At 40.1% G+C, this 272,577-nt stretch overlaps 5 protein-coding genes and 3 long non-coding RNA genes across 27 annotated transcripts; 4 read left to right on the top strand and 4 right to left on the bottom strand.

The window, feature by feature from the left end:
* Positions 1–27,219: 27,219 nt before the first annotated feature.
* On the bottom strand, positions 27,220–53,985 carry LOC144316283 (uncharacterized). The gene is made up of 3 exons (XR_013382125.1): positions 53,629–53,985; positions 53,124–53,244; positions 27,220–27,837 (listed from the first exon to the last, which is right to left on the bottom strand). It is a non-coding gene; the product is annotated as an uncharacterized LOC144316283 (long non-coding RNA).
* Positions 53,986–65,954: 11,969 nt separating this feature from the next.
* On the bottom strand, positions 65,955–230,823 carry RGSL1 (regulator of G protein signaling like 1). Of its 17 annotated transcripts, XM_077902022.1 has the most exons (26): positions 230,601–230,823; positions 229,374–229,554; positions 227,158–227,262; positions 217,791–217,939; positions 163,745–163,819; positions 159,161–159,290; positions 156,789–156,893; positions 155,474–155,635; positions 153,462–154,432; positions 143,584–143,646; positions 142,952–143,168; positions 138,860–138,967; positions 119,493–119,598; positions 114,504–114,697; positions 113,676–113,793; positions 113,126–113,234; positions 110,996–111,125; positions 107,214–107,388; positions 103,172–103,310; positions 102,808–102,932; positions 99,199–99,308; positions 97,126–97,218; positions 96,010–96,076; positions 94,924–95,094; positions 66,889–67,093; positions 65,955–66,090 (listed from the first exon to the last, which is right to left on the bottom strand). In XM_077902022.1, the coding sequence occupies exons 3-24, from the start codon at positions 227,210–227,212 to the stop codon at positions 95,058–95,060; spliced, it is 3,438 nt and encodes a 1,145-aa protein (XP_077758148.1). In that variant the 5' UTR covers positions 227,213–227,262; positions 229,374–229,554; positions 230,601–230,823; the 3' UTR covers positions 65,955–66,090; positions 66,889–67,093; positions 94,924–95,057. The 17 variants fall into 17 exon arrangements, with proteins under 17 accessions (XP_077758148.1, XP_077758149.1, XP_077758158.1 ...); XM_077902023.1 differs by lacking the exons at positions 65,955–66,090; positions 66,889–67,093 and adding an exon at positions 86,205–87,023; XM_077902032.1 differs by lacking the exons at positions 65,955–66,090; positions 66,889–67,093; positions 227,158–227,262 and adding exons at positions 91,511–91,679; positions 219,273–219,308.
* On the top strand, positions 169,770–182,316 carry LOC144316284 (uncharacterized). The gene is made up of 3 exons (XR_013382126.1): positions 169,770–176,236; positions 177,450–177,511; positions 181,765–182,316. It is a non-coding gene; the product is annotated as an uncharacterized LOC144316284 (long non-coding RNA).
* Positions 177,452–178,569, bottom strand: LOC144316282 (transmembrane epididymal protein 1-like). Its single transcript, XM_077902050.1, has one exon. It carries the CDS (start codon positions 178,547–178,549, stop codon positions 177,776–177,778), a length of 774 nt encoding a protein of 257 aa, XP_077758176.1. The 5' UTR covers positions 178,550–178,569; the 3' UTR covers positions 177,452–177,775.
* Positions 207,878–209,392, top strand: LOC144315236 (transmembrane epididymal protein 1-like). Its single transcript, XM_077899725.1, has one exon. It carries the CDS (start codon positions 208,105–208,107, stop codon positions 209,008–209,010), a length of 906 nt encoding a protein of 301 aa, XP_077755851.1. The 5' UTR covers positions 207,878–208,104; the 3' UTR covers positions 209,011–209,392.
* On the bottom strand, positions 221,437–221,945 carry LOC144316285 (uncharacterized). Its single transcript, XR_013382127.1, has 2 exons — positions 221,809–221,945; positions 221,437–221,556 (listed from the first exon to the last, which is right to left on the bottom strand). It is a non-coding gene; the product is annotated as an uncharacterized LOC144316285 (long non-coding RNA).
* LOC144316281 (transmembrane epididymal protein 1A-like) lies at positions 221,963–223,216 on the top strand. The gene has a single exon (XM_077902049.1). The coding sequence runs from the start codon at positions 222,104–222,106 to the stop codon at positions 223,007–223,009; it is 906 nt and encodes a 301-aa protein (XP_077758175.1). The 5' UTR covers positions 221,963–222,103; the 3' UTR covers positions 223,010–223,216.
* Positions 230,243–239,612, top strand: GLUL (glutamate-ammonia ligase). Of its 4 annotated transcripts, none has more exons than XM_077902044.1 (8): positions 230,264–230,383; positions 231,400–231,519; positions 232,991–233,169; positions 234,494–234,670; positions 236,099–236,245; positions 236,646–236,773; positions 236,953–237,152; positions 237,745–239,612. In XM_077902044.1, the coding sequence occupies exons 2-8, from the start codon at positions 231,413–231,415 to the stop codon at positions 238,061–238,063; spliced, it is 1,257 nt and encodes a 418-aa protein (XP_077758170.1). In that variant the 5' UTR covers positions 230,264–230,383; positions 231,400–231,412; the 3' UTR covers positions 238,064–239,612. The 4 variants fall into 4 exon arrangements, with proteins under 4 accessions (XP_077758172.1, XP_077758170.1, XP_077758171.1 ...); XM_077902045.1 differs by having other exon boundaries at positions 230,265–230,383; positions 234,494–234,655; XM_077902046.1 differs by lacking the exon at positions 231,400–231,519 and having other exon boundaries at positions 230,243–230,383.
* The last annotated feature ends 32,965 nt before the right edge of the window (positions 239,613–272,577 follow it).

Here is a 272,577-nt window from a genome sequence, read left to right on the forward strand (position 1 = left end):
AGGAATTGCACACTATACTGCTTTGTGTAGTATGGCCCTTCTAACAATGTTAATTCTAATCCATGAGCAGGGTGTCTTTCCATTTATGTCATCTTCAGTTTCTTTCATCAGTGTTTTACAATTTTCAGAGTACAGATCTTTCACCTACTTGGTTAACTTTATTCCTAGGTATATTATTCATTTTGATACTATTATAAATGAAATTGCTTTCTTAATTTCTCTTTCTGGTATTTTGTTTAGTCTATAGGATCACAACATATTTCTTCATATTAATTTTATATCCTGCAACTTCACTAAATTCATTTATCACTTCTAATAGTTTTTGGTGGAGTCTTAAGGGTTTTCCATTTATAGTATGTCATATGCAAATAGTGATAGTTTTAATACCTCACAATTTGGATGCCTTTTATTTATTTATTTTGTCTTGTTATTGTGGCTAGGACTTCCAGTACTATGTTGAATAAAAGTGAAGAAAGTGGCTCTTCTTATCTTGTTTCTGGTTTTAGAGAGAAAGCTCTAAGTTTGTCACCACTGAATATAATGTCAGCTGTGTGTTTGTCATATATAGCCTCTATTATGTTGAAGCATGTTCCCTCTAAACTCTTTTGTGGAAAGTTTTTATCATAAATGGATGTTGAATTATGTCAAATGCTTTTTCTGCATCTCTTAAGATCTTATGATTTTTATCTTTCCTTTTGTTAATGTGTGCATCACACTGATTTGTTCATATTGAACCATCCTTGCATCTATAGAATAAATCTCCCACTTGATCATGGTGAATGAGCCTTTTAATGTTGAATGAAGTTTGCTGAGGAGTTTTGCATCTATGTTTCTCAAAGATATTGAGCTATAGGTTTTTGTTTGTTTGTTTTTGTACTGACTTTGCTTTAGATATCAGGGAAATACTAGGCCCATAGGGTATATGTGGAAGTTTTTCTTCCTCTTCTGTTTTTTGGAATAGTTTGAAGAGAATAAGTATTAACTCTTTTTTAAATATTTGGTAGAATTTATCTGGTCCTGGCCTTTTGTTTTTTGGGAGTTTTTTGATTACAGATTCAATTTTGTTACTAATAATTGGTCTGTTGAGGTTTTCTATTCCAGATTCACTTTTGGAAGAGTGTACATTTCTAGGAACTCTTCTATTTCTTCTATATTGTCCATTTGTTGGCATATAATTTTTCATTGTAGTATGTTATAATACTTTGTATTTCTGTAGTGAAAGTTGTTATTTCTCCTCTTTTATTCCTTATGTTATTTATTTGGGTCCTCTCTTTTGTTTTCTTGATGAGTCTGGATAAAGTTGTTTTTTTTTTTTTAATTTATTTTTAAGTAATCTTTGTACCCAAAATGGGGCTTGAACACACAGACCTGAGATCAAGAGTTGCATGCTCTTCTGACTGAGTCAGCCAGGTGCCCCAAGTCTGCCTAAAGTTTTATCAATTTTGTTTATCTTTCTAAAGAACTACCTCTTGGTTTCCTTGTTTTTAATTTTTTGTCTTTATTTCATATATTTCTACTCTGGCCTTTATTTCCTCCCTTCTACCAGCTTCAGGTTTTGTTCTTCTTTTTTCAAGTTCTTTTAGGTATAAGGTTAGATTGTTTATTTGAGATTTTTCTTGTTTTTTTTTTTTGTTTTGTTTTGTTTTTTAAGGTAGGCCTATATCACTATAAACTTCCCTCTTAAAACTGCTTTTGCTGCATCTCAAAGATTTTGGATCATTGTGTTTCCATTTTTATTTGTCTTCATGATTTTTAAAAAATTTCCTTTTTGATTTTTTGGTTGACTCATTTGTTGCTTAGTAGCATGTGGTTTCATCTCCATGCATTCATGTTTTATTCCTTCTTTTCTTGATTCCTAATTTCATACTGTTGTAGCCAGAGAAGATGTATGATACGATCTTACTCTTCCTAAATTTATCAAGACTTGTTTTGTACTTAACATGTGATCTATCCTAGAGAATGTTTTAGTTGTGCATGAAAAGAACGTGTGTTCTGCTGTTTGGATGGAACTTTCTGTACATATCTGTTAAGTCCCTCTGGTCTAATGTATCATTCAAAGACACCGTTTACTTGTTGATTTTCTGCCTGGAGATCTATCCGTTAATGTAAATAGGTAATAAAGAAAACCTTTATTATTACTCACTAATAAAAGTCTCCTACTATTACTGTGCTACTGTCAATTTCTCCCTTTATATCAGTTAATATTTGCTTTATGCATTTAGGTGCTCCAATGTTGAATTTATAGATATTTGCAATTTTTATATTCTCTTGTTGGATTGACCCCTTGCTCATTATGTAATGCCATTTTTTGTTTCTTGTCACAGTCTCTTTTTTTAAAGTCTATTTTGTCTGATAAAAGTATTGCTACCTCAGCTTATTTTTTGCTTTTACTTGCGTGGGATATCTTTTCTATCTCTTCACTTTCAATATGTATATTTAGGTCTGAAGTGAATTTCTTGTAGGCAGTGTATGTATATCTGTCTATCCATCTATCCATCTGTCTGTCTAGATATACATATATATATATCCATTCAGTCACCCTATGTCTTTTGATTGGAACATTTAGACTGCTTATATTTAAAGTAATAATTGAAAAGCATGCATTTATTGCCATTTTAATTGTTTTCCACTTGTTTTGTAGTTCTCTATTCCTTTCTTCTTGTGCTCTTTCCTTGTGATTGATGACTTTCTTTAGTATTATACTCAGATTTGTTTCTTTTTCTTTTTCATGTATGTATTATAGGTTTTTTGTTTGTGGATAACATGAAGTTCATATGTAATATCCTCAGTATACGGCAGTCCATATTAAGTTGATCACTTTATTTCAAACACATTCTAAAAGAACTTCATTTTTTATGTGTATGTTTTATGTGTATGTTTCCATATTTTAAATCTTTTTTGTCCCCTTAATTTAAAAATAAATTGATTTTATAACTTTTGCCTTTTAACCTTTATACTAGCTTAATAAATAATTACTCTACTACCTTTACTATGTATTTGCTTTTACTCATAAAATTTTTTCCTGTTCATCCTGGACTGGAAAACCAATTAGGTCAGTAGGTCAAGCACATAAAGAATGGAGCTCAGACTGAATGGGGGTAACCAACAGCCCTCAAAAAGGACAAGAAAGTGAACTCAAAGTGTTCATGGGATGCCACACCCATGTTTCTTATTGTCCCCAAATGCCACCAGAAGTTCACTTTGAATCCTGACCCTGTCACTAAATCTGTTTTTTTTTTTTTTTAATTCAACAGAGTGGATTTGAAGATCTAACTGACTTTAATCATGATTCATGATTTAGGCAGCATCACTGTCTAGGAAGCAGAGGGGAATTCCACTGTGCTAAACAAGGTTTTTTAAAACAGATTTTATTTATTTGAGAGTGAGAGAGAGAGAGAGAGAGAGAGAGTAAGCACGAGAAGGGCAGAAGGGCAGAGGGTGGGCAGCCCCTGTGGCTCAACAGTTTAGCACTGCCTTCAGCCCGGGGTGTGATCCTGGAGACTCAGGATCGAGTCCCATGTCAGGGTCCCTGCATGGAGCCTGCTTCTCTCTCTGCCTCTGTCTCTGCCTCTGTCTCTCTTCTCTGTGTCTCTCATGAATAAATAAATAAAATCTTAAAAAAAAAAAAAAAAGGAATGGCAGAGGGAGAGGGAGAAGCAGACCCTTCACTGAGCAGAGAGCCCCATATAGGGTTTGATCCCTGGACTCTGGGATCATCTGAGCCAAAGGCAGATGTTAACTGACTGAGAAAGACTTTTTTAAAAAGATTTATTTATTTATTATTTTAGAGAGGGGGAAGGGCAGAGAGAGAGTAGAGAGAGAATCTCAAGCAGACTCCCCACAGAGCATAGAGTCCAATATGTGGCTTGGTCCTATGACCCTGAGATCATGACCTAAGCTGAAATCATGAGTCAGACCCTTAACCAACAGAGCCACCCAAGTATCCTAAAAAGAGAAAGATTTTTAAAGGCAGAAATAAGGCCCAAAGGGGAAAAAAAGAAAGGAATTTATTAGCACGGAATGTATTGTTTAAGCAAAGTTGTGCTCTCAAGGGGAGAGGAAGGGGTTTATCAATAAGTTTCTTGGTATGGACCAGGATATTCCATGTTGACTGGTTAAAGGTTATATTCCTGAGGGGTTGAAACTACAGTCAGGTTAAGTATTAAGTCTTGGTTTACTGACTTGATGCCTTAATCTAAGTGATGACTATGGTTTTCTTTTTAACACCAGTGTGGAGCCAGGCCAGTTGGCTATCTGGGGTATTCTTCACAAAGAAATATCTGGGGGTCTTGATTACTGGTAAGCCTGGGACCCCACCATGCAGCCAACCTAGACTGTCCTCAGTCTAAAGCTTTTACCTTGGAAAGATTTTTGGGGATGGGCTCCCTTTGATCTAGGTGCCATAGGGTGGTTGGTGTTTGGCCTCAGATACCCAAGGTGGACTGATGGGGTTCCTAGTATACATGTTCTGGTCACACAGGTTAGGTAAGCCAGGGGCCTGGAACTAGGCAAGTGTCAGGAGAAGCCAATCTGAAGAATGGGTTCCAACGTGTCCATGGCATCTGCCTAATTCCAAGCCCTGTCTTATACAAATGTGCATATTCCCCTGAAGGTAAAGCTGGAGGATACTGGCCTCTTTGGCCAGGGCAGGGCCAAGAGGGCTAGCTGAAATAAGATTATAACTTACATATTAAGTTCTGGTTGATGGAGAATTCTAGGATTCCTTCGGGCAGTAAGTCCAAATCAGGACTGATGGTGGTCAATTTGTGACTTCAGGGTGATTTTTGGGGGTCCCCCTCCACACCAAAGATTATGCAGGTGTTTGGGCCAGGCCCTGTTCCACCAGCCTGGACTCGAAGCCTCAGTCCAGCTGAAGGGATGCTAACTATGTATGCACGGTCAGAGCAACTCAAGGTATCTAGGAATCTGAAAAATAAGCACAGATCCAGGGAGGCTGAGTCATGGAACAAGATCTTTTGGATAGAAGCATCTGCCTCAAATCAAGCTCTGTCTTGTATACTTGTTCATATTCCCTTTGAAGACAGAACTAGAGGATACTGATCTGCCTAGCTAGGGCAGGGTGGGTGTGCTGGCTGGGGTATCATTTAATAAGACATCTGGGATCCTAGTTGCTAGAGATGCCCAGGACTCTGTCAGGCAGCAAGTCTAAACTGGGACTTATAGTGGCCAATTTGCAGTTGTAGATGTAGAGGGTGAGCATCCTCCCCACTATAGCCTACGCAGGGCTTCCAACTGTGCAAGCCCTGGCAGTGCAGCTCAGGATAGACAGGAAATTGGAACCGCTCAAGACTTGGGAGAAGCCAGATCTCAAAAGTGGAATGTTGGGGGTACATGGCATCTGCCTAAGTCCAAGGCCTAACCTACACAAATGCACTTCTTTCCGAAGGCAAGGCTGCAGGAATCTGGACCTCCTTGTTAGGAAGAAGTGAGTCATACTAGCCAGGGTATCTTTCTGTGAGAGACCCCTGGGAGCCTAAGAGACTACTGGTAAGCCTGGGAAACCAGCCACAGTAAGTCCACATGGGGACTGACTGTCACCATTTCAGTTGCTGCCTCAGAGTGATTTTTGGAGTGTGGGCTCCCTCCAACCTTGAGGCAATGCAGGCGATTGGGGATGGGCTCTAGCTCCGCAGGTTGAGAGGGCCCTGGCAGCCCAAAGTGACCGCGTAAGCAGTGCTGACTGCACAGGGCAGGTATCAGAAGAGGCCATGTCATTGGTGCAGGCTCTTGGTGGTATAAAGTGTGGACTTAATTGTAAGTCCTTAATTGTGGACCTATCCAGTATACAACGTTCCCCCTAAAGGCAGAGCTGAAGGTTTTTCAGGTGCTTTGCCAGAGAGTCAGGGTGAGGAGGACAGGGTGTCCCTCCCTGAGGAGACACCTGGGAGTCCTGGTTCCATGTTCAGGCCAGGATCCGCTCAGGCATCACAAGATGACTGACTGTTGCACATTTGCAGCTGCTGCCTCAGAATTTTTTTCAGTAGGTGGGCTCCCCCTACTCCCAGAGGATCTACAGGTGGTTGGGGTCTGGCTGGGGTTCTACAAGCTTGGAGGGATGGGTCTGCACAAGGCTGGCTTCTGGGTGCCTACTGTGCATGCGTAGTCCACACCGGCAGCATAGCCAGGGAGTATTACGGGCAAATGTCGGCAGAAGCTGCTCCCGAGAGCAGGCTCTTGGGTTTATAGGTATCTGCCTGATTCCAAGCCATAACCTAGATAAAAGTGCTTATTTCCCCTGAAGGCAGATCAGCAGGAAGCTGGACTGCCTTGCCAGCGTGGTGCCAGGCAGAGTGGCTAGGGTAGCCTCCTGTAGGAGACACTTGGGAGCTTTGATGGCTAGAGAGGCCCAGGACCTCAGCAGCAGCCAGCCCAGGAGTGGTCTGACTCTCACCTGGGTAAAGCTGCCACCTTGGGAAGGGGAAGGGATCCCTCCTCCCAGGAGACTATGCAAATAGCTAAGTAGTGGCTTGAGCCCGAGGGCCCTGGCTGCCTGTGGCCAGATGATGGGGCACATGCAGTGCACGTATGCGCCATGTGGGTCAGTGTAGCTGGGGAACAGGGCGAGTGTCCAGAGGGGCCGTGCTCTTGGTGAGGGCTGTTGTGGGTCAAAAGTACCCGCCTAATTCCAAGCCCTAACCTTTACAAACGTATACATTTCCCCTGAAGTCAGGGCTGGAGGAAATTAGATGCCTGGTGAGGGGAGGGCTGGGCAGGTGTGGAGGGGTACTTTTTAGTATAAGACACCCGAGAGATCGGGTTGCTGAAGGAGTCCAGAACCCCATCAGGCAGCCAGTCAAATGGAGACTGACAGTTTCAAGTTTAAAGCTGATGCCTCACAAAGATTTTGGGAGTAGATTTCTACCCTGGAAGCCATGTCAGTATAGTTGCAAACTGGCTCAAGCTACACAGGGTTGGAGGACCCTCGCTGCCAAAGTCTAGTGGTCCTGGTATGGGCCGCAAAGGTCTGGAAACCAGGGACCTGGAACTGGGCAGTATCTGGAGAATCCAGATCTCAAGGGTAGTCTCTTGGGGGTTCATGGCATCTGCCTTATTCCAACCAATAAAGATGCACCTGTGGGGCCAACCCTACCATGTGCCACTTTGGTATATTATTTTGAGTTAACATTACTTAAGAATCAGCCAGTGCAAGGAGGTCATCCAGATCCCCTTTGTCTCTAGAAGGCAGGATATAAACCTCACATGTGTGAGTTACCCTCCCTGAACCAAGATCTAAGAGACATCCTTATCCCCAGAGGTAGAGAACTCAGAGTTGAGAAGGCTGTTTAAAGAAATCTTGTTACAAAAAAAAAAAGAAGAAAGAAAGAAAGAAGAAAGAAAGAAAGAAAGAAACCTTGTTACTTTCACTAATTTATTACCTCAGCCCAAATTATTTGCTAATTGAAGGTCCCACACATTAGTGTTCTTTGTTCTGTCAGCTTCTCACAGATTTATTGTTTCTTTGTCTGAAAAGTACAAAAGCTGCCTTGCCTTGGTCATTTCTTTGGGTCTCAATTTTATCATGGGGAGTTAACTAAATTTTGTTTTCTTCTCCTTGAATCTGCCTCCTGTCACTTTAATTCTTAAACAAGTTAGAGGAATTTTGAGGGTGAAGGAAAAGTTTTCCTCCTCAACAGTTACCATAGCCAGCAGGATAAACTTCCCTGGCTGGACACTGTTTGCTATGAGGCTGCCACAGCTGAGAAATCCTGGAACATCTGAGAAATAGCTGGCAGAGGTAGGAATCCTTACATGTCAGCCCCTGGCTCTCTTCCTGCAGGGTCCGATGGAGTGAGAGGGGGAAGAGTCGATTTTCTTTCACTTTCTCAATCTAGATTAGTAAGATAAATCATTAGTAGAACTGGTTTCTTGGGCTTAGTACCTGGCAAATTCGGTGGAGTATGCTTGGTGTGACTGATCCATTTCCAGAGATGGTCACTGTTTTTCTTTGTCTTTCATGTCATTTGTCATTAAAATGAATTACCACAGGGAAAGAGCGCAGGTCTAAGCCCATAAAAGCCTGCTGTCCAAGCCAGCCTCACAGAGTGGCGAGTTGATAGTTCTTGTACGACTGGTGTCTATTTAGACAAACTTAACTATGGGTCCTCTCTGTTAAAGCAGGATAAAGTTTTTCCTTTCATCTTGTTCTATGTCCTCTAAGAGCTTGGCTTTGTGACCAGTGAGAATATCTTCTCTGGTCTCTATCCTCTCTGATGCCCTTATTGGAGTATACTAGGTGGCCAGTGGAATAGAGTGCGGTTCTGGAACACAAGGCCACCAGCAGCACTCTCTTTGTCCATCCATGCCAGCTCTCAGTGGAGTTTGTCACAAGAGGTCCCAGCCCATAAAGAGCCTTTGTCTCTCAACTCATTGCTTGTTAATACTGGAAAGTCCCATGCCAGTAGTGCTTGCAACCGATTAGCAGGTGTGTAACTGGAGGTGTCTCACATTTTCATGAGAGAACAGAGATACTGTCTTTACTACACCATCCTTACTGCCTGTGTGATGAACTCTTTTGCTTTCTCAGAGTATTTTGGGGAGTAAACTTTTGGATCACGAGGGCTACATCATCGATGCCCTCTCTAAGCATGCCCCTTGCATTCATGGTCTAAGCCTGGAAAGTTGACTTTGGATCTTTCCACTAAAAGGTGTATTGGTTTGAGTCAATGTTGACATTAATTAAGCTCCCACTTGTTAATGGCCAGAAGATGGATCCTTTAAATTTGTTATATTTGAAAGAAAAGAAAATTCTTTGTCAATTGTCAATCAATTGTCTTATTAGTATAACAACTAGCCTTAGGGACTCCCTTGATAACATGAAAGAACAGAAATTAGACTTAAGACCAAATTTAATGTCCACATCCAACTTAAATCCCCCTTCTCACAACCTGTCCCCATCTACCTATTTTAACTTCCTTTTCCCTGTATGATTTACAGAGAGCACTCTGGCCTAATCTCTAGGTTCAAAGTACGCAGATTACTCATGTAAGTGCTGAAAGCTAGGAAATGAATTTCACATAAGCTCCAGAGACTGGTAGTAAGTCTAGCTTTGCTCCTGCTTTCCAGGTCTCTGTTAGCAGGCTCTGCCTCCTTCAGGCATTCCTTTTTTTTTTTTTTTTAATTTATTTTTTATTGGTGTTCAATTTACCAATATACAGAATAACCCCCAGGGCCCGTCACCCATTCACTCCCACCCCCCGCCCTCCTCCCCTTCTACCACCCCTAGTTCGTTTCCCAGAGTTAGGAGTCTTTATGTTCTGTCTCCCTTTCTGATATTTCCCACACATTTCTTCTCCCTTCCCTTATATTCCCTTTCACATTTCTAAGCATTGTCCTTTGCAGATACCTCCTAGATCCGCCCACCCCCACCACCAAAAGGAAATTCTTGTCCTGAACAGCAGCAACTCTTTCTTTTTCTTTTTCTTTCTTTCTTTCTTTCTTTCTTTCTTTCTTTCTTTCTTTCTTTCTTTCTTTCTTTCTTTCTTTCGTTCTTTCTTTTCCTTCCTTCCTTTTTTCTTTCTTTTCTTTTCTTTCTTTTCTTTCTTTCTTTCTTTCTTTCTTTCTCTTTCTTTCTTTCTTTCTTTCTTTCTTTCTTTCTTTCTTTCTTTCTTTCCTTTCTCTTTCTTTCTTTCCTTTCTCTTTCTTTCTTTCCTTTCTCTTTCTTTCTTTCCTTTCTCTTTCTTTCTTTCTTTCTTTCTTTCTTTCTTTCTTTCTTTCTTTCTTTCTTTCTTTCTTTCTTTCTTTCTTTCTTCCTTCCTTCCTTCCTTCCTTCCTTTCTTTTTCCTCCTCAACAGTTGGCATAGGATCTCTCATTTATTTATTAATGAGAGACAGAGAGAGAGACACACACACACAGAGAGAGAGAGAGAGAGAGAGGCAGAGACACAGGCAGAGGGAGAAGCAGGCTCCCTGCGGGGGCCCAAGGAGGGACTTGATCCTAAGAATCCAAGATCACTCCCTGAGCTGAAGGCAGATGCTTAACCACTGAGCCACCCAGGTGTCCCAATCTTGAGATTTCTTATGAAAAGTTTTAGCAAAGCAGATTTAAAAGAGCCTGTATGATCAATTACTATTCTTGCTGCACTTATGTAAATAATCAGGTCAGGTTTATTAATACTAAACTTATTTTTTTTACAAAAATGTCTTAATTTGAGCAGCTTTGAAAATGAGGGTGACTTCAGAGAGAAAAATGATCTCAGTAACATATTTTCGTGCATATTAGATTCTCACTTTATTGACTTTAAGGTTTGTTTTCTCCCTGTAAACTGGACCAGATCCTGAATTCTAGTTTCCTTCAATATCTGACTACAACTCTCCAAATAGAATTTCCAATTTTCACACACCTTTTTGACTTCAAATCATTGAGAACTAAAACCACCCTCCCCCACCCCCAGCCCTGTAAATTGAATTATGAATGCCTTGGTGTGATCTTGAGAGAAATCAACACAGTATCTCATATATGGGCAATCTTCATTCCTGTCATGCTGGGCCACTCAATAAGATCACCAGAGACAAACTGCCAACCAGGAAAGTCTTTCAAGTTGCTCTTGCCTGCCCTCATACTTTCTGAAGATGCTTTGAAGCCTCATGTCTACCCAGATGGTTGTAAACAGGCCCAAGTTCCCCATGCTGAGAGGGCCCCAGCTCTGCAAGGCCAGCACACTGGGTGTATGTTGCACCTGCACCAGTCATGCAAGTCAAGCTAAGCAGAGACCTGGAACAGGGCAAGTGTTGGGAGAGTGATGGGAGAGTCCCATTCCATGGGAATGGAATCTTGGTGGCCCACGAAGTTCTTGTTGACAACAGTTAAGATAGTCATGGAGGCTTAAAGGATATACCAGTGGGAGGCCACTGATTTGTTATGCATGTGGACAGGAACACTTAAATGTCCCAATATGCATTGACCTCCCATTTGCCAGCTTTTAAACATTCATATGCCCATGGGAAATGCTGTCTACTGCAGATAGAAATGAAACCAGGTGGAGTGTAAGGGCCCTAGCTAGGATCTATTTGATCCTTTCCAGCCATGAATCAGAGGAGTTGGAATGCTATTCTGAGAGGCTATCCCTTCCTAGAGGAATCTTTTCTAAGGTTCTTGCAAATAGGCATAAACCCATTTGTATTCCCTTTGGTTCAAGGGAACAGAGATGGGACTTAGGTAGGGAAAAGAACAGGGGGACAAAGTTGTACAACTGACAAATAGGAAGGTGTTTAGTTGAGCTAGTAGTCATGACTGGGGAAAGGTTGAGACAAGCTATGGAGACACCTGGTTGTAACAACTTAACCTGACAGGTAGTATCCAGAGGCTTGTAGGTGTAGCTGGAAGTGGCATTTAGGACTAAGGGGAAGCTATTACAGGGAAGACCCAAGGGTCTCCATCATTGTGAACAGATTGGAGTTTCCGATAATACTCAGAGAGGTTTCTCCCTTTTGCAACAGACTGAGAAATATAGATGAGAGCATTGTCTTTTCAAGTGAAGGGTGTGTGTGTGTGTCAAAAAGCAGCAGTGAGAAGAGGGTAGACAGGCCTGTTCTGACCATCTTGAGAAACCTGTTTCCTTCAGCTGTCTGCCTCAGCTCCTGGAAATCTTTATTTTGAGGTCGCCAGTCGGTGTGGAGGGCTAGTCAAGGTTTGGTGCTTTCTTGAGATTTGACACATAGATACAAGAATCTATTCTTTGGAGTTTGGTGGCACAAGGGTTGGTATAACAGTACCTGATCAAGGTCTTAACAATGGGATTGAAGAGAATCTTTCCAAAGATGTCTTTTCCGCTAGATGAAGTTGTAAATTTATAAAGGTGATGTTTTAGGTTTCTGTCCTCCAGGTGTGTGCTGTGGAATGCTTGCTCTACAAAGCATGATTATTTTTATTTTTATTTATTTATATTTTTTAAGATTTTCATTTATTCAGGAGAGACACACAGAGGCAGAGACATAGATAGAGGGAGAAGCAGACTCCCTGCAGAGAACCTGATGCAGGACTCGATCCCAGGACCCCGGGGTCATGACCTGAACCAAAGGCAGATGCTTAACTACTGAGCTACTCAGGCGCCCCAAGCATGATTATTTTTAATGGGAGCAATTAGACCTTTATAATATTGTTGTATTTCCTTTTATCAACTGTGGGTCAAAGCAGGGGTGAATAGTATTGGGTATTCTGTTCCAAAGAGAACAGATTCTTACTGAACGTATGTAAATGCATACATTGTCATAAATAATATTTAATAAGAGTTTAAGATTAAAAATTATTTAAATATTTAATATTAAATATTTAATAAAAATAAGAGTTTCAGAATTCTGGAGGGATCAGGTAAGGAGAAAAAGTTAAATGTTTTAATTGGCATTTATAGATATACTTTGCCAAATTTCTATGAGTTATAGATAGCTTATAGGAGAAATAAAACAGAGGTCCTTTAAATCTGGAAAATGACACTTTAAAGCAATCCATTTTCCATTAGAGTTTTAGCAATTCTTACCCAGTTCAGTGTTATGATCTTAAATTTATTAGAACCTGTCTAATCTTTCTCATAAATCTCTTTGAAGATGAAGTACTTAAAACAATAACTAAATGACAAAAGGCTTAAAAATAGCAATGGTTAGAGATCTCATGAGAGTTTATTATGATGTAATTAGCAAGGGAATTTGGTTATTTCTGTGACATATTTCAAGATAATAACATATAAGAACATATCAGATTTTTAGCAGTCTCACACAATTTATAGAACACTTGTTTTAACACGTATCTACACAAATACAATCAAAGAAGGTTTAGTGTCATTTCTTTGACACTAAGTTGTCATGTAATTTAACATATCAAATAAGCCTCATTAGTACAGTGTAACATTTCCCTTTTTATAAGGAGAGGGAACAAAACTTTTGAGAAGGTCTAAAGAGCTTGTGGAGATACTCATAGTTACTTTTAGGTAAAAAGACTTTAGAATTGAATTTTGGGAAGTTTGTCAAAAACATCAAAAGGTGTTGGGAGATTGACCAAATAGGATTACAAATCATTATGAAGCAGTATTTTATTACCTATTTGACCAAAGTGACAATAAAGTATATTTTTTAAAGATTTTATTTATTTATTCATGAGAGGACACACAGAGAGAGGCAAAGACAAAGGCAGAGGGAGGAGAAGCAGGGTCCACGCAAGGAGCCTGATGCAGGACTTGATCCCGAGAATCTAGGACCATGTCCTGAGCCAAAGACAAATCCAAGATCACGCCCTGAGCCAGACTCAAAATGCTCAAATGCTGAGCCACCCAGGTGTCCCGACAATAAAAGATTTCAATGGCAAATAAAAAGGGTCACAAAGTTGTAAGCGAAACGTAGCTCTCTCAATATCCAGAAGATGTGGTTTTCTGAGTACTCAGAGACTTGATGAAGCCACAACATAGAATCTTTGTTTTCTATGCAGATTACATGAAAGGTAAAGGAAAACCTTTGTTTACAATTTCATATTGAGAGCAGACCTATAAGAAAACTTTATTCTTTTAACTGAAGGAAAATTCTGATTATGCACCAGTGTGTTTTTGATATCGAAACTTTTTTTTAACTTAAATCCATTCTAATTTTAGATTGACTACATATAGAATTCCTTCCTCAATATTTCTTTTCCATAAGCCTTCTATTCCTTCTTTATATCTATTTAAAATTTAAAAATTAAGAAAAGTATTCTGGAACAATTATTTTACTTTAGCACAAAATTACTTTTTTTTTTTACTTTACCACCACCACCACCACCAAACCTCATGTCCTTCATACCCTTCCTTATCTAAAATATACATTCTACTTTTTAAAAACCATTTTTTTCATATACAATCCTTTTCTTTTACTTTTATTATTTCTAGTAGTTTTATTTAAAAACGTTAAGTAGACAGACTGAAGATTTGAAAAATAGGACAACCTTCAAACTGATGACAGAGCTATAAATATCTGGGAAGTCTTCACCAGAATCCAAAGCCTTGCAAGTAGTTATAAGAAATGGGGAAAATTCTTTTAAATAGGTTGTTGCCTAGGTGCAAATCTGAAAAGACACGGCAACAAAGTGTGAGCCTATCGAAAAGTGTAAGTTTGGTTTGGAAGAGTTATCACTGTGCTCCTACAGGGCAGGAAGGGTGGTTGTTTTTGCATTCCCCATTTCAGCTGGCTGCACAGACCCTTTTGTTGCTCAACTGACTGTGATATAAGAACAGTGGTTTCAAACACGCTGGATCATTCCACCCCAAGAATATAGTGTATGTTATGGCCATCATATACCTACATATATAAAGCTATGTAAGTAACTGAGAGCCCTGATTGCTAGAGAAGGCCAGGACCACATAAGGGAACCTGTCTGTCTCTCTCTTTTTAAACAATTTTATTTATTTGAGAGAGAGAGAGAAAGGGAGGGAGAGAGCGAGCACAAGCAGGAGGAAGGGCAATGGGAGAAACAGACTCCCTGCTGAGCGAGGAGCCCAAATTGGGGCTCCATCCCAGGACCCTGGGATCATGACCTGAGCGGAAGGCAGATGCTTAACGTACTGAGACACACAGGTGCCCCAACCAGGCAACCCATCTAAGTGGGGACTGACCATGCCAGTTTAAAGCTGCTGCCTCACTAGGATTTTCTGGAGGTGGGCTCTCCACTCTGAGGCTACTCAAGTGCTTGGGGTCAGCTGGAGTTCCATAGGCCTGGAATGCCCCCTGGAACCCAAGGCTGGCTGACGGGCTACTGCACAATGTGCCTGCCATGCAGGTCAGCGCAGTCTGGGACCTAAAACAGGACACGTATGCCTCCAATTAAGCCTCCTACCAGTCCAACAAGGAGCTGCAAGGACTTCCTTCTTTTTTTAGTGCATCTGTTTTTGGCATAGGTTGTAAATTGGGCATAAACACAGATAAAACAATTTGGGGATCTATATCTGGCTTGGAAAACCTGCATATTAAATTTCTGGGCATAGGCTGCTATTTATTGTAGGTTCCAATAAGACTGAGACAAGTTTTACTAATCAGGGTTCCCATATTCTTGGGTTAGAAGTATGTGGTATAAAATAGAAGCCTCATATATACCATGAAGGACCATGATATGTGTTATATGCTTAGTTTCCTATATAAATTTCACTGTGTACCTTATAAGATGTCCCTGTTCATTTAAACTCTGGACCTGATACCCATGGATCTATTGTTCATAGGTGATTATGGAAGAAAAATTGTTTGTGGGACTCATGCTACATGAATAACCTTGGGAGCCTGATTATTTAAAATATATTAATATATTATCTGGCCTCCAGGTCAGAACTGACCCTTCTGTTCTGGATGCCAAAAGTTATAAATCTTGCCTCACATTCCCTCCTGCTCCAGGCTGGGCTGGACCCCGAGAATGGAATCTGGGTGGGGAGGCAGACACACATAGCCCAGGCTCCTTAAAACTATAAAAACATGATAGAAAAGCAGCTCGCTCCATACTGCACATGGGTAAATGCTTAACTACAAACCCCACTACTCAGCCTGGAATCTGGTTGGTTACTCAGCCTATGAATACAGAGGGCCCTTATGGGGATGGTCAGTTGGAATTGGATTACAGGGTAAGTTACCCTATAACTATGTGTTTTTCTTAGTCTGGTTGCAAACGTGGAGTCCAGCTGATCAGTTATGTGGGACAAATCATAGAAACATCTATCCATATAGAACAGTTGTTAAGGTATCCTGTTGGTAACCTACTAAACGTATCTGCCTTCCCACGCAAATGCAGTCATGGGTTGGCTCTCTTTATCAACTGGAATAGCAAAGAACGTTTCAGGTAAGTCTGTCCCCATGCAATCAGTGCCAGATCAGTGGTGATATTGCTTATGATAGCATGTATATTTGAGGGTGCTCCCTCAGTTTGGGAAAATTTGTTTAAATTCCTAAAATTTGTAAATGTATATGACCTGTTTGGCTTTTTGACAAGCCAGATTAAATAATTTATGTGGTAAAACAGTAGGGACATAATTTGTTCCTTTAGAAGTTCCTGAATGTTTTATTATATACATGTCCTATGATAGCCATTCCAGGCATGTTTTCTAAATTGGGACTTAAAAAGCATTTAGTTTGAAAGTCTGTCCTCATTGCTCAGAATCTATGTACCCAAGTGTGTGGGGATAATTTTCCTTCTCATCCTTCAATCTCTTTTTATTGCTCAAGTTTTCTATAGGATATCCTATATCTATCTAGATATATATCTAGATATATCTAGATCCTATATCTATCTATTTGTCTAGATATAGAAAATATCTATAGGATATTTTCACAAGGATATCCCTGTGTCATTGTTATTAGGACCCTGTATCTAACAACATAGTGGGTGGTATATGTAGTGTTTCTATTTGCAAAAGAGGTTTCTGTTGATATGAGCAGTTGTCTCTGGCTTGAGCCAGAGGAAGAGACTGCTGAATCCCTGTGGGGAGCTCACAGGGTTTTCTCTCTCTCACTAGCAGTGATCTGCTATTGAGGGGATTAGGTTTTATAAAGGAGTAGTATTTACAGTAAATGGACGAGTGGGTATATGTGGATTTATTTTCTGTAGGTCTATTTACTGTAAAAGATGGTTGTTTCTGTTTCTCTGCCTCTCCTATGTAGCTTGTGGGGTATCTATTTGACTTTCTACTTTTATAGTTTGTTTTCAGGGTGGTGGTCTAAATGGTGTAGGTGACCAAAAAGGCCCCTTGTAGATTTAGGTCTAGATGGTCTATTTTGATTTGGTGTATTTTTATTAGATGTAGGCCTGCTTTTGTCTATATATATGAGTGTTAAAACTATCCTTTTAATTTAGTCCTCAGCTGTCCTTATCAAGCCAATCAGTTCTCCTGGTAGCTGCAAATACTATAAATAATGCTCTTCTGTACTGTGAAGGTGCAGCTTTTAGACTTTTTAATTTGTTGCTTCTATATCTAGCAGTGTGGGTGTCTGGTCCCTATCATAAATCATAGTTAATAATCCTAATTTCATTATTATATTAGCTTCCCCTGCTGTGTTTCATGGAGAGTTGTAAGGGGTGATATATTTGGAATAGGCCATCTTAAACTCCAGGTTTATAAAGATTTTATAAATTAGTACTATTTTCTCCAGATGCTCTAAGGTGTTGATTCAATTTAGCATCACTAGTAATAGGTTTAAGGTGCACAATCTCTGCTCCTGTGAGGATCAGGTTTTGTTCTTCTTTGGACCATAAATTTTTTTTCAATTTTTTAAAATTAAAAAAAATTTTATTGGAGTTCAATTTGCCAACATATAGCATAACACCCAGTGCTCATCCCATCAAGTGCTCCCCTCAATACCCATCACCCAGTCACCCCCACCCCCTACCCACCTCCCTTTCCACCACCCCTTGTTCGTTTCCCAGAGTCAGGAGTCTCTCATGTTCTGTCTCCCTTTCTGATATTTCCCACTCATTTTTTCTCCTTTCCCCTTTATTCCCTTTCACTATTTTTTATATTCCCCAAATGAATGAGACCATATAATGTTTGTCCTTCTCCGATTGACTTACTTCACTCAGCATAATACCCTCCAGTTCCATCCACATCGAAGCAAATGGTGGGTATTTGTCATTTCTAATGGCTGAGTAATATTCCATTGTATACATAGACCACATCTTCTTTATCCATTCATCTTTCGATGGACACCGAGGCTCCTTCCACAGTTTGGCTATTGTGGCCATTGCTGCTAGAAACATCGGGGTGCAGGTGTCCCGGCGTTTCACTGCATCTGTATCTCTGGGGTAAATCCAGTGCAATTGCTGGGTCGTAGGGCAGGTCTATTTTTAACTCTTTGAGGAACCTCCACACAGTTTTCCAGAGGGGCTGCACCAGTTCACATTCCCACCAACAGTGCAAGATGGTTCCCCTTTCTCCACATCCTCTCCAACATTTGTTGTTTCCTGCCTTGTTCATTTCCCCCATTCTCACTGGTGTGAGGTGGTATCTCATTGTGGTTTTGATTTGTATTTCCCTGATGGCAAGTGATGCAGAGCATTTTCTCATGTGCGTGTTGGCCATGTCTATGTCTTCCTCTGTGAGATTTCTGTTCACAGAAATGTGATTGTTTGTTTGTTTGCTGTTGAGTTTAATAAGTTCTTCATAGATCTTGGAAACTAGCCCTTTATCTGATATGTCATTTGCAAATATCTTCTCCCATTCTGTAGGTTGTCTTTTAGTTTTGTTTTGTTTTTTTTTTTTTTATTTTTATTTTTTTTATTTTTTTTAATTTTTTTATTTATTTATGATAGTCACAGAGAGAGAGAGAGAGGCAGAGACACAGGCAGAGGGAGAAGCAGGCTCCATGCACCAGGGAGCCCGACGTGGGATTCGATCCCGGGTCTCCAGGATCGCGCCCTGGGCCAAAGGCAGGCGCCAAACCGCTGCGCCACCCAGGGATCCCGTCTTTTAGTTTTGTTGACTGGTTCTTTTGCTGTGCAGAAGCTTCTTATCTTGATGAAGTCCCAATAGTTCATGTTTGCTTTTGTTTCTCTTGCCTTCATGAATGTATCTTGCAAGAAGTTACTGTGGTGGACCATAAATCTAATAGTCACTGAGTTCATGTGTCAAAATCAGTATGTTGGAATTCCATTTTAATTTTGTCATTTGTCTAGTATATGCTTTCTCTTTTGTGATTCTGATTTGTTCTATATTACCATTTGTTGTTTCGTCTGTTTTTCATGGGCCTAACTGCTAGTTAGTTAAATAGGGTCAAAGGGCTAAAATAATTATTAGCTCCGGGTTTGGGTTTGTATGCTAAGGGGCAAAAGGGTCTGGATTTCTCCCTCCCCCTGGAGATAACTTTTTGTGCTAGCACTTTTCTTTTCTGCCTGTAGGCACCTGTGTAACTTCATGCTCTAGTAAGAGTACTGCAATAGCTTCTTTCGTTGCTCTTTTTAATATAGGATATAACACATTGGGTTGAGTGATCTGGCCAACATCTCGAGTCTCCTTATGTTTTGTCCTTCCTGTCTTCAGAGGATTCCTAGGGACCTATTGAAATTAATATATAATCTATTCTACCTCTAAAGCGCCTTTTGAGTAATTTTGGTGGGGTTAGTGAGCAAGGCATATTCTCTGTTTCCTCTTGCCATTCACAACTGTGTTCAAAATAGGTTTTATTACAGAAGTTTGCTGATGGGGAGGACATAGTGCATTAACAGATAGGCAAGTCAGCTAGGGACCTGTTTCAGAAAAATTGTCAGGAGTAGCCTAGTCATGGGAGTGGGCTCTTGGGAGTACAGGGCATCTCCCTAATTCTAAGCCCTAACCTACACCAAGGTGCATATTCTCCCTGAAGGGGGAGGGGAAGAACTCAGCCTGCCTTGCATGGTTTGCCTAAGCAAATTGGCTTGAGTATCCTGACACCTGGGTGCCTTGATTGCTGGGGAACCCCAGAACTCATCAGAAAACCAGTGAAAATAAAGACTATCACCAGTTTAAAGCTGATGCCTCAGGAAGATTTTGGGGGTTGATCTCTCACTGCCCCAGAGGTGATAAAGGCAAGATTGGGGGCCAGCCAGAGCTCCACAGACCTGGAGGGCCCTTTTGGGTCAAGGCTGGTTGATAGTATGTGCTATTCATGCATAGGCCAGGCAGGTCAGTATAGCCAGTGACCTGGAACATGGAAACTGTCCAGAGAGTCCAGGGGTCAAGAGCAGGCTCTTGGGTATCCATAACATCTGCCTATATCCAAGACCCAACCTACACTAATGCATATATTCCCTCCGAGGGCAAAGCTGGAGGCATCTGGACTATCTTGCCAGGGTGGGGCCAGCTGGGCTGGCTGGGGTGCCTTTTATTAGGAGGTACCTGGGAGACTTGATTATTGGTTTGTGGGGTAGAACTTTCTTCTGCCCTTCAAGCTGGTCTAATAATTAAATTGACATGAGATAGATTAACAAAAAACCTTATTTGTACATACACATACCCAATAACAAAATTGAGCCCCCCCAGATAACCAAAGCATGCAACTTTTATATGTTTGGGTAAAGAAACATAAATCTGTGAGGAATGAACAGAAGATTTCTGAATCTTCTGTTCATTAGCTTTAATTAGTACAAAATTTAAAAAAGAATTTGGGCAGAAGTAACAAATTTGTAAAAGTAATAAGACTTGCTTATTTATACAATCTTCTTGGCTCTAAATACCTATTTCAGGTGATAAGGATGCCTTTTTACCTCCAATGTAGGAAGGGTTTCTTTCACACTGGAGATTTATTTTCTGCTCACTGGAGACAAAGAGGGTCAGAGTGTTCTTCCTGCACTGGCTGTTTCTTAAATTAATTCAAAATAACATGACAAAGTGGCATATTTTGGGGTGGCCTGCCCTGGGCCCCTAGAGTTTCCTAGAAACTTCCTAGAGACTTGACATACTAAAATCTAAGCTGGTAGATTGGTTCAATGAGAGAGAACAGTCTCTTGGTACTGACAATAGGCCAGTTCTATTAGAACCCTTTCAGGAGGTGGTGATGCACGTGTGTTTCCAAAGTTAGGTTTATGGTTCAGATAGTCAGGTATTAAGTTAATGGCATTTCTATGGAAATAAGAGAAAAACAATGTAGGATCGCAGCAAAACATAAAGAGTTTCAGTTTTGAGAGTACAAGGTGAGAAGAGTTTTAGATGTCAAAGTATCTTTAGATGGATTGAAAGCAGGCAGTGGCAGATTTCTTGGTTTTCAGTTTGAATGTTTCAGGCGATCCTTCTGAGTGGCCACATAGCAATTTGCACAAAGATCATCCATTCATGTGCTATTGTGATGATTTCCCTGAAGTTTATTATTTTTTTAAGATTTTATTTATTCATGAGAATACACAGAGAAGAGAGAGAGGCAGAGACACAGGCAGAGGGAGAAGCAGGCTCCATGCCGGGAGCCCGACGCGGGACTCCATCCAGGGTCTCCAAGATCATGCCCTGGGCTGAAGGCAGCGCTAAACCACTGAGCCACCAGGCCTGCCCTTCCCTGGTTTATATCAAGTCATTCATATGCAGTTTGGAAGCCTTCAGGAAAAATGGCAGATTTAGGTTTTAATGATTTCAAGTCAAAGAATGGGAGAAAATCATAAATGTTAGTTTGGAGAGTTGTAGCCAGAGTTTGGATGAAACAAGAAGAGTTCAGGATCTAGTTGAGTTTATAGGTAGAAACAAAATCTCAAATTATGAACAGAAATAGAATCTAATATTCAAAAGTACATATTATAGTGTCAAATGAAGCATTTTTTTCTCTCTGCAATTACCCCATTTCTATCAATGGGGTATCACCTTACAATGATAATCATAGTAATTTGTTTGCAAATTAAGTATAGTTTCAAAAAACTTGATTATTTATATAAGTGCAGCAAGAGTAGCAATTGGTCACATAAGCTCTTTTAAGCCTGTTTCGGTATAAGGAGTCTCTAGAATGAACTTTTAATAGTATCTTGAGGCTAAGAAGCCAAGCTAAATACTTGCCATCAGACTTTTCCTGCAATACCTATAGAGTTGAATTATTTTCTCTCTTTTCAAGATCCCCTAATCTCCTGAGGTTTCTGCATCTGGCAGGAAATGACCTTTACTCACCTGGTAAGGCTGCTGAGATCCTTGTAAGCAAGATATTGGGCTGATATGTGCAAGGGAATTTATTGGCTCCAAAAAATCATCCTTAGTTTCATAAAGCTGTCTGGTCATATCTCAGTCTCTGCATGTTTCCCTCAAATATGACAGCCTTGCTAATATAACCAATGTTTCCAATTCTATCTTGTCACAAACAAAACAGATTCTTACTGAACTCAGGCAAATATTTCTATGAAACTAAGAATACTGAGAGAGATTCCAAATCTTGGAGATATCAGATAGGGGAAAAAGATACTTCAGTTCTGCTTACAAAGGTATAATTTACCAAATTACTAGAGTCATATTTAACTTAAGAGGAAAGGCTTTCTTGTATCTTGAAAAGATGAAATAACAAGCAGTATTTCAAACAAAAAGTCATAAAAGTTATAAGCATTCTCAGTTTATTCAGTACCATGTGGTTATTTTTTGTGATCTTGATCTTTTGTTAGTTTTATGAAGCCTTCAGTTTTTCTGTTAGAATTCTGTAAGTTTTTACCCAGTTCAATGGTATTCTGGAGTTCCTGTCAGTCCTTTTTTTGAATCTCCTTAAGATGAGGGACTTTTGCAAAGGCATCAGAATAAACCTTTTGTTTATAAATGACTAAAGTCTTAAAAATTGCAGTGGTTAAGGATCTGATTAGAGTTCATTACAATGCAACTGACAAGGTAATTTGGTTATTTCTGTGACACACAGCACTTCAAGATTAGAACTAGAATTGCAAGCGATAACATACCAGGACATATCAGATTTCTAGGAGTCTCATACAATTTCTAGAACACTAATCTTAACATATATTTAATGTGATCTAAGAAAGTTTAGCATCATTTGACAATGCTTCCCATGTTACTTATACCAAATAGGACAATGATCTCTCTTTTATAAGAACAACAAATCCTTCATATGTTCTAGGAATCCTCTGGAATATTCCAAAGTTAGTTTGTGGTCAAGACTTCATTATAAAATTTGATTTGGGGAGATTTCTCAAATATCCTGAAGGTTTTGGATATTTGATTAAATTGGATCACAGATTATGAAACCATACTTAGTTATCAATTTAATCAAAGTGCCAATTAAAGACTTCACAGGCAAACACAGCAAGTTAAATAGCTGTAAAAAGCCTTAGTTCTTTTAATATTAAATAGAAAAATAGGGGATCCCTGGGTGGCTCAGTGGTTTGGCGCCTGCCTTTGGCCCAGAGCACGATCCTGGAGTCCTGGGATCGAGTCCCACGTTGGACTCCCTGCATGGAGCCTGCTTCTCCCTCCTCCTGTGTCTCTACCTCTCTCTCTCTCTCTCTCTCTCTCTCATAAATAAATAAATAAATAAATGAATAAATAAATCTTTAAAAAATAAAGAAAAACAAAGACCTGATAAAGAAAACACACAAAATTATTTTTCTAGGTAGATTATTGGTCCGCTTTTAATAAGAAATTGTAAATAATGTTTTTCTTTACCTTAATGTAACCTAAGAAAAGGTTGTCCTTTTAACAGAAAAATGAAATTTTAATTTTGCACCAGTTTACTTCTGACATTCTCATTTTTTTACATTAACTCATTTTTAAATAAACTCATTTTAATCTTACCCAATTGAGCAATGTCCAATAGGACATTAAAGTCCTATTTTAAAGATTCCTTTTTCACAAAGCTTTTACAACTTTTTTTCCTCAACAAAAAATTATTATATTCCTCATACCTTCTTTTTTATTATTATTAAACTCTACCCCCTAACTAGGGCTCAGACTCATTATCCCTAGGATCAAAGATCATGGGCCCTACTGGCTGAGCCAGCCAGGTGCTCCTATTCCTTATACCTTCTTTTATCAACAACACATAGCCTACTTTCCTTGCATATGAAGATATTACCTTTAATTTTAGTAGCTTTAACATATATTAGAATTTTTAACTCTTAGAAACTAAACTTTATTATCTAGTGAAAACTATGTGGTAAGAAATTATGAATTGTTGCACTAGCACTCTTTAGATTGGTAAATTTATGAATATATTTCATAATTTCTAGAAACATGCTTTTTCATAGCACAGTCTTTAAGTAGAACACAAAAAATGCTAACACACCAAATTTATCTTTAGTTTTTCTATAATAAGGAAGCCAAAAGTAGATAAACCTATGTTCAGTAATAAGTATTTATTTTAATTTCAAAATGATCTAGATATTCAATGTAATTAATCTAACTCCTTACTTAACCTGAAACCTTAATTTTTTTTTTCTGTTATCGAAACATTTTTGGAAGCTCTTTAGAAAGTTTACCTAAAAACTTTTAATATTTTTTTTACCTTTTAAAATTACTTTTTTTTTTTTTTTAAGATTTTATTTATATGAGCGAGAATGAGAGAGATCATGAGGGAGAGGTAGAAGCAGACTTGCCGCTGAGCAGGGAGCTTGATGCAGAGCTCAATTCCAGGACCCTGAGATCATGACCTGAGCTGAAGGCAGGTACTTAGCCAACTGAGCCACCCAGGCACCCCAATTTGTTTTTAACAATTATGGTTAGATTACCCACAAACACTACATGAGATACCACAGTCTTCTTTCAAGCTATTCTGTTCTTCTTGTTGGAAGATTTTGTAACCAAAATCACATGAACTTATTTGACTTTCAGTAAACGCAAACAGAATAAAAGTTTTCACTTTAAAGCTGATAAATATAAAATGTCTATTTTATTAAATTAACATCCTTAAATTAATTTTCATATTGAAAATTCAGATTCAGTATTGAAAGTTCAGATTATGTGAACTTGAAATTCATTTGGACTGTTTCTATTTTGAGGATTTTTATAATACCAAATGCTTTATAAGCATTTCATTTTTTAAAAAGATTTTATTTATTCATGAGAGAATTTATACACACACAGAAAGGCAGAGACACAAGCAGAAGGAGAAGCAGGCTCTGTGCAGGGAGCCTGACGGGGGCCTCGATCCAGGGTCTCCAGGATCATGCCCTGGGCTGAAGGCAGCGCTAAATCGCTGAGCCACCGGGCTGCCCTAAGCATTTAATTTTTAAGCCAATTAAATAGAGCGCTTTATAAATGAACTTTGGAAACAACATTGAGAGGTAGAAAAACCTGTATCTGTAATGCATATACATATACAAACAATATAAAAGCTCACTAGTTCATGAACAGTTGCAATAAAGTTTACTTGCTCAGATGCCTAAAGTGTTTTACTATTTGTGGAAAAGACTTTTAAGATTTGTATTTGTCCTTGGATTTAATCTTATATAGGCTGTGCTAGAGTTTGGGCACAAGAGTGATTTTAGCAGTTTATTTTTTAAAAAGTCCTCTTCCCTTTTTCTCCCTTCAGTCTCTAGTGACTGAGGGCTGTACTTACATTTCAAAGACATAAGGTTTTTAACTTTGGACAGAGAAAAAGTGCAAATTGTTTTAAAGAGATTCAGTGTAATTGTTATTTACCTTTTTGAAGCACAGGGCAATTTTGTTCTAATATCCTGGTCTTTTGTAATATCTGCAAGCATTTTGAGAGAAATAAAGTGTGGGGATTAGTAAAGACCAGTGGGCTTTGATTGTTCCTAGAGTTGCATTTCTGGTTTTGTAGAGACTTGCAAGGTAAAGGCAGTTGTTTTTAATTCCTTTCAAAGAACTGGATTACAGCCTGAATACTAAGGGACTGACTCACCTTTTTATTTTTATTTTTTAAAGATTTTATTTATTTATTCATGAGAAACAGAGAGAGAGGTAGAGACACAGGCAGAGGGAGAAGCAGGCTCCATGTAGGGAGCCCGATGTGGGACTCGATCCGGGGAGCCCAGGATCATGCCCTGGGCTGAAGGCAGAGCTAAACCACGAGCCACCTGGGCTGCCCTGACTCACCTTTTTAAATTAAACTAGCTACTTTCTATCAGGGAGATTTAAACTAGAACTGGAATCAAAAGACTTATGCCTTTGTAAGGTCTCTATAAAGTATTTTAACAAAAGCCTTTTTTCTGAGTACACAATTCAACCTTGGCTTTTATTAGTAGTCCCTGAACATCAATCTGCTGATCATTATAGGGAGACCTAGGAGATACTTTGGTCATCTGGTATGTGTGTGTGTGTGTGTGTGTGTGTGTGTGTGTGTGTGTGTAGGGGTGGTGTTGTGAATGGCCATTAATTCTAATTCCTTTCTAAATTTGGGAAGGAGGAGGATAAAGGTCAAAGGCTTTCTGATTGGAAAGATCTGCTGTTGTCCAGGGGACATGAGTTTCCTTTTGGTGGAGGAGTCTAGGATACATCTGCAAAGGATGTTGCATAGGAATGCCTGAAGCTGGTAGAGCCTGATTAGAGTGGCCTGGAAAGTAGGAGCAGAGCCAGCTTTACTGCTAATCTTTGGAGCTTGTATTAATTCATTTCCTGACTTTCAGCACTTACATGAGTAATCTGTGTACTTTGAATTTAGAAATTAGGCCAGAATGCTCTCTGTAAAACATATAGGGGAAAGGAAGTTAAAACAGGGAGATGGTCCCAGTTTGTGAGAAAAGAATTTGTTAGATATAGATACTAATTTTTGTGTTAAGTTTAATTTCTGTTCTTTCATCTTGTCAAGGGAATCCCTAAAGCTAGCTGTTATACCAATAAGACAATTGAGAGATCTCTGTAAGGAATTTTCTTTCAAATATAGCCAATTCAAAGAATTCATTTCCTGGCCATTGATAAGTAGGATCATATTAATGCTCAATATCTACTCAGAACAACACACCTTTTTACAGAAAAACATGGAAGCGGGGATCCCTGGGTGGCTCAGCGGTTTAGTGCCTGCCTTTGGCCCAGGGCGTGATCCTGGAGTCCCGGGATCAAGTACCACATCAAGCTCCCTGCATGGAGCCTGCTTCTCCCTCTGCCTGTGTCTCTGCCGCCCCACCCCCCCGGCCCCCGTGTCTTTCATGAATGAATGAATGAATGAATGAATGAATAAATAAATAAAATCCTAAAAACAAAACAAAACAAAAAACCTGGAAGCAACTTTCTAGACTACAGACACAAGAGGTATCCCTAGAGAAGGCATAAATGATGCAGGCCCAGTGCTATAAAAGTTTACTCCCCAAAATAATTTTAAAAAGCAAAAACTTTTTTTGTACCAGCAGTAAGGACAGTATAGTAAAGACAGTGTCTCAGATGTCTCTTCAAAACGGGAGGTATCTGTAGTCATAGACCCACTCATCTGGGACACTGGGCAAGAGCTAGTGGAATGGGACTTTCTGGTACTAACAAGCGACAAAGATTAAGATGATAGAGGTCCCTTATGGTCTGGGACTTCTTATCACAAATTCCCCTGAGAGCTGGCACAGAGAAAATGCTGCTTATAATTTTGTGTCTCAGAATCCCTGTCTATTCACCTGGCCACCAAGGTAAACCCAGGTGAGTACATCCTCTGGATTGTGGAGAACAGAGAGAATAATTTTCCTGGTTATAAAGGCAAGCTCTAAGAACATAGAAGATGAAGGAAGAACTTTGTTTTGTTTTTACATAGAGGACCCACAGCAAATCTTAACAGATGCCAGTCTTTTTTTTCTTTTTAAAGATTTTATTTATTTATTCATGAGAGACACACAGGAGAGAGAGAGAGAGAGAGAGAGAGAGAGAGAGAGGCAGAGACACAGGCAGAGGGAGAAGTAGGCTCCACGCAGGGAGCCCGATGTGGGACTCGATCCTGGGTCTCCAGGATCAGTCCTTGGGCTGAAGGCGGCACTAAACCGCTGAGCCACCCGGGCTGCCCAACAGATGCCAGTCTTATAGGAACCATGGACACACCACTTTTTGAGGCTGACTTGAACAGTAGTCTTCTAAGGGCCTAAGACTTATGTTCTTTACGGTAATTCCTTTCCAAAGACAGAGACAAAGAAAAACCATGACATCTCTGTGAAGAAATGAATCAGTCACATCAAGAGTACTCTACCAAATTTGCCAGAATCTCTAAGCCCAAGAAACTAGTTTCATAAATTTTTTCCCCTGCTGATGTAAATTTAGAATGAGAAGATAGATGCTCACCAGTCGCACTCCATTAGACCATGCAGGCTGAGATCAGGAGTCTGATGTGATGATGATTCTTACCTTCCACCAAGGATACTAACCATCTGCTGATGGTCATCAGAGGTTTCAGGATTTCTCAGCTGCAAAGGCCTCAAAACAAGTAGTATCCAGTGACGGAAGTTTATCCTACTGACTATACCAAGTGTTGGGGAGGAAAATTTTTATTCTACCCCTCAAAGTTCTTCTAGGTGGCCTAAAAATTAAATTAATAGGAGATATATTAATAGAATTTTAAAAAACCTGAAGTTTATTACATGTGCACAGAGGCCCAGTATTAAAATTGAGACCTAAAGAAATGATCAAGTCATGCAGCCTCTATATGTTTTAGGCAAAGAAACACAAATCTGTGAGGAAGCGAGAGAACAAAGAAAACTCATGTTCAGCAGCTTTGATTAGTAAAGAGTTCTCAACAGAATTTTTACTGTGGTAGTAAATCAGTAAAAGTAACAGGGTCATTCACGTAGGCTTCTCTGGCCCTGAATCCCCTTTCTCTGATGATAAGGAGGTTTCCCCACCTCTTGGTGCAAGGAGGGTCCTTCATGTGAGAAACTTATTCATTGGTTTCTGGAGAAAGGAGAATTAGAATGTCCTTCTTATAATGGTTGTTTCTTAAGTAGCCTTAAATCAAAATTATTACTATGTAGTCGTTGAACATTTTGGGGTGGGCTACCTTGGAACCCAGTACTAGTAAACCTGTGACCCCACCAGGTAGCAGATCAAATAAAGACTGTCCTCGGCTTAAAGCTACCTTCTTGGTGTGGGTTTTCTCTATTCCATAGACTATGCAGGTGGTTTGGGAAGGTTGCAGCTACACAGACAAGAGGTCCTAGGCTGCCCACTGTCAGCTAATAGGATAGGTACTCTGCATGTATGGACTGCATAGGTCAGGGTAGCCAGGACCTGTTAAGGGGTCAAGCAATGCCAGTCACAGAAGTGAGCTATTAGGGGCATAAAGTACCTTCTTAATTCCAAACTCTGACCTATGCAAATAGGCATATTCTCTCAATAGCAGAACTGCAGGAAACTGGACCACCTTACCAGGGTGTAGCCTGGTCGACTGATGAAGTATCCTTCAACAAGAGATAACTGGGAACCTTGATAACTGATCCCATTCTGGTAATGGAGTCCAGTTTCCTCTACTGATGCCTTCAGGAAGAATATAGACATTTGTTTAGGTTAGAATTTGGAATTAGGCAGATGCCATGGACCTCCAAAAGTCTACTCTTGACACATAGACTCTCTCAACCCTTGCCCGGTTCCAGGTCTCTGGCTTCCCTGACCTGTGTGTCTGGCACTTGTGTAGTATGTACCCTGTCAGGCAGCCATGGGTGGCCAGGACCCCCTAGTACTGCGGAGCTGGGGCTGGTATCCAACCACTTACATCGCTTATAGAGGAAAAGAGAGCCCACTCTCAGAAAATCTCTCTGAGGTGAGTGTTTTAAAATGGCCACAATCAGTACACATTTGGACTGGTTGCCTAATAGGGTCCCAGGCTTCTCCCAGGTATCTTTTATTGGAGGATACTTGGTCCAGTCTGCTCAGCCCCATCCTGGAAAAGCAGTCCAGTTTCTATCAGTGATGTCTTCAGGGGGATTCTTCACATTTGTGTAGATTATGGTTTGGAATTAAATGATGTCTTGTACCCCCCGCCAAAGCCCTCTTTAGTGGCCTGGATTCTTAAGACCTGTGCTCTATTCCAATTTATTGTCTGCCCTGAAGTGAGCTGCACCACACACTCAAGACATAGCCTGTTAGCCTTGGGAAGCGGAGGCTTTCCAGGCCTGTGGAGTTGGGGCCAGTGTCTAACCATCTGAATAGTTTCCAGGGCAGAGGGAGACCACTGCTTATGAATCTTTTTGAGATAGCAACCAATCCAAATGAGGTTTGCTTAATGAAGTTCTAGGTTTACCACTGATTAAGGCTCCCAGGTGTTTTTTAGTGAACGATTCCCTGTTTGGCCAGTCTGGCCTCATCCTAGAAAGGCAGTCAGATTCCTCTGCTGTGTATTGGTCCGATATGATTTTAAATCCACTTGTTTATGACAAAGACAAAAAGTATTTTCAGAAGTAAAGTTGTTTTGATATGAGTAAACTGTGTCAGAAAGTCAGTATCTCCTCTGTTCTCACTGATAACAACTAGTAGCTTAGCAGCTGAGGGGCCCCCCTGAGGGCTTATCAATAAAAATACATGAGGAAGTAAATATGGCAAGGGTACATATTAGACTGTGAATCCTGAGTTTGTGAAATTGATCTGACAGTGTTTGGTCTGCACAAGGCTATAGCTCTCAGAAAACACTGGAGCAATTAACTCCTGCAATGATAAAGGTGATTCCTTTACTGATAGTGGTAAAAGCCATGCAGAGGACTTGCAAAGATCTTCATCTTGCCCATCAACACCTTGGCCATCAATCCCTAGCAACCTGCTCTAGCAACACAGGGCTCTTAAGATTGCACTGGCAGCTGGATGTCAACTCTCAGTTGACTAACCTGTCTCTCCCCAGTATCAATCCATAAAGTGTTTAAAAAAGAAAGAAAGAAACAAGTAGTCCAAAATAGAGTCCTTTGCCTTTAACCACAGCAAACCAAGACTTAATGACAGTTTCACCCTATTCCAGGAGCGTGATCTTCTAAAAGTCAATCTGAAATTTCCTGATCAGCACCAATGAGGTGACATGATAACAAATCCTGCTGGTTCCTCCCCCCTTAAAAGAAGATGTCCTGCCCTGAAACAATCCTTTGCTTTCTTTTGCTAATAACGTCTTTGCTCTACCCTCCTTCTTATAAACACCTTCCATTTTTGTACAACTCCTTAGAGCAATTCTTTGTTTGCTAGATGGGATGATGCTTTATTCATGAATTGCTTAATAAAGCCAGTTAGATATTCTAATTTATGGATAGAATTTAGTTTTTTAACAAAATGTCCACCTCAACTAAATTTATTTTTAAATTTTTTAAAAAAGATTTTATTTATTCATGAGAGACAGAGCGAGAGAGGCAGAGACACAGGCAGAGGAAGAAGTAGGCTCCATGTAGGGAGCCTGATGTGGGACTCGATCCCCAGACTCCGGGATCACGCCCTGAGTCAAAGACAGGCACCAAACCACTGAGCCACCCAGGCATCCCCACCTCAACTAAATTTAAACTTTATTCCTTTCATTGCCCTTTGCTGAGAAGGATAGTATCATTGATTTGGAATATGATATTTCTTTATTGGCTTATTAAAAGACATTATTGTATATGCTATTGGCTTATAAAATTCCACACTGAAATAAATATAGAACTCTTGTAACTTGGTGCTATGTTGCCCACAATAGTTTTTTTTAAGATTTATTTATTTGAGAGAGAGTGGGAAGGAGGGACAAAGGGAAAGGAAAGAGAATCCCCAGGCAGACTCCCCACTGAGCACAGAACCTGACATGGGGCTGGATCCCAGGACCTTGAGATCACAACCTAAGCTGAAATCAAGATTTTGCTGCTTAACCAACTGAGCCACACTGGTGCCCCCATGATACTGATTAACCATATTATAAACCTTCTGGAATGCTCTATTAAACATCTTGGTGATAAAATATTAGTGATCTTTGTGAGTGGCAGGAGGAAATAGTAAATGTGTCTGTTCACAAACCCTATCAAAATTACTCAAGAAGTGGCTTAAGGGTAGAATGGGTTGTATATTAACTTCTGAAGATCCCTAGAGACCTACTGAAGACTTAGTCTGGGCAAAACTTCAAATTAAGGAAACTCCAGATGTTGGCCTGATCATCCAACCCAATCAATTATATCCTTATTAAAAAGAGCAACTAAGGAAGATGTTACAGAGCTCTTCTTAGGAGCATTAAGTTACATAGATACCTACAGGCAGAAAAGAGGGCTAGTGAGATAGGGAAACTGGACTGTATAAAAATCTGTTTTTCTACTTCTCCTGCTTCTATTCCGGCTAGAACCTGCAACCCCACTCATAATGAAAATAGTGTATATCTTCTTTATAAGGGAAAAGCAGGTCAATAATCCAAAATTACTTTTTTCTGGTCCCAGGAATTCAGCTAGATAGCTCTCAAATCATTCTGAATATCTGCAAATTCAACTGAAGATCTAAGAAAAGAATAGCTGCAACTCTACAAATAGAAAAGTGACCACTTTCTGAATGAATGACAAGATGGAAAAACCTCAGAAAAGAGAGCAAGAGGCAAGGAGTGACTGCCAGAAACTTAATCAGTATGGATATAAATAAGATGTCAGAACTAGAGTGCATAGAAGCATAGAAGACACTAGCAAATCCCTTTCTGGAGAAATAAAAGAACTAAAATCTAATCAAGTCAAAGTCAAAAGGCTACTAAGGAGATGTGATTTAAAAAAAATGGAGGCTCTAGCTGCTAGGAGAAATGAGGCAGAAGAGAGAATTAATGATATAAAAGACAAAATGATGGGGAATAAAGAAGCTGAGAAAAAGAGATAAACAACTACTGGATCATGAGGGGAGAATATGAGAAATAAGTGATACCATAAAGGGAAACAATATTAGAATAATTAGGGTCCCAGAAGAAGAGGAAAGGGGGGTGCAGAAAGTATATTGGAGCAAAGTATAGCAGAGAACTTTCTAATATGGGGAAGGAAACAGGCATTAAAGTCCAGGAGGCACAGAGAACTCCCCTCAAAAATCAATAAAAATAGGTCAATACCTCAACATACAATAGTGAAACTTGCAAATCTCAGAGACAAAGAGAAAATCCTAAAAGCAGAGCAGGAAGGGATCCATAACCTACAAGGGTAGTGATAGTAGACTGGCAACAGACCTATCTACAGAGACTTGGCAGACCAGAAGAGACTGGCATGATACACACAGGGTACTAAATAAGAAAAATATGCAGCCAAGAATACTTTATTCCACAAGACTACCATTCAGAATAAAAAGGAGAGATAAAAAGCTTCCAGGACAAAGAGAAAATAAATGAATTTGTGATCACTAAACCAGCCCTGTAAAAATATTAGAGAGGATTCTTTAAGAGAGAACCCAAAAGTAACATAGACCAGACAGGAACAAAGACAATGTACAAAAACAGTGACTTTACAGATAATACAATGGCACTAAATCCATATCTTTCAGTAGATACTCTGAATGTAAATGGGCTAAATGCTCCAATCAAAAGACACAGGGTATCATTGGATTAAAAAGCAAGAACCATCAATATGCTGTCAGAAAGTAGGTGGAAAACCATTCATCATGCTAATGGACATTAAAAGAAAGCTGCAATAGCAATCCTTAGACAAATTAGATTTTAAACCAAAGACTAATAAAAGATGAGGAAGGATACTATATCATAATTAGAGGGTCTATCCAACAAGAAGATCTAACAATTATAAATATTTATGCTCCTAACATGGGAGCAGCCAACTATATAAACCAATTAATGAACTTAAAGAAACACATTAATAATACAATAATAGTAGAGGACTTTAACATTCCACTCACTGCAATGGACAGATCATCTAAGCAGAAGATCAACAAGTAAACGAGGGCTTTGAATGACACACTGGACCAGAGGGATTTCACAGATATAGTCAGAATTCCACCCTAAAGTAATAGAATACACATTCTTCTTGAGCATTAATGGGACTTTCTCCAGAATAGATCACATACTGAGTCATGAATCAAGTCTTAACTGGTACCAAAATATTGGGATCGTTCCCTGCATATTTTCAGACCACAATGCTTTGAAACTTGAAGCACTTGAAGCAAAGGAAATTTGGAAGGAACTCAAATCCTTGGAGGCTAAAGAGCATCCCACCAAAGAATGAATGGGTCAACCAGGAAATTAAAGAATTTTAAAAAATCCCTGGAAACAAATGAAAATGAAGACACAACTTTTCAAAACTCTTGGTTTGCAGCAAAGGCAGTCCCAAAAGGTAAGTGTATAGCAAGACAAGCCTTTCTCAAGGAACAAGAAAGGTCTCAAATACATAGTCTAACCTTGTACATAAAGGAGCTGGAGGAAAAACAGCAAATAAAGCCCCTACACCCAGGAGGAGAAGAGAATAAAGATTAGAGCAGAAATCAATGAAATAGAAACCAAAGAATAGTAAACAAATCAATAAAAGTAGGAGCTGGTTCTTTGAAAAAATTAACAAGACTAATACACCCCTGGACAGACTTACGAAAAGAAAAGAGAAAGGACCTAAATAAATAAAACCATGAATGAAAGAGAACAGATCACAATCAACACCAAAGAAATACAAACAATTATAAGAACAATATTATGAGCAATTACATGCCAACAAATTAGGCAATCTGGAAGAATGGATGCATTCCTAGAGACATATAAACTACCAGAATTGAAACAGGAAGAAGTAGAAAATCTGAACAGACCCATAACCAGCAAGGAAATTGAAGCAGTAATTAAATATCTCCCAACAAACAAGAGTCCAGGCTAGATGGTTTCCCAGAGGACTTCAACCAAACATTTAAAGAAGAATTAATACCTACCTATTCTTCTGAAGCTGTTTCAAAAAATATAAATGGATGGAAAACTTAAACTCTTTTTATGAGGCCAGCGTTGCCTTGGTCCCAAAAAACAAAGACCCCACCAAAAAGGCAAATTACTGACCAATATCCCTGATGAACATAGATGCAAAAATTCTCACCAAGATACTAGCTAATAGGATCCAACAGTACATTAAAATGATTATTCACATCGACCGAGTGGGATTTATTCCTGGTCTACAAGGGTGGTTTGACAACCACAAAATCAATCAATGTGATGATATACTAAATAAAAGAAAGGACAAGAACAATATGATCCTCTCAATAGATGCAGAAAAATCATTTGACAAAGCACAGCATCTTTTCTTGATGCATCCTTATCCCACAATGTAGGGATAGAGGGAACATCTCTCAATATCCTAAAAGCCATATATGAAAAGCCCACAGCAAATATCATTCTCAATGGGGAAAAACTGAGAGCTTTTCCTCTAAGATCAGGAATACCATACAGATTTCTACTGTCACTACCGTCATTCAACATAGTTCCAGAAGTCCTAGCCTCAGCAATCAGACAACTAAAAGAAATAAAAAGCATACAAACAAGCAAAGAATAAATCAAACTCTCACTCTTCACAGATGATATGATACTCTATATGGAAAACCCAAAAGACTCCACTCCAAAATTTCTAGAACTCCTATAGGAATTTAGCAAAGTGGCAGGATATAAAGTCAATGCACAGAAATCAGTTGCATTTCTATACACTAACAATGAGACAGAAGAAAGAGAAATTAAGGAATTAATCCCATTTACAATTGCACCAAAACCTAAGATTTCTAGGAATAAACCTAACCAAAGAGGTAAAGGATCTGTATTTAGAAAATTGTAGAACATTAATAAAAGAAATTGAGGGGGATCCCTGGGTGACTCAGAGGTTTAGCGCCTGCCTTCCGCCCAGGGTGTGATCCTGGAGGCCCAGGATCGAGTCCCACATCGGGCTCCCTGCATGGAGCCTGCTTCTCCCTCTGCCTCTCTCTCTCTCTCTCTGTGTGTCTCTCATGCATAAGTAAATAAAATCTTTTAAAAAATAATTTTTAAAAAATTTTAAAAAGAAAGAAATTGAGGAAGACATAAAGAGATGGAAAAATGTTCCCTGCTCATGGATTGAAAGAACAAATATTATTAAAATGCATGTTACTTGAGAAATCTATACATTCAGTACAACTCCTATCAAAATATCATCAACTTTTTTTCACAGGGCTGGACAAAATAATCCTAAAATTTGTATGGAACCAGAAGACCCTGAATAGGCAAAGGAACATTGAAAAAGAAAACCAAAGCTGGAAGCCTTACAATCTCAGACTTCAAGACCTATTACAAAGCTGTAATCATCAAGACAGTATGGTACTGACACAAAAAACAGATGCATAGATCAATGGAAAAGAATAGAGGACCCAGGAATGGACCCTCAACTCTATGGTCAACTAATCTTCAACAAAGCATGGAAGAATATCTGATGGAAAAAAGCACAGTCTCTTTTTTGGGTTTTTGTCAAAATTTAAAAAATATTTATTGACTATAACCTACAAAAATGGAAGAATATACAATGGAGAAAGAACAGTCTCTTCAATGAATGGCATTGAGAAAACTTGACAGTTACATGCAAAGAATGAAACTGGACCCCTTTCTTACATCATACATACAAATAAAAAAGTAGATTAAAGGCCTAAATGTAAGACTGAAACCATAAAACTCCTAAAAGAAAACACAGGCAGTAAGCTCTTATATATCAGTCTTCAGAACATCTTTTTGGATATATCTCTTCAGGCAAGGGCAACAAAAACAAAATTAAACAATTGGGACTACACTAAACTAAAAATCTTCTGCACAGCAAAGGAAACCATCAACACAATGAAAAGGCAACCGACTGAATTTTAGAAGATGTTTGCAAATCATATATCCAATAAGGGGTTAATATCCAAAATATATAAATTGCTCATACAACTCAACACATACAGAAAAACAATCTGATTATTCAGGTCCTCTGTCCATTTTTTAGACATTTTTCCAAAGAAGACATACAGATGGCCAACACACAAAAAGATGTTCAGCATCACTACTCATCAGAGAAATGTAAATTAACACTACAATGAGATATTACCTCACACCACTGGCTAGTATCAAACAGACAAGGAATAACAAGTGTTGGCAAGAATGTAGAGGAAAGGAAACCTTTGAGCACTTTTGGTGGGAATGTAAGCTGGTGCAGCAACTATGGAAAACAGTATGGAGTATCCTCAAAAAATTAAAAATAAAAATAGCAACAATCTAGTAATTCTACAGTCTATTAAACAAATGGTACTGGGAAAATTGGACAATCACATGCCGAAGAATGAAACTGGACCATTTCCTTATACCATATACAAAAATAGACTCAAAATGAATAAAAGACTTAAATGTGAGATAGGGATCCATTAAAATTCTGGAGGAGAACACGGGCAACAACCTCTTCAACCTGGCCACAGCAACTTCTTGCTAGACACATCTCCAAAGGCAAGGGAAACAAAATCAAAGATGAACTACTGGGACTTCAATCAAGATAAAAAGCTTTTGCACAGCAAAAGAAACAGACAAAACCAAAAGAAAACTGACAGAATGGGAGAAGATATTTGCAAATGTCTCATCAGATAAAGATTAGTATCCAAAATCTATAAAGAATTTACCAAACTCAACACCCAAATAAATAATCCAATCAAGAAATGGGCAGAAGACATGAACAGACATTTCTCAAAAGAAGACATACAAATGGCCAACAGACACATGAAGAAAATGCTCAACACAACTTGGCATCAGGGAAATACAAATCAAAATCACAATGATATACCACCTCACACCAGTCAGAATGCCTAAATTAACCGCTCAGGAAATGAGAGATATTGGTGAGGATGTGGAGAAAGGGGAACCCTCCTGCACTGTTGGTGGGAATGTAAGCTGCTGCAGCCACTCTGGAAAACAGTATGGAGGTTCCTGAAAAAGTTAAAATAGAGCTGCCCTCTATAGCACTCCTAGGGATTTACCCCAAAGATATAAATGTAGTGATCTGAAGGGGCACTTGCATTCCAATGTTTATAGCAGCAATGTCCAGAAAAGCCAAACTATGGAAAGAGCCAAGATGTTCATCGACAGATGAATGGATAAAGATGAGTGGATAAAGTGTATAAAGATACACACACACACACACACACACACACACACACACACACACTGGAATGCTATTCAGCCATCAAAAATGAAATCTTGCCATTTGCAATGATGTGAATGGAACTAGAGAGTATTATGTTAAGTGAAATAAGTCAATCAGAGAAAGACAGTTATATGATCTCACTCATATGTAGAATTTAAGAAACAAAACAGTGGATCATAGGGGAAGAGGGGAAAAAATAAAACAAGATGAAACCAGAGAGGGATACAAACCATAAGAGACTCTTAATTATAGGAAACAACACGGTTGCTGGAGGGGAGGGGGTAGGGTACCTGAGTGGACATATTGAGGAGGGCTCCTGATGTAATGAGCACTGAGTATTATATAAGACTGATGAATCACTGACCTCTACCTCTGAAACTAGTAAAAAAAAAAAATATATATATATATATATATATAGCAGTTAATGATTTCTCTAGAATAGGTAACATCTGAAAAAGGACAGATAAAGCCATCATATGCATATCCAGGACCACCAGCACTAGACAGCTCAATGCCAAGACCTCCTGGCTCCAGGGAATAGCACCCAAGCCCTCCTCTTTATTCTAACCAATTCCTGGATGCCTGAGAGGACATGTACAACAAACCATAACCCTCAGTAAAAACCCCAGACCCTAAGCAAAGATGAAATTCTCTCTCTTTTCCTTTCTGAGTCTCCCAGATACTCTGTATCCACATTCTCTATATACCTTTGGTTAATTCTGCTTTCACCTCCTGCTGGCTCACATTTCAATTCTATCCTGTGTGCAGCCATCACTAGCACAAAATGGTATCTTCAGAACAGAAAGAAACACTGATCCTTTTGCCTCTAAGGGCATTAATCCACATCCTGAGGATGATAATTATTTTAACTCTTTTGACCCCAGTAACATTAACTAACTAGAAGCTAAGCCCATGACAATAGACAAAATGACAAATGTAGTAATATAGAATTAGAGTCACTGGAGAGTTTATACCAGACAATAAATGGTAATAATTAAAATAGAATTCCAACAGGGGCACCTGGGTGGCTCAGTGGTTGAGCGTCTGCCTTTGGCTCAGGGCATGATCCTGGTGTTCCAGGATCAAGTTCAGTATCACCCGCCCTGCAGGGAGCCTGCTTCTCCCTCTGCCTATGCCTCTGCCTCTCTATCTCTGTTGCTTATGAATAAATAAGCAAAATCTTTAAAAAGTAAAATAAAAGACTTTTTTCCAGTGGATAATCTTTCCTGCTTTGTCGAATATTAGTTCACCATAAAGTTGAGGGTCCACTTCTGGATTCTCTATTCTGTTCTATTGATCTATGTGTCTGTTTTTGTGCCAGTACCACACGGTCTTGATGACCACAGCTTTGTAGTACAACCTGAAATCTGGCATTGTGATGCCCCCAGCTATGGTTTTCTTTTTTAAAATTCCCCTGGCTATTCGGGGTCTTTTCTGATTCCACACAAATCTTAAAATAATTTGTTCTAACTCTCTGAAGAAAGTCCATGGTATTTTGATAGGGATTGCATTAAACGTGTATATTGCCCTGGGTAACATTGACATTTTCACAATATTAATTCTGCCAATCCATGAGCATGGAATATTTTTCCATCTCTTTGGGTCTTCCTCAATTTCTTTCAGAAGTGTTTTATAGTTTTGAGGGTATAGATCCTTTAAAACTCTGGTTAGGTTTATTCCTAGGTATCTTATGCTTTTGGGTGCAATTGTAAATGGGATTGACTCCTTAATTTCTCTTTCTTCAGTCTCATTGTTAGTGTATAGAAATGCCACTGACTTCTGAGCATTGATTTTGTATCTTGCCACACTGCCAAATTGCTGTATGAGTTCTAGCAATCTTGGGGTGGAGGCTTTTGAGTTTTCTATGCAGAGTATCATGTCATCGGCGAAGAGGGAGAGTTTGACTTCTTCTTTGCCAATTTGAATGTCTTTAATGTCTTTTTGTTGTCTGATTGCTGAGGCTAGGACTTCCAGTACTATGTTGAATAGCAGTGGTGAGAGTGGACATCCCTGTCTTGTTCCTGATCTTAGGGGAAAGGCTCCCAGTGCTTCCCCAATGAGAATGATATTTGCTGTGGGCTTTTCGTAGATGGCTTTTAAGATGCTGAGGAATGTTCCCTCTATGCCTACACTCTGAAGAGTTTTGATCAGGAATGGATGCTGTATTTTGTCAAATGCTTTCTCTGCATCTATTGAGAGGATCATATGGTTCTTGGTTTTCTCTTGCTGATATGATGAATCACATTGATTGTTTTATGAGTGTTGAACCAGCCTTGCATCCCAGGGATAAATCCACTTAGTCATGATGAATAATCTTCTTAATGTATTGTTGTATCCTATTGGCTAGTATCTTGTTGAGAATTTTTGCATCCATGTTCATCAGGGATATTGGTCTGTAATTCTCCTTTTTGGTGGGGTCTTTGTCTGGTTTTGGAATTAAGGTGATGCTGGCCCCATAGAACAAGTTTGGAAGTACTCCATCTCTTTCTATCTTTCTGAACAGCTTTAGTAGAATAGGTATGGTTTCTTCTTTAAACATTTGATAGAATTCCCCAGGGAAGCCATCTGGCCCTGGACTTTTGTGTCTTGGGAGGTTCTTGATGACTGCTTCAATTTCCTCCCTGGTTATTGGCCTGTTCAGGTTTTCTATTTCTTCCTGTTCCAGTTTTGGTAGTTTGTGGCTTTCCAGGAATGCGTCCATTTCTTCCAGATTGCCTAATTTATTGGCGTATAGCTGTTCATAATAGGTTTTTTAAATTGTTTGTATTTCCTTGGTGTTGGTAGTGATCTCTCCTTTCTCATTCATGATTTTATTAATTTGAGTCCTCTCTCTTCTTTTTAATAAGGCTGGCTAATGGTTTATCTATCTTATTAATTCTTTCAAAGAACCAACTCCTGATTTTGTTGATCTGTTCCACAGTTCTTCTGGTCTCTATTTCATTGAGTTCTGCTCAAATCTTTATTAACTCTCTTCTTCTGCTGTGTGTAGGATCTATTTGCTGTTTTTTCTCTAGCTCCTTTAGGTGTAAGGTTAGCTTTTGTATTTGAGTTCTTTCCAGTTTTTGGATGGATGCTTGTATTGCGACAAAGGAGGAAAGACTACCCACTGGAAAAAAGACAGTCTCTTTAATAAATGGTGCTGGGAAAATTGGACATCCACATGCAGAAGAATGAAACTAGACCACTCTCTTGCACCATACACAAAGATAAACTCAAAATGGATGAAAGATCTTAATGTGAGACAAGATTCCATCAAAATCCTAGAGGAGAAAAAAAAAATCCTAGAGGAGAACACAGGCAACACCCTTTTTGAACTTGGTCACGGTAACTTCTTGCAAAGATTCATCCATGAAGGCAAGAGAAACAAAAGCAAAAATGAACTATTGGGACTTCATCAAGATAAGAAGCTTTTGCACAGCAAAGGATACAGTCAACAAAACTAAAAGACAACCTACAATATGGGAGAAGATATTTGCAAATGACGTATCAGATAAAGGGCTAGTTTCCAAGATCTATGAAGAACTTATTAAACTCAACAGCAAAGAAACAAACAATCCAATCATGAAATGGGCAAAAGACATGAACAGAAATCTCACAGAGGAAGACATAGACATGGCCAACACGCACATGAGAAAATGCTCTGCATCACTTGCCATCAGGGAAATACAAATCAAAACCACAATGAGATACCACCTCAAACCAGTGAGAATGGGGAAAATTAACAAGGCAGGAAACCACAAATGTTGGAGAGGATGTGGAGAAAGGGGAACCATCTTGCACTGTTGGTGGGAATGTGAACCGGCGCAGCCACTCTGGAAAACTGTGTGGAGGTTCCTCAAAGAGTTAAAAAAAGGTCTGCCCTACGACCCAGCAATTGCACTGTTGGGGATTTACCCCAAAGATACAGATGCAGTGAAACACTGGGACACCTGCACCCCGATGTTTCTAGCAGCAATGTCCACAATAGCCAAACTGTGGAAGGAGCCTCGGTGTCCATCGAAAGATGAATGGATAAAGAAGATGTGGTCTATGTATACAATGGAATATTCCTCAGCCATTAGAAACAACAAATACCCACCATTTGTTCGACGTGGATGGAACTGGAGGGTATTATGCTGAGTGAAATAAGTCAATCGGAGAAGGACAAACATTATATGGTCTCATTCATTTGGGGAATATAAAAAATAGTGAAAGGGAATAAAGGGGAAAGGAGAAAAAAATGAGTGGGAAATATCAGAAAGGGAGACAGAACATGACAGACTCCTAACTCTGGGAAATGAACTAGGGGTGGTGGGTGGGGGGTGGGGGTGACTGGGTGATGGGCGCTGAGGTGGGCACTTGACAGGATGAGCCCTGGGTGTTATTCTATATGTTGGCAAATTGAACACCAATAAAAAATAAATTTATAACAATAATTTAAAAAGTAAAATAAAATAGAATTCCAACAAACTGATTTGGTCAGAGAAATCTAGTGGCTATTAGATTTATGTTTCAAAGGAGGACAAAACCTGATCCTCATAGGAACATAGGTTGTGTACCTCAAACCCATTACCACTGATGCTAAATTGAATTGATACCTTAGAGCATCTAGAGAAGATAATATTAATTTACAAAGATCTGGTGTTTGGGTAGCAGCAACCTGGAGATTAAGATGGCCTATACTAATATGTAATCCCTTACGACACCTCCAAGGAAAATGGCAGGAGAAGCTAATATAATAATGAAATTAGGACTATTAGCTATGATTTATGATAAGGGACAGACACCTACACTGCTACATGTGGAAGCAACATAACAAAGTAAGAGGTCGTCTTTTAAGCTGCATCTCCATAGGACAGAACAGCATTATTACAGTATTTGCATGCACCAGAAACACAGGAGATCTGATTGATAAGAACAGAGGAGGGAGTAAGTCAAGATAAAGGCTGTAGAGGTGCCTGGCTGGCTCAGTTGGAAGAACGTGCAACTCTTGATCTTGGGTTTGAGAGTTTGAGCCCCAAGAGAGTTCAGAGTTGAGGTCGCTAAAAACAAAAAATACTATCTATCATTAGATTTCATTTATTTATTCCTGAGAGACACAGAGGGAGAGAAGCAGAGACACAGGCAGAGGGAGAAGCAGGCTCCATGCTGGGAGCCCGATGTAGGACTCAATCCCAGGATTCCAGGATCACACCCTGAGTGAAAGACAGACACTTAACCTCTGAGCCACCCAGATGCCCCCCAACCCCCCCCCCAAAAAAAAAACCTTTAAAAGAAAAAGATAAAGGTTATAGCTTTAACACTCACGTATATGGACAAAATAGGCCTACATCTAATAAAAATAGACCAAATCAAAATAGACCATCTAGACCAAAATCTACAAGGGGCCTTTTTGGTCACCTACACCATTTAGACCACCACCCTGAAAACAAATTATAAAAGTAGAAAGTCAAATAGATACCCCACAAGCTACATAGGAGAGGCAGAGAAACAGAAACAACCATCTTTTACAGTAAATAGACCTACAGAAAATAAATCCACATATACCCACTCGTCCATTTACTGTAAATACTACTCCTTTATAAAACCTAATCCCCTCAATAGCAGATCACTGCTAGTGAGAGAGAGAAAACCCTGTGAGCTCCCCACAGGGATTCAGCAGTCTCTTCCTCTGGCTCAAGCCAGAGACAATTGCTCATATCAACAGAAACCTCTTTTGCAAATAGAAACACTACATATACCACCCACTATGTTGTTAGATACAGGGTCCTAATAACAATGACACAGGGATATCCTACTAACTTAGAAAACTTGAGCAATAAAAAGAGACTGATTGAAGGATGAAAAGGAAAATTATCCCCACACACTTGGGTACATAGATTCTGAGCAAGGAGGACAGACTTTCAAGCTAAATGCTTTTTAAGTCCCAATTTAGAAAACATGCCCGGAATGGCTATCATAGGACATGTAAATAATAAATAAAACATTCAGGAACTTCTAAAGGAACAAATTATGTCCCTACTATTTCACCACATAAATTATTTAATCTGGCTTGTCAAAAAGCCAAACAGGTCATATACATTTACAAATTTTAGGAATTTAAACAAATTTCCCCAAACTGAGGGAGCACTCCCAAATATAGGTGCTATCATAAGAAATATCACCACTGGATCTGGCACTGATTGCATGGGGACAGACTTACCTGACGCATTCTTTGCTATTCCAGTTGATAAAGAGAGCCAACCCATGACTGCATTTGCGTGGGAAGGCAGATATGTTTAGTAGGTTACCAACAGGATACCTTAACAACACAGTAATAGCCCACAACTTTCTAACACAAGAATTCCAGGCCTTTCAGGAAAACACAACATACACACAAACCAGAATTTCCTGTATTGATGATATACTTATTTATGGTGATAACTTGGACAATAGGTTTATAATAGAGTTAATTCAATTCCTTAGAGGATAGGCAACTGACCCGAGTAAGGTCCAAGGACCTTATACTACAAGAAAATTTCTAGGTATAATTTGGTCCTGTGAAGGCAGAAAAATAACAGACCCAGTCATAAACAAGATACATTGCGTCCCAATTCCTACCACAAAAGAAGCATCTCAGAAACTGGTAGGACTATTTGGATATTGGAAATAGCACATGACACTAAATGGGGATAGTATCATAATACACTTGTAAAATTACAAGGAAGATAGGGAATTCAGTTGGACAGAGACTCAAGAGGTAGCCTTAATTTGCTTCAAAGTGCTCTCAAACTTTTAATACATTGGCATCAGCGAGCGAGGACTCCTAATATAAAGTGCCTAGGAGCACCTAGGGTGACTCAGTAGGTTAAGTGTTGGCCTTAGGCTCAGGTCATGATCTCAGGATCCTGGGGTCAGGCCCTGCATTGGTTTCCCTGCTCAGTGGGGAGTCTGCTTCTCCCTCTCCCTGATGTACCTCTGCCGTCTCTTCGGAGTTGTGCCATCCTCCCCAGCACACGACTCAGAAGAAACAAGAGGAGAAGCTGCACATGATGCTGCCAGTGTTTAACAGGGTTTTTGGAAATGCTCCACCTTCTTTTTCCTAACAGAAAAATAGTGTTTAAAAAATACTAGATATTTCCCACTCCTTTTACAAAATTACCCTCTCCTCTTCTTCAATCACCCTCATTCCCCACAGGACAGTGCAGATGAAGGAGATGAGGACCATGGGCTGAATGGTGCTATTAGGAGTTGGGGTCACTAGAGCTTTCCAGGGTCCCCTTGGTGTCCACTTCCTACTGAAGATGTGGAGCAGGGGAACTGGCTGTCTCCCTCAGCTTATGCTCACTTACGCTCTCTCTCAAATAAATAAGTAAGTAAGTAGGTATGTAGGTAGGTAGGTAAGTAAGTAAATTCATTAATTAATTAATAAAATCTTTTTTAAAAAACCCAAAAAACTAAAGTGCCTATATTTACAAGGGTTTGCAACATGGTGTCTGTGGACTGAAAAATTGTAGGAACTCAATTTTTAGCAGATTGCATTTTGGACAAAGATTTTCCCATGGTCCAAGAACAGATACCAATGAATTGCAAGACTCACTTGGGCACTGTATGATGAGGCTCTAAAAACTACAGAACCACTAACAGAAAATAAGCTAATTATACTTTAATTCCAATAGGCTATTCTGGGGTGGGTAAGGCAGACCTTTGAGAAACAGGAATTATTCCTGACTGTCACATGGAGAATGTCTACTTCCAAGCAGGACTAAATGACAGAGGATCAGCCCTCTGCATGAACTGAGGAAATCTCCACAAGGCCAGAAGTGGACTTTACCAAATTTCTGAGGGATGAACCTATTTAAGCTTGAGCAGTTGGGCAATGGGGACCACTCTGGTCCATGGCACTCAATAATGCATGGTTTTTAGCTGGATCAGCTTCCAAGACACCATCTAGAGAATGCTGGCACACTGTGGCCTTGAGGACTAATGATGGTCTTAACTTGACATAATCAGGAGAATTCTGGAGAACAGAATATGCTGAATAGCCATAAATTGTGAGTGACTAATGTGTTAAGGGAAGTGAGAGTGAGGTGTAGCTTTTCTCAGACTCATGGACAGTAGCTAATAGAATAGACATTTTGGACATGAACATTGTGGAAAAATTACTGAAAAATACCAAATAAGAACATAATGAAGGATATAGGGCAGAAAATAGCACTGACTAATATCTCTATATTTATCATCGATGTCTCTGCACCTTAGGAGAACTCTGAAGTAATTAAATTGAATAACTAGATGGACAAACTTGGTAGGTAAACTAAAGAGATGGAGGTATGCAAAATTTAACTTAAAAAACTCAATAATTTATGGCTAGTGATGAAGCCAATTCAAGACATAACTATATATAAACAAGAAGGACAATGGGCTTACAACCTGAACACGCAGATATGCCAAGTAACAGAATCATTCTATAGACACATCAAACAGGTCAGGCTGACACACATGAAACTAGAATTGGTTAGAGCAAAAAGACATGTATGTACCCGTTAAATACCTCCAATTTCAAATTAAATATGAGAATTGCTGGAAGTTTAAAGCATGGAGGTCATTAATGAATATTCCAAATAAGTCAAAGCAGACAGACTTCAAAATTATACAAATGATTATATAGGACACCTGCCCATATCAGAGAATAAACTATGCATGTACCACTATGGAGATATGGTCAGGAGTAGGATTACCCTACTCTTGCAGGAAAACTAATGAAAAATCTACAATCTGAGCATTAGAAATATGGATGCTTGCTATAGTATCCCAACTATCATAAAATCAGATCAGAGAACCAACCCACTTTATAGGAAAATGAATATAATATTGGACAAAGAAACTAGGCATAATGTGGAACTTCCCCTTACCCTATTACCCTACTGCCTCTGGGCCAACTGAGAACTATAATGATTTGTTCAAGCAAAAACTTAGGTTACTTCCTAACAATCTAGATATGAAAACAGACTAAAATAATCTAGGAGATGACAATATCTCTAAAGTATAGATCTAGAAATCATATGCATACATACATACACACACACATTGCCCAGAACTTTATGCCTGCAAAATAAAAGCCACTGTGAATCCTCAACTCTAGCAATAATATGACATAGATCAGTGCAGCATGCTGCTTGCTGGCCATACTATTTTACCTATTGCTTACTATTGGATATCATACTATTTGTATGGATTTCTCTTCCAACGGTTTCAGCAATAGTAGTTATGGTACCATTCTTAAGTGGAATGCATCTTTTGGTCCAGATACAACTCCACTGTCTGTGACATCCTCTACTTCCTTCACAGATCACCATCCTGGGTCACCTTGTTATAACTGAGGACTCAACGGCGTCACCAGCATCATCTATATCACCAAACCCAACCTCTCCATCTCACCCTTCAGTATCAGTACCATCTACTGGGAAACCTTTAGTCAGTGGAAAAAACAAATATTTAGGGAATCTGATGAAGCAGTAGAAGTCTCCAAAGAATCTCTTGAATAGTATCCCCTACTAGACACTGACTGAGCTTGAAGACTAAACTACTAACTGGCCCTTGTCATAACCCAGCCTATATACCAAGAAAATCAGGTATTGACTTTTCTGCTTTCCTTATATCTAACTGAATTGAGTGTAGCATCAGACGCGTGGTAGACTGAAAATAAAGGAGACAGAACATGAAGACTCCTAACTCTGGGAAATGAACTAGGGGTGGTGGAAGGGGAGGAGGGCGGGGGGTGGGGGTGAATGGGTGATGGGCACGGAGGCGGGCACTTGATGGGATGAGCACTGGGTGTTATTCTGTATGTTGGCAAATTGAACACCAATAAAAAAATAAGTTTATTATTAAAAAAAAGAAAATAACCTCAATTTCATTTCTGAGATACTTTGTGTGCTAGTATTTTACAAAAGAGCATCTCTGAATATGTAGAATGGGCAATTGTATCTTTAAATATTAATAAGCCAGAAACCAATCAGTTATTACACTCAATTAACTCAATCCCAATCACCTATTAGAAAATAATCAATCCATGGATACTTTGTTCAGTCTTCACAAGAATAGGGACAACCTGTCAGGGATGTAGCAACTCATAGAAAACTTAGCGTATAACATATATCATTATCCTTCATGGTGTACTTCAGGCTTCTCTCTCATACCATAGAACACCCAAGAACATAGGAACCAGGATTAGTAAAACCTTTCCAGGTCATATTGGAACCTATAGTAATAGGCTATGCCTTGGTATTTACTATGCAGAACTTTTAAGCCAGATATAGATCCTCAAATTTTGTTCAGTTTTATCCATATTTGATCATGCACAATTTTTAACCTATGCCAGAAACAAATTCACTAAAGGAAGGAAATTATTGCAGTTTCTTGTTGGACTGTAGGAGATTTAATTGAACAATGGCAGCCACTTTTCTTTTTTTTTTTTTTACTAACATCATACTTAATGGTAAAAAGCTGAATACTTTTCCATTAAGATCAGGAACAAGACAAGGATGTCTACTTTCTCAATTTTTGCTCAACATAGTACTGGAAGTCCTGCTGCACCAATCAGACGTGAAAAAGAAATAAAGGCATACAGATTAGTAAGGAGAAGTAAAACTTACTATTTGGAAAGGATATGATTCTATATATAGAAAATCCTAAAGATCTCAACAAAAAATTAAGTTGCAAGATAAAAAATTAACATACAGAAACCTGTTACCTTTCTATGCACCAATAGCAAAGGAGAAGAAATAGAAATCCAGAAAACAATTTCATTTACATTTGTACAAAAAAGAGTAAAATACCTAGGAATATATTTAACCAAGAAGGTAAAAGATATATAGTCTAAAACTATAAAACGTTAATGAAAAATACTGAAGAAGACACAAACAAATGGAAAGATATTCCATATTCACAGATTGGAAGAATTAATATTGTTAAAATGTTTGTATTACCAAAAGCAAAATCTGTAGATTCAATATGGTACCTATCAAAATAACAATAGCATTTTTAAATAAATAATCCTAAAATTTGTATGGAACCACAGAACACCCAAATCGCCAAAGCAATCTTGAGAACGAAAAATGAAGATAACGCAATCCCAGGTTTCAAGAACACTACAAAGTTATGGTAATCAAAACAGTGTGATACTGGCATAAACACAGAACACATCAATGGAACAGGATGGAGATCTGAGAAATAAATGCATGCTTGTATGATTAATTAATCTATGACAAAGAAGGCAAGAATATGCAATGAGGAAAATATAGTTTCTTTAATAAATGCTGTTGGGAACACTGGACAGCTACATGAAAAAGAATGAAACTGCTTTCTTACACTACACATAAAGATAAACTCAAAATGGATTAAAGAACTAAATATGAGACCTGAAGCCATAAAACTCCTAAAAGAAAACATAAGTGGTAATGTCTTGGACATTAGCGTCAGCAATATTTTTCTAGATACGTCTCCTCAAGCAATGGAAATAAAGCAAAAATAAACTACTGGAACTAATCCAAAATAAAATCTTTGCTGTGCAAAGTAAAACATCAACAAAACTAAAGGCAACTTAATGAGAGAAACTATTAGCCAACAATGCATCCAATAAGGGTTCTGTGACAAGATGGAGAGACCTAGAAGATATGATGTTAAAGGCAATAAGTCAGAGGGAAAAAGAAAGAAACCATGTGATTTCATTTTTATGTGGGATCAAAAAAACCAAATGAATAAATAAAATGGAATCATAAATACAGAGGATAAACTGGGCATGGGAAAAATAGACAAAGGAGATTAAGAGGTACAAACTTCCAGTTATTAAATAAAACACAGAGGTGGAAAGTGAAGCATAGGAAATATAGTCAATAATATTGTAATAACATTGTACAACAGATTACAACTACACTTACTGTGGAGAGCATAGTGTAATGTATAAAACTGTTGAGTCACTATGTTGTAAACCCAAAATTAATATAACATTGTCTATCAACCATACTTCAATGGAGAGACATAAAATGTGTTTCTCTAACTATAGATTGTCAGTTGTTGCAATGACATGTTTCTAAGTATATGTTGTTGGACCATATACCTTTTTTTTTTTAAAGATTTTATTTATTTATTCATGAGAGATACAGAGGAGAGAGAGGCAGAGACATAGGCAGAGACAGAAGCAGGCTCCACGCAGGGAGCCCGATGTGGAACTTGATTCGGAGTCTCCAGGATCACGTCCTGGGCCAAAGGCAGCACTAAGCTGCTGAGCCACCCAGGGATCCCTGGACCATATACCTTTATTGTACCTTTATTCCTGCTATTCATAGTCATATTCATATGACTATGGCTTGAAGCTTCCTCAGCTACTTATGTATAATATGGAAAACTGGACCAGGATAGTACGCTGTAAGCCAACCCTCACCCTAACCTATTAGAGACAAGGGAAAAAGAAGGAACACAACATGATAGATTGTGTAACACTAACAGGTAACGAATCCCGTGATAGAAAAAGAGGTTATTGCAGATCAGTAGATGAAGCAACTATTAGAATAACTGGAAAAATATTTCACGTTAGACCTCCTCCAATTAATCTAATAAATGTAAATAATGTATTAGAAAACTTAGGATAAGTAAAGGCACATTTATAATATAAGACTAATAAAGTTAAAATAACTTTGCAGGAATTTAAAAGGAAACAAAAATATGCCTCCCTAAAATAGTAACAGGCTTGAAGTCTGATGTTATGACTACTGAATATGTATTTAATAGAGCTATGCAAGCTTGTACCCCTGGAGCTTTATAAAAATGGTCTCCACTTGAGTACATATTTATCAAGGAAGTTAATTGGGTTAAGAAGGTTAAGTTTTTGTTGTTTGTTCTTTCAATATGATACCATGCTAAAGAGTTCTTTAGTGTGTTTATATTGATAGTATTAGAAAACATGGGCACTTAAACTGGTCATTAAACTATGGCATAAAAAAATGTGCATCAAAGGAAAAATACTCCCCCAAGATATGATTGTGATTAAGATTATAAGTGATATAGAATCACAGGGTAGATTGATATTTTTGTGAGCTTAAATTTGTACTGGGCATAAGATCCTTAGCATTAATTAGTGTCTGAGTGATTTGGAATCACAGGGTGGATTGTTGTACATGTGATTTCACATACACTTGTTTATGACAAGGACAAAGTTGTTTTTAGAAGCAAAGTTGTTTCAGTATGAGAATAAAGTATGTTGTGTTGTGTCAGGATGTCATTATCTCAGCTGTTCTCACTGATAAATCAATAGCTCAGCTGCTGAGGGGGCCTAATGTTTATAAAAACATGTAAAGAAGCAATATGGCAAGGAGGCATTAAGACTATAAATACTGAGGGTTTGTGAGAATGATCCTGAGAGTGCTTAGTCAGGGCAAGGCTACATCTTGTTGAACTGATAGCTCTTAAAGACCTCAGGGCAATTAGCTCCTTCCTGGTAAAAGCAACTCTTTCACAGGCAGAGAAAGTTGTACAGAGGATTCACAAAGATCTTGCCCATTAACACGCACTGTCATTCACTGGCAATCTGTTCTAGAAGCATGGGACTTTTACTTTTGAACTGGCAGCTGGACTTCAGCTCTTGGTTAGCAAAATGTCTCCCAGATACCAACTCTGATAAGGGTATGCCTCAACTAAATTTGGACTTTACTACTTTCATCTGCCCTTGCCTAGAACAATAGTGTGATTCATCTGACATTGGTTTGGACTACATTTCTTTATTGACTAATTATTTTTTTAATTTATTTTTTATTGGTGTTCAATTTACTAACATACAGAATAACCCCCAGTGCCCGTCACCCATTCACTCCCACCCCCCGCCCTCCTCCCCTTCTACCACCCCTAGTTCGTTTCCCAGAGTTAGCAGTCTTTACGTTCTGTCTCCCTTTCTGATATTTCCCACACATTTCTTCTCCCTTCCCTTATATTCCCTTTCACTATTATTTATATTCCCCACATGAATGAGAACATATAATGTTTGTCCTTCTCCGACTGACTTACTTCACTCAGCATAATACCCTCCAGTTCCATCCACGTTGAAGCAAATGGTGGGTATTTGTCATTTCTAATAGCTGAGTAATATTCCATTGTATACATAAACTACATCTTCTTTATCCATTCATCTTTCGTTGGACACCGAGGCTCCTTCCACAGTTTGGCTATCGTGGCCATTGCTGCTATAAACATTGGGGTGCAGGTGTCCCGGCGTTTCATTGCATCTGTATCTTTGGGGTAAATCCCCAACAGTGCAATTGCTGGGTCGTAGGGAAGGTCTATTTTTAACTCTTTGAGAAACCTCCACACAGTTTTCCAGAGTGGCTGCACCAGTTCACATTCCCACCAACAGTGTAAGAGGGTTCCCTTTTCTCCACATCCTCTCCAACATTTGTTGTTTCCTGCCTTGTTAATTTGCCCCATTCTCACTGGTGTGAGGTGGTATCTCATTGTGGTTTTGATTTGTATTTCCCTGATGGCAAGTGATGCAGAGCATTTTCTCATATGCATGTTGGCCATGTCTATGTCTTCCTCTGTGAGATTTCTGTTCATGTCTTTTGCCCATTTCATGATTGGATTGTTTGTTTCTTTGGTGTTGAGTTTAATAAGTTCTTTATAGATCTTGGAAACTAGCCCTTTATCTGATATGTCATTTGCAAATATCTTCTCCCATTCTGTAGGTTGTCTTTGAGTTTTGTTGACTGTATCCTTTGCTGTGCAAAAGCTTCTTATCTTGATGAAGTCCCAATAGTTCATTTTTGCTTTTGTTTCTTTTGCCTTCGTGGATGTATCTTGCAAGAAGTTACTATGGCCGAGTTCAAAAAGGGTGTTGCCTGTGTTCTTCTCTAGGATTTTGATGGAATCTTGTCTCACATTTAGATCTTTCATCCATTTTGAGTTTATCTTTGTGTATGGTGGAAGAGAGTGGTCTAGTTTCATTCTTCTGCATGTGGATGTCCAATTTTCCCAGCACCATTTATTGAAGAGACTGTCTTTCTTCCAATGGATAGTCTTTCCTCCTTTATCGAATATTAGTTGCCCATAAAGTTCAGGGTCCACTTCTGGATTCTCTATTCTGTTCCACTGATCTATGTGTCTGTTTTTGTGCCAGTACCACACTGTCTTGATGACCACAGCTTTGTAGTACAACCTGAAATCTGGCATTGTGATGCCCCCAGATATGGTTTTCTTTTTTAAAATTCCCCTGGCTATTCGGGGTTTTCTGATTCCACACAAATCTTAAAATAATTTGTTCTAACTCTCTGAAGAAAGTCCATGGTATTTTGATAGGGATTGCTAATTAAAAGACATTATCCTATATGCTATTGGCATGTGAAATTTGCAGTTAATCAACATTAAATACATTGTTGGCAAAGACAACAATCAGCCTCTGAGCATTATTTGCTTCCCTAAAGAAAACAGCCTTCCCATAAACAGGGGGAATATGTGCATTTGTGTAGATTGGGGCTTGAAACTAGGCAGGTGTCTTGTACCTCCAAAACCTACTCCTATACCACAGCCTCAGGCAACATTGCCCTGTTCCTGGTCCCTGGCTACCCTGGCCTGGCCCACCTCACATGAGCAGTCCGCACTCTGTTAGTTGCTCAAAGCCAGCTGGAACCCTCCAGGACTTTGGAGCTCAGATGGGTAACCAACTACCTACATTGCCCCAAGGGTGGAGAAAACCCATCCCCTGAAAATCACTGAAGTGGCCATTGAATGGGCAACAGTCCCCATGTATACTTACTGTTTGCTGGGTCCCAGCCTTCTGTAGCAATCAAGGCTCCCAGCAGTCTCTCACTGGAAAATATGTCAGCCAGCCTACCTAATCCAGCCTGAGCAAGGTGGTCCATATTCCTCTGCTCTGCCTTCAAGGGGAATATATACATTTGTATAGGTTAGGGCTGGAATTAGGCAAATGCCAAGTATCCCCAATAGCTTACCCTATGACCTAGCTTCACTGTCCATTGCCCTGTTCCATATCCCCGTCTACCCTGACTTGTGCCTTCCATGCACAATACAGCCCACACCTCATCAGTAGGCCCTTGGTTTCAGGAGCCTGTCAGGCCTGTGTAACTCAGACCATTCACAACTACCTACTTGGCCTCCATAGTAGAAAGAACTCAACCCATAAAATTTGAGGTAGCAGGTTTAAACTAGTGATTGTCAATCTTCATTTTGGACTGGTTTCCTGGTAGGGTCCAGGCTTCTCCAGAAATTAAGATTCCTCAGAGTCTATTATTGGGGGATACCTTGGCTGGCTGTCCCATCCCAGCAGTCCAGAGTCCTCCAGCTCTGCTTTAGTGTGAATATACACATTTGTGCAGGTGAAAGCCTGGAAGTAGGAGGATGTCATGTATCCCCAGTCGCTTGCTTCTGTGACATGGCCTCACCCATTGTTGCCCTGCTCCAGGTCCCCAGCTACCCTGACCTGGATGCTGTGCACATGTAGTCATTCCTGTATCACCTGGCACTTGGCTGTGAGGGGAAACTCCAGGCCTGTGGATCTCTGGCTGAACTGCAAGTTCCTAAATAACCTCAGGGTGAAGAAAGGCCTCTCCCCGTCATCTTTCTGAAGCAGTAATTTTAAACTGGGGGTAATTAGTCCCCTTTTGTTCTGGCTGCCTGATGAAGTCCAGAACTTCTCCAGCAATCATAGCTTCAAGTGTCTGTTTTGGAGGTTGCCCTGGCCAGCCATCCTGGCCCAAGAGCCTTGACAGTTCAAGGCTGTTGAGAATCCTCCAGCTTTAACTTCAGAGTAAATATGTATATTTGTGTAGGTTAGGCCTTGCAATTAAGCAGCTACCATGGACTCCCAATAGCCAGTTCCTGTTACCCAGCCTCTATCAACACTTGCCCTATTCCAGGTCTCTGCCTAGCTTGACTTGCATGGCCTGGACATGTGCAATATGTACCTGGTTGGCCAGGGCCTGTGGAACTTGGGCTTCTCCACAAATAACAGCATAGAAGTCAGGCTCAAAGTATCTTCAGACAGAGTGAAGGCAGGTACTGTCAATCTTACAGATTTTCCTGTAGTTTGAATGTCTCTGGTGATCTTTTTGGATAGCTCACAGACAGGCATGAAGATCATCTGTATATGAGCTATTGTAGTACGTTCCCTGAAATTTATATCAAGTCATTCATATTCAGTTTGCAGGCTTCAGAATCTAGTCTGATTTATAGATTTAAAGGTAATTAACAGAAACAGAATCTAATATTCCCAAAGGTGTGTTACTGAAATATAAATTTTCTCTGAAGTGATCACATTATTAAACTCAGCCAAATTAACATTAGTTTATAAAAGAAATTTAGTTTTAATAAACCACACCTGATCATTTATAGAAGTACAAAATAACAGTTGATGATGATACAGGCTCTTTTATATCTGCTTTTCTGGAACTTTTCATAGGGAATCTGCAGACTGAACTTTTAACAGCCTCTCAAGGGTAAAAAGCCTTGCCATCAAACTTTACCTGTAATACACAGATTTGGGTTATTTCCTCCTTCTCAAGGTTCTCCAAATATCCAGAGGTTCTTGAACTTGCTTGGAAGTCATCTTGTTTACTTACCCAATAAGTCTGCTACAAACCCTGTAAACAAAGTATTAAGCCGTTTTTCCAAGAGGCTTTACTGGCTCCCTAAAGTCAACTTTGGTTCCTTAGAACTATCTGGTTATATCTGAGTCTGCATTTGTTTCTCAAATATGATATTCTAGTCAAAGCCTTGGTGATGTAAACAATGCTTCCAATTATATCCTGTTACAAGGAGATCAGATTTTTTAAAACTTATGCAAATCAATATATGGCCCTATAAAGTGGCTCCTGCCCCACACCTAGTAGGCAGCCCTGGACAGCTACCATTCCAAAGTGACTCTTACCCTGAGGTTGGAAGGGGTAGGGGGAGGTAACCACATATACCAGCACAAACATCAGTACACACAGTTTCTGTGGCCAGATCTCTTAGCTGGCTGGTACAGGGAGCAGGCCCTTCCCTCTGGTGTGCCTGAAGTTGTGGCAGACAGGTTAACTGCAAGACAGCTAGGCTGACCGCTAGCCCCATCCACTAATAAGCTTATAGTGGTCACAGCCAGGCCTCTGAATAGGACAGGGAGCAAACCCTGTCTAGTGTGCCTACAGAAAACAAAGTGGGCTATCACAGCTGGCTGGACTGAAGGCAATTGAGGCTCATCCACAACAAGACATACCCAGTCCAAATAGGGAACACCCTGGAGTGTCTGGAGCTGATGACCTGGGGGCGGGGCATAAGGTGGGAAATGTGCTATTGGGCACCACAGGACTTCTTCTACACAAAGCCACTATTTTCAAGACTAGAAGACATAGCCAAGCCAACCTATCTAATACATAGAAACAAACACAGAGAACTAGACAAATGAGGAGACAGAGGAATATGTCCAAAATGAATGAAGGCAAAATATCACAGAAAAAGAACTAAATGAAATTGAGATAAGCAATATGCTTGATAAAGAATTTGAAGTAATGGTCATAAAGATACTCACTTGACTTGAGAAGAGAAGTAGATGCCTCAGTAAGAACTTCAAAAAGTAGAAAAAAATTAAAAAGGACCAATCAGAGCTGAGGAATTCAATGACTGAAATGAAGAATATACTAGAGGGAATCAACAGCAGACTAGAGGATGCAGAACAGATCAGTGATCTGGAAGACAGGATAGTGAAAAGCAAACAAGCTGAACAGCAAAAGAAAACTAATAAAAAATGAGACTAGGTTAAGGGAACTCTGACATCATCAAGCATAATAACATTCACATTATAGGGATCCTAGGGGTAGGAGAGAGAGAGAGAGAGAGAGAGAGAGAGAGAGAGAGAAGGGGTCAGAAAACTTATTTGAAGAAGTAATAGCCAAAATTTTTCTAATATGGGGAACAAAACATATACTCAGGTAGAGAAATTCTAGAGAGTTTCTAACAAAATGAAGTCAAGGAGGATCAAACCAAGATATAATTAAAATGGCAAAACATAAATATAAAGATTTTTTAAGATTTTATTTTTTATTTATTCATGAGAGACACAAAGAGAGAGGCAGAGACATAGGCAGAGTGAAAAGCAGGCTGCTCACAAGAAGCCTGATGCAGGACTTGATCCCAGGACCTCAGGATCATGCCCTGAGCTGAAGGCAGATGTTCAACTACTGAGGCACCGGATGTCCCAAGATAACGAATTTTAAAAGCAGCAAAAGAAAACAGTTATACACAGTGCACATCCCAGAAGGCTATAGATTTTTCAGAAGAACTTTGCAGGCCAGAAAAAAGGTGGCGTGATATAGTCAAAGTGCTAAAAAAAAAAAAAAAAATACAACCAAGAATTCACTACCAAGTAAAATTATCATTCAAAATAAAAGGAGAGATAAAGATTTTCCCAAACAAAAGTTGAACGACTTCATCACTCCTAACCCAGCCTTTCAAGAAATATAAAAGGAAATTCCTAAATGGAAAGAAAGGGCATAACTTGAAGAAAGTTATAAAGGAATAATTATAGTTAAAAGCATACATAAAGGTAGATTAACCACTTATAAAGCCAGTATGGAGGTTAAAACACAAAAATAATAAAATCCGTTATATCTACAAAAATTATTCAAGGAAAATACAAAAAAAAAAAGACATGAAATATGACATTTTATACATAAAACAGGAAGTAAAAATGTAGTGCTTTGGGGCACCTGGGTGGCTCAGTGGTTGAACATCTGCCTTTAGCTTAGGTCATGATCCCAGTCCTGGGATCAAGTACCCCATCAGGCTCCCTGCAGGAAGCCTCCTTGTCCCTCTGCCTATGTCTCTGCCATTCTCTGTGTCTCTCATGAATAAATAAATAAAACCTTAAAAAATTTTAGTGCTTTTAGAATGTGTCCAAACTTAATATAGATTTCTGTATTCATATCATATATGAACCTAATGGTAACCACAAGTCAAACTCTTATAACACATACACAAAAAATAGAAATCTAAGCCTATCACTAAAGAAAGCCATTAAACCACAAGGGAAGAGAGCAAGAGAAGAAAAAAGGGATAGAAGAACTACAAAAACAACTAGAAAACAACAAAATGGCAATAAGTACATACATATCAATAATTTTTTTTTAAGATTTTATTTATTTATTCATGAGAGACACCCATAGAGAGAGAGGCAGAGACATAGGCAGAGGGAGAAGTAGGCTCCATGCAGGGAGCCCAATGTGGGACTCGATCTCCAGGATCACGCCCCGGGGCTGAAGGCGGCGCTAAACCACTGAGTCATGGGGCTGTCCCCATACCTATCAATAATTACTTTAAATGTGGATGGACTAAATATTCCAATCAAAAGACACAGGGTGATTAAATACATAAACAAACAAGACCCATCTATTTGTTGCCTACAAGAGACACACTTTAGACCTAAAGACATATATAGGCTGAAAGTGAAGGGATGGAAAAGGATATTCCATGTAAATGGAAGTGAAAAAAAAAAAAAAAAGCGCCAGGATAGCAATAATTATATCAGATAAAATTTAAACTTTAAAACAAAGACTATATATAACAAGAAACAAAGAAGGGCACTACATAATGATAAAGAGATCAATACAATGAGAAGATATAACATTATATCAACAGCATAGGAACACCTAAATACATAAAACAAATATTAAGAATTATGTTTAGATTATCTATAAAAACTTAATGAGACATTAGATAAAATCAATTATTATTCTAAGTTATTTTCTCACAAATTTTATAACAGGGATAACATGAACTTATTTGATGAATAAACCCGAATAAAAATATATTTAATGCTGATAACTCTAAAGACATGTCTACTTTTTTGTGGAGCCCAAAGCTGGGCCTGAGCTCAAGAGCCTGAGATCAAGAGTTAGAGCTTAATTGACTGAGCCACCCAGGCATCCCAACACATCTATTTTTTTAAAGGCATGTTTATTTTAATTAAACCAACAATCTTAGTTTTGATACCAAATATTTTCCCAGATCATAGAAACCTGAAATTCATTTGTAGTGTTTTACTTTTGAGAATTTTATGTGCTTAAATTTAAGCCAATTCAGTAGTTTCTTTATGAATTATTTTGGCAATACCATCCACAGGTAGAAAAATACCATATCTATAATGTACACATACGCACATATAGAGATGACTTTTAAGATTTGTATTTATCCCTGGAAGTAATCTTAAACTGTGCTAGAGTTTGGGCACAAGGGCCCTTTTAGCTGTCTGTATTTTTTACAAGACTCTGTTCCTTCCCTTCAGTGTCACATGATTGTGGCCTGTGTTTACATTTCAAAGACATGATTTGTAACTTTAAGGAACAGAGAAAGAATGCAAGTTTTTTTTTCCCCCTAAGAGTTTCAGGGTAATTGTAAGATACCTTTTGAAGTATAGGACAATTTTGTTCCAATGCCCTGGTCTTTATCTACAAGTATTTTGACAGAAATAGGCAAGCTTTGGAGGTTAGTAAAGACAGGTAGGCTTTGACTTGTTTTTAGAGTTGCATTTCCGGTTTTGTAGAGATGTGCAAGATGAAGTTGTTTTTAATTCCCCCCCCAAAGAACTGGATTACAGCCTAAGTATTAAGGGACTGACCTACCTCTTCAAACAAATTTGCTACGTTATATCAGAAGGATATATTTTTTACGTAAATAGGAATCTGTATAAAGCATTTTAACAAAGGTCTTGTTTCTGAGAGCATAATTCGGGGGACATGAATTTCATTTTGGTGGGGGGTCTAGGATACATCTGCAAAGGACATTGCATAGGAATGCCTGAAGCTGGCAGAGTAGAAAGTAGAAGCAAACCCAGCCTGTCTCAGGAGCTTGTGTTAAATTCATTTCCTAACTTTCAGCATTTGTAGGAGTACCTGTATACTTTGAATCTAGAGATTAGTTAGGCCAGAGTGCCCTCTGTAAATCATGTAGGGAAAGGGAACTTAAAAACAGGCAGAAGGCACCAGATTCTAAGAAGGGAAATATACGTGAGACGTGGATATTACTTTTTGTGTTAAGTCTAATTTCTTTTCTCTCGTCTTATCAAGGGAGTCCCTAAGGCTAGCTGTTGTAAGACAATTTTAAGAGCTTTGTAAGGATTTTTTTTTCTTTCAAATATAGCCATTTTTAAAGGATTCATGTCTGGCCATTGACAGACAGATCTTGCTAATAATCATCAAAAGCTCCCTCAAATCAATAAGCCTTTTTATGATTGCCTCCAGGAATGACCTGGAGGTAATTTTCCAGGCTTAGATCATAGATGCAAGAGGCATCCCTGGACAGGGCACAGATGATATAGCTCAATGATCCAAAAGCTTACTTCCAAAAATAGTTTAAGAAAGCAAAAGCCTTTGTTGCATAGGCAGTTAAGACTGGTAAACGTGATATCTCTGGTCCCAGGAAAACTTGAGACACCTCTAATCACAGACCTGCTAACTTGTTACACTGGGCATATGATACTGAAGTGAGACTTTTCCAGCACCAGCAAGCAACAAAGACTAAGACGACAAAGGTCCCTTACGGGTTGGGACTTCTTAGGCAAGCTCTTCCAAGACCTGGTATGGCTGGCAAAGAGAGCACTGCTTGCAACTATGTGTCTTGAAATCCCGGTCTATTTCACTGGCCGCTAAGGTACACCCAAGTAAGTGTACCCTTCAGAGGGTTGAGACCAGAGAGAATACGGTCACTGGTCAGAAATCCAGGCTCTTATGACATAGAACAGGTGAAATGGAAAACCTCACCCAGTTTTTACATATAGGACCCACAACAAAATTTGTCTAAACAAATGCCAGTCTTAAGAGAATCATGAACTCTACTTTGTGAGGCTGGCTGGCTCAACGAACAGGCTGATAGATCCTATGCCTGCCTTTCTCTATGGCAATTCCTTTTCAGGACACAAATGTATTTGTATTTGACACAAATACAAAGAAAACAAAAAACTGTAACCATCTCTGGGAGAAAATGGATCTGTCAAACCAAGAGTATGCTACCAAATTTATTAGAGTTGCTAAGCCCAAGGAACTAGTTCCACAAATATTTTCTCCTGTTGATCTAAATTGAGAGAGAGAGAGAGAGAGAGAGAGAGAGGACTCTCTTACCACTGTTGTGGTAAGAACTCCTACGTTCTGCTGGCTTTTGTCAGATGTCCAAGGATCTTTCAGCTGCAGCAATGTCCAGCCAGGGAAGTTTATCCTGCCAACTATGCCGACTATTGAGGAGGAAAAATTTTCCTCTATTATTCAAGATTCTTCTCGCTGGTCTAAGAATTAAATGGACAAATTAATAGGATTAATAGGAGAAATAGAATTAATAGGAGAAAAAACAAAATTTAATTAACTGTACATGGAGGCCCAATATTAAAATTAAGACCCAAAGAAATGACCAAAATAGGCAACTTTCATACTTTTTAGACAAAGAAGCAATAAGTTTGTGAAGAATTGACAGTAAAAAGAAAACTTATGTTTGACAGCTTCAATTAGTAAGAAATTCTAAATGGAATTTGGGCTGGGGTAGTAAATTGGTAAAAGTAACAATATTTATTTAAATAGCCTTCTCTGCTCTGAATTCTCTATCTCTGATGATAAGGACATCTTGCTACAAAGGGTATCTTTTATTTGAGAGATCTATTTCCTGCTTTCTTGAGACAAAGGGGACTCTGGTTGTTCTTACACTGGCTACTTATTAAATAGCTTCTAATTCAAAATAATCAATACACTGAAGTGGCACATTTTGGGGAATGTTACCCTTGACCCCTCACATGCACATTTGTGTAGGTTAGGGCTTGGAACGAGGCAAATGCCAGGGACCCTTAAGAGATGCTCTTGAGATCAGGATACTCCAGACGCTGCCCAGTTCCAGGTCTTTCTAGACATGTGCAGCAGGCATATGCACACTATTCACTTTAACAGCTATCCTTTGGCAGCTGGGGCCCTCCAGTGTGGAGCTTGGGCTGGTCTACAACCACCTACATAGTCTCCAGGGCAGGGGAAGCCTACCTTTGAAATCTTTCTGAGGCATCAGCTTTAAACAGTCAGTCTACAACCAACTAGCTGCCTGATGAAGACCCAATTTTTTTACCCCCATCAATCAAGGCACCCAGGTCTCCTTCCGAAGGATACCCCTGCCAGATTGCTCAGCCTCACCCTGGAAAGGCATCCAGTTTCCTCCAACCATAACTTCAGGGAGAATATGCACATTAATGATGGTTAGGGCTTGGACTTAGGCAGATGGTTTTGACCCACGAAAGCTTGCACCAGTAACATGGTATCTTCTAATACTTGGTCTGTCCTAGGTCTCTGGCTATCCTGACCTGCATGGCCCACACATATGCTATCTGCCCTCCAACATCCAGCCTCAGGCAACCAGGGCCCTCCAGGCATGAGGAGCTCAGGCTAGTTTCCAACCACCTGCATAGCTTCCTGGGTGGAAGGATCCCTTGCCCAACAATCTTTCTGAGGAGCAGCTTTAGACAGGCAAGTCAGTCCACACTTGGACGGGCTGCCTGATGAGGTTCCAGTTTTCTCTAGCAATCAAAGGTAACAAGTATCTCCTATTAGAGGATACCTGGCCATCTGTCAGGCCTCACCCTGGCAAGGCAGTACATCTTACTTCTGATCTGCCTTCCTGGGAAATATGAACATCTGTTTAAGTTAGGGCTTGGAAATAGGCAGGTGTCATGTACTCTAAACAGCCCCCTTATGTGACTAGGCTTCTGCTGACATTTTTCTTGTAACAGGTCCTGTCTACCCTGATATGTAGACATGTGCAATATGCACCTATGTGCCAGCCTTGGGCAGCTGGGGCACTGCAGGCCTCTGCAGCTCTACTGGTCCTCACCCACCTGCATACCCACAGGGCACAGGGAGCAGAATCCCCAAAAATCTTTCTAAGGCATTAGCTTTAAGGTAGAAAGAGTTCCCATTTGGACCGGCTGTCTGATGGAATCCTGAGCTTACCAATAAGGAAGGCTCTCAGGTGTCTTTAGCAAAGGTTTCCCAGGCAGGCCACCTGGCTCAGTCTTGGCAGTCCAGTTAATAGTTTTATCTTCAAGGGAAATATGCAAATTTGTGTAGGTTAGGATTTGCAAATAGGCAGATGTCACGGACTTCCATTCATAAGAACTGGATTCTCCATTGCCCAGTTTCTGGTCCTTAGCTTTTCTGACCTGAGCTTTCCATGTATGCTCGGTATGCCTCCTGTCATCTAGCCTTGGTTGGCCAGAACCCTCCAGTCCTGTGGAGCTTTGGTCAGTGCCCCACCAGCTGGCATTCAGTGTGGTGAAAGCCCATCCCCCAAAAGTAGTTCTGAGGCTCCATCCTAAACTGGCAATTCTTAGGCCACCTGATGGGATACAACAGCTTCTCCAAAAATCAAGGCCTCCAGGTGTATCTTTGCAGAGGGCACCCCAGAAATCCCACCTGATTCCTCCAGTTTTGCCTTCAGTGCCAATATGCACCATTATGTAGCATTAAGGCTTGGGATTAGACAGATGCCAGGAACTCCCAGTAACCCACTCCTGTGACCCAGTCCCCAGGCACTTGCCCTATTTTAGGTCCTTGGCAAGCCTGACCTATATGTCCTGCACATGTATGGTATGCATCCTGTCAGCTGCCCACGGGCACCCGGGCCCTCTAGACATTCAGAGCTAGGGCCCCTCTACAACTACCTGCATAGCCTCAATGTTGGAGGGAACCCATTTCATGAAAATCACTGAACTGGTTGCTAAAAGGAGAGACAGTTAATTCCCATACGGATTTAATGTCTGCTGGGGTCCCAGGTTTCTGCACCAACAAGGCTCCTGGGTATCTCTTATTGGAGGGTATCCTATCAAACCCCACTTGGTTCTACTGCAACAAGGCAGGCTAGGTTCTTCATGTCTGTCTTCGATGGGAATACGGACAGTTGAGTAGGTTAGGGTTTAGAATTAGGCGGATGCCAGTACCCCAACAGCACACTCTTTGACCTGCCATCTCCCAAATCTTGCCCTATTTCAAGTTCCTGGCTACCATGAACTGCATGGTCCACACATGCACAGTAGATGCCCTGAAAGTCACCCTTGGGTAGTTGAGGGTGCTCCACGTCTGTGGAACTAAAATTCATTTCCAAAGATTATATTTCCAACATTGGAGGGAATCTCTCCCTTCTTGAAAATTGCTCTGACGTGGCTGCTAAAACAGGCAATAGTTAGCTCAATCCTCAGCTTTATTGTCTGAAGTCTCAGACTTTTACAGCAATCAAGCCTCTCAGAGATAGCTTATTGGAGGATACTCCAGCTAGCTAGTCTTCTCCAGCCATGGCAAGGCAATCCAGATTATTCTAGCTTTGCCTTCAGTGGGATTATGTGCACATAATAGGTTAGGGCTGGTAATTAGGCAGATGCCTTGTAACCCAAGAGTCTGAACCCATGAGCTGCCCTCCCTGGATGCTTATCTGTTCCAAATACTTGGCTACCCTGACTTGGGAGATACACACATGCACAGTGGTATCCCGTATGCCAGCCTTGAGCAGACCTGACTCTTTAAGCTTGTGAAACACTAGCTAGGCCCCAACTACCTGTATAGCCTCCAGTGTGGAGGGAGCTTACCTTTCAAAAATTGCTTTAATTAGAAAGCTACAAATGGGTGACAGTCCCCATGTACACTTGCTGCCTGTTGGGTTTGGGGCTTCTCTAGGAACCAGGTGTCCCAGGTGTCTCCCAAAGGAGGCTACCCTGTCTGCCAGCATGGCCACTCCATGGCAAGGCAGTTGAAAAACCTCCATCTCTGCCTTTAGGGGGAATATTAAACAATGAGTAGGTAAGCCTTATGCACTAGGCCTTGTACCCCTAACAGCACCCGTCCTATGATCCAGCCTTGTCAATTCCAGGTTCCTGGCTATTTTAGTTTGTGGAGTTCGTACCAGTGCATGTCATACCTTGTCATGGGATGGCCTTGGGATGCAGGAAGCACTCCTGGCCTGTGGAGCTTTGGCCATATGACTTAACCATCTGAAATGCTTCAGTGTAGAGGGAGTACCCCCTTCCCCTAAATTGTTTAAACTGGTGACAGTCTGTCCCTATTTGGACTGGCTGCCTGATGAGGTCCCAGGCTTCTCTTGTAATCAAGACCATCCCAACCAGCCATGCCCTCCCTGGCAAGGCAGGTCCAGATTTCTCCAGCTGTACCTTCAGGGTGACTATACACATTTGTGCAGGTTGAACTTTGGAATAAGGTGGAATCCAGGTACCCCTACCCCAGTTCACGTGACCCGGATTCCCCTGACACTTGCCCTGTTATAGGTCCCCGGCTGTGGGTTTGCACATGTGCAATAAACCCAGAAGTTCCCTTTATGCAACCAGGGCTCTCCAGGCCTATGGAGCTAGGAGCTGTCCCTAACCACCTACATTACTCAAGGGTGAAGGAGGTCTACTAATCAAAAATCACTCGGAGGCGACTGCTGCAATAGGTGACAGTCACACCCCATAGAGACTCCATGTCTGCTGGTATCCTGGGCTTTTGCAGCAACCGAGCCTCCCAGGTATCTCTAATGGGAGGATACCCCAGCCAGCACCCTCCCCACAATCCAACCCTGACACAAAATCCTCCAGTTCTGCCTGCAGGGGGATTGTTTGCATTTGTGGACATTAAGGCTTGGAACCTGGCCAGATCCAGCTACTCCTATGAAACTGAGTAAAGGAAACCTTATTAAAAATTGAATGAAGGAAGCCCTGAAAAGGGAGCTGTTTTGCTCTTACCACTCCTCACAGCCTGCACAACCAGCGAGGGCAAGGAAGAGAATTCTCATCTTGACAGGGGAGGATACTTTGCATATGGGAATTTACCTCCTGCATTTAAGGAAGAGCTTTCCAGCCTCAGAAACAGTGCACCAACCACCTCTTACAGCCAGTGAGAAACCACCAAAGCCTCACACTTTTCTCCAATGAATTTGTGTTCAAAAACACTCTCCAGTTTCCTCCTAAAACTAATAAAAGCTGACCTTCCCTTTCTTTTTTTCCAACTTGCCTATAAAGGTTTGCCATAGTTTGCTTGTCCTGAATCGCAATTCCTCTGCTGTTCTTGAATAAACTCATTTTGCTAGTAAAAATAACTGGAAGTCTTTTAATGTTTAGGTGGACACTCCCAATAGCCCTGTCCTGTAGCCCTGCTGTGTTGGGTATTGCTCTGTTCCAGGGCAACTTTGACCTGTGTGGCCTGCGCATGTGCAGGATGGGCACATCCTGTCGCAGTCTTGGACTGCAGAGGGCACTCCAGGCCTGTGGAGTTCTGGTCTGATGGGAACAACCTGAATGGCCAGGGTGAAGGAGCCTGACACTTCCAACCGTGCTCCCCTTTCCCAGCCAGTTTTTCTGAGGTAACTGCTTTATCTCTCAACTGCCCTAATTGGCCTGTCTGCATGGTGGGGTCCCGGGGTTCTCCAGCAATTAAGACAGGTGTCTCTGGCATGCACAGTCTACACAGTTACCCAACCTTGGATTGCATGGGGTGCTCCAGGCCTATGGAGTGGAGGCTAAACCCCAGATACTAAAAAAAATAAAATAAATAAAATAAAATAGACCCCAGATACTTGAAAGGGAACCCACCTGAAATTCTAAAGCAGCAGCTTTAATCAGGCCAGTCAGTTCCCAACTGGACCAGCTCCAGGTGTCTCTTATAGGGGGCAAGGTGGACCAGGCCTCTAGGTCCCACCCTAGGAAGGCATTCAGGCGTCCTCTAGCTCTGCTTTCAGGGAGAATATACACATTCTTGTAGGTTCAGTCATGGAGTTAGGCAGATGCCAGGTACCCCCAGTAAACCCTACCTGTGACTCGTCCTCAGCTGACCTTGCCCTGTTCCAGGTGTCTGGCTACCATAGCCGGCACACCCTGCCCATCACAGTCCACATGTCAGTTCTCCATTTGCTTTCAGGGTCCTCCAAGCCTGAGGAGCTCATGACAGTGAACAAAAACCTGCTAGACTCCAGTGGGGGAAAGAGCCCCCAACCTTTCCTTCTCTGGAAATCTGAGACTCTAGGTTAAATTGTTGCCTCACTTTCTATTTGAATAGGCTGCTGCTTAATGGGTTCTTGGGCTTCCAGCAAACAAGGCTCCCAGGTGTCTCTTATTGGGAGTACCCCAGCCATCCTGCCTGGCAACCGTCCTTTGGGCCCTCCAGGGCTGTGGGACATCCCCAACCACCTGCATAGTCTTAAGTGTGGAGAAGGCCTACCACACCCTCCCCCCAATTGCCCTGAGGCAGTTGCTAAAATGGGTGATAGTCCCTGATAGACTTAGCATCTGCTACTGTCCCAGGCTGCAGGAGCCACGAAGGCATCCCACCTGACCCAGCCCTGTCTAGGCAGCCCAGATTACTCCAGCTCTGCCCTCGGAAGAATACGCACAGTTGTATAGGTTAACTCTTGGAATTTGGGAGCTGCCAGTTTTCCAGTAACCCCTCCTGGGAACTGGCCTAGACCTTGCCGTGTTCCAGGTCCCTGGCCAGCCTGACCCATATGGCCCATGTGTGCACAGTACCCACCCTGTCAGCCTGCCTCGGCTGTTGGGGTCCTCCAGGTCTGTGGAGCTCATGCTGGTATAAAACACCTTCCACCTGCTAGCTGCTGGGGTGGGGAGACCTGAACATTTTCAGAGACCCCTGCTTAAGCTGGCAGCTGTCAGTCTCCATTTGAACCAGCTAGCTAATGGGGTCCAGGGCTTCTCCTGCAACCAAAGCTCCCAAGTATCTTTAAAAAAAAAAAAAAAGATTTTATTTACTTATTCATTCATGAGAGAGAGAGAGAGAGAGAGAGAGAGAGAGAGGCAGAGACACAGGCAGAGGGAGAAGCAGGCTCCATGCAGGGAGCCCAACGTGGGACGGGATCCCGGGGATCACACCCGGGCTGAGGGTGGCGCTAAACCGCTGAGCCACCTGGGCTGCCCTCCCAAGTATCTCTTATTGAATGGTACTCAGGCCTCTGCCCAAGCCCGTCCTGACAAAGTAGTCCAGATTCCTCTAGCTCCGCCCTTAGGAGGAATATAAGCATCTATGTAGGTTAAGCCTTGAAATTAGGCAGATGCCAGGTACCCACATTATCCCCCTCTGGTGACAGGGCCTCTCCAGATGCTTGCCCAGTTCCAAGTACTGGTTACCCCGACGTGAGAGGCCCACACGTAGGCATACCCACCTCATAAGCCAGCCGCAGGCAGCTGGACCCCCTGAAACGGGTGAGTCAAACTGCATGTAGACTTAACTACCAGCTTTGGTCCTGGGCTTCTGCAGCAAAGCTCCAGGTGTCTGTTGTTGAAGCTATCCCAGCCAGCCTACTGATCCAAACCTGGCCAGGCAATCCAGAACACTCTAGGTCTACCTTTACTGGGCAATGTGGATTTGGGTAGGTCAGATGCCAGGTACCCTCAAAAGCCCCTTCAGGTGTCCAGGACTTGTCCAACATTTCTCTGTTCCAGGTCTCTGGATTCCCTGACCTGTGTGGCCTGCATATGCCCTACACCCCCTGAAATTAGCCTTGAGCAGACTTTACCCCTCAAGCTAATGGCAGTCTGGCCAGCCCCCAAAGCTCAGTCTTCAGGGTGGAGGAGCTCACCTTGTGAAAATCACTGAGTCTCTTCACAAGAGAGGGGTAGTCCCCCTGTATACTTGCAGGCTTCTCTAGGGACCAGGACTCCCAGGTGTCTCCAAATGGAGGCTGCCCTGTTCTGCCAGAATGTTCCCTCCTTGGCAAGGCAGTTGGATAACCTCTAGTTCTGCCTTTGAGAGAAAAAACCTCTATAATGGGTAGGTAGACTACTCACAGTAGGCTGGTACTTCATATCCCCAATAACCCCCTCCTGTGTACTGACCTCACCCCATATTGCCCTGTCCCAGATGCCACTGACCTGCTCAGCCTGCTCACACATAGTCTGCACACTGCTAGCTGGTTCTGTGGTGCACAGGGCACTCCAGGCCCATGGAGCTCCAGCCCAACTTCTACCACTGGAACAGCCTCATGGTAGATGGTGCCCACCTCCTGAAAATCTGAGGCACTGACTGTCCCCATTTGCACTGGCTGGCTGGGCTCCTGGGCTTCTCCAGTAATCAAGGCTCCTAGAGGATACTTAGTGGAGGTTACCCTAGCTATCCTTCTGGGCCCCACCCAGGCAAGGCAGTCCTGATCCCTTTAGCTCTGTCTTCAGGTGGGAATATATGCATTTGTATGTAGGTTAAGATTTGTATTAGGCCCATGCCAGGTACGTGCAATAGCTTGCTCTTGTGACCAGGCCTCCCTTACATGACACAAGCCTTGTTATAGGTCCCTGGCTACCCTTACCTGGTAACCCACACAGCGCAGTCCCCATCCTGTAAGCTAACCTTGAGATTAGACCTTCCAAGCTTGTGAAACTCTGGCCAGGCCCCCATCACCTACATAGTCTTCAGCATGGAGGGAGCCTGTCTCCCAAAATTGCTGAGCCAAAAACTGCAAATGAGTGATAGTCCCTATGTAGACCTGCTGCCCCAATGGGGCCGGGTCTTCTCTAGAGACCAGGACTTCTAGGTGCCTCCATATGGAGGATAAGCTGTCTTGCTGGCAGGTCCCTGCCCTGGCAAGGCAGTTGAAAAACATCAAGCACCAGCTTCAGAGGGTAATATTCCAGAGTGCATAGGTAGGTCTTGTGAATTAGGTCAATGACTTGTACCCCCATTACCCCCTCCTGTGACCTGTTCTCACCTAATATTGCCCCATTCCGGGATCCTGGCAATCACGACCTGTGACTTGGAATGTATATTCCACACCCTGTCCGCCAAAAATCTTTCTGAAGCTCTAGGTTAAACTGGGAACCCTCAGTCCCCATTTGAATTGGCTGTCTGGTGGGGGTCCCAACTCTTCTAGCAATTAAGGATCCCAGGTGTATCTTATAAGGGGCATCCCACCTGGTCCTAGTAAGGCGGTCCAGATTTCTCCAGCTGTGCTTAATATATGCATTTGAGTAAGTTAAACCTTGGGATTAGGCACATGCCTGGTACTTCCAATAGCCTGCTCTTGTGACCTGGCCTCACAAGACGCCCTTTCTCAGGTCCACGGCTATGTTAACCTGCAGGGTGCATGCCGTGAGGAGTATGCACCCCATTAGCCATCCTTTTGGCAGCTGGGGCCACTAGGCCTTTGGAGCCAGACTCATCCCCAGCCACCTGAACAACTTCAGGGGTGCAGAAACCCAACACCCTGAAAATCGCTCTGAAACAGCCACTGAAATGGCAGCCGGTCAGATCGCATGAAAACTTACCGTCAGCTGGGGTGGGGGACTTCTGTAGCAATGAAGGTTCTTAGGTGTCCTTATTGGAGGATACCCCGGCCAGCCTGCTGATCTAACAGGCCAGGCACTCTAGATTACTCCAGGTCTACCTTCAGCGGGAATATGTTTAGTTGTGTACGTGAAGGTTTGGGATTGGCAGATGTTGGGTGCCTCCAAAAGCCTCCTCAGGGGACTAGGCCTTGCCCAACATTGCCCTGTTGTGGCCCTGGCTTTACCTGTATAGCCTGCACATGCGTAGTATGTACGCAGAAGCTGGACTTGGGCAGATCCCGCCCTTTAAACCCGTCGACCTCCCTCCAGGCCCCAATCACCTGCACAGCCTCCAGCTTGGAGGAAGCCCACCTTCTGAAAACTGCTCTCAGCAGAAAGCTGCAAATGGGCAACAGCTCCCATGTGAACTTGCAGCCAATGGATTCCTAGGCTTCTCTAGGCACCAGGACTCCCAAATGTGCCTAAATTGAGGCTTCCAGCATGGCCCCTCCCTGGCAAAACAGATGGAAAACCCCCACAATGGCTAGGTAGGCCTTGCATATTAGGCTGTTGACTTATACTCCTAACAACCCCGTCCTGTGACCTGGCCTCACTCGGCATTGCCTTGTTCCAGACCTCTAGGTGATCCTGACCTGTGCAGTGGGTACATGCAGTCTGCACCTTGTCGGGGGACCAGGGCTGCAGGGGACACCCCAGGCCTGCGAAATTCTGGTCAGAACCCAGTCACCTGAATTGTCTCAGTGTGTAGGGAAACTGGCGCATGAAAATGTTTGTCAGGAGGCAGCTTTAAAATTGGTGACCAGCTGCCTAATGAGGATCCTGGGTTTCCTCCAGCAATCAAGCATCCCAGAGGTCTCTTATCCAAGAATGCAATGGACAGCCTTGCCCGCCCCCAGTGACCAGGCGGTCCAGATTCCTCCAGCCCTGCCCATGCTGTGTATTGGTTTGACAGGATTTCAAGTCCACTTGTTTATCATAAACTGTTTTCAGAGGTAAAGTTGTTTGGGTATAACAATGAAAAAAGTTGTGTCAGGATATCATCATCTCTTCTGTTCTTGCCCATTAGAATTTGGCAGCTCAGCTGCTGAGGGGTCTGGCTGGTGGCTTATCAGTAAAACATATGACGTAACTGGCAAGGAGATATTAGAATACAAATACTGAGAGCTTTGGCGGCTCCTGGACAATGCCCCTTGTGAGCAATCATGAAGTTTGCTTATTTAAAATAGCTCTCAAAGACCCTAGGACAATTAGCTCCTACCCCAGGAAAGTCAACTCTCTTACAAGCAGGGGCATGGTCATGTAGTGTCCCAGTGAAGGTCATCTTGCCAAACAACACCTATGCCCTTGTTGCTCAGCAACAAGCTATAGCCGCACAGGACTTTTTTGCACTGGCTGCTGGATGTCAGCTCTCACTTGGCTAAGCCTCTCTTGATTTCATCGCCTATAAAATGTTAAAAAGAGAAATTCAGGGCACCTGGGTGCTACGGTCGGTTAAGTGTCTCTTAGTTTCAGCTCAGGTTGTGCTTTCAGGGTTGTAAGATTGAGCTCCACATGGAGCTCTGTGCTCAGCATGGAGTCTGCCTGGGAGTCTCTCTCTCCTTCTCCCTCTGCCCCTCCAGCTTGTGCTCTCTTTCTTTCTCTCTCTCTCAGAGTAAATCTCTGTCCCTCTTTTTTGAAAGAAAATCCAAAATGGAGCCTTTTGCTCTGACACATAACCCTGAATCAAGAGTTGCACATTCTTCTGACTGAGCCAGCCAGGCACCCAGCAAGGTGACCTTTTAAAGTCAATCTGAAATTTCCCCATCAGCTTCAGTGTGATTATCTACTTGATAAAAAAAAACCCTGTTGGTCCCTCCCCCTCTTAAAAGCATCTGCCCTGGCCTGAAACTATCCTTTTTTTTTTCTTTTGCTAATACCTTGACCTCACCCTCCTTCCTATAAAAACATTCCATTTTATACAACTCTCACAGCATCTTTCTACTTGCTATATGTGATGCTGCTGGATTCATACATTGCTTAGTAAGGTCCGTTAGATATTCTAATTTACACAGTTAAATTTTGTTTTTTAAAGAAAAGTATGCCTCAACTAAATTTGGACTTTATTCCTTTCATCTCCTTTTGCTTGGAACAATAGTGTGACTCATCTATCATTGGTTTGGACTATGGTGTTTCTTTATCGGCTTAAACACATTATCCTGTATGCAATTGACTTGTAAAATTCCACAGTGAACCAATGCTGAGTAAATTTTTGGCAAAAACAAACTCAGTATCTGAGCTTTAATTCATCTCATCAAACAAAACAAAGGGTATAGTCTGCAACCTGAACCAAAGTAATAATAATTAACATTGGTCATTGTTATGAAATATGTCAAATTCCATGTAAATTAGAAACAGGTGATAAATTGTAATAAATTTATAATTAACCAAAATCTGATAAAGCCCATTAATGGCTTGACAAATTTTAATATACTATTTATTAGCTATGGCATCCTACTGAAATTATAACCAGCCTTTGAATAGATAAAATTGAAAAGAGGGCACCTGGGTGGCTCAGTTGGTTAAGCATCTGCCTTTGGCTCAGGTCATGATCCCAGAATCCCGGGATGGAGTCTCACATCAGGCTCCCTGCTCTGAAAGGGGAGACTGATTCTCCCTCTCTCTCTGCCTGCCACTACCCCCTGCTTGTGCTGTCAAATGAAATCTTAAAAAGATAAAATTGATAGAGCTACTATAATTAGGATGCTAATGTTGGCTACAATAATTATCTTATTCTGTTTTACCATACTATAAATGATTTGGAATCCTATTAGGCATCACTATGATAAAACATATATTGTTTTATATATCACAAAACAGTTGTGAAAGGCAGCAAAACAATAGCAAATATACACCTCACTTACTAACCTTGCCAAAATTACTCAAGGGGTGGTTTAGGGGTAGAATGGATTATGTATTAACATCTGAGGATCCATAGAGACTTACTGAAGACTTTGGGAAAACCTTAAAATTAAGGAAACTCCAGATATTAGCCTGATCATCCAACCCAGTTATATCCTATATTAAAAAGAGCAACTAAGGAAGATAACCCAGTGCTCTTATTAGAAGCATTAGGTAACACAGATGCCAGCAGGCAGAAAGGAAAAGTGCTAGCGCAAAAAGTTATCTCCAGGGTAGGAAGAAACCCAGAGCCTTTTGATTCTAACTGCACCAGTCTACATCCTGAGAATAATAACTATTTCCACCCTTTTGACCTTGGTAATAATGAAGGATAATTGGAAGAAAGGCAATTCCTGTTCCTTCCTTGTTCTAAGAGGAAACTACTCGGAAAAGGAAAAAGACCCCATCCTGTTCTCTAGGCTTTACTCAGTGCTCTAACTTTAAGTCTTCCTACTGGAAGGACTTACCACTTGTGACAGAAAGGAAAAGCATGGCCTTGGGCGTCCTAACTCAGGCCTAGGGACCAGCTCAACAGCCAGTGTGATAGTTGAACAAAGAGCTTGATCTAGTGATCTGTGGCTGGCTGGAATGACTTAGGGCCACCCTCTTGATCCCCGAGGCTACGAAACACTGCTCTGGAAGGAGCCTCCACCCTGTCCCTTGTGAACAACTGCCTGATAGAGGAGTGCATGGACAGAAAGAGTATTAATCAGATTAAAACAGCCCATAAGAGCCCATAAAAACCCTTAGATTTTAATGCCAAATTGGGAACCCTCTTTGGTCTTGTCTCTCTTTGCTTTGCTGATAGAACTGCCTGATAGAGGAGTGCATGGACAGAAAGAGTATTAATCAGATTAAAACAGCCCATAAGAGCCCATAAAAACCCTTAGATTTTAATGCCAAATTGGGAACCCTCTTTGGTCTTGTCTCTCTTTGCTTTGCTGCCCACGACTCTCCTCTGGTCTACCTCCTCATTCTTCGAAGCAACATGATCAAGAACCATGGGCATGAAAAGAAAAGAAATCCTGAAACAGTAACTTTAACTAGAAGCTAAAAGCCCATGATAATAGGCAAAAACTACAACACATGATTAACATAGAATCAATAAGAGTCACTGAAAAGAACACTAATACTAGACAAGAAATGAGAAAAATTAGAACGGAATTCCAACAAATTGATGTGGACATAGAAGGTCCAAAGGAGGACAAAACCTGATCCCCTCATAATAGAGATCATGTACTTCAAACCCATTACCACTGATGCTAAAATGAATCAATACCTGAGAGCATATGGGGAAAATAATATTAACTTAGAATGATCTTTGTTTGGGTAGCAACAAACGGGATTAAAATGACCAATACCTAATATATTATCCCTTAAAACATCTCCATGGAAAACAGCAGTGGAAACTACTAATGTACTTCATTATTATATTTCATTATTATGAAATTAGGGCTATTAACTCTGATTTATGAAAGAGGACAGATATCCTTACTGATACATATAGAAGCAACAGAACAAATTAAAAGGCCAGCTTAAGAGCTGTACCCTACAAGATGGAACAGCATTACTTACAGTATTTGCATGAGTCAGAAAAACAGAACTGATTGACTTGATAAGAACAGTCAAGGAATTAAGATAAAGGCTATAGCTTTAAATTTCGTGTATATAAACAAAACAGGGTTACAGTTAATGAAAATAAACCAAATCAAAACAGACCACCTAGACGTAAGTCTATAAGGCCTTTTTGGCTCCCTAAATCATTTAGGTCACCACCCTCGAAAACAAATGATAAAAGTAGAAGCTTAAATGAGAACCCAAGAAAGTATGTACAGTGGCAGAGAAATGGAAACAGTCAAGCTTTTATGGTAGATAGATCTATAGAAAATAAATGGACATATACCCACTACCCCATTTACTATAAATACCAACTGCTTTATAAAATCTAATCCCATTAATAGACAAGCCACTGATAGTCAAAGGAAAGCAAAACTCATGAACCCACCCATAGGGACTCTGTGGTCACTGTCTCTTGGCCCAAGGCAAAGATAATTGTCCATATATTACACAGGACATATCAATAGAAACCTGTTTTGCAAGCATAAATACTACATATACCACTGTGTTGGTCCATTCTTGGAATGGAAGTAATAGGACATAAAATTTGAGGGAAACATTCAGGAACTTCTAAAGGAACAAATTATTGTGCCTCCTGTTTCACATTATAATAATCCAATCAAGCCTATTAAAAAGCTGGATGAGTGTTATATATTTACAGTAGATTATAGGAATTTAAACGAACACCCTCCCTAAATTGGGGGGGGGGGCAGACATAGGCACTATCATAAGAAGTATCACCACTGGATCTGGAACTAATTACCTGGGGATAGATTTATCTGAATATCTTTGCTATTTCAGTTGAAAAGGAGAGCCAACCCATGACTGCCTTCACGTGATACCAAGTTTACTAGGTTACCAACAAGATACTTTAACCACCCAGTAATAACTTGCAATCTTCTAACACAAGACATCTAGGTCTTTTGGGAAACCACACCACACACACAAACCAGTATTTCTTATATTGATGAAATCTTTGTTTAAGAAGATAACTTGGAACAATAGACTAGGGTTATAATATAATTAATAGAATAACTTACACTCAGAGAATGGACAATTGACTCAAATAATGTCCATACTACAGTAAAATTTCTAGGTATAATTTGGTCCTCTGAAGGCAGAAAAATAACTGACCCAGTTATAAAGAAGATAGCATACAAACTTCTACCACAAAAGCAGCAGGTCACAAACTGATAGGACTGTTTCAATATTGGAAAGAGCACATACCACATGAGTATATATTAAAACACATTTATAAAATAACTAGGAAAAGTAGGGAATTCAGATGCTCAAAAGGCAGCCTTATTTTAGAAATGTTGTCAGAACCTTTAATACATTGGTACCAGTTGGCGAGAAATGGTATAAATGAAAGTACCTATGTTCATAGAGGATTGCAAATGGTGTCTGTGGATAAAAACACTGCAGGATACTAAATTTTACCTGACAGCATTTTGGGCTAAGTGCCCATGGCCCAAGAACAGATACCAATCATTTGAAAGTCTCACCTGGGTACTTGATAAGGCCCTACAAAATAGAGAGCCACTAACAGAAATAAGCCAATAAGCCACTAACAGAAATAAGCCAATTAAACTCCAACAGCCTATTCTGGAGGAAGTAAAGCAGATCCCTAACAGAGGGGAACTACATCTGACCATAAAGGTCTAACACAGAAATTGTAAACTTCTGAGTGGGATAAATAGTTGGATTGTTGACCCCCTATATTAACTGAGGAAATCCCGGCAATGCCAGTAGTGGAGAAGTTTGAATTACCAAGGGGCGAACCTATTCAAGTTCAAGCAGTTGGGCAATAGGAACCAACCTGGTCCGTGGCACTCAACAATACATGCTTCCATGATGCCATGGGGAGAACACTAGCAGGCTGTGGTCTTGAGGACATTATAATGGTAGTGTTACCTAACACAATCAGGCTCAGGAGGATCAGTACAATATGCTGAACTAATAGCCATAAAATGGGAGATTGAACAATCTGTTAAGGAAAATCAGAATGAGGTATATATTTTCTCAGACTAATGGGCAGTAGCTAGTTGAATAACAATTTTGGTCAGAAAATGGTGGGAAAGAACTGGAAAATAGGAAATATATAGAGTAAGGACATAATGGCAGAAAATAGTATTGTATGACATCTCCCTATTCCTGCAGGAAAGATGATTTGAAAAAAATCCAGCATTAGAGCATTAAAAATCTGGATGGTATGGTATCCCATCCATCATAAAATCAGATCAGGTCTCCCACTTCACAGGAAAGTGAATATAAGAATGGGCTAAGGACAAGGCATAATGTGGAGCTTTCACTTACTCTATAGCTCTACCACCTCTGAATCAGTTGAAAGGTTTCATGGCTTGCTGAAGCAAAAGCTTGGGTTGCTTACTAACAATCAGGATATGAAAGCTTGGACTAAAACAATCTGGGAGATGACAAGATTTCTAAGCCATAATTATAGAAAGGATATAAGAACTCTCAACTAGTGAATAGTGCAGCCATCCATAGAGATAAGAATTAGCACTAACAACACCCCAGAATCTAAATCAACAAGCAAAGTATTAATAAAAAGAATTATGATATATATAGTACTGGGGAAATTATAGCACCTGCCACTAATAAAACCTATAGGATGACCAGAGGAAAGGGCATATTACATCAAATTAAATAATATGATGCCTCTATAATAATTTCTGGATGGAAGAACACCATCATGTATCAACACTACATGCCTAATATATTTAGCCTAGCATGATGTACGGTGATTATGCCTGGGGAAATATTAGCAATAATGGCCATAATAACTGTAGATTTCCCTGAGTGGCAAGAACAAGAATGAATTAAAAGTTTATAGGACACCTATCTTATTTTGCAGGCATGAATCCACTATACATCTTTAAATCTATTACTATTACCAAGTGGGTTAGTGCAGCCTGCTGCCTGCTGGCCATATTTCACATACTATTTTGCCTATTGCTCACTCCTGGATACCATGCTCACTGTAGCTATGGATACTCTTCTGTATCCAAGATTCCAAGACATGGCTGAGTGACATGCTTTATCATGTCTCCTTCTGGATCTATGAAATAAGTAGACAACCCACAAGAATGGTGGAGGTGGTGGTTGTGGTGGTTGTGGGCTGGAATGAACATTTATTCAACATATGCTAGAAGTCCAATATTTTATTAGGCTGTTACATATTTTCTACATTGACACAATCATCCTGAAAGACAGTTTTATTTCTCCACTTTACAGGTGGCGACATGAGGTACAGAGAATATAAATGATCTGTCCCGGATCACATGGCTAGTAAGACCCAGAAATGAAATCCTACTCAGCTCAGAAGCCTGTGGTCTTTTATCTGTATACATTTCCCCCTCTCACTAGAGCTGATTAGCAGTAATTTTCTGGCTAAGGATTATTTTTGCACAATGCTTTCCAGCCAACTGAATACTTCCATTCTTTCATTGAATCATTCTTGTCAACATAATGCCAAGCTAGTTTCCTCCTTTAGTTCTTATACAATTTTATTGATTTCAATTAACTGACCCCACTTAGCATATAAAGGTATTTGTTAGAAGATTTGAGTTAATTATATAAAGGGGTGTGTGGCATCACCACTCTGTCCACTTGAAGATGGAGGCTGTACCCAGGTTCTGAAGTCACTGACATATGGAATTACTGTTTCACAGTATTCATGTCACTGCTGCACTAGACTGGAAGCCAAGACCTCCTCTATGTATGTACACTTTCATTCCAATATGGCTGATTCAGGCAGCCCTTGTAGGCAGGCCAGTGGCCTTAAAAGCAGCTTATTTTCCACTCTAGAATTACAGATCAGGTCTTCTTGGCTGACTGGCATTTCTCCCAGGCCATTTTAGAACAACATGAAAGACTTGTGAGTGGGAAATATATAGAGTACCCCTACCCCCGAAAAAGATTGGTGTTATATACTGGTGGGTCTTTTATGCCAATATACATGGCAGCAAAGAGCCTCCAGAGGGCAGAGCTTATTTGCCATTGTCCTTGAACTGTGTCTTCAATTTACTTCTCCACTTCGGTGGCCCAAGGTAAGGAATAAATCATGGTCCTAAATAGTGAAGTTCTACTAGCCCCAAGGTATGAATAGCAACCATCCTGCCCTTTCCCAAGTTAGGTGATGTAATGCCCATTCAACGGATACAACACAGATTCAGATATGTTCAATGATTTGCCCAATGCCACACAGCCAGTGCCAAGGTAGATCAAGGCCAAGTTCCTTCCAGACTTCAGGTCAGATTCTTGTATGTTTTTGGATGGGAAGTGAATTAAAAGCAAAATGAGACTTGGATATTGGGTATTGAGCTTTCAGATACAAATTAATTTTTAAAAAGAGTAATAAAATTTATTATAAGAAGATTAATAGTTGTATCTTGTGATAAGTCTGATATTATTATAATTCATTATTTGATAAGTAATACCGCAAAAACATCAGAAATAAAAAAAACACCCACATTCTCATTATGATAAACTATTTTAATATTCCATATTCCACCTTAGACTTTATTTACATGCATAGGAGAGTTTTGCATAATTGACATTCTATTGTATTGCTCCACTGTGATGCTGCTTAAATTAAGAAACAATATACTACAAGCACATTATACTGATTTATAGTAATTATTTAAAATGACTAAAAAATAAAAATAAAATGACTAAATATTCTATCAATTATGTTATCAAAGATTGTTTAAACATCTCTTTTTGTCTTATTTTTATTTGCTTCCTCTTATTAATATGAATAACATTCCAAGGAACTACTCTAAGCACATAACTTCATCCTTTGCAAATAAAAAATTATAGTTGTTGCTTGAAATATGTGAAATATGTGTCTAAGTGTGTGAGTGTATGTTTAGTTTTACTTCATGAAGGAAAGTTAATTTTAGAAAAGAAAAAATAGATACTACCTTGTAATCCCAACACTTGGAATAATTGCTGTTAAAACTCTGTTATTATAAAGATGCATATTCCTTATATAGTTATCAAGTAATATTTGGGACTCATATTTATGTGTATTATTAATAATAGCTTGAGTCATAGCATAGTATGGATGCTTCTGCATCCACTTCCATTCAAGAATATTTTCTCATTTTATTATATAGTTCTTTGTAGCCTGTACCATGATTTAATTGCATCCCTTTATTAGACACTTAGTGGGTTTTTTAATACTTTATATTTAAAAACACTACAATTATTTTGAAATTAGTCTTTATAAACATCTACAATTAGTTCCTTAGAGTTAAATTTCTAGAATTGGAATAGCTGATTTAAGGGTTTTCATATTTTTGTTTTATATTACCATATTGCTTTCCAGAAGAGTTGTATCATGTAAACTTCTTCCTCTATATGAGGGTGTCTTTTTCCCCTCATGCTGGCAAGAGGCAGTTTATTAAAAAAGAAGAAGAAGAAGAAGAAGAAGAAGAAGAAGAAGAAGAAGAAGAAGAAGAAGAAGAAGAAGAAGAAGAAGAAGAAGGAAAAAAAACCTCAAAAGACCTCTGTCAATTCTGTAGGTAAAAAACAGACTCTCCTGTATAATTTTGGATTTCTGTGACTACTTTTGAAGCCAAAAATTTGTATTTTGGGTCATAAAACACACTTACACAAATTTAAAAGAATAGAAATCATACAATGTCTACTTTCAGACCACAATGCATTGAAACTGAAATAAGTAACAGAAAGGTAGCTGGAACATCCCAAAATACCTGGGAGATTAAACAACATACTTCTAACAATACACAGGTCAAAGAAGAAATATCAAAAAATACTTTAAAATATTTTTAACTAAATAAAAATGAAAATGCAACTTACCAAAATCTGTGAGATACTGGAAAAGCACCATTTAGAGGGAAATTTATACCATTGAATGCATGTTAAAAAATAAGAAAGATCTAAAATTAACAATCTAGGTTTCCACATTAAGAAACTAGAAAAAGAAAAGCAAATTGAATCCAAAGTAGGCATGAAGAAAAGAAATAATAATCAGAGCAGAAATCAATGAAATCGAAAACAGAAGATTAATAGAGAAAATCAATGAAATCAAAAGCTGGTCCTTTGAAAGTTCAATAATATCAATAAACCTCTAGCCAAGCTACTAAGAAAAACAGAGAGAGGATAAAAATTACTAATATCATAAATGAAATAGAGGACATCATTACAGATCCCATGTACATTAAATGGATAATAAAGGAATACTAGGAGAAGCTCTATGTCACAAAATTGATAACCTAGAGGAAATAAACCAATTCCTTGAAATACACAATTTGCTGATACTCACCAAAAAGAAAACAGAAAATCTACTAAAGAAATTGGATCAATAATTAGTAAACTTCCATAAGAAACCCAGATGGGTTCATTGGTAAATGCTACCAAACTTATTAAGAAAGAATTTATACCAATTCTCTATAGTCTCTTTCAGAGAATAGAAACAGAGGGAATACTAACTCATTCTATGAGATCAGCATTACCCTAATACTAAAATCAGACAAAAGTATTACAAGAAAAAAAAACATAATCAATATCTCTCATCAACATAGATGCAAAAATCCTCAACAAAGTAATAGAAAATCTACTCCAATAATGTATAAAAAGTATTATATAACACAACCAAGTTGTATTTGGTGTGCAAGGCTGGCTTAATATCCAGAAATCAATTAAGGTAATCAATTACATCAACTGGCTTTTAAAAAAGAAAAAAAATACGTGATTATATCAATAGATGCAGAAAAAGTATTTGCAAAGCTCAAAACCCATTCATGATAATAATCCTCAGTAAACTAGGAATAGAGAACTTTTTCAACTTCATAAAGAATATCCATCCACAAAAAACTATTGTTTAATATCTTACTTAGTAGTGAGAAACTTAAGCTTTCTCACTAGGATTAGAAACAAAACAAGGACCTCTTACTGGTCCTTTTCAACATCATACTACTTAAGTTCTAGCTAACACAATAAGAGAAGGACAGGAAATTAAAAGTATACAGTTTGGGAAGGAAGAAATAAAACTGTTTTGCTTGTAGATGACATAATTATCTATGTAGAAGATCTAAAAGGATCAACAAAAAAATCTACTGGAATTAATAAGAGGTTATAGCAAAATTGCAGGGTGCTAAGAATATACAAGCACCATTCATTTTCCTATATGCCAGCAATGAACAAGTAGAATTTGAAATTAAAAGCACAATACCATTTACATTAGCATCCTCCAAAATGAAATTCTTAGATGTAAATCTAACAAAATATGTGCAAGATCTATCTTAGGAAAACTACAAAAATCTATTGAATTAAGTCAAAGAAAAAAGTAAACGGAGATATATACTATGTTTGTGGATAGGAAGACTTAATATTATCAAGATGTTAATTCTCAACTTGATCTATATGTTAAATGTAAACTCAGTAGAAATTCCAGCAAGTTATTTTGTGGATATCAACAAATTTATTCTAAAGTTTATACAGAAAGCAAAAGATCCAGAGTTGACAACATAATATTTAAGGAGAACAAAGTCAGAGAACTGACACTACCTGACTTCAAAGCTTACAATACAGCAACACTAATCAAGACAATGTGGTATTGGCAAAAGAACAGATAAATAGATTAGCAGAACAAACAAATTTATCAAAATAGATCAACAGACAAATAGATCAATATCAGCCTGGAGAGCCCAGAAATAGACTCACCTAAGGGACAAAGGAGCAAAGGCAATACAATAAGGTAAAGGTACTCTTTTCAACAAGTGGTGCTGCAACAACTGCAATTCACATGCAAAAAAATGAATGTAAATACAGACCTTACACCCTTCACAAAAATAAACTCAAAATAGACTATAGGCCCAAATTTAAAGTTAAAAAATGATACAACTCCTAGGAGAAAAACACAGGGGGAAAACCTAGATGACCTTGGGTTTGGCTATGATTTTTTTTTTTAAGATTTTATTTCTTTATTCATGATAGACATAGAGAGAGAGAGAGAGGCAGAGACACAGGCAGAGGGAGAAGCAGGCTCCATGCCGGGAGTCCAACGTGGGACTTGATCCCGGGACTCCGGGTGGCGATGATTTTTTAGATACAAAACTAAAGACATCAACCACGAAAGAAAAATGGATAAGCTGGTCCTCATTCAAATTAAACATTTCTGCTCTGTAAAAAAATATGTCATGAGAATAAGAAGAGGGATCCCTGGGTGGCGCAGCGATTTGGCGCCTGACTTTGGCCCAGGGCGCGATCCTGGAGACCCAGGATCGAATCCCACGTCAGGCTACCGGTGCATGGAGCCTGCTTCTCCCTCTGCCTATGTCTCTGCCTCTCTCTCTCTCTCCCTGTGTGACTATCATAAATAAATAAAAATTAAAAAAAAAGAAAAAAAAGAGAATAAGAAGAGAAGCCACAGACCAGGAAAAAATATTTGGAAAAGACATACCTGATAAAGGATGATATCTAAAATTTTTCAAAGAACTCTTAATTCAACAATAAGAAAGTAACTAAAAAATGGTTAAAAACTTTAATGAGCACCTCATCAAAGAAGATATCCTATATTATATATCATCAGAGAAATACAAATTAAAACAAAAACAAGATAGCACCATGCACCACCTACTAGAATGGCCAAAATCTAGATCACTGACAACATTAAATGCTGGTAAGGATGTGGAGCAACTGGAATTCTCATTCATGATCAATGGGAAGGCAAACTGGTTCAGCCATTTTGGATGACAATTTTGTCGTTTCTTATAAAACTAAACAAATTCTTACCATATGATCCAACAGTCATGCTCCTTGGTATTTGCCCAAAGGAACTGAAAACTTATGGCTATCCAAAAACCTGCACATGGATATTTACATCAGCTTTATTCATAATTTACTAAAACTTGGAAACAACCAAACTGTCCTTCAATATATGAATGGATGAACAAACTGGGACATCCAGACAATTAACTATTATTCAATGCTAGTATGAAATGATCTAGCAAATCATGAAAAGACATGGAGGATCCCTAAATGCATATTACTAAGTGTTAGAAGCCAATATGAAAAGGCTACATACTATGTGATTTCAATTATATAACATTCTGGAAAAGGCAAAACTATAGAGACAATAAACAAGATCTGGGGTTGCCAGGGGCTGTCAGGGGAGAAAAGATAAATAGGCAGAGCACAGAAGCTTTTTAGGGCAGTGGGAATATTCTGTATGATACTGTAATGATGGCATGTCATTATTCATTTGTCCAAACCTTTTACATGTACAACACCAAGAGTGAACTCTAATGTAAACTATGGACATTGGGTAATTATGATGCATTAATGTAGGTTCATCAGTTGTAAAAAATGTACCACTCTGGTGGTGGGGGTGTTGATATGGGGGAGTTATGCATGTATGTAGGGTAGGGGAATATGGGAAATCTTTGTACCTTTCCCTCAATTTTGCTGTGAACTTAAAACTGCTCTAAAATTAAAGTCTTAATTAAGAAAATAATTTGAAATAAAGATGGATTTTTATTCCACTATTACCAAATTCAGCTGGTATAGAAAGCAAGACATATACCTATAATGCTGATTTTTTGTTTTAAGATTATAGAAGCTTCAGTGTTATGCTAAATGGAAAGATGCTTCATGTTCATAGATTGGATGACTTAATATTAGATGGCAGTGTTCTCCAAGTTGAACTACAGATCAACAAAAAAAGTTCTAAAATTAGTTTGTGTTGATGACTGTATAACCCTGTAAATATATTTTTAAAAATGTAGAATTCTACAAATATCATGCAGCTATTTCCTTTGATATACCCAAGAACTGGATCTAGCCCAGAGAAGCCTGACTAGACTGATCAAGAAGACAAAGCCCTCTGTACTCATTCTCATTTCCTATTTCTCTACTTTAGCAGTAAAGTGTATCTGGCACCTGTCCATAGCTCTCAACCTTGGCTCTATGTTAGAATCACTTGGGCCCCATCCCAGACCTGTTAAGTCAGAAACTTTTGTGGGGCCCAGGTTCAATCTTTTAAAAAATCTCCCAGGACTTCAGGTTTCTGATCCAGCATGTAAGGAGTTTAGAAACTCCTTTACCCTATTCTATCAATAAGTAAAATACTGAAGAAACTAAAAAATCAACAAGCCTTCTTAGATCTACCAAAGGAACAATATTACAAGGCAAACTGCTGCTCCTCAAACTAGAGAGACAGACAGATGAGTACAGAGAATCTCAATTTACCAGAGCAGAAACCCACCTCAGTGAGAACCAAAAATGGGGGAAGAAATCTAAGCTGTAACTGATAAATTGCTGGAGTGCGGTATGGACAAGTCTGAGAGATTAAAACAAAAACAGGAAGCTTCAATCACAGGGGCAGGGCTCACATTTTTGTGCATTTTATCTCCAGGAGCTGTAGCAGGTTCTCACTGTAAAGATCAGAGAAAAAGCTCGGGCTTCCAGGAGAGGGAGGCAAAAAGTGACCATTTTGAAACACACCAGAGCATTCCAAGAAAGGCATACCCACAAGAGAAACTATTTCATCAGACCTAATATGGGTTTTAGCAGAGTCTAACCAACTCAGGTGAAGGGAAAATAGCCAACTCCAGGTACTCTAGCTTCCTATGTGGGAGAAGGCAAACACACAAATCCAGGTCCCTCTGGCCATCCTGGGCCATTTAAATGGGTAAAGGGGAAAAAAAGGGAAAAACTGCAAAGCACATGCAAAATTGACAGCCCAGCACAGACTCACTAAAAGCACAGACTCACTAAAAGCCTAGGATTTAATCATAAGACCATGCAAGCAGACCTTGGAAATATTGCAGATTCAATGCCAGACCACAATAAAGTGAATAAAGTGAGTCAAGTGAAGTTTTTTGGTTCCCAGTGCATATAAAATTTATCTTTGCACTATACTATAGTCTATTAAGTATGCAATGACATTGTGTCTAAAAAAATGTCCGTATCTTAATAAAAAAAATACAGTATTGCTAAGAATGCTAACTGTGACCTATGCCTTTAGAGGTCCATAATCTTCTTGCTGGTAGAAGGTCTTGCCACCATGTTGATGCTGCTAGCTGATCAGGTTGGTGCCTGGTAAAGGCTGGAGTGGCTAGTGGCAATTTCTTAAAATAAGACAATAGTGAAGTTTGTCCCATTGGTTGAATCTTTCACAATTTCTCTGTAGCATGCAATACTGTTTGATAGCATTTTACCCACAGGAGAACTTTCAAAATTGGAGTTGATCCTCTTAAAACCTGCCATTGCTTCTTCAGTTTACACAATATTCTAAATCCTTGGTTGGCATTTGAATAATCTTCACAGCATCTTCACTAGGAGTACACTCCATCTCAAGAAACCACTTTCTTGCTCATCCATAAGAAGCAGCTCCTCATCCATTCAAGTTTTACCACGAGATTAAAGCAATTCAGTCACATCTTTGGGCTCCAGTCCAAGTCTAGTTCTTTGGCTCTTTCTACTACATCGGCAGTGATTTCCTCTACTGAAGTCTTGAACCCCTAAAGTCATCCATGAGGGTTGAAATCAACTTCTTCCAAACTCCTATTAATGTTGATATTTGGACCTCTTTCCATGAATCACAAATGTTAATGTTCATTTGTGAATACTCTGTTGAAGGTTTTTAATTTACTTTGCCCAGATCTAACAGGGGAATCACTATCTATAGTAGCTATAGCTGTAAGAAATGTATTTCTTAAATAGTAAGACTTGAAAGTCAAAATTTCTCCTTAATCTATGTACTGTAGAATGGACATTGTGTTAGCAGGCATGAAGACAATATTAATGTCATTGCACATCTCCATCAGGATTCACAGGTGGCCAAATATTTTGTCAATGAGCAGTAATCTTTTAAAAGAGATCTATTTTTTTTTCTGAGGAGTAGGTCTCAGTGGGCTTAAAATACTCAGTAAACTATGTCATAAAAAGATGTACTATCATCCAGGCTTTGTTGTTCTATTTATGGAGCATAGGCAGAGTAGATTTAGCATAATTCTTGAAGGCCCTAGGATTTTTGGACTGGAAATGAATATTGACCTCAACTTAAATTCACCAGGTGCATTAACTCCTAACAAATAAGGTTTGAAGTTTTTTTTTTTTTTTTAAGGTTTGAAGTTTTGAAGTCAGGTTTTGCCTTCTCTCTGGCTATGAAAGTCATAGATGGCATCATTCAATATAAGACTGTTTTATTTACAATAAAAGTCTGTTGTTTAATGTGACTACCCTCATTGATTTTCATGGCTAGATTTTTTGGATAACTTCCTGTAGCTTCTACATCAGCACTTGCTGCTTCACCTTGAACTTTTATATTATGGAGATGGCTTCCTTCCTAAACCTCATGAACCAAACTCTGCTAGCTTCAAATTTTCTTCTGCAGCTTCTGCATCCTTCTCGAGCCTTCATAAAATTGAAGACAGTCAAGTCAGGGCCTTGCTCTGAATTAGGCTTTGGCTTAAGGGAATGTTGTGACTGGTTTGATATTTTATCCAGAGCACTGAAATTTTCCCCGTATCAGCAATAAGGCCATTTTGCTTTCTTATAATTTGTGTGTTCACTGGCATAGCCCTTTAACTTCCTTCAAGAACTTTTCTTTTGTGTTCACAACGTGGCTAACTCTTTGCCACTAGAGGCCTAGTTTTCAGACTGTTTCAGCTTTTGACATGCCTTCTTCACTAAGCTTAATCATTTCTAGCTTTTGATTTACAGTGAGAAACATGACTCTTCCTCTCACTTGAATATTTAGAGGCCATTGTAGGGTTATTAATTGGCCTAATTTCAATATTGTTGTGTCTCAGGGAACAGGGAGACCTGAGGGGAGAGAGACAGGGGAACAGCCAGTTGGTAGAGCAGTCAAAATACACGATACTGGGACACCTGGGTGGCTCAGCAGTTGAGCGTCTGTCTCCGGCCCCTGGCGTTATCCTGGAGTCCGGGAAACAAGTCCCACATCAGGCTCCCTGCATGGAGCCTGCTTCTCTCTCTGCCTATGTCCCTGCTTCTCTCTGTGTGTCTCTCATGAATAAATAAATAAATAATTTAAAAAATACATGATACTTATGATTAAATTTGCTGTCATATATGGGCACAGTTTATGACACCCCAAAGCAATTAAAATAACATCAAAGATCACTTGATCACAGAGCACTATAACAAATATAATAGTAATGAAAGAGTCTGAAATACTGCAAGAATTTCAGGAATTCCAAAATAAGATAGACCAGAAAATGAGCAAATGCTGTTAGAAAAATTATGATAATACATTTGCTCAACACAAGGTTTCTACAAACCTCAATTTGTAAAAAATGCAATGTCTGCAAAGTGCATAATGTGAAGTGCGAAAATACAAGGTGTGTCTGTAGGATATTCTTTTCTCTTTCACACCATACTACTACCTTATAAAAGGCCTGTTTATCACAGTTTCTTTTACTAAGTACGTTATGTCTGGCCTTCTACAAAAAATTACAAGGCATTTTAGTATGGTAAAAAGCATCAGAAACAGACCCAGATATGGCAAGAATGTTGGAATCATCAGACCACAAATTTAAAACCACTATGCTTTATATGCTAAGGGATCTAATGCAAAAAGTAGCCAACATGCAAGAACAGGTGGGTAATCTAAGCAAAGAGATGAAAATTCTAAGAAAAAATAAAAAAAAATGAATGCTAGAGATAAAAAGACTGTAATGGAAATGAAGAATATCTTTGATGGGCACATTAGTAGACTGGACATGGCTGAGAAAAAATCTGAGCTCAAGACTGTCCATTACAATCTCCAAAACTGAAAGGTAAAAAGAGAAAAAAACTGGGAAAAGGGGAAGAGAGCATCCAATCACTGTAGGATAATTACAAAAAGTGTAACATTCATGTAATGGAATAACCAGAAAAAGAGGAAAGGAAAAAGAATATTTAAAGCAATAATGATTGAGAATTTCCCCAAATTAACATTAGACACCAAGCTACAGATCCAGGAAGTTTAAAGAACACCAAGAAGATCAGCAAGAGAAAAACCAAGAACCATATGATCCTCTCATTGGATGCAGAGAAAGCATTTGACAAAATACAGCATCCATTCCTGATCAAAACTCTTCAGAGTGTAGGGATAGAGGGAACATTCCTCGACATCTTAAAAGCCATCTATGAAAAGCCCACAGCAAATATCATTCTCAATGGGGAAGCACTGGGAGCCTTTCCCCTAAGATCAGGAACAAGACAGGGATGTCCACTCTCACCACTGCTGTTCAACATAGTACTGGAAGTCCTAGCCTCAGCAATCAGACAACAAAAAGACATTAAAGGCATTCAAATTGGCAAAGAAGAAGTCAAACTCTCCCTCTTCACCGATGCCATGATACTCTACATAGAAAACGCAAAAGTCTCCACCCCAAGATTGCTAGAACTCATACAGCAATTCGGTAGCGTGGCAGGATACAAAATCAATGCCCAGAAGTCAGTGGCATTCCTATACACTAACAATGAGACTGAAGAAAGAGAAATTAAGGAGTCAATCCCATTTACAATTGCACCCAAAAGCATAAGATACCTAGGAAAAAACCTAACCAAAGATGTAAAGGATCTATACCCTCAAAACTATAGAACACTTCTGAAAGAAATTGAGGAAGACACAAAGAGATGGAAAAATATTCCATGCTCATGGATTGGCAGAATTAATATTGTGAAAATGTCAATGTTACCCAGGGCAATATACACGTTTAATGCAATCCCTATCAAAATACCATGGACTTTCTTCAGAGAGTTAGAACAAATTATTTTAAGATTTGTGTGGAATCAGAAAAGACCCCGAATAGCCAGGGGAATTTTAAAAAAGAAAACCATATCTGGGGGCATCACAATGCCAGATTTCAGGTTGTACTACAAAGCTGTGGTCATCAAGACAGTGTGGTACTGGCACAAAAACAGACACATAGATCAATGGAACAGAATAGAAAACCCAGAAGTGGACCCTCAACTTTATGGTCAACTAATATTCGATAAAGGAGGAAAGACTATCCATTGGAAGAAAGACAGTCTCTTCAATAAATGGTGCTGGGAAAATTGGACATCCACATGCAGAAGAATGAAACTAGACCACTCTCTTCCACCATACACAAAGATAAACTCAAAATGGATGAAAGATCTAAATGTGAGACAAGATTCCATCAAAATACTAGAGAAGAACACAGGCAACACCCTTTTCGAACTCGGCCATAGTAACTTCTTGCAAGATACATCCACGAAGGCAAAAGAAACAAAAGCAAAAATGAACTATTGGGACTTCATCAAGATAAGAAGCTTTTGCACAGCAAAGGATACAGTCAACAAAACTCAAAGACAACCTACAGAATGGGAGAAGATATTTGCAAATGACATATCAGATAAAGGGCTAGTTTCCAAGATATATAAAGAACTTATTAAACTCAACACCAAAGAAACAAACAATCCAATCATGAAATGGGCAAAAGACATGAACAGAAATCTCACAGAGGAAGACATAGACATGGCCAACATGCATATGAGAAAATGCTCTGCATCACTTGCCATCAGGGAAATACAAATCAAAACCACAATGAGATACCACCTCACACCAGTGAGAATGGGGAAAATTAACAAGGCAGGAAACAACAAATGTTGGAGAGGATGCGGAGAAAAGGGAACCCTCATACACTGTTGGTGGGAATGTGAACTGGTGCAGCCACTCTGGAAAACTGTGTGGAGGTTCCTCAAAGAGTTAAAAATAGACCTGCCCTACGACCCAGCAATTGCACTGCTGGGGATTTACCCCAAAGATACAAATGCAATGAAACGCCGGGACACCTGCACCCCGATGTTTATAGCAGCAATGGCCACGATAGCCAAACTGTGGAAGGAGCCTCGGTGTCCAACGAAAGATGAATGGATAAAGAAGATGTGGTTTATGTATACAATGGAATATTACTCAGCTATTAGAAATGACAAATACCCACCATTTGCTTCAACGTGGATGGAACTGGAGGGTATTATGCTGAGTGAAGTAAGTCAGTCGGAGAAGGACAAACATTATATGTTCTCATTCATTTGGGGAATATAAATAATAGTGAAAGGGAATATAAGGGAAGGGGGAAGAAATGTGTGGGAAATATCAGAAAGGGAGACAGAACGTAAAGACTGCTAACTCTGGGAAACGAACTAGGGGTGGTAGAAGGGGAGGAGGGCGGGGGGTGGGAGTGAATGGGTGACGGGCACTGGGGGTTATCTGTATGTTAGTAAATTGAACACCAATAAAAAATAAATTAAAAAAAAAAAGAACACCAAGAAGAATAAGCACCAGAAAAACTATACTTAAGTACATTATATCCAAGTTACAGAATATCAAAGATACAGAAAAAAATCTTGAAAGAAGTCAGAGGAATAAAATGCTTTATCTATAGAGGAGGAAAGATAAGAGTTACATCTTACCTCTCAGTAACCATCCAAGCAAAAGGCAAAAAGAGACTTCTCTACAGACCTCCATTAGCTCACCTGTGAAATGTCTTGTGATTCATATCCTACCTGTCACATAATAAATGCTCAATGAAGGGTCTTGAATGTTTTAAAGTATCTGTTAGGGGCTCAGTAGAAAATCTTTTTATCTCCTATTAATAGTAGATTCATGGAACATAAAGAAATCCTCCAAATGACTCTGTGGAAATTGCACATTAGAAATTAATGAGTTTGTGGACGTCCTAGGTACTCAAAGCTCATGAGTCATGTGTTTTGTTGGAAGAAAAGCATTCAGAATTTTTTTAGAATTTAATTCTTCAACTATATCACTTCTGGTCAATCATTTCCTTCATGTTCCAGGAAATTTAGGGAAAAGGTGGAAAGAGGGGGAGCAACTAATGTCCTCACTGCCAGCTCTGTGCCTGGCCCCATGCAGCCAGTACATTTGGCCCACAGTGTTCCAAGTTGGTCTCCAAACAACCCTAGGAGGTAGACATTAACATCTTTATTTTACACATAAAGTTTTTGGGACTAAACAAGTTTAAGTAATTTGCTAATGATCACTAAGGAGTGGGGATGGGATTTAAAACCAGCCTGCCTCATGGAAAAACAGGAGCTCATAGGGAAGGCAGGAGACCTTCTGGCCTGGGCTCTTGGTCAAGGGAGGGCCCATGTGTCAGAGCTTCTGGATGAGACTGGCTGGTCCATGGTCTTAATCCAGAATGGGAAGTAATATTTCCATTATTTCTTGACTTGAAAATGATCTTAAGAACCTCTGGAGAGCAACATATTGTTTTCCTGTGCCCTTTCCTTTAAGAAGAGGATGGGAGGCCCATCAATTGTGAATACGGACATCTTTTATTCTATTTAATGATTTGTAGCTCTGGTTGAAATTAGGAGTGAGGACTGGCACCTCGAGGTGCTGCACACAAGTGGCCCCTTCCTCTGCAGCAACTCTTGGATCGGTTGGAGGCTTTCAAAATGAAGGACAGATATCTTTTCATACTTCTGTAAAAAGAGGGAAGATTTTATGTCATTTCCTGACACACAGAACTGGAAGGCTTCTGAAGGTGGAAGGTGGATCTCTCTATCTCTCTTGCTGTTTTCTCTTGCCTCTTTCCATCACTATTTAATCTGAATGGCTTATATGAACTTTCTTTTTTTTTAGATTTATTTTTATTTTTATTTATTCATGACAGACACACACACACACACAGAGGCAGAGACACAGGCAGAGGAAGAAGCAGGCTCCATGCAGGGAACCCAACATGGGACTCGATCCTGGGTCTCCGGGATCACACCCTGGGCTGAAGGCGGTGCTAAACCGCTGAGCCACCAGGGCTGCCCTTATATGAACTTTCTAAAAAAAAAAAAAAAAAATAGAGTGTTCTTAAAGCATCAGGAGTTATTGGAATATAAAAAATTCATAAGGAAAATTTGTTATTTCTTCTTTAATGTGCTAGTCATAATTAGATTTGATTACTGATTTGATTTTTCTGGTAAACATCACGGTCTACTCCAATTGTAAAGTCAGCATAATTAACTGTAAGGTTAGGGCAGGCATAAACTGCACATTCTGATTTGTCCCCTACATTCCCAAACCTAGCACAGTTCATTTACTAATGCATCCAACATGTTTTTATGGAGCAACTATTATCCGCATGTCACTGTGCTAGGTATTGGGAGCATAAAGAAAAGCAGGATGTGGTCTCTGTCCTACAAAGATTTATAGTCTAGTAGGTAAAGGGTATATACGTGTATATATATATATATATGTATATACATACATATACATATGGATCTCTAAAGGGGAAAAAGTGTCGTAGAAACAGAGAGGAAATTGTGGAAAGAGAGAGGAGACAATCAGGAGGTGTCATTGTTGTGATATCTCTTATCACCAGGTGGAGGAAAAGGGAAAGGCATTTTACACAGCCTTGTTGCTGGGGAATGGAATGCATGAGGAAGAGAGGCAACAGATGAATCTGGAAATCCAGATTGGGGTCACATTGTCAGTGGTCTTGTATAATATGTCCCTAAGGAGTCGAGGCTTTTTTCGACGTGGATGGAACTGGAGGGTATTATGCTGAGTGAAATAAGTCAATCGGTAAAGGATAAACATTATATGGTCTCATTCATTTGGGGAATATAAAAATTAGTGAAAGGGAATAAAGGGAAAGGAGAGAAAATGAGTGAAAATATCAGTGAGGGTGACAAAACATGAGAGACACTTAACTCTGGGAAATGAACAAGGGGTAGTGGAAGGGGAGGTGGGCTGGGGGTTGGGGTGACTGGGTGATGGGCACTGAGGCGGCACTTGGGATAGCACTGGATGTATGCTAAGTGTTGGCAAATCATACTCCAATAAAAAAAAATTAAAAAAAAGGGAGTTGAGGCTTTTTCTCTCAGGGAAAGAAAGTTGACAGTCAGCAAGGAAACAAAATCTCAGTGCTACAACTATAAGGACAGAATTATGTCAACCACCTGAATGAGCAAGGGAATGGATCTACCCCTAGAGCCTCCAGAAAGGAATGCACTTCTGCACACCTGACATGAACCTGATGAGTCCCAAGTCAGACTTCTGACCTACAGCGCTGTAAGTGAGTAATTTTGTGTTGTTTTAAGCCAAAAAGTATCTGGTAATTTGTTATGTTATCAATAGAACACAAGTACAGAGACTAGAGGAGGCCAGCTTCTTTCCCTGGCCTTTTCCTTTGATGCCAGTGACTCTCATGGGTCTATTGTTTGAACTTCTCTTCATCCCTTTTAACATTTTCTTAGATCCAGGACCCAAATATAATTACAAGGGGAAAGAAAAAGTTTAAAGCAAAGATTGCAATTTGTTGGGCTGTGGGCCAATGTTGCCTACTGCCAAGTTTTGTTTGACTTGCATAGTATTATAAAAACTTTAAATTTCCTGTTCTTTTTCTCCTTTTCTTCTCTCTCTTCCTCTCCCCCACTTTTCTTCCTTTCTTTCTTTCCAGCTGAGTGTTACTCTCCCCTTTAAGAGGTGTTCACCAGTTCATCACAGTTTCTACCTTGTTATCTCTCATGGGTTGCTTACTCATTTATATTATCTGCTTGCATGGTAACTGATTGCCTTTGTGATGCTAGCCTAAATCTAGAGTAAGATAGATACTAGATCTTAGCTTAGCCCATTAGGGGAGGAAATTCTCACTCCTTTCTTCTGGGCCTTCCTTAGGCTGAATGCTTGCTTCCCTGGACCCTCTCCCAGTGGCCTGAGGCTCTCTGTACCTCATCTACATTGAGAACTTTTCTAGTCACATCTGCCTATAGTCTTCCTGGCCTGTCACAATCAAAGCTCCATCCAGATGATCTCACAGTCCCATGTATTTGTGAGCCCTGTCCTGACATCACATTTTTTAGTCTTGATAAAATTTAGGAAATAAAGGGCATCAACATAGCAGGAAACTGCCTGGAAATTTGAGAGACTTCAACAAGCTTTCTAGTCTTTCCTTCTTCTGAAATTCACAGAGTTGAGCCAGTCAGTCTTTTCTCCATTATCTTAAGTGGAGGACATTTAACATTTGGTCATTTATTTTACTCCTGATTTTCTTCAAAGAAAAGAAAATGGGCCTAGTGACTCTATAACTATGACAATAATTTAGGTCTTTAGGTCAAAAGTTTTCCAAAAAGTCTCTTTATCTATTAATTGGCAGACAAACAGAACTCCAGGGAAGAACATTACTTTTGTGTGTGAAAAGTTGTATAGAAGGTGACCATGGAATGAGAACTAGCCAAAGATTAAGAAGTGATGTGTTCTAGTTCAGATTCTCCCTTCTGAAGATGATCTCGGGAAAGCCACTTACCTTCTCTGTGTGTCAGTTTCTTTATCTATTTAAAAATAATTAATTTTTAACATGGTTACTTGCAGAGTTGTGAGGATTTCCTAAGATAATGGATGTGAGTTATTGTCCAAATGGGAGATCCTAGCATTAAGATCCCATCTGTTCACTGTTGATAAAAATAGTAACTTGTTTACTAGAATGTTTAATGCCATCTACACACATTTGTCATGAGATTCTTTGACAACCATAAGTCAGAGATTTGCTCAAGGCCATGCAGCACCAGAGTGAATTAAGAAGTCTGGTCTCTTGACTGCAAGAGATAGATGATTTGTTACATGTCCATTGTGGAAAGACCATCTCTGACAGAACCCCCAGGATGAAGGGGCGCAGAGGTACTTCTGTTCATGCTCTCTGCTCACATGTTACCCACCGCAGTCCCAACCTACCATGTCTGGGCTGTCACTCCATTGATCATTCCAGGGCAGATGACACAGGGCATTTCATTTCTGACCAGAAATGTTTCTGTCAGTGTTAGGAGGCTTCTAAGAGATGACATGCCTCTGTTAGGAGCCTGACTTGATTACTTTTTCACCTTTTTGGTGCCAAGTAATTTTGGTCTGTAGGAAGAGAGAAGAGTGGCTAATTATCAGAATGGCAATGAGGTAACTGGCATATTCTACTGGTTTGTTACTGTCATTCCCTTTAGGAATGGCAGTAGTCCAAACCAAAACCCTTTGACTTCAGGACAGGGAGCCTTGCATTCTTATTCTCACCTTCCTCCTCAAAACTTAAAACCTCTGAATCTGTGCATTGCCTTTCTGTAAAAAGAGATCCAAAGGTCTTGTCTTCCAGGCATCAGCATAAGCAAGTGATACTGGGGCAGCTCTAAACCCCTGTTGAACCTGTAGAAGGTCTGAGAAGGTGGGATGGCTGGTGAGGAAACTAGGCCTTCCATTTACAGAGCCTGCTATCAAGCCTCCTAGACTTTCAAGCAGCTCTTTGGCTCAGTTATGTTTTCATGACCCCATGGGGTTTTCTCAGAGCCATAATTTAGCATTAATTCCACTTTGTTGTTTGTACAGAAGTGAGTTAGGCTGAATCAGATTTTAACAGGCTCAAGTCCTTTATACTTTTACTGCCAATATCCTGCCAAGTAGAATAACTTTTCTTCTTTCCATTTTATGTACCTTACCTTGAAAGGCTGGATTATTAAGGAGACTGGTAATAAAAGACCATCTGGGACATTCTTTCTCCAGCAATAGTGCTCTCCTAGAAGGTGGGTCAGGGGATCCAGCTTCCTAAAAGTGCCTGTCCTAGTTGGAGGCATGCAGGGATATCCACAGAGAAACCCTTCCCTAACTATCTTGACTACAGGATTCTCTGGAAGAAGCAAGCTCAACTTCCTGGTTTACACATGCTAAGGAGTGTTAGGATGCGGAACTAAGTTTCTGGGAAGTTTCTCCCCTATCTCCCATTGTACACTTGGACAAAACAGCTCTGAACTAAAGAAGAATAATTCCGACTTTGCCTACCCTGGGACGGGACACAGCTGCACAGTGGAGAGCACATGTCTTGATAGCGTAAAGTTGCTAGATGAAGCTAAAGACAAATATAGAGAAAAACTGCATCATAACTCAGAGCACAGACACTCACTGGAGGGCGTCCAACCCAGGAAGGCCATCCCAGAGCAACTTCCAGGGGAGTTGGAAATAGAAGGTGAAACAGTGATGCTCCGGGGCCATTAGGGAGACCTGGTTTGAATGTTGCAGTTCCTTTTGTCTTAGGAGACATTTCATCTGGATTCAAAGGTTATGCCATCCCCATAGACCCAGGGAAGATAATGAGATTAGACCAAATGAACACTAGAATCACAAAATTTTAGGGCTGTTTGGACCCTTTGGATCATGGGCACTGTTCCATAGTAGCCTCTCCCATTGAGCAACTAGGGGACATATGCAAATAGCAGAATAGGCAAGCTGGCATTTTATGCCCATAAGCAGCAGAGAGAAACAGTATCTCCAACTTGGAAATAGAAGTGAATAATTGGTACAGAAAAATAAAAAGGGCTTGTCAGGAGAGACCATGTGGAAACCAAGGCAACTTTAATACTTGGGAGTGGGATTACTCCTTGAAGCTGAAGATGGGGGAGAAAAAGAATATAACATGGCTCAAATGCAGGAGGCTAGGACCAGAGTGTTTATTCCAGGGATAAGATCAGTAGCAGGCACTTCCAGGAAGCAGGAAGTATGGGATGGAGGCCCTGTTCAAGCCAGCAGGTGCTATCACAGGGAGGGGAAAATAACAATTGGGATGTTATGATTGTCTCTTAATAAAAATCACACACCACACCTAGAAATGGCAGAGGAGCCAGCAGAGATACAGGGAAGTTTAAAGCACTTGTCTTCAAGGGGCTATAAAAGAATTAAGAAGATACAATTATTCAGATGAGAGCTGAGGCCCAGAAAGACAGTCAGGAGACCTGCTTCTCATCCCATCCCTGCCACTCACATGATGCTGTGTGGTTTGGAGCAAATTGCTTCACAGTTTGGGTACCTCAGTCTCCTTGTGGTCAATAAGGAGATTGGCCAAATTGGGATTAGAGTCACCCTCTGAGTAATTAGATCAGTGGGATTCCAACTCCAACTCACAATTTTGGACTGGACTTGTCATTACTTCCCGCTGTTGAGGCCGAAACCACTCAATACCTCTGAGCAAGGTGAATCTTAAGATGGCGTGGTCTCCTGGAGAAGAAGGAGAGGGAGTATTAAAATCCTTTTAACATCTGACAAAATAAATCTTTATATGCAGCAAGGAAGTTCTTTTTTTTTTTTTAAGATTTTATTTATTTATTAATGAGAGACCCAGAGAGAGAGAGAGAGAAGCAGAGACACAGGCAGAGGGAGAAGCAGGCTCCATGCAGGGAGCCCGACGTGGGACTCGATCCCGGGTCTCCAAGATCAGGCCTTGGGCCAAAGGCGGCGCTAAACCGCTGAGCCACCCAGGCTCCCCTATATGCAAGCAAGGAAGTTCTTGATAACATTCCTTGGAGTATACAATGTTAATGATAGACACTATCTAAATCCAAACCTCTGTATTTGAGATCAAGGGCCTGGGGTAGAAAGAAGAGAACCAAGATGCTCCAGGTCTCTCAACTCATACACATGGACTCTTCAGGCCAGGAACCCAAGTGCCCTGAACACTTAATTTAGGGCATCCTGTTACTCTCTTCCAATTTAAGATACCAGAAAAGATTTAGGGATTTACTTCCCTGGAGCTCAGCTATAGGAAATGAGCCAAAGATGGAAGCTCTTTGGTTGCCACTAAGGGGAATGTTCTTGCTCCTTCTGAGTATCATTTGCCCACCCTGCCTGCTCACCTCCCTTTCTTTTCCCTCTTACTGTCCCCTACCGCCACCCCTCCACCCTCACCCCAAATAAGCCCTTGCATCCACAGGGACACTTTGTCCCACATATTGAAAAGATTGCTGATTTCTTTCTACTGATGTGACATTTTACAAGGCAGAGACAAGGATAATGAACAACAGTCATTGGCCATTAGGGCTGCTGCAGCCAGGGAGGTAGAGGTGACTTATTTCCTACTTAGTTGAGGAACCTCTTGGGGGGCAGGAACTGGGCTCTACAACCAGCCATAGCTGGTTCTCCCACTGTTCATGCAAGCTAGGGATAAGTTAAGTTTCAAAGGCTTCATTTGTACTCCACAAAGGGGTGGGGATGCTTGTTTGTGAGGAGGCTGGAAGGGGGGCTGGATTAAGTATCTGGGAAAAAAGATGAGAACTGCATAGGTTTGAGCTGAAACCATGGAATGCCCAGCTCTTCCACAAGACAGTTTGCTGCTGTCTTTAAGACTCCTGTCCCAACTCCATAATTTATTCTGATGTTGCTACTGTTTTCAGACTCACAGACCTGTTCTTTGGTTCCCAGAACTTTCCACTGCAGAGACATCCAGCCTTGTCCTCTCCAGGCACTTCTCAATATACCCTCCCCCCCTCTTTAAAAATTTCCTTTTGCTTAAGTATTGATCTCAGTGCAGATATTAAGAAAAGGACTGAGTTTAACTGATCTGCTAAGAAAGCATATACGTCTGCATGTTTTCAAACACATCTATTTGCTTATTTATAAATGTATTAATATAGAACATACGAATAGCACGTATTAAGAATATATTAATATGTAAATATCTCATAATCACACCATGCAGAGATAATCTTATTAACACTTTATTGCTGAGTTTTTCCCATGCTTTCATAAAAATTATTCTTATGCATAAAATATAGATATATATGTATATTTACCACATTAAAATCATACCCTACATTCACTTTTTAATTTTCTTATTCAACACTATAAAATAGATGCTTTTCAAATGATAGGGTTTCTGGAGATAGTTGGAGCAGGGGGCTTCTTAAATAGCAGTAAAGCAGGTCACCATTTCCATTTACCCACCACGTGGGCCATGACCTACCTCCTAAGGCTACTGGGAAGTACTGCTGGGGAGTGGTACATGGGTGAGGTACTCTGGCTGGTACTGATATCAATAGACAAAATATACTTTAATGTTTCTCTGAGAGCCAAGTTTATAAGATGCCCACCCCTCTAGCAAATACCCCCTGTGGAGTCTTATGTTGGTCCTTTGGACCCTTGCTTTCCCTTCATGAGTCTCACTTGCTAAAGAATGGGGCTATAGATCATGGTATAGCTTACCTCCACTCCAAAGAGGGTACTTAGCCATGGGCTTAGGAGAAGATTTTTTATCCTTGTATGTCTTGCCCCTGTACTGGAAGTAAGAGCGGGTTGCCTTCCAGGAACAAAACCTGTGAGAAGAATGCTTCTGGTCACATGGAGAAAGATACCACCAGTTGAAGAGGCTGGAATGCTGAGCACAGGGCAACTGGATTAGGACCAGTCCTCACAGAGAGTGGAGTGTCAATAGAGAAGAGGAAAGACTTGGCCTTGGAGTGCTGCCCATCAGAGGCCCTTCTTCTGAGCCTTCTCTGTGTCCAGGCTTAGCTCCAGTGAGAACCTGGCATGAACAGTATGTTCGGATTCCCTTCTGGAACCAGTAAATGGAATCTGTAAAGAATCTGCTATATCCAGGGGATCCCTGGGTGGCGCAGTGGTTTAGCGCCTGCCTTTGGCCCAGGGCGCGATCCTGGAGACCCGGGATCGAATCCCACGTCGGGCTCCCGGTGCATGGAGCCTGCTTCTCTCTCTGCCTATGTCTCTGCCTCTCTCTCTCTCTATCTCTGTGTGACTATCATAAATAAATAAAAATTAAAAAAAAAAAAAAAAAGAATCTGCTATATCCAGGTGTGAGGAGGGGTCAATCATTCTGATGCATGCTTGAGCATCAGACTATGAGGTTCCTACTTAACTACACCTGCTGTAGCCAGAGCATCTGACTGGTTTCCTCTCAAGTTCCAATCCCTGGTTTCATCCTGTCCCTTACTGTAGGTCGTGACCTTGTCACCATATCCCCAGCAGTCCTTTCCCTGGAGTAGACCACTGCTCCTCACATGAAATTGGACTTATAATAGGCACAGCAATCTGAGACCTGGAATCCCTTACACCACTCTTCATCTCTCCCTGGCCAACTCCTTGCTGTTCCTCAGTCTGTCCTTGCATTGGACCCCCTCAGAGTTGGTCTTGGCTAAGACTGGATTTTTTTATCCTGCCTTTGCTCTGATGGTCTTAACTGGTGTCCTCTTTCCCTTTCACAAGGGGCACTCTATTTGATCACATTCGTTTTCTCTTGTTCCACTTGCTAAAATGAGTCTCCCTCCCATTATGGAGCTCCCAGTGTGCCACAATGCATTCTTTATGGTGCTTAAGAAAATAAGAGATCTGGTTTTTAATCCTGGTTTTACTACTCATCTATAAAATAGGGATAATAACTCTTTGTCCCACCCACCTCAGGGCTATTGAGAGGTTCATCTGGGATAACATAGGTAAACACAAGTTGTGCAATATAAAACTCTTTATATAAGAGTATATAGGAAAATAAGGGAAGAACCAGCTGCATAAGGATTAGGGATTAAAAGCCTCCCTGAAGCACTACTCTACTTCCCTAATTAGTATGAGGGAGTGCTGAGCACTGACTTAAGCCATGCATTTCCCAGGGGTTTCTGATCCTAAAGAAAGTTTCAGGACAAATTTCTATTTAATCCTGCTTAGCAGAACTAGAATCAAGTCTAGCCTTGGTGCTAGATAATAATTAGTGTTCAAAGGATAAACTGGTTATCTTGAACTTCGGTTTTTAATTCTTCCAATCCTGTATTAAATAATTTATTATCATAGAGATTTTATTTTTTTAATTGAACTGAGTGATACTTATTTTTTCCCTTATTTTTATTTAAATTCTAATTAGTTAACATATAGTGTAATATTGGTTTCAGGAGTGGAATTTAGTGATTTATCACTTACATATAATACCCAGTGCTCATCTAACAAGTGTTCTCCTTAATACCCATCACTCACTTCGCCTATCCCCCCACCTCCCTCCATCAACCCTCAGTTTTTTTCCTATCATTAAGAGTCTCTTATGGTTTACCTCCCTCTCCTTCTTTTTCCCTCTTCCCACCATTCATCTGTTTTGTTTTCTAAATTCCACATATGAGTGAAATCACATGGTATTTGTCTTTCTCTGACTTACTTCACTTAGCATAAGGCACTCTAGATCCATCCACATCACTGAAAATGACATGATTTCATTCTTTTTGATGACTTAGTAATGGTCCAGTGTGTGTGTGTGTGTGTGTGTGTGTGTGTGTGTGTGTGTGTATTACATCTTTATCCATTCGTTAGATGAGGGATACTTGGGCTCTTTCCATAGTTTGGCTGTTGTTGATAATGCTGCTATTAATGTCGGGGTGCATGTACCCCTTTGCATCTGTATTTTCATATCCTTTGGGTAAAGACTAGTAATGCAATTTCTGGAATGTAGGGTAGTTCTATTTATCATAGAGATTTTAAAATAAAAGGTTGGAGATTGGTAAGCAATCCTGACACTTCTAAAACATAACTTTTATGTGTGTGTGTAGGGGACCCCTAAGAGCTGGAATCACATAATCTATCCTAATTAGACCTGTTTTGTAACATTTCAGCCCGTTGTCCTCTGGTCACTGTCACCCAGGGCACATGCCATTTGCTACGTGGAAGGTATAGGGTGAAGCTACAATGTACCACAGGAGTAAATAACCAGCTGGGAGGACCTGGGCCAGTGTCTCAGCCCAAACCTTGACAGGCTAGGTTAGAAACCAGTGGGCCACAGGTTGCATTTGTCCTGTAGATATTTCATTTGCTTCATTTTTGTTTTTGGCCTTCGTAATTTCCTTACTATGTTTCAAATTTGAGTTAGTTGCCACATTTGCCATTTTAACTTTGGGATATATGACCTAAAAACTTAAATTTTGGAGGCACCTGGGTGGCTCTGTTGGTTGAGTGACTGACTCTTGGTTTTTGGCTCAAGTCATGATCTCATGGGTCATGAGATGGAGCCCTGTGTCAGACTCTGGGCTCAGCAGGGAGTCTGCTTGAAGATTCTCTCCCTCTGCCTCTTTGCACACACTCTCTCTCTCAAGTAAATAAGTCTTTAACAACAACAACAAAACCCCCCAAATTTCTAAGCTCCTCTTGGAAATTGAAATATCTAGCAACTGTGCCTCTACTGGTAATTATGGGATTTGGGCACAACAGGGTAAAATTCTTTTGTCCTACTGTCTCAGTGAAGCTCCTAAAAGCACAAGTACAATTGTGTTAGTTTTGACTTCCCAGGTAGCTATAGTACACACTCACACTTTGGTGAGGAATCTATCCTAAGAAAACTAACATCCAAAAAAAAAAAAAAGAAAAAAGAAAACATCCCTTTTCCTTTTTTTTTTTTTTTAAAAGGTTTTATTTATTTATTCATGAGAGACACACAGAGAGAGGCAGAGACAGAGGGAGAAGCAGGCTCCGTGCAGGGAGCCTGATGTGGGACTCGATCCCCGGACCAGGATCACGCCCTGAGCCAAAGGCAGATGCTCAGCCACTGAGCTACCCAGGCATCTCTAACATCCCTTTTCCAAGCAAGCACAGGGGAAATAGAAGCCAAGCACTCTGATCCCCAGTCTTACTTAGCCTCCCATCCTCTGATTCAGTTTCATTGTGAGAATGTGAGGGATGGAGTGTATCAAGTAGGATAAGAATATACCATTGTAGTTCCCAAGAGACTGGAAAACTGTGAAGCAGAGGGCTAGAGGAAACAGAAAACTCTCTAGAAAATAAAATGTGTTTTCCTGCCCTCACAGTCCTCGGGCAAAGGGAAATAGTTACCTTTTCCAGAAGTACATAATGACAGGGAAGAGAGACATGATAGGCCCGTGGAAGATGTTCCGATCTAGGTGGCCCTCTGAAATGGCAGCAAGGATGGCATCCTTCTGGGATTCAGAGATGTTTACCTACCCATAGAGTGGGAGCCTGTTACTGGGAGAGGCTCCAGGGAAGACAGAAAACCTCTTTTGATCCCCAGGACCTATAAGACCACCTCCTCCCCAGAAGGCAGCAGCTTTTCATGCAACTGCTAGGTAAAGTTTATCTGGTTGATCCAAGACTTAACAGGTGCATATCAACTTTCAGAGTTCTTGTGGAAGAAATGCTTCTTGGCAAAAGCCCAGGGAGGAGTGGGAGTCCCCTTTACCCTCAGCCTTGGAGGGATTTCAGAATGCAGGAAGAGCTTTAGGATGATGTTAATTTTGGACCTCATTAGGATCACATCATTCTCATTGTATGCCCGGTTGACTTGCAGCATGTGAGCTGAACTCACCAAATCATTAAACCTAAAAAGAAGCAGTAAGTAGGAAATCAGCGAGGAGAAGATAAATACAGCAACTAAATAGGGCAGCCAGCTTAGACCCATTTCTGGCCTAAATAAGACAGGGCCCAATCCTGGCCAGGTTGCAACTTAATTCATTCAATCATAATGCTTCCATTGGCAAATACTAACTAATTGAGCACCTACCACATGTCAGGTGATATGCTAAGTGCTTCTTCAAGTGTATTTCTTTACCACAAACTCCCTTATGTATTTCATCTTGTCTCCATCCTGGCCTCTGTACCAGTGTTGCCTCTGAAGACTTCAAGGGCTAAGGGCTGTCTTGCTCTTTCTTTCCCCTTCTGTGCTGATGCTCTTATAGTTACCACCACTCTATGAGCAACATATTCCTTTTCTTAATTTTTTTATTATAGTAAAATATATGTAACATAAAATTCACCAGTGTAATTGCTTTTATTTTTATTTATTTATTTATTTTTATTTTTAAGTTATTATTATTTTTTTAGTGTAACTGTTTTTAAATGTACAGTCAGTGGCATTAAGTACACTGACTTTGTTGTGCAACCATCAACAGAATGCATCTCCAGAACTTTTTTAATCTTCCTCAGCTGAAACTCTATGCCATTAAATAATAACTCCCCATTCTCCCTTCCCCAGCCCCTGGCAACTACTTTCTATCTCCTAGGAAATATATTCTTTTACTAACCATCAAATATATCAGTTATACCTTATCTTGCTTTAAGTACACAGTTTATTTTTCTAAGGCCTCTTTAAATTTTAACCATTTAAAATTTTCCTAAGAGTAGGATTTAAAAATCCTAAGATTTTCCCATTAGAATCTTGTTTTGCATACCTATTCATTTATTTAACCAATGGACATTTATAAAGGCTTACTCTATGCCAGGTGCAGTTCCAAGAGCAGGGATTCAGCAGTGAACCTGGTAAACAAAGTCCTGTTTTTCTTTTTAGTTGTCCAAATGCATTTCTTTCACCTACCATCCTATTTCTTAACTCTTATTTGTGTTTTGTCTGCCATCCAGATTAGTTTCTAAGATCTTAGAGAATAGAGAGCACGTCTTAATTTTCTTTTGTATCTCTAATTCCAAATCCAGTGCCTAAGAACAAGTAGCAATCAGAAAGCAATTGTGGAACTGAGTGAATGCCTCATGGGGGTGCAGTGGAAGATCTTTTAACCAAAGTACCCTAACTAGTGTGCTGAATTACCAGGTGCTCTGCACTTCTGAAAATACATTGAGTGATGCCTATGACATGCTCACTATATACACTGGTGTACCTTCTGTGATACACTCACATTTTCTCAATGAGTTGAGGCAATATATACTGAGAATTACTCATGTTTCTTTTCAAATATTTTTGCTATTGTACTTGTTACTATAATTTGAATGCATAAAGATCGATAAAATATGAACATAAAAGGAAAAAGTATTTGTTGTTTCTGTGAAAATAAATTTGAATGTGTTGGAATGTTCCAGTAAAGACAAGCTACTTAAAAAAAAAAAAAAAAAAAAAGACAAGCTACTTTTTAAAAAGTTACTATTTAAGCTAGATGTGACATAGCAATTTAAGACTTTGAAAAAACAAGTATAAAAATCCAGAAGGATTAAATTTCCTCTAAATTCTCACTCTACTTTAAAGAGAGAAAAATTAGAATTAGTAGATAGCATTTTGGATATAGTTTATGCAAGAAAAATATGTGGATTTCCAATTAGAGGAATGGCTTTGACTTTATATTTGACTTTATAATCAAAAGTTTGATAATGAGTGAAAATATATTAGTATAATTTAACATAATAATATCTATTTAAGTATGGATGTTCTTTATAAAATTAAAAATAGATTTACCATATGATCCAGGAATCCCACTACTGGATATTACCCAAAGAATACAAAAATTCAGAAAAATATATGTACCCCTATGTTTGTTGCAGCATTATTTATAATAGCCAAATTAATGGAAGCAGCCCATGTGTCGATTGACAGATTAATGGATAAAGAAAGGTGTGGTATATTTATACAATAGAATATTGCTCAGACATAAAAAAAATGAAATCTTACCATTTTCAACAACATGGATGGAGGCAGAGGGTATAATGCTAAGTGAAGTAAGTCAGTCAGAGAAAGACAAATATCATATGATTTCACTCATATTTGGATTTTAAGAAACAAAACAAACAAACAAAAAAAGAGACAAACTAAGAAACAGACTCTTAGCTATAAAGAACAAACTGATGGTTACCAGAGGGGAAAAGTGTGGGGAATGAGTTAAATAGGTGATAAGAATATACTTATCATGATGAACACTGAATGATGTATAGAATTGTTTCATCAGTATATCCTAAACCTGAAACTAATATAACACTGTATGTCAACTCTACTGGAATTAAAATTTTTTAAAAGCTAATCAATCAGAGGCAAGCAAAAACAATAATAATAATGATACACAATGAGTGAAGTAATATAGAAGATTGAGTAACCTGTATGTATGTATGTACAGGAGACTTCCAACTTACATCAATTTAAAAATCATTTACGCATTTCCATCTTTATTTCAAAATTAGTTTAGAACTTCTTATAGTTCTCAAAAAAAAAAGAAACCACCTACCACATTCTAAAACAAAGACTCAAGGCTATCAAGTCATTCTACTTTATATAAGATACCTAATCATGTAGTACATTATTTCTACAGGTGAAATGTATTCCAGATTTCAAATCAGTATTCCAGGAACATGCCATTTCTGATAGTGGCAAAGATGTTCCCATTGATGAGGATGGAGAAAGAAGTGGAGACTCATTTCTCTGATAGTCACTTGTTTCTATATGCAAATATTCAAGAGAAATTTTAAGTCAATTCTTTCGGAGGGGCTAGATCCAGGTTCTCAACTGTGCTGCACATTAGAATCACATGAGCAGCTTATGAAAATACCAGTTTCCAGGCTCCATACTGGACCAGTGAAATCCAAGTCTCAGGGATGTTGGCATTGGCAGTATTCACAAGTCCCCAGTGATCCTGTACCAGGGTTGAGAACATTGACTAACTCCTCTACTCCAGTATGGTTGTTTTGCAAATTCAGGCCTTGGGCTCAGAAATTGGAGAGCTGTACACATGAGACACACTTGGTTAAGAATATTTCTAAGTAGAGGGGTGCCTGGGTGGCTCCATCACTTAAGCTTTGGACTCTTGATTTTGGCTCAGGTCATGATCTCAGGGTGGTAAGATGAAGTCCCATGTTGGGCTCTGTACTGTGTGTTGAGCCTGCTCCAGATTCTCTCTCTTCCTCTTCTTCTACCCCTCAATCCCCCTCAAAAAGAAATATTTCTAAGTAGAAACCACACTGAACAACAGTAAGAATTATATGACCCAGACCAGAAAGATATTTTGCTTCATATATTTCACCAAAAGCTGAAACAGAATGATCTCCAATTTTTTTCCTACTACTTGCTTTTTCATAAGATGGATGAATAAAGCAAGGAATTTTATATAGATATAGTTATCCATTTAATGTCATGCATACACACAGACACACACAATTTTTATTATTATAATTCTTTGCTCTAACTAAAGAACTATTGGCCCTATGGTGCTACGTAAGAGGATTTCTATCATATTAACAAACAATAGGGGGGAAAATGCTCCAGTTCTTGAGTATAAGTATCATTTCAATATTTCAATCACTTCAATATTGGCAACTCCAGAATACTGAAGAGCTTCTAGGACCCAAAGGGAAGAATGGGAGAAAGTGATACAGTGACGGAATTCAGTGAGATTTTCAGTTGGATATTCCTGCCTGGCAGGGCTGAAATCACTGCTCCACTTACAGGCCCCTCCAGTCTTTGCTGGATGGTACTAACCAGGGAAAGTCATGATCAGGAGAGATGGGAAACTTACTTCTCCATTTCAGAAAAAAAATATAAATCATTGATTGCAAAGTTGACAATGATAATTCTGTGGCCAAATATACGGCGCTTCATAAGGATTATATCACCATTCTCAAAGTCTGCACTCCGGACATTTGTGGCATATGTGGTTGGACGTCCTGATGAATTTGGTGATGTGGAGAAATCTGAGAGAGAAGGAGGAAGGAATTAAAATCTAGTTTGAGCAAGTCCCTCTTAAACTTGAAGGCTTTGGCATGGGCATAACAAAATGAAGAAAGGAAACTATGGACCAAACTTTGGGCCTATTGAAATAGTGATTTCCTACCCTTGGGCTCAACCTTTACTTTGACTTGAAGGACTGCTGAAAAAGCCGTTTGCTCAGATGGTATGACCACATACATACCAAAAAAAAAAAAAAAAAAAAAAAAAAAAAAAAAGAAAGAAAAGAAAAAAGAAAAGAAAAAGAAAAAAATCAAATGAGTGCTGAAAAGTGTTTTCCTGGTACTTGTCTCATAGAAATATAATTGCACTGTAGTTATGCTAATCCCTAACATTTCTGCAGAAACTGAATATGCAGATGTGACCTTCAAAATGGAGTCTGTGGTTCTGACAACACTTATTCTAAGTTTATCAAGGTAAGTAATTTAGAAGGAAACTGGGAAAGCAGCACAACAAAAAGCCAAAACATCAAGAGTATAGAAGTTTATTAAAGAAAAAGAGAGTAGGGTGCTAGAGTAGAAAACAGACAGAAATGAGCAAAGAAAAACATTGAAGATTCAAGAAGGTTTGGATTGTGCCTCAGAAAAATATGACACTTTAGAAAGGTTCTTGACTAGGATATATATATAAAGAAATCCATTCATAGGGATATAGGGCTAAGAAGATAAGAGTTTTGCTCTGTATCAGGCAAGTAGATCCTGGTTAATTGCCTGGCCAGGTTTAAGAAAATTGTCTAATTCAGCTCTAGAATTTACTATTCTTCCTATAAAATCCATTTTTCTGGATATCTGTTCAGGAATCATTGATGTGGGTGTGGTGCTTCCTGTGGTATAAGTGGCATTCCTTTTGGAGCAGTGTTATATATTGGGTGGGAGGGTACTACAACATTGTATAAATAGCTAGAACCTATTTTATGTCCCAGACCCCATACTAGGTCCTAGGGTTACAGCACCAAATAAAGCAAAGGCTCCTTCTTTTTATCTTACAATCTTGCTTTATCTCTTAGACTTGAGTTTGAAGGGGGAAAAAAAAGTTTGCATAGTAGTGGAAGTTGGTATGATAGGGATTTTAGGAAAACGGTGTGCTAAATCCACTCAAGAAATCTGGGAGCAGTGATACACTTGTAAACCAGCTATGACAGGGGAGGGGAGACTTGATTTGTAGTATTTGCTGATTTCTGTAATAAATACTCCCACCATAGTTGATTTCAAGCTATCAATGGCTCACAAAGTGTCCTGAATATTTAACAGTTCATTCTCAATTGGGTTAAGATTGTCAGGTTGGATTATTTTTTTAAACTAAGACCCAACTCCATGCTAGTTACAAGAGGAGCACTTTAAATGTCTGTCATAAATAGGTTATAAGTAAAGGAAATGAAAAAGATAATACATACTAACATTACCAAAAAAAAGCTGGAGTGATTATTTTAATATCAGACAAAGTAGATTTCAGAGAAAAGAATACTATCAAGGATAAACAAAGTGGTTTTTTTTTTTTTGTAATTATAAGTAGATTAATTGATTGAAGGACAGAAAAGTCTAAATGATAGTGATAGAAAGCAGACCACTGGTAGGTAGATCTCCCACCGAGTTACAGAAGCATTCTTCTTGGGCTATTCTCATACAATGCTAAGGATGTGGGAAGTTGAATTATGCCTGAAATTGGACTTTGTACCATTCTGGGGAATAAGGGTTTGAACTAATTTTATTTAAAAAAGGAAACAAAAGAGCTAGAACTATTCTAAAATCCTAAATGTTTGTGAAGCAGTTCGTAAAACAAATTAGAATTTGTTTTTACATTTTACATTTTATATTATAAAATATATTATTTATATTATATATTTTGCAAAAATATATGTAATTTTGAAAATTAGAAAATATAATATTAAAATTAAAATTCCAATAGAAAAATAGACAAAAGACATAAGCAATTCAAAAAGGAATACAACTGACCAACAAATAAAGGAGTTCAATTACTAAAGAAATATACATAAGAACAGCACATTAGTTTTCACTTACCAGATTGACAGTTTTTAAAAAGTGCATTATACTCCATGTTGGTGACCATGTGGCACTTATATTGTTGGTGAAAGTTTAATTAGTGTAGTCTTCTTGAAGGACTGAAATGTAACTTTTTAACCATTTACCCATTTCTCCCATTTTAAAGGATTTATCTCATAGAAATACATGATTGCAAAATCTGTATGTTTTGTAGCATTATTTTTTTTAAGGATTTTATTTACTTATTTGACAGAGAGAGAGAGAGCTCAAGCAGGGGGAGTGCAGGCAGAGGGAGAGGGAGAAGCAGGCTCTGTGCAGAGCAGAGACCCAGATGTGGGGCTCCATCCTAGGATCCTGGGATCATGACCTGAGCCGAAGGCAGACCCTTAATGGACCCAGCCACTCAGGCACCCTAAGCATTATTTGTTATGGTGACAATTGGAACAACTTAAAAGTCATCAAAAGAGATGAAGGTGATGGGCATTAGGAGGGCACTTGATGTAATGAGTACTGGGTATTATATGCAACTGATGAATCACTAAACTGTACCTCTGAAACTAACATTACATTATATGTTAATTTAAATTTAAAAGATTCAAAAAAACGAGAGATGAGATTTATCATTATCAATTCCTTCAGTATTGTCTCAGATACTTTCACCATCTCATTAATCTTAATGAATCATAATCATTAATCTCTAGTCCAACTGGCCTGATTGCAGTTCCTGGAATGTGCCACACTCTTTGTTATTTTTAGCATTCAATGCAGACCTAGAAATTGCTCCCTGCCTATTTTGCCTGTCTAACTTGCTCATTCCTGAAGGCAAATTTATGTCATTTTCTAGAAGTCTTCCCTGATCCTTCTTGACTAACTAGGGTCTCCCTACAATTATCATTGGGATCACTCACCACATAATAATAGCAATAACACTGGCTAACCCTTTTATAGCAATGGGTAAAGATACTTTGTGTGTATGAACTCACTTAATCCTCACAACAATCTATGAGATGAGCACCCATCCCATTATTATTACCATTCTACAGAGGAAAAAACTGAGGCACAAAATCACTTTGACAAAGTCCTTTAGTTCAAAAATGGCATATTCAACCCAGGAAATTTGGCTTCAACATCTGTGGTTCTTACTTTCTGTCCTGCCCTCAAAACTTAAGTGCCATGAGGACATGTCCTGTACTACATGTTTACTACTGTATCCCCAGCACCTGGCAAAGTTCCTGCCACATAGTGGATTCTCAAAAAGTGTGTTGAATGAATAAACTGATAAGTGAGGTAGTTGAATAAATCTATACAATGGACAATAGTTTTGTGAAATGTAAGATTTTGCTGCGCTTTAGTCATTCTTTACCCTTTGCTGGCTCTGTGAGCAGAAGCCACTGGACTTACATCCTGTCTAAGCAGTCTTGAGTTTGGTTTTGCACCCAGGACCTGGAGTTCTTGGTAGACCCCAGGCTAACACAGGCATGACATAAAGCAAGAGCTCTGCAGCTTCTTATGTGGACTAACCCCTGTGTCCAAAATATCAACAGAAAAGACAGTGAATAGTGAAGTGACTTACTTTCCTTGTTATTTTGCACTTCTAGGTGAAGATATTCTTCAAATTCGTGGCACTTCCTGGGATCAGACATAAATCTGCGGTACTTGCAAAAGCTCTTAATAAAGCTAATCATTTTTATCCAGCCTCTCTTCTGAGGAAAGAGAGAGGGGTATGCCCCAATCATTAGTATAGCTGCTGTTCACTGAAAGTCTACTATTTGCCATAAACTTGACATTCATTACATTTCATCCTCACCACACCTGCTCTATAAGGAATAATTGTTAGTTCCAATTTAAAGGTGAGGAAAAACAGGTCAGGGAATTATACGCCTTCTTCCCCAAATGAAGCAACTAGTGACCAGAAGATTCTGGCTTTACCCAGGCATGGGGCCATTGGCAAGCTGTCTACCACAGTTTTTCAACAATAAGATTTAAGATGCCAAAATTAGAAAAGAGAATGTGAAAGCTAAAAATAGGGAGAAACAGGTCGGAGAAAAGCATAATTCACAAGAAGGGAATAATGGTTGGGGAAAATTGGAAATGTTGAAGAAATAAAGGAATGAGTAATATCATTTCTAACAATTAAAAAAGTATAATTATGTGCACATACACCACACACACACATCTTATAAGTTCCTCATCTGTTTCTTAATACCCAGTGACTATTCTGTACTTCATTTATCCCTTGACAAATTGATATTTAGACTCAGAAAGAATATTAGTGATCAACTAGTTCAGTTGTCTTATTCTACAAAGAGGGATCCTCAATGCAAGTTAGAGAGCCAGTAGTGAAATACAAGAGTCACTGGATTTGGGATCAGAAACTTTGAGTCTGGAGCCTAGCTTCTCCCTAATTGTGTAATTTGGGTCAGTTTACTTAATCTATGTCTTGTTTTCTCCATGTGTAAGATAGAAACAACAACCTTCAGGGTTGTGGTGAGGGTTAGTGATTTTATATGTAAACTCCAATGCAGGGTTTGGTACAAAGTAGGCACTAAGTACGTATAGGTTTCTTTTTATCTTTTCTTATCTAAGAGCAACTGGAAGACCTGAAATTAAAATGAAGTCTCCTGGTTCTGGGTGCAATATTCTTTTTAATGTCCCACAAGAGCATTCATGGTACCCCAACACAGAGTTGACTTAGGCATGGAGGGGAAAAGACAGGAGAAAAGAGGGAGGCATAGGCATTGTTTTCAGAAAAAGCATGATTTTTGGAGTCAGAGATGGGCTCAAATTTTTCCAATACTAACCAACTCTACAACACATTGAGCAAGTGATTATTTAAAGGAGCATGCATTTTTTTTCTCAAATCATATAAAGAGACTTTCCTGAGTAAAATTCCTGTCTGAGAGAGCATGTGTCTTAGTGGATAGTGGTCTGAAGTACACTGTACCTTACTGAGAATCTTCTTTGTAAAGATGGTATTTAATTATTGCCATTTTCTTATAAAACTATATTTTGGAAAATTGTACACTATCAATTAAAATGCTTTTGTGCAAGCTGGAAAAGAATTCTTTTTTCTTTTTTTCTTTCCCTTTCTTTCTTTCTTTCTTTCTTTCTTTCTTTCTTTCTTTCTTTCTTTCTTTTTACTGTTTGCGTGGAGAAAGAAAGAGTTAAATAATTGATAAGTTTGGAAGAAGAAAATGGATGTGTTCTACTCTAAGCCCTCTACATTCCCTCTTTGGGAATGACTTGTTTGTAGGATACCTGTGTTTAGGCCTCCCCTTCGTCATTCAGTAAGGGGTTCACCCAGGTAAGTGGAGGCCTAAGTTGTTCTGTTATGGCAGTGGCTGCACATGTAACTAAGTTTAATTTGGATGCAGGGAAGATCAAACCCATTGGGCTTTATGGCCAAATCCATGTCCTTCAAGCTAGCTTTTAGTAGTAAAAAACTGACCTTTTGATCTCCTTGTATCTGACCCGGTGTCTATCCCTCAATGGGTTCTTATCACAGAGAAATGAAGATAAAGATTTTTCTTAAATTCCAACTGTAACAATTTTCTTTGAGCCTAAGAGTCCTTTGTAAAATGTGAGTTAAGAAGCATACCCAAAGAGCAGTTGTTTTGTGAATAAATATGCTAACAATGAAACTCTGCCTACGCAGCATTTTTCCTATCCCCCATGTCGTGTCTTCATTGTCTTCCTCACTGACCTGGGATTCCTGCAGGTGAGTTGTGGTTTTTGAGGGCTTCTTAGAAGTTTGTACGTCAGTAAATCCTTCCTGAGGATGAGGTGGGAACAGCTCTTGGTAATCTTTAAACCTGCCAGAAGGAGATCAAGAATATCAAAGAAGGCAAACACCTGGTACATAAAAAGTAACCGTTAAGGCAAACCTATCTCAGCTTTTGGAGAAGGTCGAAGTGGGAATTGGGGAATGGCGAAACACAAATACTCTTCTTAACATTTCAATCCTTGGCTAATGTCCTTCCTGATCAATACTGTATTGTTCCTTGTTCAGGTAAATGAACTAAAGTGTGTATGTGTGTGTGTGTGTTTGTGCATGTACACACACGCATGTATGTGCATGCACATGCATGTGCACAGGTAAGTAGGTAGAGGATTCAAGATAAATTTGGCTTTTCTCTTGTAGGGAAGCTCTGGCAGTGAACTATAAGAATAAATTTGAAACTCCCTAGAGTACTATGGCTCTAAGAAGCCAATGAGCAGATCCAGAATCATCACCTTCGCTGAGCAATACTCACCACTTTTCTTCCAGAGATTTCATGACAAAGCCCTGTAGCATAAACAATGTGGTTGTGCTGACATGACGCATGTGAGAGATTTCTTTGATAATAGGAGCATCACACTGCAGTATTTCTTCTAAAAAATGCAAGAGAGAGGAAAAAAGTCATCATTTTCTTGTCTACCTTTTCTGAGGTAGCTGGTATGTTTTTCATGGGATTATGCTTACCTCCCTTTTTCCCCTCTAGGATTATAGATTAACAATTTATTTGCAAATTCTGTTTCTGGCCATGGGTCAGATTGCCCTCCCTTCACAGACAAGTAAACAAAATTTAGGACACAAAGATTTTCAAGGAGACTGTTCTTCCCAGTACAACTCTCTCTACAACCCATAGTAGGTGACCACTCCAACTTTACATACAGCTAACTCTTGCTTTTGTATTTAAATTACTGTCTAGTTGATTTAAGGGTCAAATGAATTAAGTTTGAATTCAAGTTTTCTGTGTTTCATCTTCCTCATTAGTAAAATGGAGCTATTCATTCCTACCTCTCAGAGATTAAATAAAATTCTATTTTCAGTCAAAATATAATTAAATGAGAGGATGGATATATTTCACATATAAGTACAAGTGTCTTTCACTTGGCTTCTCGTACTAGTATTTATTTTAGATTTATTATTGTTGTTCTCTGCTTTTACTGACCCTCTTAATCTTTGTCTCAGTTCTGCCCATGTGGTCACTGCTCTGTTCCGACCTTACAGGGGGCACATGAGACAGGTTCTCTGCCAAACACTTCTCCTAAGAGGCTAAAGGGAAAAGGAAACCATATCTGGAGAAGAGGATGCATACCAGCAGAGACTTTGCCATGGAAGAAAGTCTTGATTATATTTTCAAAGAGAGACTTGTACATTTTTTCATTTGTCTCAATACTGATCTTATGTATGGCTACCAGGAATTGCAAGGGGCTTTCAGCCTTCCGTTCTTTGAGAAACTCCCTGAAGAACTCCAAGTGGTGTGTATTTAGGAGGACTTCTGTTAAGTTTCTGGAGAATAAAAAAGCATCATTGTTGAAGAGAAAAGGACGGTGACCCTAGATTCTGCTGCAGTTAGGGAATGGGGAAGGGCATCTCCAAGACTTTAGCCATGCGTGAAAAGGAGAGTGAATAAATTGGTTACTATGCCTGTTTCCTTGGAGATAAATTTAAACTTTATATGTCTACCCTGAGCTTGGTCCAATCATTTGACAACCCTAGTGGAAGAGAAGGAGAGGTATTTTAAAGGAGATAATGTCCCCCCACCCTGCCCCACCCAAGGAAACCCTCTTTTTACACTGCAGATTCCAAGCAACCTTTAAATGGCACTCAAATCCGTGAGTCAGAGCATGAGTGATCAGTTGTTACTGATCAATATTTCTAAATTTCTTTTGCTGACTTATTCTTTCACATTTCCTTAATTATAGATGCTCCTAATGTTTTATCCTCAATCTTGTTTATTTTTGCTTATGACTTTTTTTTTTCCCTAGGTAATGTCTGCATCCTCTGGGTTTTCAGTTTTCATTGATATGAAGAAGTGGTGTCATTTCATTTTGATTTTCATTGATACCATATCTCTAATTCTCATGACCTCCCCTTCAAAATTTCAACTTCCTATTCAACCTCATCTTTGTCATAGTTATTACTTAAACCTTTATACCTACATCCACATGTTGTCCAACTTATTCTCCCTCCTTTATATAACTATCTCATTAAATATGACATTAGCTCTAAGTTTTTTTTAATAAATGACCTTTATTCAAATAAGAGGGCACCCTTCTATTTTAATTTTACTGAAAATTTTTATCATGACTGGGTGATGGATTTTGTAAAATGATTTTTATTCATCAATTGAAATAATCATGTGGAGTTCCCCCATTATTTTATTAATATGGCATATTGTACTAATTGATTTTTGGGTGTTTGAGCAACTGCATTCCTGGGATAAATCCCACTTAGTAATGTTATAATACATTTTTTATATCTTGCTGGATACACATTCTTTTTGAGTACACATGGAACACTCTCCAGAACAGATCACATACTGGGTCACAAATCAGCCCTCAACAAGAACAAATAGATGAGACCATACCATGAATATTTTTGGACAACAGTGCTATGAAACTTGAAGTCAACCACAAGAAAAAATTTGGAAAAAACTCAAATACGTGGAGGTTAAAGAACATCCTACTAAAGAATGAATGGGTTAACCAGGAAATTAAAGAAGAAGTAAAAAAAATACATGGAAACAAATTAAAATGAAAACATGACAGTCCATAACCTTTGGGATTCAGGAAAGGCAGTCCTACGAGGGGGAAATATATTGCAATATGGGCCTATCTCAAGAAGCAAGAAAAGTCTCAAATGCACATCCTAACCTTACACCTAAAGGATCTAGAAAAGAAACAGCAAATAAAGCCTAAAACTAGCAGGACAAGGGAAATTATAAAGATTAGAACAGAAATAAATAATATAGAAACAAACAAAAACCCAGTAGAATGGATTAATGAGATTATGACCTGGTTCTTCAAAAGAATTAGTAATATTAATTGATAAGCCCCTAGCCAGACCTATCAGAAGGAAAAGAGAAAGGATTTAAATAGATAAAATCATGAATGAAAGAGAAGAGAGATCACAACCAACATCACAGAAATACAAACAATTATAAGACATAACTATGAAAAATTATATGTCAACAGATGGGTCAACTTGGAAGGAATGGGCAAATTCTTAGAAACCTACAAACTACCAAAACTGAAGCAGGAAGAAATAGGAAATTTGAACAGACCCATAACCAGTAAAGAAATTGAATCGATAATCAAAAATCTCCCAACAAACAAAAGTCCTGGGCCAGATGGATTCCCAGGGGAAGTCTACCAGATATTTAAAGAAGAGTTAATACATATTTTCAAACTGTTCCAAAAAAATAGAAATGTAAGAAAAACTTCCAAACTCATTATATTAAGCCAGCATTACCTTGATTCCAAAATCAGACAAGGACCCCACTAAAAAAGAATTACAGGCCAATATCCCTGCTGAACATGGATGCAAAAATTCTCAATAAAATACTAGCCAATATAATTCAACAATACATTAAAAAATTATTCATCACAATCAAGTGGGAATTATTCCTGGGCTGCAAAGGTGGTTCAATATTCATAAGTCAATCAATGTGATACACCACATTAATAATGGAAAGGATAAGAACCATATGATACTGTCAATAGATGCAGAAATATTTGACATAACATCCATTCTTGATAAAAAAAAAAACCCTCAAGAAAGTTGGGATAGATGGAACATACCTCAACATCATAAGGTCATATAAAAAGATTCACAGCTAATATAATTCTCAATGGGGAAAAACTCTGAGACTTTGCCTTAGGGTCAGGTACATGACAAGGATGTCCACTCTCACCATTACTATTTAACATAGTATTGGAAATCTTAGCCTCAGTAATCAGACAACAGAAAGAAATAAAAGGCACCCAAATTAGTGAGGAAGAATTCAGACTTTTATTATATGCATATGACATCATACTCTATGTAGAAAACCCAAAAGACTCCACCAAAAAAAATTCTAGAACTAATACATGAATTCAGCAAAATTGTAGGATACAAGATCAATGTACAGAAATCTGTCATATTTCTATACATCAATAATGAAGTGGCAGAAAAAGAAATCAAGGAATCAATACCAATGCAATTGTATCAAAAACAGTAAGATACCTAGGAATAAACCTAATTAAAGAGATAAAAGATCTGTACTCTAAAAACTACAGATCACTTATAAAAGAAATTGAAGAGGACACAAAAAAATGGGAAAAAATTCCATGCTCATGGATTAGAACAAACATTGCCAAAAGGTCTATACTACCCAAAGAAGTCTACATATTTAATACAATCCCTATAAAAATATTACCAATATTTTCCACAGGGATAGAACAAACAATCCTAAAATTTGTATGGAACCACAAAATCCCAAATAGCAAAAGCAATCCTGAAAAAGAAAAACAAAAATAGAAGCATCACAATTCCAGATTTCAAGCTATATTACAAAGCTCTATGGTAGATAGTATGGTACTGGCACAAAAATGGACACATAGATCAAGGCAACTGAATAGAAAACCCAGAAATGGATCCACAACTATATAGTCACCTAATCTTTGACAACGCAGGTCACCTAATCCATTGACAATATCCAATGGAAAAACACAGTCTGCTCAACAAATAGTGTTGGGAAAACTGTACAGCAACATGCAGAAGAATGAAGCTGGGCCATTTCTTACACCATACATAAAGATAAATTCAAAATGGATGAAAGATCTAAATATGAAACAGGAAACCATCACAATCCTAGAGGTGAACACAGGCAGCAGCCTCTTTGACCTCAGACATAGTAATGTTTTACTAGACAAGTTGCCAGAGGCAAGGGAAACAAAATCAAAATTGAACTATTGGGACTTCATCAAGATTGTTTCCTTTTGCACTGCAAAGGAAACAATCAACAAAACTAAAAGGCAGCCTACAGAATGGTAGAAGATATTTGCAAATGACGTATCTGATAAAGCGTTAGTATCCAAAAATCTATAAAGAACTTATCAAACTCAACACCCAAGAAACAAATAATCTAGTTAAGAAATGGGAAGAAGACATAAATAGACACTTTTCCAAAGAAGATGAACAAGGGGTGGCGGAAAGGGAGGTGGGCGGGGGGGTTAGGGTGACTGGGGATGGGCACTGAGGGGGGCACTTGACGGGATGAGCGCTGGCTGTTATGTTATATGTTGGCAAATTTAACTCTAATAAAAAAATATACAAAAAAAAAAAAGACATCCAATGGCTGACAGACACATAAAAAGATGCTCAACATCAGTCATCATCAGGAAAATACATCAGGGAAATACAAATAAAAACCATGATGTGATACCACCTCACAGCTGTAGAATGGCTAAAATGAACAACATAAGAAATAACAGGTATTGGTGAGGATGAAGAGAAATGGGAATCCTCTTACACTTTTGTTGGGAACGCAAATGGGTACAGCCACTCTGGAAAACAGTATGGAGGTTCTTCAAAAAGTTAAAAATAGAGCCACCCTATGATCCAGCAATTGTAGTAGTAGGTATTTACCCAAAGGATACAGAAATACAGATTCAAATGGGATATATGCACCCTGATATGTATAGCAGGATTATTAACAATTGCCAAACTATGGAGAGAGCCCATATGTCCATCAAGTAATAAATGGATAAAGATGTGAGTATATATATGTTATTACTTAGCATCAAAAAAAAATCTTGCCATTCACAATGATGTGGATAGAACTAGAGAGTATAATATACTCAGTGAAATAAGTCAGAGAAGGACAAATATCATATGATCTCACTCATATATGGAATTTAAGAAAGAAAACAGATAAACAATGGGAAGGGGAAAAATAAGAGGAGAAAGGGGAAAAATAAGAGGAGAAAGAGGAGAAAGGAATTAACCCTTTGATGGAGGGAAGTGGGTGGGGGTTGGGCTAGATGGGTGATGGATATTAAAGAGAGCACTTGTGATGAACACACTTATATAAGTGATGAATCACTGAATTCTACTCCAGAAACCAATATTGCACACTATATATTCACTAAAATTAAAATAATTAAAAATAAAATACAAAGTGTGCCTGTGTGTATGTATGTGATATATGGAAAGAAGTAAAAAGCCCAAACACAGAAAGATAATTTCAGCATTAAACATGTTGAGATTAAAGAGAGCTTGTGTCTAGAGACCATTGCTGTAGCTAGATCCTATGTCTTACCTGGGTCTTAATGAGGGCTTCCTTGCACCAGTCTTTCTGAAGAAAGACATTTTCCTATATGAGGGTGAAACCACCTTTGGTTCTCTGACAATTTCCACTGCAAAATCTAATGAAAAATCATGAAGTTAGGTAACACCCTGTTATAAAGAACATTTCAGAGAATAAGAAGGCACAAATTAAAAAGGATATTTATCAGGGGATCCCTGGGTGGCTCGGCGGTTAGGTGCCTGCCTTCGGCCTGGGGCGTGATCCTGGAGTCGTGGGATTGGGTCCCGCATCGGGGCTCCTGTATGGAGCCTGCTTCTGCCTTCTGCCTGTGTCTCTGCCTTTCTCTCTCTCTCTCTCTCTCTCTCTCTCTCTCATGAATAAATGAATAAAATCTTAAAAAAAAAAAAGGATATTTACCAGACATTGCATGCATGTGGAAAAACCCCACAGTCCCCACAACTGCCAGCATCTTAGGCCATTACTGCTGAAAAGAGACTTAGGGATGATTTTTACCCCTGACTTCAGTCCACATTGTGTTTTTTTTAAGTCTGTTGACCATTAGGCCAAGAACTCACCCTCCTCAGAAGACACCTAAGACCAAATCTATTTTATTTCTCATTTTAACACCAAATGTCATCTATCCTTCCCCTAACCAACCATTTTGACCAGATCATACTAGTCAAGTATGACATTCAGTCTGCCTTGACACCTCTATTATCCTATCCTAAGCGCTTTGATTTGCCCTCTGGAACTCCTGCTCTGTAATCAGCAAACTCTCACATAGTTTTTAGCTCTTTGTTAAATGTTCCCTCTAACTTCTTGCTTTAACTGGAATCATTCTCTTTTCTGAGAACACTGCTTCCACTGCAAGCTTCTTAAAAGATAGTCTATCACACCATATATAGTTTAGAGTGGGTGTTTGGCTCCCTATTGCCATATAAAAACCATTATTTTAAAAAGTATATTCAAATATTACTATTGAAGAATAATAGATTCCAAGGATCTCAGTATCTTCGGAAAGTCCTTTGAGATGAATATTGTAGAAGAAAATATACACTCTCAACTAACTAAGGGAAGGATGATATATTACTTATCTTACTCTTAGAAATTAGAACATGTCCCAGTTATATAGTCAATGCTTTAAAATGTTTATTAAATAGTATATAGTCCCACAGAAAATATTTGTATGGTTTGGTAACACCTTCAGTGATAGCACACAAAAAAGATAGAAAACTATGAAAGTAAAGTATATTCTGGTTCTAAATAAATGCAGTTGAATAGGTGAAAAAATAAAATCCAGACTATGGAAGACTAGATATTTAAAAAATATCCACACAAAAGAAACTCAAAAACTTTCCAATACAAAAATGTATAAATGCTAGATAAAAAATAACATGGTTTTATTTTTTAAAAAGATTTTATTTATTTATTTATTTATTTATTTATTTATTTATTTATTTAATAAATAAATAGAAAGAGGCAGAGACATAGGCAGAGGGAGAAGCAGGCTCCACGCAAAGAGCCCTATGTGGGACTTACTCACAAGACTCCAGGATCATGCCCTGAGGTGAAGGCAGATGCTCAACCGCTGAGCCACCCAGGGATCCCAAAATAACACGTTTTTAAACTCATATGTAAACTTGTAGAAAATTATAACAAAACAAATAAAAACATAGAAATTAGAAACAAAGAGGATGTTAGAAACCAGAAAGTTAAACTGACACCCTGGAGGTATTTGCAGTGTTAAAACCACAATAGGGGCAGCCTGGGTGGGTCAGTGGTTTAGCACCACCGTCAGCCCAGGGTGTGATCCTGGGGACCGAGGATTGGGTCCCGTGTCGGGCTCCTTGCATGGAGCCTGATTCTCCCTCTGCCTGTGTCTCTGCCTCTCTCTCTCTGTGTCTCTCCTGAATTTAAAAAAAAAAAAAAAAAAACTTAAAAAAAACACAACGCAATAGGTCAGAAGACAAAAGCCCTGGCCTTTAGAAAATGGACACAAAAAACTTGGCATTGCATTTATTCTCAAGACACTTGTCAATTATGACAGTTGCTACTGAAAAATTTAACAAGGCTTTTGGCAGAGTCTCGGGGCAGAAGAAGACAGAATCGCAAAACAGCAAAGTAGAAGGGGTTCTGATAAGTACCTTAGTCTTTCAGTTGTGATCCCAAGAAGTAAGGGAAACCAGAAATAGCTCATCCATCAAAAGGAATAAAAGCCAGCTATGAACCAACTCAATCCTTAAATGAATTTAAGTTATTTGGATGCGACTAACTTAGTGAACAAGATGTAAGATAAAACCTTCTCTGGAGGAAAATAACATTACCTAGAGACTCAAATTATTGCTACATTTTTTTTTAAACCAGCAACGTTCACACATAAAACAGAAATAACAAGGGATTTAAAAAGACCTGACCAAAAACCAAAGGGAAAAAAATTGGTAGTTGAAATAGACATAGGGAATCCAAATATGGACTTTAAAATTACAATTATTCATATAGTTCAAGGAATTAAAAGGAGGAAAATATCAACATAGACAATATCATACAAAGAAAAATTGAAAAATTAAAAAAATTAATAAATTGGTTTAATGACAAATTATACACACAAAGAATTACTGAACTAAGAGTTAGATCAAAATAAATTATGCAGGGGATCCCTGGGTGGCTCAGCGGTTGGGTGCCTGTCTTTGGCCCAGGGCATGATCCTGGAGTCCTAGGATCAAATCCCACATTGGGCTCCCTGCATAGAGCCTGCTTCTCCCTCTGCCTGTGTCTTTGCCTCTCTCTCTCTCTGTGTCTCTCATGAATAAATAAATAAAATATTTAAAAAAAGAAATTATGCAGACTGAAACATATGGAGAAAAATATGGAAATAAAGAAAAACTCATATAAGACATAAGCATATGACTATGTTTAATGTGTAATAAAATCATTAGAAAGAGGGAAGAAATAAAATAAATGGAGCAGAACAAATATTTGAAGAGATAATTACTGAAATTTTTCTAAAACTGACAAATGATATCAAGTCAGAAATGCAAGAAGTCCTGAAACCACAAATAGCATAAATACTGAGATACATCTTAGTAAAATCCCATAAAAGTAAAGAAAAAAATATGGGGGGAAGAGGAATGAATAAAAGAAGTATTTCCTTCTACTAAACAATGCCAGTGAAGACTTCAGACTGACTCCACAAAATGAACTAAGGAAGCTAAGAGATGGTAAAATAATATCTGTAAAGTGCTAAAAGAACATAATTCCAACAAGAACTCTACAACCTAAGACTATTCTTAACAAATAAAACCAAAATAAAGATACTTTCAAAATTCACACTAAAAGAAATGCCAAAAGGCATTCTTAGAGGCAACTAAGAGGAGCAGGAAATGATGAAAAAGAAAGAAAAAATGAATATGTGTCTAATGCTATAAACATCGGGGGGCAGGTGTCCTGGCGTTTCATTGCATCTGTATCTTTGGGGTAAATCCCCAGCAGTGCTGAGTGAAATAAGTCAATTGGAGAAGGACAAACATTATATGGTCTCATTCATTTGGGGAATATAAAAAATAGTGAAAGGGAATAAAGAGGAAAGGAGAAAAAATGAGTGGGAAATATCAGAAAGGGAGACAGACCATGAGAGACTCCTAACTCTGGGAAACGAACTAGGGGTGATGGAAGGGGAGGTGGGCAGGGGGTGGGGGTGACTGGGTGATGGGCACTGAGAGGGGCACTTGATGGGATGAACACTGGGTGTTATTGTATATGTTGGCAAATTGAACACCAATAAAAAATAAATTTATAAAAAAATGAATATGTGAGTAAGCCCACCTAAATATTAATTTATAAAACAGTAATATATATGCAATAAAAGTAGTAACTTACATTAAACTTTAATATGTCAAGGATGCATTTTGAAATCTATATGGTAACCACTGAAGGAAGAAAACATGTAAAAACAACACATTAGCAGAAAGAATATATAGAATTATTAACCAAAAAATTTTGTAAACTTAAAGAAAGCCAAGAGGAGAGGAAAGAGAACATACAGCAAAAGGAACAAATAGAAAATAGTAAGGTAGCACTTAAAACCTAAACTATGAGAAGTTACAGTGAATGTAATCATACTAAATAATCAAAAGGCAATTCTCTAATTGGATTTAACAAAAAATGCAAATACCCCCCCCAAAAAAAGAGAGATTCTGCTTAAAAGAGGCTCACCTTAGATATAAAAGAAGGAGATGTTAAAAAAAAAAAAAGAATGGAAAAGGATATAACAAGCAAACACTAGCCAGAAAGAAAGGTGATGACTATAATAATATCAGACAAAGCAAACAATAAAGTTAGAAGCATTATTAGAAATAATGATTTGCTCTACCAGGAGCTATAATGATTCCAAATTTGCTTGCACCTAGAGATGTAGCCTCAAATAATGTAAAGAAAAAACTGCAAGTCTTTTTTTTTTTTTTAAGAATTATTTATTTGAGGGATAGAGAGAGAGAGAAAGTAGGGGGAGGGGCAGAGGAAGAGGGAGAGAGAATCTCAAGCAGACTTCCCGCTATATGTGGAGACCAACAGGGCTCAATGTCATGACCCTGAGATCATGATTTGAGCCAAAATGAAGAATTGAATGCTTAACTGAGTGAGCCATGCAGGGGCCCCAGAAACTACAAGTCTTAAAAAAGAAGGAAAAATCCAGAGTGGGGATTTAAAATTTTCTCTTTTGATAGTGGATACAAATGTAAACTAAAACTATCATAAAAGATATTGAAAATTTGGGGCCTGGGTGGCTCAGCTGATTAAAGACCTGTCTTCGGCTCAGGTCATGATCCCAGGGTCCTGGGATAGAGCCCCACATCAGGCTCCCTGCTCAGTGGGAAACCTGCTTCTCCCTCCCTGCCACTTATGTTCTCTCTCTCTCTCTCAAATAAATAAGATCTTTTTAAAAAGTTATAGAAAATCTGAATATAGTCAAATATACCTACTTGCATATACAGAATATTGGATCCAACATTACATGCCTTATAGATAATTAATTATAATAAGAGAGTATCACAACTTAACAAAATATTTGAAATTTCAAATGAAATAAATAAATTTGTAGAAAAATAACAACATATTAAAATGACACAAGAATAAATAGAAAGTCTGAAAAGTCCTATATATTTTAAAGAAGTTAAGTTTGTAATTAAACCTCTCCCTGAGATTGAGACAAGTGTGCTTGCCCATACTATTTGTATCTAAAAGGGGAATGGAAGACCTAGTAAGATGGAGAAATGAAAATAAATAAAAGTTATAAATATTTTAGCACAATAAATAAAACTTTTTATTGGCAGAGAGCACAATTTTTATTCAGACAACGTTTGTATAAAAATCAAATTTGTAGACAAATTATTAGAATTTACAATTTAGGAAAGTGGTGGAATACATGACCAATATGTGAAAATCAACTATATTTCTAAATTCCAAATACAATTTAAAAATGAAACTTTAAAAATTATACCATTTACAAGTGTATTAGGAAACATCAAAGGCCTAGAAACAAATGTGATGGAAGCTATAAAATAATATATGGAAAAACATAAAACATTTTTGAAAGAAATTAAACTTAAATAAGTGGAAAAACACACTAAATTAATTAATTAAAAAGTATAATAGGGAATGGCATCACAGAAAATTATAAGTAGGGACTCCGGGGACCCACCCTCCATAAAAGCAGCTAACGATGTGGCAAAAATGGTCAGAATCAGGGTTTTACAAAACTCTGGAATCTGGAACTTATAGTAACCAGGGGAAGGCTTAGTAAAGAAATAAGAGCTGAATCTGGTAAGAAAGTATTGTGGTATTTTAAATTGCCCACCTACCATTGCCCCATCCACATCAGTGGTGGCCATATGAAAGCAGCCTACATACAGAGGTAGCAGTATGGATCTAATTTTCAAAGAATGTGTTTGTCTCTTTTTAAATGAAGTTGTCTCTTGGCTTCCTGAAAGACTGGTACAAGGACTAGCCTTTGTTTTGCCCTATTTAGAGTGTTTTCAGGGAATGTGTGGATGGCTCAGTAGTTGAGCATCTGCCTTTGGCTCAGGTTGTGATCCTGGGGTCCTGGAATTGAATCCCACATTGGGCTCCCTGCAGGGAGCCTGCTTCTCCCTCTGCCTATGTCTCTGCCACTCTATCTGTGTCCCTCATGAATAAATAAATAAAATCTTTTAAAAAAATAGATTGTTTTCAGGGCTGAGAGGCATCCTATGTGACATTTGTTGAGAGCATTTATAGGCACTAGTAGCCTGGGCCAACAGCTGGGACATCAGACAATATAAAGCTGAGGAAAGGTGAGGTTGTAAAAGTAGATACATGAAGTAATAAGGGCTTTTAAAGCTTCCACATATACTGGGGAATCAAGAAAGCTTTTCACATGCCCAGAACTGGATGTGTGCTCAGAAAAACCATGAGAAGATCCAAAACTTTCACCTCTGGCTGAAATTCAGGGTCCAGGCAAATGGAAATTGCCTGGAAGGCTAAGGCAGAGTTGTAAATAGCCTGGCTGAGCCATGAAAGAGTATTCTAAAACAGCGAATCTGCAAAGACCAGTAGAATAATTTTGTTTTGTTTTGTTTTCTTTCTTTCTGACATTTAAGGAAACTATCAAAACACTAGTTGGCCACAAGCTAACAGAACATAGACTTCAGTGGTCTCACATAACAAAGAATACAGACTTTACAAAAATAGTTGAGAAAAGTCACCAAAGGAAAAAACAACAACACTTACAAAAGCAGCAGCAGCAAACTTGAAGGAGAGGGGAGAATCTGATTTTCAGAGTTGTCATATTATAATGTCCAAAATGTCCAGTCTTCAACAACAACAAAAAAATCGATAAGGCATGCCAAAAGCCATATATGGCCCATTCACAGTAAAAAAGAAATCAATAGAAACTGTCCATGAGAAGTCCAGTCATTGTACTTACTAGACAAAAATTTTAAATCAACTGTCATAAATATGCTCAAAGAGCTAAAAGAAAGCATGGATAAAGAACTAAAGGAAGTGAAGAGAATGGAGTCTCACCAAATAGAGTATCAATAAAAGGATAGAAATGACAAAAAGAAATCAAATAGCAATTCTGGAGCTGAAAAGTACAATAATTTTGAGCTAAATGAAATAAAGAACATCACACACCAAAACGTATGAAATATAGCAAAAGCATTGCTCAAAGAGAAATTTATTCTTATAAATGCAGATATTGAAGAAAAAACTGCCAAATCAGTAAATGAAACGTATACTTCTAGGAACTAGATAAAGAATAGTAAGCTGAACCCAAAGTTAGCAGAAAGATTAGAATGGGAGTAAACAAAATAGGGAATAGAAAACCAATGTAAAAAAAATCACTAAGACCAACAGCTCTTTTTTGAAAAGATAAAAAAACCTGACATTTAGTTAGACTAGGAAATAAAAGACTTAAATGACTAAAATCAGAAATGAAAGTAGAGACATTACTACCAACCTTACAGAAATAAAAAAGAGAACATTATAAGCAATTGTATGCTGATAAATTAAATAATCTAGATAAATTGAAAAAGTCTTAAAAATGAACAACTATCAAAAGGAGTCAAGAAGAAATAAAAAATTTGAACATACTATTACAAGAGACTGAATCAGTAGTGACAAACCTCTCAACAAAAAAATCAAGGACCACATGGTTTCACTGGTGAATTCTATATTATAACAGTAAGACTGTAGATCTTAACATTAAAGACAATGCAAAGAAACTTACAGTTAAAAAAAATGAGTATCTCTATGGAGTAAAGATACTTAAAGCAATAAATGAAATCAATTTTAATTGGATTATAATTAAAAGCTCTGTTTGTTAGAGATACCATTGAGAGAGAGAATATAATCCTTATAATACATATGACTGATAGGTGGCTCATGTATAGAATATATAAATAACCCATACAAATCAATAAAAAAAAAAGACAGAAACCAAATAGAAAAGTAGGCAAGAGACTTAAATAGGACTGTCATGCACACAGACACACATACAATATCCAATTGAATATTAAATGAAAAGGCACTCAACATTATTACTCTATAGGGAAATAGATGTCAAAACAACAAGTGAGACATCACTATATATCCACAAGAATAGCTAAGAATAAAAATTTGGCACATCAAATATTGGTGGAGTTGTGGAGCAACTGGAATTCTCATGCTCTGTTGATAAGAGCATAAACATGTGCAAACACTTTGCAAAAGTATTGGGAATTTTTATAAAAGTTGAATATATGCAGATATTATGACCCAGAAATTCTAGATACATGTTCAACAGAAATGTATTCATAGTGTGCATCAAATAATATGCACAAAGATGTTCATTAGGAGTATTAAAAAACTGAAACAACTCAAACATTCATCATTTTTGAAAGAATTAAAGATGATATATTCATATATTAGAATACTCTATAGCATGTACTCTCAATGGATGATATTGTTTCCAACAGGTGAAAATTAGGTTTTGAGGGTCAGAAAAATTGTACTCTTTTGTATGCCATGCATATATATAGTATTTCAGTGGCACCGAAATTCATGTCTAAAGAGGCTCCTTGGGGGAACAAGAATGAAAAAAATTGAGGTGAGAGTTACACAGCTGCTCTGCATTACTAAAAATAAGTCAACAATTGCTGCCTTCAACATGACTGTATTCATAAACATAGCGTTGAGTTAAAGAAGCCAGTCACGGGAGTATATTCTGCATGACTCAATTTATAAAATATCAAAAAATTATGTAAATTTTAAAAACCAAATAAAGCCAAATTACCATTACCCTTGGAAAATAGGAAAGGATTAAAAATTGGGAGGTAATATAAAAGCAACCTTTGTCCAAAAGAGCAGTTGATCAGACATATTCTTCCTTTTCCTATTCTTCACAATTATTAGTAATTACTAGAAAAGAGGAAATGGGGGTTTAGAAGAGAGCAAAGAACAGAGGCTGGGTCATTTTTTTTTTTTTTTGAGGCTGGGTCATTTGAAATAGAAACTTTTTAATACCATATTGGGAAAAATTAAAAAATGCCATCATGCCTTGGCTCTTCATTCCCTTCTGTCAGGGAGAGCAGAGCTGAGACATTGGGATGGGGGCATGCTAACTGCATCAGGTCACAAGATCTGTTAAGGGACTACAAGGTATGCATAGAATAAAGCTATATAAACTGTACACAGGAGTAGAGCTGGAGAAACACACTTAGAATAGACATAGAAGTTCTCCCTGTGACTGTACTGATTTAATCATGCTCATTACTGTATCCTAAGCTTTTTCTGGGTCTAGAATACTGCAGTTAATGCTACAGGATTGCAGCTCAGATCCCACTCTGCCTATCTGAGTTGAAGCACTCATTCTCCTAACCTGCTGTGAATTTTGCCTGCTGATTGTGCACAGTTGGCCCTCAGCTGGAAGAGCTGCTCAATCGAGGGTGTGAGCCTTTTATAGGAGCAGTGAACCCAGCTAACATGTATTGGCAGAAGCTAGGAGACAATGTATGGGAATAATTCTGAGGATGCTGGCTCAAAAGGGACAGAATATAAACTTGATTAAGGGAGAGTTGATTAATATGGGAGCATTCTCCTAGGAATTAAGAGCCTGAGAGGGATCCCAGGAAGCAGTACAACACTGCTAGGCTGACTCTTAGAAGTTTGGGGAAAGCAATGGCTCATACTAAGTAGAAATTTTAGTGGCCAAAACAAACAGGTGAGGAAGACCTCAAATGGCTCATAGAACTGAGCCTGCTACAGAAGATAAACTACATAAGACTAAAAACCCCACAAGGCAACAATGTGCCACAGAAGGCTCAATCCTTTGACTAAAGTCAAGGTGGGGGCGGAAAGTCAGAAGTGCTGATAAGAGCAGCATTAGTATCACTGAGGAGCTTTTTGGTGACTTTCTGTGATGAGAAAACATCCATTTTGAGTAGCTGCCTAACATTTTGCAGTGCGACAATTCAGAGGCTGGACGTTTGGATAAGAATCCAAGCTTAGGATTTTCACCCCAAGTTCCTGCTTTGCTTTTCCTGGGGCATCTTTTAAAATGGTCATTCAAATTTGGGTCCATGAAAAATTAGTGACAGTTGCCCTACCCTCCTTATAAGTAATAGGTAATAAGTAATTTGCTCCCCTGCTTGTGCTTTCTCTCTTGCTCACTGGTGACCTCAGGATGTCAGGAATGCTTTTTCCCTGGCTCATTGCACCTCATTTGGGGACTTGAAAGTAATAAATTTTGTGACTTTACTTCTTCTGTGTGAGTATATAGTGCTTTTAATCAAAATGGCCCTAGAGTTTTCTCTTTCCAAAGTGGGATCTCAGATGCCAAGGGAATTACCTGCCAACCTTGTGGGAGTGACTTGTGCCTTCTCACTCATAGTCTGCATATTCTTAACACATCAACTCTGTGTTTTCCAACACATTTTTCTCTGTAGGTCAGGGCCAACTATTATTAAATTGAGGTCTCTGATAGCAATGGAAATCAAATCCCAAAATCATAGAGATAAGGTGGGAGCACTTTGTTGCCAGAAGTAAAGAAGGTGCTACTTTTATAACGAACAATAAAGTGGCAGTAGAACAACAGAGTGGCAGCTAGGAGGACCTGACCCTCAGAAAGCTGTAGGTATGGTTAATAGAACATAGTATTCCTAGAGGCTAAATAGGCAGCCAAAAAAAGTTCCTGCTTAATATATACAACTAAAAGACACCAAGGATAAATGACTGAGAGCACTTGCACCAAAGAAAGTCACAATCTCTTGCTTAGTTTCTAAACCTGAGTCAATTTTTAGACCTGAGATGCACTGACTGAAGAAAGGTCTCCATGAAGGAAGACCCTACAACATTATAGAAAGTGAATTCTAATCATACTCATAGTCCCTCTCCAATGGGGCCTTTGAGCATTTATCCCAGTAACTGGAAGAAAAATATCCAGTTATTTTAAAGACTATTGAACACAAGGTCCTAGTTAACACTATTTGGATCCCCAGAACGTCATCATGGAAGCCTACTAGAGAAGACACTTATGAAAATTAGGTAATAAGTGGAGTCCTGGCCCAGGTACATCTCACTGTAGGAACAGTGGGTCCACTAGGTCCACAGATCCATTAAGTAGTCATTTCTCCAATCTCTAAATGTGTACTGGAATGGAATTACTTGGTAGTTGATAGGATCTCCATATTATTTCCTTGGTCTAAGGAGTAAGAGCTATTATGGTGAGAAAGATCAAGTGGAAGTCTCTGAAACTCTTTCCATGCTCCTAGTCAAGATAATAAAAAACAATATCATATTCTGGGGATAATGGCAGAGATTAATGCCACCCTTAAAAACTGAAAAGATGACTTCATATCCTAAATAATTAAGTTATAAAACCATTACTAAGGGCAGAACAAGATATTTGTCAGCATGAAAAGGGAGAAAGCCACAAATTGCAGGTAGGGTAAGGGGGACTTCCCCACAGAAGTACTGCCCTACACTTGGTGCTGAAGCTCAAGCTGAGTGAGGAGAACATTCACATGAAGGGCAACTTGGAGAATTCAGAACTCAGGCAGGATGAGGAGGTATCCACATAAAGGGAGGCCCAGCATTTGGGGTTCAACTAGGGTGAGAAAGGCACCCACATTGGGGCACAAAGGAGCAGACCAGGATGAAGTGTGGAAACTTGAATAGAATGAGAAAGACAGGGACACCTGAGTGGCTCAGTCAGTTGAGAATCTGACTCTTGATTTTGGCTCAGGTTGTGATTTTGAGGTCATGGATCAAGCCTGGCATCTGCTCCATGCTCAGTGGGGAGTCTATGGCCTCTCTGTCTCTCCCCCCATGTGCATTCTCTCTCTCTCTAAATAAATAAATAAATAAATAAATAAATAAATAAATAAATAAATAAATCTATCTAAAAAAATAAATGAGGAAGATATTCTCATTAGGTGTGGCCTACCACAGGGTATCAGAACCTGAGCAGGTTGGAGGATGTCCATGTTAAGGGGTCACCTGGTATGGGGTGACAGAGTCCAAGCAAGATGAAGAGAGAGTCTACACAGGAAATGGGTACAGCCTGGTATGGAGCATCAGAGCCTGAGAAAAATAAGACTGAACTCTCCATGGAAGAAGGATGGCCACGTGCAGGAAATCAGAGCCCCAGTGGCAATGAGGAATGACTACATGTAGTAGTATCCTGGCACAGGTCATCAGAACAGAGTGAGGAGAGTTTCCTCAAGAAGAAGCATCCTAAAAATGGTATTACAATTCAAGCAAGGTGAGGAGGGTGCTATACATGAAAAGGGCCTGGTGTAAGGTGCTGGGCCCAGGTAAGGGGAAGAGGGCATCAGCAAGAGTGACAGTGTAGACAAGGTATTAGTTACATAGAAAGAATTAATCAAATACGTAAATACATTTAAGGCAAAGGGAGTCAATTTTCTCATTGTCAGAGGAGACGTAAAATTATGGAAAAGGAAAAAACTAGAATAAACTCAAATGTATTGGATTAAAGTATAGATATTGGTGGGGTCTCATGGTTTTCTATATGTAGATATGGAGAAATATAGCTATAAATGTGTCTCTGTGTATGCATACACACATATATTCAAACACAATGTTCTCGAGTTCTGTCCATTAAGAAGATTTGATTGCAGTGATCTCAATAGCAATGAACTAACCTAAATATCATTCTCTAAGAGAAGGAACCACACTCTTTAGAGAAATGGCTGATTCTGAGCTAGAGTAGGGAGAGTACAAGATGAGCTTGGAACAGATATCTCATACAAGAAAGTAAGACAATGCTCGAGAGACCTGTCAAGAGGAGACAGATGCCAGCTTTGAATGGTATGCCAAATAGGAGACAATTTGAACATCAAAGTAAGTAACCATAGTAATAGATTAAAATCCATTAAATAAAATCAGTAAACAATGAATCTCTCTGCCTATCTATCTATCACCTATCATTTATATATCTAAATGAATAAATTAAAAGTGTGGTAGAAAATGGGGTATTTATATAATTTCAAAGTATCCTCTCTCCTCCACACACATAATATTTATTAATTACAAAAGGGAAAAACTAATTTACAGGGGAAGATCCTAGGAGGCACCATATAATTAAGTGATCAAAGGAAATATTACCAGTAATGGAAAAAAAGCAAAATGGTGCACCACCTACTGCACTGAAAAGGACTGCAATGATATTTCTGAATGGATAATCCAAGTTTAAACATGAGAAAACACCAGACAAATTTATTGAGAGACATCTATAAAAATAACCTTGCAATTTTTAAAAATGTCAAGGATATAAGAATCAGAAAATTTGAGGAACTGTTCCAGATAATAGACATTTGGTGAGACTTGAACATAGCCTGAAAATTAAATGTAGTAATACATCATTGTTAATTTCTTGATTTTTCTTAAGTTTACAGTCTAGAGGCATAGGCTTACTAAAAGACTGAGACCCAGGACTATAGAATGCTTGCCCTTCCCCCACACCTCACCACCACAGTACTAACGGCCCATTTACAGCAGTTCCTTTTACCTTGTACATCATGTCCTGATATTAGGGCAAAAAAATATGAGGCATACCAAAAGGAAAAAGCCCCATAATTTAAAGAGAAGAGCAAACATAAGAAGCAAACATGACAGGGATTTTGGAATTATCAGACTAGGAATTTAAAACTATGACTAATATGCTAAGGGCTCTAATAGATAAAGTAGATAGCATGCATGAGCAAATGGGCAAAGTAAGCAGAGAGATGGAAACTCCAAGAAAGAACCAAAAAGAAATGCTAGAGATCAAACCACTGACAGAAATTAAGAATGTCTATGGTGGGCTCATTGATAGATTAGAAATAGCTGAGCAAACATATCTGCACTTGAAGATATCTCAATAGAAACCTTTAAAACTTAAAAACAAAGAACACAAAGAGACTGAAAAAAAACCAAAACCAAAACCAAAACACCTAAAAATTGTGTGAGAACTATATAGAAGGTGTAACGCATGTATAATGTGAATCCTAGAATGAAAAGAGATAAACACAAGATATATTTGAAACAATAATGACTGATGATTTCCTCCAAATTAATGTCAAACACCAACCCACAGATCCCTAAAGCTCAGAGAACAGAGAAGAAAAGATGGAAAAAAAAAGATAACAAAAAAATTCTGAAAGAAGACAAGGGGGAAATAAAACATCTAACCTAGAGAGAAGCAAACATAAGAATTACATCTGACTTCTCTTCACAAACCATGCAAGCAAGAAGAGAGTGGAATAAGATATTTGAAGTGTTGATAAAAAATTCCCCCCACCAGCCTAAAATTCTCTATCTTGCAAAATTATTCTTCAAAAGTGAATTAGAAATAAATACTTTCTTATACAAAAGAAAAAAAAAAAGGAATGAGGGAATTTCTTCGAGTAGACCTGCCTTGTAAGCAATGTTAAATGCTAGAGAGAAGGAAAATAATATATAGGTTGGAAACTTGGATCTACATTAAAAAAAAAAAGGAGAGGATCAAAAAGGGAATGAGTAAGTAAGTCAAAACCCTTTATTTTTCTTCTCTTTGGTTGATCTAATGACTAATAGTTTGTTCAAAATAAAAATAGTAATGATGTATTCAAATAATAGTAACAAGGTATTCAAATGATAGTGGCAATGTATTCAATGATATAATGGTTGGGAGGAAGGAATTAAATTATTTTGCTGTTATAAAGTACACAAAATACTTGTGAGTGCTATATACTTATTTGAAAGGCGAAGGCTCTCTGCCCCAGAGCCAGGCAGCGGAAGAAGCAGGCTATCTCCGCTTCCTCTGGGAGAGATGAAGCCGCTGAATACCAAGCTGGGGAAAGCTGTCCCACCTCCTGACACCCTTCAAATTGTACGAATCAGTGCCCCCCTCCACCTGCCCCCAGGGGGACCTGAGCCAATGCGCACTAAGAGACTATAGTTTGGCACCCGCTGGGAGCTCTTGGCTCTGGGGCTGGAGATCTGGCTGCCACCATTTTTTTTTTTCCTCCGTTCACCCTGGAGACCATTCGCTCTAGAAAGGCTTAGTCTCCAGGGAACAAAGACCTCACAGGACAAACAGCTTACACTGAACCAGTCCACCTGGAAAGGGGTGGGGCACTTCCGCCCAGGCACAGACACCTGGGAATTGGTGCAGCAGCCTCTCCCCTAGAAGACCAGCTGGAAGAACAGGGGAACACCAAGTCTACTGACCAAACAGCACTGAAAAGCCTCAGGACTGAGGGAAAATAGTGTATAGAACTCGAGGTTTTTTCTGTAAGACTTGTTTATCTTTCAGGTTAAAAATTTCCAATATTTTTTCTTTTTTCTTGCTTAACTATAATATTTTATCAACTCTTTGTTTTTAAGTTTTTTCCTTTTTGACTTTCATAATTTTACAATTACATGTCATAGATATATTCCTCATTGTTGGCTTCCTTTCAACATATTCAATTAAATTTTTTTGTATTCAATTAAATTTTTATATGTACATAAGTTTTTGGTGTTTTTGTTTTGTTTTGTTTTATAATTTTTTAATTTAGTACCTTCTAACACACAGACCAAAAATACACTCAGAACTAAGAGGATCACCATCTTGGTCCACTCTGTGAGACTATATTCTCTCTCCCTCATTTCCTCCCTTCTCCCTTTTTAAATTTTTACTATTTTTTAAAATTCATTTTTCACTTTCATAGTCTTTTAAAATTTTCTGGTCCCTGACCTCTTCAGAATTGTTTATGGTATATTTTTCTCAGGTCATGGTTGATATTTTTGACTCTGCTTACTCAGACAGTCATTCTGCGCTGGACAAAATGACTAGAAGGAAGAATTCACCACAAAAGAAAGAACCAGAAGTAATGCTCTCTGCCTCAGATCTAATGGATATGGATTTAAGTAAAATGCCAGAGATAGAATTCAGGATTACAATCATACAATTATTGGTGGCTCTTGAAAAAAGCATAAAAGACTCTAGAGATTCTATTACTGCAGAGATGAGATCTAATCAGGCCGAAATTAAAAATGCTTTCACTGGGATGCAGTCTAGACTGGATGCTCTAACAGCTAGGGTTAATGAGGCAGAAGAGAGAGTGAGTGACACAGAAGACAAGGTGAGGAAAAGAGAGAAAAACAACTAAGAACCCAGGGGAAGAGACTCTAAGAATTAATAGTTTGAGAAAGAATAACATTCATCTTATTGGTATTCCAGAGGACGTAGAGAGAGAGAGGATCAGAAAGCATGTTTGAACAAATCATAGCTGAGAACTTCCCTAATCTGGCATTCATATCCAAGAGATAGAGAAGACCGCCCCCCCCAAATCAACTAAAACTGATCAGCACCCCAACATATAATAGTAACACTTGCAAATTTCAGAGATAAAGAGGAAATCCGAAAGCAGCTCAGGACAAGAGATTCCTAACTTATATGGTGAGAAATTTCAAATTAACAGCAGACCTATCCCCAGAGACCTGGCAGGCCAGAAAGGGCTGGCATGATGTATGCAAGGTACTAAAATGAGAAAACCATGCCAAGAACACTTTAACCAGGAAGGCTGCAGAAGGAGCCACAAGATCCTTCAACAGATGAATGGATAAAGAATATGTGGTATATATATGTACAATGCCATATTACTCAGCCATCAGAAAGGATTCATACCTACCATTTCCATTGTTGTGGATAGAAATAGAGAGTATTATGCTGAAATAAGTCAACTGACGAAAGACAGTTATCATAATGGTTTCACTCACATATGGAATATAAGAAATAGTGAAAGGGACCAAAAGGGAAAGAAAGGAAACTGAGTGGGGAAAGATTAGAGAGGAAGACAAACCATAATAGACTCTTAACTCTGGGAAACAAACAAAGGGTTGCAGAAGGGAGGTGGCAGGGAATGGGGTAAATGGGTGATGGCATTAAGGAGGGCACATGATGAGATGAGCCCTGGCTGTTATACTATATGTTGGCAAATTGAATTTAAATAAAATATTTAAAAATAAAATAAAAGGCATAAGAAAATAAATGGAAGGAATTTTCTCTAGTGAGGGAGGTTAGTGGTTGAAATTAGGGACAGATGTAAAGAGGCTTTGATTGTTTCTATAATTTGTTATTTCTTTGAAAAATGATCAAAAGCAAATATGTCAAAATCTTAAGACATTAAATCTATGTGGTGAAAAAAAAACAACTCTCATAGAAAACCAATAACCAACTTGGTGAGAAATTGATGACATTGGATCACTTCAACTCTGGAATGAGTATCAATTGTATCTTGCCTGGAATTGACAAGAATTTCTGGCTACAAAGCCTCAGTAAGCATTGCTACCAGGAAGCTTACAAGAAACCTGAATGCAATCCCATGTAACATTTCCTCTGACCAAGTGATACGCTTAAAGTAAGGTTGGCAATGGACATATGATGATGGGATCCATTAGTTCTATCAACTATGATAGCTGCTGGCCCGGTACAGCAATGGAGCCATTCTTTGAAGGTGCAACTATGAAACCAGCTTGTTTATGATCTTGGAAAATGGGACATCATCCACCAGGATAAACTGGAGACCATTATAAGATGTTATGTCCCCAATAAGTAGAATACACGGGTTATGAGGACAAGGAGTAAAAGTAAGGGTGACCCATTTAACATCAATATCAATGATGGATTTACTTAGGGAAATTTCTTTTTTTTTATTTTATTTATTTTTTTGACAGAGAGAGAGAGAGAAAACACAAGCAAGGGGAACAGCATGCAGAGGGAGAGGGAGTGGGCAGGCTCCCTGTTGAGTAAGGAGCCCAATGAGGGGCTCCATCTCAGGACCCTGGGATCATGACCTGAGCTGAAGGCATATGTTTAACCAACTGAGCCACCCAGGAGCCCCATACTTAGGAAAATTTTTAATCCTTACAATTTTAGGTTCTGTGGATCTATATCAGTGCTGTCCAATAGAAATATAACATGAATCACACATATAATTTTAAATTTTCTAGTAGTAACATTAAAAAGATAAAAGGTTGAAGTTAATTTTTATAAAATGTATTTTGTGTAACCTATTAATATCAGATACATTTCAAGTATTCAATGGCCACATGATGCCAGTGGATCCTGTATTGTACTGGACAGTGCCAGTCTGGAGATCCTGGTTCCCAGAAGGGGAATGCTTCTACTAGGGACACAGTAGGCACAGTAAGCACTTTAAGCTCCTTAGGCCAAGAGGCTAGCAGGCAAGCAAAGGAGTTACTGTACTTGCAGAGTAATTGACTCTTATCATCCCCTGATAACATCAATAACACAGCAGGAGCAGAAGAGAATTCATTTGGCATTGGGAATACTCTTAGTATTCTACTTCCCAATTTTGATGATGAATTGTCAAACGCAATAACTATAGCCTGAAAAATCATGATGATCAGGAAGCTTAGGCTCCTTAGGGATGACAATGTATGTCATCCTCCCAGGTAAGTCCCCTAAGACCAGCAGAGACACTATCTGAGAATAAAGGAACTCTAGGATGGGTAGCAAAGAAGGGTGAAGAAGAGTATTCGGTGTGGTCTCCAGATAAGCTCTAGGAGAGTGAGTGAGCTCTTCTAGTATAAGTTCCCTAGGAAAAAGAAACCAACCAGAATTCTGGGGTAACTATTCCAATATGGAGTGAAGTTTCCATACAAAAAAAGTCAACAGGGTGCTGTGGTGCACGGCTAGTGCACAACTCAGATCCTCCTTTTAGGATCTAACCACCCATTCCCAGCTACCTGGAGTATTGGATACAGATAGCTCATAGTTGAGACCCCCTCTGGGCATTGCCTCAGCCAAAGGGTGTTGCCTGACCCAAGGTTGTATCCTCCCCTTGGTCAGCCAAATCCCTTTTGAGTCAATGTGAAAGTGAAAAGAAAAAAAAAGGTCCTTTGTCTCAGTAAGGGAGGACTCTGAAAGGCCATCCTAGCTTTTGAGCTTCTTCTATGGGATCTGCTGAGGTCTATTGTAACTGCCTTGCAGTTCAACATCTACCTCTGCCAATTCCGCTTTCCTCATTTCTTTAAAGGCATTATACTAGGAACACACACCAACAAACCTCCTTCCACACATCTCTGACTCTAATGAACTCAGTAGAAGACATATCTGCATTATTTAAAACCCCAGAGTGATAACTAAGTGAGAAAGCAGGAATTAACAATTTTCATCACCACCTTCATTCATTTATAATTGCCTGTCAGTTTCAGGATGCCCTTCTATGGCTGTGTAGAAGAAAAAAGACATGGCAATTCTTCCCTGACCATCCCTCATTTCAAAAGAAGCACAGTTCCTCTCTTGGCTTATGCTTCTTGAGGTTGGAGAATCTCTTACCTGATTGTCTCCGATTTATCTTTGAGTTTTAAATACTTACCTGTTTTAGGTGCTTTTTCACAATATATTTTGTAGTCATCACTGATTCTCTGTATGGCCACCTTTGGATACTTATAGCAGAGTTCCTCAAAGGACATTTTCTCTATGTCTATCAAGTAGGGAAAAAAAAGGAATAGAGCCTGATTGTCCACTCTGGCTCAAAGATTCATGCAATTTTATTGAGGATATTACCTTTAAAATATTATTTAACTAAGATAAGAATGTTTTTTTTTTAAGAATGTTTTAATAAAATGTTCACACAAAGAATATAAGTTCTTCAAGCCAAATCAGAAGTAAGGGAATATAGCTTTCCCTCCTCTCCAGAATGTTAGAACACTGCCCCCCTTCTTGGGGACCCCTGACCCATGGAGATTTTCTGCCTGAAGGATGCTGAGGTAACTGAGTTATGGTTTTGAAAGAAATACTAATATTTAACACATATACAAGAAGTAATTTATCCAAATGAATATTGACCCTTCGAAGCAGCCATCTGTTATGGGAAGGAATTGCAAATGTATTCCAAACATTCTGCTATTGCTTCAAAGAATTTGATACACTTAGGGATTGTATATGGCAAATAACATGCTAGGAACGGTTCTCTCTTGCTTGGCTCTGTCTTTGGGAATTACTTTCAGAATTGACAGTTCATATATGTGATTATCATTAATAGTTGCAAATCATTGTCCTTTGAGAGAAAATTATTTTTTCTAGAAATAGCCATACGTTATTTCTAGTTATACATAATGAATTGAGAGGGAATACCTTTTTGTATCCAAAATAAGATGAGGCAGCCTTCCTTCTAGTCATGTACTAGACAATAGATACAGATTAGCAGCACCTTACCTCCTACCAAGGTGAAAACACTCAATCATGTTGTGAGTTCTGGGGTTTAAAATAAGTCTAATTGCACACAGTTCTCCAGAAACTCTCCCAAGGCAGTCCAATACTTTCTGAAGATTATATTGGTGGAGTCTAGAAGAAATGCTGGGGGAGGGACCCACAAAGATTAGTTGTCCTTATGTCAGCTTTGTCATTGTTATCATTCTCCTCTCTCAGCCAGGTGAATCTGGCTGTTAAGTTATAAGAGCAGTAGATCATTCCTACAATAGATCCAGATTTCTAGTCCTGGACCAATCTCTCCCTTATTAACCTTGGCCAAGTCTTTCCACTTCTCAGAGACTCATTTTCTCCATATGAAATCTGAGAGAAGTATTCTAGCTCTGATGCTCTGTGAGTTTATGGTGCATCCTGAGTGGAGGCATCAGTCCATTTGGGAGTCAGGGCCCTGGGTTGAGCAAATATACAGGAGGACCTTATCAGGTCAGACTTGCATTCCAAAAAGGCAGTGGTTGAGGGAATAATGATGTGTGTTGGGGGAGGGAAGAAGCAGCTTCATGGAAAGTAATTCCCACTCTTTCTGGTCATCCCTGGCACTCCAAGGCCACCAACCATGCCTATTGCCAAGTATGTGTGTGGTGAAATTTATCAGCCATCCTTTCTTCCACTTTTCTCTTGAACAGGTTGTGGCATGAGAAGGTGAAACTCTGATAGGAAACAGAGGACTTGTTCATGCTAGATTTAAATAACTCATGCCCAAGCATGGCTCTTGAGAGGCAAGCATTTAAGGCACCTTGTTTTATATATGGAGTGCACATAAAAGCTTTAAAAAATAGAATGTTACATTTTTTTAGTGTAATCTACCAAATATGTATTGAGCACCCGCTTGCAGTGTAAATGCATTGCCTTCAATTCCCTCAGCAATTCTACCAAGGAGGGGCCATTATCCTCACTGTATATTGGAGGAAATGAGGCTCAAAGAGATGAGATGACTCGCTGAGGCTCACAGAGCAAGGGAGTGGTGGAATTGAATTTTCAAAGCTTTGGCTTACTCCTCCTCTGTGTTTTTAAAAGTGCAGGTCACGACTCCATAATATGTCAAAAAACTGTCATTATCAGCTTTTACAAAATAGAATAGAGAATATTAGGGGAAATCATCTTACATAATAAGGGTAATATTGCTTTGTGAAAATGTTGTTCCATATATATGCACACACATATATACAAGTACATGTTCCCTGAAGTCAAATGTGTTTATTGTGGGTTGAAGTTTAAGAAATGCTGCACATACACAAACATAAACTCAAAATGGATGAAAGATCTAAATGTGAGACAAGATTCCATCAAAATCCTAGAGGAGAACACAGGCAACAGCCTTTTTGAACTTGGCCACAGTAATTTCTTGCAAGATTCATCCATGAAGGTAAGAGAAACAAAAGCAAAAATGAACTATTGGGACTTCATCAAGATAAGAAGCTTTTGCACAGCAAAGGATACAGTCAACAAAACTAAAAGACAACCTACAGAATGGGAGAAGATATTTGCAAATGACCTATCAGATAAAGGGCTAGTTTCCAAGATCTATGAAGAACTTATTAAACTCAACACCAAAGAAACAAACAATCCAATCATGAAATGGGCAAAAGACATGAACAGAAATCTCACAGAGGAAGACATAGACATGGCCAACACGCACATGAGAAAATGCTCCGCATCACTTGCCATCAGGGAAATACAAATCAAAACCACAATGAGATACCACCTCACACCAGTGAGAATGGGGAAAATGAACAAGGCAGGAAACCACAAATGTTGGAGAGGATGTGGAGAAAGGGGAACCATCTTGCACTGTTGGTGGGAATGTGAACTGGTGCAGCCCCTCTGGAAAACTGTGTGGAGGTTCCTCAAAGAGTTAAAAATAGGTCTGCCCTACGACCCAGCAATTGCACTGCTGGGGATTTACCCCAAAGATACAGATGCAATGAAACGCCGGGACACCTGCACCCCGATGTTTATAGCAGCAATGGCCACAATAGCCAAACTGTGGAAGGAGCCTCGGTGCCCATCGACAGATGAATGGATAAAGAAGATGTGGTTTATGTATACAATGGAATATTACTCAGCCATTAGAAACGACAAATACCCACCATTTGCTTCGACATGGATGGAACTGTAGGGTATTATGCTGAGTGAAATAAGTCAATCGGAGAAGGACAAACATTATATGGTCTTATTCATTTGGGGAATATAAAAAATAGTGAAAGGGAATAAAGGGGAAAGGAGAAAAAATAAGTGGGAAATATCAGAAAGGGAGACAGAACATAAAAGACTCCTGACTATGGGAAACGAACTAGGGGTGGTGGAAGGGGAGTTGGGTGGGGGGTGGGGGTGACTGGGTGACGGGCACTGAGGTGGGCACTTGACGGGATGAGCACTCGGTGTTATGCTATATGTTGGCAAATTGAACACCAATAAAAAATAAATTTATATAAAAAAGAAATGCTGCAGTACTCTGATTGCTTCAGGTTTTTTTTGTTCAATTTGGATATTAATGGCTGACATTATGGACTTTTACTGTTGCCAAACATTGTGGTAATAGCTTTCATAGGTGACCTGGGGTCTTCTTCACAACAAATCTATTATTATTAGCCCCATTTTAAGGATGCGAAAACTAGGGCTTAACGAGAGGTTAAATACATTTAAATACTTAAATACTTAAGTTTCTAGTCAGTAGGAGAACTAGGATATAACCCAGACCTCTGGGACAGCAGAGCCTTGTGTTCCCAACCACTCCTCTCTACTCCGTGAGTCAGCTACTGTGTTATGTTGGGTGAGGTCAGTAGCTATTAAAAATATATTCACATAAATGCTTTGAACCTGACTCTGGAGGAAGTGTGGTAAAGGGGACCATGCTTATCAGATGTACAAAAGTGAATTATTCTTTAACTGAGGTGATGCTTTGGTGGACATGAGTCTGGCCAAACTTCAGTGCTCTGGCTCCCTTCAGAGCTAGAAGAGGCCAGTCAGTCAGTGAAATCCTGGCCCTGCCACTTACTGTGTGACCTTGGGAAGGTCAATTATCTTCTCTGTGCCTCAGTTACTCAGTACTTACCTCACAGGTTATTTTGAAGATCAAATGAGGTAATCTTTGCATTGGACAGTGCTGACATGTAGTAAACACTCACTAAATGTTAAATATTAATATTTCCCAGTTGCTTATATATTAGGATCAAAAAATTATGGTGACTGCCCTTACCTGCTTGGAACACTGGAGAGTTCAGTTCTACCTGGAGAGACCCACATTGTCTCAGGTCCTCAGTAGCTATCTTTTGCCACTGCATAGAATCCATTTTCTCCATGTTAGCCAAACCCTGGCTTAACTCCAGGGATTCCTCACACCTCTTATAAAGAAGAATGTTCTCTTCTTTATTTATAGATCCTTTTTTATGCCATCGGCTGCTGCTGAACTTGGTCTAAGAGAAGAGGATGAGGGCAGAGAGCACCTGCTATAGGAGCTAGACCAGAAGCAAGATTTTTTAACAGCCCAGTCCCCTGTGCCTCCTTGTCACATCATTTATGCTGCTGATTGCTTTCATTTTGTTAAGAACCATTGCTCCTTTACACACCACCCTCCACCCTCTTCTAATTAAATCCATTTCTATAAGGAAGAAATTCTATTTGAATGTGACTTCTTCAAAATCAGCTATTGCACTTGAGTCTTTTTCCTTAAGGTTTATCTTTAGAACATCAGGGACCTTGTCAACACCTAGTGGCCTCTAGGAAAAATAAACATTTCATTTACTTTGACAAATAAGGCTTCTAAGGGAACAGTTACTCTTTTTCTCCCCACAACCTCATGATTTCTCCCCAACTCAAGGTCCCTCCTACTGTAAAAATGAGAAACCAGTAGTCCTCTTCATCCAGGAATTCATCGTACCAGGAGCTGAGCATCTGAAATCCAAAGAGGACATAAGTGTTACAAGGTGATGCTGTTTGCTGCATCTCTTGTGCCAGTGTTCATGTGGGAGAAAAGCAGGCTGCAGATTCTGGATTCTCTGATTCAACCACAAGACAATCTATGTGTCTCTGAATATGGCAGCTCGTGCAGTCTCCTTCTGAATCTCAGAGAATGGTAGTTGATATTTACTTAAGAAAATAATAGCAATTTACTGAAAGACAAGTACTTGACATCTTTGTACTCCCCTGTTCTTTTCTAAATAAAGTACCATCTCATTTGATTCTCAAAATGATCCTAAAAACCAAGGATATTTATTTATTTATTTATTTATTTATTTATTTATTTATTTATTTATTTATCTATCTATCTATCTATCTATCTATTTATTTATTTATTTTAAGGACCTTCTTCTTCTTTTTATTTTTTTTATTGGTGTTCAATTTACCAACCTACAGAATAACCCCCAGTGCCCATCACCCATTCACTCGCACCCTCCCACCCTCCTCCCCTTCTACCACCCCTGGTTCGTTTCCCAGAGTTAGCAGTCTTTACGTTCTGTCTCCCTTTCTGATATTTCCCACACATTTCTTCTCCCTTCCCTTATATTCCCTTTCACTATTATTTATATTCCCCAAATGAATGAGAACATATAATGTTTGTCCTTCTCCGACTGACTTACTTCACTCAGCATAATACCCTCCAGTTCCATCCATGTCGAAGCAAATGGTGGGTATTTGTCATTTCTAAGAGCTGAGTAATATTCCATTGTATACATAAACCACATCTTCTTTATCCATTCATCTGTCGATGGGCACCGAGGCTCCTTCCCCAGTTTGGCTATTGTGGCCATTGCCGCTATAAACATCGCGGTGCAGGTGTCCCTGCGTTCCATTGCATCTGTATCTTTGGGGTAAATCCCCAGCAGTGCAATTGCTGGGTCGTAGGGAAGGTCTATTTTTAACTCTTTGAGGAACCTCCACACAGTTTTCCAGAGTGGCTGCACCAGTTCACATTCCCACCAACAGTGTAAGAGGGTTCCCTTTTCTCCACATCCTCTCCAACATTTGTGGTTTCCTGCCTTGTTCATTTTCCCCATTCTCACTGGTGTGAGGTGGTATCTCATTGTGGTTTTGATTTGTATTTCCCTGATGGCAAGTGATGCGGAGCATTTTCTCATATGCGTGTTGGCCATGTCTATGTCTTCCTCTGTGAGATTTCTGTTCATGTCTTTTGCCCATTTCATGATTGGATTGTTTGTTTCTTTGGTGTTGAGTTTAATAAGTTCTTTATAGATCTTGGAAACTAGCCCTTTATCTGATAGGTCATTTGCAAATATCTTCTCCCATTCTGTAGGTTGTCTTTTAGTTTTGTTGACTGTATCCTTTGCTGTGCAAAAGCTTCTTATCTTGATGAAGTCCCAATACTTCATTTTTGCTTTTGTTTCTTTTGCCTTCGTGGATGTATCTTGCAAGAAGTTATTGTGGCCGAGTTCAAAAAGGGTGTTGCCTGTGTTCTTCTCTAGGATTTTGATGGAAAATATATCAATCAATTAATAACCAAAGTGAAGAAATACTTAGATAATAATACACTTATACTTGGTGACTTCAATCTAGCTCTTTCTATACTCGATAGGTCTTCTAAGCACATCTCCAGAGAAACGAGAGCTTTAAATGATACACTGGACCAGATGGATTTCACAGATATCTACAGAACTTTATATCCAAACTCAACTGAATACACATTCTTCTCAAGTGCACATGGAACTTTCTCCAGAATAGACCACATACTGGGTCACAAATCGGGTCTGAACCGATACCAAAAGATTGGGATCATCCCCTGCATATTCTCAGACCATAATGCCTTGAAATTAGAACTAAATCACAATACAAAATTTTGAAGGACCTCAAACACGTGGAGGTTAAGGACCATCCTGCTAAAAGATGAAAGGGTCAACCAGGAAATTAATGAAGAATTAAAAATATTCATGGAAACTAATGAGAATGAAGATACAACCGTTCAAAATCTTTGGGATGCAGCAAAAGCAGTCCTGAGGGGGAAATACATCGCAATACAAGCATCCATTGAAAAACTGGAAATAACTCAAATACAAAAGCTAACCTTACATATAAAGGAGCTAGAGAAAAAACAGCAAATAGATCCTACACCCAGGAGAAGAAGAGAGTTAATAAAGATTCGAGCAGAACTCAACGAAATCGAGACCAGAAGAACTGTGGAACAGATCAACAGAACCAGGAGTTGGTTCTTTGAAAGAATTAATAAGATAGATAAACCATTAGCCAGCCTTATTAAAAAGAAAAGAGAGAAGACTCAAATTAATAAAATCATGAATGAGAAAGGAGAGATCACTACCAACACCAAGGAAATACAAACGATTTTAAAAACATATTATGAACAGCTATACGCCAATAAATTAGGCAATCTAGAAGAAATGGACGCATTCCTGGAAAGCCATAAACTACCAAAACTGGAACAGAAAGAAATAGAAAACCTGAACAGGCCAATAACCAGGGAGGAAATTGAAGCAGTCATCAAAAACCTCCCAAGACACAAGAATCCAGGGCCAGATGGCTTCCCAGGGGAATTCTATCAAACGTTTAAAGAAGAAACCATACCTATTCTTCTAAAGCTGTTCGGAAAGATAGAAAGAGATGGAGTACTTCCAAATTCATTCTATGAGGCCAGCATCACCTTAATTCCAAAACCAGACAAAGACCCCGCCAAAAAGGAGAATTACAGACCAATATCCCTGATGAACATGGATGCAAAAATTCTCAACAAGATACTGGCCAATAGGATCCACAGTACATTAAGAAAATTATTCACCACGACTAAGTAGGATTTATCCCTGGGACACAAGGCTGGTTCAACACCCGTAAAACAATCAATGTGATTCATCATATCAGCAAGGATCTTCTTTTAAAGTGTATTCTCTTAGTATCTCACACTCCAAGACCTTACTCACTTCTGAAGAATATTTTTTTAATTTATTTTTTATTGGTGTTCAATTTACTAACATACAGAATAACCCCCAGTGCCCGTCACCCATTCACTCCCACCCCCCGCCCTCCTCTCCTTCTACCACCCCTAGTTCATTTCCCAGAGTTAGCAGTCTTTACGTTCTGTCTCCCTTTCTGATATTTCCCACACATTTCTTCTCCGTTCTCTTATATTCCCTTTCACTATTATTTATATTCCCCAAATGAATGAGAACATATAATGTTTGTCCTTCTCCGACTGACTTACTTCACTCGGCATAATACCCTCTAGTACCATCCACGTTGAAGCAAATGGTGGGTATTTGTCATTTCTAATATTTTTTTAATTGGAGTTCAATTTGCCAACATATAGCATAACACCGAGTGCTCATCCCATCAAGTGCCCCCCTCAGTGCCTGTCACCCAGTCACCCCCAACCCCCACCCACCTCCCCTTCCATCACCCCTAGTTAATTTCCCAGAGTCAGGAGTCTCTCATGTTCTGTCTCCCTCTCTGATATTTCCCACTCATTTTCTCTCCTTTCCCCTTTATTCCCTTTCACTATTTTTTATATTCCCCAAATGAATGAGAACATATAATGTTTGTCCTTCTCCGACTGGCTTACTTCACTCAGCATTAAATACCCTCCAGTTCCATCCATGTCGAACAAATGGTGGGTATTTGTCGTTTCTAATGGCTGAGTAATATTCCATTGTATACATAGACCACAGCTTCTTTATCCATTCATCTTTCGATGGACACCGAGGCTCTTTCCACAGTTTGGCTATTGTGGACACTGCTGCTAGAAACATCAGGGTGCAGGTGTTTCATTGCATCTGTATCTTTGGGGTAAATCCCCAGCAGTGCAATTGCTGGGTCGTAGGGCAGACCTATTTTTAACTCTTTGAGGAACCTCCACACAGTTTTCCAGAGGGGCTGCACCAGTTCACATTCCCACCAACAGTGCAAGATGGTTCCCCTTTCTCCACATCCTCTCCAACATTTGTGGTTTCCTGCCTTGTTCATTTTCCCCATTCTCACTGGTGTGAGGTGGTATCTCATTGTGGTTTTGATTTGTATTTCCCTGATGGCAAGTGATGCAGAGCATTTTCTCATGTGCGTGTTGGCCATGTCTATGTCTTCCTCTGTGAGATTTTTGTTCATGTCTTTTGCCCATTTCATGATTGGATTGTTTGTTTCTTTGGTGTTGAGTTTAATAAGTTCTTCATAGATCTTGGAAACTAGCCCTTTATCTGATAGGTCATTTGCAAATATCTTCTCCCATTCTGTAGGTTGTCTTTTAGTTCTGTTGACTGTTTCTTTTGCTGTGCAGAAGCTTCTTATTTTGATGAAGTCCCAATAATGCATTTTTGCTTTTGTTTCTCTTGCCTTCATGAATGTATCTTGCAAGAAATTTCTGTGGCCAAGTTCAAAAATGGTGTTGCCAGTGTTCTCCTCTAGGATTTTGATGGACTTGTCTCACATTTAGATCTTTCATCCATTTTGAGTTTATCTTTGTGTATGGTGTAAGAGAATGGTCCAGTTTCATTCTTCTGCATGTGGATGTCCAATTTTCCCAGCACCATTTATTGAAGAGACTGTCTTTTTTCCAGTGGATAATCTTTCCTGCTTTGTCGAATATTAGTTCACCATAAAGTTAGGGTCCATTTCTGGATTCTCTATTCTGTTCCATTGATCTATGTGTCTGTTTTTGTGCCAGTACCACACTGTCTTGATGACCACAGCTTTGTAGTACAACCTGAAATCTGGCATTGTGATGCCCCCAGCTATGGTTTTCTTTTTTAATATTCCCCTGGCTCTTCAGGGTCTTTTCTGATTCCACACAAATTTTAAGATGATTTGTTCCAACTCCCTGAACAAAGTCCATGGTATTTTGGTAGGGATTGCATTAAATGTGTAAATTGCCCTGGGTAGCATCGACATTTTCACAATATTAATTCTTCCAATCCATGAGCATGGAATATTTTTCTATCTCTTTGTGTCTTCCTTCTTTCAGAAGCGTTCTATAGTTTTGAGGGTATAGATCCTTTACCTCTTTGGTTAGGTTTATTCCTAGGTATCTTATGCTTTTGGGTGCAATTGTAAATGGGATTGACTCCTTAATTTCTCTTTCTTCAGTCTCATTGTTAGTGTATAGAAATGCCACTGACTTCTGGGCATTGATTTTGTATCCTGCCACACTGCCAAATTGCTGTATGAGTTCTAGCAATCTTGGGGTGGAGGCTTTTGGGTTTTCTATGTACAGTATCATGTCATCAGCGAAGAGGGAGAGTTTGACTTCTTCTTTGCCAATTTGAATGCCTTTTATCTCTTTTTGTTGACTGACTGCTGAGGCTTGGACTTCCAGTACTATGTTGAATAGCAGTGGTGAGAGTGGAGATCCCTGTCTTGTTCCTGATCTTAGGGGAAAGGCCTCCAGTGCTTCCCCATTGGGAATGATATTTGCTGTGGGCTTTTCATAGATGGCTTTTAAGATGCTGAGGAATGTTCCCTCTATCCCTACACTCTGAAGAGTTTTAATCAGGAATGGATGCTGTATTTTGTCAAATGCTTTCTCTGCATCTATTGAGAGGATCATATGGTTCTTTCATCACATTAAAAGAAACAGAAAGTAACAATAACAACAAAAAACCTAAGAGTTAGTGCTTAGCTAGGTTTATTTTTTTGTACTCTCATCTTCATTCATTTATTTGACAAATAGTTCCTAGGGCTTCCTATCTGCCAAGCACATGCAAATGGCTGAGAATACACAGATCAATATGCTATAAACCTTGTTCTCAAGGAGCTCACTTTCTAGCATGATGAGCAGCACAGGAAAGCACATGCTACCATACAAAGGTGAACAAAGTTCTCTGGGAGCAGAAACATGGGAACATTTATTTTTGTTTTGAGTCCAGGAAATCCAGAAAGAATTCATAAAGGCAAGGAAATTTAAACCAGAATTTGTATTTTGTAGGATAAGTAGGAGCTTAGTATATGGAAGTTGAGTAAAGGGCATTCCAGGCAGTAGGAAGAACTTAAGCAAAAGCACAGAGATGGGAAAGGACATGTTTGGAAATGATGAGTACTCCAGCATGGCTGAGCTGCAGCATTCTGCAAAGAGCTCAGGAGTGAGGTAGTGGCAAGGGTTGAGGCAGTGAAGGTTGGTTGGGATTTCACGAGGGACTTGAATGCTTGCTAAGTAGTCTAGGCATTATTTTACAGGGAATGAGTCAACAGCAATACTTTTTAAATAATGTAAGACTGGTTTTACAAACCACACCAGTCATGCTGCCAGAAGGTGAGTCTAAGAGTACAAGTTTTAGAAACTTCATCAGAACTGGGGAACTGGAGTGAAGTATATTCCTAAGGAAATTCAGCTCAGTGATTGAATACTAACAATATATACTGTAATACAATATGATTGACCAATGTATAATCTCTAAATACATATATAAAATATAAATAATAAATAAACATGTGTGAAAGGGGTATCCTACTAATGTTCCTTCTAGTTTAAAAGACTTATGACTCTAATAACTAGTGAATAAGTGATCTAATTGGTATCTTAACAATGCTTAATAGAACATTTTCCATTAGAATAGTCAGATTTGTAGCAAAATAATACTACTAATAATAAATATAATAAAACAATATCTTAACCTATAATTACTTTTAAAATTTGACCTATTAACCTATAATTACTTTTTAAAATTTGACCTATTTGTGATATATATGTATTTTTTCTATAATTATTTTTCATTAGAATGTATCAGAGTTTCCTTCAGAATTCAATTTGTCCATCATTTGCTAAACTCTTCTGTCCCATCCTGAAAGCAATGTAAAAGAGGCCAGACAGTAAATATTTTCCAGTGTTCATAGAACCCCTTACTCTCACCATTTTCAGTATCTTCTCTCAATCTCCCTTCTTTGGTTAGAACCCAAGGAAATTTTTAAGCTGATGTTCTGTCTTCCAGGTTCATACCCACTTCTCTCTACCTATTTCCTTTTATAGTATTGTTAATGTATCTGTAAACTTATTAAATCCAACAAATATGATCAAATATGATTTTGTCCCAATTCTCATTTTATATATGAGGACTAAAAGACCTAGGGAATTCTAAATTCAAGAATTTAGACTTTGGGTTTGTTCAAGACCACATAGCCAAACAATGACACAGCCAGAATTTTTAAAACTTGTCCTCCTACTCCATGTAGACTGTGTTTCTACATTGTTGAGCCAGAAGTCAGGAAATGAACATATCAGCGGGCATGCTATTGGCACTTTACAAAGGTTGACTGGATAATTGGAAGTTGGTTGAAGAGATGGATGAAAATCCAAGTTCTCATAGAATCTATTTGTCTCCAACAAGCAAAAAGAGTCTTGGGCAAGGCCAAAAGAGGGGCCATTGCTAACTGGGTTGATTGGTTCAACCAACATCTATTGAGTATGAATGTCTATCTGTACTATCAAGCACTGAATACCATACCCCAAGGTAGTGTTCCAGATTTGGGGGAGACAGTACTGACAAAACATGAAAATCCCGACCCTCATAAGGAGAAAGAAAATAAGCAAAATAAGTTAAACATATATACATAATATTATGTATCTGAAAAATAATATGAACATATGTATACATAACAGATGTATATGGTATGCACATATGCATATATGTACATTGTAAGGATTACACATGTATTATACACACATTCACACAGAGTGTATGTATATATGTAAGAATGGATGTTGGATCTGGATAATGATGATAAGTGCTAAGGAGAAAAATAAAATGGGGATGGGATGAAATTTTATATAAAGTGGGTAAGGAAGGCCTCACTGAGATAACTTGAGCAAACACAGCTGAAGGAGTGGGGGCACAGCTGCATGAGCATCTGCACATTACACACAGTGGGAGCACTGCTTCTGAGCTGGCAATATACCTGGCATGGCTGGAGTGATGTGTCCAGGAGAGATTATGTAGGCCTTGTCAGTTTGGGCAAGGACTTTGGATCTTACTGAAGACAGAAAGCCATCTGTTTTCAACGTCCCCAATTACTTCCTTTTACTTATTTTCAGTTAAATTACACAACTTATGCTTTCGCAAGATCACCCTGCCAGTGTGGAAATGAGCCTTCTTGTCATCTGCAAGGACAAATCCATAGGCATCATTTAGGAGGCCACTGTAGTAACCCAGATAACACTGGATGGGGCTTGGACAAGAGTGGTTGTAACAGGGAAGGGGAAGAATGCCAGATTCTGGATATATTTTTAAGGTTGAACCAACTGGATTCAACAGGATTCACAGGACTAAACATGGGTATGAGACAAAAGGACAAGCCATGGATGATATCAAGATCTTTAACCTGAGAAACTGTGATAGCTAGTCTTACCTAATACAAATACCATCAATATCTTTGCTGAAGACCAAGGTCCAGGCAGGGGGCTTTTCTGTGTGGATCTGCTAATCCAGGAAGCACAGCCCCAGTATAAGCCTCTAATTCCAAATACTTACAGAAAGAAAAGTGGGGCCTCTGGCCTTTCACTAAAGAACTATGCAAAGAAGAGCTTTGGCTGTGTACCCACTGGATTGATTTGGTCATACACTACTCAATGTGCAGCTATGGATAACTAAGATGTACTGGAAATTGTGCTAGACTTAGAACCAAGACCTCCTGGTTTCTCCACTAACCTGCTGTGTGCTTTTGGGCTAACCCACTTAACCCTCTAGGAGTCTCATTTACGTCAATTGTACAACAGAGGCAACAGAATTACTCTGCCTCTCAGAGGTTCTCAGAAGCCTAAAAGAGGTAATGGGTGGGAACATGCTTTATAAGGCAAACACATTTTATTTAATGCACTAAATAAGTTGTTTATATACACCTGCCCTTCCAGATCTACTCTCTATCCTTCTTCACCCTGCTTGTGCCTTGGAAAATTAACCTGTATAGACCTCCTTGACCTCAGGTTGGACTGATCTAATTAAAAGACCTAGTAGGAGATGGGAAAGCAGGAGGAGAGTGAGCTTGGGATTAGCTATTCCCCTTGACCCTTTTTGGCCATATCACTGAGGAATGGCTATACACTTCTTCTGACAATTAGAGTTCCTGCCAAGTGTCCCATACCATATAGCTCTTTCTCTCCTGGTTCTGAAAACTGCTTCCTCTTCTCAATTCTTCAGACCTTGGAGGGAAAAAAGTGACCCATCCTTACTGGCCCTGAGGTATTATATTATCTCCTGTGGTTTTCCCTACCCTCCTGCCCTTTCCTTTGTAAGCAGATCCTTGTGTTGGGCTTTAATCTATTACTCAATTCGATTCTTCCATTTGTTTTCTGCCAAGATCTTGACCATACAATAGTCAGGCTATGGCCCTTATCTCCTGTGAGTCTTCAGGATAGTTGCATGCTTTTATCTAATGTTTTGGGATAAGAACAAACTCCTACCAACTGGCCCATTTCCTTGATGGCTAGTCTAGGAAAGGGAGACCCTGCATTTCAATATATAATGTTTAGAACAGAATTCTTAGAACTTTCTTCAGTAGAACACTCTGAGGTTTCATAGATTTGGGAGATTCCACACAAGGGGAAATTAAGGAAGAAATAAAAAGTGGATGTTGACCACTATGCCACTTCCATTCTATTTTGGATTTTTAGCTGTTTCTTGGGAATTCGCATAGTTTTTTCCTAAGAGATCAACCAACTCTTTGATATATTATATCATTAACTTAACCAGTCTAGATGACCAGATAGGGTTTTTGGTCAGTCTTGACCTAATCTTCCAGATACTAACCCATTTCTGTGGGGCTTAGCCTACCTTGCAGATCTCTCTCTGGGCTCTGGGTATCCAGGGGTTTACTTCCCCAGAAGGCAGCATCTCCTTCAGGCCTTCAATGGTTTGTGATTTGAGTGGTAGGCATGGACCAATCTGTTCATTCAGATAGAGCTCACAAATTCGGTTGCCCAGCATGTGCCGAAAGGTGGCATTCCCAGTCTTCCTGGTACTCATCAGGACACTGAGGAAATGGTGCAGCTCCTGCCAGAGGTCCAGGAGTTGGATCTCCACTTTCAAATCCTGCTTTTTCAGGTGGTCCCGGAAGGGACTCCCTGCATAGGTATCAGCACACAAGGCCCAGTGGGTGTACCCTAAGGAAATGCTTTGCTTAATGGACTTCTTGATAGTCATCTGGGGGGAGTGATTGATGATGGGGGTGACAGTCCTCAGATGTGTAGAGAATGCTGTCTCAAAGAGGCCCTCCATATGGAGGTGGCTTTTGGATTTCTTCTTCATGCTGGACTTCCTGGCACAGAGAATATCCTTTTCCAGGGAACTGATTATTCGCTCTCTTGAAGAAGTCACTTTTGGGGAAGGCATTTGTAGGTATTTGTATATGTCCTCCTTAGAACACATCTCCTGGGGTGGAATAATGTTGGCATCTGGCTTAGTATCCATTTCCAGAGTAGAGCCATGGTCTATCAATTGCCACATCCTCCTCTTGGTCTTCCTGCTCGAGTACTGTTTCTGGGGGTGATGGCACTTCTTGATGCTCATGTTTAGAGGGAGTCCTCCGACATGAGTACAGCAAACAGTGCACAGGCGAGTCTCATATTCCTGCATCAAACCTTGGCATGATTCTTCCTTGGCCATAATCGTCCTGGCATGGATGTAAAAGTTGGGGAGCCAATAGCTCTGAAGTTTGAACAGAGACACTTTCTGCATGTGGCTCAGGATCTCCCTCCTGGTGGTTGACTGGTTGGGATGCCAGATGGAGAGGTTCAGGAGGGACTCTGGAAAGAATAGAGAGACATGAAGGATGAAAATAATGTTGGGTGTGTTTTTTTGTATTTTTCCAAATGTCATTGTGTATAGCATTTTATTTATTCTTCATGCAATCTTGGGGTGTGGACAGTATGAATATATAGTAAAGACATTTTTAGGGTTTTCTCAGGGAATAGTGACCCCTTTCTTTGATTACCTTCCTTCTTCCCCATAGAAATAAGCCAGTTTATGGGATTCCTTGAATTATTTCTTAGACAATTAGATGTTTTTGTAAAGAAGAGCAAAAGGCACAAAAAATATATATTTAAGAAGAGACATGTATCTCAGAATGAGATTTCTTAGAGTCACATCTGCCTGCATGAAAGGATTTAGACCAGATAATTTGAAAAAGTCATTACTAGCCCTGATTTTAATGTCATAAATTCTCAATTATCACTATAAATAGAGGAGTGTGACCAATCCCAAACAGCAAATCTTCTGGAACACAATTATATTTGGGTTAGGAATGTCTCCTTACTTAATAAATAAATAAATTTAGATGAATCTGATGTTCTGAGCGGAGGCTGGCAAACCTGTAAAAGGCCAGATAGTGAATATATTAGTATTTGAGAACTGTACGCAGGTGCTGCTGCATAGCCTTCTTCCTTAACCCTTTAAAAATATAAAAACATTTTTAGCTCATAGGCTACATGCATTATTTGGCTGATAAGCTGTAGTTTGTTCTAGGGAATCTCAATTTTGAAAAGGCAAACAATAGAGTCTCAGAAGATGTAGGAGCTGTTTAATTACCCTGTCCTAATTCCTCCTCCTCCTTCCAGCCAATCTTCACTGGAGAGTAATATCTCAGGAAGAAGCCCACACCAGCTTAAGGATAACTTGCCTCTTACAAACCCTCCTTGTTAAGGGTTCCCAATGGCATCCCTGGATACATAGAAAATGGAGAAGGTAGCAATCTACAAAATGAGAGACTGAGAGTTATTAGACACTGATTTGATTTCTTTGTTATATCCCTCCATGATTTCACTTCAGATATGCTTTATAATTCTTACTGATGTTCATGTTGCAGAGAGTTACTACTTTTGAGCCTTCCTGCAGATGGGTAGCCTTCAGTACAAGGAGAAGGGACAGATAGTGGTCTCTCATTTCCAGGTCCATCTCATCAATGCTCAAGATCCTCTCAGCAAGGATCCAGAAATCCACCAGCTCTTCACCTACAGATTAGAAAGGGTAAGCACAGAGCTGCAGCCCAATCTTGCCCCTTCAGTGGTTGCATCTGGGTGTAGCAGCTGATACCATACCCCGCCACCAGCCTGCTCTATTTCCTCCAACATCATCATTAGTCACTTCTTTGGGTTAAGTCATCATCTCTAGTAATGTTATAATGTAGAGTCAGATGGAAGCATGGGGAAAAAGGAAAAGGGACTTAATGGGTAAGGATCTTTTGTGACTTTTGTTGCTGTTGTGAGAAAAACTGTCACTTTAGGGAAAACTGCAAGACTCTGAGAATGGATCATGAGACATTTGAGTTTTATCCAAAAAGAACATTTGCTCTATCATGGACCAAGAGCTGCTAGAAGAATAATTGAGCCTAAAGGTGCCAAGGACTACATTCTCTGTTTCACAATTTTGCCAAGCTGAAGTCTGAATGACATAAAAGATTGTCTAGTTCTTCCCTACCTGCTTCCTGGAAATCCAGGATTTCACCCTTAAAATAGGGCTTGTCCTTAAATAAAACGTAGTGCTGCTAAACTGGAGTGTCAGCCAGTGCTGGCTGCTGACCTTCCAGCACTCAACAACCACTGGATCTACCAGAACAGAAAACAGTGGATCCCAAGATTTGTGCTATAGGGATTTGTTTATTTACTTGTTCCTTGTCTGTCTCCCCACATCGTGGTAGCTTTATTTTTTTTAATATTTTATTTATTTATTCATGAGAGACACAGAGAGAGGCAGAGACATAGGCAGAGGGAGAAACAGACTCCTTGCAGGAGCTTGATGCAGGACTTGATCCTAGGATTCTGGGATCAGGTTCTGAGCCAAAGGTAGATGCTCAACCACTGAGCCAACCAGGTGTGCCTGTAGTAGCTTTATTAAGTGGGGATTTATGGCTCTTGTTCATAGTGGCTGCCATACAGTAGTGTTCAACAAACACTGTTAAATTAATGGATGGATGGATGGATAAAAAAAGAAAGGGACTCTGATTACTTTTGCCCTAACCTATACTGTGGGCCTGTTTTCAAAGACCTTAACCCAAACAACAATATAAAACATTTTATTTCCCATGCACATACATTATTGTCAATAAGTGCTCCTGGAAGCTGCTAACAACTTTCAAAGTTTCCAGAAACAACTCCAAGAACCTACCTGTACTGCTGTTGAGGTAGGTACAGAAGCGCCACATCCCCCTGACTCCACCAATGCACTTCTGGAGTAGCCACTGGTCTGCTTTTCTCCATCTCATCATCTTGGCTGCCATGAAAAGTCCATGATGAGAGAGAAGAGAGAGAGAGAATGAGCTCTTCCCCCAGTACCTCTCTCAGCCTTGCAGACAGCTAGACCTCCATTCAGTCAGAGTGAGGAAAAATGGTGGCCAGTTCGATGAGTTGGGTTATCTACTTTTAAAGGTAGGAAACAGACCCAGTAGTGACATGCATAAAATGAGGGACCCACAAACACAGTACAATCCACAAATTAAAAACACCATCCAGGGCAAATGGTGGGTATTTGTCATTTCTAACGGCTGAGTAATAACTGGATGGTATTATGCTGAGTGAAATAAGTCAATTGGAGAAGGACAAACATTATATGGTCTCATTCATTTGGGGAATACAAAAAATAGTAAAAGGGAATAAAGGAGAAAGGAGAAAAAATGAGTGGGAAATATCATAAAGGGAGACAGAACATGAAAGACTGCTAACTCTGGGAAATGAACTAGAGGTGGTGGAAGGGGAGGTGGGCAGGGGGGTGGGGGTGGCTGGGTGGCAAGCCCTGAGGTGGGCACTTGACTGGATGAGCACTGGGTGTCATTCTATATGTTGACAAATTGAACACCAATAAAAAATAAATTTATTAAAAAAAGAAAAAATAAAGACGAATGAATACAAAAGATGTGGTCTATGTATACAATGGAATATTACTCAGCCATTAGAAACGACAAATACCTACCATTTGCTTCAATGTAGATGGAACTGGAAGGTATTATGGTGAGTGAAATAAGTCAATCAGAGAAGGACAAACATATGGTCTCATTCATTTGGAGAATATAAAAAATAGTGAAAGGGAATAAAGGGGAAAGGAGAAAAAAATGAGTGGGAAATATCAGAGAGGGAGACAGAACATGAGAGATCCTAACTCTGGGAAACTAAAAAGGGGTGGTGGAAAGGGAGGTGGGCGGGGGGTGGGGGTGACTGGGTGATGGGCACTGAGGGGGGCATTTGATGGGATGAGCACTGGGTGTTATGCTATATGTTGGCAAATTGAACTCCAGTAAAAAAAAAAAAAAGAATATGAAAAATAAATAAATAAATAAAAATAAAAACACCCTCCGACCAAGACCTCTTGCCTCCTATAATCCCCACCTGACAGTGATTTTACCAATCAAATATACATTTGTTACATTTTACCTGATGGTATCTACTGAATCTTGACTTTCCCCAGGGTAGACCATAGTTTCCTTTGGCTAGTTGAGCTGAGAGTCAAATGATCAATTCAGCCTTTGATGGAAATGTTATTAATTCATTCTTTCAACAAATATTTATTACATGTCTACTACTTAGTGCCATTCTAGGTTTTTGGAATACATGAGCAAACAGAAAATCCCTGCCCTCAAGGAGCTCACATTCTTGTAAAGGAGACAGATAATAAACAATAAGCACAATAAATACATTATCTAGTAAGGTTGAACATTGTAAGTACAAAATGAAAAAATAAGAGAGGGTAAAGGGAGTTGGGACATTAGGGTCATCAGGGTAACCTCCACCTTGAAGGTGATATTTGCACAGAGATCTGAAGAGGTGAGAGAGGGAGCCAATGTGTATATATACAGAAAGAGCATTCCAGACAGTGAATAGTCCATGCAAAGCCTTGAAGTGAGAATGTGTACAGCATATTTGAGGAACTGCAAGCAGACCAAATATAACTGAAATGGAGTAAGTAAGCAGGGTGGGGGTTGGGGGGAGTAGGAGCAGATGAGGTCCTGAAAGTAATGGAATCACACATCTAGGACCCTGAAGGCCATTGCAGGGGCCCTGGATTTCATACTGAGACAGAAGCCATTGGTAGGGGGAGGGAGTAGCAAGCAGAGGAGTGACATGATCTGAATTAAGTATTAAAAGGCTCTCTGGCTGCTGTGAGCAGAAAAAGAGCAGAAGGAGGGAGACTAATTAAGAGATGATTTCAGTAGGCAGGTGAGAAATGATGGTGACTTAGACCAAGTGGTAGCAATGAAGGTAGTGAGCTATGTTTGATTCCAGTATATTTTAGGCAATTTCACCATGTTCTGTGTCCACCAGTAATTCTCTCATTTTTGGCTGCAGTGAGACAAATAACACATACAACCTATCTAATTCTTGCTTATTCCTTTAGGTACCAATTTTTCAGTCTAAGATTTCACCTACTGCTGCATTACAAGCTGAGCCACCCTCACATCTAAGGGTACATGGGTAGTCAGTATCTTATAGAATAGGCACAGGATCATTATGCAACCTGGTTTCCCATATTTCTCCACTCATGCTTACCTCCTTCTGGGGACTGAATGAAACTGATGAGCTCCTGACAGAGAATGTAATGGAGACACAAGTTGGTTTTACAGAAGAAGGGTAACCGGTATTTTTCCAACCAGGTCAATAATCCTTTGTACTTTGGAATCTAGAGTCCAAACAAAATGAGAACAGAAAAGAGAAATGGAACTGAACTGCTAAGTAATGAAGCTTAGCAAGGGGCAATAAATAACTTCATAGCTGCAGTATCTGGCCCACAGGATACGTATTTGATTAAAAGTAGTATCAAAGGAGAGCAAAGACTTGAGCTGAGGCTCCTAAACGAGTGAATGAATTGGTAGGAACAAAAGCCCTGGTCTTTTATCAAAAAATTTCCTTATCCCTGAGGGAAGTTGTTAAAGATCTAAGTCTTGCCAGGTAGAAGAAAAGCAGAAGAGATTTCGATCTATGATGTCAAGTCATAACTCTATTCAACTTGCTTCTTTGCAAGCACACTTACAATTTCTCACAAGTTTCTAACCCATATCAAATACACAACATGTACAAAAACAAAGACTTATACTTAATACTATTTAGAGTACAGGTTGGATCCTTGAGGGATTGAGCCACCAGAGAAGGGAGAAGGATATAACTTTTCTTTTTACCTGTATCTCTCACTCCTCTTCCTCCATTTTTTTCATCCTCCCATCCACTTCCTATCTGGCAACAAGCAGTTTGTTCTCTGTATTTATGGATCTGGTCTGCTTCTGCTTTCATTTGTTCACTTGTTTTGTTTTTTAGATTCCACATATAAGTGAAATCATACAGTATTTGCTTTTAAAGATTTATTTCACTTAGCATAATATCCTCTAGTCCCATCCATGTTGTCACAGATTGCAAGATATCATTCTTTTTTATGGCTGAGTAATGTTCCATTGTATATTTATAGTACATCTTCTTTATCCATTCATCTATTGATGGACACTTAGGGTGCTTCCATATTTTGTGGTATTGTAAATAAACATAGGTGTGCGTATCTTTTCAAATTAGTATTTTCATTTTCTTTGGGTAAATTTTCTAGTGGAATCACTGGATTTTATGGTAGTTCTAGTTTTGATTTTTTGAGGAATCTCCATACTGTTTTCCACAGTGGTTGTACCAATTTACATCCTCACCAACATTTGTTATTTCTTGTCATTCTGACAGGTAGGAGGTGGTATCTTATTGTAGTTTTGATTTATATTTTCTTGATGATTCATGTTATTTAACATCTTTTCATATGTATATTGTCCATCTGTACATCTTTTTAAAAAGATTTATTTATTTTAATGAGAGGGGGAGGGGCTCTAGTAGGGGGAGGAGCAGAGGGAGAGTGAGAGGCAGACAATCTCAAGCAGACTCCATGCTGAGAACAGAGCCCTACATAGGGCTCAATCTCATGATCCTGAGACCCTCACCTGAGCTGAAATCATGTGTCCAACCCTTAACTGATTGAGCCACCCAGGCACCCTCATCTGTACATCTTTGTTGGAAATAATGTCTATTTGGGTCTTCTGCTCATTTTTAATTGGACTGGTTTTGGTGCTGAGTTGCGAAGTTCTTTATATTTTTTTGGATATTAACCCTTTATTATATATACATCACTTGCAAATATCTTCTTCTTTCACTAGCTTTTGCTGTGCAAAAGGTATTTATTTTGGCATAGTCTCAATGGTTTATTTTTGCTTTTGTTTCCTTTGCCTGAGGAGACATACCCACAAATATGTTGTTAAGGCTAATATCAAAGAGATTACTGCCTATGCTTTCTTTTAGGATTTTTATGGTTTCAGGTCTCACATTTAGGTCTTTGATCCATTTTGAGTTGATTCTTGTGTATAGTATTAGAAAGTACTTTCATTCATTTGCATGTAGCTGTCCAGTTTGTTCAACATTATTTATTGAAGAGATTATCTTTTCCCTATTGTATTTTCTTCTCCCTTTTGTTATAGATTAATTGACCATACAAGTGTGGGTTTATTTCTGGGCTTTATATACTATGGATAGACCTATAGATAGATTTAGCCATAGATCTACCCACATTGATATATGTGTCCATGTTTGTGTCAGTGCCATACTGTTTTGATTGCTATAGCTTTGTAGTATATTTTATTTTTAAATTTTAAATTTTAAATTTTAAATTTTAAATTTTAAATTTATTTATTTATTTATTTATTTATTTATTTATTTATTTGACAGAGAGAGAAGAGCACAAGTAGGCAGAGTGGTAGGCAGAGGGAGAGGGAGAAGAAGGCTTCTCACTGAGCAGAGAGCCCAATGTAGGGCTCCATTCCAGGACCCTGGGATCATGATCTGAGCCAAAGGCAGACATTTAACTGATGGAGCCACTCAGGTGCCCCAAATTTGTAGTATATCCTAAAATCTAGGATTCTGATACCTTCAGCTTTGTTCTTCTTTGCAAGATTGCTTTGGCTTTCTGGAGTCTTTTGTGGTTCTATATAAATTTTAGGATTGTTTGTTCTAGTTCTGTAAAAATACTATTGGTGTTTTGATAGGAATTGCATTGCATCTGTAGATTGCTTTGGGTATTATGGACCTTTAAACTATATTAATTCTTCCAATCCATGAGGGTATGTCTTTCCATTTGTTTGTGCCATCTACAATTTCTTTCATCAGTGTTTTATAGTTTTCAGAGTATATAGATCTTTCACCTTCTTGGTTAAGTTTATTCCTAGGTATCTTATCCTTTTTGATACAATTGTAAATGCATTTGCTTTCTTAATTTCTCTTTCTATTTCATTATTAGTGTATAGAAACACAACAGATTTCTGTTTATTAACTTTGTATCCTGAAACTTTACAGAATCCATTCATTTCTTCTAACTTTTTTTTTTGATGGATTGGTTAAGGCTTTATATGTATCATGTCATCTTCAAATAGTGACAATTTTACTTCTTCCTTACTAATTTGGATGCTTTTTATTTTTTTTATCTGATTGCTGTGGTTAGGATTTACAGTACTAAGTTAAATAAAAGTGGTTAAGAGTGGACATACTTGTCTTGTTCTTGATCTTAGAGGAAAAACTTTCAATTTTTCACCATCAAGTATGTTAGCCATAGGTTTGTCACATATAGCCTTTATTATGTTGAGGTGTGTTCCTTTTAAACCAACTTTGTTGAGAGTTTTTATCATGAATGGATGTTGAATTTTGTCAAATGCCTTTTCTGCATCTATTAAGATCATCATATGATTTTTATCTATCATTTTGTTAATATGATGTTATGTTGATTGATTTGCAAACACTGAACCATCCTTGCATCCACAAAATAAATCTCACTTTATTACAGTAGATGATCCTTTTAATGTATTGCTGATTTCTGTTTGCTAATATTTTGTTAGAGATTTTTGCCATCTATGTTCATCAGAGTATTCGCCTGTAGTTCTCCCTTTTGGTAGGCTTTGTCTAGTTTTGGTATCAGAGTAATGCTGACTTTGTAGGAGGTATTTGGAAACTTTCCTTCCTTTTCTATTCTTTAGGATACTTTGAGGAGAATAGGTATTAACTCTTCTTTAAACATTTGATAGCATTCACCTGTGAATCCATCTGGTTCTGAACTTTTGTTAGAAATTTTCTGATCACCAATTCAATTTCATTACTAGTGATTGTTCTGTTCAGATTTTCTATTTCTTTTTGATTTGGCTTTAGAAATTATATGTTTCTATGAATTTATCCATTTCTTCTGGGCTGTCCAATTTTTGGCATATAATTTTTCATAGTAGTCTCTTATAATTCTTTGTATTTCTGTGGTGGTGGTGGTGGTTATTTCTTCTCTCTCAATAAAATAAAGATTTTAAGTTTCAGGGTTTTCCTAGAGAAATCAAATACAAGAAGCAGAGGGGAGTATCTTTCTCAGCTCTCCAGGTCTCAGAGAAAAACAAAATCTTGTTGTGAGTATGGGTTAGAGTGGTCTTTGTGATCCCACATGCCACTGATAGAGCATGCAGAAGTCGTTGGTAAGTCTAAGGTCTACATAGTGGAAAAAGGGAACCCAAGGGAGGAAAGGAAAGGAGAAAGACAATAGACAAGGAAAACATATAAAGAGATAAAAATATTAGGAAAAGACATGTTTCTGAAGTAGAACTGTAGGGTAGTCATTTGGAATTGCAGATTGGCACCTTACCTTAAGCTATAACTTATAGTGCAAATAATCACTAGGTGGCTCAGGGGCTGCCACTTCTATCCTGCACCCATGGAAGGCATTGCCAATCAACTCTCAGACTCCTTCTTGCTGAGGTGTGGCCCCAGAGTTCTCCAAATGGTGTTCCAAGCATTTTCCACCCAATGACCACAGTGGACATAAAAGGTGAATATCACTTGCTGACCATAGACTAGGATATAGAGGAGAGAACTCACCAGCAATTGTCTGCCCATGTGGTAAAACACAAAAAGGAGAAATGTCTACTTGGCTTGATGCTGTTTGCAAGGTCCTACTCACCTGCTTTATAGTTTCTTTCAGAGTCACCTTCTGGGCCTCCTCTTCCTTTTATCTCTCCATCTCTCAATCCACACTTCAAATTTAGCTTCCTCTCTCCCCATCCCAAACCCTCTGCCATTCAAGAATCTTACCAAGTCATAAGGTATTTCTGGCCACAAGCTCCACTGTGAATTTTCAACAGTGTAAAATGGTGTCTGACCAAAGACCTGCAAAAGAAAGCTAGGAAATAGCCAAAGAGGTAGAGTTTCTCTTCACAAATATGTCACAGTCCAACTGTAGCCACAGGGGAAGAAGGTTCCATTGATTTCCTATTTCAAGAGATATTAATTCTTAAATTCATTCCACTAAATCAACTTGCCTTACAGAAAAACACCCAGAATAGACTAAACTGTAAGATTCATCAATCTTTTCAGTCTGCCCTGCCCCAACCTGGGAGTTATTTTGTCTACATACAAAGGCCAAAGTCTATGATATTAAAAGGCATTTACTTTTGCATTGCATTATTTATTTCTTTTTTAAAAGATTTATTTATTTATTTGAGAGAGAGAAAAAATATGAGCAGGAAGGAGCAGAAGGAGAGGGAGAGACGGAATCCTCAAGCAGACTCCCTACTGAGTGCAGAGCTGGCCAGGCTGGATCCCAAGATCCTGAGGTCACAACCTGAGCCAAGAATCAGACACTCAACCCCCTGAACCACCCAGGCACCCCACATTATTTATTTCTACATGGATTTAGAAAGAGCAAAGACTTGAAGCCTTTTTAGAAGGACAAACAGCTTTGGATTTGCCTAAACTCTTGAACTGGGAAAAGTAGAGGGGCCTAAGGATATGAGGATTAGGGGTACAAATTACTTAGTGGGGGTATAAAGAATGTTCAAAATTAATAGATAATTCTATGTAACTGTCTTGGAGAAGGGACTGCAACCTAGGCAACCAGCTTTGAGACTGATGGGCAAGGGCTTCTATGTTTACAGGTATCTAAGCTTATCAGTCTCACCATAGGCACCAACATGTCTCAAAATATCCCTACATCATTTGGGGATAAACTAGAGGGGCTGAAGCCCCAACTCCTCCCTGAACTCTTAGCACAGTATGTCAGCCTGACCATCTCCCCAAGACTATCAGCCCCAAATTTTGTTAGTTTTAGGCCCTCTCCTTCTCTCTCCTTTGTCTTTGGCTATGAGATAGAAGAGGAAAGCAATGTCACTGGTTGTAACTTACAATTATCAGCCTGTGAAGGAGGCTCAGTTCTTAATAACCCCTATCTGCTCTGCACTTGGGGTATGACATAATATGTTTTGCCTGGCATGTGAAGTTGCCTTTATGAGATGTGTGGTAGGACTATGGAATCATGAGGTTATGTGGGAGTAGTACAAGGAAGCAGTTCCACCACATGACATTTCCACCACAGAGGGCATGGGGCTGATGTGGAAAACATGCCAGGTATAGAGCCTCAAAACCTGGTCAGGTTCCAGAACTTCTCAAGACTTGCCATGTATTCTTAGGTGAGAATACTATTTAACTTCTGAGATCCATCTTTAAGAAGGGAGTGGTGTCCATCTCATAGGGTGATTATAGAAATTAAATAGTTAAAATTTGTAAATTGACAGTGGTATTCAACATGAATTAATACTGTCTCTCTAAATAGACTATAGCTACCTAAATGGCCAAGACTTTCTTATATTCTTGTCTGGGATTTTACCTCCCACATCATTCTTACCATTTCTAGAACATTATTGTAGACTGCATAAGTTGTGTTGATGAATTAACCAACTAACATGCCTCAAGATTATTTCTGCAACCTTTCGTTAAGACAGTGGCACCACCTTTCACTCAAGCATCTGACTCCTCCCTTCTTGTTACTACCTCTCCTGATGTTCAAACAGTGACAAGTTCCAATATTTTCCTTTGTAAAAAATCTCTTATTTTTTCCATTCTCTTCATTCTCTTGCCTTTAGACCCCATCACTGAGTAATCTCCTAACTGGTTTCCCTGCCTCCATCATAGTCCCTCTTATAACTGAACCTATGGTCAGACTTCTGCAGAAATAATTTTCACAAATAAAGTCTGATCATGTGACTTCTTACTTGAAAACCTTTGATGACTCTCTAGCACCTTCAGGATAATATCCAAACTCCTAAGCATGGCCTGCCTGTTCACAGAGCTTGTTTATGCAGCTTTGTCTCTTGCTATGTCTGCCTCTCACAACTTTTTCTTCAGCTTGCCTTGAAGTTGCTTAGAGTTTCTCCCCAAGTACCATAGGATTGTTTTCCTTGGTGCCTTTAGTTACTCCATTCTGTTTGTAAGGTTTCTGCTTTGTAGTACTCAATCCACCACCCCCACTCAATCCACTCTCCCTCCAACACCTGCCATCTTTTCCCCATACCTAAAAAGGTAGCATAAAGATAAAGATCCATTTTTCTCCCCATTTTATTCCCCAGCCAATTGTCAAATATGTTGTCTTCTTTAAAGACGGCTTGTGTCACTTATTCACTGAAGCCTTTCCTGACCTACCAGGTAGGAATGGTCTCTTCCTCTGATGCACTTGTACTCTTGCTTCCTTCTAGACACTCTTATCATGTCACCCACAACCCGTTTTGCACTCACCTTAAGTATTACTCTTTCACCTTAGACTGAGGATTCCTTGAGAACAGGGATGGCATCATTAATACCTGCATCCCCAGTAATAATCCCACTGGCTGGCACAAAGTAACTACCCAATAAATGTTTGTGAGGTAGTACAAAATTGTTTTTTCCCAGTTGTATGAATTCCATCTTTTAATAGATGGTGTTCCAAGGAAAAGGACACACTGAGCTACAATTTGTAAGGCACCAACCTTAAGATATAACCAAAAACTTAAACCAAAAAAAAAATGTGATTAGTCTAGGTTTGGATCTAAGAATATTTTGATGTTTGACATTTGTTTTAGTTGCACAGGTTAAGAAAATACATATTTGGTTTCAGGCAATAGCTCAAAAAGTGCTAGATGCCAAACACTTAGTAAGAAAAATAGAGCAAAATAAATAATCCATGGTCCTTGTCCTGCATAAATTCACATTCTCACAGTTTAGTGGGAGAGACACATCCATTTAACACAAGAAGGATGCAAAGCACCAAGGGGCACAGAGGCAGAGAGAAATAAGTTCTGATAAGGAGAAGCTAGGAATTTCTCAAGAACAGGATTTAAGCAGAGATTTGGAAAATGGTTAAGACTTTGGTAGGTGGAACTATAAAAATTAACAACACAGCCAAGAAGGGGTGCAGAGGTGAGAGAATGCAGACCTGGGTACCAACAAAGGGTATGATGAGAAATAACCGGGCAGGCAAAGGCAATCAAGGAAGCTGAGGATTTGGGATTTATAGTAGTGTGAAGCTCCTAGAGATTTTAAAAGATATTCTGATACCTATTTATTTGCTCAAATTTAAATAGTTTTGAGTTAGTAGCAGTTTATTATTTTTTAAAAAATGTACTCATCTCAGTGAGATTCACTCTGATACCTATTTATTTGCTCAAATTTAAATGGGTTTGAGTTAGTAGCAGTTTATTATTTTTTTAAAAATGTACTCATCTCAGTGAGATTCACTATTTGGCTGTTGATGATTTGAATTTAATTCTGGGAATACTTACCGGAAGAGAAAGAAATGTATTGAAAAAATCGGCAAAGATTTCATCCTCTAGCAGAATTATAAGATTTGTAGAACTGATTATCTCTATGTGGGGAGAAAAAAAAAAAAACCTTATGAACTAGAGTTGCATCAGGATGAGAAAATGAAGCAATAGAATGTATTATTTCACAGAGCCAAATCTCAGCATTTGATGACCTTTAGGGTCATCTATCTTGATTTTTTCCCCTCTCCAGGACTTACTCTGCGATGTCACTCTGCTTAAGCACTCCCAGCTGTGGGGAGCTCACAGCCACACAGGGCTACCCATTCCATTTATGAAGAGATGAAACTGTTATGAAGATTTTCCTACTATAAATTGCCTTCTTTTATCTTCTTTCCATTTGTAGAAGTCCTGCCCTCTGAACCTTGACAGAATTCATCTAAGTCCTCTTAAATGGGTTGCTGCTCTCATATTTATAAAAAATATCTCAACCTTCTGTTCACCTCAACCCCTCTGGCTCATCAGTCACTAAGCAATTCCTCAGCCATTCCTCAGATGGCCTCATTAATACCTGGGTCCTCTCCCTCTGGCTAGAGTGGCTCCCACAACTCAAGAACTCTGCATGCTTCCCAGGGAAGAGCATAAAACAACTTTGCCCGTATTGTATGTTCTATTAGTGTGGCCCCAAATAGGATTAGTTTTGGGAGCTCTCACATTATACTATTAACTCCATTATCCTTTATTAATTCAGTCACTTTTCAGAAACCAAGGGCAGGAATTTACATTTATTCCAGTTGAAATTCAACTGGGCCCAACAGGAGCTTTTTTGAATACTGATTTGGTCATGCAAAGTGTTTATGACTTCTCTCAGCCTTGATCATTGTGCTGCCTAAGTTAATCTGAGGAAATGAATATTGAATGTCACAAAGCCAAGCACAGAGACCATAGGTAGAGTAGGTGCCTCCTCAAAGTTTGCTCTAACTAACTGTCTATGCTTTTTAATGCACAACTAGTGAATAATCCAATTGTTTTATCAATGCCCAGCATTTTTCCATCACACCCAAAGTTTATAATGAAAGACTTGTAAAATAAGCAACATAAATACTGTATTAGTCCTATCTCTTAGTTGGGTTAAATGTCTGGTAAGAATAGTAAGTGCTACTCACAATTGTTAGAGTGTAGTTATGATAATATAAGAAAACTAAACAGACCCCTCCATCATTTTTCCTGATGACTCCTGGTGGTTATTGCCTTTGTATAATAGAAATAGAACCCAGACAATCAAACACTCAATAGACAGAGCTGATGTCAGTTTTGCCCTTTGCTAGACAGATGCCTTTGCTGTTCTTTTTAGAAGCATTCCCTGATCTATTTCATGTATTCCACACGAATTATTCCAAAAATCTGTTTTAAGTCAAGACTTCTTTCCTTGGTTCTAGTTCTAAATATCCAGTAAATTATGTATGGGACATCTCTCCATGGACATCTACCAGCACTTCCATCTCAACATTTTCAAAGCTTATATGATCATTTGCTTCCTAGCTTGATCTTTTTCTGTATTCCCAATCTCAGTCACTAGAACCACCACTCTTCCAATTATCTAAATCAGAATCCTGAAAATCATCTATGATTACTCCTTTGCTCTATTTCTCTTCTTCTCAAACACTCCCACATGTAACACAGAGGACCATGCTATGTGGTTTCTCCTCCTACATATCTCTAGAATCTATCCTCTCCTCTCCATCCACGCAGTCACTGTCTTATTTCAGGGCCCTATCATCTCTCACCTTGAGTTTATGGCATCAGTTTCTTATAATGGTCTCCCTATCTTTCCTGTCCAAGCACTTTGCACACACTACCCCCTTAATCTCTTCTAATGCTGTTCTTATTGATACTGTTCAAAAACTACTCAATATGCTAAAGAATCTAAGGCTTCACTAGATCTGGCTTTTGGGTTGCCTGCCAGCACCATCCCTTACTATATCATACCATGCTTCCTTCTGTTTGCCAGCCAAGACATTGCTCTTTCCTGAATGTGCTATACACTCTAACTTCCAACCTACATATCTTTATTCCCACATTCCCATCACCTGAAATGTCCTCTCAACCCACTTTCTTTGCAAAGCACTAGTCCTCTATCAAGAACTGGTTTACAAATAATCTACCACAATGGTAGAATCAATCACTACCCTCCTGCACCATCATTCACACCTCCCATTGTTATAATTAACAAGTCACTGTTTTCTTCCAAAGATCAGGTGGCATAAATTGGGGGTGCGAGTTGGGGAGGAGAAGAGAAAAAGAAAACAAAGGGCATGAAACATAAAAGCCACATGTGGTTTAAGGCTGGGCAGGTGAGAGATTTGCCTTATGTAGGGTTGCTAGAAGCCTCAGAGACATCCCTTTTAGATACTCACCAGCATTGCTCATGTTGCCATTCTTTCCCTGCCACTGTGATTGATTTTAGGAGGCAGAATTAGCCCCCAGTCAACAGAACTCCACCCCTTGTGACCACACAGTGACACCCCCTCTAAGGGGTTCCAGATTCTATCAGGAAGTGGCCTATTTATCTCTGGTGTAGACCTTGATCTGAAGATAAGTCTTTGTTACCTGATCTCCTAGATCTCCTGGAATGTATCAGACTTCCTATACTTAGGCTTTTAGTCCATAGTATTTTGTGTGCACTGATAGTTTCCTTAAAAATTTTTGTCCAATGATATAGATCTTGAGTTTTAGTTCTGTCTCTTTAACTTGACTTTATGCTTCAGGGAAGCAAGGATATGTTCACTTATTTCTAATGTGTCTTTTGTACCAATATCCTTGTAGAAATTTACAAGTACTCAATGAATTTTAATAACTTGACTTATCTTTCAGATAAGCTGGCAAATTCAGTCAAATATCCAAGTGTGTTTTCCACCCTCTCTCCTCTTTCCCAGATAGTTTTTCCTCTGGTTGGCTGTGAGTTACTTCATAATCCATTGGCTTTGAAAAGGGATAAAATAAACATTAGTTCAACACCTTCCATGAGGAAGAAGCTAGGCTAGGTATTTATACTTTGTTCTCATTCAATTCTTAACTTCACAAAATAGAGAGCATTGCCTCCCTTTCACTGAAAGATAGTAATTACACCACAGATTTCTGTGTTGATTCAAGACCCCATTTGATTCAAGAGCCCATGTTATTTCAAATATGCTAATAAATCATACCTACTTTTCACATGAAAAATGCATTTGAATGGGCTTAAAAATAAGCCCCTTGGACTTCCTCACAATGATCTATTTTTCTGTATCATTTCTCCTACCACTTCTTGCATATATCCTTACATGTTTAATTAGACTTCCTTTCCTGCAGATGGCACAAAAGAAATAAACCGTATTTCTATGGAGAGAAGCTACTTAGAAAAAGTCATCCCATATATCTAATAATTTACCAGAATATTGAAACAAAGCCATTTAATATTTTCATCAAATCATAGCATAGGTAACAGCTGGAGATTTTCTGTAATAAACTTTGACCCCAAAGTTTTTAATCTTGATCAGTCCCCCATTCCTCTAGACCAGTCACTCCAGAAAAGATGGAAGCAAGCAAGAGGCAATATGGGAAAGAAGCTGTATTTATTTATCTTTCATTTTAACTTTTCTCAAGATGGTATAACGTTTTTCAACTGTAAACTGGGCCCACACCTACTTCCATACTATCATAACCAGTTCAAAGAAAAAAACAGAAAACTTTACCCACATAGAAATAGTCCTAGAAATGAAAAAAAAAAAAGGAGAACAAAGAATTTTCTAGAATATTTCCAGTTTACCAAGGTTTAAAATGTTTGTTGCAAGTTGGGGCATAAGTTTACTCACAGAGAAAAACTTGTGGTAAGATAAATGTTTAGAATATTTTAATATGGAAATTAGATTTTGTTACTAATTTTTATTGCCTTACATGGATTTGAAGATTAAGATCTTCACTTCAAGTGTAGGTAAGTCATTTTGGGGTCATCCAGGCTTTGGGTCTGATTCACCACATTTGGATCTTTCCTTGCAATGTCCTAGGATACCTGTAAATTAGCCCAAAGAGGGTCCTGATCACTGAGTGGGGTCAGGAGAAAGTCATTTAGTAGGGTTTTGTGCTGTTTTGTTTTGGTCACTCAGTTTCTGACCACTTGCCCCACTTGAGTGAATCCTGCCCTGGCAGCAAGGACATGACACCTGCCCTAAACTCCACCAGAACGTTTCATCTTAGAGGCATGACTCAAAATCTGAGGGGCAATGTGAGACTATGTATGATGGTGCCTATGATAACGAATGCTCAATGGTGGGGTGCCAGCAGTAGTGGCACACTGTGAATGGCCACAAATGCTGAAAGAAGATGCTCTACTTGAAAATGAGCTTTGATTTAAATGGGAGGTGGTGCTTACCACAAATGACAAAGTTTATGCGGGTATCACAATAGCAGCTATGGCAGTGTCGGTATCAGAATGATCCAATCGATAGATTCTTTGTGATGGCTACTGATCTAAGGATCCCTTGGAAAAATGTGTGGGTAGGCCACTAGGATTTTACTTCATAATATAAGTTCTATTATGATGGCAGGGATTTTTGACTGTTTTATTTAATGATGCATCCCAAACCTCTAGAGCAGTTTCTATCACATGTAAGCACTCAATAAATATTTGTGAAGTGAATGTATTAATATCAATAGGAACCTATGTATAATTAATATAAAAATGAGCCATCACAGTGAAATATTGAATCTCTTCTTCAATTTTCAGTCCTGAGTGAGACACAGGAGCTTTTAAGTAAAAAGAAAGCATTCTTTGCCCTTTAGGAGGAACTTTGCAGTACTTTTGCAGAAATTACTGTGAATCTCTTTCCTAATCTTTGCTAAAGAGATGTACTGCCATTTCCAGTGTAAAGATGCCCAAGGAATGTGGGTATCTATCAATGTTATGTATGTGATTCTTTTAGGAAGAGACTGAAGAGATTTTTTTGTTGTTGTTCAGGTTGTGATAGCTCTTTACAAAGGACATGATAAACTAAGGAATAAAATGAGATTAGTAAGCCATCCAGAGCTTCATCCTGAACTCTCTTGTATCACACTAAAAAATGAGGTAATTGATAATTGATTGAAGAAATATGGTAGGCTATCAACTCATCTTGGAACACATAAAACATCAAGACATAACGAATCTCTTTACTTTAAAAATCAAAATCACTTTAAAGAAGAGTATCTGGCCTTTACATATACTAAAGAAACTATAACACTTTTCCAAATCTAAATGATAAATTATTGGCAGTTCATTATTAACATTTCTTCTAACTTCCAAAGTTCTTCTGTTTTATGGGACAACAAGATTTTTAGATATGATGAGCTTCCCAAAAATCCTAGAGCTTTTCAAGTTTTTAAGCCTCTTTTGGGTATGATACTGAATGATTCTCTTCTCAGTAACTTTTGGCCAAATTAGGGCTTATAGCAGTGATGGTCCATGAGAAGAGAACCAGAGAAATGGAAGAATTGTTTAATAAGATAACCAAGTGCCTGACAGCCCTTCAGAGAAAGGGAATTCAAGCCTCTTGTAGGCTGATGTTTCAGTGGACAGAATGTCCAGGAGATATTGCTTGTCAAAATAATACCAACTAGTTTTCAAAACCCTTGGAAAGTGAGTTTAGTGATGCAAAAGTCACAAGGTTGGAGAGGATAGAGTAATCTGGAAAGGGACTTAGAAAGGTTACTAAACAAATAGAAAGTTAGATGGCAGTACATTGAAATAATGGCCCCTTTGCAATCTGTTCTCTGAAACTAACATCCTATTTTAACAGTAGAAAAATAAATCACAATAATTAGGGATTGGATGAACTCAGCTGAAAGGCAATGGCATAGAGGAAGTTGTACTCCATGTCCAACTCATCTTCATGCCTGTAGAGCCTGGCACTAGTAGGTGCTGGATAATCCAGTTCAGCTGAGAAATGAATGTGAAGGCAATATGGAAGTTTTAAGTCCTATACAAATATAAAGACCTAAAAGTTGTGATTGAGGAATTGGGACACAGAAAGAAGATGAAGGAGAGACAAAGCAAATAACATAGAGTCATTGTCCCAGTGTTAACTTATAAAAGTTTAGATATGATACTGACAGACAACAGACTTCTCCTAGGCAGAACTGTGACTTCTGATTCAAAACTTTGTGTTTGTTACTGCTCCTCGTCAGCTATCTAAGGAAAAGATACAGCATGTAGAATTTAGACTTTGCTCCTAATTATTGTTATCTTTGCTGATACAAAGACCTCAGAATGATGGTCAATACAATTCATGTAAGTTTTAAAGTCAAAGGAAGTGTAATTGTATCCTACATAAAAGGTTCCAAATGCTTTTGGTACGTAATTAGGTTTTGGTGCAATTATCTACAGTAATACAGAAAAAGAATAAAAATTGGGAAAGTCTTTCACAAAAATACCCTATTTAACAATTCATTTTAAGGAAACATACTGAGTTATAAGAGGACAGTCTTTTGTACTGGTGATTAGTGAAGTCTTGGCCAAAGGTCAAAAAAAATCTCATGGATATGATCATAAAAAGGAGTCTACCCTATAGTTCTAGGGTTAGTCTTGGTCCTTTATTCTTTGATCTAAAATACATATAAAAATTCAGACAGAGAAGCCTCAAGAAGTTGGCAACAGTAATTTTCTTTTGGTTGAGTGGAAAATCTTAAATTTTGAGTTTCATAATATGAAGTGACTGAGGAATTTTGACTAACACAACATATGGAAATGGTATCTGTTTAGGAAAATTTGATTTATCAAATGCGTGATTGAAAGATAATGAACAAATGATAGCAATTTTAAATCATATTATTATATTTATAAGTAACTTTATATGTGAAGTTTAAAATTTTAATTAGTATATTAAGTACATACCCTAATATATTGAATATTGAGTACAGTAATTGCAAGTATTTCTGTTGTTTTGGCATAGCATTCCCCTTCAGTTAGTTAGAACTCATTAATAATCTGCTGCCTTCAAACTGAAAAGTAAATTATTAAACTTTTCATCAGATAATTTTGCATGGTTCTTCCTTTGCCATCCACTCTACAGGGCAGGAACTTGGTAGTTTTCTTGTATCATTGGGCCATGAAATCCCTAGAAGTGCACTGCTTAGCTTCTATTTGCTGAGCTTTGGTGTCTGAGCACAGGAACATACAAGACCTTAGAATTCCTACTCTGAATGCCTCTAACAAACTCCTATTTATTTGTCAAAACCCAGATCAGAATTAAACCAACATTTCATCTATGCTACACTTGTACTAGATACTTTATTTACTCATTCACTGATTATTTGTTGCATGCCTATTATGTGATAAGCCAAACAAGAGCATTTTGGTTATATTTACATAGTTGCTGAAAGAACGGCAGCCACTTCAACTCAAAGGGCATTGTGACAGTTTTGTTTTTTGAGATACAAACATATCTATCTATCTATCTATCTATCTATCTATCTATCTATCATCTACATAGCTATCTATATGTGTATATAGCTATATACCTTATGTATCTATGTTTCCATGTATCTATCTACATATTACCTGTATCTATTGATTGAATTCTATGCTTATTCATGTCCACACATCTAACAAGAAACAAACAGATCTTCATTATGTTTACTGGATGCCTGGATGACACTTGCTTGTGTATTTTTCTGCCTTCCTCTTCATCCCTTCATTTCTTTTAAATTGATAATTCAGTAACAAATGGAGAACAATTGCCTTTTCCAGGCTCATGTAAAGATGATGCCCTCTGGTGGACAGTGGTGAAGGTTACACCTTTCTCTCTCTAATTCGGGAGGGTATTTTGTTGTTTTTCTAAATTTATCTTCAGTTGGTTTTACATTCCAAAGTGGTTAGGATTACTTTTCAGAGTACTCATACCTACTGTGATGTGAAGAGTACAGAAAGGCCCTTTGATTGAAATATCAAGTCTGTCTATTCCACCATTAGATCAAGCCTCAGTAATAATCCTTTGTGGCTTTGTAGGAGGCTGCTAATATTTATTATTTTACCTCAGAGGAACATATTGTGAAACATGACAATATTTGGAAGCACTATTTTATGACAAGAGATGAGTTCATCAGTATCAAGAGCTCAAAAGTCCTCAGAAATGGACAGATCTGTCAATAGATGGCTTTGGTATCTCTTCGATTTTTATCTTTTTAGAGAGATAATATATTGAAATACTAATATATTAATTTTAGGCTTTGCTTTTCCACCATTGTAAATAACTTTGCCCCCAATTAGTGACAGATACTGCCTCAAGATGAGGTCAGATTGTAATTGTAAAAAACAAGAGTCAATTTTTAGGTTAAAAAAATTGGAGGACTGAGTGAGGTAGAAAACAGGCCTTTGCCATACCACTAAGAAAGAGCATAGAGGAAATACAGATTCCCCACCTTCCTAGTCTTAGGACACTAGAGGAGGTTCAACTAGGCTTCAGGAAGGAATTGCTGTGAGGCTTGGCAAGGCCTGAGAAATACTCAGAGTTGGGGGAGGTGACAGATGGGATCCAGTGGTGACAACCAGGAACAGGGCAGAAACTACAGGGAAAACTGCAGAGCTCCACCGGTCATCAGGACCAAGGTGAAGCACAGATGCTGAAACAATGCCTGAGAAATATTTTATTTCCACCCCAGGGACCATAGCTCATCTCCAGTGGAGAGCAGCATTGTTATCTGACTGGATATCCCAGTGGTGCAAGGTGTAAGCCTTCCGTGGAGAGCTGTCTGCTGGTCACATGCGTGCCATCCCAACATTGCATTGCTGGTCACATGCATGCATTCTGAGACATTGCTGAACACCACTGAAATGACACTGGGAAGCACCTCCCCCTTTGCAGTAACTGAGAATGCTCAGAAGCTCCTCGAACCACAGGGTAGAAAACCTTATCAACCAGACAATAACTCACCACTGCTACATCTTAACTTTGGAACAATAAAATTAACAAGGAAGAGTAAGGCCAGAACCAAAGGAAAAGAGGTACGTCTAGTTCTAGGAACCAGAAGCAAAAGGGAAATTAGAAGGATGATGACCCCCTAAAATCCGGGCCCCAGCCTTACTCTGTCCATGACTGAGGGTAAGGGAAGCTTAACCATGACCATGACCAAGAGTAAGGGAAGCTTAACATAGACATTTCCATATCCTGAGGACAGCAGGGAAAGAAGCATCAAGACATTCTTTTGCAAGTTGCCAACAATTTAACTCTACTACTCAAAAATTCTACCTTCCTTGACAGCCAGGTATGGCATTATGTGACATAGCTAAATCTCTGGCTACCTTAAGATATTTTTTCAACCCTTTTGAGTTTTAGATTATCAACTATAAATCTACATGATAAGATAGTTGTAGGGATTAAACTTTCATGGAATAAATAAGCCACTGAATTTTACTACACATGAGAACCAGAAAGGAGTGGTTCCAGAGGAGTCTACTACTTGGAAATTGATCGAGGTGTGTACAGAGCAATGGACTGATCTACCCAGATGGAAGAGTCTGACAGACTCTGCACTCAAGGAGACTGATAGATAAATTCCAGAAGCACATGGATCCTTTTTTGCTCTCACTATATGCAAAGTGTTGCTCTGTTCTGCTAGACCCTGCAGAGGAAATTGCCTTCAAAGACTGTGATGAGGGATCCCTGGGTGGTGCAGCGGTTTGGTGCCTGCCTTTGGCCCAGGGCGCGATCCTGGAGACCCGGGATCGAATCCCACATCGGGCTCCCGGTGCATGGAGCCTGCTTCTCCCTCGGCCTATGTCTCTGCCTCTCTCTCTCTCTCTATCTCTCTGTGACTATCATAAATAAATAAAAATTAAAAAAAAAGACTGTGATGATGTTATCATGGTATCACATATGTACAAACCCATTAAAATATATACATTAAATATGTGCAATGGTTTTTAAATTAAGTATACTTCAATAAAGCTAAAAATACATGATCTCTTTGTCTGACAAATAATAATCTAAAGAAAGAATTCAACAATAGTTCTCTGAGCTCTTTATAGTTAAAATATCTGTTTAGATTGAGTATAGGCATTGAAGAGATCCAGAAAGAGTGAAGAAATAATTTTTATGATGGGTAAAATATTATGATGTACTAAATGTAAGTAGTGATCAGTATTCTCTGGGGTAGGTGAGGATATTTATAAAGACCCAAAGGCAGGATACAGCACATTTATTTTCATATTCTCCTAGGAGGGATGTGAAGAGTACAGAGAAGAGTAAGACAAGGAGAATGCCTCATCTGGAATTGAGAGGTAGGAGAGGTAGGGGAAATACTTGGGGAGCTGAGAGTGAAGGTCATAACATGCTTCTTGGGTTTCATTTGCCTGTCCCAGCATACTGCGCAGCAGATGAGACTGCTCAGAAGCCAGAAGGGGAGAGGTGGATGTCCATCCCAGCAAAGTCTGTTGCCTCAGTCATCTTCCTTTCTAACACCTCCACTTCCTACAACTTCTCATCTAGGTATTCCAGAATGTGCAGGTGACAAAAGTCATTCTGGGATCACCAAGGTTCATACCTCAACAAATGTAATAATACCACAAAAAGGAGAAGCCATAGACCCAGATCATTAAAATGGCAATGAAAGCCACATGCCAGCAGAAGAAGGTGGTGACAAATATAATGTTGTTTTTGTCATCATCCATCCATTTATAGCCAGAAATTGGTTTGTACAGCATAAAGCCTATCTGAATCAGCCAAGAGCCTATCATCATATAAAAAAAGGCCTTCATAACCCAAAGCTGCAGCATATTGGGAGCCCACAGCTCTGCAATCACCACCAGCACCAGCAGGAACATGGCCTGAGTAAGCAGGATGTGAGACTGTAGCTCCACACCTTCTGAGTCCTGCATGTGAGACATCATGAGAGGCAGAAATAGAAATATGCCCAGGGCTTGGGCACCTTGCTCCAGAGCAGCACACCTCTGGGGCAGCAGGTTCTGGCTCACTACATCCACACACCCGCTCAGGAAGAAAGTCATATACAGAGTGAGATGCTGCCACTGTTTGCGGTACAAAAAGTTTCTCTGTTGATATATCTTGCTGATAAGTACAAATTGTCCATGTACGTTATGCAGCTCTTGTGCTGCTAAAATGAAGGCACTTAATATCTTCACCAGCCCAACATAGTGTATTTGCTGCAGCCTTGCCCATCTTCCTTTTCTCCAGGGATGACATGGCCGATACTGGACAGGGTGGTTGCATATCAAGGCCCTTGATACTAGTCGTGCATGATAAAGTCCATAGAAGAAGAGAGACAGCCCTGGGTACAGATGACCCTCAAAGCCTCCCATGGAACTGAAGATAGATTTGATCAAAGGTAGAAGCAAGCAGCTCAGAAACGGTCACCACAGATTCTAGAGTGTGGAGGGAACTTCCTGAAGCCTATTTATATCCTCTCTCTAGCTCATTGGATTCACATACACAGGGGAAATGGTTTTGGAGGAAACCCAAACTTATGGTGGGGTGGGTGTCATGGTTTCCGTTCTGGTCTTCTGCTCTAGTTCATTGATAGCTAACCAACCATTGCCAAAGAGCAAATAAGCATATTCTCCATCACAATGCCTGGGCATCTGCAGTTCTCAGAGATTATGCTATCGACTCCTCTTGCCTCTCCTACTTGTCCTTCATGCCATTGCTACCTTCCTTCCTTCCCTCTCAAATTCATAGAACATAAGGAAAAACTGAGAGAAAGCATAGAGAATACACAACGTAAGGCAGAACCCTTAAGATTCCTCACATATAATCTCATACAAATACTAGGTACAAATGTATTCTCATGGGTATAAAGTAAACAGTCTTAAGTAATCACACACAATACCCAATTTCTCTGATGTTGAGGTTTGCCAGAAAAATATTCACTCCTAAGAATCTATCTTCTGCTGATCTCCAGATCAGAAATGAGGTGCCACTTCCTGAGATTCTTTCCTTTGGGCTGAAGTAATGTTTTTCCAAGTTAAAATGCAAGTGAGTAGGTTCTACTCAAAGGTACTGATGTGGAATTTCTTGAGGGTGGTGGTCTTAAAATAAGCAATAGTGAAAGGGAATATAAGGGAATATAAGGGAAGGGAGAAGAAATGTGTGGGAAATATCAGAAAAGGAGAACATAAAGACTCCTAACTCTGGGAAACGAACTAGGGGTAGTGGAAGAGGAGGAGGGCGGGGGGAGGGGGTGAATGGGTGACGGGCACTGAGGGGGGCACTTGACGGGATGAGCACTGGGTGTTATTCTGTATGTTGGCAAATTGAACACCAATAAAAAATAAATTTATTATTAAAAAATAAGCATTCCAAGACACATTCCCAGGTAGTTCTTAGGCAGACTAAATTTTGAGAATCACTGAGTAAACTGTAGGTACTGGTTAGAAAGTGATCCTAAAAAAAGAAAAAAAAAAAGTGATCCTATTAAGCTAAGCTTAGTGTGAATTGGCCATCGAATATTTTCTCTCATGAAATAAGCATTTAGTTAGAATGTAATGGTCATATTATTCTTCACGACAGTCAGTCAAGCACAGGAATGTCTCAAGTTAAATTTGTCTCATATTGGTCTTACAGATTTCCATTTTGGTTTATTTTTTGGTAAATTTTGTTTTGTTCTTACTACCAACAGATCTTCCATTTTATTTTATAATTTTTACTGATCAAAAAACATAATTTTATGTTGATCTTCATATTAATCATCTTGTTGCATGTACCTACTGCTCTAATTTTCAAATTATTTTGTATAATCATATTAACTTCAATGATGAAAAAATGATCTCCTTTTAGATATAATTTTATCTTCTCTAATTGTCTTTCCAATTGCATTACTGCGACAGAATTCTATTGTTTTAACTATGAAAGCGCCCCTCTCCTGGGAAGTGTCTCCTCAAACCATGTGGGTTAATGGGAGCTGTCATTTTCTGACAAATCCTGCTTTCCTAGGCACAGATCAGTCAAGGGATTGAGAGCCTAACCCAGTGAGGGTAATCTAAACCCTTCACCAACAATTTAACTAAAGAAAACAGCTCTCTGCCCTTTCATAGATTATAACAATTCTGTTTATAGTAGAACTAATTAGCATGTTTGGATTCTATTTCCTTCTCCATGGATCCAATAATGTATTCATTATCTGTTGCTGTGTAACAGTTTAACACAATTTAACTCAGTGGCTTAAAACAACATGCATTTATCTCACTTTCTGTGGGTCAGGTTGCAGAAAGAGTTTTGTTGGTCCTCTGCTCAGAGTCTCAAAAGGCACACTCATGGTGTCAGCCAGGCTGTACTTCGTGCTGAAGCTGAGTCCTCATCCAATATCACATGGTTATAGCAGAATTCAATTCTTTGTAGCTGTGTGTAGGATTTGCTTTCTAGCTATTACTTCTCATCCACCAGATTGACAAAAAATAGCTTGACAACAGTCTGACAAAGTGAAACGAGTAGAATAATTAATATATTGCCAGCAGGAATATAAATTGATATAATCACTTTGGAAAAGAATTTGATGTTATGTGGTATTATATAGAAAATTGAAGATACACATCCTTACTTGTATATATTACACAATAATTCTCATATATCCATACAAGGATTATATGGAGCAATGTCCATACCAGCACTGTCCATAGCTGGTAGAGAGGAGGAATAATCAAAATGTCCTTCAAACTATACAGATAAATGTATAAGGTATTCATATGAGAGAGAAGTAAAAGTGAAAAATACAGCTACATTCAACAACGATGATAGTTAATTTTATGTGTTGCTTTAACCGGGCCACATGGTGCCCAGATTAAACATTATTTCTGGGTGTGTCTGTAGATTAACATTTGAATCAATGGATTTGGTAAACTAGATTATCCATCCCAATGTGGGTGGGCCTCATCTAATCTGTTGAGGCCTGAACAGAAAAAAAAAGGAAAAAAAAGGCAAAGGAAGATGGAATCCATCCTCTTTTTTTCCAGCCTGTCTACTGGGCCGGGACATAAGTCTTCTTTTGCCCTTATACTGGGGCTTATACTATCAGCTCCTTTGATTCTCAGCTCTGTAGGCTCTGACTGAAATTATACTCTAATGTTTCCAGCCTGGAAACAGCAGATGGTCGGATTTCTGTGCCTTCATCATCTTATGAGCCATTTCCTCATGATCAATTTCCTTTATATATATCTTTATTGGTTCTGCTTCTCTGGGGAACTCTCCTGAAACAAACATGGAACCTCAAAACTATAATCTTAGATGAAAAAAGAATGTCACAGAATAATATATACTGTATGATTCCATAAACATATATAAAGTTCAAAAACACACAAAACTAAACAATGTGAACACATACAAAGAACCATAAGCAAAATTCAGGAAAGTGGTTATCCTAAATAAATAGGATAGATTTGAGAGGGACACAGGTATGGAAAATAATAATGCTTTTATGTTCTTATAGTTGGTGGAGTTGATTACATCCCAACTCTATAGAGTTCACGTGTATTCTATAAATGCTATTTTGTATCCACTCAATATTAATTTTTTTTTTTTACAGAAATAAGAATTCTAAGTGGAAACGCTGTGAGGCAAGTACAACTTGATGTCTATTCAGTCTACTTTAGGGAGAGAAGGTAGGAAGATAGCTAGTTGCAATGGGCCTCTCCCAAATGCCAAAATGAGTTTTTCTCTAGGACATCAAAACTTATATGATCATTCTACTACTGGCAGTTTTTCACTCAGTCATAGAATGTGTTGGAGACAGAACTATTTTGTTACATAGAGGTACTACTGATCCTTTTAATAGCATATTCTTTAACTAGTCCTCTAGTGATGGATGTGATGGTCTAGCTGGCTTACTTTTGAACAAACAATGCTCAGTAAATATTCTTCTTTTTTTTTTTTTAATTCATGATAGTCACACACACACACAGAGAGAGGCAGAGACACAGTCAGAGGGAGAAACAGGCTCCATGTAGGGACCCCAATGTGGGATTCGATCCCGGGTCTCCAGGATCATGCCCTGGGCCAAAGGCAGGCGCCAAACCGCTGCGCCACCCAGGAATCCCAGTAAATATTCTTCTTTAGAGGAGATAACCATACTGGCATTTCTGAGTCACAGACGATTACTTTCTTAAAATTTAATAACTAGTGATAAATCTTCCTTTAAAATAGTGGTACAAATTTTCACTCACCCCTACAATATATTAATAAGTTATCTGGATTCTTTTTTTTTTTTTTTAAGTTATCTGGATTCTTTATCCCCACCTATACTGCCCTTTCCCAAGCATCACCAACTCTGCATTGTTGCCACATCTCTTAACTGGGTTCCAATCCTTATCTATTCCTATCCACATTGCAGTCAGAGTGCACTTTGGGAATAGAGAGCTTATAATGCCACTAGCTAATTTAAATTCTCTAGTAGCATCTCATTGCCTTATGGATAAAATCCATGCCCTTAGACTAACCTTGAAGGTGCCTCTCACTTTGGCCTGGCCTCATTTCTAGCCCCTTCCCACATGGGAAGCTTCCAGTTCAGCCTGGAATGGATTTCTTGTTCCATATTCTTTCTTTATTTGGGAAGTTCCTCCTTTCTCCTTCAAAGCTCAACTCGAGTTACACTAACACACATATACTTAAACACATATATATAGTTACACTTACACACATATACTTAAACACATATATAGTTACACTTACACACATATACTTAAACACATCTCTACAGTCACATGGTTTTGCCACTCCTTATTTACTAGAAAGTATTTGAAATCGGAGACCATGTTCTCTTGTCTCTTTAGAATCTAGCCCCATGCCTGGAGGTTCTCAGTGAGTGTTTGATGAATGAATAAATGAGTGAACTATCACATGAACACAGGATCTCTACCACAAAATGCTTTATAATCTAGTTATAAAGATGGAACAGATACCAGATACAAACAAGTGATGCAAGGCCACTAATGGTAAGAGCTAGATGCCAAATAAGTGAAACAAATGACCAGACCTATTCAATTAAAGGAGAGAGCTCACTGCAGCTGTAGAAGTCAGGACAAATATGATCATTCCCAGTGAACGGCTAGAAAGACTAACATATGTAAGTTCAAATTTTATCTTCAGCTCCTTTGTCCTTGGATGAAGAAGGTGTGGAGGACTTGGCATAACTGTAACACAAATATTCAGCCCTCCTGGGGGCAATATTGCCCCTACGGAGAGCACAAAGTGCAAACCAAGGGCACAGCATAATCCCAGCAAAGCGCTCATATTAAAAGAATGTTTGTCTTTCAGTGATAGACATTGAGGTACCAGTAGACAAGATGGCCTCAAAAATGTTATGAGATTCTACATGTATGGCTGTCAAAACCCACAGATTTCATGGTGAAGATCCTGGTATGGGAATTAGAAAACACATGTTCTATTAGAGGGACATAAATGAAAATTGCTTTCCTCCTACTCCTTTCCAGTTCCTATCCCAACAGGGGGACAACTGTATGAAAGAGGGAAGTGTCATCTAAAAGGATGAAAGGAATGAGCATATCCTAATGGTTTGGGGGCTTGTGGCCAAAAATAGGTAGAATGTAAATTAAGAGATTCTGCTTGCCCAAATGTGGCAAAAGCAAGAAGTTCCCCCACATTGAGCCAGATATACCACTAATGGGGCAGACACTTGGTATGGGAAAGGAGCAAGAGCCAAACTAATTAACTGATGTTTCATAATCTACAAACAAGGCATCTATCTGAGGCAACCCTCCTGGTACTATAGCGGATACTTGGCTATTCATTGACTCAACCCTAGGGACAGGGTCTGGTGGACACAGGTCCCAATAGTAAGGTAGGAACCTTAATGTTCATCATAATCATCTCAGAAGAGATTTTTAAAATACAGAGTACTAAATTTTCACCTTGATCCTACTGAATAAAGTCTCTGGATGGGTCCTGGAATCTTCATTTTGAATTATAACCACACATTCCCTTACCATTGGCGATTCCAATGCAGGCTATCTCTCCTGAGGCTTGGAAACCATTGCACTAGATTAGAAAACAGCACCCTAGTCATTAAGCCGTGCTTGGGAACCCTCTTCCTGCCCTCACCAAACCATAGATTCATCCAGGAGTATGGAGTGACATCTTTATAAAAACAGAATCTACAGGGGCACCTGGATGGCTGAGTGGTTGAGCATCTGCTTTCAACTCAGGTTGTGATCCCAGGGTTCAGGAATCAAGTCCCACATCAGGCTTTCTCCGTGGGGAGCCTGCTTCTCCCTCTGCCTATGTCTCTGCCTCTCTCTGTGTCTCTCTCATAAATAAATAAATAAATAAATAAATAAATAAATAAATAAATAAATTCTTTTAAAACAAAACAAAAGAGAATCTACAATGTTTATCGAGATAGTCTGGCATGCAAGAGGAGAGAGATGGCAGATGTGGGAAGAGGCTAAATGAGGGATGGATAGGGGAGGGAAAGGGAAAGGAAGGTGGAGAGAGAAAGAGAAAACTGAGAGAGAACATAAAGAACTCAACAGAAAAGACAGAAAGGGCGAACACAACTCAGACTCTGAGAAGAGAAAGATAAGGAAAAGGGGAATCAAGGGAGCCAGAAGTTGTGCTTTCTCTCCCAAGGTTGGGGGAGAAGTAAAAACCCTCCTCGTCCAGGCTCCAGGAGACCTTATCAAGTAGTGCTTGAGAAAATGAGGAGTCTGATCTATGCTCAAGACCTGGTTTGGCCATTTGTTAGGTGGATGCTTTAAGACAAGGTATTCATTTTCTCTAAGACTCATTCCTCTCATAGGTACATGTGGAATTGTGGGGCATCCATGAAATATTGTATTTTAAAACAGGCTATAAATATAGAATACATTAAATTGGTAATCTTAGGGCTGGATGAGATCATAGATCCTATTTCTTCCAAATCTCTGAAGATTCACAGAGGAAGGAAGGAACTGAAGCACAGAAAGTGACTCACAGGATGTCGCATGGTTAGCAGGTTAGTTGGTAACAAAGTCTATGCTGAGGTACTTAGTCACAAACTGACTGTTACCAAGAAGTACCAGAAAAGTCCAGCTCAACATGAGACAAAGTATAAGTGGGCAAGGCTGTGAGCCCCCTTTTCACCTAGCTGATCTAGGATCTAGGGGACTAAGACCTTAGAAAGACACAGATACTTGGCAACACGAATGTATATGTCTTTACCCAGCACCACCCAAGGAGAAAGACTGTTTTGGAAGGAAATAAGTATTCTGTTACAGAAGTACAGTCTTTTTGGAAAAGGGACAGTTTGTCAAGTTTTTCTTTTTTAAAGGTTTATTTATTTATTTATTTATTTATTTATTTATTTATTTATTCATGAGAGACATGGAGATAGAGGCAGAGACATAGGCAGAGGGAGAAGCAGGAGGGGAGCCCAATATGAGACTTGATCCTAGGACCCTAGGATCATGACCTGAGCCAAAGGCAGATGCTAAATCACTGAGCCACCTAGGTGCCCCTGTACACTATGTTTTAAAAGATACCTTCATGATTAATTTCTTTTGTTTGCCCCTCAAGTTTGTCTTTTACCTGCAAGTTCCTTTAGTTACCTATATTCTGAGTCAAGGTTATGAGCTAAATTATCCCTAGGGTGAAGGGGTGGGGGGTGGGCAGGAAGCATGGATGGGTGGTAGGAAACAAGAGAGAACCTCATTGGCAGGCACTGGTATTTCTGTCACTAGAAAGACATATCTTCTAATGTTAAATAATAAATTGGCCTTCTGGTTTACATATTAATGTTAATCAGTTTTTTAGAACCTAAACAGACTGATAAAATTGAGTTTCTGGATCTGTAATTTCAACTTATCCTGCCTTTCCTATGAGCCCCAAGTCCTGCCCCACCCGACTTTCTGCTACTCCAGCTACAGTTGTTTGTAATGTTGCCCAGACCACATATTTGCATTTAAAGGAGATACCTTAGAAATACCAGTGTCTTAATTTGATTCGTTTCAATTTAATGAATGTGTATTAATTACATATAATCAGCCAGACACTCTGCTAGAAGCTGGTATTACAAAGATGAATAAGACATGACACCTGCCCTCAAGGAACTCAAAACAATACCTTGACACTCAAAGTTTTGGTCCATGGCCCACGAATGTCAGCATCACTTGGGAGCTTGTACAAATGCAGATTCCGAGGCCCCAAATCAGACCTACCAAATCTGAATCTCTAGATGATCTGTATGCATATAAAGTTTGAGAAGCACTGATTTAGCAGAAAAGACCCAACTAAAGCCATTTTGAATTAAATTTTATGTTGAATAAACCAAGTATGATGGGAACATAGAGGAGAATGTGGTTAACTGATGGAAGGGCAGAAATTTGCACTGAAATTTTAATTCAACAGGCCAAAAACTTGGGAATGGGGAGCAGATGAGAGAAGGTGGGAGCATTCAGGTATGCAAAATGGCATGAACAAAGCTATGAATGTGTATGGTGTCTGGGGGCAGGGGTGATGGTAGGGTAGGCCACATGCAGAGCCAGACTAGGACAGGCTGGAACAAAAGTCTTTTAAGAGTTTTTAGATCTCACCCTGGGATGGATGACACCATCCAGGTTTAGATGTTGTGCCCCACTTTGCTCTGACATGGATGGGGAGTCCCTCCTTACCCTTGTTACCAGCCCTCCATGCTAGTTGCTGATCAGTATGTGGACAGGGAGAGGCCTTTTCTCCACCTCTAGCCCTCAGTGACCCCTCAGGGATGAGGGGCTGATGTTTGCAGTCAGCAAAGGATGCCGAGCCTCAGATCTCATGCCAGGCCACCTGGTCCCTGGCAGCAACTCTGCAGAATAACCTTGGGAGGGAGTGGATGTACAGATTCCCACAGATTCTGATGGACTCCCACGAATTCCTGGCAGCCCAAACAGCCTTTAGGGAGAGGGCTTCCCTCTTACTCAGGTTGTAAGGGAAGTTGACTGTGGAGAAAGTCAAGAAAGTAATGACAAATGCTGGAAAGGGATTAAAGCAGGGTCTGGAGGATGGGTTCCAGTCCCGGCCTGGTCTCTAAATCATAAAGAAGTCTCTGGTCCGCAGCTACAAAATGAAGAAGATGTACCATACGATTTCCAGGGAGCCTCAATAGCCTGTGATTATAGCACTTGCCAATGTCAGGAAGGGTTGTCACTTTCCCATTTTTCAAACTACTTAGATTCTCTTGGAATTCACTGCCCAGTAGCAAAATAAAACATTCTTCTTGGGGACACAGTCTCCACCCAACACAAGGGTATTTGGGTTAGATTGTCCACCTGGGTTATATTTAGGGAGAAAATATATATATATTGACTAATCATGAAACATACATTAAATACTATGTGTTTTGTTTGGTAGTTGAATTGGGCATCAAAGAAGCAGAAGCTTTGTCCTGCCCACAAATATTCTCATATATATTTGGAGAAATATGACACATCTTAGTAAAGAAGAAAGCAGTAAATAATTCCATAATGAGGTATTTTATCAGTGATAATTGTTAACATTTCACAGGACTAAGCACTTTATAGGAATTACCTCATTTATTCACATAAATCTATGAGATAATAAGTCACTTAAGATGTTTGGGATGTAAATAATAAAAAACCCTGGTTCCACTGTCTTAAACATTAAGAAATGTATTCTCTCATTTAATAAGATCTCCACATGTAGTACAGCCCCAGAGCTGGTTTTTACAGTTCCTGGGTAAAGTCATCAAGGACTCAGATTCTCTCTAGTATTTCTGCCATTCTCATTGGTCTTGTTTGCAGATTAATAATCATCATGGTTTCAAGCTGCTGCCACACTTCCAAATAGCATATCCTTACAGAATGTCCAGAGGCAGAGAAGAGAGCTTTTTTCTTCATTATGTATATAAAGCCACCATTATGTATATAAAGCCTGGAGATACATCTCTAAAGATATATGCATAAAGGATTTATTCATGATGGGGACATCTCCCTGACTGGACCTGACTTTTATACCTATACCCAACACAAGCAAAGGAATGAACACTGGGCTCAACTTGCTTTACTCTATTCAGCTGGGGCTGGTGCTCAGGCCCATCTCCTCTATACACAGAAGAGGGAGGAGAGTAACTAGTGCACGCATGCACACACACACACAATGGAGGGGGGACAGTTTTCTTTAGGATGAAAGAAGAGGCATGGGCCTATTAAGAAGGCAAACAAATAATTGTTTCCATTTTACAGTTGGAGAAACAGAAGTTTTGAGAATTAAGTAATTAAGTCAAGGTCAAACAACTTGTACACAGTAGAATTGGAATTAAAAATGGAGCCCACAGCTGCAGCAACTTTTTGCTAGACTGTCTCTAAAGGCAAGGGGAACTAAAGCAAAAAATGAACTATTGAGAGTTCATTAAGATAAAAAGCTTTTGCACAGCAAAGTAAATAGTCAAGAAAACCAGAAGACAACCTGCAGAATGGGAGAAGATATTTGCAATGATCTTATCAGACAAAGGGCTAGAATCCCCCAAATCGGTTAAGAACTTATCAAACTCAACACCCAAATAACAATCCAATCAATAAATGGGAAGAAGATATGAACAGACATTTCTCCAAAGAGGACATACAAATGACCAACAGACCCATGAAAAAATGCTCAACATCACTTGGCATTGGGGAAATACTAATCAAAACCACAATGAGATACCACCTCACACCAGTCAGAATGGCTAAAATTAGCTACTCAAGAAATAACAGATATTGGCCAGGATTCGGAGACAGGGGAACTTTCTTACACTGTTGGTGGGAATACAAGCTGGTACAGCCACTCCGGAAAACAGTATGGAGGTTCCTGAAAAAGTTAAAAATAGAGCTCCCCTACAACACAGCAATTGCAACTCCTAGGGATTTACCCCAAAGATACAAATGTAGTGATCTGAAGGGGCACCTGCACCACAATGTTTATAGCAGCAATGTTCACAATAGCCAAATTATGGAAAGAGCCCAGAAGTCCATCCACAGATGAATAAAGAAGATGTGGGGGGGATCCCTGGGTGGCGCAGCGGTTTGGCGCCTGCCTTTGGCCCAGGGCGCGATCCTGGAGACCCGGGATCAAATCCCACATCGGGCTCCCGGTGCATGGAGCCTGCTTCTCCCTCTGCCTGTGTCTCTGCCTCTCTCTCTCTCACTGTGTGCCTATCATAAAAAAAAAAAAAAAAAAAAAATTTAAAAAAAATTAAAAAAAAAAAAAGAAGATGTGGTACATACACACACACACACACACACACACACACTGCTAGACTATTACATCAGAAAGAATGAAATCTTGTCATTTGCAATGACATGGATAGGACTAGAGGCTATTATGCTAAGTGAAATAAGTCAATCAGAGAAAGACAAATACCTCAAATACCTTATAGTTTCATTCATATGTGAAATTTAAGAAACAAAACAGATGAACATAGGGAAAGAGAATGAAAAATAAAATAATATAAAAATTGAGAGGGAGGCAAACCATAAGAGATTCTGAACTCTAGGAAAAACTGAGGGTGGGTGGAGGGAAAGGATAATTGGGTGATGGGCATTAAAGAGGGCACATGACATAATTAGCACTGAGTGTTATATGCAACTGATGAGTCATTCAATTCTACCTCTGAAACTAATAAATAACAAATGTGAAAAAATAAACAAAAGAAAAGAAAATGAAGGATGAGATGGAGGTAATGTTTCCACAAGCCAGGGGACACTAAAGACTGCCAGCAAACCACCAGAAACCAGGGAAGAGGCATGTAACAGATTCCTCCCAACAACCTCAGGAGGAACAGCCCTGCTGACACCTGCATCAGATTCTTCACCTCCAGAACTGTTAGACAATTTCTGTTGAAAACACTCAGTTTGTGGTAATTTGTTATGTCACCTCTAGCTAACTACTACAATCTCCTTGGGCAGGGGGCTATAAATCTGATTGTGAACCCACTTCTGCTGGGATTGCTTTTTCCTTTGGGAGTCCCATTGCTTCTGCTGGGCAGAAGCACTCCATGAGTTTTACTAGGCTGATGCTAACTACATTTTACATTAATTTCATGGCTTGAGATTCTTGCCATGAATCAAGCCTCATACTTGAATAGTGCGAATTTAGAGAGGCTTCAGAATCTCACTTGTGACTTGTTTTATTTTCTACCCTGAGCTCTTAGCATAGAGCAGTTTCTTTACTTCCTGAGTTGGTGGGAAGTTTGTTTAGTCTCTCTTATACTGACAGGACCATTTCCAAATCTAGTCTTTATGTAGAAACCATGTTTTAATTTTCCCAATGTCTGAGTCCAAGTCCATACCTTCTGTCCCCCTATTGGCATGAAAACCTCAGCTAGTAGGGCCTCTATACTAGCAGGGACCAGTCAAACCCTGCCTGCCACAGAATCAATTCCCCATCATGATCCTGTCATCGAGCTATAGTTTATATTTTATTATCTGGGAATTGAGGGTTTCTTCTTTAGATCTTGGATAAAAAATAATAATCTTGTTCCAATACTTCTTACTTATTTTATCCATCATGTTTTTTTTCCTGTGGAGGTGGAAGGGGGGTTACATCAGTCTGTTATATTGCCCAAACCAGAAGTCCTTGGAGTAGTTATTAAAGAGAAGCTCATCTTCTAAAGGGAGCAAAGGTATTTGAGTTGGGGCAGTTCACACATCCACGTGGGTGCTTTGCTTTCTTCTCTCCAGAGCATGGCATCACTGGTCTAGCCAAGCCATTTGTGAATGGGGCTGGGAGAGGGCATTCCAGTCTAGAAAGAGCCTCCTCTAGGAGCTGGTTGCTCCCAAAGGAGGGCCCCTGATGCAACTCTCTTTCCTCCCACATCCATTCCTATTAGGAGCTTTCGGTACTCCTGAGAAATCAAAGAACATTGTTGTACTGCAACTGAGTCTCAAACCATCTGAAAAGGATTTTGATTTCTCCTTTCCTTGGGAGGACAGACATATGGGAGCCAATTACAGAAAATCCCAACTACTTAAGCCAGGGTTACAGCCATCAGAAATATCCCACTAAACCCATAATCTGTGTTAATGATCATAATTAAGAGAACCTGTCCATTCTCATTAACATCTCCATCATGAGCTTAAGAGACTCAAGTCCCCAAGAGAGCCTGATTCCTCATGTGAGGGAAGTAGATGGTCTGTTACTTTAAAGCCTTCTGAGAACCTGAAGTCCCCCCAAGTGTTCTTAGCAATTCCATCTGCATCTACTAGATTTGATATTGTGATGCTTCAGCCAGCTTGTTAGCCAGCCAAAGATGCTGGCCAGCTTTCTGAATAACCTTAAAAACTATGACGTACTCCATGCAATATGGAAGCTCTTGTTTCTCATGATGGGGAATTCAAGCAAGTTTCCCCTCTTGGAGGCACATTCAGGGCCCAGACTTGATTTTTAAGTGTTGCAACACAGGGCTATTCTGATATATCTTCAGCTGGCTAACTAGCTGGCTGAAGCATCACAGTACCAAATCTAGTAGACGCAGATGGGATTGCTAAGAAGAAGGGCATCAGAATAACTCATCTCCTTTGAATAGCCATAAGAACTGATGGTTTGGTTATGTGAACACCAGACATGAGGATATATGGCCATTTTCCCTGGTCTCCTAACTATACAGATGTAAAAAATTACACATAAATGGTTTCACACTCTCTGGACAGAAGTAATGCCATTCACTTCTGAAATGAAAATAGAACTGGCTCTAGCCCCAATCTACCAGATTGTCAGGAGATGGACCTATCATCATCTACTACTACCTATCTCCCTCTTTTTCCAAGAACCCCATGGCTAATCCAGTCCCCTAAGTCTTTCAAACAGCCTTTCTCAGAGAGAGGAGAAACATGATATAGTGCTCTTGCTGTTGATACAGCAACAATCTCCCTGCCCCTCTGGCTGGAGGGCCACTGAATCTCTGTTTCTGGTGATTTTAGCCCCAGTAAGGTAGTGGTTGCCACAGTGTAGTCCCTATTCAAGCTAGCAGAGGCCTTTGAAGGAGGGCGACCCTGGACAACACTATCATTCAGAATCGCCTCAGACACCAGTGTTTGTTGCCTGGGTCCCAGGACCTTGTCTTTCTCATTCAATCCTGTCAGACCCCTAGAGTCCCCTCTGAGGCCCTACTCAGAAGAAGTCATTGCATTTACTCCCAGTTTCTGGAATTTCCTCCAGGACCAGGCTGCTGCTCACTTTTAACTTCCTGAAGCCCAAAGGCCCGATCTGATTCTTCTGCTTCAATAGTTTGAGCACCATTAGCAAGGGTCTGCATTTTCAGGACAAAAAGAGAGACATCTACCCTTTCAAGGAGGAGGATCCAAACTTTAGGAATACAAAGGCCTATCTGCCAGCCTGGCAGTGTAGTCAGGACAATATATTTTATTCCTTCATGGATGAGTTTCTACCTCTTTTCCCAGCACAGAAAGGGGGATGTTTACTGCAGCAGGGACACATACACAGCATACCAGTGAAAAGTCCCACCAGGTCTTCCTGATACACAGAAACAGAAAATTCAAGGTGAGTTTTTAATGGCTTACTCTTTTGTAGCAGAAAATGTGTCATGACTTTGAGATCTGACACACTGGTCCTGTGCATTTAATAGTGTTTATACAAATGAATTACTTTTTAGTGACAATAAAATCTAAGCTTGTCTGCCATCAAATTGCCCAGGAAATTGGATTAAAAATAAGTTTTCTTTTTCTTCAGTTTTTATTTTCTTTTTTTTTAAAGATTTTATTTATTTATTCATGAGGGATACAGAGAGGGAGAGGCAGACACAGGCAGAGGGAGAAACAGACTCCATGCAGGGAGCCCGATGCGGGACTCGATCCCAGGTCTCCAGGATCACACCCCGGGCTGCAGGCGGCACTAAACAGCTGAGCCACCGGGGCTGCCCCTTTTTCTTCAGTTATTGCTAAAAGTTTTATTATGTTGCTAAAATGTATTAAAACATATCTGCTACCTTGATAAGGTATAATGAATACATTTTACTTTTTTAATCTTTTTATGGCTCAGTTATCTTGTTCTGCTATGATATAGGAAGGTACACCACAAAGCAGGGGTGGGATATGGAGGGAGCACTGTGATTATCTACATTTAGACCCAAACTGTTAAAGTCTTTTAAGTTTTATTTTGCTTGTCATAGTTTTTTCTTCTTGTCAGGCAGTAGCAAATTCTTTTCTGCTGTCAATACGTGAATTTTTCTTTTTCGGTTGCTATTTTGCTTCTAATCTATGACCTAGGGAATGAATCAGTAGGACAAATTAACACTGCATATATAGAGTGTAAATTGGTTTTGAATGAGATTTTTACATACCTCTCTCCATAACTGTCACTGCTTGAGTCTTAGAATGTTAAACTAAAATTTTAGGAGTGCTCCTTTCTTTTCTCTTGGACATTCTTCATATTCTGAATACTTGAGGTTCCTATATATGATCTTTCAAAGGTAAATTGAGTGTAATTACATATCTATCCTCAGAGATTCCAGTAGTTAACACCAAATTCCATGCACAAAAGTGTGGATTTGGGTACCCTCTCATTTTTCCTTCTGTGTGCCCTCCCATTCCCACCAAATACTGCTCTGTCCCTTTCTCTTCAAGCATTCATGCTGGCAGCACATGGCAATAAATAAAATTGGCATTTGAAGATGGACCACCCCATCAAATCCTAATTTTTCTTACTGCATAAACCTGAAAAGTCACATAGCTTCTCTGAACTTTAGTCATCTAATTAGAAGGAATAATGATTCTTCTTATATACTAGGGTGTTATAAAAATTGAAAGTGATAATGCTTGGGAAAGCATTTTCTAAAAATATTGTCATTATCCCAATGTAACATTCTCATGTCCTTGTTGCTAACATTTATTGAGGTATTCTGTGACAGACACTGAGTTAGGCTTTATGGTTGTTCTGGGGTTTTTAAAGATTTTATTTTTATTTATTTATCTGAGAGACAGAGAGAGAGAGAATGAGTGAGGGGCAGTAGGAGAGAAAAAGATCTTAAGAAAGTTCCATGCCCAGCACAGAGCCCATCATGGGGCTCAATCCCACCACCCTGAGATCATGACCCAAGCTGAAATCAAGAGTCTGAGACTTAGTGATTAAGCCACTCAGGTGCCTCTAGGCTTTATAGTTTTTATCATTTAATCTTAACAAAAATATCTGAAATTATGCAATAATACTGCTAATTATTATCCTTACTTTAAGAATGGGGAAACTAATACTGAAAAAGGTTAACCAATTACGAGTGCCAGAGTGGCTCAGTTGGTTAAGCATCTGACTCTTGTTGTCAGCTCAGGTTTTGATCTCAGGGTCATGAGTTCAAGTCCTGTACTGGGCTCCATGCTAGGTGTGAAGCCTACTTAAAAATAAAAAAAAAATAAAAAAAGAAAGAAAAGAAAAAAGAAAAGAAAAGAAAAGAAAAGAAAAGAAAAGAAAAGAAAAGAAAAAAAGAAAGGCTAACTAATTAGCATGAATCCACACAGCTAAAATGCTAGAGTCTGGGTTTGAACTCCAGACCCCAGGTCTGGGACTCCATATAATAGCAGAATTCAGGTATTTTGGCTCATGAGGATCAGGAAAAGAGAAGAAGCAATATAGAAGAGATTATGGAAGGCCCTTCAGATCACATCTTGGTGTGTGGCTGTCTGTCCACCTCTCTCTACAAGCACAGAGGTTCTCCTGGCCCCTTGTTCTCATGGCCACCTTTCAAAGTTCCACTTGAAGAATAATTCAAACTCCCTTTCAGGTGGAGGGGTCAGACTCAATTCCCTGACTAGACCTGCTGAATTCCTATGGCTGCCCATATGTAGCTAGCACTGCAACTTTTCCACAGTGGAAAAGCCAGGCTCTCACACTCATAGAAACATATCTGGTGTTTCAGTCATCCCAGCCAGCAGTTGATAATCTAACAGAAAGCTACAGTTTAAGTTGCTTAGAGAGTCGAAGGTCACTTGTTTACATTTTCTTTGCCCGCTCATTCCCTGTAGCTATGCACCTGCCTAATCTATGTGAAAAGCTCCAGGATCACGAGGGATATTGACTCATGATCTAATAATGTTTTAAAAATCAGAAACAACCACAATCTCCTGTTTGAGCTTTCCTTATAAATGACCACAATCTCCATTTGTACCATGTGAACAAAATAGGATTGCCAAAGAGTAGACTATAATCTAAGGCTTAGAGGGGGTTTACCTAAGTGGAACCACCATGTCCCAACCTGAAACTCTGCGTCTCTCCCATTGTTCTCCATTTACTCCATCATTCATTGACTGGACAGAATTTAAAAACTAATGGAAGCAAAAAAAAAAAAAAAAAAAAAAAACTAATGGAAGCAATAAATATTCTTATCAGCAAATGCTGGTGATAAGTATTCCTTACAATCAGCATCATCTCTATTTGACAGATAAAGTGATCAAGGTTCAAGGATTTGCCAAGGTCACACAAGCAGGAGGTGAAAGATTGGAATTCAAACCCAGGTCCAGTGGAAACCAAAGCCTGGTACTTGATCCTGGGCCGCAATGCCTCTAAGACCCATCCTCACCACTCATTCCCCTGTGTTCTGAGATTGCACCAACCATACCTGGTCAGGACCTCAATACAATATGTGACAACGATGAATGACCCTGACTTTAAAATATCCAGTGAGGTCACTGTTCTTCACTGTGACTCATGGGAATGTGAGAGATGCCACTAAGAATGTCTCAGAAACCAGAGACTTCTGCTAAAGTCCAGCTGAGACCACAGTTCCTGGCTTTCTGCAGAAACAGTCTATTTTTAAGCCAACATCAAATATGCTTATTCAGAGGACCCCTTCTCCCCATCCCTCCTTAAATCACTAAAGTGAATTTCTGTTTTCTATTAATCTTTATCCTCAGAATTTTATTTCCAGCATTGCCCTAACCTATGGAAGAAACTAAAGGTTGGAATTAGCATGAAAACATGTGTTTCTCATTAGATTGGAACATGAGTTGTAACCTGCCCAACTTCAACACTTAGAATGGAAGCACAGCATGTAGTTGAAAATACAATTAATGCTATATTCCCATTATGTCCCTGACTGCTTAGGATCTCTGGCTCCCTACTGATTCATCAGACCCAAAATAAATGCCACAGTCTGACATTCAAGGTCTTCTGTTAGCTGTGTCTCCAGATACTTCTATTCAAGCCTCCTGTTTGGAACCCCCCAAAACTCCCTGGCTTGGCAGATAGGCTGCTTCTCCCTCAACATCTCTCCATGTGGGTTCCTTGGCTTGTGCCTGAAACACCGCCTTACCTCTACACTCCTCTAACTCATCATTTCTTGTAAAGCTCAAAAGAGGGGCGCCTGGGTGACTCAGTTAAGCATCTGCCATCAGCTCAGGTCATGATTTCAGGGTCCTGAGATCGAGCCCTGCATTGGGCTCCCTCCTCAGTGGGGGGCCTGCTTCTTGCTTCTCCCTCTGCCTGCTGCTTTGCCTGCTTGTGCACGCACTGTGTGTGTCAAATAAGTAAAACCTTTTTTAAAAAATAAAGATCAAAAGAAAAGATTCCAAGAAGCCCTTCCTTATCATCCCCTATGCCTACATGTCTTTTTGTTAGTACTCAGTCAATAGACCATTTCCTGAGCGCCTTCCATGGGTCATCATGTCCTCCTCTGACCAACATGTATTGAGCCCTTTCTATGTGCTAGGCATTGTGCCAAATGCTCTGCATATCACCCTATTGCTCTGCTCCCTGTTACAGAAAACCTTCTCAAAGAAGTTGTTTATCCTCGTGTCTCAATTCCTGTCCTCTCACGCTCTTTTGAACTGACTTCAAACAAACTCTTGTCCCCACCTCTGCACTGAAATTGCTCTTTTCAAGGCCACTAATGATTTCTATGCTGCTAAATCCAATGGTCAATTTCCAGTGCTCTTCTTCATTGATGTCTCAGCAGTATTTGTACAAGAATCTGATATTATACAATATTATACCTTCTCATAATGAATGAGTTTTAAGAGAAGTTAGATAATATTCCAAAAAAAACCTTCATATTTGACCTCATGAAATAAAAGGGGAATAAATATATATCCACATACACATAAAATCACTATATTTGTGTCAGCTATACTTGTAGTCTGACATAAGTACGGCTACTCAAATAACTTGTGTTGCTATTAGCAATGTATTTTTTTCCTCAAATGGTAACTTTGACAGAATTCTAAACAAAGCAAAGTACAATGTTCCTTTGATTTAAATAATTAAATATTGAGTATATAGTAAGCTGAAGTGGGGATATTTTGTAAAGTACAAATAAGAGTCTAGACTCAAATCATTCAAAGAATTATATATATTTTTTTCATTCAAGTGAATGCTTGACATTAAAAGTTGTATGGGACATGAGAGAAGTCTCTTTGTGTGATACTGTCCCATTTATTACAAGATATCTAAAATCCCTGGCTCCTGCCTAGGAAATGACAGTAGCCCTTCAATCATTATAAAAACAAAAAGTGCCCCTTAAAATTTCCATAGTGCTCCTTAGGGGGTGATACCCTGTGGAAAGACAATTCTCCATGGTCTCTTATGTTTCTGTAACTCATGAGCAGAGATGATGACTGACTTTATTATGAATTATCTTTTGCAAGAATATAGCAAATAGATTTCAAACACAGAGATAGTGTGTCCCCCTCAGAGCAAAGGGTAGGCATGCTTATTTCCAGTTACAAAAGATTTAGGTTCCTCAGCCCTGGGTTCCTCTTCTGTCATGCAACCTACTGCATTTGCAGGTTTTCTCTGGCCCTTCCACATTGCCCTGGGGAACTGAGACTCAGGGAACCAAGGAAGGAAAAGGCAGATACTCTGCCTACTGTGATTACTGTAATAAAGGTCTTGATCTATGACCCCAGAGGCTCATGTCTTCTGCCAGCATCCATGGCACTGTGGTAGGCTGACTTGGCTTGTAAATCGGATAAAATTCAGATCCTTTACAGTTCTTGACAATCATATCACTAACACTCGAAGTATATGCTCACTCCCAAATCTATATTCTAGTCTTGACCTCTCCCTGAACTCTAGGCATTTCTAATTAATCGCTATCATTATTTGAGTATCAAACAGGCATTCTCAAGCTTAAAGGGCTCCAGATAAACTCCTTACCTTTCCCCCAAATCCTTTTTCTCCTGAAGCCTTTGCCAACACAAAAAAATGCAAATTCATCTTTATAGTTTTTCAGGCTGAAAATCTTGGTGTTATTTTTTTGACAAAGGTCTTAATCCTTTTGACACTACCTTCAAAAAACATGTAACATCTGACCACTTCGCATCATCTTCACTTCTCCTGGTCCACAACACCATCATCCCCCATGTGGATAATGGCCATAGTCTTAACCAATCTCTCCTCAAATATCTGCATGACTCACCAGCTTATCACTCAAGTCTCTGCTCAAATGTCACCATTATCACACTGGCCTTCAAAGATGATCCCATTTAAAATAGTAATCTTTCACAGGCCTGGAATGTCCTATTCCTTTTCACCATTTCATTTTTCTCTCTAGCCTTTACCAGCATCTCATATATAGATTATCATCTTCTTCCTTCCACTAAAATGTAATTACTTGTTGAATGAATGAATGAATCAATCAATATAATCTTATAACACTTCCCTATAATTCCAAAAGTAAAATTTGAAATAGTCTCTAGAACTGAACTGCTCATAACATGTGTGGGGGGTCAGGATTAAATACCATGAATCAACTAACAATACCTGAGACCAGGGAGCCTGGGTTCAAATGCTGGTTGTGTCATTGGCTAGCCATGCCATACTGGGTAACAAAATAACATAGACCCACAGTTATTTCATTTGCTAAATGCACATTCCCCACCTGTCCCATGGGTTGTGATAATGATTATACGAAGTAAGATATTCAAAAGAGCCTTGCAAACTGTAAAGTGCTATGAGAATCTTTTAATCCCAACTGCCACAATTATAATCTTGATCTCCAAACATTCCTGTGCATTCTTGTATACTCATCTTGCCTGAGGCAATTCTGTCTATATTAAATGCCTTTACCCCACTCATGCCATTTGCTCCAGCTCAGATCCCTTCTACAAGGGCTCCCATGGGGATCCTAAGATGGAGTTTCTTTACCATTTCCCTATATTCCATTGGAATGATACTGCCAGACTTTTCACGGTATGCCTTTTACTAAAACTGTTCTTTAGCAGCTCCTGGATTGCAGATACTGGGGCTATGTTCAGGGAACCAATGTGTCTATGTTCACCTTTTAACTCCCACAGCTCCTAACACAGTTGTGGTTATAGCACAGACTCTAGTTGGTTGAATGAGCCCAATATATCCAGGGACAAGCTTGGAGCAATTTATTCTTTTCTACCATGGTCTCCCTAAAACCTGCTCTGTGAAACCAATTTTCTTTGCTCCTGGGCCAAAATCTCAGCCACTCAGATAATAAAGGTCCAATCTGATACACTCATCAAATAATCTAGCCTAAGTCATATGCATTATCTAAACCCTGAACTTTTGTCCAGTTTAAAATTCCTCATCTCCCAGCTTGGGCTGCTTTAGGCTGAGAAGTCTGCAGAGGTGGTGGGGGGTGGCTGAGATGGTGTGTGGTCAACTTCTCTCTCTTCCTTGCTTTACCTCTGCCCACTCTCTAGCGCCCTTCCTGATCTGTCCCAGGCTGGCTTCGGGAAAAGGAGATTGGGGAAAGGAACATAGTCTTATGAGGCCGGTATATTTGTCCATGTCCTTTGCATGATCCTCTTTCTAGAGCTACCTCTGTGGCTCCCTCAGAGATTATGCAGTGAGGTTACCTCAATGCTGGCTATACCCTTCCTCCACATGGTTACCTGCAATTCCCCCTTTCAACTTCTTAGATACCTTCATCCCTACAGGGAGCTTCCTAGGGGAAGAACCCTTGAAGAAGCCCAGTCCTACTGACTTCCACACAGTTCATATGCAGACTTTGGACACAACCACCATTGCCCTTCTTCTCTCAGTGGGCATGCCCATCACTCCCTCTGTGCCACCTCTTACCACTTTGCATCAGGCAGGTACAACCCCATGAGAGCATCTTGCCACTGGACCTCCAGGTGAGAGTCAGACATAGGCCCTCCATCCCTCCAAGTAACACATGTCCTGCTCTCCACACAGCACCTCTTGGAGTCCCTGTCACATGGCTTGAGGTAAGGGGAGTGGACTTTTAGCCCTCTCACTAGCCAGTGAGGATGGTGCAGAGAATGCATAGGACACTGACAATTCTTTGCAAAGAAATCCCCACTTTCTAATCTCTTGTCTACCTCAACTTCTTAGATGGGCTAGAGCTGGGTGGTGAGCAAAAGTCAGCAGCACAACTCCAGGCCTTTCCTTTGAATCTTGCATAGAGGTTCCTACACCTGCCCTTGGAATGACAAAGGGACTTCCCACCAACAGTTTTATTACTAGCCTTTGAAACTTAGAGACAAAAAGATGAGCTACAGTTAAGATCCTGTTTCAAACATTTGTTGAATACCAGAAATGGAAAATGACAAGATATGGGTCCAAATGAGGTCTATTACTTTTGAGACAAGTCCAAAAGACAATTCTGTTAAGAACAGAACATCTGGTGGATTCTTAAGTTCCTTTCTGGGAAAGTCTTTAACTAGAAGCCTGGGAAGGAGTGAAGGAACAGTCTTTGATAGAAGACTTTTCCGGTGGTGTGGCAGTGCTGGACACTTGGAAAAGATGACCATGCCAGCCAGGATTTGTAACAAGGACAGGAATAGTGGAGATGGTTAGTCTAGGATTGGTTCTATCCAACATATCAGGGCCATTTTATGACAGGACAAAACTGCCTCTGCTGAAGACTGTGGAAATCCTAAACATCCTTATTTAAATATCAGTATTGACCTGCAGCAACCCTTTTTTTTTTTACCCCCAAACTCCATATCCTCATAGAAATTCCTAGGGATATGCTTCTCACCAGTTCAAGGACTGTAATAAAAGAGAGAAACCGAAATTGGCATGAGGGACATTACCATTATTCAAGCACATACGATGATCCAGATCTTTACTTTTAAAACAAGTTGTTTAATCTTTACAGTTATTCTGAGGAGTAGATAAAACTAACCCCTGGGAAAACTGAGGCTTGAACTGATTAAGAGATTTTCTCATGAACACACAGATAGAAGAAACAAGGGACAACTTGCTATTACCAAAACATTCCCTGGACTTCCCTGCCAGTTCTCACAGTGTGTTCCACTGGAAAGACCACTGTCCAGATCCCACTATTCTTAAAGGGTAGCATTGATTTAACTTCCTGTATATAGCAGTCTTGGTTCTCTCTGAGGTGGAGGCAATTGCTTCTTCCTTGACTTAATGGAAATTTGTACCTCTTTTGTGACATCTCACAGTCTTCCTTCCCGCACCCCCAACATACAATGCTGCCATTTGTGTGCACCTATTTCCTCTACTAGAACATACAATCCTTGAGGGCAATGACAGTGTGTTATTCACCTTGATATTATTACCCAAAGCATATAATAAAAGCATTAGAGCACAGTTCTTGCTTATAGTAGGTATTCAACACATGCTTGTTGAATGAGGAACACAGAGGCATTGCAAAAGATAAAATCTCAGGTATACTGATTTCTCAGAGCCCCTTGTTTGCAGCTCAAATGAACAAGATCTGAAGGTTCACTGTCATCAAAAGCAAACGTTGGCCCATCTCCAGAGGGCATCTACCCCATTCTGGCTTCTGCTTCAAAGTTTCCCCTAAGTCCCAGTCGCAGCCTCTTGATCTTTCCCTGTTTGCTCATTAAAGTTAATTTGGGACATAAAAAGATCTAGGACTGAATATTTCATTAAGGTCAGGTCTTCTTAATGCAGCAACTGCAGACAAAATGTAAACATAGGACAGGGGTTGCCAGTACAAGGCCAGTGCCTGTAGCACCTGTTTAAACCCCAAACCCTCTCTGTTCACAGATTCACATCTTCGGGCAGCTTTCAGGATGCTAACAATACCAAGAGAAATAGATTATGTCTCTTCAAGAGTCTTCAAGGAGCTCCATTGCTCTCCTCCAGGGAAGGAGAAGGGCAATAAGGAAACAGCAATTTGTATGGAAATAGTTTTGTCTTGAGTCCTGGGTATGAACTAAGATAATTGCTAACAATGTCAGGTACCATTTTCTGAGTTCTTATTGTGTATCAAGGATTGTGTCTAGTGTTTTTACATGGATTATTTTTTCTAATCCTCACAATAACCCCCTGAGGAGATACTATTATCAATCCCATATTATACTTACGGGAAATAAGTGAAATTCCAACCATGGGATAAGAGAGTCCAACCATGGCAGAGTTGGTACTACTGCCTCACTCTATTGTTTCTTAGGATATCTCAGAATTTTCTAGTCTTTCTTAGCAGTCAAGAAAGATTCTAACCAATAACTGGTGCATCCAGTAGTGTGGCTTTGAATCAATGAGGTACTGGTGAGGTGAGGCTATGATTTTTATTAAATTTCATATATAAAAATTTATTTATGAGGAATAAAGGAATAGAGGTTGTCACATCAACTGCTGGTGCTACAAGAACTCAAGGACAACTTTGCCTTATGTGACATGCCAGGTGGCACATCAGGTTTCCAAGATTCTACAGGATTGTTTATAAAGTTTAACAAAGCTGGAGACCAAAGGGTGAGGAAAGTTGGAGAACACAGAAATACAGTAATGGGTCACCAATCTCAAGTCCCAAAACCTTCAATTCCAACCAACATATGTTTATTTCAGTAGAAATTTTAATTCTAGTAAATGTAAATTATTTATTTCTATGAAAATATTTTTTAATACATTTATTTTTTATTGGTGTTCAATTTGCCAACATATAGAATAACACCCAGTGCTCATCCCATCAAGTGCCCCCCTCAGTGCCCATCACCCAGTCACCCCCACCCCCACCCACCTCCCCTTCCACCACCCCTAGTTCGTTTCCCAGAGTTAGGAGTCTCTCATGTTCTGTCTCCCTTTCTGATATTTCCCACTTATTTTTTCTCCTTCCCCCTTTATTCCCTTTCACTATTTTTTATATTCCCCAAATGAATGAGACCATATAATGTTTGTCCTTCTCCGATTGACTTTCAAAAGAAGAACCGGGGTCAGGACCAAAAAACGACCATGGAACCATGAACGAGAAGGTTAAAAAAAAGTCCAAATATATCAATGATCACAATAAGAGTGAGTTTCTTAAATTCCCCTGTTGAAGTAACGGATTTTTCAGAACACATTAAAATAAAAGTTAAGCTAAATACATAGCATGCTTAAACAAAGGGCACAGGAAGGTTGAAAACATAGGCATATAAATATACTAGAAAAATAATAAAAGAAAATAGATGTTAAAATGCTAGTATCAGACAAAAGAAAACTAAAGGTGAGAACTATTAATTAAAAGGAACAAATATGTTTTTTTCCATTATATTCAATTCACCAAGAAGATATGACAATTATGAATTTAACGTATTAATATAGGGCAGCTATATGCATAAAATAAAAACAAAGAAATAAAAAGAGGGTGAACAAACCCAGAGTCATAGTCAAGAACCATATTACAGCCATCTCAGAAGTTATCATATCAAAACAAATAGAAATATCAAATACTCAAGTATCTCTCATGGGACATTTATAAAGAAAAACAATGTACTTTTAAAAAGCAGAAATAACATCAACATAAAAAGGAATTTTAAAAGGGTTCAATTTGCAAATTAAAAGATGTTTTCTTAGATAACTTTTGGATTAAGTAGAAAATAAAAATAGAAGTGTAAAAATTATTGAAAAGTGAATGGTAATGAGAGCACTCCATATATCAAAACCTGTGGGATACAACTAGAGTGGACTTAGATAAAAAAACAAAGTGTTTTTGCCATTTCCCTGAGCCTTCAGACTTCCTACACTAGAACTGTACCATTCAATACAATGGCTACTATCCATATGTGACTTGTTATGTTTAAATAATTAAAATAAAAAATTCAGTTATCTAGTTGCACTGGCCACATTTCAAGTGCTCAATAGCCACAGGTGGCTAGAAGTTATCATATTGGCAGGACAGATTATAAAAAATCCCCATCTTTGCAGAAAGTTCTCTTTGGTAGTGCTTCTTTAGAGTTTGCCAGGGAAATTTCAATATGTCTACTTCACTGAGCATAAGCTACCATGAAGTCCAGCTTTCAATCAGCCAATCTAGCAGACTACTTACACCATCTCCAGATGTTCAAGCTATATATTAAACCTAGAATCTCAGGAAAGTAAACGCAGCCTCACCTGTTTCCCAGTCCCATCCCAGTCCTACTTCTTCTCCTACAAGTGCCCTTGATTCAGCATTAGAGACTGGTGGGAAAGCACTTGATTGACCATGCCACTCTAGAACCCATATGCTACCCTGGTTTCTTAGCTGTATCAGCCCTATAATAGTAAGAAATGAAGGATTCCTTGAAAATTGGTATAAAGTCTTTTGAAAGAATCTGACACTAGAACCTTCCCTGACTTATTGGCAGTTTTCTAGAACATATCTAGGGATGATTCTAATTAAACTTGAACCTCCCTCATGAACAACAACTGTCACCGAAATCTTCTAAAATGCACTCTAAAATGCACCACTCAGCATGCCATTCTCTAATTCTAATTAATTCTGTAATTATTGTATATTTTCTATGTGTATGTGGGTACTACATAATTAATTAATTAATTAATTAATCGTAAGCTTGATGAGGACAAGATTATACCACAGTATTTAGTAAATTCATGTTCACTAACTTCCTAAGGATATTCTCGCTTTACTCTGGCATTTCGTACCAGACAAGTGGCAGTGATTGTGCCAGTGGCCCCTTGAGAATGGGGGCGGGAGGGCAGGTCTGAGGGGCATCTCAGTGTGGAACAGCCAGGACATGAAGGAACTCCGTGGGCTCTTATGGTCAGTTGGAGTTTCCCTCATGAAACAGCTGTCCAGGCACTCGTCCACAGACTCTGGAGCTGTCTGCCAGTTTTGCTAATCATTCACCACCTTTGGCTTCCTTCTTGGCTACTTGTGGGCAGTGTCTGGGTTGGGAAGAGTGATTCCTATCTTCACAGCCTGAGATCAGGATGCTCATGTTTTAATGAACAACATGTAGTGCTGGGGTCTGGCCAGGGTGGGGGGCCTGAGCATTCCAGATGAGACCTTAAGTGGAGCTACTTGTCCTCATATGTGCCACTTTCAACCTCTCATTGCTGTTGGGTCAGTGCTGCTAATTTCTCTCTTCCCCTGACCACTGCTTAACAGCAGCCAGGAGTGGCCAAACATGGAGATAAATGTGATGGTCAGGAGATGAATGGCATCTGCTTGTTCCTCAATGTCTACTATGTTCATTAAACCCACAGCATGGAGGTGCTGGAGATAACATTACTAGTGACCCCAGTCTTTCTGACACTTGCAGTCCATTCTAGGTAGAACTGGGCTACTCAGATACACACACTGGTTCTTTGCTGATGGTTAATAGTGGAGCAACGGGCTCTGCTGTACTGAGAGCTAGTTCCCTCAGGGAAGCTCAATGATTTCCCAGGACAAGACAAGAACCACAGAGAGTACCAGAGATTTTGCCTCCCTATCCTACTCTATTACAATGTCATAATCTTGGCTTCCTTCTGTACCTTCTCTCCCTGAGAATTCAGCTCCTTGAGGTTTCCTGGGAAACCTAGATAAAAAGGAAAAATGTGGGGGTGACAAAACACTCCTTTCTATGCAAAATCCCCAAAAGTTTCCCCTCTCCCCTGTTCCCTACCTGCTCTCTCTCTCTCTCTCTCTCTCTCTCTCACTCCCCCCCTCAAGTTAGAGAACATAGATGCCACAGTTCTTTCTTTTCTTAAAGAAGCCAATTAGAGGGGAACTGGGACTGTGATCCTGGTCTCTTAATTTTTAGTCATCCCCCCCACCAAAAAAAAACTAGGATTTTACAGAAAAGTGTTAACAGTAGTTATCATCAGGTTTGGAACTGCAGGTGCTTATTTTTCTCTTATTTTGTTTATGAATTTGTCTAATTTTTTCTATAAAAGCTGTGTGTTAGTTTTGCATTTGGTTGGGTATTACAGCTACAATAGCAAACAGATGTGAAAATTTCCATTGCTCAAGAAAAACAGTTCATTCCTTGTTTATATATAGTTAAAAAATGAGTGTTCCTGAACAACATATTGGTTTTCTAGGAGGAGTAATCCAGGCAACCTGTTCTTTCCATCCTAGGGCTCCTCCATTCTCCACATATATTAAGCTGCGAGATTCTGTATAAAGCCAGAGAAAGGAAAATAACATGGAAGAGTATGTGAGGGAGGATCTTATAGCTGAGACCAGGAAGTAATCTGTATCATTTCCATTTATACCTCATTGTCTAGAAGTCAGTTGCAAGGCTACATCTAACTGCAAGGTAGAGTGCAAAATGTAGTTTATCAGTGCACAAAGAAAAAAAAAGGAAATGAATAGAGTGAATTGCTGGCCAATGTATGCCACACTTGTGTAAGAAGGGAAAGTCGAAATTAAAATGGAATAAGGAATTCAAGTCCCTCTGTAAAGCAATCTTCAGGTCTCTTTCATACAGCACTTTCACATCCAAATCCTCATTCTCCCACTATCAAGAAATGGCCTTCATCCTAAAGGGCATGGACAGATTGGATTTTTTTTTCTGATATTAAGTGGGTGTAGGAAAGAGAGATAATAAGTGGTGAGGGCTCAGAGTCAGTGCTGTGACCTGGATGTAAACACTCCTCCACCCCACTGGGGGTGATATCAGCATATAGATGCTGCCTCTCTGCCCCACAGCATTGCTCTACCCTGAGGACAAATGATTATGCAGAAGACTGTGATGTCAGCACCCTTCATGTTGAATGATGAACTTCCTCCTCTTCCACATACCTATCACTCTCAGGGTAACTCCTATTCCATGTACCTCCTGCAACAAACCCAGAACACTTGTGTGCCAAGGGCCTGCCTCACATTCCCTGTACCTTGTTCTCTACCATCCCTTCTAAATGAAGACTCTTGCCCTAGATGCATTGCCTCAGATCAACTGGCTGTCATCTACTGCCTAGAACTTATTCTACTTATATATATTAGACACATAGCAAATGATAATTAGAAAATAAAGTTGATGAGCTAATTCACATGAAATATAAGTAGCTCACTGAATCTACTTGTCTAAACATATATACATTTTAACAAATCACACCTTAAAATCCCAAAATTGATCTCAAAAAGTGGCTTTTCAAGTTTATTGATTACTCACGAGAAAGAGATTTAGGGGCAGTGAGGGGTTTTCTTGGTAGTCCCCTAAGTATGTTACAGAAAAATGAAGAGGCCAGATAGATGCTCAGTGTGTATATATGTGAGCACATCCCAAAATGTTTATAAACTTCCATATAATAGCAAATAATATATTTGCTTTTAAAATTTATGGCCAAAGATGTGAGTATGGGTTCTTAAAAGATGAACAAATTTTGGTGAGTAAGTCAGACCTTTTCTGGGTAATCTCCAGTTCATGTACCTCTCTACTGCTCCTCTAAACACTAGACAGGAGCAGAAGAAAGTAAGCTCTAGGAGAGAGGGACAGTGTGACCAGAAGCATCTCAAAAGTCCAAAAACAGAGCTCATGAGAACACACATTCTTATAGGTGTATACTAGAAAATATTAAATATTCATCTTTTTTTAAATTTTTTTTGCAGAAGTCAGCTTGTTCCCAGTGTCCTAGAATGGAATGGAACAATGAGACTCACATCACCAAAAGTATAGGCTCCTGTCCAGAACTTTGCATTCTCTCTGGGAGCAGTGGGCAGAGGGAGATGATAAAAGTAGGTAGAAGTTAGCCGAAAACTTGAAGGGCCCTCAACGGAGAAGAGAGCAGAGAGACCCTGAGTTTTGATCCTCACCCTGTAGTAAAACAGACCTGTAATTTCATGGGAAAGTTTATAGGTCATTTATACCCAGGGCTATATCTTTTCTCTTATGGACTGTATCAGGCCGCAGTGGTCTCTAAGGCCATGATAGTCAATGACTCACTCCTCTATCTTTCATGCCCCCCCAGGAATAAGGGAAGATGGGCCGGGCTGTGGGGAATATCCTACGGAGGTTTGCTGAAGCTGGTGACTGGCTCCATCTTAACAGTTTATGTGGTCTTCTGTCTTGATGATATGATGGTGCTCATGGACAAGAAGTACCCACCGAGATTTCTGTACCCCAAAGAGTGGCAGCATCTCACCATGTTCATCCTCCTCACCCTCAATGGCTGTGTAGATGTCATGAGCAGGAATTTGCTGCCTCAGAGGTGTGTGCTTCTAGAAAAAGGTTCCCTGGTCCTGACCTTCTACGTGCTCCTGCTCTTGTTGATATCACATGTCCAAGACACAACAGGGATAGAGCTTCAGATTCATTATCTGCTCATCTTGGTGGTGTTCCTATTGATGCTGGTGTTGACTATAGAGCTGTGGACTCCCAACACATTTCAACTCTTGCTGATTGAGGCTTTTCTGTTTCTGATGATGGGCTCTTGGCTGATGCAGGCTGGCTTTATTCTGTACAGGCCAGTCACTGGCTACCCATGGCAGGATGATGACATCAGTGACATCATGTTCGTCACCACCTTTTTCTGTTGGCATGTGATGATCAATGCCTTGTGTCTGCTGGGAATCTATGGCCTCTCTGCCCTCTGGCATCGTTGTCACTGCCCCAGCTTGAAGCTGATGGGATCCAAAGAAGCTCCATATCACAAGGGCACAGTAGGACCCCTGTACAAATTGCTGCAGGAAGTGGAGCAGTCAGAGAAAGATGAGCAGGCTCTTCTCCTTTCAAAAAGCTCTTCCTGACACAGGGCCTAGAATGCCTGGCACACTGTCCACCCATCTGCCTCCTTGCGGGTTCTCTCAGACATGGGCACTGCACCCTTTTTGGTCTCCAGTGAAGGTAATGGCCATGAAGGAGAGCAGCTGATCTCCATCTGCTGGTACATCTCCTCCCTTTGAACGTCTAATTGCTGAGGAGATGAGGAGAGAGGAGCCTGGGAAAGGGTTGCTGATGGGACTCGTGGAGCAGTGGGGAGGGCACCAGGGTGGGTAGGTAAGGGTGCAAGAAGAGCTATGGGGGGCAGAAGATGTAATAGAAGGGAGGCCTTCAAAGAGAGAGCAGAGTCCAGCAGTTATGCCATCACCAGCTACTTCTCCAGGTTTTACTTGAGGAATAAAGACTTCTCACAAATCAAAACTGCAATGTTGGGTATTTCTATTTTCCAACTAAAGGGACAACACCATGTGGAACAGATGCAGTACAATTCACTTATCTCACCTGGTTGAAGTGATAAGAATCTCATGTATACTTTTAAATTTGGGTAGATTCATATTTCAGGTTTCATACAGTGAGAATCAGTACTTTCATATCACAATTATTCAAGTTTACATAAGCCAAATTTTCATTAAATGCCATCACATGTCTTATCCCTGACTTCTAATCTAGCCAAAGCAAGGTGCTTAGAGCTACTTGTTTACCACCAGTCCCACCAGCCATCTACTAGGTTATAGTTTATTATATGCTATACTTGTGCCTTTGCCAAATAACATGGTGTATGATTTAGAAAAAGTTACTGCCAATCACATATTTAGTACACAGAGTTATTTTATACTCAGCATTAAATCTCCTTGCACTGCTACCACCAAAAATTCCATCTCCAGAGAAATTTCTTATGCTCCTTTGACCTGGAACTCCAAGAACTCGTCTAATTCTGCTTTGCTATTTTTCCCAGGCAGCTGATACATTCAGTTGTGTCCTGTTTCTCATGGGGAAGTTTTGTCTCACAGAAAGGTAGGCTCCTTAGGAGTGGAAAATTTGTCATTTCCTAGTTACTTAATTTGCTTTGCAAATATATCCAGGATATAACATTGTCCTCTACATGGTTGATGCTTAATAAAGTTTCACTTGCATCTAGAGCCTCTCTGGCTCTTTGGGATTTGGAGAAGCTGATGGGCCCCTGAACTTCTGACTAGGGCTTATATTTCTGGGAACAGGTCAGAGCAGAGCCTGAGACAACATGTTTCTTTGAGTATTTCTAATCCTTCTTGTTTCTCCTGTTATACCTAACTCCTGAGTCCTTTGCCATTGTTTTTTTTTTTTTTTTTTGGGGGGGGGGTGTCCTCCAATTTTTTATTGCCATTTTAAATATAATCATGATAAGTGATGAAGAAATACAGAAAACACCTCATTGTTCTTAACAAGTTATGTGTGCCCCAGTTCTAAACTGCTAAGGAAATCTTGAATAGTTAAGTGAATTTCTCCTAACGTAATATACCATAAAACATATCTTACAAGTAACAGAACTGTGTTTACAGAAACACAAATTAAAGGTACTTCCAATCAAAAACATTCTCCATGTGATTTTAATGGAATTCAGCAAACCTATTCTAAAATATATCTGGGAAAGAAACATAGAGAAGAGCCTAGGTCTTTTTTTTTTCCTAGAAGAAAACAATGAGGAATAAACTGCTTTACTAGCTTTTATAATACATTATAAGTATTCAATAATTATAAACCGTGGTATAGGAGCAAGCAAGTATCATTATAGAACCTTAAATCAACATAGTGTCATGTAACAGAGACTGCCGAAACAGAAATATGTAGTGGGAGAGTTAAATACATGTTAAGAATGGGCTCTTCAAATAATGTGAGGAATAACTGGCTCTCTCCACTTGGAAAAACAAAACAAAACAAACAAGCAACAATCAGTAGCTTAAGTTTCTACCTCATAAACACACACACAAAAAGAATTATAGATGGCCTGAAAAATTAAACATGAGCAACAAGACTATAAAAATTTTTGAAGGGCTTGAAGGGTGTTTTATAATAAGAGATATGAATATTTTTCTTGAGAAAAATAAACTCTGAAAAAATTACCCATTTTATTTCCTATTACTAAAAGATGTAAGAAAAAGATAAAAGGGACACTGTGAAGAGCATTTGCAACATATTAAATAGACAAAAAAAAAAAAACAATTCAATACCCAGAATATATAGAGGTGTTCAAACATTAACAAAAAAGCAACCTACTATAAAAAAAATGGGCAGAAGATAGAAATTACTATGTCTCAGAATAAATGGCTAACAAACATTTTTTTAAATTGTTAACCTAACTAATTTTAAGAAAAAGAGGATTTTTTTAAAAGTAGGATCTTTTTTTCACTGTCAGGCTGTCAAAAATCATCAAAAGTATTAAACAATACTATCCATTGCTGGATAACATCATACACTGTCTACATTTCCTTGAAGTCAGTCTAGCAGAGTGTGCCAGAATTTAGAGTGTACATAATCTTCAAACAAACAATTCCACCTCTTGCTGTTTGCAGTGGACATCTGACATAGAAGCCTAACACCATCTTTGAAAAAGACTCCCAACATTTTGAACAATTTCCACATTATCAGGCCTGTCTTTTTGGTAGATTTTTATGTTTAATCCCTAGCCTCCCTTGTAGCTAGCTAGATTTCAGGCATGTGACCAGCTAGACAACCCACTTAAGACTTCAACTCACAAGTGAGTAATGTAAGGAAATCGTCTGTGCATGGAGCTTCTATTCTGTAGAAGAGTAGTGGCAAAGACCGGAAATTATATGCATCATTATGCTGGTCTGCCCTGTAGTTCTGGGGTCAGTGCCAAAAGCAGCAACCTAAGCCCATTTCAGTAGTGTGATTCTGGGCATTGGTCCGTTATACTTAACCTGGAATCTTTTTCTCTAGCCAACCTAATGATTATGTGAACGAACATAACCTATTAAATAAATTCCTTCTCAGGTTAGCCAGAATTGTCTGTAGCTAGGAACTCTGATGCAGTATCCATACTAAAAATACTCACATCTATACAAAGAACATATACAAGAATGATCACTGAAGCATTGTTTTTCTACCAGGAACTTTAAATAATAAACTTTCACCGGTAGGGAAATGGTTAAATAAATTCTGGAGTACTATACAGGAATTAAAAAGAACAGGGGACATCTGTATGTTATGACATCAAGATATCCAAGATGAAGTAAAAAAGACTAACTCCAAAAAATATGGGGTCTATGGTCCAGATTTTGGAGACAGGTATGTTCTTGTTAACCTCAGAAGGTCTTAATTTTTCTCCTTACACTTTCAAGAATGGTCAGGACCACAGGGCAATCAGGAGGGATGGTATCCTGATGGTGTAGTGACTCACTTCACTTAACATATCTCATAGAAAACTCTATATCCATTTGGATACTAATCCAATTGGATTTTAACCTATAACTGATGTGACCATACAAAATTTATCATTCAAACCTGGACAACTGAGAAAGAAAAGGCAAAATTAAGATTTGCCCTGGGACAACAGGTAAAAACCAAACTGCTACAGACACATTGGGATTTATGGTTACCCTACCTAAAAGCTAAAAAGAGATGTACTTCAGATTGCCCCTCTAAATCCACCTTTTACATCCATCCTGCTCTCTCTCTCAGGAGACTGCCCAGGTCTATAGCATATCACTGAGCAACTTATCCTCTGGCTTCAGGCAACATCTGGCCAATGACAAGCCCCAGGAAAATGATGGATAAGAGTGAGATTAGAGTTTAATAAAAACTTTTAGCTCCTGCTTTTCTGGGGTCACCTCAGGCTGGCAGTAACCTGCCCCCCATCACACCATTGGTATCAATCTCCCAAGCTACCACAACAAATTACTACAAACTTAGTGGCTTAAAACAGAAATTTACTCTTTCACAGTTCTGGATGCCACAAGTCCAAAATCAAAGTATTGATTCCTTCTGGAAGCTCTCAGGAAGAATCTGTCCCATGTGTCTGCCCTAGCTTCTGATGACTGCTGGCATTCCTTGGCTTGCATATATCACTCCATTTTCTTCTTCCATATTCACATTGTCTTCTCCTCTACGTGCTTCTGTCTCAAACATTCCTTAGATTTTCTCATAAGGTTACCTATCATTGGATTTAGAGCCTACCCTAAAACCAAGATGATTTCATCTCAGGATCCTTAATTATATCTGCAAAGACTCTTTTGTCAAATAAGGTCACAGGTTCTGGGGTTTAGGACTTGGAAATATCTTTTTACAGGCCACTATTCAACCCACTACACTATTCTTGCATATTACAGAACTTCTCCTGTTCTATGTCCCTTGGGCCTAGAGTTAATAATAGCTCCAACTGTTGCTCAGCTATCTCTGTGGTCTCCTTCCATCCTGCTGACAACTGCATAGGAAGTACCTTTATTAAACCATCCTTGAACTATCCTGAATTGTGTTGCCATCTATTTCTTATTGTGACACTATATGAAACACCAGTGGAACAATTGCACAGGAGGCCAGAATCCTTAAATACAATTCAACCCCAGATATTTGGAATAATGACAAGAGAAAAACTACAACTGAATTTCACAAATGTGAATATACAATGGAGACTAATTTGTAAATGTGGATAATAAATTAGTAAATGAAGGGGATCAAATTCAATCAAGACAACCGAAGAATTAAACTAATTTATTAAAAAATCCTAAACAGATACTATTGTCCAGGTACTCTGCAGGGATCAGCAATACATTAGGAGAAAGATACAAAGATGTACACAATTATATTGCAACTTAGAGTAAGGAATGGAAAGGAGGAATTCTAAGATTTCTCCCATTATTCCTGCCCCCAGCATACATGCTCTATATAATCCCGCCCCTTAAATGGGATCAATGAATATAACGGATTATCATTCCCATGATTGGTTACTAATGGTTGAGTTTGAATTACTGAAAAGAGAGATTGTCCTGGATTGTCTAACTTTGTCAGGGAGGTCTTTAGAAGAAGCTAACCTTGAATCCAAGCTAACCTTGCACCTAAAGGAATTGGAGAAAGAACAGCAATTAAAGCCTAAACCAAGCAGAAGAAGAGAAATAAGAAAGATTAGAGCAGAACTCAATTAAATAGAAACCAGGAGAACTGCAGAACAGATCAATGAAACCAGGAGCTTATTCTTTGAAAGAATTAATAAGATAGATAAGCCCCTAGCCAGTCTTATTAAAAAAAAAAGACTCAAATTAATAAAATCATGAATGAAAGACACTACAACCAATATCAAGGAAATACAAAGGTTTTTAAAAATGTATTATGAGCAACTATATGCCAACAAATTAGGCAATCTGGAAGAAATGGATGCATTCCTGGAAACCTACAAATTACCAAAACTGAAACAGGAACAAATAAAAAACCTAACAGGCCAATAGCCAGAGAGGATATTGAGGCAGTCATCAAAAACCTCCCAAGGCACAAAAGTCCAAGGCCAGATGGCTGCCCAGGGGAATTCTACCAAACATTTGAAGAAGAAATAATAATTATTTTACTAAAGCTGTTTCAAAGGATAGAAATGGAGGGAATACTTCCAAACTTGTTCTATGAGGTCAGTATTACCTTGATCCCAAAACCAAAGATCCTACCAAAAAGGAGAATTACAGACCAATACCTCTGATGAATACAGATGCAAAAATTCTCACCAAGATTCTAGCCAATAGGATCCAACAGTACATTAGGATTATTCACCACGACCAAATGGGATTTATCCCTAGGATGCAAGAGTGTTTCAACATTCATAAAACAATCAATGTGATAGATCACATCAATAAGAAAAAACAAGAACCATATGATCCTCTCATTAGAGGCAGAGAAGGCATTTGACAAAATACAGCACCCATTTTTTATTAAAACTCTTCAAAGTGTAGGGATAGAGGGAATATTTCACAATATCATAACAGCTATTTATGGAAAGCCCATAGGAAATAATCTCAATGAGGAAACACTGAGAGCCTTTCCCCTAAGATCAGGAACACGACAGGGATGTCCACTCTCACCAATGTTTTTTTTTTTATATAAATTTATTTTTTATTGGTGTTCAATATGACAACATATAGAATAACACCCAGTGCTCATCCCATCAAGTGCCCCCCTCAGTGCCCATCACCCAGTCACCCCCACCCCCCTTCCACCTCCCCTAGTTCATTTCCCATAGTTAGGAGTCTCTCATGTTCTGTTATTCAACATAGTACTAGAAGTCCTAGCCTCAGCAATCAGACAACAAAAAGAAATAAAAGGCATTCAAATTGGCAAAGAAATCAAACTCTCTTTCTTTGCAGATGACATGATATTGTGTGTCCCAAAAGACTCCACCCTAAGATTGCTAGAACTCATACAGCAATTCAGTAATGTGGCAGGATACAAAATCAGTTGCATTTCTATACACTAACAATGAGACTGAGGAAAGAAATTAAGGAATCAATCCCATCTACAATTGTACCCAATACCATAAGATACCTAGGAATAAACCTAACCAAAGAGGTAAAGGATCTATACTCTAAAAATTACAGAACACTTATGAAAGAAATTGAGGAAGACGTAAAGAGATGGAAAAACATTCCATGCTCATGGATTGGAAGAATAAATATTGTGAAAATATCTATGCTACTCAGAGCAATTTGCACGTTCAATGAAACCCCTATCGAAATACCATGGACTGTCTTCACAAGAGTTGGAACAAATAATCTTAAGATTTGTTATGAAACCAGAAAAGACCCTGAATAGCCAGAGGAATGTTGAAAATGAAAATCAAAGCTGGGGACATCACAATGCTTAACTTCAAGCTGTATTGCAAAGCTGTGATCATCAAGATAGCATTGTACTGGCACAAAGACACATAGATCAATGGAACAGAATAGAGAACCCAGAAATGGACCCTCAACTCTATGGTCAAATCATCTTCAACAAAGCAGGAAAGATTATCTGCTGGTTTCAATAAAAATTAAAAATAAAAATACCTTTACGGTATTTTTATGGAAGAAGAAGGTGAATCATCAAGGAGATGCACTCCTGTTGGCCTAGAAGAAAGCAAACAGCCATGTTGTGATCTTCCTGTGGGGGTCACATGGCAAGGAACTGTGAGCAACCTTTAGATGCTATGAGTGGTCCTGGCTGACAGCCAGGAAGAAAATAGTAGCTTCAAGTCTTAAAAACTACAAGAAGCTGAATTTTGCCAATGGTCAGTGAGCTTGCAAGAGAACTCTGAGCCGCAGATCAGAATCACAGCCCCAGTCAACACCTTGATTTCAGCTTGGTGAGATTCCAAGCAGAGGTCTTAGCAAACCCATATTGGATTCCTGATCAATGGAAACTGTGGGTTGATAAATGTATCACTTAAATTCCTAAATTTATGTTAGTGTGTTATGCAGCAATAGAAAACTAATATAGCTGGCATTAGTTTTGGGTGAAAGTGTATCCACTGGTCAGTGATTAGGAAACACTGTATCTAATTAAGATGAGTGGCCCATTGGTGAAAGATTGGAACCAAAATGAAGCAGGGGTCCTAATGAGAATGAGAAGCTTTAGGACCATCAAGTACTTTTGTTCTCTATAATTATAAGGCAGCCTTTGTGAACTTAGTTTCCTGGGCTCCAGAAATAGTGGCATAGGGCACATGAGAATAATTCCAGACTTTGAGATACCTAAGGCAGAGGAGGGAACTGGTTGGGAGAAATCAGCTGAACCCTTCAGGTAGTTTGTTAACATCAAAGTTGATGGCCAAGTGATGAATTTACATGAGCTTCCAGGGGCCTCTTGGAGGCTTGGCAGGCAATGTATACTAGCTAACTGATTTAGAACCGATAAATCCTTAAATCTTACGGGCTAAACACAAAAGAAGGCTACTTCTCCCATGCTTATAAGCTTTCTACCTAGTCTTTCAGATGTGATTCCTCCCATCTTGTGACTTGTCCTTCTCTAGTGCCTCAGTCCTCTGTATTCATCCAGTAGACATGGAAAAAAGAAAGGGCGAAAAATAGGAGGATGTTTCTAGAAGCCTCATCTTGAAGTGGTGTAGATCACTACCACACACATTCCACTGGCCCAAACTCAGTCACTCAATGCCTGGGAAGTGTGGTCTCAGCAACACCCTACATTGTGGGAGGGGGGGCATGAGTATTCAGTGGTCAGATAGCTGTATCTCTCACAGAGAATTTTGAAACTTATCATGGGCTTCCCAAATTGCAGGATTAAGAATTCTGAACAAGTGGGACCAAGGGTCAACTCCTAATTTGGGCACACATATTCTGGTATAGAAGAGAAATGATAAAAAAAAAAAAGAAATGATCTATGAAAAAACAGACTCAGGGTGCTTGAGTTCTGTCCTCAGCCATGGGTATAAGTTCACTGCATAGTCATAATGGAAGAAATCGGTATAACAGAGGTAAGGTGAGTATATACTTCCACCTTGCCAAAAGTTTCCAGAAGAAAATGAAATTTGCAGCTGTTGAAATGTGATCGTCAAAAAGTACCTGAAATCAATTATATAAACTGTGAAACCTAACTCATAATTATGCAACAAGGTATATAAAGCTCACGTTTTGGAAAAATCCAAAGAGGAAAATTATGGGCTGGTGTGCCAAGAGAAATACAGTACGCACATCCTTTCAAACTAAGAAATTAGAATGTTGTTTTCCATCTTCTGTGAGCTTTGTTTTGGAAAGTCAGTGACAAACCCCAAGGCTTACTAACCCTTACTTGAAATAAGATGAAAGTTTGGCCCATGAACAAATGGGCTATCTCTGACCTTGTGCATATTTCCGTGGACCCACTTCCTGTGTGGTTCTGCTTGAGTTCCCAGCCTCTGCCTTGCCTTCTTCCTGTGGTATATTTCTGCCTTGAAGCAAGGTGAGTTACAATCATTTTTTGTTGATGATGGTGATGAGGATATCTCTCCTAAATAGAAAGGAGGTAAATTAAAAGATGCTTTTGGAAAGCACCATACTAAAACCACACAGTTACTGAGAAGTTTATAGTGTAGTTCTCTAAATCCCATTTTTTACCTAACTTCTATCTCCTCCATGATCTATTCTTTTCACTAAAACTTTAAAATTTGCTCAACATGTCATTTCATACTGTCTAAATCTGCACAATCCAATACAGCAGCTGCTAACCACAGACAGATATTGAGTGCTTATACTGTGGCTTGTCTGAACTGAGATGGGCTGTAGGTATAAAATATACACTGGAGTTTAACAACTTAGTATGAAATGAGGAATCTGACATACATCTTTTAAAATTCTTATATTAATTACATGTTGAGATAACATTTTGGTAATGTTGGGTAAAAACAATGTCTCATTAATATTAACTTCACTATTTTGTTGTTGATGTGCTTTTCAAAAACTTAAAATTACATGTTATATTTGATTTCCATGGAACAGAACAGTCCAAATAGTTTCTAATGTCTGTTGTATGTGTGTATATAGAGGTGTATGCCTTCAGCTGAATTGTAAGCTCTTTGAGGGTGAGGACTATGTCATATGCTTTTTTTTATATGCCTTGCTATACTCAGTAGAATCAACAGCTGTAACAAATTCTTATTTACTGAATTCCTAAAGACCTTCTTGCTCATTCTAGCATTTCATGCCAAACAAATGGCACTGTTTATGCCTGAGGCCCCTTGAGAATGGGGGTGGAAGGGCAGGTTCGAGGGGCATCTCAGTGTGGAACAGCCAGGACATGAAGGACCTCCACGGACTCCTGTGGTCAAGTGGCATTTCCCTCATGAAACAGCTGTCCAGGCACTCGTCCACAGACTCTGGAGCTGTCTGCCAGTTCCGGTAATCATTCACCACCTTTGGCTTCCTTCTTGGCTACTTGTGGGCAGTGTCTGGTTTGGGAAGAGTGATTCCTATCTTCAAAGCCTGAGATCAGGATGTTCATGTTTTAATGAACAACATGTAGTGCTGGGGTCTGGCCAAGGTGGGGGGCCTGAGCATCCCAGATGGGACCTTAAGTGGAGCTACTTGTCCTCATATGTGCCACTTTCAACTTCCCATTTGGGTCAGTGCTACTAACCTCCCTCCTCCCCTGACTATTGGCAACCAGCTCACAGCTTCCAGAAACAAGTGGGAAAATGAATGTGGGAGCTGGATTGAACTCTGCTGCCCCCACCTTACACAGACCACAGCCTTGAAGTATGAGCAGCAATATTCAAAGTGACTAAATACAGCTCCCTGGGGCCTGCAGACCATGTATTCCCCAGCCCAGCCCTACTATTACTTACAGGAGTGATGAACCCTGTGCTTCTCCCAGAACAAATCTAAAAAAAAAAACAAAGAGAATCCCTGGGGTCCTTGCCTCCCTGACTCACTTCAGAAGTGTCACTTAGATTTTCCTTTTGCATTCCTCTGCTCTACCATGCTCTCCAGGCATTTTGATAATTCACCAAAAGAAAGAAACAGGAGATAAATATGCTCACATCTATGCAACAACATTCATGCTCTTTTATTTTCACTTCAATAGAAAGTTAAATTCAATCCTCAATTTTTTCAGATAAGAGGTATGATATACAGCAAATGAAGGGAGAACTAGAATTAGAACTCAGATTTATGACTTCTGGTTGATACATTTTCCACTTCCTTATGCTGCCTTCCTAAAATTGCACTTCTATACCTCAATGATGGGTCACCTCCAGATTACAAGACTAAAGATGATTTTTAATGTTCTTTTTGCTTATATATTTACCTGATTTTTTACAGTGACTATACATCAATTTAAAAAAACCCAAACATCTGGGGCATCTGGGTGGTTCAGTTGGTTAAGTGTCTGACTCTTGATTTCAGCTCAGGTTATGATCTCAGGGTTCTGAGATCAAGCTCTGTGACAGGCTTCACACTGGGCATGGAGCCTGCTCAAGATTCTCTCTCTCCCTCTCCCTACACTGCCCCTACATCCGCACTCACATGCTCTCTCTCAAAAAGAAAGAAAGAAAGAAGAAAGAAAGAAAGAAAGAAAGAAAGAAAGAAAGAAAGAAAGAGAAAAACCTAAAACTAAATTTTAAAATAAGCAAATTCCTTCATAAAGCAGAATTAAACTTCATTTTTCCAACTTGCCTTCACACTCAAATCTTAGCCCTACCGAATCTCTCAATAGTAAGAAGCAATCTGAATTACTGTGATCCTTAAGGGCAGAGAGAGATTGAATTTTTCTGGAATCAAGTGAACTTGAGAAAAAGGTATTTTGATAGGAGTGAGGGCTCAGAAGCAGTGCTATAAACTGGGTGTAAATTCTCCTCCTCTCCTCCAGGGGTGCTGTTGGCATACAGGTGCTGCCTCTCTGCCCCCAAGACATTGCTTATACTGTGAGGCTGATGATTATGCAGAAGACAGTGATGTCAGCATGGTTCATGCTGAGTGATGCACTTCCTCCTTCCTTAGCACAACTGTCATACCTGGGAAAACTCCTATTTCAGTACCTACTGCAATAAACCCAAAACTATTTTGGGCCCCGGGGATGCCTCACGTTCCCTGTGCCTTTTTCTCCACCATTCTCTGCATTATTTTTTTTTCCATAAACAGATAAACGCATTAACAGATAAATGAAGCTGATGGGCTAATTCACATTAAAATACAAACGGCCAACACCAACTCACTGGAGTCACTCACTCAACAGTATCTGCATTTTAAGGATTTGACTTTAATCCCATGAATCATGGGAGCAAAATGACATGAAATATGAATTTCTTATGGATATTACACCTTGACAGATTTGTAGTGAAGAAGTCTATGGTAGGCTGTGGCTAAGTGATGAGGCTTGAGGTCATTTCAGGTCAATGTGGCAGCAGTCAGGAAGTATACTGCATGAAAGCAAGGACAAACTGAAACCTATGAGAACAAAATGAAACCTGTGTCTTTCTTTCACCACCTCATACTTCAACGGCAAGTGACTTACAGAAGAAGCTGGTGCCCCGACACTAAAAGAAACTAAGGGAGCTATAGGCTTGGTTGCTGCCCATGCCAAGGAGGTGAGCCAATGGACCAAAAACAGAATGCATGAGGTAGCCTGGGTGGCTCAGCAGTTGAGCACCTGCCTTAAGCTCAGGTCATGATCCCGGATCCAGCAATCAAGTCCTGCATATGCTACCTGCGAGGAGCCTGCTTCTCCCTCTGCCTATGTCTCTGCCTCTCTCTGTGTGTCTCTCATGAATAAATAATATTAAAAAAAAAAAAAAACAGAATGCATGAGCTACAGTGGCAGGTACCCAACACTTCCAGAGTGTGTTCAGGTTGCTGCTTCACTTCCACCCTCAGATTCTCATGTAAATCTCTCTTGTAGCCAATCCAATCTGGAACTACATAAGGAAGGAAATTATGGAAAATATGGCTTAAGCTTAGTTAGGTTGACACACTATAAAACCACCACAGCCCCTGAAAATCAATATCAAAAAGTAGCTTTTCTGATCCATTTATTGGCCAGTAGAGATATTGAAGTGGGGTTAAGGGCACAGATGGAGATGTGAAGAAGAGGTGGAGGTGAAGGGAGATTTCTTGGGGATCTTCAGAATGTGTCTATAAAAGAAGAATAGAAAAGTCAGATGCTAGGTATGTATTATATGATCACATATCCAGATGTTTATAAATATATGTGTTCAGAAAGAGAACTTTACAACTAGACCAAAATTATGTCTGAATGGCCAGGCTACCTCAGGATACCACAGCAACCCCTTCCCCTATCCCATGCTCCTCTCTTCTTGTTTGCGTGCTGGGCAGCACAAGGGGAAGGAAGCCATGGGAAAAAGGGACAGGTGTGCACAGAAGTACCTCAAGGGCCATTGAAGGGAGCCTCTAAAAGCACATTCACAAGCCTTCTTCTTTGGCAGAAGTCAGTTAGTTCCTAATGTACCAGAATGGAATGGAACAATGGGGCTTTACTCCACCAAAGACGTAGGCTTACTTCAAGAAGCATTTCCTCTGTGGGGGAGCAGTAGGTGGGGTGAGATGATAAAAGTTGGTGGAAGGCAAATTCTTCCAAAATCCAGACCTTGAAGGGTCCCCAGAAGGTGTGGACTTGCCCAAATTTTGCTCTTCTCTCTTCGTTAGACAGATCTGTAGTTCAATGGGAACATTCATTGGTCATGTGTACCCAGGACTGTTTCTAATCTTATATGGACTGTATCAGGCAATAGTAGTCTCCAAAGCTGTGATATTCAAAGACTCTCTCCTGGATCCTTCATGCCATCCTAGGAATAAGGGAAGATGGGCCAGGCTGTGGAAAATATCCTACAGAGGTTTGCTGAAGATGGTGACTGGCTCCATCTTAATAGCTTATGAGATCAGTTGCATTAAAGGAGGGTTGGTATTGATGAACAGACAATTGCCACCAAGATTTCTGTACCCCAAAGAGTGGCAGCATCTCACCATGTTCATCCTCCTCACCCTCAATGGCTGTGTAGATGTCATGAGCAGGAATTTGCTGCCTCAGAGGTGTGTGCTTCTAGAAAAAGGTTCCCTGGTCCTGACCTTCTACGTGCTCCTGCTCTTGTTGGTATCACATGTTCAGGACACAACAGGGATAGAGCTTCAGATTCATTATCTGCTCATCTTGGTGGTGTTCCTATTGATGCTGGTGTTGACTATAGAGCTGTGGACTCCCGACACATTTCAACTCTTGCTGATTGAGGCTTTTCTGTTTCTGATGATGGGCTCTTGGCTGATGCAGGCTGGCTTTATTCTGTACAGGCCAGTCACTGGCTACCCATGGCAGGATGATGACATCAGTGACATCATGTTCGTCACCACCTTCTTCTGTTGGCATGTGATGATCAATGCCTTGTGTCTGCTGGGAATCTATGGCCTCTCTGCCCTCTGGCATCGTTGTCACTGCCCCAGCTTGAAGCTGATGGGATCCAAAGAAGCTCCATATCACAAGGGCACAGTAGGACCCCTGTACAAATTGCTGCAGGAAGTGGAGCAGTCAGAGAAAGATGAGCAGGCTCTTCTCCTTTCAAAAAGCTCTTCCTGACACAGGGCCTAGAATGCCTGGCACACTGTCCACCCATCTGCCTCCTTGCGGGTTCTCTCAGACATGGGCACTGCACCCTTTTTGGTCTCCAGTGAAGGTAATGGCCATGAAGGAGAGCAGCTGATCTCCATCTGCTGGTACATCTCCTCCCTTTGAACGTCTAATTGCTGAGGAGATGAGGAGAGAGGAGCCTGGGAAAGGGTTGCTGATGGGACTTGTGGAGCAGTGGGGAGGGCACCAGGGTGGGTAGGTAAGGGTGCAAGAAGAGCTATGGGGGGCAGAAGATGTAATAGAAGGGAGGCCTTCAAAGAGAGGAGAGCAGAGTCCAGGAGTCATGCTGTCCGTGGCTACTTCTCCAGGCACAAGTGATTGCCTTTTACCTGAGAGTATAATGATTTCTCACAATTCAAAACTGTAATCATTCAAGTCTTATCCTGATAAAGATAAGTAGGTACTTCAGTTTGCTCACCAAAGTTGCACCACCATGTGGAAGTAATAGAAACAGAATTTATAATTAATTCATACTGGTTGAAAGTATTGAAAGTATGCTTTTTATGCTTCCTTCCCACTTTTAAGGACTGCTTTCATATCAAATCCAAATTAATAAAGTGAGACTTTATTAATGCTTAAGTATACTAACATTTCAAATGTGCAGAATTCAAATATAGAATTCAAATGCTCAGTACTTCTACTTCATATTGTATTGCTCCTATTCCAGTCAAAGCTTTTCTGTTTCACCACTACCACCACCTTCACACATGTCACTTTCTGGATGGAATCCTGGGTCTTTGCAAATATCACTCCTTTGCATCTCACAGAAAGCCATCAGACAATCACATTTTTACCATGGTATTTGGTACGCAGCATAAAACCCACCTTCACCCTCACCCCACTGAGCACCCCAAAGAGGCCTTCTCCAAGAATTTTTACTGACTCCTTTGTTCTGGAACTCTTAAGAACTTATATGAAACCCGTTTTGTTAAGTTGTTCATACAGCTGATACATTGTGCTTTGTATTGTCTCTGAAATCATTTCTTTCTGGGGAGGTTTTTCCTCCCACCTGAAGCATTGACTCCTAAAGGGTAAGGACTTTGCCATATCCAAGTTACATAATTTCCTATATGTGCACCGAATATATAGCATAGGTGATGCTTAATAAAAGCTTATTTGCTTCCAGAATCTCTGCCTACCCTTGGTCCTTTTTTTTTTTTTTAAGATTTTATTTATTTATGTATTCATGAGGGACACACACACACACACAGAGAGAGAGAGAGAGAGAGAGAGAGAGAGATAGGCAGAGAGAGAAGCAGGCTCCATGCAGGGAGCCCGATGTGGGACTCGATCCAGAGACTCCAGGATCATGCCCTGAGCCAAAGGCAGACGCTTAACCACTGAGCCACCCAGGTGTCCCTAACCTTGGTCCTTCTGTTTTCAGGATAGGTCCAATGTTCTATGAACCTCTGGGAAACACCAATAGTCCTAAAGCCTGAGTCATCTCCTTAGTAATAGCCCAGCTGTCTTCCTCGTTCCTGGGATAACAAAATCCACCAACCTATTTCTAAATTGTTTACTCTGTTATTGCCTTTTAATCCTCAAAAGTATTTCTATAAGGAACTTCCAGAAAACTGAGACTCAGCAGGCTGATTTACCCAAGCCTTAGCTGGTACGAGGCAAGACAGGAATTTGAGTACAGTTGTGTCTGACTCAAGCTGGTGACTGTGTCCCCTGGGCCATAGTGACTTTGCTAATAGCAATGGTGAGGGAAGTGATCCTCAAATTGAAATTGTTTTAAAAACGAGAAAAGAAAAGAAGGGAGAAAGGAAGAATAAAATGGTTACCCAGAAGGCCCAGCTGGAACAGGTGGCACAGTAGAAATACTTGAGATGTCCCCTAAAGGGTGCATCTACGTCTGACTTTCTGCCCACCACCCAATCTCCCCACCCCAGGCACCCCCTGGGAGTGAGTCTGGCAGACTCTCAACTCCTGGCTGAGTCTTAAATTTCTGGGCTCATATCCTAGTGAGGGCTGAGGATAAGACTTGTTTGTAACATGTTCTCTGATCTTTGCCATTCCTCCCTTAACTCTTGGGTTCTAGACTCTTCAAATACTCTTATTGGGGGACATCACTGGTGGGAGATGAGGAAAAAGCACAAAGCACTCAAGCTGCTCTTTCCTAGTCATCTGAAGCCTAATTTCATAATAATAAACAAACATCTGGTAATAAATTGATACTTCCAACATAGTATCTCTTAGATATCCAGTGTAGGTAATAGACTTGCATATTATTAATTTACTGTATTTGAGATATAACAGAGGCCCTTCCCTTGCAGGCCAGGGGAAAAATAATTCCCACGCTTAAACTTGGGGGAGATTCTCACAAAATTACACCAGAGGGCGCTACGATCCCACAGCCCGGGGCCAGGACTCTGGCTCTCCAACCTGGTAAACAAGTCTCTTCCAACTGGTTTGAAAGAGGTTGGGGGGAGGGGAAAGGAGGTCAGGAAAAATACGGAACTAACTCTTAAGTATTGCCCAAGCAAGCATCCAGAGGACATATCCCAGAGTTGTTTGTTTCCCATTAAAATTTGGCACGTGAACATGAAATAAACAGGGATTCAAATCAACTAATCGGACAGAGGGTGAGGAAGGCAGGGCTGTGGACCCAGTTGAGGATATCTCTGGGAAAATTACCCACGAAGGGACACACTCTGGTCCAAGCAATTTTTTTTTTTTATCACAATGCTAAATTTCCTAAGTTTTTAAAAAATAAAGGTTCACTAATGTTCCATCAATCTAGAGAACAAAGAGAGATCCATACAAGTATTGAGGATACGGAATAAGATTTATCTATGAAAAATCTCAGATTCACAAAATAATGAAACTGGGGACAGATGATTAAATATGCAAAACGATCTCCAAAGGTTCCTTTAAAAAGAACCTGACATAAAGTATTCCCCCCCCCCCCCCCCAGCTCTTCACAAAGTCACAAAGAGTATATTGAATGTCCACTAGGTGGAAGGCCCTGGGCAAGCCACAATGTAGGATTCAGAGGTAGACTGGCTGGTCCCCTCACTGAGCCCTTTCCGCAGTGGGTATGAGAGGGACTGCAGTGTTGTGGAAGTGGTGGCCCAGGATGCACCCACAGCAGCCTGCAGAGACTGGAGGAAGGGAAACACAAAAGGCTCTCAAGGGAGTTAACACCTGGGAAGTGCATTGCGCTGTGAAATACCGCCCTAAGGTGACTTCAGCAAGCTGCTACAGGTTATAGATGCCTCAGCCTCCTCATCTTTCAGAACGATGTGCAGATTACTTCTAGAAGTGCACAGCTTTAATTTTCTCAGCGGGACTTATTTCCCCATGTTAGCTAAGATGAACTTAATTCCTCCCAGCTCCCCAGGTTCCTATTTGAATCAAGATTTGGAGTAGGGTTCAAACAGACCCAAAACCTTGGTCATAATATGCGCTTTGGGAAATAGAGTGTTCCCTGTATTAGAGTGATTACAGGGGGCCTTCAATAAACCTAGAATTAGGCTGAAGGACCAATAGCTGAGACTTGAACTTCTGATTTCCTAACCTGCGCTTAAGAATATCAGTCAGTCAGTCTAGGGCCATACCACCCTGGACACACCCCATCTCATCAGATCTGGGAAGCTAAGGAAGGCCAGGCCTGGTTAGTATTTGGATGGGAGAAAGTCAAACAACCAGAACAGATATAAAGAACAATTCTTCTGTATTCAGTGTTCAGTACTGAATTGAGCAAACACCTGGTCTGTCCTTCTTTAATTATGTAGAATGAAACTGGAAAGCTTGGCCAACAGTAGCTTCTCCCCCCAAATTTAAGATTCATGACATCAATTTCCAAGGCTGCTTGTATTGTTCTTCTTGTTTTGTTTTAAGATTATACTATGGTCTATTCTTTGGGAAGGAACTGATGTTGGCTTAATTAAAAAAAAAAAAAAAAAAAAAGAACAGTTTACAATTCTGGGTTGGGTTTCCAGGGTGTTCCTCAAGTCTTGGTCTCAGCTATGTTTCTTGAATCTGAGTTAAGAGTTTTGTTGAATGCTTATTGAAATCACTCGAATATAGAGAAAACTCCACTTCCCCCACTGCCGGTTATGGTTGAAGGTTTGGTTATGTTTGAGCCTTACCCCAAATCTTGTCTACGGTGAGTGCAAGACAACCACACAGGCCCTGGGAAGGCATTTCCAGATCACCAGATTAAGAAATTTACAGCTTGCAAGTGAGAATCGGTCCTTTAGAAGAGAGAGAAAGAAACTGAGAGAAGAACTCATAGATAAAGCCCACCCAAGACAAGGCCTTTATTACAGGTGAGCGAACAACACTAGAGAGATGCCTTTAGTCCCCAGCCCATCCTGCAGGTTAGAACAAAAAATTTGTACCTATAATACTGCTCTCCCAGTCCACGTACCTGTTGGACATAGCTACCCTACTCTAAGAGAGAACAAACTGACTTCAAAGCACATGTAACAGGACTCCCCCACCCTCACGCCCCATTGGGTTTGGTAGTGGGTGTACCAAGAGATGGAACAGTTTACGGTTCAAGCATGCTAATGCTCTTTAATGGAGAGGGTGGAAAATGGGGGCGAGTGGCAATTTAAGGAAAAAGGGGGAAGAGAACAGAGGGCAGCAGACACAGCAGAGTCTAACTGAATGGAACAGGCAGTCCTCCTTTTAACTTCTCTAAAAGTACAGTCTGGGTTTCTGGGGGCGAACCAGTTAGCTGCTTCTCCTTTTTCTTCCTCTCATACTCTTTTAAGCTTCTCTCATCAGTTCTTGGACTCATTTGGTCACTAACTGGGTTGGTTTAAGTAAGGGGCTGCCCAAAGACAAGGCCTCTTGTTCCCTCCTGAAAGACTCAGTGGTCATGTATTCTACTTCTAACCCTCACGAAGTATGCCTCTGGTCACATGAATGGATCAAAGCAAATCCATTTCCATTCTTGGAAAAGCAGCTCAAAGCACATGTTTTCTTGATGGTGCCGCTGTCATTTCTGTGTAATCAACAAACATCATTTATTGAACACTCTCTCTGGACACTATTGGAGAATAGAAAGATGGATCAGTTGCTCAAGGAGGTGAAGACACCTAGCAAGCGAAGTAGGTACACACACAGTGAAATATAATACCACGAGTTTTAAAGACTGCATTTGCTTCTTTCTACCCCATTTGCTACTATGTTTGCCACCTACGTCTCAGACGCTGGTGGTGAAGAGTGCAGTAGAAGGCTCTGGTTTATGCTTAGGCAGTTTGGCATCTGAAAATTAACATCTTTTAAAATAAAAACATTCCCTTTCCTCTCCCCCACTTACCCTCCTCAATTCAAGACTGAGTCAGAAAGTTGTACCTAATGGGTTGTTATGGGGAAAGAAAGAACCCAATCTCCTTGGATTACCTTGACCTATAATAATTATAATTACTGTTTTCTAAGTTTATGATATGCACCAAGTGTATAATGCTACCAGACTTAATCTTTACAATATACAAGGTAACTGTTATCCCTACTCTGTAAGCAAGAAAATTGTGGTTTCATGTGGCTCGGAAAGCTAACCGAAAGCTGGTAGGAAGTAAAGCCCAGATGTGAACCTATGTTTGGATGACCTGAAGCTCAGCCTTTAACCACATCATTAATGTTTCAACATACAGCACTGAAGCTTGAGATGAAATCTTTTACTTTTGCAAGGAAACTTACCCAGTGCGGAACATCACCTGTCTGAAGTATACCAAAATCCCGTTTGAGGCGAAAGCTGCATCTATCATTTAAAAGCACTACAGTGTCAGACACTCTGGAATGGAAGAGTGTTGACCAAAGAAGCCAAGTTATGTGTGTGCGGTTACAGGCAACATTTCTTTTCCATATTTGTGGTACAAAAAAATAACCACAGGAACAAACTTTTCCCCTTCCTCTTCCAAAGGCAACGAGGCCTGACTTCTTGGGTCTTCAAACAAAATAATCTCAAAGTCTCAAATAGTGGGGCTCCTGAAAACTGCAATAAAGACTAGACACCATCAGGTGGATTTCAGGCAATAAAAATAAATAACCAAGGGAGCGCACTGGTGGCAACGAAGATATCAGATGTGCCCATGTGTTGCATGTGTGCATCTCTATGTATACTATACAGTTATTATGCATCTGTGGACAGGCATCCATCTCAAGATTGTGTTCACATACCCGTTTTCTCACCCATCACAGCAAGGCTGAGAGAAGGAAGGGGTACCGATTCTGATTTTCCAGATTAAAAAGAAGGCACAATAAGTTACTTGAAAAGCAAATCACAGCATTATTTTCAAAAATTCTAAAATTCTGATGTACCCTGGGCTTCAAAGGGGGCGTGTGAAGAACTCACTTTTCACTCAGCTGCCCTCGGGGAACAGTCAGATCTGGTGGGCAGCTGGAAAGGTGCTCTCTCCCAGGGCTGGATCTGCAGATGTGGAAGCCTAAAGAGTCGCTGAAAGACTGGTCTCTGGAGTGACAGGGGCAGAATCTGACAGGTCTCCTGAGCCTTCCTACACCCGCCAGGATCCTCTCTAAGGAATAGCAGAAGCACAGCACGTAGGTTAGGGAGGAGAGAACGGCCGGCCGAGCGCCATTCACTTCCCAGGCCCCCCTCGGGGAGCCCCCCCCCCGCGCCCCGCCACCGCCCCCACTCAAACTGGACGCGAGCGCAGAGGAGGGCTGGAGGTTCTCAAACAACAAAAGGCAAAATTACGTTCCCGGGGATCAGAAGGTGCTCAGGGGGCCTTGGGGTCTGCAGTACGACCTCGAAAAAGAGAGGCCTCTCCTGCAAAACTATCCAACCTGAAGGCGGCAGGGGCGGAGGCCGGGCGGTCGGCGGGGCGCCTGGCTCGGGCCGGGGGTGGGTGGGGGTGGGTGGGGGTGGGGGCGGGGTGGGGGCTGAAGGGCCGGCGCTCGGCCGGCGGAGGCGAGCGGCGGCCCGGGCAGGCGGGGTCCTTCCTGGCAGGAATTCGCCCGTCCGCGCGCCGCGGGCCAGACCTTCCTCGGCTCCCCTCCCCCTCCCCCTCCCCCCGCCCCCTCCCCCCACGGCCCTTTCCCTTTCTTTCTTCGCAAGCGCTCGCACCCCCGCCCCGACGGCGCCCGCTCGCGGGTTCGCCCAATGGCCGCGGCGCCCGGGCGCGCATCAGCCGCTCCGCCCCGGCTCCCGGCCGCTGGGAGCCAATCAGGGCGCCGGGGGCGGCCCGGGCCGCGGATAAAGAGCGCGGGGTTGCAGGCGGCCTCGCAGAGCCGAGAATGGGAGCGGAGGGGAGCTTCTGAGCAGCGCCCCGGCCTCCTCTCCTCGCCGCACCTCGCTCTCGCGGCCCGCCCGCCCGCCCGCCCTGCTGCCTGCGACCCGCCCAGGTAAGCGCGCCGCCGGCCCGGGGACCTCCAGTGGTGCGCGCCGCCCCCTCCCCCTCCCCCCGAGCCCGGCACGCCGCCCCCGCGGCTCAGGGCAGCCCCGTGCACCGCCAGCCCCCGCGGTGCCTCTCCGCCCCCGCGCCCTCGGGGTGCTTTCGGCGCCCCGGGCTCCCGGCTGCCCGGGCCCGGCCTGGCGATTGTGGGGTGCGCGCGCGCTGACCGCGGGCTGGCGGGGGGGCGGGGAGTTGTTTTGGTCTTTCTTCGGCTGCTCGCGGCTCTAAGCGCCGCCCCTGGAGGTCTCGGGGAGGCGAACGGTGGAGCCCGTGCTGGGGCCGGGCCGTGCGCGCCGCGGAGGAATGACTGGCGGCCCCGCGGGAGCCTCGCTCTCCTGCTGCGCGGCGGCGGCGGCCCTGGGGGACCGTCGTGGTCTTGATCTCTAGGCGCCTACCTTGAGGCGAGCAGCCGTGAGCGTCGCCAGTGGGGTCCGGGGGGCGCCCTGCACTGTGACTGAACAATGGGGAGCCGGGCCGCGGCGTGGCCCCCGCGCAGCGGGCGGAGAGGCCTGGCCGGGCAGCGGCGGCGGCGGCGGCGGCGGTGCGCTGTGCCCCCGCCCCCAGCCCTCCCCGCCCGGGCCCTCGGAGGGTGATGGCCCCCTGGGCGAGGCCCTGAGGTCCGGCCGGCGGCCCGAGGGGCGGGGCGCCGACTTTAGGGACGCTGCAGGGGCCGAGGGCTGCTCTCGAGGTGGATTATCCCAACTGCCCGGGGGGCGGGAAGCGGGGAGCCCCCCCCTGCCGCGAGTCCGCGAAGAGCGCCGACGGCGAAGATGAAGACGAGGCGGAGTCGCGGTCCTCGGAGTCCCCCAACAACTGCTTCGGCTTCGTCGCCTACTCGGTGAACTCGGGAGAGAAGTCGCGAGTCAAGATTAAGGCCGTATCCCACCCGCCTCCGTGTGCCTCCTCGGCGCGCTGCGACCCCGATCGCTCCCTGACCCCTTCTCCGTCTCCGTCCCCCTCGCCCAGAAAGCTCCGGTGTATGGACCAGCGGGAGCCCGAGAGCCTGGAGAGGCGCGAACGCGACTCCAAACGGAGAAGGGCCAGGGAAGGCAATCCCAACGACCCGATTGACCTTCTGTGGCTGGGGTGAGTGAAGAGACAGGGAGGAAGACCCCGGAGCCAGTGACAGCTGCAGAAACAGCTAGGACGCGCAGAGTCCCATTTTTATCCCACGTAAAACTCTGGGCACCGCGGCGGCACCAGTCGATAACCAGTAGCCTAGAATGTTGGCATCCAGTTCGTCTCACCCAAAAGAGCAGGAAAATCTGGAACTGAGGCTGAAAGCTGGAAAAAGCGTGGCTTGATGATGGCTTGATGATGGTGTAACGGGTTGGGGAGACCATCGATAGTAGTCTTTAGTGGGAACTGAAAGGGTCAGGTATTGTTCCTTCTGGCCTTTAAAGGCAGGGGTGGGGGTGCTGTGTGACCCACCGAGACCCCTGCACTGGATATGCAAAGAGATGCAAAGGTTTTCTAGTGGGAGACACCAGAGAGGTTCTGCTTTTTTTTTTTCCCCCAAGGGAAGGGGTGAGGCTATGGGAGGGAGAAGTAGTTCTGTTTTCAGCTGGGCAAACATGGACCGTTGCCCATAGAAACTTAGCCACTGTACTTCAGAAAGTTGCCCAAGTCGTCGGAGAACAATGTGTTCCCTTTCAGCCACCCTGGGCCACTGAGCTGGGGAGGGTGGGGGTACAACATTTCCTCTTGTGTTGGGTTTCTCTCCTTTCAGAGGTTTTTGTGGCAGTGGCTTGCAGTTTCTAGCGTGCCACTTGGCTTTTCAAAACCCAGATCTTTTTTGTTACCCAAGTAGGAATTTGCTCATTAAAGTTCTCTGGTGGAATCTGAGGATGTCGTTTGCAAACATAAATCTGCCTTCTTAAGTGAGAAGACCCATGGAAACCATAGCAGTGTACATTTTAGAATCCAGCTCAGATCAGCTCTTTTGATGCCTCGCGGGTTCCTAGTAACTTGCACTGCTTTTAGGAAGCCCACCAGTCTTTAAAGTCTTCGAGCTGGCCTCCTTGTTTCTTGCTACCATCTCAATGTGTGGAGTGGAGGGATCTCTAAAAAAGGGTTTTGCACTGAGATGCCAGCCAGGATGCAAGGAAAAGACGAGACTGACCCAGAAACCATAAGCAGCCAAGCCTTTCTGTGGCTGGATTTTATGCATATTGGGAGAAGAGACCTTCTGTGAGCTATGTCCTTCTGAACTTTAGTGTTTTGTTTTGTTTTAGGAGCTCCCTGCTCCCGCCCAGTGTCTTAGTATAAAAAATAAAACACTTCCTCTACCTTGGCTACATTGAGAAAATAGAGCTTAGTCCTCACAAGTGTGGATTCTAGCTTGAGGAAGCCTAGAAGATTTTCTGATAGAAAAACTTAAACCCCTTGAAAGCAGAGTGAATAACTATACCCTGGAGAGTGTGGCTTCCAAAGGGAGGGGACAACAATCCCATTGTGACTTTTTGATTGAATTGTCCTTACTTGAGTCGTTCCTGCGGAGGCTCAGTTTGGGAGTCCGTGACCTTCATTGTTTTTTTTTTTTGGTTCTTCTCTGCAGAACAACTTCCACCATGGCCACCTCTGCGAGTTCCCACTTGAACAAAGGCATCAAGCAGGTGTACATGTCCCTGCCTCAGGGCGAGAAAGTGCAAGCTATGTATATTTGGATTGACGGGACTGGAGAAGGATTACGTTGCAAGACCCGGACCTTGGACAGTGAGCCCAAGGGTGTTGAAGGTGAGAGACCGAGCAGAGTGGGAGTCGGGATTGGGTGGGGGGAGCAGCCTGAAACCAAGCCACTAGATTTAGCCACTTTATTATTCTGTTTGTTAAGGTTTCCTAAGGCAGGGTTTCTCAGACTCCATTCAGTTGATGTTAAGCTCCTACACTGCCTCAAAGCATAGTAACAATGGACCCCTTTATTTCAATAGAATCTTACACGTAAGCCAGTATATTGAAGAAAAAAGATTAAAAGTCTAGTTGGGGCAGGAGGGGGGCTGAGAAACTTTGCTGACTTGGGCATCCCCATTTAATTGGCCCTAAGGCACCCCCAGGAACCCCGTTTGAAAACCATTGTTCTAACCTGACTCCACTATCTACTTGATAAACACTGAATAAATACTGTTTCATATTCCTATCAGTGAGGTTCTAGATGCAAAGCAGACTCTGTAAAGTGGTTTCTAAATAGGACTAGCCGTTCATTTGTTTTTAGTTGATGCCACTTTTGGAAATTCTTAAGCCACCTGATTGCTTATCACACCAGGAGCTCGTGACTTTCATTTTTCATCAAGAGCAAGCCATAGCCCTCCTTCTGGAAGGGGACCAGAGAAAAAAAAATAACCACCTCTTACCTACTTTTACGAAGGGTTACTCTTCTAATGGTGTTCACACTGGAGTGAATACATGACCATAAAATATAAAGTATAAACTATATACGTGCTATGAGGCAGGTATTAGGCACTGAGGGTACAAGAGAAGAGTCTGTTTCTCTGCCTTTGGAGAGGAAGAAACCAGCCTTTAATACATAGTGGGGCAAGTGGATAAGTGATAATGGGAGCACCCTTGACTAAGTTATCCTGCTAGTCGTTCATTTCCTTATCTGTAGAATAAGGACAGCTTGAGCTAGAACAGTCCCTGGATGCAATGGGGGATGAGTTAATGAAGCGACTCGGGGACCTTGTGGGGGAATCTGAATCTGTTTCTCCTATTCCAGTTTTCTAAATGGTGACTGACTTCCTGGTTATGTCAGTCTATTTCAATTTGTCTCCACAGTGTCTAGCAGATGACCTGGGGAAGATAACTTCATTCTCAGGTTGTTTTTGTGACTTATTTTTCTTAAAGGAAGTGATGCAGTGGTCTTACTTGCAACCCATGTGGGAAGGACATTAAAGCCAGGTGCAGTTGTCAGAGTGTGCATATTGATTGCAGGAGTCATGTATCACTTGACTTTCTGAAAAGAAGGTGTATCTCTTTCGACATAGTAAGGTTAAGTAAGGGTCTGTACTCTTCCCTGTAAAGCTCCACATTCTTAACCTAATTTTCCCTTCTCCTTTTACCCCAGAGTTGCCTGAATGGAATTTTGATGGCTCTAGCACCTTTCAGTCTGAAGGCTCCAACAGTGACATGTATCTTGTCCCTGCTGCCATGTTTCGCGACCCTTTCCGCAAGGACCCCAACAAGCTGGTATTCTGTGAAGTCTTCAAATACAACAGAAAGCCTGCAGGTGTGTACAGGATAGGTATGGACCTGTCCTCAGTCCGTGAGTGTTGTAAAGGAAAAGGACAGGAGGTTCCAAAATTGGGAGCAGGAACACGAGACCATCTTATGTCTCAAACTGTTGCGGGAGTCTGGGTAATGGGACATGCATCTCTACCTTGAACGCCCTCATTCAGAGAGGCCGTGTGGTCCATCTACACATGGTCTCCTCTATTGGTTGTACAAAATAACAGTGAATTCCTTTAATCTGTCTACCTGTTCCCCCATGACACAGCCCTACTGCCTGCCTGTAGATTTGAAAAACGTGAATTCTGAAGTCAGAATGATGGGTTTGAATTCTGGATCTGCCACTTAACTGGCTATGAACCTTGGCAAGTTATTTATCCCCTTACACTTAAGTTTCCCTGATTTTAAAAGGGTGGGGGATAAAATCCATCTCCTGTCTGCGTTCACCGAGAGTATACATGTGTCTTGGAGGTTCACCGTAACTGCATTTTTTTATTTTTGCCTCTCGTGGCATTTGATCCTGATTCTCTGCCATTCACCTCGTTATCTCCACCAAAGCCCCCCACCCTCCTCACTGTTAGTCTCCTGCTGTGCCCTGCCAGTGTGACTTGCAACAAATTACTTAGTTCCTGGACCTTACTGCCTTTGTTTTGAGAGGCAGTACCATTGTGGTAAAGGGCGTGAGCTCTGAGGCCAAGCAAACCACGGCTTTCCTGGTTCTGCTACTTGCTGGGTAACTTGAGCAGGCCACCCAATGTCTCTGAGCTGAACTGCATTTTCTCTTTTGTAAAAGTAGAGGCTTTAATCCTTATGTTAGGAAGACTCCGTTGTGGTTTTTCCTTCAAGTAGTAGAGGTCTTAAAATGGTTTGGGGCTTGGGGACATAGTTTAGCTGCTGATTTTAAGTCCGTATCTACTTATTTTAAAGTTCTTTTCTAGCTTAGAAATTGTCAAGCTCATCTCATTTTAATATTTTGCATTTGTAGTAGACAACGTAGCCCTTAATCTTCTCACCTGGAATATGAGGCCCCCAATAGACCAATGATTCTCAAAATTGTAGGTTTGGCTCTAAATACTTGAGAAACCAGGAATAAGTCTGACGACTAAAGCAGCTGCCTTGTGAATAGAGTTTAAGTGCCTGACATGTGGTACTTGGGAAGTGGCCAGCATGCAGATAAGGTGCAGATTTGCTCTCTTCTGGATCCACTCCATGTGATTTGTTTGTGACCTACGAGTCTCCCTACAGACCTATGATTACTACTTCTCCTATTTTCCCCACTTAGGTTGATGGAACACAAAAAAACGGTTTTACTCTGTATCATTCACCTTATAGTCCACACTTCAGCTTTGTGGGATCCAAAGACCTTTTCCCCATCTGCACTGGGATTCAGTGTATTTGCACTGTGTCTTCAATGGCACATTGACTTTTTTTTTTTTTCCCCTAGAAACCAATTTAAGGCATACCTGTAAACGGATAATGGACATGGTGAGCAACCAACACCCCTGGTTTGGAATGGAGCAGGAATATACTCTCGTGGGCACAGATGGTCACCCTTTTGGTTGGCCTTCCAATGGCTTCCCTGGGCCCCAAGGTGAGTCCTCTTGATGATGGGTGAACCCTCCTGTTCCCTTGTTGCTTCATTGCCAAAGAAAGACTCTCTTCATAGCTGACAGTAAACTCCTTATGGATCAGAAAAGCTATGGGAATATCCCTAAGGCTGGCTGAAATAATACTGTAGGGAGCCCCTCTTGTTACCCAAATGCAGACATTGTATTTAGACATTAACATGGAGGGAAATCTTTTGGCTCCACTGAGGTTATAATATAATGGCCAAGAGGAACCCCCTGCATGCTAGCACCCCCACCTCCAGGTGAAGACAGGCATAGTGATTCCGGAGAGCAAATGTTGAGAGCTTTCTGATTTCTGACCTTTGTGGAAAAGGATTTCTTGGGTTTCCTGTGTCTTGACCTTTCACCTTAATGCCTCTGCAGGTCCGTACTACTGTGGTGTAGGAGCAGACAAAGCCTATGGCAGGGATATCGTGGAGGCTCACTACCGGGCCTGCTTGTATGCTGGCATCAAGATTGCTGGGACAAACGCTGAGGTCATGCCTGCCCAGGTAAGTGACTTGTTCATCTGTAGGACCTATGGGCAAGTGGGGACTTTTGCCAGCACCCTCGTTTGCCTAAAACTTAAGCGGGATTGGAATAGAGCTGAGAAAAAAGCACGGTTAAGAGCTTCTGAACCGGGGTAAGAAGTTGGCATTATTGTAAAGGCCAACTGTGTTGTTCTCTCTAGTGGGAATTCCAGATAGGACCCTGTGAAGGAATCGACATGGGAGATCATCTCTGGGTGGCCCGTTTCATCTTGCATCGTGTATGTGAAGACTTCGGAGTGATAGCAACCTTTGATCCTAAGCCCATTCCCGGAAACTGGAATGGTGCAGGCTGCCACACCAACTTCAGCACCAAGGCCATGCGAGAGGAGAATGGTCTAAAGTAAGTGCTTTCTCTTGATGGGGCCATCTTTTCCTTGCTCGCGTACTTGCCAAGGGTCTGATGTGTTGGGGCTAAATGAGCCAGACTTCTCCATGTGGACTTGAGCTTTTAGCACTTGGCTTTACAAGTGGTTTTCTAATTCTGTCATTTCATTCCTATTTGAAAAGTACCAAAAAATACTCTAGGAATCAAATCGAATCCAAGGGTAGCGATTGGAAAAGGGGGGACCTAATTTAATTAATGGGTTTGAAAGTCTTCAATAGGAAATAACTTAGTAACAATAAAAAGCATGTGAATGAACTTAATGCTTAGGGGTGGGGGAAGGTCTTTGATAAGGATCTTTTCCTTTAACAAATACCATGTAGTGAGTGTCCAGCACCATCCTGAGGCACTGGGTGGGATGCACAGGTAAGAAGGCAGAGTTACTGCCCTGGTGGAATGTTTGATCTGTGGGGACCATGTTTTGGTGAATTGTAAGCAGTCGTTGATAGAGGAGCCCCTCCATTCTTAGATCCATACCTGGCCCCCTGCCGTTGAAGGGCAGATTTCCTGGTGGCAGGTTGGACCCCACCATCTTCTGCATTTACCCTAGGTACATTGAGGAGTCCATTGAAAAACTGAGCAAGCGGCACCAGTACCACATCCGAGCCTACGATCCCAAGGGAGGCCTGGATAATGCCCGGCGCCTAACTGGATTCCATGAGACATCCAACATCAACGACTTTTCTGCCGGCGTGGCCAACCGTGGTGCTAGCATCCGCATTCCCCGGACTGTCGGCCAGGAGAAGAAGGGTTACTTTGAAGACCGTCGCCCCTCTGCCAACTGCGACCCCTTTTCGGTGACAGAAGCCCTCATCCGCACATGTCTTCTCAACGAAACTGGCGATGAACCCTTCCAGTACAAAAACTAAGCGGACTAGACTTACAGCCATCGAACCCCTCCTAATTAATTCTCCATCCTGCCTCCGTGTTTGCCCCTCTCTTGACTGTCCTAATAGCAGTAACTCAAAGGGCGGAATATCAAGGTCTTTTTTTATTCCTCATGCCCAGTTAATATCTCTTGCTTTCTTTGGCCAGGATAGAGGGGTCAAGTTCTTAATCTTTTTACACCCCCCCCCTTTTTTTTCCCTGTCACTGAAAGCTGTCTAGTATGTTAGTAGGGAGGGGGGTAGGGAGACATAACCACTGTTCCCATTTAATCAGGTGTGTTTGTCCAATAGGCGTAGCTATCCGGACAGAGAATAGTGTTTGTGAAGGGAGGGGGAGGGCTCTTTCTTCGAGGTAGCTGAGTGTTGAGGGGGGGGAGGGTTACTTACTCTGGGGTTAGGTTAGGATTTCCCCTCCTGGTGGGAAGTTCCACTTCGAATAAGGTTATAACCAACTTTCTATTAAAAAAGTGAGACTTATGAGAGAATCAGGCGGGAATGTGCCTCCCGTCCTCCTGGTGCAGGGCTTCCCCTATCTGGGGCGAGATAGCCCTCACCTGAAGACAAGCTCAGTGTAAGGATGGATTGACCTACCTTAGCAGAAAAAGTTCTTATTGCTTGGTCCTCCATTTATAACACAAAGCAGAGTAGTATTTTTATATTTAAATGTAAAAACAAAAAAAATTATATATATGGGTGTGCAGATATGTGTGGTTTTTTTCCTAAAGGAGGAAAAACATTCTGGTCACGGAGAGCCAGATTTGAGGTGAATAGTCTGGAAATAAGGATCTCCTACTGAGTGGAGACTTGGTATTCCCTCACTGCCACTATAGGGCTCCCATGTGCCCTGCCCACTCTTCTGCAATTGGGGGTAGACACCGGTCGGTTGACAGGTGGAAAGCACGTTGTAGAAGGAGGAGTCACCTGAGCCCCGTGGCTTTGGTTTAAAAGACACACATGTACACACAGAGGTTTAGAAATAAAGAGTTGGCTGGTCAACTTGCATGTTACTGACAAGGGGTTATTGGGATTATTTTCTGATGGGACTAGCATGTCACTAAAGCAGGCCTTTTGATATATTAAAATTTTTTAAAAAGCAAAACAGAAGTTTAGATTTTAATCCTGTTGTAGGGTTCTTCTGAGTCTTCGTTGTTACAGAATCACCCGTTTGCTTTGGCTGTCTCCTTCCTATCTCTGCTCTTATGAGGACATGGGGACAGCCCTGGAGTCAGAACACTTGTCATTTTGTATCCTGGTGTCTATTCTGAGTGTGAGATGCTCCTTTCCATTGTTAAGATTCCTGAGGCGTTACTTTTTCTTTTATAATAAAATGCAAACCCCATCTTCATCCCTATGTTTTCCTGGCTGTGTCTGGCTGTTTTCATGTTGGCTGCAGCCGGCCGGCGGTGGCTTCCTCTTGCCATGACGACTTCTAATTGCCATGCACAGTATGTTCAGTTAGATAGCTCTTCATTGTAAACAAACTGTTAACTGCCCAGCGCAGCTCTTATAAATCAACCTAACATTTATAAGATCTCTTCCGACTCGATTCTTTGTGTTTCTTTTTAAATCCCTGCGTGCCTTTTCATTCTTTTTCCTACCAAAAAAGGGGATTTTTTTTTTTTAAAGAGACAAGCTCAAATTCACTCATTCTAGGAATTTTTAAAACTCTGTCTTAAGTCATGTTGCCAACCAGCTCGCTTTTGTACTTTGAGTGTTTGGAGTCTCAGGATGAAGGCATATCCCAGCCCTAGAGTTTTGGAGGATGGTACAAACCCTAGCCCTCTCCTCATGTGCTCCAGAGCTTGGTTTTGACTTATGATTCTATAACATCGTCTTAAGCACCCTTTTTAGTTTTATAGCAGCCTGAAATGGTTAATGTGTTATCAAGGGCTCTCACCATCCCTACTGGTCTTGATTTCATCCTTACCCACCACCCCCGAGGTGTTGCACCTCTTGACCCTGCGGCGACCCTGATTGAAGCCTTCCGAGGCTGGCTGGGTCAGAGCCAGCTAGCCCAGATATGCCCTGGACATTGCTCTCCTTTCTCTAGCCCAATGAACTGCTTATTGAGTCCCCCCCCCCAAAGCTCCTTGTTCTTGATCCCTTTACCTGGAAGCTGGTTCTCCCACCTTCCCTGCTTTATTCTTAGTTCAATTCCATACCAAGCTAGGTGGAAACTCTCCTCCACAATGTTGTGTGTAACCCTCTGGCGAAAAGCACTCTCATCCAACACTTTAACCTAATGTGCCAGGTATTGTGGGCAATAGCAATTACTATCTTTAAAAGGTAATGTCCTCTATCAGTTTGGAGGTCGGTGGGTCCTGTCAGAGCAAACTTAGAGATGACTATTTTCTTTGAGCAAGTGTGTATTTTGCTCTAGTTTTAGGGAATCCTAGATAATTGTGGGTTTTGGGTGGTTTTTTGTTTGTTTTCTAGGAAGATTGGCTGGACATTTTCAGAGTAGGATGATATTGGTTTACTGGGTATGGTCCCAGTTAGTACTGGTTGTTTCAGCGTGATTTTAAGAGTGGCTTCTGTCACTCAGCATCATCTTGGTTTTGCTGACAAATTGTGGGGTGTTCTTTGCATTGAACCTCTACTTCCCTCTTCCCAGCTGAAATTGGCTTCCCCTCACTGGAGCACCCCTTGCAGTTCAAGAGTGGGGGTTGGGGATGGTATGTTATCTGCAGCACAAGCACCAGATCAAGGCAATGGCCTGAGCACAGTTCCCAGCAAAGATGACATGAAAAGGAATTCTAAATTAATATGATCAGAACTTCAGTGGAAACAAGGTTATTTCCTTCTCTACCCTCTCACCTAGAATTAGCTGTGACCTATAGAGGTCACAGTGCAATCCCTTTGTATTCCTAAGGTGTTTTTTGTTTTTTTTTTTTAATAGCTCATTTAACAGACACTGGGTTACCGATAAGTTATCAGTGATTAAGCAGAATGGCAGCCAAGCCCTCAGCCTTAAAGAGACAGAGGCCTGTGTTCACAAAAGGAGTTATCCGTTTTAAAATTGAATTTCCTTAATTTCATTCTGCCAGTACTGGGTGGAAGCTAAAGAATTGCACAGGTTAAAAGAGGAATGTCAGAAAACTAAAGGATTCCATGGAGTTCCTTGGATGGTCACGTTGGGACCATTTAACAAGCCGGATCTGTGCTCCTGGGTGGTGTTGCACACGAGTAGAGAAGTTCCTGAACATACCCGTGGCACCAAGATTTCAAATATCTCACCAAAGGCTTCACTTAGATAATTCCAGCTACTGCTTGGCCCTTATACCAACAAAGGTCAAGTCTAGAAAGTAACTTGCTATCCTAAAGAAAGCCCCCACCCCTCAATAGGACTTTTTGATTATAAACTTAAGGGATCCCTGGGTGGCTCAGTGGTTGAGCATCTGCCTTCAGCTTAGGGCATGATCCTGGGGTCCAGGATTGAGTCCCACATCAGGATCCTTGGAGGAGCAGGATCCTGCTTCTCTCTCTCTGTCTCTCATGAATAAATAAAATCTTAAAAATAAATAAAAATGATTATAAATTCAGGAAGGCAAGGGTCCTGGTTTTCTCAGGACTAGATCCCGGTCCTGTCATGGTGCCTGAGTACTTGCTTAATGATTATTTTTAAGTATCAGTTTTGTGAGTTCTAAGCCATTTGGCGCTATTGGTGACATCCAACCCATGAAGTCTGGGTGGTTTGGCTGTGTTCTAACCCAGGTCATGGCACTAAATTTAAGTTCAGTTTTACTGAGCTTAATGACTGCTGGCTTGGCTAATTCTGGCTGGAGTCAGGCTGCCAAGAGCCTTGTGTTGCTTTGTGAGTTATAACTAATATAAAGTGGCAATTCATTATGTAATTCCAAGGCTTCAGGTAAATTGCAACTGTAAACAAATGTGAGCTGACTAGAGCCCTGCCATTTTATAGCCTTTAGCTCAAGCACCAACCACTCATTTAAAAATATGTCATACTTGATTTTACGATATGCAGATATATGCACTTCACATAGTCCTAAGATAGGCATACACCATATTTGGGCATGCATATATGTACACATTAGATACACAATGCATGCATACACGTACACATTAGACGTACATGCATGTATGTACACATTAGACACACAATGCAGGGATCCTACATGAACCTTCCCCAAGTTACAGCATCTTATGAAGGAGACAGGAACTTATGAATATCTCTTCTAGAAGCAGCGTGTATTCAATAGAATTCATTGGACTGATAAGCTGTGCCTAGGAGCCAGAAGGCAGGACATAGAAGCTGTTAAGTCTTCAAGCATGGTTCTGCTGCCAACTCTTTCTCTGGGTAGGAGGTTTTCAGTCACTGTCAATGTAGAAGTATTTGTCTACAGTTCACTGCCCAAAGCTCTCTGGCGTCCTAGTCCCACTTTACCGAGGAGTGTTGGTGTGGTTCCTAATGTCATTTCATGAGTTGTTTTCTGGGGGTGTTGGACCTCAGCGAATTGTCGTTTTTCTCATGGGTTTCAGACTGAGTTACTTGCATTGTCTTGAGATTGCAGTTTATCTCGGTTTGTTCAACTCCTCCACCATAGGGCCTCATCAGCAGACCTGTGACTTGACTCCAGTGGGCATGCGCTCACTAAACTCTGCCTGGAAGCCTTTCTACATTTGCCTTTCAGTGAAAGTTCAGAATAACTTCCTTGTAACTATTATACTGCTCTTATATTGACATTAAATGGAAGATGCATCCAAGATACTTCCAAAATTTAATAAAATGGGGACCAAATAGGCACTATTTGGGGTATTTTGGTGCAAGCACATGAATGAGAGGGTCAAATGAATGGAAATTCTTCTCTTTCTCTTCTAATGACCTCTTCTTACAGCTAAAAGAATGTCATTCATATCACCAAGCAATATGGAACATCTGATCCTATCACTATGTATATTAGCTTATCCCCAAATGATTTTGCAAGCTGTTTTTTTTTTTAATTTTATTTATTTGCTTGAGAGAGAGAAAGAACACAAGCAGGCAGAGGGAGAGGAGAGAGCACAGGAAGGCAGAGGGAGAGGAAAAAGCATGCAGGACCCTGGGATCATGATATGAGCTGAAGGCAGACACTTAATGGACTGAGCCACCCAAGCACCCTTGTAAGCTGTTTTGATAACTCAAATAATGTTATATATAAAGAAATATAGTATTATATTGTTAGAGGGGAGACAGGAGGATTGTTTTTTGTTTTTCATTTGGAAGAAGTACACATCTGTCTCTGGGAAGGAATCTGTGATTTATTAGGAACTACATTTAGAGAGACAGTACAGTAGGAACATCCACTTCTCCAGGTCTTCCTTTAGAAAAGATCATAAAACAAACATTGGAATTCTCCCCACACAACCCACCACCAGTTAGGATCCAGAGGTGGCAACATACGTCTTTATATAAATATATTATGACCTAGCCCACTTAAGGTACTTAGCCAAGCAAGACTTCAGTAAATGTCTGTTGAATTAGATTGTTAGAGAAAAATCACTACCCATATAATATCACTGGCTAGAGGAAATGGATACAAGCCTGGAGTGGGGTGAGGGGCAGTTTATTTACAAGTATCAGTCTTAGGTGTTAATGGCTGTGTATGAGCTGCCTCACTCCTGCAGTTAATCCCAAATTACCCAGTTCAGAAATATCTTCTCTCTAATCCAAAATGCAGAGCCTTTTGGGGTGATCATCCCAGTTGCTATATCCTGGAAGCAGCTGAGTCTTCCAGATTCTTTTCTTCCCCCAGGAAGGGATGAAACTCCTTCCAGATTTAGAATTCTGTGCTATGAACTATCATTTCTAAAACTGAAATAAAAACAATTCAATCTCAGATTTGCTTTCTTGGGGGGATAAGAGTGCTCTTCCAATTTATGATCACTTATTTGCCACCAGTGTTCTCAGCTGAACTCAGTCAGGTATGTTAGAGAAGTCTGAAAGAAATGACAAGCCAGGGCAGCCCAGGTGGCTCAGTGGTTTAGCACCCCTTTGGCCCAGGGTATGATCCTGGAGACCCGGGATCGAGTCCTGTGTCAGGCTCCCTGCATGGAGCCTGCTTCTCCCTCTGCCTGTGTCTCTGCCTCTCCTCTCTCTCTCTCTCTCTCTGTGAGTGTCTCTCATGAATAAAAAGAAAAAAAAATGACAAACCATTTCTTAATACAGTATTTTTTGGGGGGGGAAATTATGAGGGGACATTTTGGTAAGAGTAGTTATTATAGGAATATTTAACCATAGGTGATTTAAAACTCATTTCTTCCAGGTTAGAAAGAATCATTTCTCTGAAGACTCCAGCTTCATGGATAGGCATCCTGATGCTGGGTAGATATCTACCTTTGGTAGCTCAGCCCAGTGCTCTCCAGCTCTGATGGATATATATCATTTGAAAGCATCCTAAATGTGTTATCTGTGGTTGCATAACAAATTACCCCAAAATGTAGTTCCTTGAAACAGCAAATATCTATGATTTCATACAGTTTCCTAGGGCCAGAAATCTGGGAGTGACTTAGCTGGGTGGATCTGCCTCAGAGTTACTTTGGAGGTTGCAATTAAACTGTCAGGACTGCAACCCATGAAGATTTGATTAGAACTGCAGATCATGTTTCACATGACCGTTGGCAGGAGGCTACAGTTTCTTGCCATATGGACTTCTCCATAGCTCTGCTCTGCTCAAGACATGTCTTGCCCCAGAGTGAGTGAACTAAGAAAGCAAATCACAAAGAGAAAGAAAGAGAGAGAGAGAGAAAAAAAAGTAAGCATATGGAGGCCACAGTCCTTTTATAACCTAATCTTAGAAGTGATAGCCCGTCACTTTTGCCATACTATATATGCTAGAAGTGAATCACTAAATTCAGTCCACACTTAGAACAAGGAAAAGCTCCACCTCTTGAGGAGATGAGCATCAAAGAATTTGTGAGTAAATTTTAAAATTAACCACAATGGGCTCTTGTTCCCTACCCTCCCTTGTCAGCTTTGGCCCCGAGGCAGTAGTAAAGATTAAATTATTATCCGAGGGAGAAAGTCTTTTATTTAAGGTTTCTGGTTTCTTTCCTCTGACTTTTGTTCTTAATTATACCCTTTTGTTTGTCAGAGAGCAGAATTAAGGATTTCCAGTACATTGTCTACACTTCATTGGAAGTGAGGGATAATGTTGATTACAACCCTCCCTTTCTCCATCCCAAACAGCAGGACGGTCCTCTGAGAGCCACTCAGGGGACCTAGAGCAGGAAGAAAGAGACAATATCTGCAGGAACCAAAAAAAGCCCAAAGCGTGTGTTTTTGCATATAAAGTAATGACTATATTGGACTCCTATTGGCCTTCCAAAACCACTTGCAACCTCTGCATACACATTAGACCCACATCAAGCCAGTGCCTGCATTCTTCTCCATGACACATCATCCCGTCAGAGATGCCCTTGAGAATCTGTGTTTTTTTTTTTCTTCCTTGAGTCTTTGTAACCACATTTCACCTGGATTAAAGTGTTGGGAGAAGACACATACACACAATGCTTGATTTCCTCCTTACCCTAGGCTAAACTTTCTCTACTCCTGAAAACAAAACAAAACACTTCATGAACCAACCCTTCTTCTAACACTTAAGAAAAGCAAATCTTCAGCAGAAACCCCAAAGACTTCTTTATTTTTGCCACAGCATTCCCAAGAGAGAACCTAAAGGGGCCTGGTTAATATCTCTGCCTGAATAATTAGGATGTGGGAGTGAGGACATCCCCCAGGGGACAAGGTTATCATAAGTCATTTTGGGCAGCTTCAAAATATCGGTATGGCCCTGCCTTTTTGTCTACACAGCTATTGAAAAAGCAAGAAATACTTCTAGGGGCCACTAAACTGATGAGGATTGTGCAAAGTTTTCAGGAGAGATGCCAACTAGAAATTCCAGAGGCAATCACAGAGGGTGGAAAGGATGGAAGACTTTGTCCTAGTCTTCATGTTATTCAATCATCAAATCACTCTTTACCAACACCCCTGCCATCCCCACCCTCCCTTAATTGTTCTTTCTCTGTCTTTTAATGAATTGGGAAACTCCAAGACCCGACTGAGTGCATCTCAGGAGAGACCCAGGTGACCGGTGCACTTGGGGCCTGTGACCCTGGGGCCACTGATCCTCCTTGCAAACAGTTCAAGAAAGTCTGAGAGCACCAGGTGTTTTCACTCTGGGTTTCACCCAGCCTGGCACGGTAGGCGGCAGGGTTATTTTGCTTTCATAAGCCATATTATGTAAGATCTGGAACAGTGACGCTGAGCCAACTTAGAGGTCACAACAGAAGGGGAGGAGAAGAACAAAGAAATGGAAAGAGAATGAGGAAAGAGCAAGAAGGGAGAAAGAGAAGAGAGAGAGGACAAATCAGAGAGAAGGTGGAGACAGAGGGAGACCATTTTTTTACTACCTGTCGTTCATTCTTGGTCTCCAGTGACAGCACACACTACCCGAAAAGTTCTTCCCCCTCATTTTAGCCGTGCAAGAGGCCTCCTTTGGTTCACAATCTGGAGGATCTCGCTGAGTGCCAGCTGCCTGTAAGCCTCACCCCTGGGCCCATCGGTGTCTCTGTTGGAGGCTGCAGCAGCCTGGCATGGGGGAGCACTGAGTGTTCTTGTGGGAAAACACACAGGAATGACGTGGTCTCTGATCACTGAGCCTCCATCACTGTTCCATGCTTGCTTAGCAGATGTGCCGGGGGCTGGCGAATGAGGAAGCCCCAAAGGGGGTTGGAGACCTGAGGCATTTTTCCTTTGCTGTATTTCAGAAGGTGATAGTCCACTTTCTGGAACTTGGATAGACAGGAGGAGCAGATGCCAAAGATAGGGTGGAGGGTTCTGGATTTGCACCCACAAAACACACACAAAACATTACCCACAAAATACCAGAGTCCTCTACCCTGTGTTTGGGACCTGCTCCTGAAAGTCTTTCCAATATCTGGGAAAATACCCAATACCCAATATATGCTTTTGAATGAGTAGATCAGCTCTTATGGATCCTGAGCTACTCTTCTTTCTTCCTCCTCTGTTTTTTTTAAAGATTTTATTTATTTATTCATGAGAAATATTTTGAGAGACGGCAGAGACATAGGCAGAAGGAGAAGCAGGCTCCATATGGGAGCCTGATGCAGGATTCGATCTCAGGACCCTGGGGTCATGACCTGAGCAGAAGGCAGATGCTCAACCATTGAGCCACCCATGCGTCCCAAGGTACATTTCTTATTCGAGAGATACAAGAGTAACAGATCCATTATTCTTTGTTTATCTTTTCTTAATCTTTTTTTTTAAAGATTTTATTTATTTATTCATGAGAGATACAGAAAGAGAAGCAGATACATAGGCAGAGGGAGAAGCAGACTCCTCGCAGAGAGCCCGATGCAGACCCAATCCCCAGATTGGGATCACTCCCTGAGCGGTGCTAAACTGCTGAGCCACCCAGGCATCCTAGTTTTTTATCTTTTTTTGTGACATGGCCATAGTTTTGTTTGAGAACTATGTTCCTGTTGTCTGCTCCTTTGCCTTCATGTTTCACAGGAGGACTTTTAGACACAGATCAGTTGTTTGACTTCTTGACACCTTCGTCTTCACCCTGACAAGGTGCAGTATCCCATTTATATTTTTAATTAGCACCAATGGGAAAGTAACTTGATGCTGGGATGGAGACAAGAGATGACAGAGGAAGATCCTGAAGGGAATATGTCATATCCACTTAGCTCTCTTGTGTGATCTGAAAAGACTGAAGCGTAACAATGACGACTCTGGTGTATTCTTAAACAACTGCACCTAGGGGCTAAAATGACCAGATGAACGAAGAAGGAAAATAAGTAGCATGAATTTTCCACTGTGATTCTCAAAGTTAACTCGATTCTTCACATCTATGTATTAGGAGGCGGTTGTACTAGCAGGTGACCTCTTCCATCTTTAGGATATCCCTAAAAGGCAGGTGGAGAGGAAGTTCAGTGAAGAAAGGAACGTGGAAATTAAGTGTGATGTCCCTGAAGTCCCTCAGGGAAATGCTTCCTAGATGTGGAAGTGGCATTTGCTTTACAGTGAGTGTATTCTTTGACCATATAAATGTTGCTTTTCCAAAGACAAAGGACTTATTTGTATGCTGTTTGTTTTTAATCGACAGAGAGACTAAGCTATAACTAACTTTTCACTTCCGTGCCACCTTTTCCTCAAATTTTGCAACCATATACAACATCTTGTAAAATTCCAAACTAACCAGAGTTCTGTGTTCCAAGCACTATGGTCTTTCAACAACTGTGATAATGAGGAAAGATTGTAAGCTTTTGGAATCAGGGACCTCACCCTGGGGCTAACTACATAATATTCTCCAGAGGAGGGAGAGAGGAGTATATATTTGTAAGAACCATCCCAAAGGATTCTTTTCAATCAACCTCAGGGAATACCTGTTGGCTTCAGAGGGCTGAACAAAGCCATGATTTGGGGCTCCAAGGACATGGGTTCACTCTCCATTTGGCATCAGTTTACTCAAACTCATCAAGATTATCTATCCATTCTTGTAAAGTTGAGCTTATTATAATACCCCAAGCTGCACAAGGGGGATTCTTGCTACAAAACCTAGTCTCCTTCCTCAGGCAGGATGATATTGGACCATATTTTAAACTGATGATCCTACACTAATTCTGTCAAGTTCCCATCTCTGTTTTTCTCAAGCCAGCCAGAGCTTCAAACCTTCAAGCCTTTATCAGAGTCTCTCATGTACATATTGCCCCACATATACCCTAGTGGGGACACATTCATTCCCCTCTTCTCCACATCTGACCCTACCCCTGTGCTCTCTGGAATTAGTCCTAACTAATTCTCTGCATATGCCCTCCAACTCATTGCCTTGACCAACACCTCGAGAACAAGGCTTTCCTTCAGGGCCAATTGGATATATGAATTCAGAGCTTTTGGTTCGCAGGCACCACTGTGTGTTCTTGGCCCCTCCTTAACACTGTATCTCACATCCTTTCCTTTTCTGTCTCCCTCACTGGCTCCTCCCCCCCTTGACTGGCTTCAACATCTGCATTTTAGATAGCTTCTAGGGCTCTATCCTAGACTTTTTAATGTACATCTCCCTGCAGATAACCCTCAGGCTCTGATGCCCCAATTTTTCTCTCCCCTGGGCTCTAGACTTCTGTATCCAACTCCACACTTGATAACCCAGTTGGCTGGCTACTAGGCATCTAAAACTTAAATATGACCAATGCGGAGCTTTTTATTTCAAAGCACTCTTTCTAAGACTCTTCCTCTCCATACCTCTGGCACCATCCATTGTTGCCCCAAACCTAGTTATTAATCTTAATTCTTCCTTTTCATTCATGACATACTCTCTTCCAATTTTGTCCATCAGTAAATCTGTACATTTTATTTACAAATATATTTTGAATCCTTCCATCATTATCCAGCTCCACCATTACACTCACTCCTAGTCCAAATCACTGCATCTCTCACTTCTACTTTAGCCTTGCAAAAGGCCTCTCAACTCTAAGCTCCAATTAATGTATTTCCCAACAATAACCAGAATAATCTTTCAAAACCTAAATCAGATGATGTCCTGTCTCTTCTAAAACTTTTCAATGGCTTCCCATTGCTATTGCAATGAAATGTAAGCTCCATTCTGCTCTTAGGCCCTGCATTGATCTGTACTCTTTCTCCTTTTCTGATATCATCTGAGACCAGAGTGCCTTTCCTCCCTGTGTTCAGTCCTACTGTCCCGCTTTCTGTTCTGTGAACACACCAAAATGGTGATCCTTGAGTATGTTATCTCTTCAGTCAGAAAAGCATCTTACCAAGTTTCAAGCAGAGCTGTCTGACCCTCAAGCTCTCAGCTCACTGCCACCTTCTCAGAGAAGGCTTACTTGACTGTACTCTCTAATGCCTCGACCGACCCTGTCCTCTGTTTATTTCATCATATCAGCCGTAGGGTTTCTTTTGTCATAAGTATCATAGTTAGCATAACATTATCAAACTAATCTGTTTACTTGTGTTTATTATCTGTATTCCTTACAATAATTATTTTCAGTATGATGTACTAGAAAGATTTGGGGATGTGGAATTTGATGAAAGATTAACTTTTGTTCCCATTATTTACCTATTTTGTGATATTGTGATTTACTTTTTCTCTCTGTGCTTTATTTTTCTCATCAGTAAGATTGGGATTAACATAGCATTATAAGGTTGCTGTGAGGATTAATGAGACAACATCCATAAAGTGCGAAGCAGAGTTTTTCCTGCTACTACATATTAGGCATGGTATTTCTTTTTTTTTTTTAATTTTTATTTATTTATGATAGTCACAGAGAGAGAGAGAGAGAGAGGCAGAGACATAGGCAGAGAGAGAAGCAGGCTCCATGCACCGGGAGCCCATGTGGGATTCGATCCCGGGTCTCCAGGATCGCGCCCTGGGCCAAAGGCAGGCGCCAAACCGCTGCGCCACCCAGGGATCCCTGGCATGGTATTTCTAAAAATGCTCACTTTCATCCCAAGTAATTGCATCCCAAGTAAAATCATTTAAGAATTATTTAAGATGTCTTCATAAAAATGTTCCAATTTTATGGTATGAATCAAGGAAATGCCATGGGCACATTCATCATGCAAACCAGTAGAATGAACACCGATAGAATGCCCATCATCCTCAGAGAACAGACATTAGGGAAGAAAGGCAAACTTCCCAGTTCCACATAGTGAAACACTGCCAGCCAGATAAGTCCAGGAGACACAACAGAGACAAGGTAATATTGTCAAGTACCTCCATGCCAGGTCTGGACTATGAGGCTTGGAAATAGGGCTGGCCATTGGAGTGTGGGTTGTTAAGTGATTTGTTCAAAAATTTGAGTTTCTTTCTGTAGTTCTAAGAGCTAAGGTTGGTAGAGACACTATCCCTTCTATTTTATCTAAATTCTGACTCTCTCTCACCTCTTTTAGAACATGTCTATGTGGAAGGTAACGTTCACATAAAAGGAAAAAAATAAACACTAGACTTAAAACCAGAAGTTCTGGATCTGGGCACTGCTTCTGTCAGATACAGCATAGAAAGAGATTCTGGACCTTTCTGGCAGGTTGAAATCACTGGCAGTCTTGCAGACATTGCTAGTGGAAGTGTGAATTGGGGCATCCGTTTGAGAAGGTAGATTGACAATTTAAATCATTATTTCCAATGCACATAGACCTTTGACACCCAGCATTCTCTTTCTAGGAATGTACATGCTTGCATATGTGCATAAAGACATGTACAGGAAAGATCATCACCCCACTGTTTATATTAGCAAACTGTTAGGACCAATTGGTTAGAAAAATATGGCCCATCCATATATATTATGCAGTTGTTAACAAGAGTGAAGGAAGTCCATTTGAACTGATAGGGAAATTAGAGCGATATTGCTAAGTGAAAAAGCAAGGTGCAAAACAGTATACTGTATTCTATCATTTGTGTGAATATGTGTCTATGTGCATGCAGCATACACACTCACAGACACACGAACTTATACCCTTATATTCATAGACTATTCCCGGAAAAATTTACAAGTCCTAGTGGGAGTGACTTAACTCGAGACAGTGGTAGGAAAGAACTGCTTGTAGTTATTTTCTTCCACAGTTTGACGTTTTTAAAGAAATCATGCATTCGTGATCTTTTGAGAAAAAAAGTCTATACTTTTTAGCACCTTGGCACTAAGTTTACAACACTTAGTCAGTGAAGGAGAGGTGTCTAATCCTATTATCTTTGGGCAAGTCACTTAATCTTGCTGAGATTTTTCATCACCTATAACATGATTGTAATGATACACAGCCCTCAGGATTAAGTAAGGCCGCTTTGTGGATGTGCCAAAGCACACTAGTAGAGAACACAGTAAATGTCTAACAAATGCTTGTCAGACCCACTCTGTTCACCCCCACCATAGGTAGAGCCTATCATCTCTCAGGGCTTAGGTTTCCTTTCTTAGGCCAGGAAACTTGCTGTGGATGCCATAGCTATTTAAATCAACTGACCTTTCCTGCTAAGGCTCCAGGACATCTCTATCTTAGGCTAGGGATGACGAAGGTTGCTGATGACGGAGGTTGCTGGGGATGTGTTGGGGGGGTGGGGCAGGGGTGGGGCCATGCCTTCCTCAGACCCATATGACCTATTGGCTCTCATGCTCTGCAAATTTCTCTTGATAGATATGCCTGCCAACCAGACTGGTAATCTTGGTGAAGATAGAAATAGCGGAGCTCATGGCTCCAATTCCTATCCTCTCTTTGGCCTGAAGTCCTTCACAGTTGCCAGAGTTTTCATTTCCTGTCTCCATTGTTGCCTTGTGGCTGCCTCAAGCACTCTCCTGAGGGCGTGGAGCTTTGTCAAAGCAGCAGAGTAGGGCTTGCAGACTTTCTGGAGGACAAAGGTCAGGATCTAGAGAATTTTTTTCTTGTTTCTAGAGAAACAAGAACATTTCATTATCTTAAGAGACAATGTCAAGATGCCATTGTCCTGCCATTCAAACCAAGTGACCCCACCAGGGGAAGTCATGTGATTTAACCACCTCCACCACAATTTCCAACTTGCTCTCGTGCCCATTATACAACCTAAACAAAAGTGTGTGCTTGCTAACTCCAGAGAGTAAACCCATTCCACTCATACCGCCACCGCCTACTAGAAAACTCCTGGAGTTAAGTTGAACATGCTCAAGGTTGACCTGATTTCCACAAAGTTTTGCACAAATACCATTATGGTATGAGAAGCAACCTATAGAAGTTCATTTGATCCTTCTAGCTTTCTGTATCAACTGGGCTTAGCCATGGTACCCAGATTTTTGGTCAAACATTACTCTGTATGTTTCTGTGAAGATATTTTTGGATGAAGTTAACATTTAAATTAGTAGACTTTGAGTAAAGTTTACCCTTCCTTAAAAATGTGGGTTGGCCTCATCTAATCTAATGATGGTCTTTAATGGAACAAAGACTGACTTTCTCTGAGCAAAAAGGAATTCTGCTTTGACCCGAACTGCAACTCCTCTTGAATTTCCAACCTGCAGGCCTACCCCAATCAGGTTTTGGACTTGCCAAGCCTGGACAATGGTGTGAGCCAATTCCTTAAAATAAATCTCCCCCTTTCCTCTCCTCTTTCTTCCTCCTTCCCTCTCTCTCCCTGTCTCTGTCTCTGTCTCTCTCTCTCCTCTCTCTCTCTCTCCATTTACAATTTTGTCCTGTGAGCAAATAAAACCCAATTAGATAGTTTTTATCAATATCTTACCAAAGCCAAAACAAGAAAAGCATGCTTTGATAAACCCGGAAACATATACTGGGCGTTAAAATTAAATGGTTGAACAAAAGTTGATTTCCTAGATTTTCTAACTGTTGAATCGTGAAAATGCATCACTTTATAATGAAAATATTTAACATGCATTTCTCAATAGGGAGGTTTATGCTATGACAAAACAGACTTTTGAATTAAAATTAACTTCAAAGTAAAACAAAACAAAAGAAAAGAACCAACCTTGTGTTTGCTATGCATATCTAGCTTTAAATCAAATAGGCTCAAGGCTCTCTTTCCACCAGATTCTGCCCCTAAGACTCTCCATAGAGAGTCCTGCCATTGCTCGGGTGTTCCTGATTTGGCAGTCTGCAAAGGCTACTTGCCAAGCTTGAGCTAGGCAAGCACTTGCTTGCAGCTATTTTTCATCTGATTCTCATAGCTATGGGAGAGCTAGGTTGTTCTTACATAAGAGATAAAGAAGCTGAGTCTCCAGGAAGTAATGTGATTTGTTTAAGGCCACATAGCTAGTTAAGAGGCAGAGTCAGGATTTGGACCTTAGTTTCCTAACTCCATTCCCAGTGCTCTCACCTCTGTACCATAGCTGTATTTCCTCGGATCCCAGGAGATGTAGGAAAGAATAAGACCAAGAGTCTGGTTCATTCTAGATGAGCTTTTATATTGAAGGAGGGGTGGGATGTTAAAAAATGATTTTGATCAGCATCTTGCAAACCACTTCCTAGGGGTCATCTTCCCCACTTCACCAAATCTCCATGGTTCATACTACAACCTGCTCCAAAGGAAGGCCAGTTCATCTCTTGTACTCAGGAGGGGCTCTGGGCCCTGATCCTCTTTGGCTTGTGCCTCAGCTCCCTGGCCATGGTGACCAGGTCCCTTTTATTCTTCCTTTATCATTGTTTTCACACCAGAGAAAACCATCCTTCTTACCTGCCACCATCAGAGGCTGGGAGCAAGGTGAGGACTTCGGTGGACAGGGCAAGGAATGGGTGGGGTGAGGGAGTGGGAGGGGGGAGCACTGTGGAGGTAGTTTGGGAGAGTGTAGAAAAGGCTGATGAGGGACACAAGGGAATAAAAAGAAGTGGTTAAGAGCACAGAGTCTCTGGAACACAGATTGTGTGGGTTCAAATCCCAGCTCTGCCCCTGACTTGTGTGTGTGACGTCAGGTGAATTACTTTGCCTGTCAGAATATTCATGTCTAGGGTTGATGTAAAAGTTCAATGAATTAGTGGACCTACAAGTGTGAAGCTCCTGCTACATGTGCTCTGTATTTGCTTTTATAACCCCCAAGCCAGCTGTATGACTTGGGCCACTGGCGCTTCCTTTCTCTGACCTTCATTTTTCTCATTGATAAAGTAAGTGGATTGGATTAGGTGATCCTGATTTCTTTCTAACTTTCAAGCCCCAGGCTTCTGATCTCTTTTTAGTCGTTGGAAAATATTGTCAAGTTTCTTTCAAGGGCTGGCTCCTTGCAGAGTAATTTAAATGATCATTTCAATAAAATGCCATTTAAATAAAAAGTCAGCTAAATGATCATAGTACCTCCTCGCGCAGCATCTGTGGTGATAGCTTTGTGTCTTTGGACATTACAAATATTTTGTGTTTTAAGGTTTTCTAGTTGAAGTTCAAATTCTCTGGGAGATCCTAAAAGCAAAAAAGATTGAAGGACCCTAACAGCAAATAGGGGAGAGCAGACACCGTAGGAGGTGAGTGGCAGAGGGTCACTGTGGCCTGCCCCAGTCTAAAATCCCCACCCGGTTTGCCACTCCAGTCTGACCAACTACCTCTTTTGCCTCGACAGGCCTACCTTCCTCCTTTCCACCGTGTTGTTAAGCTACTCCCCTATTTGTTCCTTCACTAGCAGATATTAAGAAAGGATGGTCAACACCCATTACCTACTCTCCCTGGCCAGCTGGCCATGTCCCCATTCTCCCTGGCCTCTCTAAGGAGCTCTACCCAGTTGACTCTCAAAATGCCGCTTCCCTGAAGTGTCAGTGACTGACACTCCTGCCTCTTCTTCTGCCCTTTTTCTATCTCCTTTTGACTTTCAGGCAAGCTCTAACTGTACTGGAGTTGAGTCTTGGACCAGCTCAGCCCATGGGGGTGTTCAGGCTCAAGGGATTGCTTCAGAGAGTTCGACTTCACTGCTCCATTTCCAGGATGTGTGCCTCTCTTCTTTTCCCTAAGCTCTTTTTTACACCCCACCCGGCCCCCACCCCAAAAGAAAGATTCCCCCTCCCATGCCTGCTTTTGAAACAAATGTTCCGGGAGTTGCCCAGGCAGGTTCCAAATAAGCAGCTGCCAGCGCCCTGCCCTTCCCCCAGCACAACTTGCTGCTGCTATAAGTAGACTAGGATCTATAGCCCTCAACACTGGAGTCAAGTTGCAGGTACTCAGCCCTAGAGACTGTCCTCCTGCCTTGTGTTTTTGCTGAGAGGGATCTGAAGCCTGGTGGAGCCCCTGGCTCCATCCTACGTTTCCCTGTGTCTTTGTGGGCTGAGGCTCTGGCTGGTGGCCAGTGGGGGCTGGTTCGTGCCCTGTGTCTCGTGGTCCCATGGGAACCTACAGTGAAACAGCAAATCGTTCACATTTCCAAAGTCAGGTGAGGCTAAGACTTTTCAGGTATCTTGTTCTTTCCCCCACATGAGCCTCTTAGACCCCCATATGCTTGTTAGACTACACTCATCAGCATGGAAACTTACTGTGGGCTTAACCAAAAAAAGATTTCTCCTTCTTACCTGACAAAAAGTCAGAGATAGGTGCCTGGGCTATGCAGCAGCTCCAGGATGTCATGAATGTAGAAAACTCCTTTTAGAGGACTTTTGCATCTTCAGAATTCTTTCTTTCTTTTCTTTTTAAAAAGATTTTGTTTATTTATTCATAAGAGACACGCAGAGAGAGGCAGAGACACAGGCAGAGGGAGAAACAGGCTCCCTGTGGGGAGCCTGATATGGGACTGGATCCCAGGACCCCAAGATCATGACCTGAGCCAAAGGCAGACCTTCAACCACTGAGCCACACCCGGGTGTCCCTCCAGAGTCATTTCTGTATTCTAGGCAAGAAAAAGGAGGAATGGTGAAGGAGAAAAGGCCAGAGTGGCCCTTAGCAGCATCACTGGCCCCTTCAACAGACTCCCCGGCAAACACCCCTCCTTGCATCCCACTGGCCAGCACCGTGTCACCTGGGTGCCCCTATGTGCGAAAGGATCTGTGAGAACTTTAAATGAATTTTGACACCTAGCACCAAGTTAGGGTTCTCTTGGTGAAAAAGAAGGGAGAAATAGATATTGCTTATGTAGGTAGCACTGTCTCTGCCATAATGGTACTTCCCCTTGAGGACCCCCACTCAAGTTCACTAACATTTCCCACTTGACTGCCCTAGATCACCTATGATCTCTCTATACTTGGGCAAGACAGTGTGTGGGTTAAGAGTCTGGACTCTGGAGTCAGAAACAGTTGTTCAAATCCCTGTTCTGGACTCACTAGCATTATGGGTTTGGTCAAGTCACCCAGGGCTTCAGTTATCATACCGGCGGAGTAGGAGTAATAATTGTTCCTACTTCTAGGGTTGTGGTCAGGATGAAATGATTTAATAAATAGATAGCCCTTGGTACATAATCAGAGCTCAACAATTTTTAGCTATTATTATTTGATTGCTACACAGATCATATTGAATTATATTTTAATGCATCATTTAAAAGATTGTGAGCCTGCTGAACAAGGATGCCGCCTTCTCCTGTTTGCTTTTACGTATGAAAACAACTGCTTTCACCAAACAAGTGATCCATAAATTCACTTGCTTTGTAAAAACTGAAAATACCACAAAGAAGGCTAAAGGCCCTTTGACAATCCCATCCCTTCACCATCCTTTTTCACAATTCCTGGAAGTGAACACTGATAACTGTTTCTGCCTCAGACCTTTTCTTATACATTTCGTATATACATGTGTACCATGGAAAACATGGATTTTTTTTTAACATTTCACTTGTATTATATGATATCAATCATCCTTTAACTTCCTTTTTTTCTTGTTTTCAACTCAACCATCTATCTCAGAAAGATATTCTTTCATTAGCTGCAACTTTCCCAAGTTGTCTTTTATTTTCCTTTGCCAAACTGCTTTGTGGTATTTCTATTATGGATATGCAGTACTATAGTTTATTTAGCCAATCCTTATTAATTGACACATAGGTCATTTCCAACTCAGGCTATTGCAAAACAATGATGCAAAGATGATCCTTTTGCACATGTGGATTGCAGAAAATGAAATTTCTGGGTTTTAGGATGCAGGTATTTTAAATCTTTAAAATAGTCCCAGGTAACTCTTACTCCCTTGCAGAGATAGCTGTATCCAAGAATGTGCTTTTTTTTTTAATCTTCAACTTAGGTCTACCTTTGGGCCTAGCACAGTCTAAGTTCAACAAACTTTTATTAACTTGAATGTTCCACCAAGATTTTGGGTGATTTCACAGGGAAGTTGATGTATTTGGAGGCCTCCATAGATGGTTTGCTACATTAGATAATTCTTTTGAGCCTCATGCTCTCTTTTTCTTTCTCTCTCTCTCTCTCATGTTACACTTTGGTTCTTTTCTACTTCTAAGAACCAGGGAGAATAAGCCTAATTCCTATTTCACATGATGTGCCCAGCCTATATCAGACTGTAATTCCTTCTTCACTCCACCATACCCATTTGAAATTTTTCAGGGTTTTTGTGAAGATAAATAAGATAATATTTGTGAAAGTAGCAGGAGTTCTTTTCAAGGCTGGAATGTAAGTGTGGCAACAATATGTCTTACATTTCTCAGAACAGATTAGTTTTTATCTGATGGACTTGCATTTCATATTATTTAAATTTTTGATAATGGAATACATTCACATGGTTGGAAAATGGAGAAGTACAAAAAGGTACACATTGAAAAGTCTTGCTCTCACTTTTACTCCCCATTTTTCTAGTTCCGACTCCTCTATCCAGGCCCCCAGGTAATCACTTTAATTAATTTCTTGGGTATTATTCTATAATTTCTTAACTACTTACATATGTAAATATAAGAATGTTTCTCCACTATGTCCCTTCTCATACTGTCTCTCACTTCTTTCCATTCACATTATATCTTGAGATATTTCCATCTAAGAACATAGAGTGCTTCCCAATGATTACTTTTGGCTTTTTGTATCACAGAAATTGAAAATTTAAGTTTTTTAAAGATTTTATTTATTTTATTTGAGAGAGGGAGAGAGAGAAGTGGGGAGAGGCAGAGCGAGAGGAAGAGAGAATCTCAAGCAGACTCTGCTGAGTGCTGAGCCCAACTTGGGGCTGTATCTCAGGACCCTGAGATCATGACCTGAGACGAAACCAAGAATTGGATGCCTAACTGACTAGGCTACCCAAGCACTCTGACACTTAGTGTATAAAAAACTTAACCTTGCATATAACTTCCACTCAGCTTTAGCAATGGATAATTTGCCAATTTTTAAACCTATTCTCCTACTTTAAGAATTTTTGTTGTAGGATCTTAAGGCAAATCCCTTATAGCATGCCATATTTCCATTTTTGTTTTTCTTTATTGTTTTTAATGGATACACAGATACTCTGATAAAAAGATATGTACCATAATGTATTTTAGCAGCCCTCTGTTGATGGATATTTAATTTGTTTCCATAATATAATTTTTTACTAAAAGGGAATTGCTATATATGTGTATAGAGACACACACACACATATGGTATAATTATTTTACTGCTTAAAAATTTCATATAGACAAATTCACTGATCAGAAAAAGAAATCCTTGATCACTCAGTTTGAAGTTCATAACATAAAATCACGGGAGGACCTGAACAGCAGCCATGGAGGCTCTGATCTGAGAAGCTAGGAGCAGCCCTTTTCCTGTTGCTCCTCTCAAAATGCTGTAAGAGCTTTGATTTTAAGTACCTTCCTATATTAATACTCTCCTCACATTATCATGACTAAGAAAGCTATGAATTTTCTGAACCCCATCTTCTCTCTCTCTCTTTTTTTTCTTTTCTTTCTTCCTTTTTTTTTTTTTTTTTTTTGTGAGGCCTTTTTCAACTTACCCAGATTTGGTCCAGAGTTTCTTAGTCTCAACACCGTTAACATATTAGGCTGGATAATTTTTTGGTTTGAGGGGGGTGACCTGTGCACCCCTCACAGGTAAAGGTTGTTTAGCAGTATCCCTGGTCGCTACCCACTTGATGCCAGTAGCACTCTGCTCCCCCACGTCCACTTTGACAATCAAAAATGTCTCCAGATATTGCCAAATATCCCCTGGGGTGCACTCTTCCCACCCTGACAATATTGCTTTGGACTTAGGGCAAAAGGAGGAAAAATAGCAAGAAGGCAAGTAGTAGACATAGAAACCTCTCATGGTCTACTAGCTAATATCTAAAGAAGAAGAACAATTGGACTGAATTATGATTTGGTTTAACTTTCTATTCCAGAGCCAATTGCTCATCTGTTTATTTAACCAAGAAGTTATAACTTATTAGTTTAAACAAGGTTTGGGAATAGAAGTAGAAGCAGAAGGCTAATGAATGAATTTGCTAATCCTTCTTTCCAGACAGTGACCTTGATGGATAATATTTCTTAGCAGTGACATATCACAAGTACTGTTTATCTTTTTACCTCTGATAAAGTAATATTTTGTATATTTATTTTGTGATCCAATGCCTTGTTTTCCATTAAATATCTCATAGTTAACTAGATGAAATTGAAACTTTTTTTTTAATATGTTACATGAATTTGTATCCAAGTCTTGATGAATTTCTGCAATATAAGCTCTGTTTCAATCTCAGCTCTCTGTGGCTCTCAGAATGTGTATTTAATCTTAGACTTGGCCACTGACTTCTTATGAGAAAGTGGAAGAGGAATATAAAGGAGTCTCCTTCATCCTCCTTTTTGAGAAACAACTTGTCTTCTTTGCAGAGGGAAGGATAGAACTGAATTATCCCAGCTTAGAATGTAAACACGCTGTCAGATGCCTAGAAATCCTGCCTAGCTATGAAGGATCAATTCCCCCACATGCTCTTCCATGAGGTTCCTGCACCTGCTAAGCAAAACAGTCTGTCTCATCCTCTGTGCTCTAACAGTGTTTTAAAACTGCCTGATGTCATGGCGAAGTGGGGACACATATCTCCCTTTAACCTGTACTGTCCATTTGGCTGTGAGCACCTGTAGAGCATGGACTCATTTATATAAATCCCTGTAATCCTCAGTATCTATTATCTTATTTGGCACATACTAGTTACCAAATAAATTTCAGTTTGGTTTGAATTGGTCTAAGTAATGGAACCCTTTCTTCTCAAAAGTTCTGACTGCTTGACAAATATTTATTGGTTACTCCTTTTGGAGTTTATGCCTTTGGAATATTTCCTCCATGCCCCAAGAGTAGCACCGCTGTGTCACATTCAGTGAGAGATGACATTCATGGTCATTATCATGTTCATCCTCAACATCATCATCACTACTAATAAATGCCTCTTACATATCAGACTTTTACACATAATCTCATCTGAAAATTTGCAATTGCATTGCAAGGTAGGCATTCTATATCGATTTTTCTTTTTTTTTTTAAGATTTTATTTATTCATGAGAGACAGAGAGGGAGAGAGAGAGAGAGAGAAAGAGGCAGAGGCATAGGCAGAGGGAGAAGCAGACCCCATGCAGGGAGCCTGATGTGGAACTCGATCCTGGGTCTCCAGGATCACAACCTGGGCTGAAGGCGGCGCTAAACCGCTGAGCGCCACCCCCCCCCCCCCCCCCCGGGCTGCCCTATACCCATTTTTATGATGAGTTAGGAAGCTAAAGCTCAGAGAGGTTCACAGACTTACCCAGGATCACCCAATTCAGAAGTGGGTAAGCTAGAAAACAAATTCAGATCTCTGACTGCTAAACACCTGCTCTTTCCATTGTGTCATTCCACTTGGGTTAGAAGAGAATGTCAGGGGAAGCTCCAGTGTGGAGTAAAAGATATTCTTATTTTCCTTATAGGATATTCAAAACCATGGTGGTCTCTCAGATTTCTCCTCCATAGGAGAGTCCTTTATCTGTTAAGGTTGGAAAGACATGGGTCATCCGCACAGAGACTTGGTTTATTTTCAGTAATGCAAGGATCCACAGGAAGGGTCATCTGGGGTACTGAGAACCCTCTGGCATATTCTGATCTCATTTCCTCCTGGTCCTGTAGCTCACAGCTCTGGCATTGTGCAAGGAGAAGTATGAGCAGTTTGGAAGGGAGCATGTGAGGCAAAGCCAGCAAGAGGAGTTGGGGTGGGGCAGATCCCAAGAACATCAAAGCCCTACTGAGGCCTTTCTCTGCTTACTGCTCTGTGACCTCTTGAGCAATTCTTCTTTTTTTTTTTTTTTTTTTCCGCTTTCCCACTCCTTTGTTCCTTTGGATGGGAGAATTATGGATGTATTGTCCAAACTAAGATGATTTTTTAAAAGACTTCGTTTATTTATTTGTGAGAGACACGGAGAGAGAAACAGAAAGATAGGCAGAGGGAGAACCAGGATCCCCACAAGAAGTCTTATGTGGGACTCAATCCCAGGACACTGGCTTTAGGACCTGAGCCAAACAAAGGCATACGCTCAACCATTGGGCCACCCAGGTGCCCCAAACTAATATGAATTTTGAAAAGAGAGCACTGTACACACAGGGATATCAGAATTCTCCTAGGGGCACCAGGATGTATGGTGTTCCTGTCTGGAAGTCCTATTTCCATAACATTTCAGAAACCCAGAGGTGAGTGTCCCTGACACCTTTAAACACTGAGAACACCTCTGTACAGGTTGGCTGGAAAACTTCATAAGAGAGTCAAAACTGGGATCCCTGAGTGGCGCAGCGGTTTAGCGCCTGCCTTTGGCCTGGGGCGCGATCCTGGAGACTCAGGATCGAATCCCACGTCAGGCTCCCGGTGCGTGGAGCCTGCTTCTTCCTGTGCCTGTGTCTCTGCCTCTCTCTCTCTCTGTGTGACTATCATAAATAAATAAAAAAAAAAATTAAAAAAAAAAAAGAGAGTCAAAACTGATGGGGCTTTTTAAAGCTGCAAGCCTTACATAAACTACTCCACCACACTGAATTCAGTGTTCTCGTGTATAATGGGCACAATATCTTATGGGACTTACGTGGAATAAATAAGATATCACGTGTACTATGTCTGGTGCACAGCAGTGTCTTTCTCAACTGGATTGGGGTGCAGGGCAGGGGAGACTACTAAATATTTAGTCCAAGTTCAAGGGGAACTTTGGAAAATTTGAGAGATGATCTAAATTTCAGGTTCCTGTACTTTGAGGAGTCTTTTTAAATTTTATTTTATTTATTATTTTTTAAAGATTTTATTTCTTTATTCAGAAAAGACATGCAGAGAGAGGTAGAGACAAAGGCAGAGGGAGAAGCAGGCTCCCTGCAGGGAGCTTGATGTGGGATGTGATCTGATAATCCATGAGGTTCAAAGACATCCAGGCACCCCTGCTTTGAGGATTCTTGACTCACTCTTAGTTGATGGAAGTAGAACCCACTCATGTTTCCTAGTTAAGAATTATGCATCCACTAACTGGGAATTAGAAGGGAACAAAGGAAGAGAAGAAAGCACTTCAAGAGCTGCTTGCATTGGCCCAGAGGAAACAAGGCAGTGAAGGCTCAGGGGAGGCACAGCCACAATTCCACCTGTGACAACAAATGGAGCAAGTATGGAAGATAATCTTGGTTGCTATGTTGACAGTTTCCAGCAGAATAAAAAAAAAAGAAATGAAAGAAAGAGTTGAGATCTTAAGCCTGGGGCTGAAAAGGCCTGAATTTTGACCTTTTACCTGTTTTCTTGTTTCTGACAATAGGCTTGCAATCTCCTTATTGGGCAATGATCCTTTAGGCATCCGAGCTCAAGGGAGCATTTTCCAACAGAGAGTCTGTTTGGGTCAGGGCTTCCCTGTTAAAGTGGCCTCCACCTTAGGCTTCCTCATTCTTTTTTGTTTTTGTTTTTTTAACTTAACTAATTATTAATTAATTAATTAATTAATTAAATTGGAGTTCAATTTGCCAACATATAGCATATCACCCAGTGCTCATCCCGTCAAGTGCCCCCCCAAGTGCCCATTCTTAGGGAAGGAGACGGGGGCAGGGACCTCCTTTGTGCATGGGTCAGTCCTGCCTTTGTTAGCAATGCTGGAACAGCTAGAAGATGGGTGATGTGATGTCTGTTCCTTGAAACTAAGTGGAGAACACCAAGTAAATAACAGGATTGAATGGAAAGGGGCAAAGTTACAAGTGACTCAGGTTACAGGCTCTCAGAACAGCCCAGCATCCAGCTGGGCCCAGGTAGGTGCCCAGGGGCAGGCTGATTGTCATGCATTCTCCTCCTTTTCCCTACTTTTGAGCCCCTCTGCAAGGGGCTTGTGTTGTCTCTTTTTTTGCCCTCCAGGCTTCTCTGCTCTTCCAGTGGGATGAGGAGCAGATGTGCTGAAATGCTAGAAGGCACATGGCTGGGGTGCTATTTCTGACTTGGGCTGAACTCAGAAGTCCTAGAAAGAATGTTTCTGACACTGCTCGCCTTCTGATAATCCATGAGGCTCAAAGACAAACTGCCTGGCTGTGCTGGGTACTCATTCAGACAATAGGCTTGCAGACTGTGGCATCCAGAGGGACCAGGGCAGGAGGGTGATAGAGGTGGCGACCTAGCCCATAAGTTGCTCCCCAGTGGCTGGTTCAGAGCAAACTGCACTCTTGGCTGCTTCATTTATTTATTCATCCATGCATTTATTGAGCAGCTACATCTGCCAGACATTGTTCTGGGTGCTTGATATACATAAAAGAACAAAACATACTTAACATTCATATTTTCATGGATTTCATATTCTAGCAAGGGGAAGATAGAGAATACCTAGTACCATAATAAACTAATGAAATGTTTAATGTTGGAAGATGTCAAATACTGTGGAAAGAAGAAACAGTGGAGCAGAGGAAGGGGGATGGGGAGTGCCCCTGAGGAGGTTGCGGCATTAGACAGGGCAGTCAGATGAGACACCATGGAGAAAGATTTCAAAGACTTGAAGGAAGTGATTAACTTAGTTCCTATCTGAGGAAAGAGTGATTGAAGTAGAGGAAATTGCTAGAGCAAAGGCAGAAGCTGGGAAGTCATGTGGTATGTTCAAGTAACAGCAAGGATCCCAACAGAGCTAGAGCAGAGTGTAGACAGGAGAAGAGCATGAGAGAGGGTCTGAGAAAGTGAGTACAGGAGAGGACCTGATCCTACAGGGCCTTGTAAACCATGGCAAAGACTTTGGGTTTTACTTTGAGTGAAACTGGAAGTCATTTCTGAACCTTTTTTTAAAAAAAATATTTCTTTCTTTCTTTCTTTCTTTCTTTCTTTCTTTCTTTCTTTCTTTCTTTCTTTCTTTCTCTTTCTTTCTTTCTTCTTTCTTCTTTCTTTCAAAGAGAGAGTGTGTGTGAATGCATGCATGAGCAGAGGGTGAGAGAGAGAAATTCTCTTTTGAGAAATGGCATGATCCGACAGGTTTCAGAAGGAGCCATCCAGAAAGACGGCGGCAGCCGTGTCAGCATTGTATTTGGACATTTCTGAATCCCCACATCACAATTGCCAGAAAGACTGGAATGAAAACTAAGAACCACTGGACAGGGCAGCCTGGGTGGCTCAGCGGTTTAGCCCCTGCCTTCGGGCCCAGGGCGTGATCCTGGAGTCCCGGGATCAAGTCCCACGTCAGGCTCCCTGCTTAGAGCCTGCTTCTCCCTCTGCCTGTGTCTCCGCCTCTCTCTCTGAGTCTCTCATGAATAAATAAACAAAATCTTAAAAAAAAATAAATAAATAAAAACCACCGGGCAATATTTCACCCAAAATTAGGGTGACAATGTATCCTCACAAACCCTAAAATAGAAGTGGACATAAACCAGTCACCCAAAGCCACAAGACCTGCATGGTATCGGCATCTCTGCAGAGGAAAGTAATGGGACCTGAAGAAAGGAGAGCCACAAAATAGTCAACAGTTACTCACTGGAAGGCACAGGAGACCAGTCTAAGAAAAGCATTTCACTGGTAGAGGAATGTAGGGGCCTGAAACACACCAGCCCCCTGAGATTTTGAAACAGCCTACAGTAGGCTCCCTTCCTGGGGATGGCCTTACCTGAAGAGAAGTGGCTGGGGGCAGAAATAGAACAAAAGAAATGTGGGAGGAGGACCTGCAGAGCAAAGCAGTGGAGGAGAACAGAACCAGGAGATCTGAGAGAGCAAGCTACCATAGTGTATTTTGTTCAATTTCGTTCATTTTTCAGTAGAACGCAGAAACAACAGAGGAGGAAACCCTGTGAAATTAGAGATGCTACCTTCAATCAAGTTTCCTCCTAGCAGTTCTAGAAAATGTAATTGACAGAACAGTGAGCAACAAAAAGAATCAAGTTTAAATCCATGTAAAACTGTTATAAGAAAAAGGGAATATGAATAACATCCCTATAGATCATGAAATCATGCCAAAAAGTTATGCTCCAAGAAAAAAAAATCAAAAATAGAATATATTTTCTCAAAATGAAATAAAACACTAAGAAAATATCTTCTTTCAGAATTAGATATGTTCAGAAATGAAATAACAAGACTCAAAGAATTGGAAATAGGATTATAGAAGCAAATAAACATACAAAATAACATCTTAACAGAAATAGAAAGTAAAAAGACACACCTTTTTCTTTTCTTTTTTAAAAATTTTCTTTTATTTCTTTGTTTTTTTCATCATGATATGTGCACTCTTTAATCCATATCCCCTATTTCATCCCTCCACCACCCACCTCCCCTCTGACAACCACCAGTTTGTTCTCTGTAGTTCTCTTAACTACAGTTAAGTGTTGGCTACTTGGTTTGTCTCTTTCCTTTTTCTCTCCTTAGCTTATCTATTTTATTTCTTAAATTCCACATATGAGTGAAATCATATGGTATTTGTTTTTCTCTGACTGACTTATTTCACTTAGCATAATCCTCTCTAGCTCTATCCCTGTCATTGCAAATGGCAAGGTTTCATTCTTTTTTTTATAGCTGAATAATATTGCATTGTATATTATATTATACCACAGCTTCTTTTTCCATTCATCTGTCGCTGGACACTTGTGTTGCTTCTATAGTTTGGCTACTGTAAATAATGCTGCTATCAACATAGAGGTGGGTGTAGCCACCCCTTTGCATTAGTGTTTTTGTATTTTTTGGATAAATACCCAGTAGTGCAACTCTTGGATCATAGGGTAGCTGTACAGCTTTTTGAGGAAACTCCATACTCTTTTCCATAGTGCCTGCACCAGTTTGCATTCCCACCAACAAACAGTACATGAGGATTCTCTTTTCTCCACATCCTCACTACTCTTGTTGTTTCTTGTGTGTTTGATTTTAGCCATTCTGAAAAAGGTACATCTTAAATATTAAAAATAAATGAAGAAGACAAGGATTTGAGAAAACATGCCAAGTATTTTGGATTGGCAAAAAAGATCCAACATAAAGATGATGAGGGTTCCAAGGAAGAAAACCAAAACAAGGAAACAGAATGAAACTCAATATTATGACTAAAGAAAACCTGCCTGAATTGTAAAAAAAGAAAGAAAAATATTTGAAACAACATATGGAAAGAGCACATAATATGCTGGGGAATAAACACATGCTAGTACATTTTCAGGTTTAAAAAAATGAAGAACGGGGGAAGCCTGGGTGGCTCAGCCGTTGAGCGTCTGCCTTCCCCAGGACATGATCCTGGAGTCCTGAGATTGATCAGGTTCCCTGCATGGAACCTGCTTCTCTCTCTGCCTATGTCTCTGCCTCTCTGTATGTGTGTGTGTGTCTCTCATAAAAAAAATAAAATCTTTAAGAAAAATGAAAAATGTTTTGGGCACCTCTGTAAAAAGAGCATGTCACTTATAAGGGAAAGAAAATTGATTTATCATCAATTTTTGACAGTAGTGATTTATGCCAGAAGCAAATGGAGTGCCATGTTTAAGGTACTCCAGGAAAGAAAATGTGAACCAAAGATTTTAAGTCCAGCAAAACTTACTTTGAAGTAGAATGACCCTGACAAATGAATCAACATTTCAGGACTCAAGGAATATTATTCCCATGAGCCCTGGGATTTTCTGAAAAATGTGCTTCAGACAACGAGATGACTTGAGAATAATGAGCATAAGAACTGTTAGTATTAAATATATAGTTACCTGTAAAATTAGATTAAATGAGAGTTAAAAGGCATAGGCAATAGCATATGCAATAGCTGTATGTTCTGACAATGTAAATTTACTATAACCATTAAAAAAAAGTAAGAGAATAGGATTAATATGAGCAACAATTTTTAAATTGTTTTAGTAATCATAATTGATGGCAATAGTTTCGGTATTCGGAGACTGTTGCATTTATTTATTTATTTTTATTATTAAAAAAAATTTTTTTTGACTGTTGTATTTATAACACAGGATAAAGCAAGTAACTTTTTGTAGGATATTCTGTTTTCCCGAGGTACCTGAGAAATAAGACTCTCAGAATTTGAACTGAAAATATTATGCATTCATGAGAATTTTAACTTCATTTTATCCTCAAATATGTTTATTCTTTCCTTCTCCTCTACCCCCCAAGTTCTTTCTACTAAAACATTCAAGAAACACTCCAGATCTGGACCATAAAATGGTCAAGATGAGCCTGGAACATTTTTTTCATACCAGAGACTGAAAAAGGTATCAAAGGCAATGTTTCAGCTTCCCAGGGTTACCATAACAAAGTATGAGAAACTGGAATGCTTAAAACAATGGGGATTTATTCTCTCACAGTTCTGGAGTCTAGAAATTTGAAATCAAGGTGTCAGCAAGATTTGTTCTTTATGAAAGCTCTGTGGGAGAATCTGCTCCATGCCTTTCTCCTATCTTCAGATCGTTACTGGCAATTCTTGGCTGGTAGATGCATCACTCCAATCCCTGCCTCTATTACATGACATACTTCCTGTGTGTCTGCATGTCCAGATGTCTCTCTTCTTCTAAGGACACCAGTCTTATTGAATTGAGGGCCTACCTAAACCAACATGACCTCATCTTAACTTGATTACATTTACAAAGACCCTGTTTCCAAATAAGGCATGTCCATAAGTTCTGGGTGGGCACAGGTTTTGGGAGGACTCTATTCAACCCACTACAGACTATTAGGATCATGTCAAAATAACTCATCTTAAAGAAGCTTTCATTGGCAAAAGTTTGGATGAAATAAAGCATTTTCTTCCAGAAGAGCCCCTTCAATGTGGGTAATTATTGGCAGACCAAAAAAAAAAAAAAAAGGAAAAAAAAGTCACAAATCTAAGATGAAAACTAAAGCGTCATGAACATCTTTTCATTTCAGTGAACTTGGTTGGAATTTCTGATAAATATAAGCTTTTATGAGCTTCAGTAAGAAAAAGAAATACGAAGAATTAAAACTCATCCTGTATGTTTAAATCTATGAATTCTAAATTATACACACACACACACACATATACACAACACAAAAATTGGTTGGTTTTAGAAGATGACAGGAAATCAATCCATTATCTTGAAAACCAAGGAAATAAATGGGAAGAACAAGCCTTTCCTATGTAAACTGTAATACTAATGGAAGGAAACATCTCCTCATACAATTATTCCAGCTAATAAATGGAAACAAAACCATGCAATTAGGATATGCCCATTTTGCAAACCCTAATGAATTAATGGGTCTAGGCAATGAGCGTCATTGGTTGCTAACATCAAAAAGAGGAAAAGCTAAAAAATGAAGTTGATTAAAAACAATAAAACAAAAGGAATGAACGCCAAACTACAGTTTGCCAAAGGAATCAGACCAGAGTCTGATCTGGCTCTGAATTCGCTTTCAATATGCAGGACATCAAGAGGACAGAAGAACGTGTTGAAATGTGTTGTGGTGTTCAATCTGTAAAATTATGGAGACTATGGGAGAGTATGCAGGTCACATGGCCCAGGTTCTCCAACAAGAAAAAAGGAGGGAAAAACAAAGTGTTAGAGGGGATCCTGTAGATTAAAAGAGACATATAAAATTTTAAAAAGTAGGCAAGTCTGAGCTGTAGTATGTGGGGATGCCCATGTGGATGATAAAACCATGAAGAAGCATAAGGAAGCAAGGGCTATGAAAGTCAGGATAATGCTTAGTGTTGGGGGCCCAGAAGAACTGTGTGATTGAGATGGGGCACATGGAGGGGGTGCCTATGGTGGCCCGTCACATTCTGCTTCTTGATCTGGGTGGTGGTTACAAGGGTGTTTACCTTATACAAATTTGTTAAACTAGATATTTGTTTGCAACTTTTTGTATCTATGGTTTTTTTCCATGATAAAATGATTTAAAAAAAGAAAGAGTTGGTGATCACTCTGGCTATAGTGTTAAGAATAAATTATAGGGCTATAAACCTAGGAGCAGAGAGACCAAGTAGGAGGCCCTTACTATTATTGAGGTAAAAGAGAAGATGCTGGGTCATACTAAAGGAAGTGGTACCAAGTGGTCAGATTCTGGATGTATTTTAAAGATAAGCCAAGAGGATTTCCTGATGCTTTGGATGTGTGATATGAGAGAAAGAGGAGGAGTCAAGGATGATTTTGGAGATTTTGGACTGAACAACTAGAAGGATGAAGTTGCCATTAGTTGGAACAGCAACAACCATGCGTGTTAGATGTTTCTGTTTTGTTTGGGGGAGTAGGCAAGAGTTCAGCTTAAACATGTTGAATTTCAGCTAGCTTCTCCGAGGTGCAAGTGTTAAGTAAGGAGTCCTGGAAAACAAATTCTTCTCCTCCTCCTCCTCTTCCTCCTCTTCCTTCTTCTTCATTTTTAAACAAATCAGGAGTCTGACAGGAGAGATGCCTGGGCCAGAGGTTCCTTCCTTGGGAGCCACTAGCACAGAGATGGTACTCTTGTGCATATAAAAGGCAGATGGAGTCAGATAACTTGAGGCTTAATCTCCTTCCTTCTAGCTTGTGCCATCCTTAGCACATTATTTAATGGCTCCATTTCTCATTCAGCTTCTTTGTTGCAATGATAGTGGTACCTACCTCATCAGGTTGTGGTGCTGCGAATTTGAAATGAAGAAAAGTGTGCCAACTGCTTAGCGGAGTTCTTACAGAGCACAGCGCTCAGTAATTATTGGGTATGATGATGTGATGGTGATGGTCTTACCTCACAGCCTGCTTCCTCAGGCATCCAGTGAACTTTGCTCAATGCTCCAAGGGTCTCCAGAGCCTCACCCCAAGTATCCATCCCTTCTGGATAGCTGTTCCATAGCCCAGTTTGCTTCCAGTTTTCTAACTACTCGGTGCTCCAGTTTTTCTTTTCTTTTCTTTTCCTTTTTTCTTTTCTTTTCTTTTCTTTTTTTTCTTTTCTTTTTTTTCTTTTCTTTTCTTTTCTTTTTTCTTTTCTTTCTTTCTTTCTTTCTTTCTTTCTTTCTTTCTTTCTTTCTTTCTTCTTTCTTTCTTTCTTTCTTTCTTTCTTTCTTTCTTTCTTTCTTTTTTCTTCTTTCTTTCTTTTAAGATTTTATGTATTTCAGAGAGACAGAGACAGAGAGAGACAGAGGGTGAACAGGATGGGGGTGGGCAGCAGAAGGAGAAGGAGAGGGACAAGCAGACCCTGAGATCATGACGCTGAGATTATGACCTGAGTTGAAATCAAGAGTTGCATGCTTAACTGACTGAGCCCCCTAAATGCCCCTGTGCTCTGTTTTCTTAAGTCTCTGTTTCTTGCTAGTCAATCTGATAGATAAAATTTGAATCCATTTATGTTGGTATTTAGGGAGCTGTTGAGACACGATCAACACTTTTCCAACAAAGGCTTTTGGAGCCATGACTTAAAGGAGGAAGTTGTGAAGGAAACATTTGGCACCCGGGGAAAGCAGTGGGACCACATTGCCAATACAGGAAGCCCTGTATTCTCTGCCAGATGAAAGGCGTCTCTTGAGTTTTGCCCTAAGAATAAGCTCATGATGAATGCTCTGCAGGCAGCAAAAGTATTTGCTCTGATTCAGTCCTTACCCAGACCTCTCTTCCCTCCTCTTACACTTGGTAGACTGAGTTCAGTTATTTTCTTGTTGAACCATTGAGCAAGGAGAAGGTAACACAGGGTGATGGAGAAGAGGCACTGCGTCCAACTTCTGAGGAGCTTTTCAGATACAAGTGTAGAGTCTTATGCTCTGGGATCTGGAGAACCTGGTCAATGTCTCCCATGGCTGGTCTAGGTTTAGGGTTCCCAGTCATGGGTGTGTGAGGAGAATTCACTGCCTCTGTAATCTTCACATTATTCCATAGAGAAGGGCAGCAGCAGCATTTGGTGATGGAAACATTGCTTGCTTTATCCTTGCCTCCTCCTTAGCAGCCAGCCTCGGTCCTCTTAGCAGGGCAATGTACAGAGATCTGCACTCAGAGCTCATCCTCCCTGATTCACTATCCAGGCAACAGGTGAGAAGGTGGGTCCAGCCAGTGTACAAGTGGAGACTCCTCTCCCATCTTCAGCCTTACACTATGCAAAGAATCACAGTTCAATTCCCAGAAGTCGCCCCTAGCTTCTGAGATGAGGGTAAAAGGGTGTTCATCTCCTGGCGGAGGATGTTGGTGTGGTTGAAGACTTTTTGTGTTGGTGTCTCCTTACCTCTTCTTGATTCCCAAAAGGCAGGTGTGGGACTTGTGAGCATGAATCCTTTCCCATTATAGGACTTTTATTTTGAGATGTGTATTAGCCCTCAGAACATCTAGAAACCTGAAATTTTGTGAAAATTCGGTAAATGAGTACAATTTTCTCCTAGAGAGTTTGGCTAAAGTTTTTTTTTTTTTTTTCTTAAATCAGATTCTTTTGTGTGCTAGATCAAGGAGTTACTAGTAAGAACAGTAACAGCACTGTCCTTTTGACACCCCTTTATTGTCTCTACATGCTCTCCTTTTCATTTTCTGGTACTTTCTCTCATTTTCTTTTTTTTTTTTTTTTTTTCTTTCTCTCATTTTCTAACCATTAAAAAAGTTACTAAGAAGCACTAACAAATGTTTGTCCAGAAATTTAGAGGATCCAAAGATCTCAATGGGAGCTTACTTAAGAGCCTTCAGAGAGAGACTCTGTGAGGTTAAGGACTATGACCACCACATTTTACAGTGGAGGAAACTGAAGCTCAGGACAGGCAGGGAGATGATCAAAGGTGGATCTAAGATTCAACTCATGTCTTTCTCTGAGAGTGATTCTTTTCTCACTCGATAC

The sequence above is a fragment of the Canis aureus genome, chromosome 6 (genome assembly GCF_053574225.1).
Source record: "Canis aureus isolate CA01 chromosome 6, VMU_Caureus_v.1.0, whole genome shotgun sequence".
NCBI classification, from domain to species: Eukaryota; Metazoa; Chordata; class Mammalia; order Carnivora; family Canidae; genus Canis; species Canis aureus.

Coding starts and splice junctions, on each gene's coding strand:
- LOC144316281 (XM_077902049.1), top strand. CDS start 222,104: ATGGGAACATTCATTGGTCATGTGTACCCAGGACTGTTTCTAATCTTA.
- LOC144316282 (XM_077902050.1), bottom strand. CDS start 178,549: ATGGGAGGCTTTGAGGGTCATCTGTACCCAGGGCTGTCTCTCTTCTTC.
- GLUL (XM_077902044.1), top strand. CDS start 231,413: ATGGACCAGCGGGAGCCCGAGAGCCTGGAGAGGCGCGAACGCGACTCC. Junction 231,520..232,990: donor ATTGACCTTCTGTGGCTGGG/GTGAGTGAAGAG, acceptor TCTTCTCTGCAG/AACAACTTCCACCATGGCCA. Junction 236,774..236,952: donor CTGAGGTCATGCCTGCCCAG/GTAAGTGACTTG, acceptor TGTTCTCTCTAG/TGGGAATTCCAGATAGGACC.
- LOC144315236 (XM_077899725.1), top strand. CDS start 208,105: ATGGGAAAGTTTATAGGTCATTTATACCCAGGGCTATATCTTTTCTCT.
- RGSL1 (XM_077902022.1), bottom strand. CDS start 227,212: ATGCCTTCCCAGGGCCTGTGTGGTTGTCTTGCACTCACCGTAGACAAG. Junction 143,169..143,583: donor ACTGGTTTCTCATTTTTACA/GTAGGAGGGACC, acceptor CTCTTCTCTTAG/ACCAAGTTCAGCAGCAGCCG. Junction 99,309..102,807: donor ATTATGTACTTCTGGAAAAG/GTAACTATTTCC, acceptor TTCTTCTCACAG/GTTTTGTTCCTGGAAGGCAA.